This window comes from Aricia agestis, chromosome 4 (assembly GCF_905147365.1).
Source record: "Aricia agestis chromosome 4, ilAriAges1.1, whole genome shotgun sequence".
Lineage (NCBI taxonomy): Eukaryota > Metazoa > Arthropoda > Insecta > Lepidoptera > Lycaenidae > Aricia > Aricia agestis.
The window spans coordinates 2,347,410-2,619,310 of record NC_056409.1 but is presented as its reverse complement, the minus strand read 5'-3'; the positions used below and the strand labels follow the sequence as shown (position 1 = coordinate 2,619,310).

Sequence of the window (271,901 nt, the reverse complement as noted above, 5' to 3'; positions counted from 1 at the left end):
ATCGATAGGTACGTCTTTTTGTTTTTACTGGCAAACTAACTAGTGAAAAGCGCGGAAATGTTGTTGAAGTGCAGGTGTTTCAATTTCTTTGTTCAGGTATGTGACCAAGTTTTACTGTTATTAATCACTTTTCCTTGATTATTGTTATTGTTTACACATTGCAAAACTTGTATAGTATTTGATACCAAAAATGTATTTGTGCTAAATAAGATGGTTAATTTTTAAACAATTTAAAACAACAAGCAGGTAGCATTATGTGACCTCCGTTGGGTGACTTTTTCTACGGTCATTTTTGATATTATCAGGAAAATGCCTTAAATTCCGCGTTCTTTTTTGTTTTTTTGTATAATAAACTATATTTCCTATTACATTAAAGAAAAAGAAATATAGAAAAAAAGAAAAAATTGACATAAAAATTAAAATGAAATTTTATACCCTGTACACGTTTTTCTGAAATTGCCCACAAATCACATCACTACCTACTAATGTGTATTAATAATACAATGTAGTTGAAGTTTAAAATTATAAATACAAAGCTGTTTCTCTGTTTGTTACCTCTTTAAACTAAAACTGCTAAGCCGATTTGCATGAGATTATAGAATCTTGCAGATACCTTCTTTGAATCCTGAAAAAGGACATAGAATAGTTTTTATCTCAGAAAAAGATATCCCATTCATTTAAATAAATTGGGCCGATTTCAACTTGTTTTTATTCCGACGGTACGCGATTGCATCTAATATTACGAGCAGTAGTTTATACAGGATGCAACAAAACAAAGTGATTATACTTTAGGGCAGTGCCTCATTTATATTTTCTATGAGAGTTAGGTCACTTTATTTCCGTTGTCCCCTATACGTAATCTTACAGGGCCTCTATGGACGCTGCCCCCCCCCCCTCCGCCTAGGACGCCTCCGCCCCCCTATGCCGTATTTATAAATCCGGGGCTGCTTTAGGGTGTTCCTTATGTAGAGTTCACTCTGACAGCTGCAGCGCTGAAAGAGCTTTTTTAGGGTTCCGTAGCCAAATGGCAAAAAACGGAACCCTTATAGATTCGTCATGTCTGTCTGTCTGTCTGTCCGTCCGTATGTCACAGCCATTTTTCACCGAAACTATAAGAGCTATGCTATTGAAACTTGGTAAGTAGATGTAGTCTGTAAACCGCATTATGATTTTGATATAAAAATGGAAAAAATACTGAAAAATTTAGGGGTACAAATGAAACAAAAAAATTTTTTTCATCTAACCGATGCGTGTGGGGTATTAATAGATAGGTCTTTAAAAATCATATTGAGGTTAATAATATCATTTTTTTTCTAACCTGAATAGTTTGCGAGAGAGACTCTTCCAAAGTGGTAAAATGTGTCCCCCCCACCCCCCTCTAACTTCTAAAGTAGAGGTATGATAATTCTAAAAAAAATATATGATGTACATTACTATAAAAACTACCAACGAAAATTGGTTTGAACGAGATCCAGCAAGTAGTTTTTTTATACGTCATAAATGGTAAACCTTAATTTAACTTTCATTTAAATCAACTAAAATATAAAAATAAATGAAAAACCTTGTAATTTCTTAGAAAGAAACCTTATTGCTGCTGCGGAACCCTTCATGGGCGAGTCCAACTCGCACTTGGCCGGTTTTTTTCATGTATGTGTGGGATTGGGAAAACTCGTGACGCTGGGGCGCTTGCCCATAGAAAACACAGAAAATTGGTATTTCAGCGCTGCTACTTTCACAGTCAACACTGTGAAACCAAATTTTTTTTGTTCTTTTTACAGAAAAAAAAACGGCCAAGTGCGTGTCGAACCACGTGCAATATAGGGTTCCGTAGTACCTACCGCTAGTTTTTGATATTTTTTGTATGGTCAATGAATGTTCATTTATAACGTGTTTTACACTACTAACAACATCATCTCAGTAATATTGTTCAAAGGAATTTGAACGAAAAGTTCCTTTATACTTAGCCGAATATTTTTTTTTTAGTTGATCGACTATTACTCAATAACTTATGAAGTCTTCTTAGGGGGATATTAGATTATCATATATATTGGATCCGAGATCATTGAGTCAATGATATTGGATAATGTAATATAGACATATGATTCATTTCTTCCTTGATCATAGATTTTTGACATTTGCTGAGAGATTGGATCCAATACGGTTATAGAAATAGGTGTTGCCAGTTATTTAATATAAAAAAGAGTTTTTGATTTCGTGTTCGTTAATATGTTTCAAATAATGTAATGTAATTATTTTTCTAATTATATACTTGGATAATCTTGCTGAAATAACAAAAAACAAGCCATATTAATAATTACGATGTCTTTTGACAAATCGAATTCTCTGAGATCTAGTAACCCTGACGTCAATACCTGTCAGCGTTAGCGCTCTCCATTGGCTATTGAAACCACATATGACGTAAAATAGGATCAATGAAATATGATAATGTAATATACAGATATGATCAAATGATCATATATATTGGATCCTATATATGATCATCGAAATGATCATATATAAATGATAATTTAATACCCCCCTTAGCTGTGATAATTTTCCTTTTAAATTCAGCATATTAACTACTCGCGTGATTTTTTTCACATTTCCAGAAGCAACCGTTCAGCTGGTAGAAGGAGGGGACACTAGACTCTAACGATTATTTCCGCTTTGAAACTTCATATTTCACAAATGGATCCCTAAATTGGAAAATGACCTATGAATACTCGTAATATTTTTTTAAAACCTATTCAACGACACCCCACACTGTGGGGTGGACGCGAAAAAAAATGTCATCCCCGCTTGATGTGTACGGGAGGTACCATAAAAAAAATTTAAAGATTTTATATACCGTTTTCTCGTAATCTGCATTCATGCCGAATTACAGCTTTGTAGTTCCTTAAGTCTCTGAGTAAAACCGCGGACAGACAGACGGATGGACAGACCGAAACTATAAGGGTTCCTTGTTGACTACGGAACCCTAAAAAAAAAATCTCTTCAAGGAACACATACACACCGTAAAGTATTATCACTTAGTTTTGTTACATGCTGTATGTATATAGGTAGAACCTTATTATTTATTAAATTAATTATTTGCGACCTGTCTTAAAAAAGTTAAATAAATACATAATGAAATTCAAATTATGTGATGTGAATACCTAAAGACGTTTTATTTATTTCAAGAAAAAAACAAAAGAATAAGAAATATCATTTCATTTTTTTTTATGAAATAAGGGGGCAAACGAGTAAACGGGTCACCACTCACCTGATGGAAAACAACTTCCGTCGCCCATGGACACTCGCAGCATCAGAAGAGCTGCAGGTGCGTTGCCGGCCTTTTAAGAGGGAATAGGGTAATAGGGGAGGGTAGGGATGGGAAGGGATGGGAATAGTGGAGAGTAGGGAAGGGAATAGGGTAGGGGATTGGGCCTCCGGTAAACTCACTCACTCGGCGAAACACAGCGCAAGCGCTGTTTCACGCCGGTTTTCTGTGAGAACGTGGTATTTCTCCGGTCGAGCCGGCCCATTCGTGCCGAAGCATGGCTCTCCCACGTATAAAATTTCATTTTATTATACATATGTTTTTTGGCGAATTTTTGTTTTAATTGCTTACACAAACATTATATTGCATGCATAATAAAATAGAATTACTTAATGTTTACATTGTTTTGATTTTGGAATTGTTTTATGATTTTTTTATGCGTCTCGATTATTTTCGCTGTCTGTATAATAGCATAGCCGTATATATTACGGTAGAAATACAGACAAAATGACAGATTTCTTATATGTAATCTAGCTGTCCCGGCAAACGTTATTTTGCCAGAATATAAATTAGTATTTCGCCTATATTATTTTATTGAAGTGACTAAATAAGTATGGCACCATGGCAACTACCATCGCTATCCCGTCGCATAATTCACAAACAATGGTCGCCGTCAGTCTCGAGTTGTAATAATTTACTATTATTATTCAACAAATGCATCAATATAAATCATCATCATCATCAATATAAAAAGTAGCCAGTAGCCGACTCTCAGACCTACTGAATCTATACTCTATACTAATATTATAAATGCAAAAGTATCTCTGTCTGTCTGTCTGTCTGTCTGTCTCGCTTTCACGCCAAAACTACTGAACCGATTGCAATGAAATTTTGTACACAGTTATTCTAGAGTCTGAGAAAGGACATAGAATACATTTTGATGTGGGAAAATATCTTATTTCCATGAAAATATCGATGAAAATTAATTCGCATTGCGCGTGGCCAGCGCTCATCCCGGGGGTCCTGGGTTCGAGTCCCGCAGGCGGAACAAAAAGTTTTCAATGTTCCTGGGTCTTGGATGTGTATTAAAATATGAACATTTTAGTTCTAATACGATTCAACAGATGGCGTTTTATTTTTTACTTCATTGTAACATAGAATTAATCATACTTATTAGTTATTATGTTTTTGTTTATAGTTTTTAATACGTTAGAATATTATGTTTAATAATATTATCACTTGGTATAATAATAATCAATCTATCTTATCTTATAGAACTCCTACTGCATTTCTAAGGAGTTCGAGTGTACCGTGTTGGCCTATATTCCATCCAGAAAATATATCAATGCAATCAACATTTTAATTCTAATATATGAAAACAGATGGCGTTTTATTTTTTACTTCATTATTGTAACAGAACTAATCATACCTACTTTATTATATATTATTGTTTTTATTCATAACTAGCTGTTGCCCGCGACTTCGTCCGCGTGGACTTTAGTTTATAGCGCGCGGTGTCAACAAAATTTGTGTCAAATTTAAAAACTTTTTAAAACCCTGGTAAGTGGTACCCCTCTTAGGGCCGCGCTACACCGGAATGGCAGCGCTGAAAGTGCTCGCCTCGCCGCTGCCATTCCGGTGTAGCGCGGCCCTTAATTAATCAAAATACCCAAAAACAGCTGTGCAGTGTGCACATAATCTATACTAATATTATAAATGCAAAAGTATCTCTGTCTGTCTGTCTGTCAGTCTCGCTTTCACGCCAAACGCCAAAACCGATTGTAATGAAATTTTGTATACAGATAGTCTAAAGCCTGAGAAAGGACATAGGCTACTTTTTTTTACTGGAAAAAAGGGTTGTAAGGGTCGTAAATTTGTTCAAAAAATTCATAATAGATGGCGCCGTGCGTCCTCTACATCGCGCTGACGCTTGCTCAAAAGTCTTTCCATAAGAGGTGGTATCATCTTACATTTAAGTCTCGATTTTTTTCGATTGTTATATCTATTCTACGGTATTAAATAACTCAGTACTTAATCTGTGCAAGCAGTGACGTAACCAAATTTCACCAACGACTGTTAAAGTTAATGCTCGAATTAGTATCACGTTAGCTGTTTCGTTTTTCATATGAATGAAAGAAAAGACAGGACATTTTAACAAGCTGTTAACACTAACAGACGTTGGTGAAATTGGGGCTAATCCTATCAATGATAAATAGTTTATGGGTAAAGTTGTGTAATTGGGGGGCTAAATATGCTTTAAAATTTGGTATAAAATATAAAGTTTAATATAAAAAATGAAGTACTTATTGTGTGCACACTGCACAGCTGTATTGATTTAAGGGGTACCAGGGTTTTTTTATAAAAGCTTTTGACACCAATTTTGTTGACATCGCGCGCTATAAACTGAAGTCCTCGCGGACGAAGTCGCGGGCAACAGCTAGTATGCATATAAAATTTGGTAAAAATCAGTAAAGCCGTTTCGGAGGAGTACGGTAACTAGCATTGTGACACGAGAATTTTATATATATAAGATTAAGTATATTCACATAATTCACATTAAATTTATACTGTAAAACTCAATTAATGACGTAACTAGATATGATTATAACATTTAGCGTGTTTTACATAAACAACAAGGTAATTCGACAAATTTTAACACGTGTTCGATATTATTTTAATTGATATAGTCGATGTAAATTATATAGACAGTGCGAATAAATATACCAGGCCATTTAGCCGAAACTTTTTCGTTTTCGCTTCATTATAGAATCGCCGATCAAAATGTATGGAATTGACATAAGACGAGTCAAACGTCAACGTCATATTAACGAACGTTTATGTCAATTCCATACATTTTCATCGGCTATTCTATAACGAAGCGAAAACCAAAAGATTTTGGCTCACCCCCCTGGTCTGCTTGACTTTATCTAGCACATTAGAAAAGTCGTATGACAGACAAAAATACGGCACCTAATAGGTTGCGTAAACAATCTTAAATTTCGGGGGATAGTGTTGATAAGAATCCTAGGAAGGAACTTCGATCAAAACCATAAACACTAAGCTATACAATTTATTAGACTAAAATTTATATTTATCGTTATTGAATCTTCTCTTCTTATTTCTCTTGCCAGCGGGGTTCTTGTTGACCGTCTGTTTAGGCTGTTTTATTCTCTCCTTCGCCGCTTTCTTCAACTGCATCGTTCGCCAACTCTTCTTCTTCTCCATTTTAACGTTTTGTCTATGGATGTCCGCCTGCGCCTTTAGTTTATGGTTGCTCCTCATTTTGTGCTGGCTACCCTCCTTTGCGGTCAGTCCTGTGAATTCTGCTTCGTCGTCCGGTTTCCGAACAAACTTTCCGACGGGTGCATTTGAGTTTTGTTTGTTCGAGTTTTTATCGAACCGCCCCTTTTTGACGTAACTCTCGTCTGGTACCTGATTTGACTTCCGTTTCCGGTTTCGCTTTTTGTTGTTCTGTTCGCCGCCGTCTTTCCGAGCTAGCGGGTTGTTGGCTATGGATTTCTCTAATCTCTTCTTTCTCGCATTTAGGGCGGTACGATCCTCTATCGAGAACGATACGATTGGTCTCTGGAATAAAAAAAATTTTATAAGTCGTTGAAGTACTTTTTTACATGGTATGAAGAAAATGGTTCATGACTGAAAAGGTTACGCTGAGAGTAAACAATTAATTTATATCTTTAGTCCAGTAAAAGAGCACGTGGCAACTCGTACTGTATTGACCCATAACTAATTGTGTCTTTTACCTGCTTTTACTCACGCACGAAAACATTACTATCGCGCTTCTATTGCTTAATTGGGGAAATCCCACAGATTTTAGAAGTAAGAGATATGTTATAGAGCTTGTCACATGTCGCCAAATCCTGCCCATATGGGCACAAATTGTCAGTCGTATGTCAATCACTCCACGGCTTACACGTTTTCACTACGCCGTAAATTGTGAACAAAATGCTGACTTGTGCTATAATTACCTACAAAAATTGCAGCGATACTGTGAATTTCAAAAATAGCGGGATCACCTATCACAGCCAACTGTAATTTATACGACTTTTTAATTTAAAAATCAATTATTCTTCACGAAAAATATTCTTCACGAAAAATGTTCCGTGAACTATCAAACTAAGGCACTAGTGATGTGGTGTGATGCAGATTTTGGTATCGATATTTTTATCGTCATTTTTTATGCGGTTGCGTTATCATTAATATTATAAAGCTGAAGAGTTTGTTTGTTTGAACGCGCTAATCTCAGGAACTACTAGTCCGATTTGAAATTTTGAAGTATTCTTTCAGAGTTAGATAGCTCATAGCCAAGAAACAGAGGAAAATGTGGAATAAACGGGGACAATTATTTGAAAGGACTTATTTCACGCAACATCCAGCAATTTTTATGTTGTTTGGCATAAATAGAAAGTAGACCACATAATGTCATAGTCTATTTTTGTGGGCTCATTTGTCTTTGAGCCGCGCGGAAGGTCTAAATTTATTATAAATATGCGCAGGGGCGGATCTTGAATTTGTGGGGCCCTGGGCTAATACTGCTTAGGGGCCCTACCTAGTTACTCAACTAATTGCTATTTTGACAAGAAACTGTTTTCTGTAGTGATGTAGGTATATCTTAGATACTAATCATAAAGTTAATATACCTAGCGGAATAGAGCAACAATCTCGAGCTGTCAAACGTAACCGAAATTGGTTTCATCTGTGTGTAAAAATATGTGTACATACACACTTACACAAGCATGATTGAACATTATTTCTATGAGATTAAATTGTCATCATGCGGCACGTGCCGACTGGACGTCAAAAAAAGAGTACTGCTGTCATGTATCACACGTCTCTTTTTACCACGCAGTGTTACTTATAGTGACATCTCTCTTGCTCAGGCCTTTGTTTCTCTATTCCGCTAGGTATATTAACTTTATGATACTTTATTTAATATTATAAAGCGGAAGAGTTTGTTAATTTGTTTGTTTGAACGCACTAATCTCAGGAACTACTGGTCCGATTTAAAAAATTATTTCAGTGTTAGATAGCCCATTTATCGAGAAAGGCTATAGGCTATACTTTATCACGCTAAGACCAATAGGAGCGAAGAAATAGAGGAAAATGTTCAAAAAACGGGAGGAAATTATTTGAAAGGGCTTATTTGAACGCGCTAATCTCAGGAACTACTAGCCCGATGTGAAAAATTCTTTCAGTGTTAGATAGCCCATTTATTGAGAAAGGCTACAGACTATATTTTATTACGCTACGACTAATAGAAGCGAAGAAAGAGAGGAAAATGTTGAAAAAACTGGAGGAAATTATTTGAAAGGGCTTATTTGAACGCGCTAATCTCAGGAACTACTGATCCGATTTGAAAAATGCTTTCAGTGTTAAATAGTCCATTTATTGACAAAGGCTATAAGCTATATTTTATCACGCTACAACTAATAGGAGCGAATAAATAGAGGGAAATGTGGAAAAAACGGGGGAAATTATTTGAAAGGGCTTATCTCACGAACTACTGGTGGATTTTTTCTGTTATTTGGCACAGATAAGAAGTAGACCACGTAAAGGATCATAGGCTATTTTTTGTGGACTAATTTGTCTGTGAAATATCTAATTTACGCGGGCGAAGCCGCGCGGAACGTCTAGTGTAATATATTATGTTAAGTACAGGAAGAAAATAGGAAAACAAAACATTTAATTTATTTATATGGGTTATAAATGGTTATGTTATACTAGACGTTCCGTGCGGCTTCGCCCACGTAAATTAGATTTTTAACAGACAAAGGATCATGGGCATTTTGGTATAAGTCTCAACAGAGATAAAATATTAAATACCATTAGATAGCTCATAGTGAGTAGGTAAAAAAGTTATATGGCGCCCAGCCCCTAGCAACTGTACTTTTTGAAATAATGTACAGTCAACGTACAAGGCCGGCGTTACCGACGTAGATTTTGTCGTCTATGTGGTAAGATTTATTCGCGCTTAGAAAGGTTACGAATGTCTTGTCTTAGGCAGTACACCTTAGATTTACGCTCACAGTAGTATTTTAACCCCTTCCTCATACTGCTCACCCTTGGACGGCGGAGCAGGTAACGATGACAGAACAGAAAATATAAATATAAGATAAGTGTGTGTACAGACATAAGACTGTATAAGTGTATACATTGTATTAAGAACTTAAATCCCTTAACTTAAAATCAGGGACAAGAGCATTGTGGCGGTACCCACAATTCGCCTAACATTCCTGCATCGCGCTATCGAAGTTTCGGAGAACGGCAAGATATATACAACGTCTGAAATGACGTCAGTGGGCTTCGGCCTGACCGAGCATGCTATCTCGCTCGGTCGGAAGATCTTCCTTTTCGGCCGCCACGAACAACGTTAAATTGGTGACCACCGACAAGAACATACATCCTTCTGGACATCAATCATCATCAACACTCCCCGCCCCTCCGCACCACGTCAGCAGACATCAAGCATAACCGGGTCGCCTCGACCATAAGCCGCGTTGGAGGTCCGCGCCGGTCGAACCCGCGTCTGGCTTGAACGGGGCAGCCATAGGCTACAACGACCGGTCAGCAAGCAGAGCACGGGGTCCCTCTCCTGGTCATTGCACGCGTAGCTTCGGCCCACACCTGACAACACAAGCGCATCGAAGAATACCACAGGTCTTCGGGGGGGAGTGATGTGGCGGTACCCACAATTCGCCTAACATTCCTGCATCGCGCTATCGAAGTTTCGGAGAACGGCAAGATATATACAACGTCTGAAATGACGTCAGTGGGCTTCGGCCTGACCGAGCATGCTATCTCGCTCGGTCGGAAGATCTTCCTTTTCGGCCGCCACGAACAACGTTAAAGCATTATTAAAAAAAAACATCCCCGTTTGATGTGTAGGGGGAGGTACCTTAAAAAAATATTTTTAAAGATCTTATACACTATTTTGTCGGCATCATTAATATGTGCATTCGTGCCGAATTACAGCTTTGTAGGTCCTATAGTCTCTGAGAAAAACCGCGGACAGACAGACGGATGGATGGACGGACAGACGGACGGACGGATAGACGGACAGACGGATGGACGGACGGACAGACCGGTTCCTTGTTGACTACGGAACCCTAAAAATAATCATGCTATATTGTAACGTGTTAACAGTATGAAATGTATGAGCGCCGATGTCACTTTTAACATGGATTTACTCAAAAAGTACAACGAATCTTGACAAGCGCCCTATTGGTCATTAATGTACATGGGTATACCTTCCTAAAAATATACAATCCATTCCTGTTGAGCCCAATACCAGAGCCCATACATTTTTGCCCATCATCCGCCACAAAAAATAGCCTATGATCCTTCACGTGGTCTACTTCTTAACTATGCCAAATAACAAAAAAATTGCTGCTCCAGTAGTTCGTGAGATAAGCCCTTTCAAATAATTTCCCCCGTTTTTCCATAATTTCCTCTATTTCTTAGCTGCTATTAGTCTTAGCGTAATAAAATATAGCTTATAGCCTTCCTCGATAAATGGTCTATCCAACACAGAAAGGATTTTTCAAATCGGACCAGTAGTTCCTGAGATTAGCGCGTTCAAATAAGCCCTGTCAAATAATTTCTCCCCGTTTTTTCCGCATTTTCCTCTATTTCTTCGCTCCTATTAGTCTTAGCGTGATAAAATATTGCCTATACCCTTTCTCGATAACACTGAAAGAATTTTTCAAATCGGACCAGTAGTTCCGTTAGCGCGTTCAAACTAACAAACAAACGGCAAACTCTTTTATTTGGTCATCGCACTGTAGGTCCTTTGTTAAATCGAAATTTATATAAGAACTGATAATATTATAATGTTGACATTGTTGTCCTGTATTTGTTTTCTATATGCGACATCCTGGAGAAAGAACGCTCTGCTCCCCGTGTATTATATTTCTCTATGGCTCTGATTCACAGCTAGAGATCGGCATCGTTAAAAAATCTTTAAGATGGTACAGCAGTTTGGGAAAATACAACATGTTTCTTTTCATAAATTTAAAATTAGCCAAAAAATTTCACTGCAAGAGGTGTAAGACTCTGTCTTAGACTGCAGTTAGTAAGATTTTAACTGAATGCACTCATTCACTAAATGTTCGTCTACGGCATTTGAATAATGCGCCAACCTTTTGATCGGATTTTTTTTAATTCTAGATAATTTTTATTATTGACAATATCGTCTATTGGTTTCAGTTCGGTTGGGGGCCCTCTGTATTCGCGGGGCCCTGGGCTGCAGCCCAATTAGCCTTATAGTAGATCCGCCCCTGAATATGCGGAAGTTTTATTTTATAGTCGAAAGAAGTGGTGCTTAATGCTTACTCATATAATAACTTACAATAATTAGTGCATCTTTGAAGAATGATTACCTTCATCGCTTTTAGTCCTATTTCAGTTTTCCCAAAGACGCAAAATTCAAAGAGAAATGTATGAAAAAAATTGGCCAAGTGCGAGTTGATCTCGCGCACGAAAGGTTCCTTATCATAATAGAGCAAAATTAGGCAAATAATGTTTTTGTACGAATCCTTAATTATTTAGTTTATTTTAATTTTACTATTAATTGTTAAAGTATAAATACAATGGAGTATTTTGTACTTTTCAAGTGCCTACCTAGTACCTGTTGTCATTATTGATATCGAGCAAAAAATAGCAAAAAAATCACGTTTGTTGTGTAGGAAATTAAATATTAAATTTAATTTGTTTTAGTATCTGTTATTTTATCGGTAACAGACATACACAATCTGTGAAAATTTCAGAAGAGTAGCGGTTATTGAGATATACAGCCGAGACAGACAATAAGACATCGAAGTCTTAGGAATAGGGTCCCTTTTTTCCTTCTTAAAGATATTCAAAGAATAATAAGCGGGGGATGTTACTACATCGCTATTATAGAAGCCAAAACTGTGGCTAGTTTTTCGTGTCTGTCTGTCTGTCTGTATGTTTGTTCCAGCATCACACGAAAACTACTGATCCGATTTATATGCGGTTTTCGCAGACATATTTGTCTTTTTCTAACTTAACATCTGGTTCTATAATATTATGAATGTTTATCTATTGCCTAGTTACGATTTTGCCAGAACAGATTATTTTGCCGAATTGAGTTGGTCCGATAGTTTTTCGTAATCATGGATGATTTCAACCCCTTTCGGCCTTTAAGTTATTTTTGTTAGACTCTGTAATATTAATTATTTATCACTTTCATTCTTTTAATAGTATTTAAATACCTACCAAAATACATCGATATCGTCGTAATAATAATTAATCGACACCGTAGATAGACCGGACATCACTAGACCACAATAGACGTAAGGACCAGTAGTTCGACTGCAAAGAGACGGACAGGTTTCAATATCTGTCAAATTCGTCGGGTTTCACTAGGATTATAAGCGGAATGTGCCTCGCGCTGGCTGATATAATTTATTTTTAAATATTTAAAATAAAGATTTCAAAATTGGATTCTGACAATTTTAATCGCATGTGCCAAAACACAAACAACAATACGACCACAGAGGAACACGTCCAGCGAATATGTCATAGTTTTAAATTCGTAGGTAACAAGTTAACAACCCTAGCGACGATTTTAGTCATAATACGTCAAATTTAAAAATGTCAACATCAGTTCTAAGTCGGCATACTCTATCATTCTGTCTACTCTGACTAGACCGTGTACCGTTGACACTATTCTGACAATATAGTGTCATTGAAGTCGGCGACATAGGTTTCCATATAAACGGCGCTACATAACACTTCTTCTTATTTCCCTGTTCTGAGGGAAATACGGTAGCTGCAATAACGGTAGCACCACGCATTATTCTCACATTGCACTGTGACGACCTCTGTGGCTCAGTGGTGAGCGCGTCGATAGCTCAAGCCGGGGGTCGCGGGTTCGAATCCCGCCGACGGAACAAAAAGTTTTCAATGTTCCCGGGTCTGGATGTGTATTAAATATGTGTATGACATAATAATAAATAATATATTATTATATCATAATAGATAAAATCTTAAATATATGTATAGTATAAAAGTATTAAATATATTTCCGTTGTCTGGTACCTGTAACACAAGTCCTTTAGGTACTTAGCACGGGGCCAGACTGACGTGGTGTGAAGCGTCCATAGATAAAAAAAGATTTCAGCTGTCGTATAATTACCGACACACTTAGAAAATTTTGATAGCGCGATGTAGGAATGTGGAGCTAATTGTGGGTACCCCGTACCGTCACACATATAATGGTGCGCGAGCAGTGCCGGTTTTAGCATTACTAGCGCCCTGGGCGAAATTTCTTCGGCACCCACTGTCCAGGACCCAGTGATGGATTAAGACTACTTGATGCCCTAAGCAATCCATGCCCTTAGGGGGGCCCCCTCTCCGTACATCAACTAAAATCGATCTAAAGTCTAAACCGCCTAAAAAACTTAGTTTTTTTTCCTAGAAACTTTTTTGGTGTGGTTTTTGGTGACGTAAGAGAGTGATGCCCTAAGGACGGATTTTTTGGGCTTCCTCTGGTGCCCCCTCAGACGTGATGCCCTAGGCAATTGCTTAATTTGATTAAGGGTTAATCCGTCACTGCCAGGACCCCTCTATCGTTGCTAATGTGCGCGAGTACAAGAAACGATAAACAATAGGCCAGTAGGTCAACCACAGTCGACAGCATTTACTGTACACTTACGTTGTTCTTGTCGAATATGTCGGGGTTGTTGTTGAGTTTCCGCAGGCAGGCGAGCGCGTCCTCGTGCCGCGTGAACCGCACGAACCCGTAGCCTTTAGACCTGAAATAATGCCTCAATTAACAGTCTGTTCAGTGTTTTTTTTAACCTGGGCCCCAGGGCCCTGAAAGGACCCTTATGCCAACGATACATTGTAATATCCAAACCCTGGCCTCATGAATAACCCAGGACTGACTAATCCTGTAAAATGTTTGTCAAAAGTCAAATTGTGTTTCCCATTATGAGAGGAAGACATCACCATGGATTACTTAGTCCCGTCTCACTCATCGCCACCAAGATCGCCATTAAGTTTATTGTGGATTTTTTTCTTATTTTTTCATCTTACTAAGTATATTTTTAACTTAGTATATAAATATTTATGAATTAATTCATACAGTAATTAAATATACAGGGTATATATTACTTTGAGTGTTTATTTGCGTAATCAAAACTTTGTGTACTTTCCCTATAAATAACTTCATTAACATTTCCTGAAATGACAAGGATATAATTCTTTTGCTGTATTTGAAGGTCACAATATTATGTTGCATGAAGTCTGGTACTGGTGATTATGCTCCTTGAATTACAGCTATTTATTTTTAAATATACCTGTATAGCTGCCGCGCACAACTACGAGATCTCTCCGCAAATGCTCCGCGCATGTTTAGCGTACTGAGGCGCGGGCGAACCGCGTACGCAATTCGTAGTGAGTAGTACGCACGTCGTTGACCACTCAATGAACAACATTAGTTCTTCGACCACGCGATTATTGTCAATTTACCTGAGCGATCTTAGTGCTTCTATCTATTTGATAAATTAATCTAATCTTAATTCTTAACACACTGGTGGTCTTCAGGTGGAGCGGTGGTCGCTCATCTAAGCGGTTTGATCGATCGTAGGGAACACGAGGCGGATTTGCGACGGATGCGCGGTGCTCGCCAGATGCATCTATACATATTATAAAACAAAGTCGCTTTTTTTCCCTCATGTCCCTTTGTTCCCTTTAATCTTTAAAACTACGCAACGAATTTTGATCATTCTTTCAGTGTTAGATAGCCCATTTATTGAGGAAGGCTATAGGTTATATTTTATTACGCGACTAATAGGAGAATGTAGAAAAAACGGGGGAAATTATTTGAAAGGGCTTATCTCGCGAACTACTGGAGCAATTTTTATGTTATTTGGCACAGATAAGAAGTAGACCACGTGAACGATTTTATACCCGTGCGACGCCGGGGCGGGTCGCTAGTATAATATGATTATAATCTAGCGTGATAAGGCTCCTAATGTTGTATACGCCCTATAAACTACTCACGGATGCTTCCCGTTGGCGGCGGGCGGCGCTCGCAGGTCTCGCATGACGCGCACCTCAATGAGCTCGGCGTGCGCGGGCGCGGCGCGGACGCACGCGCGCCGCAAACCGCCGTCGTCCATGTTCGCCGGCAAATTAGATACCACGAGTCGGTAGCGGGATACGAATCTGGAATTTATATATGACTCAGAATTTGTTTCAAACTTCTGTATACTTCACAAATATATTTTTGTCCAGTGTTTTTTTTTTTATTTTATATTATTATAAGAATTTTTACCTTGGAAAATTCTTACTAATGTCATAAATGTGAAAATACAGGGTGCAATTAAACCTACCGGCCAATTTTTTTTTCTAGGACTTAGGTACGTTAGAAGAGTCCATTTAACCAAAAAAAATAGTCTGTCAAAAAAGTGAAGAAATTAAAAAGTGGCAACATCGTAGTGTCATCCCTTTTTTCTTAGATTGATTTGAAAGGGATGACACTACGATGTTGCCACTTTTTAATTTCTTCACTTTTTTGGCAGACTAGGGTGTTAATTTTTTTTCAATAACATATTTTATCCCACTTAAAATCATTGCAGAACGGTCACTTCACGGCGGAGGGTAGAGCGGGGGTGGCGCGAGAGGCCCGGCCGCAGCACGCGCCGGCGAAGCGTAGTGTCCATTAATTGTGGTGATTTTTAGGAAAACTTTCGGAAGCTATTTCTTAACGTCAACATTTTAGTACTGAGTGATTATAAAAGAAAAAATACGTGTATTTTTTTAACAAGGATCAATATATCGAAATTTGGCCGGAAGGTTAGACCCTGTATGTTTGTCTGTTGCCTCTTCAGACTTCAATATGGAGATACTTTAAGGCCTGGGTAAGGACTAAGGACATACGAAGACAATCATTTCAGTTTTAAGTAACTTAAAGATTTGAGCTACAACAGTTGGGATATTTATAACAATCAAAGCATATCTTTGCATTCAAGTTACCTGTTGAGATTCTTCAACATCTGCGTTTTGCTACGCTCGAGGGCCAGGCGTTTGGACATGTCCGAGGCCGACACACCGACGGCCGCCTTCGTACCCGCTACCACCACTGTAAACAATACATTTAATTAGTTTAGTTATGTTAAGCACATCTATTCTAGTTCCTGACCTCGTTACTATTTATAGTGGAGTTATCCGCTATCTAGGTTTTTGTCTCTTTATATTTATATGTTGGAAAAGTGTCTCACTTGACAAAGACAGAATTTGTTTTAGTTATCTACTGGGTAATTTTTTTTTTAGCAGTAACAAGAAGAAGAAAGTCATAACGTCATGATACTTAGCTATAAAGCTATCGACTAGAAAAGAATTATATTGAAAGCTATAAAGCTTTCAAAATAATTATTATCTGCAGTTTTTCATAAAAAATTAGCCTAGTACTTGTAGCTCAATTTCTCACACCTCGAAACTCATCTGTTCTGGGGTCTTTAAAAAGCAATCTTATCGGGCCCAAGTGGTCCAACTGCTCATTAAATCTCAGACTTATCTTCCAATCAAGGGCGTCGCCAGCCAATGGCGCAGGGGGGGGGCAAGTTGACTTTACCTACTACAATTCATACTTTTCTCATTCTCTATGAATGAGAAAAGTAGGTATGAATTGTAAGTAAAGTCGACAGCACATGAAGCTTTTCACTTGCACTACGAGCCTTACATCTACAGCGATTGTAATAACAACAGTATCTTAGTACTATATACATAGGTATATATTCTGTGACAGTACAGAGTCCAATGTGTAAAGCTCGAGCTCTTGACTATCTATATCTATACAATAAAAAACTTGTAAATAAGTTATAATAACATAATATATATATTTGGCAACTTTTTTAGAATCTCTAGGTGGGGGGCAGCTGCCCCTCCCTGCCCCCCCTTGGCGACACCCTTGCTTCCAATATCGAGCAACACTCACCTCCTTCTTTAACAAGATACAGGTTCCTGTTGTCTTTGGGCTGCTTCTTGCTGTCTTTCTGCAGGTTCTCCCGTTTGAGGGCTGGCTTGACCTGCACCACCTGGCCTTCCAGACGCAGCTCGCTCGCCGGCAGAGCCAGGAACTTATCGGCGTCGTCTTTGTTCTAGGAGATAGCTGGTTTAAGGGACTTGACTAGAGAGAGGCATTAGGCTCATAGGAGCGAATTTGACGCAAGGAGTCGCAGACAACATTATGTGTGTGAAGTTGAGAACGCACTAAGCGGGAGTGACACTACCACCTACCACGACATGTCGGGCATATCGTGGTAGTGGAATCGTACTATCAAACAAGTTGATTCCTTGGCAGATGGCGGACCTAAGTTAATTGGACCCATCCGACTGATCACGCTAACATTGAATCGACATAAGCCGACCACATGACGTAGGTCCGTCAACTGCCTAGAAATCAATTTCCTCGATGGTACATTGCTCCTACATCGTTAAATTAATCCGATCCGACGACGCACTAAACGGAGCAAAATAATAATATACGTGATGCGTCGTGTTATTTCTGCGACCTTTCGGCCTCAGCCTCGAAATCAGTGGGTAGCGGGGTGGTGGCGGCGGCAGCGCGGCAGTGGCGCGTTTTAATGTATAGATTTATATGGAACTGGCCTCTTAGGCAGCGGCGCGGGCGCGGCGAATGGCGCGCAGCGTACTAGACCGCCTGAATACGCCGCCGCCATAGTAAAAGGAGGGGAAGTAAGTTATCTTCATACAAAGGCACCGCGCGCGGCTTGTATGTGTGCGCCATAGTATCAATGCGTCGCCACACGGCACACAACAAAATCTCGGACAGTATTTCGGCAGTACCAGTCGGGGCTAACACTTTACGCTGCACGCTCGCGCCGCGCCGCGCCAAGGCTAAACGAATCAAAAATGTCCGATCATAATCGCAGGAGTAATAGTTTGGGTGTTTTAATAGTAATACAACAATTCTAGAATTGTATTTGTTTAAATTACCCGTTGAACAGGAAAGGTAAGTACTACTCACATATTCTAGCATAATATAATTTTTACTTGATGATCAGATACCTACTTACTTCTTTTTTATTGTATTAGTTTTCTATCACACAAAGGATACCTAAGGTAGGTCTACTTTCCCACTAGAACATAGCATAAATAAGAGAATGTTTTAGGTACTTTTGATCAGTCAACTAATTTGCCGCTATTGCTTTGTTTACGTTTAGTAAAGCCGATTTCTCTGTATTGTAGGTATATTAACTAACTACTTACAGTCAATTACTTATTTTAAATCGTAATTAAAAATAAGTAATTGGCTAATTGTAAATCACAATACACATAAAGCAAAGTTCGAATCATAACAACAGATTTGTTTACAGTATAAGAGACAGGCGTTAGTTTTTAATGTTGTTTTCTGTAAAACAACATTAAAAACTAAAAGAAAAAGGTATTTTCATAATTTTATTAAGACATCGGATTATATGCACGATCAAAGTGCCGAAATATGCATGCAAATATGCACGAAAAATGGCCGAAATATGCACAAAATATGCACAATAAAGAGTTACTTTTTATTAAAAGTCGGGAGACCGCGACGTTGCCGCTGTTCATGCGGTTGCGCGATCGAAGCGCGGACGGCCGCTCCCACACCACCCCGCCGCGCCGCCGCCAATTGACAACCCTAAGACAGTAGGTAATTATATCGCGGATTGGGCCGGAGTTACCCTACTTCCCCTCCTTTAGCCGGCCGCCGCCACCACTACCGTCCCGCTGCCCGCAAAATTTGAGGCTGAGGCCTTAGTGCTAAGAATATACTTAATATGAATTGGAAATTTTACGACTTTAGAAAAACATGATAACAAATCAAACATATTAGCCTTGAGAAGTTATGTATGGAAATGGAAAAAATGGAGGAGTTACCATAAAATACATACCACAAACTTAACGAATCCTGTGCCTTTTGAATGTTCAGTGAGTTTGTCGACGCATACGAGGGCGTACTTGACCGGGCCCGTGGTCTCAGCGAACGCCTTCAGCTGGTCGTTGTCAACACTGAACGGTATGTTCACTATGAACACCGTGCAGCCGTCCTCTGCATCATTCAACTTCTTCCTACAAATGTAAGAATATATGTTTTGGCAAAAGTATACTTTCTATTTTCGCAGACCATTTATATTTTGATTAATGATTTAAGAATAGGGGGGGGGGGGGGGAGAGAGCCAACGCGCCGGCGACGCGTAGTGTCCATCCATTAATTGTGGTATTTTTTAAGAGCTTTGAGAGACACACTGCCCAAAAATCTTTCGGAAGCTATTTCTCAACATTTTAGTACTGAGTGATTTATAAAAGAAAAAATACGTGTATTTTTATTTTTAACTAGCTGCCCCGGTGAACTTCGTGTCACTTTAAAACCTTCCCTGAGCTTCTACGAATATTTTAAGACTAAAATCAGCCCAATCCGTTCAGCCGTTTTCGAGTTTTAGCGCGACTAACACATTTGAAAATCCATTTTTATATATAAGATAGAAATAATCATGGCCAAATTTGTATAGGAGCTGGACTCGACTTTTATTTTTGATGTCCCAAAATAAGCTATAGTTAGATTTGGTTGTTCTTATGCTCTAAACATAATTCCGTTTGAGAATTATGTCTAAATAGCCACGATTTTTTATAATAATTAATAACGTTTACAATTATTTTGAGGTTAGACTTAAGAACTACCTTTTTCCCGACTGCGGTGTGGCCTACAAGTGTATATTCGGCGATCTCGTTTCTAATTATTTCAATTTTTCCTAGAGAATTACCCAAAAAATAGAACGATTGCGAATGATCGCCGGCTGTCAGAACATAACGAAACTAAAATATATTGATCTTTTTTTTGTGGCGTGGAACACATTTCTAATGATTTTCGATGCCTTAAAATATTAGGGAATTTTTGCTACTAATGGCATATCGGGACGCCACCGCCCACCTGGTACGATTTGGCCATTGTTCTTTGTGTATTTTAGGTTTAGTGGTATTAAAGTTCAAATTGACTTTTGAGTATTAAATCACAAATCTTTTGTATGGGAGTATAGAAAAGTGTTGTTTATAGACTTTTTCAGGAAATTTAATTTTTTTTTTTAGAATTTTTTCTCTCCGTAAGAACCATCCTCGTACTTCAAGGAATATTTTAAAAAAAGAATTAGCGAAATCGGTCCAACCGTTCTCGAGTTTTGCGCTTAGCAACACATTCAGCGACTCATTTTTATATTATAGACAAGGATCAATATATCGAAATTTGGCCGGAAGGTTTAATTGCACCCTGTATAGTGGAAAACTTGTGTAACATTTATTATAGTGTGTACTGTGTAGGAATATGAGTATTGAGTAAGTAAAGTATAGTTTTCACAGAGCCAGTACTGGCTGCCAATAAGACTGGCAGCCAGTATTGGCTTGGTATATGCCGCGTGTGAACAGTTTTTCAAGCCAGGCCAAACTGTTCACACGCGGCATATACCAAGCCAATACTGGCTGCCAGTCTTATTGGCAGCCAGTACTGGCTCTGTGAAAACTATACTTTAGGGCTGATTTTTCAATCGTCAGATAAATTTTACCAATGGAATGGCGTTTTGACAGATTTTATATGGAAAATATGTCAAAGTGTCATATTTATTCTTTAGGTAAAAGTTATCTGACGATTGAAAAATCGGCCCTAAGGGCACCAAAATGAGATATCCTACATAAATAGCACACTGCTTAGTCTAGCTGAAAGCTTTAAGTATATCAATTTTCAACTGGTTATAACTACTTTATAGAGCAGAGATTAGGAATCTTTGATTTGGCAATTCGGAATTTTGGTAATAATTGGTAAAAACTTAATTTCGCGACTTAGGGCCTGTTTGACCACTTCCTGATAAGTGTCGTAAAGGTTATCCACAACTTATCAATGGAGTATCTGTCAGATAAGTTGTGGATAACCTATCCGACACTTATCGAACAGATAATCCATACTCTATCCGTCAGATAAGTTGTTAATAGCCTATCCGGCACTTATTAGGAAGTGGTGAAGCAAGGCCTTAATCTATTAGATACCTTTGAAAGTCTGGCTGTGTACTGGTAACACTTTTGTCATCATCAACCTCGTCATCCACATCATCATCTTCACTTTCATCTTCATCTTCGTTGTCATCATCTGACGCGTCTTCTTCCTCATCCTCATCATCCTTATCACTGGCATCGGATTCTGATTCACCTAATTGCATAAAAAAAATGATCAAGTATAATTCTACTCTTTACTGTAGTAGTTAGTAATAGTAGTTTGTTTTTAATTTATTTTCGTGTAATGCCTATGACTTTTATATTTAATTAATAATTCTTAATGAATAATTTTATGGATTTAATTAATGTTATGTTGAATGTAATGAGTTATTATTTAATTTTAGTACTTTTTATAATACTAATGTTAATGCCATACATGATACAATTTAAAATTATTTTGCACGCCACTTATTAGGCAGAATGTTGGATCCATTTAAGTACCTAATATTGTAAGACCTTTTTGGTCTTACAATATTAGGTACTAATAAAAAAATAAAAATAAAACATTTATGCAATAAATCATTCTATTCTATTTTAGTTTGAAGTTAAATAGAATATTATAATATTATATTTGTTCTTTCTTTTATGGAAGGATTAACCAGGAAAGCGTTCACACTCACAACACCACTGTTGAATTTGTGGTCCTTAAAATGCCATCTGGTTACCTTAGGGCTGTTTCACACGTAACACAACAACACCACGACCACAACCACACCACATGTTCGGGCGTATACTTTGTATTAAAATGAACAGGCTATTCACATATACGACATTTTGCAATTGTTATCAACCGCGTGTATGATACAGATCTCGCTAGGGTAAAATTTTTCTTTGATACAGATTACAGATGACCACATTTTGTGGACGGTGTTGTGCGGTTGTGGTATGTGTGCCTCAATCTAAGCCTACTTATGACAATATGGCCTAATTTTATGCCCCACTACATATTAAAAGCATCGTTATAGTTATAGTCTCCATATTAAATAAATATTACTCACTTTTAACTTCTGCTTTTACATCGTCATTGCTTATATTTAAGGGTTTTGTGTCTTCGTCATCACTGTCTGAGTCTTCCTTCTTTATTTGTTCTTCCATTTCAATCTGTTTGGTGACAACATGTTGCATGTACTTGTTTTTGGGTACTGCCCAATCTACTGATATGGGTCTACCTAAAGAAACAATCTAATTGTATAAAATTCTCAGGTCACAGTGTTTGAGCGCTAACTCCTCCAAAACGGCTCAAGTGATTTTAATGAAATTTTGTATGTACATTCGCCAGGTCAGAGAATAGATTATTACCTACTTTATATATTGATGAAGAACAATGATTGCCGGGTCAGCTAGTAATAATATATATACTAATATTAGAAAGTTAATATTAGAAAAAAACTAATATTAGAAAAGGAAGAGTTTGTTTGTTTGTTTGTTTGAATGCTCTAATCTCAGGAACTACTGGTCCGATTTGAAAAATTCTTTCAGTGTTAGATAGCTCATTTATCGAGGAAGGCTATAGGCTATATTTTATCACGCTAAGGCTAATAAGAGCGAAGATATAGAAGGAAAATGTGGAAAAAACAGGGGAAATTATTTGAAAGGGCTTATCACATGAATTATGGGAACAATTTTTCTGTTATTTGGCACAGATAAAAAGTAGACCACTTGAAGGAATAGCTTATTTTTTGTGGTCTAATTGTCTGTGAAATATCTAATATACGCGGGCGAAGCCGCGCGGAACGTCTAGTAATTATAATATACATATAAATTATTATCATGTTTAGAAATCAATATTTTCCTTTTCTTGCCTCCGTATATCCATAATATTATTATTATAATAGACGTTCCATGTGGCTTTACCTGCGTAAATTAGGAATTTCACAGACAAGTTAGCCCACAAAAAATAGCCTATGATACTTCACATAGTCTACTTTTTATCTGTGCCAAATAACATAAAAATTGCTGTAGTAGTTCATGAGATAAGTCCTTTCAAATAATTTTTCCGGTTTTTTCCACATGAAACAGAGGAAAATGTGGATTTTTTTTTTTATGAAATAAGGGGGCAAACGAGCAAACGGGTCACCTGATGGAAAGCAACTTCCGTCGCCCATGGACACTCGCAGCATCAGAAGAGCTGCAAGTGCGTTGCCGGCCTTTTAAAAGGGAATAGGGTAATAGGGGAGGGTAGGGAAGGGAAGGGAAGGGAATAGTTGAGGGTAGGGAAGGGAATAGGGTAGGGGTTAGGGGATTGGGCCTCCGGTAAACTCACTCACTCGGCGAAACACAGCGCAAGCGCTGTTTCACGCCGGTTTTCTGTGAGAACGTGGTATTTATCCGGTCGAGCCGGCCCATTCGTGCCGAAGCATGGCTCTCCCACGTATATTATTTTATTTTAAAATTATTTTATTATTATACTGTATTATTATTATATACATATAAATTTGTATTAGTCTTAGCGTGATAATATGTTATAGCCTATTTAAACCTTCCTCGATAAATAAGCTATCTAACACTGAAAGAGTTTTTAATTGGACCAGTAGTTTCTGAGATTAGCACATTGAAACAAACAAACTCTTCCGCTTTATAATATTAGTATGGCGGTACCCACAATTCGCCTAACATTCCTGCATCGCGCTATCGAAGTTTTCTGAGCGCGTCGGTATATATACGACAGCTGAGATGTATCACGTGGGCTCTAGCCTGACCGAGCATAACACCTCGCTCAGTCGGAAGATCTTCCTTTGCCCGCCACGTATTATTCCCACATTAGTATAGATACAGAGCATAAAACAAGTAAATAATTTCTAAATACTTTAAATAATTATTCTTACCAAGAAAAGGTTTCATATTTGTATTCACAATTGCCTCATTTGCCATAGGTACATTTTTGTAATGAACAAATGCACACCCGACTAACTTTCCATCAGGTTTCTTCAGTAATTTAACTTCTAACAGTTGACCATAAGGTTCGAAGTGTTTTGTCAACAGCTCCTCGTTGGCTTTAAAAGAAACATTACGAACTATGAGTCTAGCGTTTCTGTTTATTCTTTGTTGGTTCTTTGCCTCTTTGTCCTTCTTTTCTTCTTGAGATGTATTTACTGCAATAAAATCTTCAATTAAATATGGTTAAGTTGAATAAGTTCTTTTATAACAATTAAATTTATTACTTAAATAGAAGGAATATAACATTAGAATAATTCATACCTCTTTCATTATAAGTTTTCTTTAAAGGTATAAAGTCTGCAGCCTTTGAGTCATCAGATGAAGCATTGAGCTTCCATTTCTTATTTCTTTCTTCTGTGTTTGATAAAAAATAAACATATTTAAATAAGTATTTTTCTTCATTCTTACCAGTGTATGAAATTGGATCTTTTGTTATATATATATAGGATGAAAAATGATACGGTATGGTAAAAATAAGGTTCTATATAATGTGCAATAAGTATACGTCTTATTATTTAAATACCATAATTATTATTAATTGTGAGTTCTTTTGAAGAAAAATATTACATTACAGATTGACAATTATTCATCATACCTCTTCCATTAAAAGACTTCTTCAAAGGTATAAAGTCTGGAGCGTTGGAGTCCTCAGATGAAGCACTGGGCTTCCATTTCTTGTTTCTTTCTTCTGTTGCAAAAATAAACATAGACAATTTTATTGTAAGTACTTATTGTAATTTTTTCATATTTAACTTTAGTTATTATTCCAGGTCTTAAAATAAACTTTTTCACTGCAATAAAGTACTGAAATTTACAGTGTCCATGTTTAAAATATATTTAAAGACCCATTTAAAAAGTGTCTTACCAATGAATCTTTTCTTCGTCATTTTGGGTAAGCTGAATGTATGGCCTAGTTTTTATGTTATAGTAAATATTATGGAATTGTTTAATTTTATTAATATTTTTTTATTCACAGAAAATGTAACACGCAAAAATGTAAATATAACCTCACAAAATCATGCCTGTCAAGTGTCTATGTGTCAAAATGTTTGACATTTGTTTTTTTTTTTTTATAAATGTCACAAATAGCGTTTTCGGCACTGGGCCTGTGGACAAGTGGCAAAGCGCTAACGCTAACGCTAACGCTAGCGCTACAAAATGTATGCGATTTGACATAAGTCATCGCTTCGCTAGCGAATACTAATGTCAAATTCATACATTTTGTAGCGTTAGCGTTAGCGTTTTGCCACTTGTCTACGGGGGCAGACCTCTATTATACAGCGTACTTGTATAATGGAGGTCAGTGGTTTTCGGCATCTTATAGCGGCTCTACTGATGGGCCAGCGTAGTGGCGTGGCTGCTTGGGGAGGACATAGTGGCGTAGGACGGCCGATGGCGCCAGCGATGGCCGTGGAATGGCGGCGCGGCGGTGTCGGTTTTACGGCTGCACATCAAAAGATGATGGACCAGCGATGGCGGTACGGCTCTATACGTGGCCGAACTACAGTCGCTACCCGACCGCGGTCGAGTGAGGACTGACTAGGATGTCGTATCGCCGCCCTAGTGCTTGAATGGCCAATCGACCAGTGAGCAAATTTTACAGGAGACGTTTTTTTTTTAATTACTTATGGATATTATTAGAAGTTTATTAAACTATTGCTGATTTAAAAAAAAGTAGTATTTCTTTATATGTATAGAAATAGTAATTGAAAATAATAACTATAGCACTCATTATATTTCATTTAATTATTGGAGATTGGCCAAAATTCTTCCAACATAATTATGCATATGGAGATTGAGCACAACGACATGGAGATAGTTCTCTAAAATAACGTGCCAGTTTAGTGCTTGTTTGTCCAAAATACCACCATGTTCGCTATACAGTATGTTTATCTTTTTATAAAATTATTAAAAAATGTATATGTCCGTGTATGTGTGTATGTATACTATGATGTTTGTTTGTCCGCAATTATCGCTCGTTTGGCTGAACCGATTCTGATTCGGTTTTCAGAACAATATTTGTCACATTTAAATTAGATTTCCTTTTTATGTCATTTTACTTAATTATTTTATTATTGTTACTACTGTTATTTTTGTCATAATATTGTTTATATTTAATACTGTTTTATTATTTAAAAATTATGAGAAATTAATATTTGCATGCTAACAATTTATTAGCGAATTGTGCTGAAACTGTACTTACTTTTGTCATCTTTTTACTAACCACATTTCGAGCAAATAAAGATATTATGATTATGATTATTTTTTATTTATTTTTTTTATTTTTATGATATAAGGGGGCAAACGAGCAAACGGGTCACCTGATGGAAAGCAACTTCCGTCGCCCATGGACACTCGCAGCATCAGAAGAGCTGCAGGTGCGTTGCCGGCCTTTTAATAGGGAATAGGGTAATATGAGAGGGTAGGGAAGGAAAGGGAATAGGGGAGGGTATGGAAGGGAATAGGATAGGGTATTGGGCCTTCGGTAAACTCACTCACTCGGCGAAACACAGCGCAAGCGCTGTTTCACGCCGGTTTTCTGTGAGGACGTGGTATTTCTCCGGTCGAGCCGGCCCATTCGTGCCGAAGCATGGCTCTCCCACGTACATTATGATTAGGGACAATTTATATTGGCGCAGAATCAAAGCGCATCGACGCGAATTACCAAAACTGAACAAAGCATTTTCAACCTTAACTCCAGCAGGGCAATCGCGTTATTTTTAAACGTTTCAATTCAGGTTCACATTTGCTTTGGTTGTGGTTCAGTTACGGTTTGGTTCCGCTGCGTCTGAACAAATTTCAGTATCGTGCTAACATTCCAACCGTAACTCAACCTTAGATGGAACTCGAACGAAGCACAACGTTAGACCTTTAGACAGACATTGCAGCGGACCAATCAGCGCCCTTCTGATTTAATTTTGAATGGCTTAAATATGAACAAATTTTTTCCGATGCGTTAATTGGTCAATTGACAAATTGTTTATTTACATAATATGGATTATGGAGGGTAGATGGACTCCATATTTGTTTTGGTACCTAGTTATGAAATATGAATGTTACTTGGAGTTTTTAATTTACGTAGATGTATGATACATAATATTGTTTTACTATATTTTACAAACGCCATACTTAAGTGTTCAATAGTGACTTACGTATATGTGACTTGTGACGAAAGTTTTTTGGTGCGCGGAAAACATTTACGTAAAGAAGTAATGTCAAAATTCAATTCACTTTTGAACAAACTCAAATAGTCCGTAGTGTTATTTTACAGCTTTGAAGTAAAATATAAGCTTATATTATAATTTGATTATAGCTTATGTTATATTTTTACATTCATTTTTGTCAATTTAACACACCAAAATAAGAAACGTTTCATAAACATGCGAGTAGAAGTAGCATTGTATCAACTTTTGGTTTTGACAGCGTTTGCGCTTGGGCTAAGGTTCAGTAACGTCTCAACTAGCTGTCAAAACGTTAGCGCGATACCGAATCGTACCAAAAGTCTATCAACGTACGAGTTTCATTTGCGCTTTAGTTGAAAAAAATTATCGCGATTGCCCTGCAGAGCATAATGCACACATTACTTCTGCGAGGCAAATCAGCGTTTGTCGGGCGCATTCGCGCGAATTTGCGCGAATGCGCGCGCCTTTTTAAATTCTCAGAAGTAATGTATGCGTTAACGCTTTGGAGTTAAGGTTGAATTCGCTATGTTCAGTTTTGGTAATTCGTTTCGATTCTGTGCTAGTTCAAATTGACACTAAATGTGACAAATATTGTTCTGAAAACCGCATCAGAATCGGTTCAGCCAAACGAGCGATAATTGCGGACCAACATACATCATACATACATACACACATACATAGAGGTCAATCTGAGAACCTACTTTTTTTAAGTGGGCTTAGTCCTTCGATCGGGGATTCTTGGAAAAGCTATTATATTCTATTGTTGTCACGATCACCGGTGCTCGTATGGGGCTTGAAGGATTAAAATAGTATGAACGGATCATGGCTTGCATGTGACAAGGTAATAAATTATTTATTGAGTACTTACTAATAATCTTCCTGTATTTACCCTCAAGTAACTTCGAACACTAAAACAAAATTGAAACAAAAGAATATATCATGAAACTGGCAACGTACCTTTCCAAATCAACTTCGCTTAATTTAAAATCCATTTTTTCATTGTTATAGACTTAAATATTTTAAATTTGTCGTAGTAAGCAAATAATACGTAATAAACAAGCAAAATGGCGTCGCGTGACGTGCGCGTGACTTTCAAAATGCTTGACCGTGATTGGTCATTTGAGCAAAATATGGAGTTAGTCTACTCAAGCACTTAAAACAGTTTTTGTATGGGAGATGAGATATTTTATTTTTGCTAAAAAAGCAAGTTATATGCAAGGAAAATAAAAAATATTTATATTGTAAAGTGGGTAAACAAGATTACTAATAGTTTGAAATAAAAAGTTATAGGCGTGGGTGCCAGATTTAGTACTGGGAACTACCAAAAGGGATGCGCCACTGCCGGTAGGCAGAAAATGAGAACTCAGGGTGTGGTTTCAGGACTTTACTAACGAAGCAAAGTTGTGGATCAGTGGTCCAGTTTGTTACAGTATTTACACTTTACAGTATATAGTTACTACGATAAAGATTAACACAACGGAAAGACGATGTTGCTTGCGGTGCGAACGTCGTGTGTATTGCGCGAGAGACTGAAAGGTACGTACGCGCAGTCTCACGGCTCGAAATCCACTGAAAACAAAATGGCGGGCGGCGCGTGCCGTCCGTTTTCAAAAAGGGGCGCGGGAGGCGAAAGGGGAGGTGCCGCGTTTACAGCGCATTACCCTGGCACCACACTCACACTCGCAGCATATCTAGCTGGCATGCGTCGTCGGGAGGCCCTCTTGGGCAAAACGCGGTTATTTGTATTAACATGATTTGCTATATACTCCCCCTCTAGTTCAGGTGTACGCCCTCGTTCCTGGACTAGCTGCTCATCAACCTTCTTCGGTCGTCCGCGTTTCTTGACGGGGTTAACTGGTTCAGGCGGAGTATCATCGTTACCAATGAACCGAGTCAAATCTTGAACATGGTACTTCCGTATAATCTCATGAGGCAGCTCCATACGCGCAATGTTGTACGTCGTAGGGCTTATCTTCTTGGCGATGACGTAAGGACCATCACGTCTCGGCATGAACTTTGCAGTGACTGCCTTTGAACCTTTGCTCAAAAGGTGTGATTTTAGGAGGACCTTATCACCCACTTGAAAGTCCACCTGACGACGCGACTGATCGGCGTATTCTTTCGCCTTATCCTGCTGCTTTTCGACTCTTTCTCTAATCGCCGATAAAGAGTTTAGGAATCGTCGTAAGTAGGGTGTAATTTGTGGGACAAAGTTATCTTTGTCAAGTATGGCACGTTGGTCATGTGTTGCTTCCGAAGGTGACCGCAACTCCCTTCCGAATGTCAGGTAAGCTGGTGTTGTTCCTGTTGTACGACACACGGCACTATTCAGGGCAAATCTGATTACCGGCAAGTTCTTGGGCCAGGTCCTATGGTCTCCTTCAACCAATCGTGCTAACTGTGCCTTAAGGTCGCGGTTTTTTCTTTCTGCTGGGTTGGCTTCTGGGTGATATAGTGGCACCAAGTTCTGTGTCACACCCAGGACTGACATACATTGGCGCATGACTGCCGAGATGAACTGGACTCCATTGTCAGATATGATCCTGCGAGGCAACCCATACCGCATGAAGAACTCTTCGATGAGGACACGTGCGCAGGCTTCAGCTGTAGCATCCTTTATCGCATACAGCTCTACCCATCTTGTGGCCGTGTCTTCAACGAGCAATATCCACCGTTCTCCTTCCTCTCCTTCTGGTAATGGGCCGAATAGATCTATGGCCAACACCTCGTTACGTTGGTTCATGACGGGCGTCTGGAGGAGGCCTGGAGGCTTGTTATTGCTGGCCTTATATCTTTGGCATTGAACGCAAGCTTTCACGTAGTCAGTTATTATCCTGCGCATTCCAGTGAAGTAATACAGCTGCGATACTTTTCGGTAAGTATTGTCAATTCCAGGATGCCCTGCTACCGCAGAGTCATGACATTGCTTCAAGATGTCTTCCTGCTGGTCAGCTGGAACTACGAGTTGTGGTGATTCACTGTCTGAGTCGGGGTTATACCGGTACAACACTCCTTGATCCATCATATATCCCCGCTCCGTCCAACGCTGGGCTGCGACTTCGTCATTGGCTTCAAGTTCTTTGACAATCTTCTCCAGTTCTGGATCTGCCAGCTGCTCCTGCCTCAACAGATCCGGTTTCTTCACAGGTACGTCTATTATTACAGAGCAAATGCCGCATTGATCGCGGGTTTCTCCCGAGCAGATCGGCCTACTTAAGGTGTCGGCCACAACATTTGCTTTACCTGGAGTATACTGGTATTGTATATCAAATGACTGGAGTTTGAGAGCCCATCGCACTAGCCGACCGGTTGGTGATTTTAAAGTCAGCAGCCAGCGGAGTGGTTGGTGATCACTTCCTATTATAACGGGTTGCCCATCGAGGTAGGATCTGAAACGTTCGACTGCCCATACCACCGCCAGAGCTTCACGCTCGGTGGTAGAGTAGTTTTGTTCCGCTGAGGTAAGGAGTCGACTCGCGTACTCAATTGGTCTTTCCTCTTTTTCCTCCCCCTGAAGTAAGACAGCTCCTAATGCGTAATTACTGGCATCCGTTCGTAAAATAAAAAGGTCGACTAAAATCAGCTTGAATCAAAATGGGCGCTGAAGTCAGCAACCGCTTGAGTTCATTGAACGCTTGTGATTGAGCTGCGCCCCAAGTCCATGCTTGGTTCTTTCGTGTCAAACGTGTTAGTGGTTCAGCCACTTGGGAAAAGTTAGGAATAAATTTCCTAAACCACGAGCACGTTTGAAGGAAAGTTCTCATGTGCTTGAGATTGGTCGGTTCCTTCATCTCGAGTACAGAACTGACTTTATCATTGTCGATGGAGACGCCTTCCTGTGTGATTATGTGTCCAAGGTACTTTACTTTCTCCCTTGCAAAGACACACTTCTCCCTATTGACACAGAGGTTGTATTCAGTCAGGCGTTCGAAAATTGCCTCGAGGTCTTTGAGATGCTGTTGAAACCCCTCTGAGATTATCAGAAGGTCATCTAAGTAGGCCAATAGAACTACATCCTTTAAAGATGAGCAGGAGCGGAGGCGGTCGATGAGCCGCTGGAATGTGGCAGGCGCGTTCTTGAGGCCGAAGGGCATGCGCTTGAAGCGATATATGCCGAGAGGAGATATGAAGGCCGTCTTATCCCTATCTTCTTCTCGGACGCTAACTTGCCAGTAACCCGATTTAAGGTCAAGCGTGCTCATGAAGCAGTTCCTTTTTGTTGATTGCAGCAGCTCATCAATCAGCGGCATGGGGTACGTGTCCGACCTGGTAACAGCATTCAGGCGCCTGTAATCTACACAGAACCTGACGCCGCCACGAGCCTTTGGGATCATCAACGCCGGAGCGCACCATGCAGACTCGCATTCTTCAATTATATCTTCCTGCAACATTTTCTCGATTTCTTTTTTCATAACCTCTTTCTTCGCAGGATTCAGACGGTATGGGGGCACTGCTATCGGTGGGTGCTCACCCGTATCTATACGGTGTTCCGCGAAAGGTGTAGGCGCTCCCCCTGGACGAAAAATGTGCGCGTGCCTAACGAGGATCTGGGCGAGTTCCTCTCGCTCTGCTGACTCCAGCTGAGTACCCTCGTCATCCCGGAGAACGTCTGTGGAGGCACAAGTAGTGCCACGCGAAGTTGGTTCGAAAAGTAGAGTATGTTTAACACGAGGATTCTTGTCAAAATACCATATTTCTTTGGAGAGATTAATAACGACACCCATAGCCCTAAGGAAATCTATACCCAGCAACGTCTCGTTGTCGCCGGACTCGGGGAAAATAAGAAATGGTATTGTGATGATAACGTGTTCCAACCGGACCTGCAACGTGGTAGTGAGAACGTTCATCTCACGTGCGTGGCCGTCGGCGAGTTTAATCTGCCTCGTCGAAGGCGTGAGCGGGTGGCCTTTACGTAGAAGGAGAGCATATAGCGTGTGACCGGCAATACAATGTTTCGCGGCAGTATCAATTAAAGCTGTACCATTTACTCCCAAAATCTCGATTTTGAAAATGGGACGTAAGTCGCGACGTTTGACGGGACTATCACCGATGCTACATGCCAACAAGTCGTCATCGTCCTTAATACGTACATAATTATCATCATAACAATATAGTAAATTAACATCATCAGTAAAATTAAAATTTTTGACATATTGAGTCGATTTTTCTGAAAAATCTGACTTATTACACCTTTGCAATGTACCGTTACATGTACGCTTACCCTTAGCGTTATTTTGAGAAAAAACATTATTGTCGGTGTCAACAAAATTTTGTAAAAAATCAGACTTATTACACTTTTGCAATGTACCGTTACATGTACAAGCACCCTTAGCGTTATTTTGAGAAAAAACATTATTGTCGGTGTCGACATGATTTTGTGAAAAATCAGACTTATTACACTTTTGCAATCTACCGTTACATGTACGCTTACCCTTAGCGTTATTTTGATAAAAAACATTATTGTTGGTGTCAACAAAATTTTGTAAAAAATCAGACTTATTACACTTTTGCAATGTACCGTTACATGTACAAGCACCCTTAGCGTTATTTTGAGAAAAAACATTATTGTCGGTGTCGACATGATTTTGTGAAAAATCAGACTTATCACACTTTACCTGCGGGCAGGTCATCGTAGCGTCATTGAACTTGTCAACAAAAAATGTACTACATTTGCATGCCAAATCGGACTTGTTGCACTTTAGCATTACACCGTTACAACAAGTACACGGAACGTTATGTGATAAATCTGAGCTACTGCACTTTCCCTCGGGACACATGTGCGAAATTATTACGTCATTAATTTTGTGACTACGAAATTTATAAGAATTTTGTACAAAATCGGTACCGGACTTTTTACATTTCGGTACAGTACCTTTACAAGGCGTAGGTACGTTTTCAATATAACTGGTATACTTGTCGTTAACACTATAGAACTTATTTACGGCATTTTCACTCGCGTTATTAGTGTCTCTGAAAGACTCACCTCTGTTCTCCAACTTACGGCACTGTTCACGGCGGTGACCGTAGCGCTTGCAGTAGGTACAGTAGGGTCGGGCGGGACCCGAGGCGGAGGCCGAGGTCGTCGGGGAAGCCCGAAGAGGCGCGTTCACGCCGGGCACGCCGCGCTGTTGCGGCTGCGGCTGCGCGGGCGCGTGCAGGGCTGCGGCAGCGCGGGGCGGCGGCGGCAGCGGCAGCGCGGCGGAGGCCGCGGGCTGCGCGCGCACCGCGGGCACGCCTCGTGTCTGCGCGCCGGCAGCGGAGGGGGCCGGGGCGGTACGGAAAGTACTCGCGCCGGCCGGCGATTGCCTCGCTGTTGATGCTCGTCGCTCCTCTTCTCCCATGGAGTCTTCGATGTTTCTAGCATGTTGTAATAACTCGGCGAATGTAGTAAATTCCTCTCTGCGGAGTCGTTTTCTTATTCGCACGTTTAAAAGGCCGTAAATCATGTCTAATTTAACTTTTTCAGTCAAATCATTCTGTGGTAGCCTTGATAACAGGGCGCGCGCTTTAGCAACAAACACGTCGGTATTCTCGATCTGTTGTTCGGTTGCGAATAAGTCGCGGTAAATTCTATGGGGCGGCCGTCGGTCGCCGTAGGCGCTCCGTAGGTTAATTACGACCTCGTCCCATGTAGTCACTTGATTTTTAATGCCCTGCCACCAGGTGGCCGCGTCATGCGTTAGCAACATTGACATACCTTTTATTGCATTACTATCAGTCACGTTGGCACACTCTTTATAGCTTTCTACTGCGTCTATAAATCCTTCTATGGACTCGGTAGGTGCGCCGCTAAACACAGCCTTACAACGCGCAAAATTCCCACTTTCAGTAGGCACCGGCGCGGGAGTCGAGGTCATCGCGCGGTGGCCGAGAACGCTGTCTAGAATTTCCTTTATAGCGTTCGTTTGCGTTCTTTGTAGGCCTTCGAGGAGCATAGAAACACTCTGCTGTGAGAATGTTGCGTCAGCAATGTGAGGGGCGGAGGGGCGGTGGGGAATGCGCGTTGCATCATCACCCTCGGCGTCATTATGCTGGAACTCCTGGTGTTCATGCTGATGCGGAGGTGGCACAGAGGAATGGGGAATGCTTGATGCATCGTCTCTGTTGCCATGTGAAAATAATGGCGCGGGCGCGGCCGCCATCTTTTGCGCGGGAGTCGCGGTTTCTAGCTCCTCGTCGCTGTAGATGTCTTGCGGTTGTTCCGCGTTCACTTTACTTCTTGTACGCGTCATTACTACTATTACGCGGATAATTCGTACGTAATGTGTATCGCGTAGGTACGCACAAAAGGTACGGAGTCGCGTCGCGGAATTCGACACACGGGGTTCACAAAAATCACACTCACAAGTTACAACACGAATTATTGTTTGATCACTTTTATCACTAATCCACACTGTTGGGACGCCAGATATAGGCGTGGGTGCCAGATTTAGTACTGGGAACTACCAAAAGGGATGCGCCACTGCCGGTAGGCAGAAAATGAGAACTCAGGGTGTGGTTTCAGGACTTTACTAACGAAGCAAAGTTGTGGATCAGTGGTCCAGTTTGTTACAGTATTTACACTTTACAGTATATAGTTACTACGATAAAGATTAACACAACGGAAAGACGATGTTGCTTGCGGTGCGAACGTCGTGTGTATTGCGCGAGAGACTGAAAGGTACGTACGCGCAGTCTCACGGCTCGAAATCCACTGAAAACAAAATGGCGGGCGGCGCGTGCCGTCCGTTTTCAAAAAGGGGCGCGGGAGGCGAAAGGGGAGGTGCCGCGTTTACAGCGCATTACCCTGGCACCACACTCACACTCGCAGCATATCTAGCTGGCATGCGTCGTCGGGAGGCCCTCTTGGGCAAAACGCGGTTATTTGTATTAACATGATTTGCTATAAAGTCTATTTTGATAAAATTGGTCGATTGGCCACTCAAGCACTAGGGCGGCGGTATTACAATAATAATAATTTACGAATTTCATTAAAAATGACGAGTACGTGGTCTCATAAATCATAATGAATGAAGCTATATTAATATTATGACAAACGCGAAAGTATGTATGGATGTATGGATGTTTGTTACTCTTTTACTCAAAAACTACCGAACGGATTTTAATGAAACTTTACAATAATAATAGCTTATGTAACAATACAATACATAACTCCTGACTTTTTAAAGAATACAAGTTTGGGAGTTTCGGCGTTGTTTTAAAAACGGAAAGCCTAATATTATGCTATTATTACATTCATCATTTTCATCATCATCACTACTATAAACCATTATTTTAATTTTAGGCTCGAAATAATTATTCGTAGAATTCAAGAGAAGGTTAATATTAAGAGGGAGTTCAATACGAAGTTCACTGGGTCATCTGGTGAAGTCATTCACATCAATCACATCACAAGTTGCCGCAACGGCTAATGCTTAGGTACTCGTCCATCTTGAACGACGTTTAGATCACAACTGAACACGGCCATCATGTAGAGGCGTTGCGACCATTGTAAAGCCATCGCATGTGCCATTCGATCGGCCAGCTCTGGCCACTCATGTAGAGGAGCAATAAACTGCACCGGACAGGGTGGGCCGATGCAGATGTTCTTAATTTAAACTTCAGCTGTTTCCATACCCTGTTGGCCCACCCTGCTCCGGGCAAGCTCCGGGGCAGTTCAGACCATAGACTTAATATATACTGTCGTATAGACCACCTGACAACCCGAAAATGCGTGACCATTTTCGATCTGTAAATGTGTGCGTGTGCTAGTGATGTATATTTTACTATCGATAGTATAGTATTTTGTTATCGATAGTATAGTCCGTTCGAGTTATTTTACCTGAGTTTCTATAAGAAATAAATAATATACAACTTTGACAGATTTGTATTTCAAATTAGGTATCATAAATTTTAATTGGCAAAAAAAGGTGACGATTGAAAAGTAGATACACATTTTCTTTTGGAATGATTTTTCAATCGTCGGATATGTTATGACATGAGGTTCTTATAGGGGTAAATAATATACACATAACACATTATAAAGTTACTTATTTATTACTCAGGTAAAATCTATCTGGTAAATCAGCCCTTACATTGAAAGTAAACGTTGAAAGTAAACAACACACTATACTAGTATACTTATTATATTTTATTCTTATTATCATAATATTTTTTATTACAATTATTTTTAACCGACTTCCAAACAGGAGGAGTCTAGACGCTCGGCTCTGGATATATTTTTTATGTATGTTCAACGATTACTCCGCCGTTTATGAACCGATTTTTAAAATTTTTCTTTTGTTGTACATTGTATTGTTTTGAGTAGGTATCATGTTCACAAAAGTGGTGGTCTGGTGATGGAAACCATGAGAAACCGAGGTGACTCCTTGATATTCAAATGGGAACATATGGTCCCAGAAAACGTTCAAAATCTTTCGATTAACCTTTTTAGTCCGGCCGCACATTATCCGAATTTCTGATAACAAAAAATTCGGACGCCCCGCCCCGCTCATACATTTTGACACGTCAGAAATTCTTTTAGTATGATGGGTCTACAACAAAATGTATGAACAGAGTGCGTTCCGCCGGGCGTCCGAATTTTTCTGATCAGAAATTTCGGATAATGTGCGGCCGGGTTTAAGGTGATAAATATAAAGGTAAATGATTTTTATTTTAGTTTTATGTTATTGTAAAATATCGATAAGCATATCGATAAATTTGATTCAAGCACTAACGTATATGTAAAAAAAATTGATGAAAAATGTTTCTTCAAAATTTGTGTAATATAAGAACAATAGTACCTTTAGATACGCAAAATATGAAAGTAAAAGGGAGGATTCACAATATTTTATTAGAAACAGAGAACTAAAGACAGAATATAGCAAAAATAAACACATCGTAGCAATTAGGACATGAAGATTAATTACCTGTGAAATGTATATTTTTCAGGATTATTCTTATGATTTACACTGCAAATACTTACAGCACAAGTCACAATTTTATATATAATAATATTTATTCAAAATAACAAACAAATTGAACAATATATTGAAAATACCGAAAGGGCATAAAAACGACTGACGACTTTTGACGACCTGTCAAATGAAAGTGGTTACAATTTTCATTAGACTGCCTCTCTCTTTTCATCTTGTTTTAATTCCATTTTCTTCTCTCTCGCACTCTTTGATGGTCTTTAGTATTATAGGTTTATGGTTCAGACTTTAGATCACAGAATACAAATTACTCACGGAGCTTCAGAATTCAGATGCCGAAAATGATTTAAAAAGTTTATTTTTTTTTTCAATTTCAATTGGCACATATCACAAGTATCAATGTGTCAAAAGGTCAAATCAATAATTAAAAAATATAATTATATCAGCTGATTGTCAACCAGTGTTGCCAACTTAGTGGAATTTCCACTAGATCTGGTGGTTTAGACCTACCTTTCGGCGGGAAAAATTTGGTTTTAGTGGCTAGTGGATTTCTTAGTGGATTCGATTATTTAAGTTAGTGGTAGCTTCGACGTTAAACCACTAGTTTTTTTATTATGTTTCTAACCCTTGAAGACGCACACTGGAAACTTAATTATATTATTATTATTATCTTTATTCGTTTTGCCGCATTCTAACGCTGATATAGAGCGATTATTTAGCACGATGAATGTTGTCAAGACTTAACAGAGAAACCGGATGAAGTTTGATCGCCTTTCTTTCGTGCAAGGTTAGCACGCAAAGGCAAATGCTGTAATAACAACATAATACCAAAAACCGTATTACAAAAATTAGAACTTAAGAAATTTATTCTTCACAAACTGAACAAGTAAATGACAATGATTCCTCTGAAGATGTTCATCTTTACTCTTTAGTTAAGTACCTACTTATACATAGGTATATAGGTAACTAAAGTTTTCCTTTTTGTAGTAACAAAAATAATTATTTCATAATAATAATAACGTTGTTGTTGTATTATTTTCAAAAAACATGGTTTCTGGTGGTTTACGCTGCTGAATTTGGTGGGTTAGTAAAAAAAAAGTTGGCAACACTGTTGTCAACTGTCAAAATATTATTTGCAATTTTTGCTTGATTTTTTAAATTATTTCGGATTTCGGAATTCGATGAACTCTGATTAATTTAGGATATTAAAATTAAAATGAATACCTCATTTCGTACTGTAAACAGACTATTATTTAGTAACATAATCAAAAGACAGAAGGGCTACAAAGTTGTAAAGAGGCCCGATCTGAATAGTTTGAAAATGCCTACACCAGAAAGTGCGCCCAGTATTATGGAGATTATTAAAGAGAAACTACGTTTAAATGGGCCATTAACAGTAGCAGAATATATGCATATAGTAATTACGAATCCTACGGAAGGTTACTACATGAAGAAAGATGTAATTAGCCAGTCTGGGGACTTTGTGACTTCCCCTGAAATAAGTCAATTGTTTGGTGAGATCTTGGCCATTTGGTTTTACGCAGAAACTCAGAAAATGGGCGCTGGAAAGCCATTACAAATAGTTGAACTGGGACCAGGCAATGGGACACTTCTGATAGATATTCTGAGGGTATTTTCTGTTATTAAAATAGTTTTCATTTAGGCACTTGCATGAATTCCAATAACAAAATACAATATTTCAGGTCCTAAATCGTCTTCAATACAAAGCCGAAGACTTGAGTCTTCATTTAGTGGAGATATCATCGACAATGCAAAGGATACAAGCTAACCGTATATGTGCAACTCATAAAGAAACCTCATTAGATTTACCCTACAATTACATGGTAATTTACTTTATATATTTCTTACTAGCTGTTTCCCGCGACTTCGTCCGCGTGGACTTCAGTTTATAGCGCGCGATGTCAACAAAATTGGTGTCAAAAGCTTTTATAAAAAAACCCTGGTACCCCTTAAATCAATACAGCTGTGTAGTGTGCACACAATAAGTACTTTATTTTTTATATTAAACTTTATATTTTATGCCAAATTTCAAAGCATATTTAGCCCCCCAATTACACAACTTTACCCATAAACTATTTATCATTGATAGGTTTAGCCCCAATTTCACCAACGTCTGTTAGTGTTAACAGCTTGTTAAAATGTCCTGTCTTCTCTTTCATTCATATGAAAAACGAAACAGCTAACGTGATACTAATTCGATCATTAACTTTAACAGTCGTTGGTGAAATTTGGTCTTAAGGTTACGTCACTGCCTGCACAGATAAAGTATTGAGTTATTTAATACCGTAGAATAGATATAACAATCGAAAAAAATCGAGACTTAAATGTAAGATGATACCACCTCTTATAGAAAGACTTTTGAGCAAGCGTCAGCGCGATGTAGAAGACGCACGGCGCCATCTATTATGAATTTTTTGAACAAATTTACGACCCTTACAACCCTTTTTTCCAGTAAAAAAGTAGCCTATGTCCTTTCTCAGGCTTTAGACTATCTGTATACAAAATTTCATTACAATCGGTTCGGTAGTTTTGGCGTTTGGCGTGAAAGAGAGACTGACAGACAGACAGAGATACTTTCGCATTTATAATATTAGTATAGATTATGTGCACACTGCACAGCTGTTTTTGGGTATTTTGATTAATTAAGGGCGGCGCTACACCGGAATGGCAGCGGCGAGGCGAGCACTTTCAGCGCTGCCATTCCGGTGTAGCGCGGCCCTAAGAGGGGTACCACTTACCAGGGTTTTAAAAAGTTTTTAAATTTGACACAAATTTTGTTGACACCGCGCGCTATAAACTAAAGTCCACGCGGACGAAGTCGCGGGCAACAGCTAGTATATATATAATATTATTATAATATTATTAAACATCATATTCTAACGTATTAAAAACTATAAACAAAAACATACTAACTAATAAGTATGATTAGTTCTATGTTACAATAAAGTAAAAAATAAAACGCCATCTGTTGAATCGTATTAGAACTAAAATGTTCATTCCATCGATATATTTCTGGATTTTTTATAATATTATACATAAAATATGTTTAAGATTTTTGAAATTTTATTTTAATACACATCCAAGACCCAGGAAAATTGAAAACTTTTTGTTCCGCCTGCGGGACTCGAACCCAGGACCCCCGGGATGAGCGCTGGCCACGCGCAATGCGAATTCATTTTCATCGAAATTTTCATGGAAATAAGATATTTTCCCACATCAAAATGTAGCCTATGTCCTTTCTCAGACTCTAGAATAACTGTATACAAAATTTCATTGCAATCGGTTCAGTAGTTTTGGCGTGAAAGCAAGACAGACAGACAGAGATACTTTCGCATTTATAATATTAGTATAGTATGGATTATAATATTATTAAACATCATATTCTAACGTATTAAAAACTATAAACAAAAACATACTAACTAATAAGTATGATTAGTTCTATGTTACAATAAAGTAAAAAATAAAACGCCATCTGTTGAATCGTATTAGAACTAAAATGTTCATTCCATTGATATATTTCTGGATTTTTTATAATATTATACATAAAATATGTTTAAGATTTTTGAAATTTTATTTTAATACACATCCAAGACCCAAGAAAATTGAAAACTTTTTGTTCCGCCTGCGGGACTCGAACCCAGGACCCCCGGGATGAGCGCTGGCCACGCGCAATGCGAATTCATTTTCATCGAAATTTTCATGGAAATAAGATATTTTCCCACATCAAAATGTAGCCTATGTCCTTTCTCAGACTCTAGAATAACTGTATACAAAATTTCATTGCAATCGGTTCAGTAGTTTTGGCGTGAAAGCAAGACAGACAGACAGAGATACTTTCGCATTTATAATATTAGTATGGATTATAATATTATTAAACATCATATTCTAACATATTAAAAACTATAAACAAAAACATACTAACTAATAAGTATGATTAGTTCTATGTTACAATAAAGTAAAAAATAAAACGCCATCTGTTGAATCGTATTAGAACTAAAATGTTCATTCCATTGATATATTTCTGGATTTTTTATAATATTATACATAAAATATGTTTAAGATTTTTGAAATTTTATTTTAATACACATCCAAGACCCAGGAAAATTGAAAACTTTTTGTTCCGCCTGCGGGACTCGAACCCAGGACCCCCGGGATGAGCGCTGGCCACGCGCAATGCGAATTCATTTTCATCGAAATTTTCATGGAAATAAGATATTTTCCCACATCAAAATGTAGCCTATGTCCTTTCTCAGACTCTAGAATAACTGTATACAAAATTTCATTGCAATCGGTTCAGTAGTTTTGGCGTGAAAGCAAGACAGACAGACAGACAGACAGACAGACAGACAGACAGACAGATATACTTTCGCATTTATAATATTAGTATGGATTTATATTATTTATTCTTATGCGGCACCCAGCTGTCGCATAACAATTGAAAATCTATTTTGTCTGCCATTCCCATGATCGAGGTATTAATGTATTGCACACTAATGGTGAATGTAAAATGGCACACATTGCAGTGAGGCCATATTATCTGAATTCACTTTAGTAAGTAAAATACTAAATTAATAATTTATGACTCCATAATCATGCAAAATTTGTAAATTTTCAGGGTGAAACTGTGAGTGGGATTAAAGTTTATTGGTACAATGACTTAAAGAAAGTGCCTAATAATTTTTCATGGTATATAGCACATGAGTTTTTTGATGTTTTACCTATTCACAAGTTTGAGGTTTGTAACATAATATATTGCTATTTTTTATTTATATAAAATTCTTGTATTTCCTTTCCATAAAAATTGTATACAATTTTTTGGAATTTCAGAAAACTGAGAAAGGGTGGAGAGAGGTACTTATTGATTTGGACGAATCTGGAAAGTTGTACTATAGGATTGCAGGGAATGAAACACAGTCCGTCAGAACTCTAGTCAGGCCCCCATTGGATGCCGGTGACAGAACAGAGCTGGAAATCAGCCCAAGAAGCCTTGGCATAGCCAGACAGTTGGCTTACAGAGTTGATCAGGATGGTGGCTTAGCACTCATAGCAGATTATGGACATAATGGTGAAAAAGGAGACACTTTTCGGGTATATTCTTTTCTAATATTGTTTAAATACTTAGTCAACTATCAATCAATTGCTAATTTACAAAACTTTGCTGTTGTGTATAGGGTTGTGGTCGTATTTTGCTGTTTGTTGCTAATTTTACAGCATTTTTAGGCCTTCCAAAAGCATCAAGTGGTGGACGCATTGGTAAATCCAGGGGAATCAGATCTTACAGCTGATGTGGATTTCAGTCAGTTACGGATAGCTGCGTCCATGACTCCAGGGGAAGAGAATTATGCTTTGGTTACAGGACCTGTCAAACAGATGGAGTTCCTCCAAAGACTGCAGGCTGAAGTCAGGTTGCAAGTAAGCATACTTCTCATTTATCTTATTTTATATTAGCATGACAAAAAAACCAAATGTATAAGTCCCTATATTTCAGAAAATTCAGTCCTAAAAATGTTATTTTGAAAATGCTGTATTTACCCAGTAGCATTGTGTAATGTTAAGAAAAGTTTAGAAGTTAGAACAGCTTTATTTACACATTGTTTACCTAGCCTAAAACTTTAGCTTATATGTATTATGTAATCAAGATTCCGAATCCAGGACTACATAATAACTGCTCATTTTACTAATATTATGTAAAATTATTTAAACAGGTTCTTCTGGACAATGCTAAATCAGAAAAGGATAAAGAAAAACTGAAAGCTGCATATCAAATGTTGGTAGATCCAGACAAAATGGGAGAAAGGTTTAAATTTATGGCGTTTTATCCATCTGCAATGGCAGAAATACTCGAGAAGTTTCCTCCTTTGGGATTTACAAGTCCATAAAAATAGGAATGTTACTTTTTTATTGTTAGCAAGATGAATTGTAAATAATATTAAAATAAGTAGGTACGCTTTGTTTGTTTTTACTAAGTACACGTTGGCCGGCGCGCTGGCCCAATGTGTAGAACGGGCGTGAGTAATTCCGCCTGATCCGCCAAAATGTGTACCGTGAGTCCTGAGTGACTATGTGGACAAAGTGGACAATTTTCAAAAATATTTTTTTGATTATAGTTTGAGTCGACGCACAATTTCATAAACTTCTTGAAATAAGTGCGTTTTTCTATAAAAAATAATTAGTTTATAAAATATCGCAATTTTTATTAGAGGTAGTGACAAAATGTTGTCCATTTAGTTACAATTTTATATTTTGGTTTTCTTTGAAAAATAAACTTATTATTAACATTTTTCATTATATTTTGGGCATTATTCGAGAATATTAATTAGTTCTTCCTATACTTATAAAAAAATATACCTATTCTTTGTAACGTTAACAATGTTAAATTCAGAATATATTTATAGCGTTGCGTGACTTTTCGTATCAAATGGAGCACAATTTTATCTGTTTAGCTACCTTAAAACACTTTTTTTTAAATAAAACTAGTCTTGCATGTAATCGTGCTCATAAATTTAATTATTTTATGAAAGTAAATTAAATATTATCGATGTTTTTCGATCAAAATCCGTGACGATACAAGGACAAAAATTGTGACCGTGACTAAATAAGAAATTTGATAGTGACTAAATTGAAACATAGGTGGTGTTCACACAATAAACACAACACACACACAATGACACAATAAAATATATCTAAAAGTGAGGGATCACCGGGAGCATTCGCTTGTAATGTAATGTTACAGAGTCCAGCATTACATCAGAGAAGGAGGAAAACCGAGCATTACAATGCGCACCTTGTAATGACACAAGTGTATTATCTTGATACAACTTGTAAGTAACACAAATGCTACGTTGACAGTCAACTTGCTATGTAATGCTCAAATTCGAATCTATAATAAGTATTACAATTTACAATACACGCGAATGCACGAGTCAGGAAGGTAGTATTGTAATTTGTAACGTAATACTCAAAGTCGAATCTATATGTTGCATTTCACGTGAAACGCTCGTCAATCAGGGAGGTATTATTGTAATGTAATGCTCAGAAATAAATGTAATGCTCAAAGACGAATCTATGATGTTACATTACATGTTTATGCTCCCGGGGAGGAGGAGCTTTAGGAAAATGAAAGAAGTGTTCAAAAAAGGATAAGTTTTATATTGTAACATCATGATGCAACTTGCAACATTTAATTTCAATTTATCTCTGTGGCTCGCTGGGCCGGTGTTAGCGGTAAATCCCTGTAAAAAATAACCCATAAAAAGCTGAAATGTGAAGCCCATAATGTGAAAAACAAAGCAAAAAAACAAGCAGTCATATTTCTTCCATCTAAAATACACAAAGCTTATTAACCCCGCATAAAAAAGTACTAATAAAAAGACTGTATGAAAATCGATTTAACTATTTGAGATTTTCAATTCAAACATAAGTAATATAAGCCTATAAAATACATACTGACATATAAGTAAGTACATATAACAGGCGCGGCGCAGAGTCAAGGTATGTTTTGTTTAAAACAGGGATATAAGAAATCCCTCTTTTTTGTTCGGGCTTAAAGTTATATTAATATTTGTATCCTTATTCCTTTCTTAACTGACTTCAAAAAAAGGAGGTTATCAATTCGACGCGATGTATGTAATATTTCCAGAACTGCCCAATTTTCGAATATGTTATGGCGGCTCTCGACATAGGCGAACGCGTTGGCCAACGCGTCTGCAGACGCGTTGGCCCAATGTGTAGAACGGGCGTTCGCGCGTTGGCCGTAGGTATTTAGACGTTGGCCGACGCGTCTGCGAGCTTGCCGCGCGGGTCGGAAATGTCGGCAAAAGATCAAAGGACATTTGTCGCAAGCTTCGCGCTCCATCCACACATAGGCCGCGCGATCAGTTCGCCCGGAGCGGCGATGAAGAGTGCACGTTTCCTTCTTGTGGCGAAATAACATCAACTTGACGAAATGGCGAACAATATGAGTATCGAGAAAACATTTAAATTTATTGGGCCCTATGGGTCTATACAGACGGACCGCATTTCAACTGCAATTTGCGGTTGGATTGATTCAAACTTGAATGCAGCTGACACGACTGCAATAGAACTGCAAACCGAACGCGCAGTCGGATTGCAGTTGACTGCAGTCGTGTGAACTTCATACCGACTGCATCCAAACTGCACTATCCCACCCACCCGCACGCTCCGCTCTCCCGCGCATGGAATCAGTAGCAGTGCAGTTTGGATGCAGTCGGTATGCGGTTCACACGACTGCACGCCAACTGCAACTGAACTGCAATCCGACTGCGCATTTGGTTTGCAGTTCTATTGCAGTCATGTCAACTGCATTCAAACTGCACTTGAACTGCAATTTGCGGTTGGATTGCAGTTGAAATGCGGTCCGTCTGTATAGACCCTATCAGAGTAAAAACTGCCTGTGGAACCAAAAATCATATCAAAAGTTGCAAAAAAAATAAGGTTATTGGACATTCTATTTTCCTCACGATGTTTTTAGGGTTCCGTACCCAACGGGTAAAAACGGGACCCTATTACTAAGACTTCAACGTCTGTCTGCATTTCTGTCTGTCCGTCTGTCTGTCTGTCCATCTGTCTGTCCGTCTGTCTGTCTCCAGGCTGTATCTCAAGAACCGCTATACTTAGCTAGATTTCTGAAATTTTCACAGATTATGTACCTATATCTGTTGTCGCTATAATAACAAAATATACTAAAAACAAAATAAATTAAATATTTAATAAATAATAAATACTTAAATATTATTAATTATTAATCATGATAATTATAATAAGTAATAATTTTTATATATAATAAATAATAAGTAATAAAAAAAATAAATTATTTTAATATTATAAAATATTATGTAAAAGTGAGTTTTTTTCTTTGTTTGTTACGTTTTCTCGCCTTTTACTTATTTATTTCGAGAATACCCTTTAAAAACTTTTTCTTGTCCACATTTACAAAGTAATTATAAGCTGTGAATAAATATACAGCTGCAGCTGTTAGCGACTCAACATCCATTTTGAATCCGTCCGCACATTGGCGCGATCCAAAGCATACTGAACGACCTTCCTATGTGTGGATTACTCACAAACGCCGTTGCAAGCGCACTGCCAACGCGTCTGCAGACGCGTTGGCCAACGCGTTCGCCTGTCTATATCAGCGTCTGAACAAATGTGCCAAATTTCAAAAGCGTATGTATGTATGTAGGTTTTAATGTTTGTGTTCGGATATCTCCAGAGATATCCGAAAACAAACATTAAAACCTACATAGAAGAATTACTGAGCGGTAATTCCAGATTACCGCTCAGTAATTCTTTTGTTGTACTAGGTATTGTTCAACTTAGGGAATAGTGCAAGTTTCATCAAAATCGGTGCAGTAGTTTTGGAGATAGGGAGTTTTAATTCTCAATTACGTACAATTTTGAAGTCGATTTTATATTTTTAAAATACAGTTATATTATTATTATTATCCTGTTAAAAATCACAGTAGATTTATCGAAATGAACATTTTACAATATTAAATAACATAATACTCCTTTTCAAAATCGGATAACATTCCTTATGAACTACGCCTTATGTGTCCATTTCGTCACCGAAATATGTCACGAAACTAAATGGACGTGACGAACCCTGCTTTGTCGGAGTAATTTGCAAATTGAAAACATTGTTTTTGCTTAAAAAGAACACAACGCAGTTTCAGTGCACATTCGAATATATTAAGCTTTCATTATTAATATAATTTTCATAAGCCAACTTACCGATTTAACGCAAATATCGAAACTAAAGTGGACTTCTTATTTGACTTCGCGGAGAGCACGCTTCGTCGTCACAGGTTTTGAAAAACTTACAGGGGCAAGATAAAACAATTGGCCCTTTTTAAATTGATAATGAGGTCATGACGAAGAAATTAAACGAGTTTTGGTGAATTTAAGCTCAGGACCAGAAAAATGCGTGACTAAAGTGGACTGTCCACGTAACTCAAAATGTTGACTAACGATATCGTCAACGATTTTATTGTATTCTTATACAGTGTGTCACAAAAATAAGTGAAAATACTTTAGGGTGTACAGTACGTGTTCCTTGTAGAGAGTTCACTGTGAAAGTAGCAGCGCTGAAAGACGATTTTTTTTACTTTTGTATGGGCAATGGCCCGAGCGTCACGAGTTTCCCCATACTCTGGCCTCCTCACAGAATCTACCGACCCCATATGGGCCCCACGGCCCACCGTCCACCGACACTATCCCCCAACTCTCCCCGCGTTCCATTTAGCGTTAAAAACGATCAAAATGCCTCCTATTTTGAGCGTTTTGATCCTTTTTAACGCTAAATGGAAGGCGGGGCAACGAATATGTACCAATTAGATAAATAAATATAAAATATTTTGATTCCCTACTTAAAATACCCAGGGAATCATCAAAATGTATGTAGAGGGAATCAATAACAAGTTAGTTTTTCCTGACGTGTACAAAAACTGTGCATGTAGGTTAAACAATAAATAGTCTAACTAAAAATCATACTTATTATCGTTGTTTACATCGTGTCTAAGCAAACTTAACTTTGGAAAATACATTGTAATTATCGAATAGGGAATCAATTGTGTTAGGAACCAAGGTTAAGGGAATCAGATATTTTCCTTTGTAACTCGGAAACGGAGCAACGAATTGTGTGACCTCCTTCCATGATGTTTAGAGGGCTACCGAACCTCCCGCCCTGCGCACCCGCAACCACGTGCTTCTTATAACTAGGGAGGTACGAGCCTCCAAGTGAAGCGTATAGGGAATCATTATGTGAGCCAGGACAAATCTTAAAATGACTTTTTCTATTTATATAACGATATATACGTTTATATACAATTGTTTTATAAATATTTTGTTTATACTCTTCCGATATATTTACTTCGAAATTAGAATTTCATCTTATTTGTGGGATTTTTTTGGGAATTTATAGTGAATTCTGGGGACAGGACACGTCCAGGGAATCAATTTTTCGACCTTTAAATTAATTTTAATTATATTTACAATTAAATTTTTCTACAGAACCTAAGTGGCCCAGTTAGATCACACCTTATATTACTACAAAAAAAATTACAAAGGTCTACATATTAGCATGGAATTAATATGTACTCGTAGTACATATTAATTCCATGCATATTAGTAACTCTGCGGGTAGTTTTTACGTCCGGACAACTAAATTTTGCGGTTTGGAGAATCAGCCATTACATTATCATATTTTATTGATCCTATTTTACGTCATATGTGGTTTCAATAGCCAATGGAGAGCGCTAACGCTGACAGGTATTGACGTCAGGGTTACTGGATCTCAGAGAATTCGATCTGTCAAAAGACATCGTCATTTTTAATATGGCTCGTTTTTTGTTATTTCAGCAAGATTATCCAAGTATATAATTAGAAAAATAATTACATTACATTGACTCAATATCATTGACTCAATGATCTCGGATCCAATATATATGATAATCTAATATCCCCCTTGGGCTGCGGCTGCGTTTTTAAGGTCCAATAATTGGTCCAATAGCATCGCCGCGCTGATGTCATGGCAAGCCATGTCATGCCAATGAAGCGATTCTATTGGTTCTCAAAAAACACATCCCTCGCAACATTTAAACATATATAATTATACGTCTTTTGCTGTAGTACGCTTGCAACACATTTCTAGTGGAAACGCAGCTCTCGCCTCTCTCCATTGAGTTGTTTATAAGAAATTAAAGAAATTAAAAAGTGGCAACATCGTAGTGTCATCCCTTTCAAATTAATCTAAGAAAAAAGGAATGACACTACGATGTTGTTTTAATTTCTTCACTTTCTTGAGTCTTGACGCACTTTATAAAGTTTTCTATTAAAAAAAATATTCAACTTAAATTTGCTGGCAACATTAAAAAAAATTAAAAATGTCGTTCTTGCGATCGTTCATGAGTTGTATTTTTTTGTAAACCAACTTGTTTCTGGATCTACTGCGTTAAATCTAACGTATAAGTGTGGTTTATGTAACAATTGCAAGGTTTGCTAATTACAGTTTTCTATTTGTTTCCAAACAAACTCCTACAAATTTTCGCTAATTTATGATGTTATGGTTAGGAAGAAATGTCAAATTTTCAGTGGACTAGTGCCAATAGTAATGATATTTAGCAGACACGGGCATTTGCAATGTGCGTATTTATAATAACTTATGTGAAAAAACAATAAGAAGTGCAAGTGCAGGTGTATAAGTGTCGTGGACAGTTTATCGACCCATAGAACTGCGTCGAACAAAAGACTTGTGTTGAATGATACGAATTCGAAATCGTGTAAGTTTTCTTTTGTTACAATGCTACTCCTTTTTGATTTCCTGCTTTATTCTTAGATTCTATAGAAGTTCTTGTGAAAAGATTCTGAAAAATGTCTTTTCATAAGAAATTAATAAGGAATAAAACTGGTATTAAAATTTACATGCATTAATAAGCCTACAGTGAGTTGATGTCCAAGAAAAATACTAATTTTGATTTAAACCTCATGGTCATGTAAACAAAAATAAATGCTGATGTGCCTTTTCACTCTTATCATACTTGATTTAAGATGCAACTTAAAATAAAAACAAACAAAAGAAATAATAAAATGCCCAGTAAAGAGCACCTTCTACTTCTGATAACTTTTAAAAAGTTTAAATTTTACTATCAATTATTATTATGACTAGACATCAGATTATATGCATTTGCATACTTGCATATGCAAATGCATATAATGGCACTTTTTAGGCGTTAGTGCATATTTTGGCAATTTTTCGTTGATAGTGCATATTTCGGTAGTTTTATGCCCTCGCAGTCTTCAAACTAGCTATCATGACACACACCGAGGCCACAAAACAGAGGTATAGATTAAAAACACTTCAAATATGTGGCTCCATCCCCATTAAAAGAATGCAATACACCCGATAGGTACAATATCTTTCTAGAAACAAAATTTTTCTTTGTATTTGGCAACACTAGTAAAAAATTGGAATAAAGTAGTTACCGATTTCTTAAACTTCCATGGTACATTAAGATTGCAATCGGAAAATGTAGGTAGAAAATTATTATTGGTGCTGTATAAAAAATTTAAAATCGTAGATTTCATGAAATTATAAAATTGATTCTTTAGCTTATTACAACACACAAACTATAAATTATAAATTTTATAAATTTAACAAAAATTATAAATTTTAATAACAAGTGACTTTTGAATTTGCATATTTCGGCCATTTATCATGCATACTTGCATGCATATTTCGGCACTTTGATCAGGCATATAATCCGATGTCTAATTATTACTAATGCTATGATATTGTTAAGGTGCTGCTGCATATTTGCTGATGCAGGAAGTAAAAAGTAGTCATGAGGCTTTCATGCCTTTTTACCTGTCTGTTCTAAAAGTAAGATTATGCTTTTTAAGCTCATGTTTGTTTTGTCTATTCCTTAGACCAACTATAGCAAATATCTATTTTATTAAATTCTTCTAATATTGAAAAAATATAACTGTAAATAATTTAATTCTTCTCTTATTGTAAGTGACCGTAAAAGGCGTGTTTGGAAATGAGCTCACCACCACCAGTGCAGTTGGAAGTAGAGGTCAGCGAAGAGTCCATGGAAGAGGACTCCGCAGACATGATCCCAGCTGACAGGTACCTAGTCTTGATGATGGCCAGTTTCATAATCCCCTAAAAAGTTAAGACCCAATTTCAGCAACAACTGTTAAAGGTAATGCTCGAATTAGTATCATGTTACCTCTTTCGTTTTTTATATGAATGAAAGAGAAGACATGACATTTGAACAGGCTGTTAACACTAACAGACATTGATGAAATTGGGCCTAAGTCTCTAAGGCCTAAGTCTCTAAGGCCTAAGTTGCTTAGTTTAAACTGAGACTGAGTTCCTCAAGACTCAACTTTTACTATTTTGCTTTGTGTTACATGTTGCTCATTGATTAATAGTGTTAAAACTTCTAGATTAACTATTTTTTAAATCTTAGAAAATTGTGAAGCAGGCCCCAAGTCCCAACATTTCTAGTACCTAACTAATATTTGTTGTATTATAGGTTACTGGTGTAAATTCAAAAACACTAAATGGTCAAATGTTAAGCATTTGTGTACTTAATAAGTAATAACTAATAACCCACAAATTTTTTTCTTGAGTTATGAATGCAATCTTGTTCTAAATTATCTAAAGAGCATAACTGAATTCATAACTCAATGCATAATTTTTTTGTGGGATGATAGACTTAATGCTTAACAGAGTCCAGATAATGTTATGGTAAATGGGGTGTATTATTACTGGTAAAAATAATATTATTGGTAAATAGTTAAATAATGGTTATCTTTATGTTGAAAAAGTCTACTTAATGACAATAAAAATCGGTCAAGTGCGAGTTGGACTCGCGCACGAAGGGTTCCGTACCACAATGGCGCAAAAATATTTAAATATTATTATAAATTATTAGCTGTCCCGGCAAACGTTAATTTGCCATATAAATAATTTTTGGTATGAAAAATAGTTGTTGGCAGATTCTCAGCACACTCAATATGCTCACAAAATTTCATGAGAATCGGTCAAGCCGTTTCGGAGGAGTATGGCAACGAAAACTGTGACACGAGAATTTTATATATTAGATTAAACTAGAAATAAAACTGAGTATTTTGTGAAAATTTCAAGTGCCTATGTATTGCCGTTACTGATATCGAGCAAAAAATGGCAAAATAATCACGTTTGTTGTATGGGAGCCCCCCTTAAATATTTAATTTATTTTGTTTTTAGTATTTGTTGTTATAGCGGCAACAGATATACATCATCTGTGAAAATTTCAGAAGGCTAGCTATTGCGGTTCTTGAGTTACAGCCTGGAGACACACAGACAGACAGACGGACAGACATCGAAGTCTTAGTGATAGGGTCCCGTTTTTACCCTTTGGGTACGGAACCCTAAAAATGAAATATGGGGTCTGTAATCTGTATGTACCATCAAAGAAATTGATTCATAGACAGATGGCTGACCTACGTCATTTGGTCAGGCCATGTCATTTGAATGTTATTGTCATGATCTTGATTGGCTGGGTTTGATATAACGCGGCCAAATTACATAGGTCTGTCATCAGTCTATGAATCAACTTCCCTGATAGTATGTGCAGTATACAGACAACACAGTGTAGCTTTTTATTAGTTAGTCTTTATCTGGGACATAAAACAATATTCAATTTTTTTTTATGAAATAAGGGGGCAAACGAGCAAACGGGTCACCTGATGGAAATCAACTTCCGTTGCCCATGGACACTCGCAGCATCAGAAGAGCTGCAAGTGCGTTGCCGGCCTTTTAAGAGGGAATAGGGTAATAGGGCAGGGAAGGGAAGGGAATAGGGGAGGGTAGGGAAGGAAATAGGGTAGGGGATTGGGCCTCCGGTAAACTCACTCACTCGGCGAAACACAGCGCAAGCGCTGTTTCACGCCGGTTTTCTGTGAGAACGTGGTATTTCTCCGGTCAAGCCGGCCCATTCGTGCTGAAGCATGGCTCTCCCACGTATAAACAAAAAAAAACTTTCATGTTACATATTATAAAAACAGTAACTAGTAAGATTCACTTTTCATTTTAATGGAGAACCATAATTATCACCCAGTTATTAGTCAAAAACATGCTAATCAATCTTATTAATATAAGATTGATTAACATGTTTCATCATTGATTGTGTTATTGTATAATATGATGTAGCGCTATGATAGGGCCATATCATGTTACAACAATAGAAAGTAAAGACAAACATTGCAATTTGTCACTATATTTTAATTTTGTTCATTAACATGATAAGAGTTACATTGTCTTAGTTAACTTTGGTATTCTTGTGACAATCGAATTGGAATAGTAGATCATGGTTCGTCTAGTTGACAGTGTTCTTAAGACAAATAATGTAATATTACTGTTTTTAATTAGTTGAGATGATACATTTTTCGAAGCTATTAGAATCCTATTTTCTCTGTTGTGTTAAGAAACCACAGCAAAATATAACATGTGACATCTTTGTGTAAGTACTTGTTTTTTAGTCTCATTTTATTTAGGGATTTTAGCACACACAGTGGCTATGTGATATGTCAATTCCATCTTGCTAGAAAAAAATTTAAAAATTAAAATAAAAAAACGAGTACGAAGTTAGTTTTACTAACTTCGTACTTGTTTTTTAAAATAAGTCTGTGTGAGCAAGAATTTCTATTGTCTTAGTCTCAAGTCTCAACAGAATACAACCAAAAAAGTACAAGAAATATTGTGAGATAAAAATCGGTCAACAATCTACATTAGTCGCCCAAACATGTCAACGACCGACCTATAATTATATTTAAAATAAGTAGGTAAGGAACATAAAACATAAAATGCTGCGAAATTCGACCATAATACTGTTTATTTAAGGTTTACAGAAAGGCTTTTTTTATAAAGGACATAATACGGATAATGGATCTGTTTTACCTAAATATATCTAAATGTTGATCTAAATATGATTAAATTAAACTAGATGTTGCTCGCCACTCAGTAGCGCCAAAATTGTTTGGGTTTGTCGCGAAACCGTACCTTCTCTGGGACAAAGACGAATGTTGGGCATACATGATACATTTTAAGGAACTTATAGTATCGCTATCTATATACAGTGTGTAACAAAAATAAGTGATAATACTTTGGGGTGTGTACGTGTTCCTTGTAGAGAGTTCACTACTATCACGTAGCAGCTCCGAAAGACGAAATTTTTTTTTCACTTTTGTATGGGCAAGCTCGAGCGCGGCGTTACGAGTTTCGCCATACAAAAGTGAAAAAAAATTTTGGTCTTTCAGCGCTACTACTTTTACACTGAACTCTCTAGAAGAAACACGTACACACCTAAAGTATTATCACTTGTTTTTGTTACACCCTGTATATATAAAACTCAAAGGACATGGTGATCTATCAACGCACAGCCCAAACCACTGGACAGATCGGGCTGAAATTTGGCATGCAGGTAGATATTATGACGTAGGCATCCGCTAAGAAAGGATTTTGATCAATTCCACCTCCAAGGAGTTAAATAGGGGATAAAATTTTGTATATCATAATACTTCATAACGCGAGCTAAGCCGCGAGCGAAAAAAATGTAATGTAAAGTTTACGCGTGAAGGGGTAACAAACAGAAGAACACACTTTCGCATTTATGATGTTAGTATGTTAGTAAAGAGCTAGCTAACAAACCAGCATATTATTATTAATTGCGTAATCTGAAGATGAAGTAAATCATTATAAGCATACTAACTAGAGAGCTAAGGTATTGTTGAATATGAGAGTACTTACGTAATGTCCGCGTATGCAAGTGTTTATGTGAACAGCTCACAGCTGACACCCGCTTCTGGACTTTATTACTATAGGAATAGAGACGAGATTGTGCTATTGTGAATGTACCTTAAAATATGGAGTAAAGTGCATCCTACGTTGGTTCTGTTTTAGAATTACGAACGCTGCTCTACATGCTCTTGAATCTTTAAGAGGAGTCCACACCGCTGTTTTTCCATACAAACGTTGTCCCCTGTTTCCTCCCTGGATAATGCCGGTAGAGTTATGATTTTTTTTCCTGAATATCTATGGCCACTATTTGCATTTCCCTGTATTTTCTTTTTTTTCATAATTTTATTATTAAAAAAGATAAGAGCGTCCAAAAACCCAAAAAAAGGGCCAGATTTTCCTCTATGTTCAAACACCCAGAAAACAAAACTGGCTAAAATATACAAAAAAAAAAACAAAACATAGGAACACAGCTCAAGCCTTGCTTTAATTCTTGATGAAAAAAGTACTTAAATCGGTTAAGTTTTGGAGAAGGAATCAGCGGACAACGAATCGAAGATTTTCTGTTCTTTTATTAGAACTTTTGTCGTGTTTTCTCTATCGCGCTCTGCGGTGGGAGACTTGAGATTGGAGAGACAGCAATACATTTTCAAAAACCTATTTTCAATTTCTCTCGCCCCTGGTGTATCCTCTTAAGACTACAGCAGACTTAGGAAGGGTGTAATGCGAATAGAAAGACAAAAGCTGCAAAATGGCGTATTTGCAGGCTGACCATGCCCCCGGAAAATAAACAAATTGGCAAAGGAAGTATGTGAAAACGTCACATTTCCTCTTCTAATTTGTTGCTTAGACTATTCTTCCATGGACATAATCCCTTTCTGTGGCTGCCGTGCTCTTTAAAAGAAACGTCGACGAAAAGAATTCGCAACGAGAAAGTCAAAAAGGTTACCAAGCACGACATCGTATACCTGCCGACAAAATACAGTGTAGGACCACATCTTATATGTTTAAACGAGCAATTCTTATATATATATATATATATATATATATATATATATATATATATATATATATATATATATATATATATATATATATATATATATATATATTTATATATATTTGTTGACATCGCGCTTTATAAACAGTCCACGCGGACGAAGTCGCGGGCAACAGCTAGTACATAATATTAGTAGTACAAGTAGTAGTACCAAAAATTCAATTTTATTCTATAGCTTCAAATGTAGTTCAAGGACATCATTTAGAAATTGCTATAGCAGAATGAGTTTAAGGAATACCTCTTTACGTCTAAAGCACTGAACCGATTTTATTGAAATTTGGTATGGAGACACTTTGATTCCCGGGAAAGGATAAGGATACTTTTTATCCCGCAAAAAAAATACGGTTCCCGCGCGATTAACGGATTTAGATGCAATGGAGTTGCGAGGGTCATTTAGTTACTCATAATTCATAGTACATACATGATACAACTATTATACAAGATGCTCGGTACACGTGTCCGACTCGAGTGCACGAGTCACGCCGAATAACAATATTACGAAATCAATGGTGGGAAATGCATAAATTGATGTTCGTTATAGTGTGATGTTTAAAAATTAACTTTTTATAGTCATTGTTTGGGATGGAGACACATTGTGGAACGTATGTCATACATAGGCCATACCACCAGCTAAGGCCTAAGTCCTTCTTTGGTAGCGGGTATAACTACGGGTATAACTAGATTCTTAGTGGGTGTAGACTGTAGTACATGGATGCTTAAGTCCCATAGGGCATAGACCATAGTTACTTGTCTCTTCGCGCACACGCGCAAAAGGCATTTTCGCATCATTTTCGTGTGCGAGTAAAAGAGATAAGCAGCGACAGGTTAATGGACTCATTTTTCCACAAAATATCTACGGAACCATTTTAAATGCCTGACACACTCTTGATTAAGTTATTATTAGCTTTATAAGCTTTATAACCTGACTAGACGTTCCGTTCCGTTCAACAAAAATAGCCTATGATTCTTTACGTGGTCTACTTCTTATCTGTGCCAAATAACAGAAAAAATACTCCAGTAGTTCGTGAGATAAGACCTTTCAAATAATTTCTCCCGTTTTTCCACATTTTCCTCTATTTCTTCGCTCCTATTAGTCTTAGCGTGATAAAATATAGCCTATAGCCTTCCTCGATAAATGGGCTTATCTAACACTGAAATAATTTTTCAAATCGGACCAGTAGTTCCTGAGATTAGCGCGTTCAAACAAACAAACAAACAAACAAACTCTTCAGCTTTATAATATTAAGTAAATATAGATATTGGTTATTTTTATTTACATGTTATTTCAAGCGTAGTTTGAAATAATATCAACCTGTATAAGTCACCTTTATTATTATTAGATCATGCACGAGTGGCGTCATGCCAAACTCGTCAGTATATTTTTTATCGATACGAAAATTCACCGTGTATAAGAAAATATAAAATCAATTTATAATATTTCAAATATGAAATAGAATGTTCAATGTGTTTCGTTAAGGACACAGTTCGAATATTATGCAAATTCTAGTAGAATTAAGAAGATTTAGCTCACGTTAGTGCCAATAAATGTAAGTTTAATGTTGCGACTTGATAAATAGGATGATCACAGAACATAACATTATTCATTAATTAAATATCTATATCATTATCATCATCATCGTTGTTGTTGATATTTTTTGGAGCGAAGTTCGTTATCGCGCGTTGCGAAAGGGGACTTAACGAAAAGTTGTAACGTCGTGTATCGCGTCACACACGAAAGTGTGTGTCGCGTGTGTCTCTCTCTCGGATTGGACAGTGTGGTGTAGCGACGTTTTTTTGGTGTGGTGTAGTGACGTTTTTTTTTTTCTTTTTTGGTGTGTGTATACAGGTTTACATCCGGGTGTCCCTTAACACCTCCCAATTTTTATTATTTACTGAGGTCTGTATCAGCTGATTGATTTTAAGATGGTTTAAAATAAAATTATAAACAAAAACCTTTTTGAAAAAAAAGCTTTAATTTAAATACTCTAAAAAGAAAAAAATAAGTTTCTCCTTAAAAAAAATAACTATTGAGTTATAACCTCAATATGATATTATACAATTTGCATGATAAGAAAAGCTTGTCGCGTGATTGACGTAAGTAAGTTTGTTTTTAGTTACCTCTGGCTGGATTTCTTAGTTTGTTTGATTGTAGTTTTTCTTTTAGATTTAGTAGATTGATTGTGTTTCAAGAATTTGTAAAAATCTGATTAATTTAAGTCCTTAAGAAATCGTACTTGATTTTGATCTCTGAAAAAACCGCGTCTATATTTAGCGAGTTGTTATATTCCGTTTATTTCTGCATGACTAAAAAGTTAAATTTCACTAATTAAAAGTTCGGATTCAATCCGGTATTTTCTAAAACTCGGCTGATTTGACTTGACATAAGTCATAACATGACATGACACGACACGACAAGACCCCTCACGTCACGTCACCTCACGACACGTTACGTCACGACACGACATGACACGTCACGTCACGATACGACAGGACACGACTTGACTCTATTACTTTTCAATTTACTCTCAATGACCCCTTTTGAGAGTAAATTAAGAGTGATGTCAAATACCATAATTTGAAGACCTATGTAATGTACTTACTACATTCTTGCAATAAATATATTTCATTTCATTTCACCATATCATGCATTGTTATCCAAACTAAACGTATATGCAAAATTTCAGCTCAATCGGTTAAATATATCTACTTTAAAATTGAGTTCCGAAATTCCACCGTAACATACATACTTACATACATAAAAAAGCAAGTTTAAAAATAATAAAAAGCTTTTAAAAATAGAGTAAGGAAAGAAATGAATTTTCATACTTAATTATTATTCGAAAACATTCGCCATAAATACCTACACGCCGACTAGTTATCAGCCGATAAATAAAGAAGAATGTGTGCGCTATATTGCATTGAGATGCTTTCACTATTGCAGATATTGTACCGATTTTGATGAAAGGCACAATTCACAAACTTAGAGGAGACAACGAGTTCTATGGGGTCTCCTTTAGCTTCTAAGCTTAGCAGCCATAGCTAGTTCTTACAACTACTGCGCTCAAGATGTCTAATACTGCCATTCGAAGACCAAAATCCAAACGTCGAATCAAGGCATAAAACTTAACACTAAAACACCTCGGTGCTCCACTCTCCGCTTATAGGCCTGGAGATACTGACACAAAATTCTTGGTCATTTGTTTTTTCGTTGAGACAGCGAATATGAACAATAATATTGTTCATATTCGCTGTCTCCCACAGGTATGGCATTATCAGGGTCCTATTTATGATCATACAGGGAACTGTTAAAAAAAGTTTTAGGGTGGTACAAATCGTTTGGCGAAAAGAAAAAAAATTACACCTTTGCAGTGGTATGGCGGCCATTGGGCGCTGTCGGAAAAGTATGGCAAGGTGATTTTCGTGAATTAGCCTGGTACAAATGGTTCAATTTTTTTATTAAAATTAACGTATTCGCGTCTGTATGGCGGGCTGTAAGCCGCACCCGACAAGACTAGTATGGCATTACGCTTTCGCTTACTTACTTTTTTTCGACTACCTGAAAATACAAGCATTTTTGTGGAACAAATCGTTTGACACTCGTTATTTATCCGACACGTTCGATTAACGCCCACCCGTTTGGGCTGCCAGTGCGAGCGCTATGACCATCATTTTCCTTTTTGCCTTTATGTAATTATACCCCTGTAAAACCGCCATACTGGTACAAATGACCAAGAATTTTGTGTCAGTATCTCCAGGCCTATTAAGTGTTGCGATTACGATAGAACCTACCGCAACAACTATAATTAAGGCAACGCACCACCTGCAGCTCTTCTAATATTGCGAGTGTCCATGGGCAACAGTAGTTGCTTTCCATCAGATGATGTTTGCTCGTTTGCCCCTTCATTTTATTAAAAACTTATCGCCAGGTTCACGCTGCCGTCGCGCGCGGACGCCGTGGTGGAGTTGTGGCGGACGAAAATGGCGGAGGGCGTGCTGTCCTCCACCCACTTCCAGGACCACTGGCGCGTCACCGTGCCCAGGATATACTCGCCGCAGCCCAACCGCACCTGTCTAGGTATGTATACTGACGAGAGAGATTACGTCGAAAAATAAATATATCGATTGGTGCAAGTTGACGACCCCTAACCAAGCCACGAGGCTAGGCACAATATTTCACATTTAATATTATGAAGTTGTTTTTTGGACTATATTTAGAGTGTGGTGGTATCTACAATTAGCGCCACAATCCTGCATCGTGCTATCGAAGTTTCTGAGATCGGCAAGATAAATATATCTAATTGTCATTTCAGACTATATAATAATATAACGTCTGAAATGACGTCAGTGGGGCTTCGCTCAGAACGTCTTCCTTTGTGGCAGCCTATCATATCCCCACAGAGATCAGACGTCACAACTTTTTTTTTTTTTTTTTTCTTTTGTGAATCTTGCAATCAGCCTTCAGGCTATAAGCAGATGGGATGTTGGCTTCTTAGTGTAGGGTGGTAGTCCCAGTGGAATACATCCCTTTATTATTTAGTCAGTCATATCACTGATTGTCCTGGTCAAATATGTCTCGTCTCTTTTTTAGACGACGATTTATTTCTGGGATTGTTAGCTGTCCAGCTAGAACATTTTGATGGTTCTGGAGTCTACATTTGTATTTGCTAGCATAGGCAGTAATCTCCTCTTTTACTGTTGGCATGTTGAGAGTATCATGTAGCTCTGATGTTCTGAGAAACCATGGTGCATTTGATGCCTGTCTGAGTATATTGTTTTGGACTCTTTGTATGGTGGATTGGTTGCTAGCACTGGCAGAACCCCAGAGTTGTATGCCATATGTCCAGATTGGCTTTATCACTGTTTTGTACACAAGAATCTTATTTTCCATAGACAGTTTGGAGTTTCGGCCTATCAGCCAATTCAGGCCCCTGATTTTGAAGTTAATTTCGTCCCTTTTGGCTTTTACGTGGTTTTTCCAAGTTAGTCTTCTATCTAGGTGCATTCCCAGATACTTCACAGTGTCTTTGTGTGGCAGCGGTGTGCCGTTTAGAGAGACAGGTGGACAATCTTCTTTACGGAGGGTGAATGTGACATGAACCGATTTGTTGACACTTGCAGCTATTCTCCATTTTTCTAGCCATTTTTGCACCTTAAGCAGACTTGCTTGTAGCGCTTGTGAAGCTTTAATTGGGCATTTGTTGGAAGCTATAAGAGCAGTATCATCAGCGAAGGTGGCGGTGGTGACATTGGATGTTTCAGGTAAGTCAGATGTAAAGATAAGGTAGAGGAAGGGTCCAAGTACCGATCCTTGAGGCACACTTGCTTCTATGTTGTAAAACTGAGATGTAGAGTCGCCTTCTCTTACTTGAAAAATTCTGTTAGATATATAAGATCTGAGAATTCCATAGAACGTGTGGGGTAGTAGGGACTTTATTTTAAATAACAGCCCTTTGTGCCACACCTTGTCAAAAGCTGCTTGTATATCAAGAAATGCCGATGAGCAATATTCTTTGAGTTCAAAAGACTTTCTAATTCTCCTACATACTCTATGGACTTGTTCTATAGTTGAATGTTTACTTCGAAAGCCAAATTGGTGGTCGGGTATTATTGACTTCTTATTTGTTTCAGAGATCAGTCTTTGAAGCAGGCATTTCTCAAACAGTTTCGAGAATATCGGCAGCAGGCTAATGGGTCTGTAGGAGGTAACTTCGTGAGGAGGCTTTCCAGGCTTAAGGATCATAATTATTTGAGATACTTTCCACAGGTCAGGGAAGTACCCTACTCTCAGCATGGCGTTAAAAATCAATGTCAAAAACACTATAGCTTTGCGTGGTAGTTCCTCTAAAACCTTCTTGTCAATTAGGTCAAATCCAGGGGCTTTTTTATTATCCATAGACTTGATGTTTCTTTGGATTTCGCGGGGTGTTACTGGGCTAGGTGGAAGGTCCATCTGGAAGTCTTGATTAAGGACTAAATCAATATCAGATTCGTCAGCAGCAGACGACGGGTCATTTGGTTTGAACACTTGGCTTAAGTGTTTTGCAAATAGTTCCGCTTTACTTTTCGCCGATTTAGCCCATTCTCCGTCTCGCAATCTCAGTGGCGGCTTATGATGCAGGGGTCTATCAAAATTTTTGCAGGCTTTCCAGAGTGAATAGTCAGTATCCTTTGTTGCAGTCAGTCCTTCTAGGTAAGTTTCTATCGCCGTATCATTGGCTTCCTGAATTAGGATTTTTAATTCTCTAGCTGCTTTGTTAAGTGCTGCCTTATCTATAGGGTGTCTACTTATATGCCACACGCGTCGCAGTCTACGTTTCTCCTTAATTTTCTGTCTAATGTTTTCAGAATATACTTTTCTTTTCGGTGGAAGCGCGTTACTTGCTGGTGTACAGTGCCAGCAGTATTTTTGTATCATTGTGGTGATGGTTTTTGCAGCTTGATCAATGTCGGCTTCTGTTTTTAGAGCTATATTTAGGTCCAGCTTGTCATGTATAAGTTCCCGAAAAGACGACCAGTCTGTGCGCTTATTATATAGCTTCGGTGTTCTTGTCACTTTTAACGCTGTAGTACCGATGGTTAGTAGGACTGGAACGTGATTTGTGTCAGCATCCAGGCATGTCTCTATGCAGTGATTTACAGAACTTATACCCTTGATGATAAAAAAGTCTATCACATCTGGTAATCTATTTGGGTCACTGGGCCAGTTTGTGGGCTCTGCTGTTGAGATCGTGGTAAGTTTGTTCTTATCCAGGCTTTTCTTTAGGACTCTTCCTCTAGTATTTGTTAGTCGGGAGCCCCAGTGTACATTTTTTGCGTTCCAGTCACCCCCAACTATGAATCGCGGTCCAAGGTGATTAAATAGTTCCTCATACTGTTCTTCAGTTATTGCATGTTTGGGAGGGCAGTAGACAGCAGAGACATTGAATGTTTCATTTCGATCTTTTATTTCAACAGTAGCAGCTTGAATGTGTGCTTTTTTGAACTGCAGATGTTCGCTGTGTTTGATGTTAGATTTTATAATCACTGCTGCACCTGCATGTGCCATGTCATCTGGATGGTTGGTGGCATATATTTGGTAGTTCTTTATTTTGACACTGCTGTTGGACGTGAAATGGGTCTCTGCAACAAGTAATATATCAATGTCATGTGTGTGCAGCAGGACTTCAACTTGGTCTTTATTCGGTGACAACCCGTCCAGGTTCCAGATTGCTATTTTGAGGGAGGTCATTTTGTTATTTTAGAGACTAGTGTTGTTATGAGGCTAATTAAAGTACTCATTTGTTGAAGGATAAGGTCCATTTTTTCAGTTTGCTTCAGGAACATTTTTTCAATTGTAGGTGTTGTTGTGGGTTCGCCTTCGCGTTCTGCGGTTTTGTTTCCTCTCAAGACTTCATTATACTGTCGTCGGTTTTTGGCGTTATTGTCGTCTGTAGAGACATTTTTTTCAAATGTCTCAATATTCGGGTTAGCAAATGATTCAATATTCGGATTAGCAGGTCTTGTGAGATTTGTTTTTCGGTTGATGCCAGTTTTGATGGATTTTCTGGATAGTATTTCTTTATATACCTCACAACCCTTATAATTTGCTGGATGATCACCAAGGCACAGAGCACATTGAGCCGGAGAGTTGCGATCAATTTTTGGGCAGTCTGCAGTTTTATGAGGTTGTGCACACTTCACACATCGATACGGTCTCATACAGTAATTTTTTGTATGGCCGTATTGCTGGCATCTTTGACATTGAACAACTGCCTTTTGTTTACGTGGATCTTCTATTATTATGGATTGGTGATATATGTATTTCAGGTTTTTTACTAGCTTGTTATTCGGTCCTTGAGCTAAGTTGGCAAAGAAAGTAGAGGTCGGTTTCTTTTCAGGGCCATACTTGGCGTTTATAATTTCACCAACAACAGTATTGCCTGTGCTTTCTAGTGCATCCTTGATAATGCTAAGAGGTGTTGTGTAATGTAGGTTTCTAATCACTATCCTGTATGGTCGCTTATCTTTCCTGTTAAATGTGTGTCCTATAAGGCCCTTTTCTCTAACAGTATCTATAACTTTCTTGTATGTTTCTACGTTAGTGCAGGAAATCCGTAATTGATTTTTGTTTACTATTTTATAAGTAAAGTCAGTTTTGCTAACGACATTTTCTAGGACTTCTGTAAGTTTCTTAAGATCTTCTATGCCATATAAGATTATGGGTGGAGGTTTTGGAATTTTCTTGATATCTTCCGTGACTTCTTTTTCATCTGTTGGAAGTCCACTGAAGCTATTTGACAGGTCTATTTTTTCAGGGGATGGTGTCGAGACTTTCTTCCTTTTTGTGCCTCTTATAGTTGGCACTCTTTGCCATGGTGGTGGTAAATTGTCAATATTTGCTGTAGTAGTTTGTGGATCATCATTGTCACAGTCAATAATTTCACTGCGAGGGTTGTGTTCATTTTCAGGTCTGGTTGATGAGATGTTGCTAAGAGAGGAGGACCGAGGTCGAGTGAAAAGTGCTGGGTGAAATATTTGTTGCACAAGTGCTTTTTCTGGGGGTTTTGTTTGTTCATTAGTTTCTTTCATCATGTTGTTCCCACGAGTAGGGTCGAAGTATATGGTCGCTAGGAGGGTGACGCCCTTTCCCCCTAGAAGGCAGTTCAACAGTGTTTGCCAGGTCCACCGAGGTTGTCCGCTAGTGACTGAACCTTCCGCCAGCCATGCATCCTATTGGCGCGTAACTCACCGTAGGATTGGAGTAATTTTTTATTGAGGCTTTCTACCTCTCGACCCGGGCGGTTAAGCCAAGGCCCCCGGTCTCGCGAAACATGACCACGAGATAACGGGTTGTGCTGGTCATTTCCTACCTACACTAACAGCCCAGCTGGTTGTGCTGGTTGATCAGGTTACTTGACCGCCGCCTGAGACTCGGCGTTGTTCTTGACATGAGGGCTTGTACTCAGAACCACGGTGCGGAGTCACACTGCAGAGACGATACCACAACGGTCATGTAATGGCTGCGCGAGACCGCCCCCACAATGTAACTCCGCGACCTATTTCCGCGCACAAGCCCCCATGTTGTTACCCGTTTAGCACCACCCGGGGGACACGTGTAGGGTGGGCCTAGGAGAAGGTGGTAAGTCCTACGGACGCGGGTAACTCCATCCCCCAGACGTCACAACTAGTAAAATATAATTTAGTGCAAGTTGTTTGTGACCCCCAACCAAGCCACGAGGCTAATCACAACGTTTCATACAAATATTGACATTTAATATTAACGATCAAACGAACTTACCTGTACGTGAAGTTCGTTCGTAATTATATGAGTGTTTCGTCCGAAGAGATTAGTATAATTAGAATATGAACACACAGTAGTAATAGCTAGTGTCTCCGCTTCAACACTATGTTTAGAGGTTATAGCTCTAAAAAAATATATTAAAAAACTTACAGTTGGTCTCTGGTATATACTCTATGGATAGCTCTTCCTGTTCCGGTGTCTCCATTTTGCTTTCCTCTGCTAACCGCGTTGATTCGACTTCATTTCTTGAGAGAGATTTGTCATATTTCATCTATGGGTACACCTGTTAGGGAGGGTGGGATATACTAATCTCTTCGGACGAAACACTCATATAATTACGATCGAACTTCACGTACAGGTAAGTTCGTTTGATCGTTAATTATACTCGTGTTTCGTCCTCGAGATTAGTATAATTAGAATATGAACACACAGTAGATGTTTAGAGTAATAAATATCAGAAATCATGTCTACCATTTTAATAATGTATAATACATTATAATGAAAATAAAGCCATTAAACAATACTATAAGTAATACATAATATAATAAGCAATGAACAATAAACAAATAGATAATTTTATTTCTATTATTTATATAAAAAATTATAAAGAACACAGTGTATTTGAAAAAGCCAGGTTGTCTTTGTTAATAATTATAGGTCTATCATAGAACCTAGCAAAGGTAGAGGAATTGCCGCTCCACCCGGCAGCTTGTCTATATTAATGCCCATTTTCTTTGCCATAGAAATTGCTGCATGTCTTGTACTGTGAGACTTAAATATGGAAACGTCAATTCCACTATCCTGTAGTGTAATTTTAATCCAACGAGATAGGACGTCTGAGGAGATACATTTTTATATGGTTTTCTAAAACTGACAAAGAGATAATTTTCTGGTCTTATAATATCTTTAGACCTGTCTATACAAGCTCTTAAGAGGATTCCACACCGCCATTTTTTCCATACAAACGTTGTCCCCTGTTTCCTCCCTGGATAATGCTAGTAGAGTTATATTTTTTTTCCTGAATATCTACGGCCACTAATACAATGTCCCTATGTTTTCTTTTTTTTCATAATTTAATTATTAAATAAGATATGAACGTTCAAAAACCTAGAAAAATGGCCAGATTTTCCGCTGTGTTCAAACGTTCAGAAAACAGATTTGGCTAGATTATACAAAAAAAGCAAAACATAGGAACACAGCTCAAGCCTTTTTTTAATCTTTAATGAAAAAAGTACTTAAATCGCTTAAGTTTTGGAGAAGGAATCAGGGGACAACGAATCGTTGATTTTCTGGATTTTCTGCATTTGTCTCCATCGCGTTTTGCGGTATAGGCTTGAGGTAAGGGAGACAGCTATAGATATTACACGTACTTTTTTTTCACTTCTCTAGCCCCTGGTGTATCCTCTTAATGTGCTAGCAGGACAAATCTCAGGACGTTCAATAATAAGGTAGGTATAATAAGGGTTGTTTCATACCTGGTCTTGAGGTTTTGATTAAATCACAGATTTTTAACCCCCGACAAAAAAGAGGGGTGTTATAAGTTTGACGTCTGTCTGTCTGTCTGTCTGTTTGTCTGTGTGTGTATCTGTCCGTAGCGTCGTAGCATCCAAACGGGTGGACCGATTTTGATCTAGTTTTTTTTGTTTGAAAGCTGACCTGATCGAGAGTGTTCTTAGCTATAATTCATCATCATCAGCCTGCTCAGTGCAGGACAATCAGGGTTTATCTGGTTCATGAAAGGCCGTTAGCAACTTGTAGTCGTTTGCTGGGTTTTATATTTCATTATAGTTCGTGACATTTGTAAATATACAATGTACGTATACACATAATAATGGAAAGTTGACCTGGTGCTGCAGCATCACCTGGTAATCAATAGGATATCCAACTCCTCGCCATCTTAGAGCAAAGGTTTCGTGTTTGGGCGTCGTTTTCATTTTAATTGCGACAACCAGTAAGAAGTAGATAGACTGTAAATATTTACATGCTGCTGCTGCAGCATCACCTGGATTCTATAGGAACCGAGCTTCGTATGAACCCAAATTGAAGGTTTCATATTTGGGCTCATATTAACGGCCTCATCGAAAAGGACATTGATAGATAGTAATCATGAGAATAATATGAGTCTGTTGATAGGAATTATTCTGCACTATAACCAACACAAGTTTAAAAAGTATGAAATAAAATAAAATTAAGAAATTTAAAAAAACCCCCGCCAAACAACTTTAAAAAGTAATGAAATAATGTTTACTGCCTTTAAGTTCAAGTAGAGTAATAGGACCCGCTCGAGGTAGTCCGCGCATAAATATCTCTTCTGTCTTGCCTGTATCTTGTATCTTACACCTCCTATCTTGCTGTTGTACCAAGGCAGCTTGGATATAATATTATGTAATTCCAGACTGGTCGTTTGATGAAGAGCTGGCGACGAAGCTGCTGATAGCGCCGCTGGAGCAGTTCGTGTGGGGCGTGGCCGGCGACCAGCCGCCGCCACCGCCGCGCCGCTCCACGCTCTGCGGACGCGTCTTCCGGCAGGGCGAGCCCGCCTACAGCTGTCGCGAGTGCGGTAAATATACTGGACGCCTTCGCAAGAGTATATTATATATACTCTTGCGAAGGGGAAAAAATGGAAAATTAGGCCAAATTCACATCAATTACCTACAAAAACTTGGAGAAGGGGAATATTGATCTATTGCTGTGAAAAGGTTAAACAGGAGTATAACACATCTGTCAATAAAATGATTTCTCGACGCTAATGTCCCATTACCCTAACACTCTGCAGATTCACTGGGTAACATTCTTAAAAAATGTTATTTCAAATTAGCACTGATGATTTAAAAATAAATTGTTAAAAACTTTATGGGTGCGACACCAGTCCAATCCAATTTAGAGGATGAAACAAATCCATAGGTATGGACAACACGTGCGTGCTGTGCGTGGAGTGTTTTAAGGTGTCGGCCCACAGACACCACAAGTACAAGATGGGTCAGTCTGGCGGCGGCGGCTGCTGCGACTGCGGTGACACGGAGGCGTGGAAGCGCGACCCCTTCTGCGAACTGCACGCTGTTAGTATAAAGTCAAACAATCAACGAGGAAATTGATTCCTAGGCAGTCGACAGACCTACGTCGTTTGGTCGGCTTATGTCAATTCAATGTTAGCTGTGAATTGTGATCGGTCGGATGATCTTGACGTAACGTGACCAAATTACTTAGGTCCGCCATCTGCCTATGAATCAACTTCTCTGATAGTACATTCAATGTTAGCATAAGTCCATTACTCAGCAAGCTTAGCATAACAACATTAGACACGGGAAAGAATTGACATAAAATCTGTCAGTTTTAGTGACAAAATAGCAGATTAAATTTGTCTAACTGTCACTTTGTCTATTCTTCCGTAGAAAGAAACTGCTGAAGGACGTTTTTTGGTTGAATTTTGTTTTGTGCCAGCCTAGCCGAAAAATATTTTATATTACAAACAACTTACAACTAAAATTATTCTGAATAACCTATCAAAATTACGTCATCTGCCTATGAATCTATTGTTATCGCAAGTATGTATAAAGGAGACAGCAATTGATTAGACATAATTTTTATTTTATTTGAAACAAGCGTATATTACTGAATTCTAGCACATAAATAAACAACATTGAGGTAATTACGCAATCAATACCATTATCCACAACAGAGTATATGTTTAGGAACCATGAATTTTTCAGGCGCCCGAGAGCGAGGAGCAGACCGCGTCGCACATCAGCCCGGAAGTGGTGGAGCGGATGAAGATAGTCGCGAACGCCGTGCTGTCGTACAGCTTCCGGCTGCTCACGCTCGTGCATGCGCCCAGCCTGCCCAGCGATCTCGTGTATGTTATGCATCTAGCATAAATGTAGCCATAACAGTGGTATTCAGATGCCCATGTTACATTTCCTGCTCCTCAAATTTTTTGCTTACAAATTTTTTAGCGGGACCCAAGACAGCTTGAACCCCCATGACTTTCTTCGATCATAATTTGAAAAGGTTTTGGTAGTAGGTCCAGAATGTATGTGATATACAGGGTGCAATTAAACCTTCCGGCCAAATTTCGATGTATTGATCCTTGTTATAAATAAAAATACACGTATTTTTTCTTTTATAATCACTCACTACTAAAATGTTGAGAAATGGCTTTCGATAAAATGTTAAGAAATAGCTTCCGAAAGCTTTCCTAAAAAACACCACAGTTAATGGGCACTACGCGTCACCGGCGCATAGTGTTCATTAACTGCACCCTGGTTAGATTAGGTTAGGTTTAATTGCACCCTGTTTATGAGAAAAAGATAACTCACGTTAAAAAAGTCTTTATTACACATACACAGGATATTTTCCAAATAACAGTAGGCACTGAAGCAGTTCACGAAAGCGATAATAGTTTATAGCGCACAGCACAGAAGAGCAGGAAAACGAAAATACTTTATAGTCTATAGCGAAAGCAAATAGCGATTAGCGGTCAAGCGTTATCGGGCGCACATAACAGGCGTGACGGGGGGAGCGATTCCGACTAGACTGGCGGTCGACTCGAGCTGCACGCTCTGCACGTACGCGTACAAAGGAACCGGTCCTGCAGTGGCCGGCCAAAGCCCGTTAAAAAGCCCCCTTTTTACATACACAAAAGCCCAAGTTTTTTAAAATCTACGTAGATGGATAAACGCCGAAAACTGCACGCTCGTTTGCCGATCTGTATTCTGTACATACAAATGGGCAAACGAGCGTGCAATTTTTAGCGAGTACATAAGCGATTATGTACCTACCTGAAAAGATAACATATTTTTCTCTAAGTAGCTAGAAAATTTGTTTGGGTAGTAGTTTCTAATCAAGACTGATCTAAAAGTTTCTGACTAATTGTGAAGCTGTTCTAATTTGTATCTATAATGTAATAATGCTTTTTTAATTTGAACATTTTATTCATTATAGATTGAAAGACTCTGAAAGAGAGATTTTACTGGAAGTGCTGGATCAGCCGGACTGCTACTGCACTGTACTATACAACGACGAAACTCACACTTTTGAACAGGTAAGATTTTTATTACGTTCATTATTCTTTCATAATTACTCACATTTTCTTGAAAAAGCTCAGTAAATTGCGACACATGCAAATATATACAATAATATCTGTGAAAATGTTGCTATTAAAACGTTAAAAAATTATAAAATAAGAGCCACTGCGAGGTTAATATTTTATAAAATATTGTTTTTTTACTAAAATTACGAATTAAATTTTGATCGTTTTACTCTTAATGGAACGCAGGGCATGACAACTTTTTGAGAGGTACGACCATTGTCAATAATTGTCAAACAGTAGTGACATCATACATACTATAGATCCGTTTCGGCGCCAAAATTTAAATTGTCAATTTTAAACCGCATTTTTTGCAGTAAATTCCAGTGTTTTAATTTTTTTAATATTATACTTGTGGTTTATTCTACATGGAGTTCTTTAAAATAACACACAAAAATAAAAATATTGCATCTTCGCTATTGTGCTACAAATTAAGTGTACGAATAAGCGTACGTGTGAGCGTGTGAGCGTGCAAAAAACTTTTATGAACGCATGTTCCATCGAGAAACAAGGCACAGGGCAAGCGAGGGCACGAGTTTCCCCATACAAAAGTGAGAAAAAAATTGGTATTTCAGCGCTGCTACTTTCACAGTGAACTCTCTACAAGGAACACATACACACCCCAAAAGCGTTATTACTTAGTTTTGTTACACCTTGTATATTTCCAGGTGATAACTAGCCTGACGCGCGTGATGAAGTGCACGCACCGCGACTCGGTGGAGCTCGTGAGCCTCATCGACCGCGAGGGCCGCGCCATCGTCAAGTGTAACAGCTTCCAAGTCTGCGACACGCTGAAGAACGACATTGAGGGGTGATTGTGGCTTTTTATCTATTTACTAGCTGTACTAGCTATCCCGGCAAACGTTGTTTTGCCGTATAAAGTATTTAGATTTTCGCCCATATTATTTTATTGAAGTGACTAAATAAGTATGGCACCATGGCAATGTCCATCGCTATCCCGTCACACAAACCTTTTGTGTTTCTTTCTTCTTCTTCAAACAATGGTCGCCGTCAGTCTCGAATTGTAATAATTTACTATTATTTATTCAACAAATGCACTTATCAATATAAAAAGTAGATGTTGTCCGATTCTCAACTCTAGCCGATATGCTTGCTAAGATTCACGAAAATCGGTCGAGCCGTTTCAGAGGAGTTCAACCACGCACCCCGTGAGACGAGAATATTATATATTAGATATAAAAATGAATCGTCGAATAAATGTGTTCGTGAGGGCCTGTCTCGGGAACGGCTGAAGCGGTTTCGCAAATTTTTTTTATTGTGTTTGTTACTGTCGTTGGAAAGTAGAAAAAATAATTAATTTACGTGAGAAATTAGAATTTAAGAATTCTTTAACACCGTATAGAATTATTTCAAATGTTTTATCCTTACTACATGACAACGTCAGTCGGGCCCGCTAGTTTTGATATAGAATTGTAATTGATGCTGTGGTTAACCAAACACAACCCTGAATCTATCCGTTTCTAATAGCGTCAGTAAATGTGATTCTACATGAAAAATGTATAGGAAACCTTCATTATTTTTAGTAACATTTAATTTAGGTTATAATATATAAGACTATAACAACCACTATTAGAATTATAAACTATACCTGCTAAAGTGTAACATAGTCTGTTGATGTATTTCAGGTTCACGTCGCGTCACGGGCCGGCGCTCAAGGTGCTGGTGATGCACGCGCACGTCATCGCGCACCAGATATTCGCCATGAAGCTGCTTGCCTGGTATGTACTATCAGAGAAGTTGATTCCTAGGCAGATGGGGACTTACGTAGTTTGGTCACGTCACGTCAAACCCAGCCGACAGATCACAATTAACATTGTATTGACATGATCCGATTTGGTCAGATACCAAATGACGTTCTCTCTCTCACTCTCTCTCGATTCACCATCGATTTAAAGGACTACTAGTAGATGTCCGCGCCCAGCGCAGAAATTTCTTCTACCTCGTAAAATGTTTCCTTCTTTTCGTCGTTTCCCGGGACTCGAAAGTATCTCCATACTAAATTTCATCAAAATCGATCGAGCACTTAAGGGTCAAGAAGTGACAAAAAGAAGCAAACAGACGTGTTTTCTCATTTATAATATTAGTATAGATGGCGGACCGCGGACCTACGTAATTTGGTCAAGCTATGTCAAGTCAAGCCGTCGTCATTAATTTAAAACACATTTAATCATTTTGTGTTTTTTAAATTTAGGAATATCTAACTCCATTTTAACATCGATTGATATTTCAGGCTACAAAACTTCGTGTGCCAAGAAGCCAGCCTGCGTCTCGCGGTATCGAGCGTGGCGTTAGGCGAGAGCGGGGGCGGGGCGGGCGCGGTGGGGGGCGGAGGGGGTGTGGCCAACGGCGTGCTGCAGAACGACTGTCAGATGTGGAAGGCGGCGCGCACGGCCTGGCACAACCTCCTCATTGCGACCACTCTTATGGACTACTCCACTAAGCGCACCATGGCGATATTGTTTACTAAAAATTACGGTGATTTTTTTGTCTTACGACTACTTGCACGCAAAAGTTTAATTGTAAATTAGCCGCGTACTGACCAAGCGAGCGGCCTCGCGAGGCAGCCTCGGACATATTTCGCAGTACGCATGCCGCGCGAGGCGGCCTCGGTCTCTTAAGTTTTCTAATCCGAGGCTGCCTTGTGCGGCATGACCGAGCCAACGTAAGGCTTAGCCAGCATTGACGCTCAGTTTAACTTGAAATGCACAACTAACACGCAAGGAATAAGCGAGGCAAAACACTACCGTCTTGAGTGAGCGCGGCAAACATACCGAAGCGCCTTTAAGCATCGACAAAAACCGACAACGCTCGGCTCGGGCCGCGACACGCTCGAGCGAGGCAGTGCGTGCGTTTGCCTAGTGCGAGGCACGTCTTGACCGACAGAAGATTCGCCTCGCGAGGCTGCTCGCTCAGTCAGTACGCGGCTATTTGAAAAGAGAAGGAATTACATTTTGAAAAAAATTAATTAAGCTCAGATTAGCGGAAGTGGAACTTCAGCCTGTTTGCGATCTTAGTACTCTTGTTATATATTTTAATATAACAGTGGGCCGAAAAGAGCGATAAATGTCACAAAATCTTTCTTTTTGTGTCGTGAAAAATATTTTTCTTGTTCGTTAAAGTTCAGGCTTGTTAACGTGACACTCGCTTTGCAGGTTCGATTCTCAAGGACTTTATCCGCGACGACCACGACCACTCGTTCTCGGTGTCGTCGTTGTCGGTGCAGCTGTTCACGACGCCGACGCTGGCTCACCACCTCATAGCGCACCACGACGCGCTCTACATTGTGCTAAATACCTTCGTCAGCGAGTGTAATCGCCGGTGCAACCAGCAGGTATGTGATTAGCCGTGTACTGACCAAGCGAGCAGCCTCGCGAGCAATTTTATTATTTTTTTATTTTCTTATTTATTTATTTAGGTAACAAACAGTCTTTAACAAATATTTATAAACGTTTTAACTACAACTAGACCTAAAGTACCATAACATCAATACAAAATATTAACATTAAAAAAAATACAACTAATACAACTTTTTTATATAATAAAAGTACTACTTTACATATTATAAAGTATCCTATAACCTACACACAAATGCAATGATAATACATAAATAAATTTATTAATAAGTATTTTATGAACCAAATATTACCTCATTTAATTCTCTTTTGTATTGTCTTAAATTTTTTGAAAAAATATCGACAGAATTCAGATCATTATTGTAGCAGGAACATGATCGCCTGAAGAAGGTATTTCTCGCGTAGTTTGTATGATAGGGCGGGACATAAAACGTGTCCATACTACGTGAAGACGGTCGCGGAACTTTTAAATAAATTTTGCTTAAGAGATTAGAGGAATTAATGGAACTATGCAGAATTTTGAAAAGAAACACACTATCTAAATATTTACGCCTTAAGTCTAATTGTTGAATATTATGTCTTGCTGCACTCTCAAGATGGTCAGTAGAACGTGAGCCAGACCTAAAATCTAGTGTTTTCAAAAATTTAAATTGGACCCTTTCAATACGTTTGATGTTAAAAGCATAATCCGGATTCCAAACAATACTCGCGAACTCAAGAACACTTCGAACATAAGCATTATACAGCAGCTTAAACGTTTCTACGCGTTTAAAAGGTTGACCTATACGAATAATTGTTCCCAGTTGTTTGTAAGCTTTAGCTACAATCCCATCGATATGCTCATTAAAATTCAGCTTGGAATCCAGGGTCACTCCCAGATCACGTATTGAAGACACCCGACCAAGGGCTCGACCACTAATCCTGTAGTTAAAAATGATTGGGTTTCTCTCCGCGTAAAAGTTATAACATGACATTTGTCAGTATTTAAATATAATTGGTTAGCTTCACAATATGAGTTGAGACTATTCAGATCGTTTTGTAATTCAATACAGTCATTATTTGTCTTGATAATTTTATAGATTTTTGTGTCATCTGCGTAGAGAAGGTGATGAGAATTCCTGAAACATTTTCGAATATCATTTACGTACAAGATGAAAAGAAGAGGTCCCAGAATAGACCCCTGTGGAATGCCCGACCTGTTCACTAGAAACGTAGATTGAAATCCCTTTAGCGCGACTGCCTGACTACGATTGGATACATAAGACTCCACCCATCTCAGTAAATCGCCGTGAACACCGAGCTCCAAAAGTTTTTTGATGAGAACTGAATGATTTATTTTATCAAATACCTTCGAGAAATCGGTGTACACGGCGTCTACTTGGTATCCTGCATCCATGGCGTTAAGTATGAAGTCTGTATAAGACACTAAATTAGTAGCAACCCCACGTGACTTACGAAAACCATGCTGTTCGTCAGATAGAGCATGATTTATTTGTGTACATAATGTGGAAGTAATTATCTTTTCCATAATTTTCCCAAAAACACAAAGTTTCGATATAGGTCTGTATTGTTTTATGTCGTGTTTATCACCACCTTTTGGGATAGGAGTCACTAAAGCCTTTTTCCAGATACCTGGAAAACACCCTTCCGAGATTGAATTACGATAGATTAAAGTAAGGGGTATTGAAAGTTCCCTATGCAGCTTGTTGATAAGTATGGGGTGTACTTTGTCATACCCAACTCCTTTATTTACATTTACTTGCTTAAAATATTTTGATACAGTAGGTTGAGAGAATTCAATAGTTGATAAATTAACCGGGAACGACTCATTTAAAACGTTCATACCTGACTGTGTGGTGTCGTTAGAAGATACAAATACCGAATTAAAATAGTCGTTAAACATATCACAGATATGATCTGGATCAGTGGAAGTTTCCCCATTCAGATTCATGTAAGCGGGTACGGAGTTAGACCCTAACTTAGACTTAATAAACGACCAAAAGTATTTTGGTGATGAATTTATTTTGTCCTCAGAAAATTTTATAAAGTTATTATAACATTCTTTTTGAAGTTTTTTCTCTTTCGAGCGTAATTCTCTGAATAATTCGTAATCATAGGCATTGCTATACTTTTTCCATCTACTGTGAATTTTCGATTTTTGTCTAATTAGTTTTATAAGGAACCTAGAATACCAGGGGGGAAAATTCGTACTCGACTTGACAATTTTTTTTGGAATAAATTGATCCATTAAGTCATAAAAAATGTTGTAGAAGTAAGTAACTGACTCCTCCGTATTAAGATAGGAAAGTTCCGACACCCAATCGATAGCTAAGATGCCTTCCCTCATCTGCTTAAAATCTGTAAAATCTTAAAATTTATTATGCAATATCTAAGTTTGATTAACATCGTGCGCCTTCAATCTATTTGTCAAATAAGTTGTTCAATAAAATTTAAACGTGATATTACACAATACAATTGATCCTTAGGGGCCCGCTAAGGAAGAAGCTAACATCCGATCACTATTCACAGGGTCGTCTAGAGTTTGACCGGAACCATGTATCCATGGGTTTCAAGCGCGCCCAGTTTGTTCTATACGACGTCAAGTATCTCCTCGCCTCTGTGCCCACGACCTTCGATGACGACCTGCGCAAGGGCTTCCTGCACGGCCTCTCGCTGCTGCTTAAGCTAATGCTCATGATGCAGGGAATGGACTCTGTCGTGAGACAGGTACGTAGCGTATAATATATGTATGTACAAATAATAATTAAGGAATTAATTCCTTGGCGCATTACGTTAAACCCAGCCGACAGAACACTTGACATGATCCGACCAAGTGACGTTGGTCTGTAAACTGCCTAGGAATCAATTTTCTCTATGATACAATTTAGTAATTAATGAATATTAATTATCGACGAATTTATATTCTAGTGTCCTCTCTTACATCTGCAATCTGCATGTTCCAAAGTTATCTGTCTTTGTCGGCTATGTGACTTTTCCAATGTGTCACACAAACGCAACCAAACTCTGTATGTTTCTGTATTGTTCCCTGTGTAAACCTAACCCTGACCTTATGAGCTATGACACTGACCGTTTCAGAGATTTCATTTTGTATTTTTAAAAGTGCTTATTTTGTGTTTGAACTTTGAACCCTAAAGACTTGTACGACAATATTGGTTGTCCGGAAGAAACCGCTTAAAGCGTCTCCCAGACAGACGCGGCCTGCGGTGGCGGTCAGTTGGATGGCTTGGCCGCGTGGCCGCGTGTGTCTGTGTCGTTCCTAGAACTCTCAAGTCATCCAACTGACCGCCACCGCCACCGCAGGCCGCGTCTGTCTGGGAGACGCTTAAAGCGGTAAGACCGCCATTTTGCACATTTCCGTCATTTTGTATATAATATATTTTTTGGTCGTTATTTCTTTTGTTTTTGTCTTGTTTTTATGTTGCAAATACATAATGTAATATTATTATTGTGTACATCACAGGTTGGGCAACACATGGAGTACGAGCCGGAGTGGGAGTCGGCGTTCAACTTACACGTCAAGCTGGCTCACAGCATCACGCTGGCGCTGGAGTGGTGCGCCGCCGAGCGCGTGCTGTGCGCGTCCGCGTACCGCATGGCGCTGCGGCACCTGCCCGACCCCGCCGCTGGCCGTGAGCGCGAGCTCAGAGGTTAGATGGCTTTTTTTATAACTTCGTTCCACCCGGGTGTCCCTTGACACCTCTCAAGTTTTTATCTTTCTTTTGAAGGTATTACAGCCCTGACGTCACTGCGACCCTTGAGGATCTATGGTCTACCTCGAATTTAGATGCTAAAACCTCGAGCTTAAAGTCGCTAGTCGTAGGTTACGCGTTCAGATTGTCATCAATCTGGCGTCAGGCTGAGACTAACGCTTAATGGCTATAAAGTACATAATAAGGAAATTATCAGTCCATCAATCGACTGGTTAGACATTTAGTTTCGCGTCAACCTTACCATATTGATGGACTGACCTAATGAGAAACTGAGCGTGCAACCTACGTCATAGAATCAGTTTACTTTGCATCGTGGCGATGACATTGTAATGTTTAAATGAGCCATTTAGGGGGCGTCCATAAATTACATGAGGTGTTTTTTTTACATTTTCTGACCCTCCCTCCCCCCTGGTGAGATTTCGTGAGACTCTGTTCAACCCCCTCCCCCACCCCCCCAATCTGACGTGAGATTTTTCAAAATGTGGGTTTCTTAGTTCTTACTTTAACGCGTTGAATTGTTTGACAGTCAGTGGATGTATAACGTCAAAGTATGAAATAAATCATTTTCTTTTGAACGAATTAGTGAATGATTCTTAATCGTATTACGATTAAATCTTAAGCATACGTACAATCTGGATGAAATGGACAAAAATAGTATAATTATTTTTGTAACAATGAGAAAAAAACGTGAGATTGCCCCCCTCTCTCCAACGTAAGATTAGATGAGATTTGACTCGACCCCTCCCCCCTTAAACACCTCACGTAATTTGTGGACGCCCCCTTAGAACTGAGCTGAATTCTTTTTCTACACTCTTGTGTAGATACGCATAGGACTGACAAACATTCCGAATGAGGTGTTAAGTTGCCTATTTAATAGACGCAGTATAATTATAAGATATATATATATATATATATATATATATATATATATATATATATATATATACATATATATATATATATATATCTCTCTCTTATAATGGACGCTTCACACCACGTTAGTCTGGCCCCGTGCTAAGTACATGAAGGACTTGTGTTACAGGTACCAGACAACGGAAATATATTTATTATTTAATTTATATTATACATATATTTAAGATTTTTACACATCCAGACCCGGGAACATTGAAAACTTTTTGTTCCGTCGGCGGGATTCGAACCCGGGTTGTCAAAAAGTATATTAAATTATATTATATTATGTACCCTCAGAGCTGGGCGACAAGAGCGCGATGGTGATCCCGTACGCGGTGGCCCGGGAGCCGGTGTCGGTCCACCAGCCGCTGTCCCGCTTCCTGGCCGGCCTCCACCTGCAGCTGCACCGCCACGGCCTGTCCTACCACAGCCGCGAGCTGGAGCGAGCCGAACGAGCTAAACCCCCGCCTGAGGATCTCATAGGTATGAGAAATTGTACATGTAGTGAAATTGTTATAGTCAATTTATGCTAGCGCAGAGTCGAAGCGCATCGGAGCGAATTAACAAAAACTAAACATAGAAAATTCGACCTTTACTCCAGAGCGTAACGCACACATTACTTCTGCGAGACCAACGCTGTGCCTTTTAAATTCTCAGAAGCTAATGTGTGCGTTAACACATTGATGTTAAGGTTGAATTCGTTATGATCAGTTTTGGTAATTCGCTCCAATACGCTTCGACTCTACGCCAGTATAAATTGACTATAACAATTTCACTACTTGTACAGTTTCTCATATCTATGAGATCCTTTGGCGGGACCCGACTATATAGAAGATGAAACAATAATTTATGTGATTTCCGTGCGGGTAAGGGTCTAGTGAAATCCTGAATCGGGCTATCGAAATTTTCAAACTTCGTGAAACGTAAATACGTCTGAAATGAGAGTACTACGACCTGACCGAGCTCATCACCTAGTTTTATCGGAAGGGGGTCACCATTCATACCCACAGAAGAGAAGTTAAGGTCGTGTTTATATTCTCATTTAATGGATACTGGTGCGTCTCGACTCTCGATCTTGCATTTATTAACGTCATTCTATTCTTAACGCAATCAGGCTATTATCACAGTATAGCAATATTAGTCCCTACAGTAACGAAACGCCTTTGACGTCGCACGATGCCGCCACCGATGACAGGTACCGAGCAGATATGCCAGGGTTGCCACGAAACGGGAAATAAAATAAAAATAAAATATTGTGCTTGTAATGCAAATGTTATCATTTAATCTGTTTAATCAGCGTGTTATATTTACATATTTATTTATTTTATTTATTTTAAAAACTTTATGCACATATAGGTAGATTAGGTACAAAGGTGGACTTAATGCCGTATGGCATTATCTACCATTCAACCTTTGGGCGATACAAGGACAAAGTTGTATTATAGGTGCCAGTCGAGTTGAAAGAGGAAAAGACAGAAAAAAATAATAAATATATATTATACTTATAAAATATATATTGTATAATATTATACTATACTTATAATATACATATTATCACACATAAAATTATATATAAATAAAACCAATAACCATACGTAATATATTATTATATAATAACTATATTATAATAATATATAAGTAGTTGATCAATGATGATGCTAAAAATATTATAAATATTAATTTATGCCATAAATTATGAAAACTAAGAGTCTGCCAACTGTTTCAAGTAAAACTCACGTACCCTGCGCTTAAAAGTATCTCTGGTTTTTGAGATCCTGATTTCCGGAGGAAGAGTTTTCCAGAGGAGAATAGCCTGGATATTAAAATAAGAGTGGACGGAACTTGACTTGTAAGAAGGGCAACTTAAAAGCTGATTTGAAGTGGATCGGAGGTTTTTTATCGTGCCTGCTGCAACGGTATTGAAAGTGAGGGGCGAGATATTCGGGAGTATGGAGATGATGCAGCAGTGAATATAGCACACACAGTGCCTGCACAGAGCGGCGCTGATGTACTGGTAACCAGTGTAGCTTGGAGCGATACGATGAAACATAGTCGTATTTTCGAAGGTTGAATATGAATCGGAGGCAATTATTAAACAATCGGTCGAGTTTATCGAGTTTGTCGGCATTAAGATCTAAACAGCACAGGTCACCATAGTTAATTATAGGAAAGATAAGGGAATGGACCAGCAAGGTCTTGACCAGAGTGGAAAGGAAATTTTTGAGCCGATAGATGAATCGTACATATTATTATGTCGTACTGCCAGACGTGAAACTTTATTTTTAGATGATTTTAGTTCACTATTTAAAAAATTAACCCACCAAGCCCCATAAGCTCACCGGTGAGCGAGACACAATAGAGTAACAATAGATTTCCAAGGATCCACGAATTACGATCAAAGAATTAAAATAATGAAGACGCATTCGAAATTTCGAATATATAAAATATCCAATAATTAATCACACGTCAGGTGTAACAGAAGCACTTCAAAACTCTTATTACGTGCGCGGTAAGGGCGCGGTATGTTACACTTGATATGTGTACCTGGGTAGGTAGGTACTAATTAGTATGTAACAGGGTATTTGACAGATTTTTAATTTATTCTTTATTGTTTCTCTCCTTGTTACACTTCTTACAACGTAAACAATAAAACAGAGATGCAAATACATGCCGATAAGGCCAACACAATATTAGTGTAAACTGTGAGCCGATATTTATGAAAATTTAAATCCTTTTTGTTTTTTGAATCAGATTTACATCCGTACACTGAACATTTATTATAATATCCCATTGTTTATAAGAAAAGTTATCGTTTTACAACACAAAATTCGTAGACAACGCGCCAACGTCACCCCTGTGGGCGCAGGTACACAAACTCCGCGAGTTTGTGTACGCGGGCCCGCGCCGCCCGCTTCCCCGCGGGTACCCCTCCGTTGCTCTGCGCAAGTACATTCGTTTCACTACTGTAGGGATATGTCATATTGCTATACTGTGCTAATATAGTACTACTATGATTATGTGTTTTAATAAAGAATTCGTATTTGTATTTATTTTCACTCTGACATTGGCGGCCAAGGAGTCATTAACAAAAAGAAGAAGAGGATTTGTATTTATTTGTAAAATAAATTCCCTTAGAGCCGGTGCTGCGCACGACGGTGATGGTGGCGCAGGTGCACGCGGGCATGTGGCGGCGCAACGGGTTCGCGCTGCTCAACCAGCTCTACTTCTACCACAACGTCAAGTGCCGCGCCGAGATGTTGGACCGCGACGTCGTCATGCTGCAGGTGATCACTGACTCTAATGCAGACTTTCCCAAAGTTAGCGATAACGCCCCCTTGTGGGCGCTGTAGGTCTAAAGGGGGACGCTGTGGGACCCAGAAAAAAATGAGGGCGTTGTGTAGAGGCTTGGTTGTGATTTATTTCATCTGGATTCATTAAAAAAATATATCAAACATAACCGATCATGGGTTTTCCAATTAAGGGCCTTCGCCCACTGCGACTTTTACTAGCGATGCAGTCGCGCGTTTATGAAGCGCACGACTGCGTCACTATTCACTACTAACGCGCGTTAGTCGCATATGCAACGCCATACAGGACACACAGGTATCGACTGCATCGCGACTTTATCGATGCAAATATGCGACAGTATCGCGACTGCATCGCTACAAAAAGTCGCAAAGGGCGCGCAGCCTAAATGACTGGACCGATTTTGATCCTTCTTTGCAGGTTGGCGCATCGCTCATCGAGAGCAATGAGTTCATGATCCACGTGCTGAACAAGTTTGAGCTGCTGGACTGGGTTGCTCCGGGATTTGAAGCCAAGTTCATCGAGGACGATACTCTCCGACACAAGATCAGCGTGGTTGAGGAGCTGCTGGGATTGCTTATCACGGGTGAGTTCGCTTGCTGAGTGGTATTAAGGGTCACCGCAGATATACAGTTTCAAGTTGACCGACTATCGTACAACTAAATTCACAATTTAATTGGACAACTTTTTAATTTGTACGTAATCGGCAAGGAATCGCGGTTCTTATACGACCGGTGTCCAATTATTTAGTTGTACAATTTAGTTGGATGCAATGTGCGAGCTCTCACAAGTCGCTATAGCTATTGGTATACTTTGTGAATTGCGATTCAGTTGGCCAACTTGAAATTGTAAGTCTGAGGTCGCTCTAAAGGATGTAGTATTAAATTCAAGCCTTTGATTAGTAGCGGAATCTATATATAATCAATAGGTTCTAGTGCTTGATAACTTGATAAGTAATGGCTCTAGTATAGTCTATTACGCATAGAGCGTTAGGTGCACGGCATTTATAGTACAGCAGTATCCGAATTTGAGTAGTAGCAGATGGCAGCCTGAGTTTGACATTTATCAAGCGCTGGAACCACTGATCTCCATTAGCGTACTTGTATAATGGAGGTCAGTAGCTGGAACTCAGGCTGTCATCTGCTACTACTCAAATTCCATACTGGATTTGATATTTGAAAGGTGTTTCCTTTTGATAAGTAGTGGGCTTCAATATCAATAGATTTGGGCGCTAGACAACTTTATTACAGTAAACACGTCTAGCATTACATTCGAGGAAGCTTAGGTTTTCCCCCCTGTTGTCGTGTCCAGTATCTGGTGTGTGCTACTATATCAATGTAAATTATTTTCAACAAAATTTGTGTACTGGCTTATCTCTTGCGACGGTTATAGCCAGAGTATTGGACAGTGTGCTTGATAGTCATTTGGAATCTACCGTTCACCTACACGACGCACAGTTCGGTTTTAGACCAGAGCTGTCTACGAAGTCCGCGATACTAATTGTCAAGCACACTGTCCATTACTACACCAGTAGAAACACGCCTATTTATGCGTGTTTCTTGGACCTTTCCAAGGCTTTCGAACTTGTACAGTACGATAAGCTGTGGCAAAAAATGTCAAATAAAACTAATATTCTCCCCGAGATCATCTCAATTTTTAAGTTTTGGTATAACAACCAAACCAATTATGTACGTTGGCCCGGGGCACTCTCTGAGGTGTATAGGTTGAAGAGTGGAGTTCGACAGGGTGGACGAACCTCTCCTCGGCTCTTCAACCTATATATGGATTCTTTGATCAGAGAGCTCAGCAGTACCGGGGTGGGGTGCTCTATTGATGGTAAATGCATCAATAGTATAAGTTACGCTGATGACATGGTACTGCTGAGCCCATCTGTCAGTGCCCTTAGGCGCCTAATAAGAATTTGCGAGCGTTACGCGGAGGCGCATGGGCTCAGGTACAATACTGACAAGAGCGAGATACTCGTGTTTAAGGCGGGAACCAAGAGTTACTCTATGCCGTGCGTAACACTGAACAACGAGCCGCTCAGAAGAGTCGAGCGCGTAAAGTACCTGGGCCACTGGGTCACCGAGTCGCTGGCAGATGACCTGGACATGTCAAGGGAACGCAGGGCACTGTCAGTCAGGGCGAATATGTTGGCTCGTAGATTTGCTAAATGCACTGCAGAGGTGAAGATTGCTTTGTTTCGTGCCTACTGTCAGGCTTTCTATACGTGCAGTCTATGGGTCAAACATACGCTAGCGGCTTATAGTGCCCTGCGGGTCCAATACAATAATGGGGTCCGGGCACTGATGGGGCTGCCGCGATTCTGTAGCACGTCAGGGATGTTCGCAGACGCCGGAGTGGACGGTTTTGCAGCAGTAATGCGAAAAAGATCTGCATCCCTGATGAGAAGAGTACGCGGCAGCTCCAACAGTTACCTGCAACTCATTGCGAGTCGAATGGACACTGAGTGTCCATTCATGATAAAATGGACTCTAATGCATGCACAGTCACACAGTCTCACGTGATTATTTAATGTTGTGCAGTTATTGTTATAATATTATGTAATTTTTAAATTTATAATATGGACCATGTCTGAAATAAACAATTTGAATTTGAATTAAAAAAGAAAAACTTTATCTAAACATATGAAAACATAAATTTGATTGTCTACCTGTTTATCCAGTGGTGGGATCCCGATGGGTGCCGGGAGTGGGCGAGGTGACGAACAAGGAGCGCACTAAGAAGGAGATCATACAGATGCTGTGCGTCAAACCCATGGCGCATTCCGAGCTGAACAAGTAAGTTCTTAAAGAATAGACTAAAAAGTTTTTGTATGAACGGTCATTTATCTTTTATTTTTAGCGGCGCTTTATCTTCTTCAGACAACCGTTTAAAAATTATCAAAATAGACAATAGGCATGATGACTATTTTTTTTTTCTTATCGGTAATTGAAAGACACTTAAAAAATAGAAACATCGTTGAAAGAATGACTCTGATAGCTTAAAAATTCACCAAGATATGACAATTCAAATATCTCATAAAAAAGACCTGCCCGAAACGCTCCATACAAAGTGCTACGAAAGACTGACGTCAGTCTTTCGTAGTTTGTACGCATCAGGAGATAACTTTGTTTGACAGGTATATTAAATATTGCGTTTATGAAAGTGGTTTCATAACAAAAGTTGCTTTTAATTGCATAAGTTATCGAATTGTATACAAATATTAAAAAATTTAATTGAAAAAAAATTCGACTTGAATATCCAACTTTGAAGGCGCATAACAAAAAAAATACAAATGCTATCAAGCTGAAATTTTGGGAACACTTATTTTTTACCGTGATTTCTTTATTTTATTAACAAAATTCGCTAATCTTTGACCTTGTCATCATCCCTATTATAGGCATTATGAGGAATTAAAAGGAGCAAATTTTTAAGATATTAATATTCTTGACTCCTTGTATGTAAAGTAGTGTACTATCAGAGAACTGCCTAGGAATCAATTTCCTCGATGGTACCTCTGAAACGTAAAATTTATTCGAGATGGAAATTTGCTCTATTTTTCTTCACTGTATATTTTTCCATCAGATTAATTTCGGACTTGAATGAATGAAATGAATGAATGAATGAATTTCGTATCTAAGGGCCTGTTTCACCACTTCCTGATAAGTGCCGGTTTGGCTATTCACAACTAATCTAATAGATACTCCTTACTCTAACCGTCAGATATCTGGTTAGCCTATCCGGTACTTATCAGGGAGTGGTGAAACAGCCACAAATAGACTTTATTTTGTTGCAAAGAAACATTCCATTTCATCTGTTAATCAGTACAGAAGTTGAATGTTTTAACTGATTCTTCCTAGATGCTTACCCGAAGACCAGCTATACGAGACAGGCCTCGAAGACGTGATACACGAAGTGGCGGAGTTCACCAAGCCCGCCAGTGGCGCGAACCGCGGCCTGTATCGCCTGCGTGCGAGTCTATACGACGAATACGATACGTTCTACTACCATTACACGCGTGAGGATCTCTCGCGGTCAGAAGAGGAGCAGAGGAATAGGAAGAAGGCAGCCGGTAAGTGTAGTATGATATATGAACGTAGAAATTACATTCAGCTATCATATTTAGATTGTCTTTTTACTCGCGCACGAATATAAGCAATATATAAGCATACTAATAGATTTTTTAATAATAAAAAACCATGTGCATCTTTGTCTTGTGCATCATTTCTTGATAAGTGCCGGATAGGCTATCCACAACTTATCAGACAGATGAAGTATGGAGTATCTGTCAGATAAGTTGTGGATAGCCTATCTGGCATTTATCAGGAAGTGGTGAAACAGCTCTTTAGCATTCATTTTGTAAGTATAGAACGTGTAGCAGTGATAAGCAATATATTAGGGTGAAAGAGACAAGACAAGAGATGGGTAAATGTTAAAAATTTTAAGTACTCCACTGGCAGTCTGTCACCTTACACCTACCACTATACTTGCCATATATCTAACTTGCCACCTACCACATCACATGCAGACACTTAGCCCACACTTCGCCCCAATTTCAACAAAGTTAACAGGCGTGCTAAAATGTCATGTCTTCTCTTTCATTCATAGGAAAAACGAAAGAGGTAACGTGATACTAATTCGAGCGTTAACTTTAGCAGTCGTTGGTGAAATTGGAGCTTACTCTAGTTAATTCCAAGACAACTGTACTTATTGACTTTTCTTGCCAGGTGAGCCAGAATGCTGCCCGCCGCCGCCGCTGCCTCGCCTTTGTCCGCCGTTCCGGCTTATCGCTAACTTGCTGCAGAGTGACGCTGCCCTCACCGTACTCAACACCGTCATAGAGCGGGCGTTAGATTTGCGCGCGCGATGCTTCTCCGAGACGCAAGTGCACAAGGTACTGTGTTACAGTCGTTAAAAGTTGTTTAGAGTGTTGAAAATAACATGGCCAACAATATATTAAGACTGGTTTGAATAAACAAAAACCCTAGTTGGTAAAAATATTTATGCAGCTTGTAACATGTAGTCGTGTAACTTGTAAGTTACCCCGACTTTCCTAACGAATAGCCGATGTGTAACAATTTTTATTTGTGTTATTGTCACTTACCTTAAGATGCAATATTTATAAATGAGCCCTTAAAATAAGTAGCCCAAACCGCAGACGACAAATCTGTGAATTCAATGTGTATCTTCTTTTGTAGTAACTAAAGTTCAGATTTAAAAGGCTCATTTAACAATGCATTACATCGCCTAAACTGACTCCAACATTATCAATTAGGCGCTCCACCTAATCGGTTATGCGCTGCGCGACGAGGAGAGCGGTCACTACGAGTTTCTGGCGTTCGCGGAGCGCGCCGAGCGGTGCGGGCTGTACGCGTTGCTGCAGCGGCTCGCGAGCAGCCCGCGCGTCGACGCCCACCGCCCCCTGCTCAAGTGGCTGCTCACTAAGATGCGGTGAGGATACATGTTAGAGCTTGTCTAATTTGAAATGACATGACCTACCACTTCACTAGTTGATATCTATACTAATATTATAAATGCGAAAGTATCTCTGTCTGTCTGTCTGTCTGTCTCGCATTCACGCCAAAACTACCGAACCGATTGTAATGAAATTTTGTATACAGATAGTTTAAAGCCTGAGAAAGGACATAGGCTACTTTTTTACTGGAAAAAAGGGTTGTAAGGGGGTGAAAATACGAAAATTTGTTCAAATTAAGTTAGTTCCAAAAATTCATACTAGATGGCGCCGTGTGTCTCTTACATCGCGCTAACGCTTGCCCAACATGTTTCTATAAGAGGTGGTATCATCATTCATTCAAGTTTTGATTTTTTTCGATTGTTATTTCTTTTATTACGTTATTTAATAAGTCAGTACTTTATATTATATACAGTGATACAGTGACGTAACCTTAAACCTATCAATGATAAATAGTTTATGGGTAAAGTTGTGTAATTGGGGGGCTAAATAAACTTTAAAATTTGGCATAAAATATAAAGTTTAATTTTAAAAAATGAAATATTATGTGCACACTGCACAGCTGTTTTGATTTAAGGGGTACCAGGGTCTTTTTATAAAAGCTTTTGACACCAATTTTGTGGACATCGCGCGCTATAAACTGAAGTCCACGCGGACGAAGTCGCGGGCAACAGCTAGTACATTATAAATGAAAAAATTTGTACTGTGAATACAAGGGAGGGGCGCGTCATTTTAAGTTAGACAAGCCCTACCTACATACGTTAAACGGATTGTTGGACGGAGCTGTATTTGACATAATGGAAATCCGTAATATTATAAAAGTGAAAGTGTGTCTGTCTGTTACCTCCTTGAAAGTTAGTTGTTATCGTTCAAATTCAAATTTCTTGAATTGCACAAATTCAAATTCTTATTTTTTTATTTCATATTGTTCAAATTCAAATTTCTTTATTTGATGTTTGACAGGCACTTGTTAGGCAAAGACGATGAAAACCCTGAGGGTGAAAACATGGACACCGACCAAGAGGAAAAACCACAAACAAATGACAAAGCCAGTAAGTTCTAACTTTTTGCCTTTTGTATCGAGAATTTTATAAAATTATGACGTCTAATCTTTTCTGTATAGTATTATTGTTTTATATATTTATTAAGGTAAAAACAGTTTTATTATACAGTATAAAAATAAACCTATATTACCAATAATATAATAGCTATACTATTAATTTTAAGAGGATGCAATTCTTAAGTAACAGTTGCAATCACAAATCTAAACTAGGAGGTTATTGTTAATTTCATCTTTTCTTTTATAGCTGAAGAGCGCCGTCAGATGGCAGCAGAGCGACGCGCGCGACTGATGGCTCAAATGCAGGCCCAAATGAACAGTTTCATTTCCAACAACGCCACACTTTTCAAGGAAACCACTACTGAGGTAAAAAAAATAAGAAAATATATGTTTGATTTTAAAAGTTTAAAACTCTGACTCATCGAAACAAATTTTATTGACATTATTTCATAAAAATCTATTCAGTGTTCTGTGCTACGTATAAAACATTCATACATAGTTTTCCAAATCACTTTTGACCACACTGGAGTTGGGTAAAAATGTAAATCAATACAAACATGGTTGGGTAAAAATGTGAATCAATACAAAAGGCTGGCAGGCAGGCTTTTTTATGATATGATGGATTTTTTATTTACTTACGAATACTACCTGGCCCAATTCTTTTATTAAAATAATAGACTAATATAGTATTTAGTAACTAGATTTCTATTATGCTGCGTTTCCACCAGAGATGTGTTGCGAGGAATGTGTTTTTGAGAACCAATAGAATCGCTTCATTGACATGACTTTGCCATGACATCGCTCAGCGCGGCGATGCTATTGGATCTCAAAAACACATTCCTGGCAACACGTATCTCTGGTGGAAACGCAGCCTTACCCTGGGACCGCGCATGAATCAATATAACATATTCATCATCACTATCAGGTGACGGAGGAGGAGCAGCAGCAGGACCTGGGGAAGCTGTACCGCGGCGCGGCGCTCGGCGTGTGGGGCGGCGGCGTCATCGACCCGCCCCGCGTCTGCATCATGTGCCAGGAGGAGGTCAGTCCCAAAACCTTAAAATAGGCCGTTATAGGCCGTGGCCTAGGGGCCGCAGCATCCTAGGGAAGATCACTTGTCACTGGCACACACGATTACGCTTTACCAGGGGGAGGCTAGCAGCCCTGGATTAATAAATAGGCAGCGCCTAATAGCGGCGTCCTAGGGAAGCGGCAGATTTCGTACATGGGACAGCGGCCTACACTCATAAAATTATAAATGCGGCATTGTCTGTCATGAGATAGAAAATCTAAATCTGACAATAAATAATAATTAATACTTGTGTCTACATAGTTATTGGAATCAGGCGTAACTTTGCGGAAATCCATAGGCTTAAAATTTAGTTTGTTATTATTTTTAGCAATATTCCGCGAAATAAACTTCCACCTTTAAGTAAATGAGTGAGTGTACGCATAGGCATGCGTACAGCACCTCCCTCCTCCAACACTGCCTATGCGTACACTCGCATGCAAGAACCTGCAAACACCAGCACCACACAAGTAATAATGTTGGCAAATCCGTGAAAGGCCGGCCGGCCGGTGCAGCAACACCGGAGCATCCTCAGGATGTGGACTTTACGAACAACGTCCGTCAAGTACTTGTGTGTGTGTGACTTGAAATTTTACATAACATATTATGCCAAAAACCTTGTACGCTCTCAGTTTTTCAAGTATTTAACACGAAATAAATTAACAGGGGCGGATAGACGCAACAGCAGAGCCGATGGTGCTGGTGGCGTTCGCGCAGAACTCGAGCGTGCTGAGTCGGCGGGGATGTGACGAGGGGGCGGGGTCTGGCGACGACGAGGCGCGCGCGTGGGCGCCGGCCGGGCTCGGCGCGCAGCCGCACGTATCGTGCTGCGGCCACGCCATGCACGCGCGATGCTGGCGGAAATATATAGAGAGCGTGGTCGATAAAGAGAAACTCAGGTTAGTTTAGGTTTTATATAAAATAATAGGGCAAACGGGTCACTTGATGGAAAGCAAAGTCTACCGTCGCCCATGGACACTCGAAACATTAGAAGAGCTGCATGTGCGTTGCCGGCCTTTTAAGAGGGAATACGCTCTTTTCTAGAAGCTTTGCAGGTCGTATTGGTTAGATTACCTATTATTTTAGGAAGATAAATGAATCTTTAGCTGAATTAGATGATGTTGCTGTTTACGATTCTGTTTACAAAACGATTTATACACAAATACCTCTTTAAAGTCAGCGCTGGTGTTAATTGACTGGTTTCCGTGCTAACCGTTTGCAAATAAAATGTTGATTTACCATTATAATATTATGACGATCTCTGTGTAAATAAATAAATAAAAATTGTTTTATTTCTGAATAAATTTGAATCAAATGTTTTCAGAACGTTGAACTACATGTTGCCTACCACCGTGTAGGGCTAAAAACAGAACTTCGATTCTCTCGTGGTTGCTTTCTAATATAATAAACACACGTTAGTTAGCTAAACATGAAAGGAATATTTTATAATTTAAGCTTATTTTATTTTATTGTCACTTATCAATTTGTGATCTCCAGGCCGTACCGCATCCGTCAGCCGGCGACATTCGACGTGGAGAAGGGCGAGTACCTGTGTCCGCTGTGCGAGCGGCTGTGCAACACCGCGCTGCCGCTGCTGCCGCCACCGCCGCTGCCCGCCGCCCCGCCCCCGCCCCTCGACGAGGAGGACTACGCGCAGGCCGCCGACCTCATACTCAAGCTCAAATATCAGGTGCGTTATACGCCGAGCCGTCGCTGCCTGTCGCGTAGCTGCCGCCTCCGACGACGAGTACGCATCTACAAACGCGTACGGACGCGTACAGACCTCAGACAAACGTCAAGTATCGTAGTGTTTGATGACTAATGATTTTTATTTTTACTAACAACGAGTTTATCAGATATGAGCTCGCTGTTACTGTCAGGAATTCAAAGACTTTTTCTATAGAATTAAATAGCGGAGTTTTGTACTTTTCCGGCCCCGCGCAATAGATAACAATGGCACTCCGAGTCCGTGTGCACACGGGTAGGCGGGTTAACCAGCGGGTAATACGGAACTACTCGCGACGACCGAAAATCGACGTAAGTCCATTTATATAATTGCTGTGTAAAGCAATATATTAAAACACAGTCAACACACAAACACTGTAGTAATCATAAATTGTAAAACTCGCTTAGTGTATTGCAACAGGGTGTAAAAATTGCTAGGTGTATTTAATTTTTATTTTATTGAGGTAACAAACAGCCATATTGTAACATAAAGTGTGATACTGGCTAGGTATTTTTATATTTTTCATTTTATTCAGTGATATTTATTTTTGTAAAGTGTGTATAATGTTTATGATACCGTTAAAATGCAGTATACGTTAACATGCACATTACTCAGGTATTCTGCAGATTTCCTGATACCATTCGTTAAAGTGTGAAATTTAATTAAAAAAAGCTTATATTTGCACATTACCTAGTTGGTTTGCATTCTCTTCCTTCGTAAAAGTCCTAAAAACTTTGACTTGAGCTTTTCAACCTAAGACTGTTGTTGTTTTTTATAGTTGGTATGTCTGTTATATTTTATTAGTGGAGTAACATTTTACTTAAATTTAATCATTTATTCCTTTGTTTATGTCCAAAAAATTGTATTAAATAATTTTCTACAACTAAAAAACATGTTTTATTCAAACAAGAACCTGTTTTATGTAATTTTGATGAGAATAGAATAAACTTTTTGCACTTTAATTGACTCACCCAAATAATCTTCAGAATACCTTGTTAATCTACAGTCTAACTGGTTTACGCACATTAACGGTAACAATTAACGTATAATACATATAATCTATTTGCTCATTTACAAAATTGTATACTCTATAATATACTCATGACCTATGTCAAGTAATATGTCAAGCAACGTTTCTCCGCAGGTGAGCACGGCGGACGAGACGCACGTGTGCGGCGAGGTGTGCGAGGAGCTGTACTGTCGCGCGCGCATCGCGGCGGCGGGGGCGGGGGCCAGCGCCGGCGAGCCCGCCCCACCCGCCGCGCCCGAGCTGCGCGTGTCCGAGCACGTGCGCGCGCTCCTGCCCCCCGCCTTCCTCGCCCATCTGGCGACACCCGATTCACCCGAGCCTCCGCCCCCGCCCGCGCACCATCCCAACTCCAAGGCGCTCGTCGAAACTTTCGCGAAGGTATTTTACCATGTTTTGTTTTGAAATATAATAAACGTCAAAATTTAATTTAATAATACTCAACGAGCACGAAACTCGCTAGATTCTTCCGGGAATCTGCGGATCGTCGTCGTCGGACAGCGCGACGTGCGTCGCGGCGGTGTGCCGCGCGACGGCGTACACGGTGCGAGCCACCGCGGCCGTGCTGCGCGCCGAACGCCGCCCGCTGCTGGGCGAGATCCCCGCGCGACACCGCGACGCCCTGCGCGCCCTCGTGCGCATCGCCGGCGCGCTGCCCGCGCTGTGGCCGCAGCGGGCGCCTCTAGCGCACCACGCGCTCGCAGCCCTGGACGCGCTTGAGCGCGGCTCGCCGCTTGCGCACGACGGCTTCGGCCCGCTCGTGGCGCTAGTAGTGACCGCGCCGGCGCTACTGGGCGGCCCACCCGCCCCCGCGCGGCCCTCGCACCTCGCCCGCCAGCTCACGCTGCGGGCCCTCCGCGCGACTCTCGCTCGGGCGCTGCTGGCCGTCGACTTGTCCGGCTGCGTCGACGAGCCCATGGACGGCCCCGAGCGGGCCGACCTAGACGAGCTGCTGCCGCTGGTGCGCGAGGTGCGGCGCGGCACGCTCGACGTCGAAGGCCTCGACCCGCACGCGGTGTGGGACCGCGTGCGAGCGCAGTGCACCGACTTCCTGCGGTGGTGCTGCCTGTTCTTCTGGTTCCTCAGCGACGTCGAGCCGACGACGGAGCTGACGGAGGCGGGGGGCGACACGTGGGAGAACATGTGCGCGTACCTCGACCTGCCGAGCTCGTTCGCCGAGCTGCTGGGCGCGCCGCTCGGTCGCGGCGCGGTTCTGGAGTGGGCGTCCCTGGCGGACGAGTGGTTCGCGGGGGCGGCGGCGCCGGCGCTCGTGCTGGAGCCGGCGGAGCCCCCGCGCCTGGTCGCGCTCCCCGAGGACTTCTCGGAGCTCATGAACGTGGTGTCGGAGTTCTCGTGCCCCAACTCCGAGCGCGAGGACAGCAAGAACCCCACTATGTGCCTCGTGTGCGGCCAGATCCTGTGCTCCCAGAGCTACTGCTGTCAGATCGAGATCCGAAGCGTAAGTATCGGCCGAGAATACCATTGTTTTTTCAATTTTTAATTATATAAAAAAACAAGAAAAAATACGACGGTACAAAATAACATTAAATGACACTATTTTGGCTCATAAATCATAAATATGTAATTGTAGTTTTTATTTAATTTAATGGTAGTAGTTGTAGTTAAAACGTTTATATAACAATATATATTCGATTGTCTGTCAGAAGGAGCGCAGCAGCGGCAAGGAGCTGGTGGGCGCGGTGGTAGCGCACGCGCTGCGGTGCGGCGCGGGCGCGGGCGTGTTCCTGCGAGTGCGGGAGTGCGAGCTGCTGCTGATAGCGGCGCCCGCGCGCGGCGCGCTGCTGCCCGCGCCGTACCTCGACCTGTACGGCGAGACCGACCAGGTAGGACGATACATTCAATAGTAACAACAACATTAAAGAAACGTTATTTTAAACCTTATCTTGCCCATACACATTTTTTTCAATTTATTTTCTCCTTTTTAAAGTTTTGTAAACACACGTAATATTGCCTGTGTTTTATCCTCTTCTGATACGTAAAAAAACACCTCAATGTGGCTTTTTCGTTTATTATAATAATTAGTGGCCCGCCCCGGCTTCGCACGGGTATAAAATATAGCCTATGTCGCTCACTGAAGAAGTGATTAAAATCAATTCAGTAGTTGTTAATTATATTCATTAGTACCGCCGCAAAAGCTACGTCCCGCAATTTTTAAATCTGTAATATTATCTTCGAAAATATGCATTTAAATTATATGCTGTAAAGGGCCATATAGATCTATATTAAATCAATAATGTATTTAAAGTATTTAATTGAATAAGGATTATTTCCATATTGATTAAAATCGCTTCGAAAATTTGCCATTATTTGAAGTTAAATAAAAGTAAATGACAAAAAATATTATTGTGGGATATCCATAAGAGATAGACATATACCATCGCGGAGTTTTCTGTAGACATTTTCATGTACAATACTTCATTATTTTGATAAATCTCGTAGGGTTCAGGCTGCGTTTGCAATGTAAGCGGAAAAAAATGTAATTATTTACGACATCACATTAGAAACCCCAAAAATAACAGTATTTCTCCATTATTTAATGAATGTTACATTCCTCTTTAATCACTCTATCTATTAAAGAAAACGAAAACGTTGCATAGTTTTAAAGATTTAAAGGGAACAAAGGGACATGAGGGAAAAAAGCGACTTTGTTTTATAATATGTAGCGATATAAAGGTCAATTGACATTATTATATGAACTTATTGACTATTGTTATGACAGGGTCTGCGTCGCGGCAACCCGCTGCTGCTGTGCGCGGAGCGGTACGAGAAGCTACGCGTGTTGTGGCTGAGCCACGGCGTCCACGAGCAGATCGCGCGCGGCCTCGACACCTCCTTGTTAGTTACCACCAACTGGCAGAACATGTGAACACCATGGCAACGAGCTACGCGCCAATGGCAACGAGCTATGCGCCACATGGCCACGAGCTACGCGCCACATGGCAACGAGCTATTTGCCATATGGCATCGAGCTACGCGTCACATGACAATGAGCTACGCGCCAATGGCAACGAGCTACGCGCCACATGACCACGAGCTACGTGCCACATCGCATCGAGCTACGCGCCACATGGCATCGAGCTACGCGGCGCCACGCAGCGTCGCACACGCAAGGCCATACGGAGCACTTTGGGAACGGAACGGTGTTGTATCGATCGCAGTAACGCCTACTAGTTGTATATTGCTCACGTTGCAGGACGAATGTGATTTATCTAATTAATTAGTATATTGTAGTTTCTAACGATTTTAATCTTAGGTTACTTAAGTATTGATTAACATTTCGATCTTTTGAATGTGAATGTCATACGGAAGACCGAAGAGATTTTGCGAATCGCTGTATGTGACCCTCAAACTTATGGCTATGGAAAGATAAACTAGAGAACAACCAAGATTGGTGCAATAATAATAACAGTGCAACTATTTTATTATAGCAAAAAACTACTGATAAGGTACGCCCGCGGAGCCTATGGCATTTCGTATATTAACACATCGCCACTCACTCTTTTACTTGTTAAAGTCCACTTGCGCAGATCCAGGTTAAAGTTAATACCGGGTCAAAAAGTGTGTTGTCTCCACAGAAATAAATCAAGATAGAACGGCGACGCGCGTGCGTTGCTATGGAATCGATCGTGTCAATTTTTGCTTTGCATTTAGTTAGAACAAATAACTTACCCGTGCAAAGAAATACCTCCTTTTGACCGATTCACTTTCGTACTTCTGCTTTTACAATTAGACACTGCACAATGATGCATTTTTGCACAACCGCTCCGGTGTAATCAAGTCGAGACGTGCGCGCTGACTAAATGAACGTTCAACGAATCTTGCTCACTTGTGCAAGATTGAAACACGCGTACTTCACCCGCTTAGCCGTTCTATCTTGATTAATTTCTGTGGTTGATTCTTCATATATTTTACGAAAGAGATAACATTTAATCCGGGGTTAACTTAAACCCAGGTCTGCGCAAGTGGGCCTAACAATATTATGATATCGCGTAGGTATAAACATGATAAATAATTAATATATTCGTGCAAAAATGAAAAAGGCATAAAGAAGAGGCAACTTACGAAGTGCAATCGGAGTTATCTCATTATGGAACTCAAACAAGTTAAATTTCAAGCCAAACTAATATGAAATTATTGCGACGTACCAGATATATTGGAATGAGCTTAAGTGCAGTAGCAAATAGTTGTTCTTCGTGTAGCCGGACAACGGTAAAAGGCTGTGCTTTACTTGATGTAATTTTTAAATTACTCGTATCTTATTAGAATCACTATATAACTCGCGCAATACTGAAACTAGACTAGAGGTAACGCCGGTTGCTGCGAGTGTCCATGGGCGACGGAAGTTGCTTTTCATCAGGTGACCCATGAAAAGCAACTTCCGTCGCCCGAAAAAAATGAGGCGAGGAGATAACGACTACATAGTAGTCATACAGTATACGCACGACAGTGGCGTATTAATTTAGTGTGGCCCTCTACTCTCTAGTAATTTAGGTATTTAAACTTGCCAATTACTACTTCAGTATTACACGATGAATTAGCGGGGCATGGACTGGGCATGTAAATTTCATACTCTCAGCTTCTATCGCTTGTTTTCGCGATAAATAGCCATTCAAAACGCTGAAACCTTAAGGATACGGGAACGTATAATATATTAGAAACATTTGATTATTTCACGATAGAAAATTGAATATGTGGATGCGAATTGCAAACTCTTAAATTTAGCAATGAAAGCCTAGTCAGAATCGTTGTGAATGTTAAAATTAGGCGCGATCCATATATACAAGGTGTAACAGAACTTCGTGATAATAAATCAGAAAAAAATTTTTGCTCTTTCAGCGCTGCCACTTTCACAACTATGTCAGGAACACCCATTAAAGTGTTATCACTTAGTTTTGTTACACCCTGTATAAATTGACTGATGCCGCAGCTTAAAGCTTGTAAGCTATTTGGGATACTAATATTAGATTTATTGAGTTGTGATTAATTTAATCGGAACTGCTGTTTTTAAGTGATGATATTGTTAAGAATCATTTTTCAGCTAACTCAGTCTCACATAACGCTATTCTAATGCAGTTGTCTAGATTTTCGTGAATTTTATCTTCATGTGTATGAACTTAACTTGTTTGTTTCTAACTCGCTGTCCCTACGTCGTAGTAAAGTTATGTAGCTCTGTAAATATAATTATAATGAGAAAATATATGGTTTTGTTTAACTTAATTGGTATTTTATTTTTAACTCGATGATCCAGTCGACTTACGTTAATGTGTGTGTTTCCTTATCTTTCACTAAGTAAACCCGTGTACAGTTACAGACCACATAATAACAACATACAGTAACATAGCATTAACAACACACAGCATTTAGACTGAGGGCCAATTAGGTTGTTGTTAATGTTAAATTATGGTTTTGTTTAATTTAACATATTATGTTAAATATTGTTACTTTCAATGCTAGTGTAGTTGTAATTGGACCTCAGTCTAAATGCTGTGTGCAGTGTGTTGTTAATGCTATGTTACTGTATGTTGTTATTCTGTCTGTCTGTAACTGTACCGTAATAAATAAACCTTCCCTAGGCTCGACTTTAAGAGACCTAACAAAGTTGAAAATTAATTAATAATGAGGGTGACGTACATAAAATCAATTTACATAATTTTGCAATATATTTCACTGTAAATACAAAGTTTGATTAGGTTCTGTTACACCACTTCCTGATAAAGTGCCGGATAGGCTATCCACAACTTTTTTGACAGATTCCCCATACTCTATCTGTCAATGTCTATCTGTCAAGTTAAGTGGTGATAGCCTATCCGGCACTTATCAGGAAGTGGTGAAACAGGCCCTTAATATAATATTATTATGTATCTTCAATAGGTAACAATTATACCCTGTTGCAATAATTGGTGTTTACTGATATCGTTTTATTGTTTACCTACACTGGATTCTCTGCAAAAAATACACATATTGGAGTGCTAAAATGGTCGCTTTGGAGAATCATATAATGAATCATAATATGATTCATTAAAAAAAAATGCAAAATGCAAGTCTGCTTGCAATTCATTTCTAGTAATTCGTACTAATTTGACATATTTTGTCAGTTTGACAGTTTTGACAATTCATTTGCTGAATTGATTGAGAGGAATTGCTAAATGTGACCATTTTAGCCCCGCAGTGCTCCCAAAGTGATAATGCGCATAGCAATTTTCGTAATTTTTCGGCAACAGTCGTATCTCCCGAGCGTCGGAAGACGTCGCAGCAAAGCGCTGTTTTAAACTTAACTTTAAGAAAAACACCGCTTTGCGGCGACGTATCACGTAGAGGCGCCAGACGTTGCTTGGACGTTACCATGGTAACGTCACTGGCCACGTCGCGATGCCTTCCCGGTGAGTTATAGTTATAGCACTAATAATTATTGACGGACCGGCGACAGCGGCCACCGGCTATATGATATTTACTTCTATTTCCTTTGAACAGGTGCAAAATTGTTTGGTGCTCTACATTTCATAGATTCGGGTGTTATCGTGATTACGACAATAAGCGAAAATATTTTGCATGCGTATTATTAATTTGGGAGTACTGTACTTTAATAATCACAATAAACAGAAGTAGGCCGACTTCAAACTAGCTGACAAATCGGCGCGTTGTAGCACGTGGTACCACTGCTAGAGTACTATGAAAGTATGAACGGTTCAGCAAATCAGCAACGCATTAACGCGCACCGGCCGATATGACATACTACGTCAAACGTAACGAGAACTCTTCAAAGTCGGCCTACTGGTTCGTTCTGTCTATTGTGCTTATCGCGAACAAATGCATCTGGCTTGTTGAAACAATTTTCGCAATATTTTACAAGTATATTATGTCTAACATTAAAATAGAACACTCATCGTGGAAAAGCCTTACTTGTATTCCACCTGCGTGCACGAAATATAATAAATCTAATATTGTATCTATATTTCTCAATATGAACAGAATACAAAACAATACATTTTAATACGAGGGCTGCTATTTATGTATCCGGAACTGGCCACTTACAAGAACAATATTTAAAAAGTAATTACAACATTTGAAAATAGAACTCTTTGGTTGAAGAATACATTTTGTTTCATGTGACTGTCAATTATTTTTCCATTGTGGCGTCATTTTGAAAATTGAGTGTCTTCATTTGCCATGGATTTAACGCGTGAACATTTTCGTGCAATGATTTACTACGATTTTCGGCGTGGGCTAAATCAACAACAGTGCTTTATTCAACTCACCGCAACTTTTGGAGATGAAGCACCATCAAAAACCACTGTTTATCACTGGTACAGTGAGTTTAATCGTGGGCGGTCTATGCTCACGGATGAAAATAAAGAAGGTCGCCCAAAAACAGCTGTTGTCCCACAAAATATAGATGCTGTGCGGGAACTAATAATGCGTGATCGTCATGTTACATATCGCGAGATAGAGGCGTCCTTAGGCATAAGTATGACGAGCATACATTAGATATTACACGAACATTTGGCTGTAAAAAAAATATGTTCGCGTTGGATTCCGCACAACTTGACAATCGATCAAAAACGGGCTCGTGTCGATTGGTGCAAAAAAATGATAAAAAAATACAAGCGTGGTACGTCAAAAGCCGTTTATAATATCTACACAGGTGATGAATCTTGGATCTATGCATATGACCCCGAAACTAAACAACAGTCAACGGTGTGGGTGTTCCAAGATGAGCCGAAACCAACAAAAGTTACTCGTGCAAAAAGTACTTTGAAGCAAATGGTCGCCTGTTTTTTTGGAATTAATGGACATGTGGCTACAGTGCCATTAGAGAATCGTAAAACGGTTAATTCTGAATGGTATACGACCATTTGTTTACCAGAAGTCTTTGAAGAAATAAGAAAGGACAACCGACAACGCAGAATCATATTACATCACGACAATGCTAGCTGTCACACCTCAGCTGAAACAACTCAGTTTTTGGAGGGTCAAAAGATCGAATTGACTGGTCATCCGCCGTACAGCCCTGATTTGGCACCTAACGATTTCTTTTTATTTCCATACGCGAAGAACAAATTACGTGGTCAACGTTTTTCGAGCCGCGAAGAGGCTGTTGATGCGTTCAAAATGCACGTTTTGGAGATACCTCAATCAGAATGGAAAAAGTGCTATGAAAATTGGTTCCAGCGTATGCAAAAGTGTGTCGATCATCGCGGCGAATATTTTGAAAAGCAATAAAACCATATTAAATGATATATGTTTGTTTCTTTTTTTAATTCCGGATACATAAATAGCAGCCCTCGTAGCTCTCTTACTAATACACTGGACTAAGAAAATATTTGACTTAAATATTAATATACATTACTTATTTCGAATAAATTGGCACTTTTTATTTTTATTTATTTTGTTTACTTACCTCTATGCTTCTCTTATCTTAAACTAAGTAAATATATTGCACAAAAACGGAATGAAGACTAAACAAACGTAATATGAATACAGTAAGCGCAATAAATAGTTTAGATTAAAATGCAAAAATAGGGAGATCATGATGCACACAAGAGTATAATATAGTTTTTTTTTTTCATATTACAGGCGAGACCGTACTATAGTGACAATAAGCTGCAGCAAAGCGACGCGACGCTACACTTCACGTTCCATAGGACTGACGTTTTATGCGGCTTCGCTAATACAATTTCTTATAGAGAATATTTGGCCGTTACGTGTCGCCTTAAGGACGCTATCACATTTTTTCACAAATATCAGCGATTTTCCGGTACCATTTTAAAGAATTAGGAGTCACACTGTGAGGATATTTTGGTTTCAAATTAAAGATAATATATTCATCTCCACGTCTATACCATAAAAATGTTATAGCCGCATACAAAATTTTCACATAAAATACGTTTTAACCATCACAGTAATCGCAAAATATAAAAAAATAGGGTCTGATTAGGTACCATTATAGCTAAATACACTGAACTAAGGAAAATAAATATACAAAAAAATTGTTGCTTATTTAGTCCCCTATACGAATAGCTAAATATTTTATATAAAAATAAGTAACATTTCCATTTATAAGAAAAATAAGAAACGCTCTCAAATTTCTTCATACATTTTCGCCCTATCAAAAAAGCGGCGAGCGTCGCAACCGCCACTGAACAAGGCGCGCTGTAATTGAATGTTATTTTAATGTTCTTAACGTCGATATTCGTACTGACCTGCTAATTTTTGACATAATTTTTGTGATAGCGTCCTTAAAAGTCCGGGTGCCATCGAAATTCTCATACAAACGTAAATACCAAGATCATTTCCCATACGAGAATATTTACTATATTTGAGTTTCTATTCAGGTTAAGATAGTAATTACCTAGGTTCCTGTACAAAGATTCACTGCAAAATATTTACATACCAAAAATATGAACGATTACGATATTTACATACTAAATTGTAATCGTTCATATTTTTTGGTAAGTATGTAAATATTTTGCAGTGAAACTTTGTACAGGAACCTAGGTATGTAATTACTATTTTAAGCTGAATAATAACTCAAATATGGTTTGAATGAGAATTTTGATGGCACCCGTTCTCGTCGCTGCCACGTAGTAGCTTAGTGCGGTCTCACCTTTAAAATTATTAAATTATAAGAACTGTAAGCTGCCTTACCATTATAACATTGCGTAATAAAAACCACATTGGAATGATTTTGTTTTGTGTCATTAGCATATTCCTAGTTGTATTTACAAGAATAATAGAAAGCGCAATGACTAGCAAAATAAGTATGATTTGATGTAAATCTCTTTTTTGTCTAGGTAAAAGTAAGCCACAACTTCTTACTAATTACGCATACGTAAAAACTAGACTAGTATAGTTTTACCTATTATCCCCCTTACTAATAAACACTGTATAAGCTTTGAATAGTTATACAGTGTTTTGTCTTCTTCAATCCAATTAAAAATGTCACTTGTGTGACAGGAACAAAACACTGTATAACTATTCAAAGCTTATACAACGTTTATTAGTAAGGGGGTAAGTCTATTGCCTAGTTTTCTTGTGTGCATAAACTGTTATATAAGTTATGCTAGTTTTTTGCTCACTTAACATACAACAATTTTCGAAGGTGGTACTTTTTTCAACGAAATTCTCAGTAATGTTGTGCATTTTAGTCTAGCTACAAAGACAGCTGTCGTTAGGCGCATGTCGCCTCTGTCGGTGCAGCGAAACTCGGCTAGGACTACTATCTCCCTGTAAACAAGATAAACTTTAAGGTAAACAGTGAAACAGATATTTTCATGTTTCATTTTAGATAATAATTTCTAAAGCAAAAAAATGACTGCCTGTATTAATAATAGTAACTCACTGTTTTGGCGATCTTTTGATTGGAGGTCTTAAAACAGTGAGTTAAAATTGGGAATACTTGAATATTTATTTACAAAAAACGTTGAAACACACTGTTAATTTAACGCAAATAGACCATAAAAATTTTACGTGTTGTAACAATAGTGAAGCTTGTCACACACAGAGCAGGTAATGTAAAGATGTATATTATAGCACGATACATCTCGATACATCTCAATACATCTCAATACATCTTTCTATAGAAATCGTCAGGAGACCACACACAGCAGCTATAATGTATATTTTTACATCTTCGTATCTTAAGATACCGAGCTATATGAAAATATATATTTACATTTTGATACATCTAAATACATCTCAATCATTCATTCATCTCAAAATTGTGTACTTAAACAGATGTGCAACGCCCCATGGTTCATTAAAAACTCAGAAGTACACGAATTCTTGGGCCTTCAAACAGTGAAAGAGGAAATTAAAATGCTCAGCACAAAGTACAAACTTCGGCTAAAAAACCACCCAAATCAGCTGGCTCAAATGCTCCTACACAGAGACACTACTAATCGCCTTAAAAGGCGAAATATTCTGGACTTAGACACACTGGATTAAGATCCAAAATAATCAATATAGAGATGTGCCCAATGGGGAACAATCTCCGCCTGCCACAATTCGTTAAACTCATCTGCTCATAGTCTGGAAGACTGATCGCATGATTTTGGAGAAAAAAAAAAAAAAAAAAAAAAAAAATACATCTCAATACATCTCAATATATTTCTGTATATTACGATACATCTCTTCTCTTCATAGGGTGTTCAAAAATTTCTGTGATTATATTATATGTGTATGATAGACAGATACACACAGTGTTGCCACTTGCCACCTTAGCACAGCACTTCACAGCAGATACTGCAGGCAGCCTGTTCCCCAGAGCCTATATTTTCAATCAAATATCTTCAATCCACATCGTTCTGTTTTTGACGCAATATGTAAGAATGCGCGCATCAAAATTACAATTCGAATCATCTTCTGATGATTTATCTAGTGAATCTAATAGCAAGTAACTCGAAAGGCCATAGTGTTACAACATTAAAAATAAGAACAGCCTGTATAATACTTTAGCAGCTGAAATGTGCGTCAAGCAGGGCGTTTAGCATTGAAATGTAGGGAAAGATACATTACATTACCTGTTGTGTGTGTGATACATTAATATAATGTAAAGATATACATCCCGGGATGTAATGTACATTAATATACATTACTTGCTCTGTCTGTTACACTCTTAATGATAAAAAACTGACCTCAACACTAACAACTCGCAGAGGCTGTTTGGAGTACAGTTTGTGGGCGAGAGTCATAAATATTGACTCCACATTATCACATTCAGAGTCCAGCAGCGCTGACGTCTCGAACAGCTGAAAATTTTAATACAAATTGTAGTATATTACTTTTTTGTTGCAGATTCTGCAACTATCTAAATACATAATATCTAATGGTTGTCAAGTTATACTTAGAAACTCATTCATTGACTGCTACTTGCAGTGGCGACTGGCGACCCTAGGGGGTGGCGAACAGGGCAATCGCAAAGACCTTTTGCCCGGGGCCTCACAATAGGTAAGGCCGCCACTGGCTACTTGTCTCTGACAGTCAATAAAAAATGTATTGTTATCCCTATAATTATAGAAGAGAACCAGAAACAATTTAGAAATACATGAGTTGATACTTTTAGGAGTGATGAAAGAGACCACAAGGAGACAACAGTAGGTGTTGACCAAGCTTTATACTTACAGGCATGCCATACTTGTCAGCTAGGCGCTGCGCGTATGTAGTGGCAAGGCGCGAGTCAGGCGTGCCGCAGTCGCACTTGTTGCCGACCAGCACGCGCGGTGCACCCGACAGACCATGCGATTCCACTTCTTGCATCCAGCTAGATATTGACTGAAAAAAATTACATCAAATAATATAATAGTATCAGTAGCGACTAGCGGCGTTAGGGGGGTGTATGGGAGCACCTCTTAAATATTTGTTCTATTTTTAGTATTTGTTTATATAGCGGCAATAGAAATACACAATTTCAGAAGTGTAGCTATAGCGGTTCTTGATATTTATACAATCCTAGACTTCTAATTCGTGTTTTTTAACATATTATGACTTACGAGTATCTCACAATAGTATTGAAGGTGAGGTAGAAATTAAAAAAAAAATATGAGTGAGTGAACTGAGATTTAATGACTCCTCTCACCCTACAACCTCTCCGCTCCACGTTTAGGTATGAAACTCGTGAGCAGTAGCAACAAATCGCTCGTGTAGGAGGGGGGCAGCAGCTGCCTTGCCCGTACCTCGCTAGGCCCATGCGGACGGACAGACCAGACGGACAGACATCTATCTATAGATCAGACAAGAATCTATACTAATATTATAGTTCTGCAGAGTTTGTTAGTTTGTTTGTTTGAACGCGCTAATCTCAGGAACCACTGATCCGATTTGAAAAATTCTTTCAGTGTTAGATAGCCCATTGATTGAGGAAGGCTATATGCTATATTTTATTACGCTAAGACTAATGGGAGCGAAGAAATACAGAAAAATGTGAAAAAAATGGGGGAAATAATTTGAAAGGGCTTATTTGAACGCGCTAATCTCAGGAACTACTGGTCGGATTTGAAAAATTCTTTCAGTGTTAGATAGTCCATTGATCGAGGAAGGTTATAGGCTATATTTTATCACGCTAAGACTAATAAGAGCGAAGAAATAAAGGAAAATGTGGAAAAAACGGGGGAAATTATTTGAAAGGGCTTATTTGAAAGCGCTAATCTCAGGAACTACTGGTCCGATTTGAAAAATTCTTTCAGTGTTAGATAGCCTATTTATCGAGGAAGGCCACAGGTTATATTTTATTATTCTACGACTAATAGGAGCGAAGATATAGAGGAAAATGTGGAAAAAACGGGGGAAATTATATGAAATTGCTTATTATCTTAAGATTCTTAAGAACTACTGGAGCAATTTTTATGTTATTTGTCAAACATGAAGAATAGACCACGTTAAGGGACATAGGCTATTTTTTGCGGAAAAATGTAAGGTCGCGTGAAATTCCTAAATTACGCAAGCGAAGCCACGCGGAACATCTATATATAATAAAATCGTAGGAAAGTCAATGTTGTACATTGAATATTTTTGTACAATAAATAAAACTTGGGACGTGATCTACTATACTAACGCGGACGAAGTCGCGGGCAACAGCTAGTACATAATATTTTCACTAGTCAATATTTTAAAATTGCAAATTGTATAAATAATGAATTTCTCATTCAACATTTTAATAAAATATCTAATGAATAGCATTGATAGCTACATCATGCAAAAGATAACTTGATATCCCCAGTGGAATATTTGTATTTAATAGATTGGTTTTACCAACATGAAATGTCTCGGGTTTTGTCACATCATACACAATGACTACAGCATGGACATTCCTGTAGTAGTGCTGTACCATGGACTTTCTGAATCTCTCCTGGCCCGCCGTATCCCACAACTGCAACTGGAATAAATAATACACAAATACAGCAACTTCATAGGACATACCCAGTGTCCACTGGCCACCTATAGAGTATGTCCTATGTAGATGCTATGGCTTGCTAGCCGACAGGGAAAATAAGGTTACGAGAAATGACTTATGATAAAGAAAAATGTGAGTTGCAACTCGTAATTTTTATCGATAAAAGGGGAGGTGCCTTTAAAGTTATTTGTTCCGTACCTTAATATCTTCATTACGAATACGAATTGTCCTTTCTCGAAAATCTACACCTATGGTAGCTTCAGATTTGTCTAAGAATTGGCCTTCGCAAAATCTAAAAGTGAGGCAGGTTTTGCCAACTCCTGAATCTCCAAGCACAATAATTTTGAAAACTTTTTTCTGTTTTAATCCAGGAATTTCGTTAGTGATATCGGACATCCTTAATCCTTATTTTACAAAGTATTAATTATAAAAGTAACAAATTTCATAGAAACAGAAAAACAATATTTTGTAATAGAAACAGAAAAACAATCTTTTGTACCGTAATGGTATTTTGTTGACCAAAACAATTGAGTTTTTTTAATTTGAGTATAGAGTATAGACCTTGACAGTGTTGCCAGACGGCCAACTCGGTTTCTCCCCAAGTGTTCCCCGAAATCCCCCCAAAATTCGGGATTTCAAGAAAAATCCCCCCACAAATTATAAAAGAAAAATTTTGTTCATTATGAATGGGAATTTCACAAATGGATACGATGAATGTACACTATTTCTGCAATAGCGTCCAATCTTTATAGAATCAGCATCTTCGCGAGCTCCTTGATCATTTTTATGGTTCCGTAAGTCGTAACCAAAGGGTAAAAACGGGCCCATAGTACTTAGATTTCGTCGTCTGTTTCCAGATTTTTTCCTCCAACAATCCCCCCAAAAAATTGTTCCCCCCAATTTTCCCCCCATCACCTAAAAAGACCCCCAAATTTGGGGGGATTCCCCCCAACCTGGCATCACTGGACCTTGACACCAACTCAAAAACAGTGTTGCCAACTATGGGGATTTCTCACTAAATTTAGTGGGAAAAAATACATTTAGTGGGTTTTTTAGGGGGTAAAATATTTTGGGGATATTTTTGGAGGTAAAATTTTTGAAGAATGGAACTTTTTTTTTTTAATAACAACCTTAAAGTGGCTTTCGGATCTTTGCGGCGAGCGACCACGACGGACGAAAATTCAAATGAAATGCCATTTTATGATATAGGCTATAGGTTTCATTTTACTCCGCCACTAGCTTATACGCCGCCCGCGCCGCCGGCGGCAGTATGGGTCGCTACGTAAATGTCAGTAGAAAATGATACCTATATTCTATGTAGCATTTTATTTGAATTTTTACCGGTCGCGGTCGCGGCAAAGATCCGAAAGCCACCTTTAAAATGGAACTGCCGCACAAAGCACATGTCTCTATCGTCTTTTGAGTCGCACCGGCTGACACTGCTGACACTACTGTCAGCAGTGTCAGCCGGTGCGACAGATAGATATTATATTAATTACTAGCTGTTGCCCGCGACTTCGTCCGCGTGGACTTCAGTTTATAGCGCGCGATGTCAACAAAATTGGTGTCAAAAGCTTTTATAAAAAAACCCTGGTACCCCTTAAATCAATACAGCTGTGCAGTGTGCACACAATAAGTATTTCATTTTTTTATATTAAACTTTATATTTTATGCCAAATTTTAAAGCTTATTTAGCCCTCCAATTACACAACTTTACCCATAAACTATTTATCATTGATAGATTTAAGGTTACGTCACTGCACAGATAAAGTACTGAGTTATTTAATACCGTAGAATAGATATAACAATCGAAAAAAATCGAAACTTAAAAAGATGATACCACATCTTATAGAAAGACTTTTGAGCAAGCGTCAGCGCGATGTAGAAGACGCACGGCGCCATCTATTATGAATTGTTGGAACTAACTTAATTTGAACAAATTTACGCATTTTCACCCCCTTACAACCCTTTTTTCCAGTAAAAAAGTAGCCTATGTCCTTTCTCAGGCTTTAGACTATCTGTATACAAAATTTCATTACAATCGGTTCGGAAGTTTTGGCGTTTGGCGTGAAAGCGAGACTGACAGACAGACAGACAGAGATACTTTTGGCGTTTGGCGTGAAAGCGAGACTGACAGACAGACAGACAGACAGAGATACTTTCGCATTTATAATATTAGTATAGATTATGTGCACACTGCATAGCTGTTTTTGGGTATTTTGATTAATTAAGGGCCGCGCTACACCGGAAGCACTTACCAAGGTTTTAAAATTTTTTAAATTTGACACAAATTTTGTTGACACCGCGCGCTATAAACTAAAGTCCACGCGGACGAAGTCGCGGGCAACAGCTAGTATTATACATAAAATATGTTTAAGATTTTTGAAATTTTATTTTAATACACATCCAAGACCCAGGAACATTGAAAACTTTTTGTTCCGCCTGCGGGACTCGAACCCAGGACCCCCGGGATGAGCGCTGGCCACGCGCAATGCGAAATCATTTTCATCGAAATTTTCATGGAAATAAGATATTTTCCCACATCAAAATGTAGCCTATGTCCTTTCTCAGACTCTAGAATAACTGTATACAAAATTTCATTGCAATCGGTTCAGTAGTTTTGGCGTGAAAGCAAGACAGACAGACAGACAGACAGACAGACAGAGATACTTTCGCATTTATAATATTAGTATGGATAGTATGGATAGTATGGATTAGAAATGCAGTAGGAGTTCTACATAAGATAAGATAGATTGATTATTATTATACCAAGTGATAATATTATTAAACATAATATTCTAACGTATTAAAAACTATAAACAAAAACATACTAACTAATAAGTATGATTAGTTCTATGTTACAATAAAGTAAAAAATAAAACGCCATCTGTTGAATCGTATTAGAACTAAAATGTTCATTCCATCGATATATTTCTGGATTTTTTATAATATTATACATAAAATATGTTTAAGATTTTTGAAATTTTATTTTAATACACATCCAAGACCCAGGAACATTGAAAACTTTTTGTTCCGCCTGCGGGACTCGAACCCAGGACCCCCGGGATGAGCGCTGGCCACGCGCAATGCGAATTCATTTTCATCGAAATTTTCATGGAAATAAGATATTTTCCCACATCAAAATGTAGCCTATGTCCTTTCTCAGACTCTAGAATAACTGTATACAAAATTTCATTGCAATCGGTTCAGTAGTTTTGGCGGGAAAGCAAGACAGACAGACAGACAGACAGAGATACTTTCGCATTTATAATATTATAGTATGGATAGTATGGATAGTATGGATTAGAAATGCAGTAGGAGTTCTACATAAGATAAGATATATTGATTATTATTATTATACCAAGTGATAATATTATTAAACATAATATTCTAACGTAAGTATTAAAAACTATAAACAAAAACATACTAACTAATAAGTATGATTAGTTCTATGTTACAATAAAATAAAAAATAAAACGCCATCTGTTGAATCGTATTAGAACTAAAATGTTCATTCCATCGATATATTTCTGGATTTTTTATAATATTATACATAAAATATGTTTAAGATTTTTGAAATTTTATTTTAATACACATCCAAGACCCAGGAACATTGAAAACTTTTTGTTCCGCCTGCGGGACTCGAACCCAGGACCCCCGGCATGAGCGCTGGCCACGCGCAATGCGAATTCATTTTCATCGATATTTTCATGGAAATAAGATATTTTCCCACATCAAAATGTAGCCTATGTCCTTTCTCAGACTCTAGAATAACTGTATACAAAATTTCATTGCAATCGGTTCAGTAGTTTTGGCGTGAAAGCAAGACAGACAGACAGACAGACAGACAGACAGACAGACAGACAGAGATACTTTCGCATTTATAATATTAGTATGGATTGTCGTTGTAAGTAATGAAAAAATATATTGAAATATTTAAACTGCTGGCCTGTTTGTTTGTTTGGCCTGTTGAAGGTGTATTTCAGCGTTTTGAGCGCTTAGTAGAACACACCCCAAGTAATTTTAAATATTTTGATTTTTTGGGGAGTTTTAGTTGAAATTTAGTGGGTTTTGAAGTTGCTTTAGGGGGAAAACGTTTTGAATAGTTGGCAACACTGCTCAAAAACTCGACATCTTATTTTTTTATTGAAACGTATTGAGTGTGTACTGTGTTCTTAAGTACTTAACAGTATATAACCAGTGTGATTTAAAGAGATTTCATTGGCTACCGAGACGTGAGTGCGTGAATATTTGTATTGAAATGAATAGAGAAAACACTCTTATCAGTGAAGGAGACTACTGGGTCTGGCTCTGGAGGTCTATAATAATTAAAATATTATGCCTCAGTAAAATAAAGGGCATAATATTGCTTAATCATTGATGCTTCATTCTTAAACAATATTTTGTCCTTGCAATATTTTTAGAGCAAACGTCAATCGTCAATTTGCAGTGTTGCCATATAAACAGATTTCTCCGTATACAGATTTTTGGTGAGTGATACAGATAAGTACTGGATACAGTGTACAGATATTTATACAGAATTACAGAATTTTGTAACTATGATTAATTTTGTAAGAGTTCAATAGCACAACAATTGAATATAATTGCAATGAAACAATTGAATGCATACAAAGTAACTGATTGGTCTAAAACCAAGTTACAATGTAGAGGTTGATGAGCAGTTGCTGTCGATATTTAATAAAAAAATTTACAAATGAAAATAATATTTCTAACTTATTGCTATGTTTTTTTTAAATTATTTTATTATGTTAAGGGCCTGTTTCACCAGTTTTTGATAAGTGCCGGATATTCTATATACAACTTTACTTGACAGATAGAGTCTGGCTAGCGAAAGATGAGACTGGAAAAAGGCAGCAAATTAAAAAAATCGACGTAATATAACAACCCTGTTTATAGTCGGAATTATAGTTTTAATCTACGAACTACGAATAATAAAAACTAAGAAACCTTATTATTCGTAGTTCGTAGATCAAAACTATAATTCCGGCTATAGACATGGTTGTTAAACGTCGATTTTTTTAATTTGCCGCCTTTTTCCAGTCTCATCTTTCGCTATCGCATATGGAGAATCTGGTCAAAAAAGTTGTGGTACTTTGTCAGGAATTAGTGAAAAAGGCCGTTAGTGTGTTTAATTTAATTTTTCTATTCTAATTTTTCTATTAGATATTAAATTTTATTAAAAATAAAAAGTTACCAATTTATGTATATTTTTATTTAATAAACGATTATCACCTTATCTGACGTGATATATATAGTGCGTCAAGAAAGTGAAGAAATTAAAAAGTGGCAACATCGTAGTGTCATCCTTTTTTTCTTAGATTGATTTGAAAGGGATGACACTACGATGTTGCCACTTTCTTGACGCACTGGACGCATCCCTTTTTTCATAAAAAAGCGTAGATAATGACTAACAGGTTATTTTTTTGTTGACTTTAATACAGATTTTATACAGAATATTGAGATAATATAACATACAGATTTTATACAGATTTTAGCCCTTCCCAGTTCCCACTACAGATAAAAGGTTGAAACCATCTGGCAACACTGTTCCTTTGTCATCTGTTGTAACTTCTGTAATCTATAATCTATATTATTGTCTATGACAGTTAAGGAAATGTCGAAAAAAGCGAGAGACGGTTTCTATCCGAGCTGTAGCGAAAAAATTGTTAAAATAATCGTTTTATTTGCAAAATTTTAATACAATTAAATTTTCTAAGGAATGGCTGATCGTGTCGATAAATCAGCAAGTAGTTAGATCTCACAAAGTCGGAGAAAACTTGCTATAACCTCTTGATCCGATTGACTTTACTAATTATTATTCCTTGTAATTCTAATCGGGATCGTAATTTTCGAGTGTTGTTTATATGCATAAATATCGCTGTGAATTCGTGCTGTGCGTGCTTAGTTATGTAAAAGTGATTTAAGATGTGAGTGGATGAAAATGAGTTTTATTTCGTGTAATTCGATTACAAAGTGTTTTTGTGGTGTTTGTCGAATGTTGCGGTAGGATTGCAATGTCCAGACTCGTGGACTACTTCGTTATTGTGGGCTTCGACCACGAGAAAGAAAGTAAGTATCACAATGTAATCAATATGTTTAGTATAATTACATTCAATAAAAAAAGAAAGCACTGCTCATACAGGGTTATTTGTTGGTAATTTATTCTGTTTTTGTTTGACTGCACTGTTTAACATATTCATGCAGTTAAATTAAATTCATTGGAATCTACAAACTTTTAAAGTTATTAATTTTAAAAGTTTCAAGATAATAATATGTTGAGTATTTTGGGAACTTCTATAGCAGCAGTCAGCAACAGGCAGACTGCAGTCCGTTTGTGGACTGCAAAAGGTCATATCTCGGACCGCGAAATATTGTAATGTACTTAATACCAAGTATCAATATGAATGCATTTATTAATTAAAATAATATTTTTAAGCTAGATAGGACAATGTATGTTTTTTCTGGACTTCGTTAAAATTTTTCCACAGTATCTGGAGTCCGGACCCCAACTACAACTACTTGCCGACCCCTATTCTATAGCATAACTATAGCCATAATTTGTTATTATAATATATTTTGATAATTATTAGAAACAAAATATATAATAATTATATTATGTTACATAAGTGCAATAACAAAAATCATTTATTTGAGGTAGCACACCCATGTTATACATACAGTTACACACCTTCAGTGTTTGCAATAGAAAATTATTTACTTCAATGTAAATAATAATAATTCTATTCAGTACAGTTCATATTTACAAATAAAACACTTCTTGGGATATTATCTAAAAGTTACAGCCATTCACCACAAGCATGTATCTATACTAATATTATAAAGTGGAAGAGTTTCTATGTTTGAACACGCTAATCTTCTACTTCAATCGGAACTACTGGTCGAATTTGAAAAATTATTTCAATTTTTAGTTTTAGTTAGCCCATTTATCGAGGAAGCCTATAGGCTATATTTTATCAAGCTATGACTTAATAGGAGCGAAGAAATATAGGAAAATGTGGAAAAACAGGGGAAATTATTTGAAAATATCTCACAAACTACTGGAGCAATTTTTATGTTTTTGGCACAGATAAGAAGTAGACCACATGGAGGATCATAGGCTATTTTTTGTGGACTAATTTGTCTGTGAAATATATCTAATTTACGCAAGCAAAGCCGTGCGAAACATCTAGTCTCTTATAATAAAATCTACTTAGTACTATGTCTACTTTGTTTACACCATTAAATCATGATAGATGAAAAAAAAAATAAGATAGAGAAGCTAAATTATATACCTCAGAATTTGCAATCACTTATAGTATAGAACTCTTAATGCTCTTAGAGAATGATGACTAATGTTTGACCTTCACCACTATTCAGTAATAGTTACTTGAAATAGATTTTTTCAACAACCATTGTGTGTCAAACTCCATTGTGGAATGTTTTATAGCATGATAAAAACATAATGTCACTAATTGGTTTAGCATTAGTAGGATCATAAAAACAATTGGGGTTTGCATACTAATCTGTTATGAGTTCTCACATAAGGAATATTTTAGTTTTTTTTTTTAAATAGACTATTTTTTTAAATTACTTACCAATATATAATTTATTTAATAAACTGTTTATTTTGTTTAAAACAAATCAAATCTTTGCATCAATCAGTGATTGCCTTTAAAAGCATTGGTTGTTTTGAAAATGTTTCAAAGTATAATTTTTTATAGCAATTGAAGCTATTTAAACTTAAAATATTATAAACAACCTGTAGATTATATGCAGGTGTCAGCACTCATAATAAATACAGTAACTGTATAGGTCACTAAACTGGTTGGCCTTAAAAGTTCACTAAAAAGTGATACCAACAATTTTATTTGGTCTCGATAAATTACGTAATATGTAGCCTTGTTGATTTATGGAACTGCTGTTTTGCAGAATATTTGAAAATGTGTAAGAAATGTGTTACATATTATAACTCGACCATTTCAAAGTACATAGTTCATTGGTATTCTAATTTCTAAGCCTTTGAATAGAAATATCATTATATCTTATGAGTACTAAACAGTTTTTTGGCTAATTTGTGTAATAGCAGAGTCAGATTACTGCATTTAGTATTATCTAAGGTACTTTAAAAAATAAAGCAATTGTAATGAAATTAAGGGTAGGTATGGAAAACTCTAAGGTTTAAGTGTTTGCTCATAATTTAAAAATTAAATACTTTTTGCTGGAAATATCCAGGACTTTTTATCAATACAGAAGCGTTGTCGTAAAATTCGTCATTCTTCATTTGCCGAAAATAAATTAAAAATAATATCGTTAGTGGCCATCTTTTGTAAGTTGTAACCAATCAAATATACTTAAGTAATTTTTTTACCAAAATACGCGCTAAAGACTACAAAGCCATAAGCTGCGTTCAGACCAAACTGACTGTCAGCCTCTAAAATTGAGCAGCTCACTTGTATAATTGAAAAGTATAGTAACGTATTTTCGATTAGGCATGAATGGAATAATGAATATTTTATATTTTGTTACATTTTATGTATTAAAATACCATAAAATAAGTTACATTCGCTTTTGGCGGCTTAACAGTCAGTTTAGTGTGCATGCAGCCTAATAGCAGCGCACGAGAATTATCACAACACAGTCTGATGAGTGGTGTTATTGTTAATTACCAGGTATCTCGCAACAGCCTTGACATGGCAAATGCAAATTTTAATTGGAGAGTGTGCTCATAGAGGAATGTGTGTAGTATCATTAAAAGTAACGCTAAAGCACTCTGTAACTAAAAAATATTTGTGTTGTAAATTGTTTAATAAAAACTTAACCGCCAATTACTATGGAACATAGACAACCCACCCCTTTTCAAAGCGCTACAACTTACAAGCCACAAGCTTTTAATGCCGTCGCTGTTTTCGTCGTGTAATGGACGCATCTTGACATGGGCAAAGAAAACGCCCAACATACAGGTCACCAACAGCATTTTTATCATAATTTTATTAAGTACAACCTAAATATTAAATATGGGCTCGGCTAACAATCAGTTTAATAATACCTGGTTCATTTCTACGCTCTTAAATCTAGATATTATATTAAAATTTAAAAGTACCTAATAATTCTGTCATAAAACCTCTCTTTGGCGTGTTAATCTAATTTGAAGGGAATACCAAATACGTGCACTGTCTTACGGTAAATCCTTAATCTTCAAAGCTGTTCCTGAGAGATGCGAGGGTTGACTGTTTTTCACCCCAAGAGGGATCAGCTTGTCGCATGATCGAGCTTTGTTCATTTTACGCTTGCTTAACGCGCCTTTGGCTTTCTTAATCTACAGGGTGTATCAGAATTAAATTGTGATAATACTTAAGGTGTGCTGTGTATGGGTTCCCTTTATCGAGTTTGCTGCAACTTTTTTTTACTTTTGTATGGGAAAATTCATGACGCTCGGGCGATTGCCCATAAAATCGCGAAAATTTGCTCTTTCAATTTCAGCGCTGCACAACTTTCACATGGTGATCTCTATTATAAGGGACACAAACATACCCTAAAGTGTTATCACAATGTTTTGTTACATTGTATAGATTTACGGCGGTTCCCAATATTTGATCTATCTCTGGTTTTGCCCTACTAGAGATAGGAATAGCTCAAAATTGACATAAAATATATGTCTCTAATGTCTAATGTGAGCTATTCCTATCTCTAGTAGGGCAAAACCAGAGATAGATCAAATATTGGGAACGGCCGTTAAAGCTAAACATGTCGAAGTGTCTCTATAAAATACATGTCCAAGGTTATTATTAATTAAAACTTAATTATGGCTGTCGAAAAAATTAAGAAGTGGCTCTTCAGGCCTTTTACTGCCGCTTGCTCTGGCAGGGTCGCGGTTGTGTATTCCGCGTATCCCGTGGCTCTGCCTTATGCGGAAGAGCAGGAACACCGTTGGGGATTTAGTGGGTATGCCCGGGCGCGGCCCTCCGCCCCCAGGGAGTCCCACATACCCCGGTAGCCCTCCCCAGATTGCCGGGGATGCGTAAACGCATTTCCCCAACGAAAAAAAAGGGCTTTTACTGCCGCACTCAGAGACATTTAAATAAGACTAGAGATCGCCCAATGGTCGAAATTCGACCTTACTTGCAACGACATTAGGACTACTACCTATATTTTGTAAAAAATATTGACTTCATCATAGTTTTTTTCAATTCTTGTCTCTGGGACTCAGCTGATCTCAGACTGGCCGTTTAAGCATTGTCTAATAGTATCTAAAATTAATAAAAAAAAACAAATCCATTTTCAATTTGTCAACTTGTTGTCAACAGATTTCAACCATAAATAGAAGAGTATAATTCGTATGTATAGGCTTGTCACTCAAAAATCTGTCATTTTTCCTAGTAGTAGTGTCGTAGTGTGTGTAACGTTTTATTAACCGACTTCCAAAAACGAGGAGGTTATATATTCGGCTGTGGATATTTTTTTTAGGGTTCCGTACCTCAAAAGGAAAAAACGGAACCCTTATAGGATCACTTTGTTGTCCGTCTGTCCGTCCGTCCGTCTGTCAAGACCCTTTTTCTCAGGAACGCGTGGAGGTATGAAGCTGAAATTTATATCAATTACTCAGGTCTACTGTCCCTTGAAGCTGTGAAAAAATCAAACTTCTAAGCCAACGCAATCAAAAGATACAGCCGTTTATGCCGCAAATTTTCGACACTTGCAAGGGAATCAAAACCTACAGGGTGCTTCCCGTGAACTCAGAATCTTGAAATTTGGTACGAAGCAACGTCTTATAGCATAGATAAAGGAAAAATTACGAAAACCATAAATTTTTAGTTACATCACATAATATATTTTTTTTAATAATTTTAAACTTACTACCCATTTCCTCATAAACGCGTAGAGGTATTAAATTGAAATTCATACCAAATACTCAGGTCTATAATACCTTTAAGCTGTCGGAACCCTCGGTGCGCGAGTCCGACTCGCACTTGGCCGGTTTTTTTGTTAAAAATATATATGATAAAAGCATAACTTTAAAATAATGTTAGCTCGATGCACTCCTTCACCATATAAACTATAACTGTGCGAAATTTCATGCACCTACGTTTCCCCATTTTTCGTAAAAAGGGTTACAAAGTTTTTGTCTCACGTATTAAGAGGATTCCACACCGCCCTTTTTTCCATACAAACGTTGTCCCCTGTTTCCTCCCTGGATAATGCTAGTAGAGTTATAATTTTTTTCCTGAATATCTACGGCCACTAATACAATGTCCCTATGTTTTCTTTTTTTTCATAATTTAATTATTAAATAAGATATGAACGTTCAAAAACCCAAAAAAATGGCCAGATTTTCCACTGTGTTCAAACGTCCAGAAAACAGATTTGGCTAGATTATACAAAAAAAGCAAAACATAGGAACACAGCTCAAGCCTTTTTTTAATCTTTAATGAAAAAATTACTTAAATCGGTTAAGTTTTGGAGAAGGAATCAGGGGACAACGAATCGTTGATTTTCTGGATTTTCTGCAGTTGTCTCTATCGCGTTCTGCGGTATAGGCCTGAGGTAAGGGAGACAGCTATAGATATTACACGTACTTTTTTTTCATTTCTCTAGCCCCTGTTGTATCCTCTTAATATATAGATTAATGAACGGTGCGGTAACGTGGCACGGTGCGTTGACGTGACGTGCAAATTTACGTTAACGTAACGTAAAATTATTAGAATCGAGAGTTATAGACTTTAATTGAAAGCTGCAGCTGAAATGATGTTTTTCTGTTGTTACAGGAGGCGGTCTGAGCAACGGCATCATCCTCCAGAGGTTCCCAGAGAAGAACTGGGACGACACACCCTTTCACGACGGCATAGAATGGGTATGTTTACTCCGATCGCCCGTCGCATCTGTGGTCGACAACAACTACTAATAACGTGTTAGCCGTTATTGTCAGGTCAAACAGATCGGAGACACTTGATAATAAACTTTAAAATTATGAAACTAAAGTGCGTTTAAAATGATGCTTGAACCTTACAAATTAAATTTTCTGCGTTTATGTGGTTAATTTTGTCCTTTATGGTTATTCTATTCTGTACTCTATCATCTACGTAACATATAGAGCAGACTGCAGCAGATCCTAAACTCGTAATTGTATTTTAAATCTTAAGTAAAGTGCTACTTATGTTTCTATACTAACAATACAATGTTAAGTTCGTTCAACTATGGTAGATCCTTCCGACCTCAGTCGAAATCTTTTACTCGACTTTCCAAAAAGGCCGTTCTATGTTCGGATCACGGATGTTAGTACTATAACATTTTTCCGGAAAAATATCTTTACCGTTGGCGTATTTAAGAGCTCAGCGCATTCAGTATAATTCGTTCCATTAGATTGTACGAGAGTTATAAATACACGGCTATTAAATGATAAGAAAGTAGCATAATTCATATTTCCATGTACGTTGTCTTCGGTGACTTGTAATGAACGATGGAGCAAGAAAACCTGACGAGACTTACTAGTTTTCTAAGAGTAGATAACTTTTTATTTTAAAACAGGAAGATACTAAGACCAAGCAAAAAGTATCGGTTCTAAGTATTCATAAGTTATTATAAAATAAGTTCATTAAAATAATCTGGTAAATCTTCCGTGGGCCAAAATTCTACATTGCTAGCACTCTCTGCTAGCCTGTCGGATTGAAGGCTGCTTTTTCTAGGTTGCGACTTGCGAGTAATGTGTAAATTTTGATAAAATCGATTGATTTGCCTAATTTTGCTCAAGCAGTTGATTGAGTGAATTCTATTGGATTTTAAACACATTGCTCGCATTACGCCGCGCAGCCTAAAAGTCTGTGGCTTTGTGGCTTTTCAATATGTCGTACCTTAAATTATTAAACCCAACAAGAAGAACATGCCTAAAGGAACCCCGCAACTCGCTTTCATTCATTCGAATGAATAGCCGTAACGGCATTGGTAACACAAGAAGAAAGCGAGTGCGTAAAAAATATATTTTAGTCTCTTATTGGCATAATATTAGCTTTGTTCGTGCTAGCTTGGAGTACATATTTGGGAATAGTTGTTAACGTGCGATGTTTCCAGTTCTGCCAGCCGCAAGGATGGGCGCTGTCGACGGAGCGGTCGGAGCCGCGGTTCTACGTGTCGGTGCTGACCGACGTGGACGCCAACCGCCACTACTGCGCCTGCCTCTGCTTCAACGAGACCGTCGCCATCACGCCCACCAAGCCTGCCGACGAGGTATATCATGTTTGGCTTTTAAGGACTCGCAGTTTCTACAGTTACTGTACCTATGCATGGAGAAACAGTTATCAATAATTATCATAATCTAAAAGCCAATTACCAAATGGCAAATTTATAGATATATATATAATAATATATGTATAGAATAGAAGAGTTGCGCTAATCGCGAACAGTCAAGTCAAAAGCAAGTTTTAGCTCTACTCTTCGAGTGTACATGCTCCTACCGTGTGCCCCTCCTTTTACTATGGTGTGCCTCTATTCTTATAGGTACAATAAGAAGTGCGGCTACGCCTAGTATTAGCCGGTTAGAAGTAAATGTAAACATTAAAATTGGCTAAATCTAGTATGAACCGATTATTTTCGGGTTAAACTAGTTGTAACTGGATCATACCGGTTGGCGGTCAATACTTAAAGTGCCTGATAGACGTACGAACTTAAAAGTACGCGGGTTTTAAGTTCGCGAACTTACTCGGCTCGCGTCGCTGACACACGAGAATCGCTCACACTGGATTACCATGCCCCCAGGCTCGCGGCTCGCGGCTCTTTGCTGACACACAGGCGATTAAGATCGTCGAGCCATAAGTCCGCGTACTTACTCGCACGTCTATCACCCCCTTAATACTAGGTCGAACCTAACTCTTAATACTATGTTTAGCCAATATCTTAGCGGCTAAAACTAGGCTTAGCCGTTCTTCGAGTTCGAGACATATTATAAGTACATTAAACTGCGAAAATAGGTCTATTTCGGCCGTTAGCTGTAATAAAGTTCATCGCTCGCCTTCCTTGTGGAGCAGTCGGGTAAAAATACAGTATCCACATGATCGCAATAAACAAACGCCGGAAACGCGCCGTAAACTATATACGGACTATGAATGGTTTGCTTAGAATAAGATTTGATGGAGGAGTTTTATTCAAAATATATTGATTGTGCCAGTATTATAGTACTCTGTGATTGTGCGTTTGATTCATAAAACGACTCGTGTCTCGACTCTCGAATGCTTGCAATACTATGGTACTAAGTACTAATAGTGGAAATAATAACCCATCAAAAACATTTTCATGTAAAAATGCTGCCAAGACGAGAACATATAGTTCGTGGTGTCAAAAAGTAGTGAAATCTCATGTAGAGCCAAGTTTCTAACCTTACATTTACGTCCGTGCCTTACATACTTTGATTTTTTTTGGCCTTTTTTGCTCTAGTATATCAATAATGGCAACAGGTAGGTACTTGATTTTTTCTCAAAGTCCTTAGTAGTATGTATTTTAGTTATATGTCCACTTTAATATTTATTAATAATATTAAAATAAAATAGAAAACTAAGAGAGGTTCTCATACAAAAAACAAAATTTTTGGCCTAAATTTGCTCTATAATGGTACAGATTATATACCTAGGTTAGGTTGGGTTTGATAATTTTTTTGTTTTGACTGTACTAATATTATGTTACACCAAATTTCACCTTTCTAAGACTTGAAGTACCCTAACAGTTTTGATGATCGGTGAGTCAATGACAAAATTGTGGGTTTTTGGACACCTATAAAATCTAAAGTATAATAACTACGCTAAGATAAAATCTAAAGTATAATAGAACGTCGGCCAACGCGTTCGCCTATATGTAGTGCCGACATGAGACAAACGCAATTTAATAATGCAGACGATGTTTCGATGTCATTATTTATTTTTCTCGTATCATGTGGCATGACGTCATGTGTCCTTGTGACATCCTGCCAGCCCTGACCGGTGACCGCACGCGGTTATCTCTGGATCACTATTGTTTTATCACCAAACAGCCTAGGTTCTAGCTATAGATACGTCCATACTAATGTTAAAGTGTCTGTCTATCTGTCTGTTACCTCTTCACGCCCAGAACGCTGAACCGATTTTGCTCTTTGGTATGGACACTTTGAGTCCGGAATAAGGACTTACTATTTATCCCAAAAAAATGTATGGTTCCCGCTCGATAAACTAATTTAAGAGCAACGGAGTTGCTTGCGCCATTTTGTTTTGCTATAACTTAGACAAAAACCTGCGGATAATGTAATAATTTAGATTTTCCGGTAGCTTGTCTAATGCCTTCTTGTCCCAGTGACATTATAAGGAGTCTTTAGATTTCTCATTCAGTCATTGGCACTTCTCAACCCATCAATCCCCAAGCGGCAGCAGGCTGTCACATAACAATTGAAAATCTATTTAGTCTGCGATACTCACGAGTCACGATGGAGATATTAAATCACTTCTCGTTAAACATAAACATTTTTTGTTATCAGCCTCCACTGACCACTAAAGTATTACAAAATAAACAAATACAAACAGTGTATTAATTATTATAATACTAGTAGGAAATCACAGTAATAGGCGGTGTACAAGGAAAAATAATATACATAGCTACATACTAAAATATATACGGTACAGGGAAAATCTGGGAATACGCCGTTCGCCCGGAGATTAGTAGCGGAATTGCTTTTTAAAGGCTGTCGGCACGAAAATGCCTCCATCTAATTCCATCCAATATTCGCACGTTATTATGAAGCGGTCGATGAGTTTGTGATGTTTTGAAGATTTTCAAGGAATGGAAAAAAAGGAAGATTAAGTATATTTTTACGTACTTTGTCTTTACATTTTCTATTATTTTTTGGCCAGAGAGAAAAAATAATGATATGTGGACAACAACTGACTGATATTATCTATATTCTGAGAACGACATAAATCATAATATTATTATAAAACACTAGCTGTTGCCCGCGACTTCGTCCGCGATAGCATAGTAGATCGCATCTCAAGTACTTATTATATTTTATTGTACAAAAATATTCAATATACAGAATTGACTTTCCTATGATTTTATTATAATATATAGATGTTCCGCGCGTACTCGCGCTTCGCTTGCGTAATTTAGGAATTTCACGCAACCGTACATTTTGCAGCAAAAAATAGCCTATGTCCCTTCACGTGGTCTATTCTTCATGTTTGCCAAATAACATAAAAATTGTTCCAGTAGTTCATAAGATAATAAGAAATTCCATATAATTTCCCCCATTTTTTTCCACATTTTTATCTATTTCTTCGCTCCTTTTAGTCATAGCGTGATAAAATATAGCCTATAGCCTTCCTCGATAAATGGGCTATCTAACACTGAATTTTTTTTTAAATCGGAATAGTAGTTCCTGAGATTATCGTGTTCAAATAAGCCCTTTCATATAATTTCCCACGTTTTTTCCACATTTTTCTCTATTTCTTAGTTTCTATTAGTCTTAGCGTGATAAAATATAGCTTATAGCCTACCCCAATGAATGGGCTATCTAACATTGAAATAATTTTTCAAATCGGATAAGTAGTGCCTGAGATTAGCGCGTTTATATAAGCCCTCTCATATAATTTCCCCCGTTTTTTCCACATTTTCCTCTATTTCTTCACTCGTATTAGTCTTAGCGTGATAAAAAATAGCTTATAACCTTCTTCGACTAATGGGCTATCTAACACTGAAAGAATTTTTCAAATCGGACCAGTAGTTCCTGAGATTAGCGTGTTCAAATAAGCCCTTTCAAATAATTTCCCCCCGTTTTTTCCACATTTTTCTCTATTTCTTAGCTCCTATTATACTTAGCGTGATAAAATATAGCCTATAGCCTTCCTCGATAAATGGGCTATCCAACAGTAAAAGAATTTTTCAAATCGGACCAGTAGTTCCTGAGATTAGCGCGTTTAAACAAACAAACAAACAACCAAACAAACTCTTCCCAATTATAATATTAGTATAGATTTGAAATATTACTACAATGTTTTCAATTTTCATGGTAGAGGCAGCACCAGTATAGATAGTAAGCGCCCTATGCTCTGACCTTTGCGTAATTACAGTGGTTTTCGGCCAGACCGCGAATTACGAATACGGAATACCACCTTGCTGTAGCCAGCCGTATATGATTATATATACCACAATTTAGTTTTTAAATATTTATGCTTCTTTAGAGCCATGTCATGAATAATCTTATACTTTGAAATACATATAATCCTCGTCTTAATATTATGATGAGCTACTGATAGTGAGAATTTTTCAATAATCATTATCCAATTTTTCCCTCCCCACAAAAGCCTCAGAAATACCTATACCTACCTACCGTATACGCAGTACTTGAAAATAATAATAATTAGTGTAACCACTCAACTCCAGTACACTCACAAGGGTTAAGGATTGAGAGGGGCCATATCGGCCCTGTAGCACGTGCTTGTTAATTACTGATTGGTAAGGGTTAAACTATCAAACAATAATGGAATAATAGACGCGTGCGTATTGCGTGCACGCTATATTAACATAAATTATTGTTGTTCACAGTTATTAACAAACTCAGAATTTATTACATACGTAATTAACGAAAGCGTTAATGATACATAATAAATTACAACATTGCTCTCACCTCAATGCCTCAAATTGTAACAGTAGCATTATGTAAGGATTTTATTGATATTTGGAGTTTGGACCCATATTTGTCTACTTTTAAATGTATGTTTAGATTTTTGTGTAGACTTAAAACTTAAAAGTATTAATGTTTTCGAATTGATCCTAATATAGAATCAGCCAAGTAGGTAAAGTTTAGTAAAATAAAAATATCCATGTGTACTAAAGGAGCCCCGTAACATAGATAACATAATATTATTTTATTTGAATAATGAGCCTACGAACTACTATATAGCTGTATAATATAAATTCACAGACTTATTTAATCATAAAAAAGTTAAATAGTACCCTAACAACTGACGCATCACTGATAAGTTTTTGTTGGTGTTATTACAAACGCACGGTGCACCTGCTGCATAATGCAGTCCAGTGATTGCTGATGGGTCCCTTCCGCTTGGGGTCTCATGCGTGAAGCCCAACCGTCCACCACCCTTTATATTAGGCTGTTCGGGAGCACGGTATTTCCACCTTTCCCACCAAAGCAATAGGGCTCAATATCGTGTCCGCTATCCATGCTATTTTGGGAGACAGTTTAAAAAAGAAAAAAAAGTGATAGCGAATAGTGATCCATCCGCTACTAACCTCGTTTATAGTGATTAATTTCACACTTTGCTCTCATGACTCATGAGTTATAATGTTTCTATAAAGTCGGTTTTATTTTATACTAGCTGTTGCCCGCGACTTCGTCCGCGTGGACTTCAGTTTATAGCGCGCGATGTCAACAAAATTGGTGTCAAAAGCTTTTATAAAAAAACCCTGGTACGGGGTACCCCTTAAATCAAAACAGCTGTGCAGTGTGCACATAATATTTCATTTTTTTTTATGAAATAAGGGGGCAAACGAGCAAACGGGTCACCTGATGGAAAGCAACTTCCGTCGCCCATGAACACTCGCAGCATCAGAAGAGCTGCAAGTGCGTTGCCGGCCTTTTAAGAGGGAATAGGGTAATAGCGGAGGGTAGGGAAGGGAAGGGAATAGTTGAGGGTAGGGAAGGGAATAGAGTAGGGGTTAGGGGATTGGGCCTCCGGTAAACTCACTCGGCGAAACACAGCGCAAGCGCTGTTTTCACGCCGGTATTCTGTGAGAACGTGGTATTTATCCGGTCGAGCCGGCCCATTCGTGCCGAAGCATGGCTCTCCCACGTATAAATTTTTTACTTAATTAAACTTTATATTTTAATTGCGTCACTGCATTATGCATAGATAAAGTACTGAGTTAATTAATAACGTATCAAAGAAATAAAATCGAAAAATATCGAAACTAGTGTATTGTAAGATAATACCACCTTTTATAGAAATACTTTCGAGTAAGCGTTAGCGCGATGTAAGAGACGCACGGCGCCATCTATTATGAATTTTTGGAACTAACTTAATTTGAACAAATTTACACATTTTCACCCCCTTGCAACCCTTTTTTCCAGTAAAAAAGTAGCCTTGTCCTTTCTCAGGCTTGAGTCTATCTGTATACAAAATTTCATTACAATCGGTTCGGTAGTTTTGGCGTGAAAGCGAGACAGACAGACAGACAGACAGACAGAGATACTTTCGCATTTATAATATTTGTATAGATTAGTACAGATTGAACTCAGACAAAATAAAAAGTCACGAACATAGTACAGACAGCAAAATATTTAAGACTTGACAGTCTTAAATATTTAAGTGGACTTTCACTAAGTGTCCCCAAGCGGTTAATCTTTTACCACAAACGTGTTGTTGTGACCTAAGACCCAATTTCACCAACGTCTGTTAGTATTAATGGCTTGTTAAAATGTCATGTCTTCTCTTTTGTTAGTAAGAAAAACGAGAGAGGTAACGTGACACTAATTCGAGCTTTAACTTTAACAGACGTTGATGAAATTGGACCTGAGTCTATTAAGTGTTGGAGTCTCTAGGCGACACCTAACTGGGGGACATTATTTCTGAGGTTTTTGACAGGAAACTCCTGCTCCATTTTTTTAAAACTAGCAGAAAGCGGTACTAGCACCTTTGACAGCTAATCAAGCAATCACCAACTTTGTTGAATAAGTGAGCTCCTCTCAAAACCTCAGAAACCGGGCATTATTCACCTAGGTTTCTATTGAACAATAACTTCAGAAGTGGATGTCGCCCGGCGTCACGTTTTCATATTGCGAATCAACTCCAATGAATTGAAATGGCCAACAATGGAGCGACCTAGAGCATATCAACAAACATCAACTGTTGTAGACGACAGGCGTAAATTAATCGATACGGTCACACACGGCTGTGCGGCCAAGTCCAGCGGTGCGATTCTCTGAGGCAGGAATGGCGAACCTTTTCGTGTCAACACTCAACGACCAACGTGCCCTTTTCTAAAGAAGTCTTTCTGAAGAAGTCATTTAAACGTGCCATTTTTTTTCGTTATCCGGCGCGTATTACAAATTTCCCTTAGGTAAAATAATTATTTCGATACTAGTTTTGTGTGTCAGTTGTGACATACCAGTGACGTGCTCCAAATTTTATGTCACGTGCCACCGCCTACCAATGCATGCCAATGGTTCGCCATCCCTTAGAGTCTATTAGGGCAAATATCAAAACAGCCGAAGTCGTATCGGCTGTTACAGCGGTGAGAGCGAGATTAGTATTTGCTAGAATACATTTTCTGGTTTCATCCTGGACTCCACGATCTGGTCGGTATCTGAGGTTTTTTAACAGAAGTTTAACTTTTACTTAATATTGCTTTATTTACGGGCAGACCTCCTCGGTTCACGAACAGTAAGGACTAAGACGTATAGTATATTGGTGACCCCATTTAAAGATCATGAAATCTTCGCAAAAAATTCTCCCTTTTTCGACGCTCTTCATAAAAATATAGATGTGTGTAAACTTGTAGGGTTGCCAACTCTTGAAAGGACCAACCTGGGAGAAACTATTTCTCTATTTCAATTTCGGAAAACCCGGAGTTAATCCAAGTGATTTTCTTCGAACAGATAAATATGATTGTCCAATCCAACTTCATCTTACAATTTTTCACTAAGTCAATTATTATGCAATAATTATTAGTTTTTGAAAAACCGGAGAAATTATCGTTATCCGGGAGGACGGGAGGTTAAGCATTATTACCGGAGTCTCCCGGACAATCCGTGAGGGTTGGGAACCCTAGTGTAAAAGCTTGTGGGCTAAACAATTTCTTGAGGGGTGATCACTGAGCATGACTTCCTGTACTCAGTACTCGTACTAACCGTAATGTTATCAAAAATTATTTTTATGAAAATCTTGACTGCTCCCATATATTTGATACTAGATTACGCCCGCAATTCCGTTGTGCTAACCTTAATATAAATTTATCCTGCGGGAACCGTACATTTTTCCGGGATGAAAAGTATCCTATTGGTACGGGAGCCCTAGAATTTTTTTTGTGATTACTAACAAGCTAATTTTTTGTAAGTAGCTTCATTTAGATAAGATGAACAACATTTTTCTAAAAATCTCGAAAGTGATAGCTAACAGAGATAGAAAGGATTTCATACATTTACTTGATGGTCCTAAAATATGGATTGTTCTATTTGTAGGACAATGTTACTCTTAAATTATATGACTATTAATCTATCAATATACAAATAATCGGCCAAGTGCGAGTCGGACTCGCGTACGAAGGGTTCCGTACCGGTATATAGCGAAAGTAGACAAGTAGACTAGTTCGCCTTATCAAAATCAAGCTACTCACAAAAAATTAGCTTGTTAGTAATCACAAAAAAATTGTTCTAGGGCTCCCGTACTATAATATGTCCTTCCCCGGGACTCGAAAGTATCTCCATACCAAATTTCAGCAAAATCCGTTTAGCGGTTTGTGTGAAGAGACAGCAGACAGACAGATTGACACACTTTTGCATTTTTAATATTAGTAAGTATGGATTTAAATACTTTACAATAACGTAGCTGTCTACAGGAACTGCGTATCCTTCTGGCCCCTCCAAAAGGAATAAGCAGTTCCATCACTCGAAACTCTTGACAAGTTTGGAGTATTAGTTTCGCTCGGGGTCCGTTTTAAGACATGAAATGACCTTCGTGGTCATTTCATTCACACTTCACAGTCATTTTATATATGAAAAAATTATTAAACAAAGGTAATTACGTAAATTACAAATGTATTTTTTAGATATCAATGAGAAAAGTAACAATTTTTGTAGCTAATTATCTCTCTGAAGTTTGGAGTGAAATATTGGTGCAAGCTATAGATATTGACATTAAATCCTGGAGATGTTGAAGTCCTAAGATGAACGAAGATCGTCTTCGATCATGCTCGGTCCGCACACAACAGGTCGGCGGTCCGGATGCGGACCGCGGTCCGCCATTTGGTGACCCCTGATCTAGTACCTACACGCAACATCGTAGTATCACATTCGAACGATACAAGTAAAATTTTGACAGAAAACGATTTTTTACATTGCGTGACTGCTATCGCTGTATCGTTTGATAAAGGCTCGTGAGTCGTGACTAAACGCATTCTGCATGGTATACTCTCACTGCTGGCAGTGGGGAGGTAGTTGATATTCTAAAATATGCAAGAGGATGACTACAAAATAATGTCTTTGAAACTTCAACAGAGAAATTTTAGATATAAAATTAAACTGTCTCTATAGCTCCAAATATAAAGTCTACAGATTTTTATGAATTGACCCATAGCCCAAACTCAAATTTCGTGAGGAAAAACAGTGCAAACGTGTTCATCTTATGACTAGGCATTTTTTGCAAGAAAGTATTTTGAAAATTCTGCCAGGAATATGCATTACGCTGGCTACGTCGCAAAAACCTCGCTCTTTTAAAAAAATTCTGCATGTTAAAATATTTTTGAAAACTATGCTAATTAACCTACGCGTAACCTTGCAGTTCAGAATGAGTTCATCTTCTATTGTGGTATATGACGCCTAGTGCTTAGTGAGAATTCCGACCTAGTTCAACTTCTCGTAAATCGTAGATTCGAGTATTTGTTTTTAGGGTTCCGTACCCAAAGGGTAAAAACGGGACCCTATTACTAAGACTTCGTGGTCGACGGACTTCGCTGTCCGTCTGTCTGTCTGTCTTGAGTTATCAAGAACGGTAATAGCTAGAGAGATGAAATTTTCACAGATTGTGTATATTAATATCTTTTGCCGCTATAACAACAAATACTAAAAACAAAATAAAATTAATATTTAAGGGGGGATCTCATACAACAAAAGTGATTTTTTGACATTTTTTGCTCTATATCAATAACTAGATGTCCCGCGCGGCTTTGCCCGCGTAAATTAGGAATTTTACAGAAACCGTACATTTTCCCATAAAAAAATAGGCTTAGAATACTTCTCACGAAACCGAAGTCACCACATGTTTCCCTATAAGTTTTGAGGAGTTCCCTCGATTACTTATGGATCCTTCATCAAATCACCACTTTTGTGAATATAATACCAAATTAGGATGATACCGATATGACATATGTGTGGATGTGTGGATGTATGGATGTTTGTTACTCTTTCACGCAAAAACTGAATCATTCGTTGAATTCTGATAAGTAGTTTAGAAGTTACGAGGGAACAGATGAACATACATACATAGATATATATATACATACATACATACATAGCCTGTCAAAAGCATAACCCTCCTTTTGCTTTGCCGTAGTCGGGTAAAAAGAAATATTATTGTCCGATTCGCATTTGGCCGAGAAACTTGATTTTCTCGCCATGTCTTCGCATGTTCTATGCTTGAAAAGTCCTTCTGTCATCTGTGGTTTAAAATAAGGTTTAAAATAGGAAGCAAGTTGTGTTTAAAGTAAGTCTCGATTCTACCAGCTGAGTACTTTTGAGTCGTAGTTGTAATGGAGCTCTATTGTTGTTATAAACCCGAGTAAGCTTTGCCGAAAACTTTCTAGACGTGGTGCACGTACGAATCTCTACCTAACAGAACTTGAACAACTTCTGTGTAGCTTGTAGTTGTATGTTTTCTTTGCAAACTGTTTCTTTGAGAGTGGTAACAAATATTACAAGATTGTTTTTCACACTTTAGAGTTTAGATACGCCTACACAATATATAGGCATAGGTATCACATATTGGGAAGCCGAACTTTGCCCATCATAAGGAGCCTCCGCTGTAAAATTTCATCCTATAGGAAAACCTACCCCAAATTAAATCCAATCAAAATCTTTGTCAGTTTCTATGGTACCACTTACCAGTACCTACGCAAATCGTCTATGAACTGTTTTTAATATTTGGTTAAATGAGAAACTAAAAGTGCCTAAAAGTGAAGCGTCTAGAATCTATAGTTTTGAAGATACTTAATATACGTTTCTAGGGCATAGAAAAATGAATTTTACATCCAAATCTAATAAAGCAGGTATTTCTGGCATATTTATAGCCGATACTCAATGAGACGCTGCTACTTTTAATAGATAGAGATATATTATGTACAAGCATGTACAAGTCTGTGGTGTAGAGAACACCACAGACTTGTAATATATCTCTACGCTCGCATACAAATTTTTCGCTACTCTAGGTTAAAGTTAAGCGATAAAAAATCATTCTGCAAAAATTCAAACAATAAAATAGTATATCTTAAAAAATAAATGTTTTTGATTAAAAAACGACTTATCAATAAGTAGACGTAACTATTCACGAATAATTTGATGTAAAAAAAATACTAGAAAAGGAATTTTTCATGGCGGCATATGCTGATAAATCTGTCTCAACCTCAAGGTAGAGATTTATCGTGTTTTTTAAATGTTGTATAACTTTCAATCCGTAACATTTTGCTGAATATATATTGTGTTTTTTTGGTAGGTATTGATCCCAGCTATCACCCCCTGCAGTATGTCGCACTATTTACTGGACACGCTGTATATATCTCTACATTACAGAGTATATTATTATCTCTATACTACAGACTATAATATCTTAACACTACAGACAGTATTTTTAGTCTCTACACTACAGAGTACTACTATAACGAGTAATCGATAAACAATAAACATGTCATCGATTTGTTTTACGGCTCGCTACGGCTCGGCTAGTGATGTCCGTTTTCCAAGAATTATTTATAGTCCGTCTGTTAAAACATCGAGATATTATTGGTGGGGAAGTTTATAGGGTAAACCCAATTTGTTATTGCCACTTAAAAGAAGAGCAACCGAGTCAAAAATATATTGTAGACTGTAGTACGCTAAAAGTTTCAACTGAAATCAATTAGGTGTTGCCAACTAAATGCTAATACTCATAGCGTTATGGGAATGCTGTAGCTATGTACTATGTACTAGATTGGCCTGCGGGTCAACGACCTTGAGGCTCGGATACAAGTGGTAGCATCGTGAAATACCATTGATTAATGCTATCATCAGTTTGGTTGATTCGCGCCGTAGAATATTAAAGTTATAACAAAGTATATTTCCATCCAGTCAATGTATGATTAAACAGTAGAGTGTTAAAATATGACAGAATGAAGCTTAGTTTTTTTTTTTCAAAATAAGTCAGTTCTATCACAAGTTCTATTCTGGGTTGCTAAAGAAATGGATTGATTAAAAATTATAATATTATGATGCAGTTTTTGAAAATTAACCTTGCTTATTAATTAACTACATATTATTATACCTACTTTAATTGGTACAACTAACTTAATAAAATAACTACAAAATAAAATAAATATAACAGAATAAAATAATAAAATAAATATTCACTTATAATACCACAAGAGCTTCAAAATTATCGGGTATTTCCCGAAACTTGACGACTTTATTTGTTTGCAGGGAACCTTGAGGGAAATGCCAGATAATTTTGAAGCTCGTGTGGTATTCGGGGGATTATTTTTCCGTCCCAAATGTCGGCCAATAGAATTAGAATTTGTTTTTTTTATATATAGCAACTACCAGAGAAAATTTTCAAAAAATTATCAGTATAATACCATGTAGGTTGTACCACGTGACGTCGAATGGTGCAATTCTATTGGTCGATATTTGGGTCGGAAAAATAATCATAATAATTAATAACAGAATAAAATAAATATTCTGTGCTTTAATGCAATATTATGTAACATGACTACTGACTAGGGCCATCCGTCCGGTTTTCCCCGGATCTGTCCTAGTTTGAAGGACGTCCGGGGGGCTTAGTTTTAATTTTTTAAACAATACAGACTTGAAGAATTTATACTTTAATACAATATTATGTAACATGACTATGTTACATGACTATAATCTAGATTACTCGGCTCATCGCTTCACCCGCGTAAGAGCTAAGCCAAACGAGCGTAATTCGTGAGTTGTGAGTCGCAGAATTTCTTTTTGCAGAATTCTGCTGCATTCAGTTTCATACAAAAGTCCTGTTTGATTCACACGAGCGTAATTTTGTGAGTCGTGATTTGTATGAAAAAAAATCTGCCCGGCAGGAATTCTGCGGCTCACGACTCACAAATTACGCTCGTTTGGCTTCGCCCTTAATTGTCACGAGCATATCCTACTGGAACCGTACATTTCCCGCGATACACAGCTACACCTCTGTAATATTAATTATATTCTGTGCATTCCAGTAGTTTCGGAACCCAATCAACAAAACAAAGAAATTCTATTGTATTAGATTTACGTAACCTAAAATATTCTTTGCTTCTAACTTCTAAAGAAAATAGCAAAAAATTAACAAGATCATAATACCCGTTCTCGTTTAATATAACAAGACTCAATCATAGTTTTTGTGCACGTAATATGGTTATTGTTCGCACAAGGCCAATTGATTCGGGCCTCTTGTTGAATTAGATGGGGCCGTCTATGAACCTGTCAAGACGTAGGTACTATCAGAGAAGTTGATTGATAGGCAGATGAGGGACCTACGTAATATTTTGGTCGCGTTATGTCAAACCCCGCCTACAGAACATTGAATTTCCATTGAATTGACATGATCCGACCAAATGAAGTGGGTCTGTCAACTGCCTATGAATCAATTTCCTCGATGGTACTTATGGAATAGGGGATAGTAAAATAATAGGGAATCTTTTCATCTATGAACTTTTCCTACTTGATTTTTTTGTATTATGAACTGGAGACTGGAGTAAATGACTTGAGGTGAAAATAGAGAAGCATTTTAGTGAATTATAAGAGTTATCTATGCTTTTCAAACTGTGAGCAAAAAAAGAATAATTCAATGTAAGTCTTGATTAGAAGGACAATTAGCTTAGTAGACTAATTTTTGATACCAATTCTTATGGTAATTATTCTGGTAGTTGATAGCTCCTATTTCCTTCACCTAGTTAAATCATTATGGTAAGTATTATCTAGTTTTATTTTGCATGTTTATGTCCAATGTCCTACTTGTTTCTGTCTCTCAGAACAATACAAGACTTGCTATATTGATTCCAAGACGTATCAACTTATTACTCATTAGGCGCCTATTTCACAATCATCCAATTAAATCATGACCTAAGCGATATAAGCTAACGCGTGGCTTAGCTGCTACACCGCGACATTACAAGCAATAATATTGTATGTAAATGTCAGCGCGACCGCGCCGCTATTGAAATAAATCGTTACAAACATTTGCTTGTAATCTCGCGGTCTAGCCGCCAGACCGCGCGTTCGGGGGTGGACGCATATAAATCCAGGCAGTGCCTATATTTGGTAGTGTCTTCGTGCTTCGGTTTTAATCTATTTATTGATTTTAACGGCCAGTCGCGTGCCGTCGGACTATTAACCAAAATAATATGTAGCCTCAATACATATTTGTAAGGCCATTTGTGCAAACGCTTCCTAGGCAGGAAACGTAGCCGCTTGCAAATTCAGCGACGAGACAATCCAATTTCAATTTTAATACACCGTGATAGAGCTTCAATTTAATCGATCGCCACTCGATATTGTAATGGATGGATCTGACAGGAATGTTAATATTTGCCGTTGTGGGTGTTACGTTTCATTTCTCTCATCCTTGAAGCGCGACACACCAGGGGCGAGAGAAATTGAAAATAGGTATTTGAAAATGTATTGCTGTCTCACCAATCTCAAGTCTCCCACCGCAGAGCGCGATAGAGACAACACGACAAAAGTTCTAATAAAAGAACAGAAAATCTTCGATTCGTTGTCCGCTGATTCCTTCTCCAAAACTTAACCGATTTAGGTACTTTTTTCATTAAAAATTAAAGCAAGGCTTGAGCTGTGTTCCTATGTTTTATTTTTTTGTATATTTTAGCCAGTTTTGTTTTCTGGGTGTTTGAACACAGAGGAAAATCTGGCCATTTTTTTGGGTTTTTGAACGTTTTTATCTTTTTTAATAATAAAATTATGAAAAAAAAAAGAAAACATAGGGACATGCTAATAGTGGCCATAGATATTCAGGAAAAAAATCATAACTCTACCGGCATTCTCCAGGGAGGAAACAGGGGACAGCGTTTGTATGGAAAAACGGCGGTGTTGACTCCTCTTAAAAATATTTTAGTACGAGTATTTGTTGTTATAGCGGCAACAAAGTTACATAATCTATGAAAATTTCAGCTTAGCCATCGCGGTTCTTGAGAATTGAGATACAGCCAGACAGACAGACAGACATCAAATTCTTAGTAATAGAGTCCCGTTTTTACGCTTTTTGGGTACGGACTACGGAACCCTAAAAAATAAAAATGAAAATTGTAACCCCTCAAGATTTAATGATTTAATTAATTTTAATAGCTGCCCGGGTAACATTCATAAATGCCTCAAGCTGCAACCAATCATCGAAAGTTTAATTAAAGGGAAGCTGAGTATAGGGGTCCCGGCTCGGTCGACGACAGTCAGACTTTATTTCTCTCGACACGACACACGACTCAATAACTTTAAATACTTCCAAAAGTTTCTGGAATTAGACTAAAGAATAGTATATTAATAACTTATACTTGCTATATAAACCTACCGACTAGATATTACATAGTACAAAACAAAAAAAAAGTAAAAACACTTGCGACTTTATCCTATTAATAAAGTCGCAAGTCTTTTACTTTTTTGTTGTATAACGAATAGCTTATATTAACACGTTGATTGCCAAGCCAAAATTGTGAACTTACCGAGATGGCCTCAACATAAAATTCGTTTAATTGGGTTATTTTGTTATTCTACGAGTATATAATATACAGGCCACGACCCTCGCCAAAAAGGTATAGGTAATAGCCATTACGCTACGGCCACTTTTTTAAGCGTAAACAAAATCGTAAGGCACTACCACGCGAAGTCGTGTGGTCGGCCACAGCACAGGGTAGAGGTAAGAGGACTGTATCACGCAACGTCGCGTGATGTGGCAATGAACGTGTTAATTGATTGTATTTAGAATTAGTAAATCCTTTATTCCTATCCCGGGACTGAAAGTATCTCCATACCAAATTTCAGTAAAATCGTTTCAGCGGTATGGGCGTGAAGAGGTAACAGACATACACACACTTACGCATTTATAATATTAGTATTGATTCGATACCAAAACGATACCACAACTGTGTCAAAGTAGCTTAGCGCCAAGTCAGCCACCAACGGGTTAATGAACTGTTATGTAAAAGCGAGTGTTTGTTTATCGCAAAGCTCTTAATCCGCGCTACCTCCGAACAGGTTAATGCGGTCATTATCATCACCATTATGCACCCTATTACGATAGATTACAGTTTAAAATCATGTGTCTGATCTCGATCGACCACAGTAGTAATTTAATGCAGTTTTAATAAGGTTTTGCGGATGCATTATTCATGATGACATGTAGACTTGAGTAACATGTTACGTAAAATGTTAAACGTTAAAAACTTTTAATATAGAATATGGGGCCCAAGTTCTGTATCTCGAATCTTGATTCTATTCATGCGAGAATTGAAACATGTATGTATAGTGTATACTCGTTCAAGCCTCAATATGTGCCGAAGTAATTATTGTCCCATAGTTACTACTTACTGTAAAGTTTGTATCGAGAGAAAATATTATAGACATTGTACACAGTTGTTAAATCTCGAAAAAAATTTAGAATCTTGATTTGAGAATAGTTTTCGTTAAGAGGATACACCAGGGGCTAGAGAAATGAAAAAAAAGCACTTGTAATATCTATAGCTGTCTCCCTTACCTCAAGCCTATACCGCAGAACGCGATAGAGACAACTGCAGAAAATCCAGAAAATCAACGATTCGTTGTTCCCTGATTCCTTCTCCAAAACTTAACCGATTTAAGTACTTTTTTCATTAAAGATTAAAAAAAGGCTTGATCTGTGTTCCTATGTTTTGCTTTTTTTTGTATAATCTAGCCAAATCTGTTTTCTGGACGTTTGAACACAGCGGAAAATCTGGCCATTTTTTTGGGTTTTTGAACGTTCATATCTTATTTCATAATTAAATTATGAAAAAAAAGAAAACATAGGGACATCGTATTAGTGGCCGTAGATATTCAGGAAAAAAATTATAACTCTACTAGCATTATCCAGGGAGGAAACAGGGGACAACGTTTGTATGGAAAAAAGGGCGGTGTGGACTCCTCTTAAAGCAGGCCCATTCTGTGCCGAAGCATTTGTCCCACACCGTAAAGTATCAGGAGAAAATGCGGTTGAACTGGCGGTCACAAACAAGTGAATCTACTTTAAATGAACTATACATATTTGTGTCCTTCGTTAGAACAAGGCAAGCAAGCATCATTTTAAAAGCTATAATATTATCTCCTTAAAAATAATAATTACTAAAGTGGACCTACTTTGTCTTTTTGTCGAAGTCTTTTGTAGTCTGTAGGAAAATTAGATTGTGAAAAGCCAATTTAATATTTCGCAGACGAGAGGTAATCCTGTAATCATCGAGGATCAGGGCTGGTAATAAGTACGGGTAAATAGGTATTATCCGATTTTCTTTATTATATTCTATAATAATTTAGCTAATAAGAACGACCCAACAATAGCCTGTTTTTTTAAATATATTATTAAGTATATTAAAATACATTTTTTTCATTTTTTCGGGATAAAAAGCATCCTACGTCCTTTAAAGTATCTCTAAGTACCTATACCAAATTTCATCTGAATCGGTGTTTATGCGCAATAATTTGTATACCATAAACAGAAAGAACATGGCAAGATTTCATTTATTTTTATAGTATGTTGTGCAAACAACGTACCCTGTCAACATGATCACTGAATAATTTGATGGTAACAGCCTGAGATATCAAGGGCACTGTCATAGTCATCTTTCGGTCGTAAGAACCTACTAGAAGTGCGTACATTTTTTATGAACCAATCGCTAAGGGAGCAACTATGGGATATGTCCTGATAAATTACAAAAAAATTGACTTTGGACAGCCCTACGCAGCTACGGGGTTATCCGAGGGGTTCTTCTCGACTAATGATATTGCTGTCCAGGGATCTGAGATGCAACAGAATTAAAGGGGGACTCCCCTGCTGGCTCACGTTCATAACTCGTCTTGAATATTGTATCGCGTATTCCACGTGTCCGGTCGCCCTGAAAATTTTATTAAGTTCTCCCTCTGTCCATTTCCCCAGGAGCCCAAAGTCCCTTACTGCCCATTGTCTAAAATTAAAAAACGTAACTTTAAGCAAGGGACGTTTTGGATGCGGGATGAGTACACATATAAATAAGCCGGTTAAAAAGTATATATTTTATACCAGCCTTGTAATTCTGGGTCAAATAGAATCAGAATTAGTACATAGTCCTATATTAATACACCATACAAAATGTAAGTAAGTACACCAAACATGTAAAATTAGAATTTTCTTTGATCATAAAATATTAAATATATATACCCCTAATAGTTATGCTTATCTAACGTTTATTACGGATTAGGTTAACTTATCTCCCCGTGACAATAATTATGTTAAACTAATGTTTCCCTTATCATACACACGATGAATTAATGAGCGATAAACACCATACCGGCAACCAAAACAAACGGCAGCAATAAATATACGGAAGGAGCTTATGAAATATTCAAAGGGTAGAAGGAGCTGGTGGTATATCGACCTTATTACAATGAAGTAGAGTTCAAATTAAGAGGGTATATTGTAGTTGCTCGCGCGAAGCACGGGCGCGCACGCCATTGCATAATGACATCCCCGGGGACGCGTGCGTCCACTTGCGGCCTTTGTCGCTTGTTTGCGTACAAGTTGCGTACGGCGCGTGACATAACATTTATGCCAACGATATAAGAACTACTCTCATGTACCTACTACTTAGGACACGTGAACTTCTCAGGTTCACATGTCCTAGCAATTATTCTGACTTGTACCTCATTTTGTGATGCAAAATCAACTCATCATATTCGATAGATGATTTTTCAGAAGGCGATTAAATATGTTATGTCGCTACTGGAGTAGAAAATAATAATTACTTATTGGGATGCAGGTGTAGAGTCTTGAATAAGGTGTGTTATGTAGCAACTGCGGTTATCAGATGCACCTTCACGCCTGCGCCTAAGCATAAACAATTTGACTCTATGACTTTAAATCCGTTAAAATTATAGCTTTTCAAACCTTATGTCTTAGCCTGAGCCTTTAACTTAACCAGAAACCTTATGTTTCAGGACGAGGAGTCTCTGGAGTCGACGCGGCCGGTGGCCAATATCACGCACCACAGCATCATGTACGCGCCCAAGTGCCTCGTCATCGTCTCCCGCCAGGACTACATCGACACGTTCCGTGTAAGCCGCCATTTTTTTTCTGGAGAATGAAACTGCCAATGGTGTTATGCTGTACAGCCAATTATGTCAAAACCAATCGACAACGCAAAACCAATCGACAACGCCGTTAATTCATAGGAGTTTATCTAAAAACCTTTAAAAAGTTCGGGAACTGGGCAATATAATTATCATTATCGGATTACCAATTTATTACGTCTATGAAACATACTTAAATTTTTAAATTTAAAACGACCTGCATAATGCATATGCCATAACGTTATGCAAATGATATGTATCCGCTATTTCACATACCGCAAATGCGGGGAACTGTTGGGTAATCCTGTGGTCACATGGACTTGTGTAGATAACCGCAGCCACATAATATAACAGCCAACAGGCTACAACCACATTGACACTAATAATAAACCTATAACTTTTAAATGCGTCGAAATACACGTACTTGTATCGCAAAAATAGCGTTTACAACTTAACCATTAAAAAGATTTACACAGAATAACTAAACTAGCTATGCATGTCTTTGTGTGACACGTTGGAAAAGTCTCATGACGGATAAGGATAGCGAGCCTTGAAAAGTGTTCAGATTAGGCAGTATTTTCAATAAAAATTCTAGTAGATTTCTTGATAACACAAACACTTTATTTTCATGAGGTTACAAAACATTTTCGAAATTACAAGAGAGCGATGACAGATGACGGCTAATCATAGATATCACTTTTCATAAACTAAGGAGTTTTTTTTTTAAACTAAAGCACCATAGTGACAGAGAACTTATATTATACTTTTACTACTAAGATACATATCTACATTATACATTTATTTATCCAATACTCCCACTTAAATTTATAAGGTAGATAAAACATAACAATTGAATCTACATATTATATGTAAATAATTTTCCATCAAAATAAACTTCTTTTAGTTATACACAAAATCACTTGACTCAAAGTTTTAAACATTAGTGGCATTGAATATTTCTCAAGATCTTATCTCTATTTGAAATAAATCTATTGACAGGCAACGCTTTGGTTAAGAAGTCAGCTAATTGACTTGAACTCTCTACATAATTAATATTAACAATTTTCTTTGCAACTTTTTCTCTAATAAAATTATATCTAATATCTATGTGCTTACTTCTTCTATGGAAAACAGGGTTATTTATTAATTTAATTGCACTCTGGTTGTCTATATTCAAAGTAATTGTGCCTTGTGGCTCCCCAATATCACAAAGAAATTGCCTAAGCCATAAAATTTCTTTAGTTGCTTCGCTAGCCGCCATGTACTCGGACTCAGTTGTGGACAACGCAACAGTATTTTGTTTACGGCTGGACCATGTGATAGGACCTCCATTAAGTAAAAATATATACCCTGTATTAGACTTCCTAGTATCCAAGTCTCCTGCAAAGTCAGAGTCAGAGTATCCTACTAGTTCAAAATTACCCTGATACACAATAGACATATCTTTAGAATTAATCAAATAACGTAATATTCTCTTTACAGCTGTAACATGTGAGGGACCTGGGTTATTGACATATCTACTAACAATATTTACTGCATACGCTATGTCAGGTCTAGATACAGATGACAAGAATAACAACGCTCCCACTGCTTCTCTATATGGGAAATTAATAGGTTCATTACTTGTATTTTTAGACAAATGTACATTTACATCAGCAGGTGTGTTACTACTTTTTGCATCTGACAAATTAAATTTTTGAATTATTGTTTCAATATATTGTCTTTGACTTATTTCAATACAACCTATTTTACTACTTATCTCCATACCAATAAATGAATTAACATCTAAAATCTTTATATTAAACTTTTGTTTAAGAATATTCAATATTTCAGATAATACAACTTTACTTTTGGACAGTAGTAATCCATCATCAACATAAAGAATTAATATTACTTTTACCTCTTTAAAATATCCGACAAATACACAATTATCAGATGGACATTTTTTGAAACCACAGATGTCAAGAAAAGAACTAAACTTTTTATTCCAACATCTAGATGATTGTTTGAGACCATATATAGATTTAATTAACTTACATACTTTTGAAGACTGAGTTTTCAATCCCTCCGGAACCTCCATGTATATGTCCTCGGAGAGCTCACCGTACAGGAACGCTGTCTTTACATCAAATTGCTCGATCTGAAGCTCATCTCTCGCAGCAATACTTAGCAATACCCTGATGGAATCATACCTGCTGGTGGGGGAAAAGGTCTCATTATAATCCAAGCCCTTTACTTGTGTGAACCCTCGTGCACACAGTCGTGCCTTGAATCGTACTATTTCTCCATCTTTATTTTTCTTTATGGTAAATACCCATTTACACGACACAGGTTTCTTTTCTGTACGATCAACTAATATCCATGTTTTATTTTCTTCATGTGACTGAAGCTCTTCAATCACAGCTTTCTCCCATTGATGAGAATTTGGACTATTCATAGCTTCTTCGTAAGTATTAGGTATTTCAAATTCTGTGAAATTTACCTCCAGATTATTATCTCGACGTCGACGTAATGTAACATTTCTCAGATTTTCCTGTTCCAAATTTATATATCTTGGAGGAACATAAGTATCATCCAGTTCTTCTAAACTTTTCATACTATCATCTGAACTACTTTCTTCAGGCCAACTGCCTTGTTGATCTGCAACGTGTTGAAATTCATCCTGTGGGGTGGACCTGGTAGAATCATCTTCCTGTCCAGCTGTCACTTTTATGAAACTTTGTCTTTCTTCAGGTGTAAAACATTCATCAAACTTTACATCCCGGGATATTGTAATCTTGTTGGTATTTTCATCGTACATCCTGTAATTCTCGTGGTCATATCCAACTAACAACATCTTGACACTTTTCTTAGAAAGCTTTCTTCGCTTTTCTTTTGGTACATGTACATAACCAATGGATCCAAATATTCTGATATGTTGCAAGTTAGGTTTCACTCCATGCCATAATTCAAATGGCGTTACATCTCCCGTCTGGCTTGATGTATTTCTATTTAACAAATATATGGCACAATTGACAGCTTCGGCCCACATATTTAAGGGAATGTTCTTTGCATATAGCATTGTTCTAGCAGTTTCCATGATGGAACGCATTTCTCTTTCTGCTCTCCCGTTCTGTTGAGGGGTATACGGGGCAGTACGTTCATGCGTTATTCCCTTTTTCTCCAAAAATGATGTAAATTCTTGGTTTACATATTCACAACCATTATCTGTATGTAGTATGCACACATTGTGTTGAAATCTATTTTGCACAATTGCATTATACTTTAGAAAGTATTGGAAAACTTCACTCTTGTGCTTCATGAAGTAGACATGGCGATAACTTGTAGCACTGTCTTTGAATAAAACAAAATATCTCATACCCGATATAGAAGGCTCCTCTATAGGACCACATACATCACTGTACACAATTTCTCCAGGTTGTGTTGGACCTCGGGTTGATTTCAGAAAGGGGCGCCTTGCTTGCTTTCCATATTGGCATGCTTCACAAATAAATTCCTCGTTTCCGCTCAATTTAACAGGAATCACACCATTCTTACTCATATTTTGGAGCTCTTTAATATTTATATGTCCTAATCTTTCGTGCCAAACTTTAATGTCTGTTTGCACAATATTACAAACTTCTTGTTTTACTGTTTTCACATCCAATTCATATAAGTTATTTTCGGTTATATATCCACTCATGACAACAATATTATTTTTCAAAATCATGGCTCTTTTCATATTTTTCATTATCATATATCCTTTTCTAGTGGCAGCACCTTCGGAAAACAAATTTCTTCGTAAATCAGGTACATATAGAACATTCTCTAGTTTACATCTCTCCCATGTACCATTAACCTTTTTATCTATCAATACAGTTCCTTCGCCACACACTCTGATACTCTGTTTGTTACCTAACTTAACAGAATTGTTGTGTTGAGACTCATTCAAATCGCAGAAGTATTCACGCTTAAAAGTCATATGCATAGAGGCGCCGCTATCCAGAATCCATGCCTCTTCATCATGTTCATTCAATGCAGCACTGAACGCTAACATATTGTTGGGTTTCTTGCTATCATGCTTTTTCTTCGGCATTCTACATTCTTTTGCGAAGTGGCCTCTTTTGTCACAATTGTAACACACAAATCTATGACTGGACACTCTTTTCTGATCATTTGAAGAGTTCTGTTTATTTCCATTTCTTGGTTTGAAATTTCCTTTGGAAGTTACTAGTGCTGTCTCACTAATGCTTGCTTCATTGGCAAGGCTGGCCTCTTCATCTACTAGACGAGAAGTGAGATTTTGAATTGTCTGACTTTCTTTATCTAGTGAGAGCCAAGCCTGTCTAAGCGACCGGTATGTTGACGGTAACGTACTTAGGATCTTGGTCATTATTGCAGTATCACTGATTTTCTCACCAGTCTCTCGAAGCTGCTTTGCTAAACTTTCCACCTTCGACACATGCTGTGCCATGGTATCACTTGCACTATAGGAATATTGATAAAATTTTTCATGAACTAACATTTTGTTATATTCTGATTTCTGTTCATAGATGGCTTCTAATTTTGTCATGACCTGTTTAGCAGTCTCGCAGTTTTCTATTATGGATATTTGATTTAAATCCATGGATGATGTCAAAATGAACATGGCCATGCCGTCATCTTTATCCCATTGCACTTGCGAGCTGGTTTCCTCTGGTCTTGCCTTTTCTATGTTTAATCCGCGTGCTCTCAACGCGCATTTCACTTGAAACTTCCATTGTTTGAAGTTTCTTCCATCAAACTTCTCAATTTTCATGGCATTTGTAACCTCCATTGTAGGTTAGTTTTTTTTATCGGTTTTAATCTTGCTCTGAACTTGAATTTTTTTATTGAAATATATAATTATCGTGTGACTGGACCCGTAACCTGTTCAGATTAGGCAGTATTTTCAATAAAAATTCTAGTAGATTTCTTGATAACACAAACACTTTATTTTCATGAGGTTACAAAACTTTTTCGAAATTACAAGAGAGCGATGACAGATGACGGCTAATCATAGATATCACTTTTCATAAACTAAGGAGTTTTTTTTTTAAACTAAAGCACCATAGTGACAGAGAACTTATATTATACTTTTACTACTAAGATACATATCTACATTATACATTTATTTATCCAATAAAAAGTTATACGTATTAAATAATAATATATTAATTACTAGATGTCCCGCGTTTTTCCCACATTTTCCTGACTTTCTTCTGTCGTATTAGTCTTAGCGTGATAATATATAGCCTATAGTCTTACTCGATAAATTAGCTATCTAACACTTATTCGGCTGTGGATATTTTTTTTTTTGTATGTTCGACCACTACTCCGCCGTTTGTGAACCGATTTTCAAAATTTTCGTTTTGTTATATTAGGTTTCACTCCAATTTGGTCCCATTTTCACAAAAGTGGTGATCTGATGATGGGATCCATGAGTAATCGAGGGAACTTCTCAAAATTTATATGGAAACATATGGTGATTTTGATTTTATGAGAAGCATCCTAAGCATATGCTACCAAAACGCAAGATTTTGCACCAAGGTATACTATGGTTCCGAAGATACTAAGAGAACTCCGGATTCCTTATAGATACAAGTTTGGGGGTTTAGGCGTTGTTTTAAGAACTGAAAGCATATGCTACTATGCAAATTACATTCATCATCATCATCACTACCATGTCAGGGTCACCAATGTCACAACTCACATGGTTGTATATGGATACAATATACACACAACACCATAAAATATAATCAGTCATCACGTTATGTCCTTATTTATTTGGTATATTTCAAAGCGATTTTAATATAAAAAAATAAAATTAATGTTGTTTCATAATGTTGTTTCAAAATACATAATATTTCAAGTATCACAAAATTGAACATAAGTAACAAATTCAACCTTTACTCCAGAGCGTAAGGCACACATTTGGGTTGGACTGAAGGAAACGGGGCAATATGGGAAAAAATACTTAGAAAATTTTTTCGTCAAAATTTTAACCTCTTATAACCACCCTTTTTGAATATACCAATCGATAGGGGGCGCCAAGGGGAGCAAAAAAGCTCAGATAAACTTTTCTCAAAAATCAACCCCTGTCGAAAGACAGGCCGAAATGTGACCCTCGTTAGCACGGAGAAAATACTTAAAAATTTGGACGAAAAAATTCAACCTCTTATAACCACCCCTTTTGAATACACCAATCGATAGGGGGCGCCAAGGGGAGTAAGAAAGCTCAAATAAACTTTTCTCTAAAATCAACCCCCGGCCAGATACAGGCCGATATACGAACCTCGTTAGTATGGCGAAAATAATTAGAAAAATATCTTCAGATAAGATCATCTGTTTTCTGATGTTTACGAAGTATTTTTAAGGCATCTTCAGGCTTCAGGCTTCAGGCTGTGATGAGTGGGTCTTACTTAATTACTCAGCCACGGATACCGAGGGGGGGGACGGGGGGTGCGGCCGCCCCCCTAAAGGGGGGGGCTCGGGGGGCGCAGCCCCCCGCCAAAACAAAAACAAACACAATCTAGAAAGTCCAAAAGTAGGTTAGGTTAGGTTGGAACTCAGACCACAACACCCAGATATAGGAGCCCCGCGTAGCGGGGCTCCGTCGACTTTCTTTGTAGTAGTTTGTCAAATAAATTGGGGTAGGTTCGTAAACATTTACCAAGATTAAGATAATATTAAGGGGTTGAAGTATTTTCTTACGCGATGGTTAGTAGGTAACTAAAAAGAGTGAAATTATTATTTTTAACAAAAAATTAAAACCGACTTCCAAGGTAAAAACAATAATAACATCCTTAAAATATGAACTAAAAAGTATTTAATAATTTTTCCTATCTAATAGTGCCTTTTTCCGGATTCGGCTAAACCTCAACTATTTCTGTACTCAATCTTTATAATTTTGAAGTTGGTGCCAGTTCCAAAAGTTTCAAATAATATTCTGTCAGAGAACTAAAGATTCAGCTATCTGGTACCGACTTCAAAATGATGAAGATTGAGTACAGAAATAGTTGAGGTTTAGCCAAATCCGGAAAAAGGCATTATTAGATAGGAAAAATGATTTAATACTTTTTAGTTCATATTATAAGGATGTTATTATTGTTTTTACCTTGGAAGTCGGTTTTAATTTTTTGTTAATTGCGCTATAACGTAACGGAACCCTTCGTGCGCGAGTCCGACAGGTACTTGGCCGATTATTAATCTAAATAGTAGCTATACGCTTCTATAAGTAATAATCTTTTGTTTCTTAGAATTCGATCAAATGTTCTTGAGTTTGGAAACAAAATGGTTTTAGCGATATTTTACTGATATTTTACTTATATTGTTGCTTTACAGAATTGCCTGGGCATAATCTACACGGTGTGGGTGGAGAACCTGGGCGTGCCGTTAGAGACGCTAGTGGGCAACCTGGTGGGCGGGGTGTTAGTACCGCCCCCTGGCGGGCCGCAGGTGCGGTTTAGCATCGGCGCCGGCGACCGCCAGGCGTTACAGCCTCCAGCAGCCCCGCCCCTCCCCGTCACGCATACGGCTGTGCATATGCTGTTGCGACTACTCGGTAAGTTTAAATGACACTGATGAAATGACAAAAACTGTCACTGATCGCAAAATTAATTTGCGATGAAAATACGTTACCTCCGCGTCTATTTGCTATTGTTGTCTATTAGCTTTGTCCACACTGTGTCTTTTTCTGTTCGTCAAGGGCATGCGTTATAGCGCAGTCAACAGCGAACGTGAGGCATGCCCGCGACGCATGCCCTCTGACCGTATCCAAACCCTCAAAAATGACAATATTATTGGCGTTGCGTTCCTTGACGCATTCAATTATTGAATGCGCCAATATAAAAGTTGATGACGAAAATTGAAGATGAAAGTGCACAGTGTGGCCATAGCTATTCACAGTCATATTTGTGCTTACAATCATTATACTGGAATTATAAGCACAAATTTTATGTTGTAGGTATCCACAAATCAGTACTCCTATGGCTAGCTGTAATGAGCGAGCACAAAGTGCTGGTTGTATCTCTGGCGGCGGCGCGGTTGGCGGCGGCGTGCCGCGCCCTCGCAGCGCTCATGTATCCGTTCCGGTATGCGCACGTCTACATACCGCTGCTGCCCGCGGGATTGGCGGAGGTGTTGGCCACGCCCACTCCATTCCTCATCGGTGTTCATTCCAGCCTCAAAGACGATATAGCGGACTTGGTTAGTGATATGTAACGTTAGTTGTAATCTTCTCTATCCTGTACCTATACACAGTATACGTACTGCTGTTGCTCTCTAAACTAGACGACGTCTTGGCCACGCCCATTTCCTTATCAGCCTGCCTAGCATACGCAAGCGAGATATCTCACTCTCCATGTTTTCTCGATGTTCGATGGTTTGTTCCTTCATGTCTATTGACCCTAGCATGACAAACATTTTTTCTCGCGTAGATCTATCATCGAAATAACACATTTTTATAGAGTTTTGTCGAGATAATGTTGAGATTTTGACATTATGAGACGAGTAGTTTTTAATTATCTCGAGAGTGAGATATCTAGTTGGCGTATGCTAGGCAGGCAGCTTTTATTTTAATATCAAGAGCGACGACTCGGTTAATTATAATGTTACGGGCTAGGGTTCGAAGGATTTGGAGAGAAAGACCTGCTGACTCTCTTGTAGATTTCAATCACTAACACTAGGTCTAACACAAAGCACTAGGTCCAAAACACTAAGCATTATCACTGTCCTAGGTCGTAGCCAAGTCGTAAGTAGTATACTATTGATCACTTGTTTTCACTCCGAAGTCGCCTTGAAGATCGCTCAAAGTGAACTGAATCACTGGCCCGCCTGACTGCGGCTATTTATATGGGCCGAGACGAGTACCAGAATATTCCAGAGAATTCGTTTCTAGAAAATACGCGCATTTAATCGTACACCTAACGCCATCTAGTATTGAGTAGGGGATGTATGTTGTGTGTGTTTTCCCTGAGTGATTGACGCTAGATGGCATTGTGTCCGTATCCGTAACAATAATATTATGCACTTTTACAGCGGTGTAGTGTTTATGACCCTGTTTGTTCCAGCTGGACGTGATAGTGGCGGACCTCGACGTGGGTTCCCTCCACATCCCGCAAGGCGTAAACATTCCCGTGCCCGAAGGACGACTGCTGTCCTCACTACAAGGTAAATATTGAAATCTTGCTTAAAATTTTCAAGTTTTGAGAAATAATAAAATGTTGTGAGGAGGAAGCGTGTCTAGTGTCCACCCATTGTTAACATATTTTACTCCCGTCTTAATACAATAATGTATGTACTATCAGAGACCATTTAATTTCTCTATGTTGGTTTATGTCAATTCAATATTAGCCGTGATCTGACGGCTAGGTTTGACGTAACGCGACCAAGTTACGCAGTCTGTTCCGCAATCTGCCTATGAATGAACTTCTCTGATAGTACACTCTGCATGATCCGCGTGTATTATTTTAAATTAACCTAAAAACAATAATTTGATACAATTGAAGCTGCTCTCGCGCTGGTGCTCCAGCCCGAGCTGCGGTCCGCCGACTCCGCCTTCGCCCCGCCCCCGCCCGCCGCCTCGCCCCCGCACATGTTGGACAAGGAGATCCGAGCGGTCTTCATGAGGACGCTGGCCAAACTGTTGCAGGGATACAGGTACGTGTAGTTTTGTGAAAGAGAGAGAGAGAAAGAGAGAAACTCAATCTACTGAGAGAGAAAAACACAGGCATTTGTTTAAGTTTAGTCGTCTGGTGTCGCAAGTATCTACGTCTTTAGTCTATACCTCAAATAAATGTCCAATCAAAGTTACATAACATTGCATAAAAAATAGTATTGGAAATTGGTCAAGCCAAGAGTCGACAGAAATATTTGCTATTATTATACAAAGTAGCCATTGGATTTTGTAATAAGGAACCGTCCATAAAGTATGTCACATCTAAAGAGGGGGAGGGAGTCGAAAAAGTGTGACATGGTGTGACAAACAGGGGAAGGGGTCCTAAGTTTTGTGACATCACAGGGTTTTAATTTTTAGATGTAAAATTTTAAATTTGTGACGTCACACTAGGAAGTCGAGGTCTCGCAATGACCACCTGTGACAAGGGTCTAAAAATCATGAAAATCGTGTGTGTACTTTATGGATGGTCCCTTAGCAATGTTGTCGATGTTTCAGACACTGTCTGACGATAATCCGCATCCATCCTACCCCGGTGCTGACGTTCCACAAGGCGGGGTTTCTGGGCGCGCGCGGGCTGGCGTCGTGCCCGTTCGCCGCGCGTCTGCTCGATTCCATGTTCTTTAACGGGGTAGTCGCCGAGCGCGGCCCCCCTTGGCGACCTACCGACATATGGGACGAGTTACTCCAGTGAGTATAATGTTTCTTTTCACGGACTGGGCGGAAGAATAGTCAAGATTCAGACATATTCTACTTTAAAACTATACTTGTTTTTTTTTTGTATTTCACTGTGATATCGAAGTACTAGGAGATATTAATGTCATTAGCTAAAACGACGACAGACAGTCCGTGACGCACTTTTTAGTCCGTGGAAATAGAACCTATGCAATTATATGCAGTGACGCAAACGTCTACGCTGTGCGTCGTGTGCGTTACTGCATATAATTAGTCTCTCGTCTGTGCAACACCTAATTAAAACCAATTTCAGAAGTACGATGACTTCTTACGATACTTACTAAGGACACGGTATAGGAAATTTTAGTTTTTTATTTCATCAAGAACTTCATTTCAGGTTTAAATTTCATTTCTGGTTTAAATGTTTGTAGGAATCTTCCGGAACAACTTAGGTTGGAGTCCCTGAACCCTGAGCTAGAGCTGCAGCACATACAAGACCTGGCGATGCAACTGCACCTCAACGAAAATCCCAACCCACAAGTAAGACTATGTGTTTATGTGTAAAACATAATATTATTTAATGTAAGAAATAGTTAAATGTAAAAAAAGTTAGTAATTTGGCATGTCGTAGGAAAACTAACTTGACTTTAAAGTTTAATACGACTTTAGTAATGCTGAGTCTTACGTCGACTGCATGAGCATTATCGGCGCTGTTGGCCCAAGATATATATTATTTTAGGAGCATAATATTTGAATAACGCGTAGCGTATATATTCATAAATTTCGATGTCGCTGACTGTCAGCGCGGCAGTCGAATCATCCAAGAAACAAAAGGTTGCATGCTTCATAATATACAAGCATGTGAACTTCCCCTAAGTCGTTGTAAGCGGTGTATTATACGCGAGTTGTGTGAGCAGGGTGTGTTGCCGCAGGCGTACGCGCAGCGCGTGCTGCGGCCGCCGGAGGGCGCGGCGGGCCGCATACACCAGCCGCCGCTGCCAACGCTCGACGCCGCGCGCGTGCAACAGCTACTGGCCGAGCACGCCGCGCGCAACGCCACACACAAGTGAGTTGTTCTGTCTCTCCCTAGCTTACTATCATGAAACATTGTGCGCACCGTACATTAATGCGAAAGTGCGTATGTCTGTCTGTTTATCAGTCTGTCTGTTACCTCTTCACGCCCAAACCGCTGAACCGATTTTGCTGATATTTGGTATGCTTGAGTCCCGGGAAAGGGCATAGAATACACAATGGATACAAAGTTCCGTCCTTGTCTTATATTTTGGATAAATCAGAAAAGGACCAAACACTATCCATTGTGTAGCTTTTGTGGGATAAATCGATTGACAGAAAAAGACAAAACACTGTTTACCTTACTCTTATAATAATATGTAACTTTTATATGAGACTATATAACGTGTAGATACTCTTATAGGTTGGCGGCGGTACGCGCGCCGGCGCCGCGCATCATCCCGCCGGGCGCCCCGCCCACCGGCGCCGCGGAGCACTCGCAGCTGCTGCTCACCAACTCCGCTAGACGACTAGAGGTAATTTATTGTTCTTGATTAATGGTTGCAGTGTTTGTGATTGTTTTTAAACAAATTTGATTAAACAATCAGAAATTTGTTATTTTTTCTATATAAACGCACACATTGGCAAATCATGTGACACCTAGAATTTTTATACGGCAGGTTAATGCAATTAAATATGTTGTAATCATGAATAACGTCACTAATTAGGTACTTATAGGGTGGACGGGGGTAATGCGCATACTACAATTAATATTTTAATCACTATAAAGAGCTTAAACGGAAATAAAATCTTTAGGTTCTGAGCGCGTGCATCGCTGCCATTTTCGAGTGCCGGTACGCGGACGCTCGCAAGTCGTTCCCGGCGGTGTTGCGCGCGCTGCGGGCGCCAGCGGCGCGGGCGGCGCTAGTGCGGGACCTGGCCGCGCGCTTGCCCACCAACAAGCACCTGCTGCAGCACCACCAGTTTGACCTGGTAGTTAGGTTAGTGCGTACAACAACATGTGTTTAAATAATAATAGAACAATATTTGGTAATGTTTTATTTTAGCTTCAGGATTTATCAGCATCCTTCATTTAAGGCATCGTAGTCATTGTGGCTACATCAATTAACAGAGAGTGTTATTTTTTCGCTAAAAGTAAGATCGCGATGGGTTAGTAAGCCATCAATCATCGCTCGTAAATTTGTCTCTCTCACACGCGTACAAAATAGTATGTTTTTTTTTTAAATTTAATCAGAACTTTATATCAACTTTTGTCTGTGAGTGAAAGGCACAAATTAAAAAAAAATATTCTCTATTCGTCTCCGCAGTAGTTTTCGTCCTCGAACTCGTTAAACTCGACCACGGTTCTGACGCAGGCGACGCGCACCTGGTCGTGCAGGAGGAAGGCGACGGCCTCGAACTTGCCGTACACCGCCTTGCGCGGCAGGTCGCAGTAGTTCATCACGTAGTCCTCTATACTGTACTCGCCCTGGGGATGTGGATTCTTTAAATAACTAGTTAAAAGCCGAGCTTTGTGAGGGCTCGCGTCGTCACACCTTGAGTCTTGACTGACTGATGATGACACATCTACATATAAAAAATCTTCACTGACTGATAAAAGCGAAAGCCAAGAGCCAGGAGTAGCCAGACCTCCATCATTTTATAAAAAAAAATCTGTACATGTTTAAAGAAAATTGAGTTTAGAGAAAATTGAGTACCTTTACCACTTGATACCTTTACTCTTAAAATATTCACAACCCAAACTCCATAGTCGCTGATCATTCTTATCTAGGGAACGTGCAGAAAAACTTTTAGCTTTTATAAAATGACAACGGTCTAGCTGCCCTGGCTTTTATTTTAATACCGACATCAGGACTTATAAAGAGAAAACATATTTTGTGTGTACTGTCTACATTAAACAGACCTAAAGAACTTGAATGTTTCATAAATTAGCAAATAATATGTAAAAACAAAGGCTTTTTAGTGCCTTGAAAATTAATAATTTAAATTAATCCGTGAAAAATGTTTACTTCCAGTACTATTGCTAGATATCTTATGTAGTCCGTGCAATCCACGAAGACGCGCCACACTATTCCTCCTAATCGTTTATAGTATTTGTGTGCAAGCTTTCTCCAATGTTTGAGTGTTATCGGTACACACTAATTACCTATGAGTGCACGCGCACACTACAATAAATAGACCAATTAAGAAAAAGCGTCACGGTCAAAGGGAAATATGCTCACCCAAAAAGTGGTGGGGCGCGTCTTCTTGGATTGCACGGACTATACCTAGGTAATTTCCATTTAAAGACTGTATTTATACAATAAGTGCAACTTACAATCGGGATAGGGAAATCTGGTGGATCCAAGTTGGCCATAGTGAGGGCTTCCTCCATGTTCTTCTTGGAATACTTCTTGAGGAATCTCGAGAAGCTGTCATCAGATAGCACCTGATACTGCTTGCAGCCGCCGTCTACGTGTTTGCACACGTCCACAAAAATCTGTAAAAATATCTATAATTCGTGATTGAAAAAAAAAACACAAATAGACGCATTGACATTACAATTCGTCTATTTATTAAGTTATTTAAGTAAGCGTCGGTTTAAAAGTTTGAGGGCCTGTTTCACCGCTTCCTGATAAGGCTATCCACCACTTAATATGACAGATGGAGTATTGAAAATCTGTCAAATAACACTATCGGACACTTTATCAGGAAGCGGTGAAACAGGCCATAAATGTTTCTAAGAGTGAGAACGCACTTCACACACTTTAACAAAGCAGAGCGATGTGGCACTTCACATCGCATGTTACTGGAGTGACGTGTCGCGTAGTTGTGCAGCTGCGTAGTGCGGTTTAACTCGTACAATTTTCAACAGAGAATTGTTTCCCGTGTTGCTAATTCTGCTGCAATGCAGTTTTTCCTACTCTCACATTGCCTGAATCAAACACCAATCGAATCGAGCTGTCGCCATGTTAGTGCCGCCGCCCGCCATCTTGTACTCACCGCGTAGTTGTCATCGAGGTCGTGTTTAACCGAGATGTTGGCGTTGATGCCGTCGTGTGTGCGGTTGAGCTTGTGCTTCTCAACCTCGACGCCCATGTGTATCTCCGCCAGCTCCGCCTCCTCCTCGCACTTGCTGATGCTGATTAGCGACCAGATGCCTGGACCCTGGAGAAGATATGTGACTGATTGCACACCGCGTAAAAGCGGTTCGAGCGAGATGCAACGCTAAGCGTCGCGGTTCGTGTGAGACACTAGAGGTCAGCCGCTTTTTACGGATCGCAGAGTCTGTGTGCAAACGTGCACACGCTTATTAGACTGTTATCTAATAAGCGTGAATACATGTTAGTCGCATAGCAATGATCTTCTTACTAATTAAAAGATTAGTGACATTCTTTTTATAGAGGAAAAAAACTGTCCTAAAGTATTAGTCGAGTTAACAAGCAGTCTCAAATTTATATATTTAAAGATACATAATGCGGTTAACGAAAGTGTTATAAACTAAAGTGAACATACCACATCAGCGTAACTTGGAATCACCAGGCTCAAACCAAGCACAACGTACAAAGCGAGCGGCTTTAGCATATTGAATATAATGTGAGGCTGATCTATCTGATCGCGCCGTTAAATAATGCTATTTAGGCTCGCATGTTCACATGCTATGTAGATTTGTAGATTTTATCTTGTAACGATATGGGAGATACCTGATACTCGTTAAATATATGTTGCGATGAATGGTGGAAAAGCAAAGTTTCCATGTTACACACTTATAGAATTATTATAATACGTGTTATTGAACATGTTCATGACCATTGACAACTAATATTGTAGCTTCCAACACGTCATGTTTTATTTTTCTAGCGAAGGAATTAACATTGTTTTAGGGTTAAGGGTCAATTCAGACCGCAACGCGACGCGCAGATGCATTTCTAAATTTTTATGGATTTGACAGTCTCACGCAATTGAAAACTGTCAATTCAGTACTTTAGAAATGCATCTATGCGTCGCATTGCGGTCTTAATTGACCCTAATTATGCACATTGGTGTATTATGTGCGCGGTAACGATTCAACGGAACTAATAAGCTATTACTGTCGTATAGTTGGTCAAGCGGCATTTTCGAAATATCCAGATATTTTTAACTCCTTCTTGTTACGTGTTTTGTCACTGTATTAATGTTGATTTCTAAACAACTTCGTTTGTCTCCAGGCTAATGAATTGTGCGCTGCAGTCAGCGAGCGCGTTGGACGAGCATAGCATAGCGGCAGCCATCTTGCCGCTGGCGACTGCGTACTGCCGCAAACTGTGTACCGGGGTTATACAGTACGCCTACATGTGCATACAGGTATTATCACTTGCCAACATAACAATTATTATGTTCGAGTCCGAATTGATGATTTCAAAAATTTAAAAAACAGTGTTTTCACTAATTATAGTTTGTGCGTTCTAAGATGATATGGGTGACAGTTTTCATGTTCCTTGCTACGGGTTTTACAAGAAAACAAAAAAAATCAAAATGTAATAAATGATATTCATTACATTTTGATTTTTATGAATAAAAATGAAAAGATGCTAAATACTAACTTATTAATAAAAATTATAAATATTAACTGTGGAATAAGAGTATAAAATTATTGTTACGAAAACATTTGAAAAATGTCATATGCATGAAACGGAACTTATGTCAATAGAGATTGACTCTGTTGAATCGAAATCAAATCGATAAAAAAGGGCGGCCATCTTAAATCGCCGGCACCACTGAAATGTCAGTACAAAATCGATAATTTCGACTGGAATTCCTTTACGAAGTGATTCGATATTTCTAAACTATCGATTAATTTTTGTTAGGTAACTTCCCTACTATTGTCAACTAGCTGTTGCCCGCGACTTCGTCCGCGTGGACTTCATGCGTTTATAGCGCGAGATGTCAACAAAATTGGTGCCAAAAGCTTTTATAAAAAAAACCCTGGTACCCCTTAAATCAAAACAGCTGTGCAGTGTGCACATTATATTTCATTTTTTAAAATTAAACTTTATATTTTATGCCAAATTTTAAAGCCTATTTAGCCCCCCAATTACACAACTTTACCCATAAACTATTTATCATTGATAGGTTTAAGGTTACGTCACTGTATATAATATAGTATAGCACTGACTTATTAAATAACGTAAAAAAGAAATAACAATCGAAAAATAATCGGAACTCGTATGTATGATGATACCACCTCTTATAGAAAGATGTTGGGCAAGCGTTAGCGCGATGTAAGACACGCACGGCGCCATCTAGTATGAATTTTTGAAACTAACTTAATTTGAACAAATTTTCGTATTTTCACCCCCTTATAACCCTTTTTTCCAATAAAAAAGTAGCCTATGTCCTTTCTCAGGCTTTAGACTATCTGTATACAAAATTTCATTACAATCGGTTCGGTAGTTTTGGCGTGAAAGCGAGACAGACAGACAGATAGACAGACAGATAGACAGACAGAGATACTTTCGCATTTATAATATTAGTATAGATTATAATGTGTCACGCATATCATCATAAAACGCACAAACTATAACGTACGATTAAAAATATTCTTTAGTACTGCTTCTTATGGCTTATAGTTTATACCTTATACTGTGTGTTAATACAATTAAAAAACAAAAAACAAAGTGGTAGTTTGTATTACATTTATATACAAATAATTTATATACGTTTATATACAAAGGGGAGCTGCCCTAAGCAACTGTGCACTGTGATTTTCAACTAGGTCCTGACGTCATCATTGTGGGCGGGGCTTAAGTCAGTACACTTTCAGCGTTTGTCAGGTGCACACGTAACGAGACTCCCAATAAATTGGTGTTTTCTGCGTATTTAACAAGGAAAGGATGAAGTATTGTGTTTTACAATGTCGAAAATACTCAGACAGACGTTCTGATAATATAAATACCATCACATTTCATTTGGAAATAATTTTAAATGTTATTTAAATATAAAAATTTTAGAACATTTCAGCTTTCAGCGTTAATTATACTACTTGACACTAGGTGGCCAAATCTTTGAAAGATAATACAGACGTAAATGCGTATAATTTTGCATAAGTTTATTACAATAATCATACTTGAATACTGAAAACCGTTATACACTTAGTCTTAAACACATTTAATAGCTAAAACCATGATTATATAGCTTTTATTATGATATTAGGGCCATTCCGCTACAGGCGGCCCTCAACGATAATTTTTAAAATGAGCATTAGTTACATTTTTTAATTGGAATATACGTAAGAAGATGTGTATTTACTAAAAAAACAACTTTTATCGGTATAAAATGGAATTCGAATAATTTAGAGCGTTTTTAAACAATATCATCTAAGGGACGCGATGTTTTTTCCCATATTTTTAAATTAAAATAGCGTATATTTCAAATCAATGTTTAGTTGTAGTATAGTTATACAACAATACGTCGAAATCTTTTCTATAAATTACACTATTCAATCGTTTTGAGTGATTTAGACGATTAATTTTGTCAGGCCAATAAACAACTGAAAATTAAAAAAACTACAATTTGGTGCAGTTTTATTACAAACTTACCAGTATAATTATATATTCCATGTCGAAAATTTTTAAATTTGTTAGAGAATTACGATTTAATTCACCTTTAACATATTTGAGAATTTTGATGTTGCGCCCGCGATCGTAGAAATGTTAATAATTTCTAGTGCTTATTACTATAATTACTTTTATCTAGTTACATAGTTTCTTTGTTTTATGCTATTTTGAAATATAGGCAAGTTATTTTGTAAAAGTTTCGCACTAAACAGTATTCACATATGAACTCATCACAGTTCATAATGGAGGGTCAAAATGGTAGCACCCGCGACAGCACTTCAAACTTTTGTGGCCCTTCATACATTTGATGAGGTTTTCATTTATAAATCATTGTTAAACTAGTTAATATGTATCCCTTCAAGGGATATTTTATTAATAAATATGCTTCATTTTGCCTGTAGGAAGCTATAAGTGTGTCAAACTGTTGCACTCGCGATAATGGAATCGCCCATTTACTTATAAATCGCCATCTGTCGTCACCTATGATAACTATTTGAAACGTAAAAAATATCCAAGGCCGTAGTACGTCCCATAATATTCAATACAAAATGACATCTAGTGTAAGATAGTTGAACTACGTAGTAACATCAACATCGACCTGTTGTTTGGCTTTTAGCCGATAGATGAAATATTGAGAAGTGGGCGGAGCTTGACACCCCCTCACCCCGAAAATTCACGCGTCGTTTCATAAGGAAACTTGATTACAACACCTCCTCTTAGTATTAGCTCCGTGGTATTAATACAATAGCGAACTCCAGATTTAAACGTATCTGAACGATTGAAACATGTTTATATGCTACTGGATGGTAAAATCGATACATTTCTGATTTAGCGTCGAAATCACTTTGCCGGTTTGAGTTTATTATAATTATTTATTTACTTCCACATACTTAAAAATGTTTTTTTTCTATTCAAATCTCTCGATCTCTCTTTTGTCACATGTGTCTAATTGAATTGGAATGTGAATAATAAATATCTTATTATTCACAATGCAATTAAAGACATAAGATGAGAGAGAAGGATGATATTCCCTAATACAAGTGTACGACATAGGAGCACCAAGTATGGACGAGCCAGCAGTTCTGGGAGGCGGCGTTCTACCAGGACGTGCAGCGCGACATCAAGGCGCTGTACCTGCCCAGCCCCGCCCACCAGCCGCGCGTGCCCAGCCCCAGGTGAGACCTGAATAAAACTGAAGGGAAATAGGATTGGGGGCTTAGATGTTGTATAAACGAGAGTGTTTGACATAGGTTATGAACTGATTTTGATATTTTATGAAGTAGCAACCTAGCATCTTGTTTATATATCACTATTCACTACTTGCAAAACGTATAATTCTCGAGTATTTACGCACTAATGAAGTCGCGAGCAACATGAAAATTATAATTTGAGGTGTTGTATTACATAGTCACTCTCACTATGTTACGTCCGAAAATTGATAAAGTTATATAAATGTTTCAAAAACTAGAAATTCGTATTCGCAGGGAGGACGACGAGTATTTATCGTTATTGAAAGCGCAAGAACCGAGTGCGCTCGAGATAGCGGCTGAACAGATGCGATTATGGCCCACCTTACCTACCGGTATGTGTTGTATTTTTTAAAGACTAATTTAACTGTTTCTAATAAAAGACGCCCCGTTTTGCTAAAAATTTCCTTTTCTGTCCCACTTTCTATAATAATTACTAAATTAAATTTTAATTATTCTTAAAACTTAAGGCTTTGTAACAGCATCATTGCGTGTGCGCAGAAAAACAGCGCGAGTCGATAGCGAGCGAGGAGTCGACGTTGTACAGCCAAGCTATACATTACGCGAACCGCATGGTATACTTGTTGCTGCCGCTAGAGGGCGCCGGGAGGCGGGACGCACGCGACGACGACCGCGCAAGCAACAGCATCACAAACAGGTTAGAGACGGAAACAGAACGGACGGAGGATCATAAAAACTGTGTGAGAGAGGGATAGACATACTTAAAACGGGCTTCGCTATGAGATCTGCATTTTGTACTGAGTTAATTAAAAGAGACATCCGATAAAATGCAATTGAAAAAATCTTAACGAGAAATAACATAAAACACACCAACCGTTATGATAAAGGCAAATAATATCAACTGCTGTAAATATCACGGAAATAAGGCTTTATTTATTTAGCTATTGCACAATATTGATACGGTTTTAATTGATACAGCGTGGCGGAGTCAGACAGCGCGGACGCCGAGTCGGGTTTCGAGGAGGTGGAGCCGGGCGAGGCGGGCAACAACGTCATCAAAATGGTCTCGCGGTTCGTCGACAAGGTAAGGTGTATACGTAATAACGTGTTTTTATTATTATAAAAAAAAAGAATTCTTAATTGACACGGAAGTAGGTGTATATTCGGACATGCGTACGTGCGTACAAGTGTAGCGTGTACAATGAATTGGCGTTCCAGCTATATGTTCTGTATTTTAATCTACTTTTTAAACTGTGAGTTGTTTGAGGGTTTACAATTAAAATGTGTGTGCTAGGTGTGCACGGAGGGCGGCGTGTCCGCAGAGCACGTGCGGTGTCTGCACCAGATGATCCCCGGCGTCGTGCACATGCACATGGAGACGCTCGACGCCGTCGCACGAGAGAGCCGCCGTCTGCCGCCGGTACAGAAGGTACGTAGACTGTTATGCATTATAATATGCAGTGTATGCATATGCATGCCAGGTGAAAGAGGGTTATTTTTAAAGAGATTATAAACCTATATTTAAAGCCCATTAATGGAGTTAAAGTCTTTTAATTATTATGTATCCCTTGCCCTATAATTTTTAGTTGTTTTTATAACTCTCGTACATTGCTATTTCGCTCCTCGCATAATATAAAAATGTTTTATTAGGTTTCAAGAGGTTCATCATCGTCTCTTGAACAAGCTAATTCTATTTAAAAGTGCGTTCGTGTTTAGAAAATTATAAATCATCAGTGTAAAGGTAAATCGATAAACATATTATTTTTCTATTAGTCTTTATTTTATAACCCCCTAACTGCGCATAATATAAATATATTTACGCTTTTGAAAATATCTATATCTTTGTTTGTCATATTGTTACTTTTATGCCAGACATAGACAAGCAGACCTAGTGTTTTCGCTATGTAAATATTTTCATAAGGTTAGGTTAGACTTTGACTCATTTATTCGTTCACGAGACATCAAGCCATGATCATTTATTTATTCTAAACGCGAACGCTACTATTAAATTGTATGAATCATTTTATACAACTTTATAACAAATAATATATTAAAGAAACGGATTGTACTATCAGAGAAGTTAATTAAGTATTTATAAGTAATATTAAATAATTAAGTTAATTATAAGTAATTTGGTCGCGTTATGTCAAACCCATCCGACCAATCACAGCTAACATTAAAATGACATAAGCCGATCACATGACGTAAGTCCGTCAACTGCCTAGAAATCAATTTCCTCGATGATACTAATTAGTGTGTATCCTCAGGCGCGGATAGCGTGGCCGGCGCTAGTGGCGGGTGAGGCGGGGGCGGGGCCTGCGCTTCGTGCATTGCTACTCGCCGACGGCCGCGCCCCGCCTGCGTTACCGGCGTTACTGCCCGCCGAGGGCGCGCTCTTCCTCACCAACTATAGGATTATATTCCGTGGCACACCGCTTGATCCGTACGGTATGTATTTATTGTATACGCTAAACATCTTTAATGAGTCTGAGTTTGATAAAATCAATCAAGGATCATCCGGGTGTAAGGTCTACGATTATGTTAAAGCATTTTTGGTTAAAAATGGGTGAAAAAGAATCCTATTACCATTTATTAATGGAAATATTAATATATGAAATTTTGAATGCTATAACAAAGAAGTCGGTTAATAACGATATTAATCTAGACTTAGAGATTAATGTTATTATTTGTCAACGAATAATGTATTTCAAATTATGTTATATTATAGCGTGTGAGCAGACTGTGGTACGTGCGTTCCCGCTGTGTGCGTTGACGCGGGAGAAGAGCGTGCGTACACAACTTGAACACGCAACTGCGGAAGGGCTACAGCTTCGCGCCGCCACTTTCCAGCTGCTCAGGGTAGGTAAACACGTTACTAAAAATATATCCTTTATAGATAATCATCAACTTCCTGTACTGATGTTTGGAGTGCTAATAAAAATAGGCAAAGTTACGTTCTATCCACTTCTGTATATTATTTTTTTATAATCAGGTGGCACTAGATGAGGAGGTGTCTAGCGAGCAGACGGAGGTGTTCCGCAAGGTGCTGGCGCGGCTCCGCCACCCGCAGCACCCCACGCTGCACTTCGCGCTGGCCCCGCGCGCCGCACCCGCGCCTGACCTCGCGCAGCCTAAACATACTACGCTCAAGTGAGTATAGAGCTAACGGCCATAATGTTAAGATTTCCGTTATGTTTTCAACAAGGTGGTAACGCTTTGGTAGATATTCTGTCCTGTTCTTAACTACCGTAGCGTTTGAATTTAAATTTAATTTTAACTAGCCCTATAATAACAGAATAAGAGATGTCAAATTTTATTATTGCTGTAATTTAAGTTTTAACATTCATCCAGGTGGTTCTAGTTTTGCTTTTATATAAAACTAAACTCTCTTATATAAACTAGAAGAATAGTAAATAGAAACTATTAGTGAGTAAATATAAAGACGGTCTTTTTGCGGTTTGACAGCTCGGAATAAATAATAATAATTCTTGCAAACTGACAAAGAATAAAAATCCAGTTTATTTTTGAATTACAAATATAAACGCCATATTAACTGCGGTATTATGTTTAGAGGCTTCGCGAAGAAGACGCTGCTGAAGACCGCGCGGCGCGCCGGCTTCAAGCCCAAGCCGTCCAAGCGGCAGAAGTACGTGCTGCCCGCAGACTCCCGCGCGCTCACGTCGCCGCCGCTCATGGCCTCGCACTCCGCCGATACGCTCTCACGTCAGTGCATAACGTTTATGTTACAAGATCAGACTTAGATTTTGGCCTCCCACACAAAACTGCTAATTCGCATCGCATCGTAATGCCATTTTTAGTATGAGTTTTGTCGCTGATATTTGCGATGCGATGCGAATTCGCAATTATGTGTGGGAGCCCTTTAACAGTGTTATTCAATAAACCTTTTCTTGCTGTGTTTACGAAAATTATTAATTTTCAAAGATTTAAAGTTTATGTTATTATCAAACTAATAACACCCCACTTTTTTGTCGGGGGTTAAAAATGATCGAGATGTTACGGGAACGCATTCTAAGACCGGTATCGCCAGTTTTGTCTGAGCGGCATATCACGGCGTGCCGTTGCCTAAAAATCGATGTGATACATTTAGTTCATCATCAGATCGATATAAATTCAATGCGCTTATTCACCTTTGGATTTTTTAAGAATTATTTCTTACATACACAGTGGAGGAGTTAGAACTGGGTTCTGGTCTTTCGGCGCTGGTAGGGGAGGCGGATACCGCGCACTCTCGCTCGCTGGAGCGCGGCCGCGAGCGCGTGTACGCTCGCGACTGGACGCGCCTCGGTCTCGCCGCACACCCCTTCCGACTTACGCACGCCAACGCGCTGTACTCGCTGTGTCGAAGGTAGATAATACCTATTCTTTTTGTAATAACATTTATATTCACTGTGTCGAAGGTAGACAATACCTTTTCTATCTTGTAAAAACTTGTGAAAGTTATTTAATTATATTCATCTGGTTTGTCAGTTACCCGGCGGTGCTGGCGGTGCCGGCGGGCGTGGCGGACGAGTCTCTGCGGCGCGTCGCACGCAGCTACCGGCACGCGCGCCTCCCCGCGCTCACGTGGCGACATCCACGCACACGGGCGCTGCTCGCCAGGTCAGTCAATGTATTTCATATTATTATAAAACGATCAAACAGATGAGGACGAGATTGCAAAGCCATCATCATAAGCTCCCGTAAAACTAGAGTGTGTTGCAGAATGCATCGGACAGTAACGAAGGCATTAGTAGAAACTCGACAGGAATAGAGGTTCTTCAGACCATTTTAGCTAATTTTTGAGGCTTGATACTAATATATTTTGTACTTTTGCAGGTCTTCGGCATCCCATCACAAAGGCGTGATGGGTATGCTAAAGTCCAGCCATCAAAATCCCGGACAAACACAAAGTGGTACTGAACCGACGTCGAGTTTAGAACAAGTGAGTATACTTTCAATATTTACGTTCTATAATTGCACCAGAATAAATAAAAAAATATTATTATTGCGATCTGCACATTTGGCATAAGAAGTATCTACAAGTAAGGGTCAATTCAGACTGCAACGCGACGTCAATGCATTTCTAAAGACGACTCTGTAGGCCTACTACGAAACCGTTTTGAGACTCAAACAATCGGACGAGAATGCCGCGTCCCGCTCTAACAACGTCATTTCACTTTTGTTAGAGTAGGACGTAACATTCTCGCACGATCGAGTCTCACAACGGTTTCGTGGTACGGGCCCAGATTTGCAAGACGTCTCACGCAGTTGAAAATTGAAATCTGTCAAATCCATACAAATTTAGAAATGCATCTACGCGTCGCGCTGCGGTGTGAATTGACTCTAAGCCCGGGCGCGCACTAGCGGCCAACCGCGGCGGCCATCGAGATAGATACCTTTGTATGAAACCGCCATAATATATTATGGCGGCCGCAACGCGACCTGCGGCCACGCCATACTTTCGATGGCCGCCGAGGCCTGGCCGCTAGTATGCGCCCGGGCTAGGTGGTTACATAAATTAACGATTTGGCTTGGTGTCAGTACTTTTTTTGTACTGAACAAATAAGGACTGCATATTATTGTAAGTTACACGCCCCCTTTTGTCTCGGTGTAATACAATAATAAAACTTCCGTTACCCCATAGGAGCGGTACCTGGCAGCGTTGGTGGCTTGCACGCCGAGTTCTCGCGGCGACCTGGACGACTCCAGCCTCAGCCTGGACTCGCTGCTGCTGTGCTGCGAGGACCAGCCACACCACACGCCGCTACTCACTAAGGCGCAGGGCACGCTGGTGTACGTATCACAATATCTAGTTGCACAGGAGCGGTAGGTTCAGAAAATCCTGGACTATGTTATTAACTCACAAGAGCAGTGGATATGGGGTAAAGATAAAAAAAGGAATAAAAAAACAGTAAATCTATTGTTAAAACATAAGGGTTAGGAACACTGAGGTAGGCTAAGAGACAATTCAGACTGTAACGAGACGTATAGATGCATTTCTTTTGTACTAAATTGACAGATTTCAATTGCGTGAGACGTCTTCCAAATCTTTCAAATCCATACTTTAGAAATGCATTTACTATGAAGCTAACTTCACACTTCAATTTAGTTTCACTGGAGCATCTCCGATATTGTTTTTTGCATAAATTAATTCACGGGAATTTAGACAGCACCCCACTTCTAAATAAGATCAATTTATAAGTTCCTCGACCGGGAAGCCGTAATGTGTATTATCTAGTTTAGTGAATCAATAAAAATAAAAAAAATTACGCGTCGCGTTGCAATCTGAGTTGATACTTGGACGTTACCATGGCAACGTCCAAGCAACATCTTGCGTCTCTGTTGCGTCTGCTGTTTTTCTTAAAGTTAAGTTTAAAAACACCGCTCTGCGGCGACGTAGAGATAACATGGTAACGTCACTGACTACGTCGTGATGGCGTCCTGGTGAGTTATGGCCCTAATTTGTGTATATTGTGTTTTGGATATTGTAAATCTAGTGCCCAAAATATCAAATTTCATTTGGCTATATGTCATATATGTCATAAAGTAACTATTATGACAGCGGCACGGTGGGGCGTGGCAGCGGCGGCAAGGGCGCGCGCACGTGGGGCCGCTGGGGCTCGCTGAAGGATCGCCGCGCGCCCGACGCCGACCTCGTTACGCGCATGTCCACCGCCGATCTCGATTCCGGTACGTATCCACGGTAAAGCGAAACGATTTTGACAGTCTATGTTTTTTTATAAACAACCTGTCTTAAAAAAACGGGGATAGTCGAGCGCCATTTGTGAGTAATAGTTCAGACTGTTGAACATTGTACTGCGCGATGGTTAAACTGTATGAGTAATAAGTAAATAATATGTTTATTTTTAGATTTTATGATAACGCCGCAAATATTACTAATATCAGCTTATATCACACGATATAAGCTGATATTAGAAATTAAATTTTTGCGTAGTCTGGCTATAATTTTTAACTTGTTATATATATATTAATACGTGAGAGAAAAACTTTGTAACCCTTTTTACGAAAAATGGGGAAACGTAGGTGCATGAAATTTCGCACAGTTATAGTTTTTATGGTGAAGGAGTGCATCAAGGTAATATTATTTTAAAATAATGCCTTTATCATATATATTTTTAACAAATAAATCGTTACACACACTACGACACTACTACTAGGAAAAATGACAGATTTTTGAGTGACAAGGCTATACATACGAATTATACTCTTTTATTTATAGTTGGAGCTGTTGACAACAAGTTGACAAATTGAAAATGGATTATTGTTTTTTTTTATTTAATTTTAGATACTATTAGACAATGCTTAAACGCCCAGTCTGAGATCAGAGTCTTGTCTCTGTTCTCAGACTGGGCGTTTAAGTATAGTTTTTTTCAAATCTTGAATTGAAAAAAACTATGATGAAGTCATTTTTTTTACAAAATATAGGTAGTAGTGTCGTTGCAAGTTAGGTCGAATTTCGACCATTGGGCGAACTCTAGTAATTATAAACTTACTTATTATTTAACACTCACAGTATCTGGCGAGGGCGGTGGCAGTGCAGGCGGGGCAGGGGGCGGGGCGCGGCGGGCGGCGCTGTACGTGTTTATAGACAAGGGCGGGGCGATGGCCGCGCCCGCGGGGGCGGAGCCTGTGCCCGCCGACTACCCGGACGCGCGCGCCACCAAGCACGCGTTCAAGAAGCTGCTGCGTGCTGCCGCGCCCTCTACGCCCGACTCGCCGGAGGAGGCCGGCTTTTTGAGGTATTTACTACACTAACACTAGGAATAATTCACAGTGAATTCTATATAAGGGACGTATGCTATGAATTTACATAAAAATATTATATAAGTAGGTGACATTGCCTTCTCAGAGGAAGTCATTGTAATGGTAACGATTTTAAAAACTCTGAATTGTAGCAGATATGCCGTATTTGCAGGCTAGTGGAGGAGTCAGGGTGGCTGTGGCAGCTGCGGCAGGTGTTCCAGCTGGCGGGCGCGGTGGTGGACCTGCTGGACGTGCAGGCCTCCTCCGTGCTGCTCTCCCTCGAGGACGGCTGGGACGCCACGGCACAGGTATACCTTCTTTGTCTAGCGGTATACCATATCTATAGTAAGATGATCCATGCGTCGGATGGGCATGTGAAAATTCGGTCCTGCGCCTGATCTTTTGCTAGTCGTAGACGTTCCGGCCCACTGGGTTATGAGAGTGAAGGGAATAGAGAGTGCTCTTGTGTACTGCACCCACACTTGGGCACTATAAAATTACTCCTGCGTAACTGGCCTGGTTTCAATGAAACCGGCCACTATTACCGAAACCGGTGTAGGAGTTATTATTATTGTTATCACGTCTATATTATGTCTTTATTATGGATTGCATTTTCGAAAGCAGGTTGTAAATTGTAATTAAATAAGCATGGACCTGATGTTATTAATTACAAAGTTGATAAATAAGACTTTGGTTTTTTATGCGGCACAATCGTGTACGTCGAGTACACGATAGTGCCGCATAAAAAACATGGACATGATGTTATTAATTACAAAGTTGATAAATAAGACTTTGGTTTTTTATGCGGCACAAGCGTGTACTCGACGTCTAATTAAAAAACTTGGACGTCATGTAAAAGGTGTCCCAACAACAGAACATGAGGCTGCTATCAGCTATGTGTTTTATAAAGGCCGCGATGCTCTTTTAAAACAGTATTATTTATTTATTACGCTTTATGTACTCAGAGATGAGATCAGAGAAGTTGATTCATAGGCAGTTGACGGATCTGCTTCATTTGGTCAGATTTGGTCGGATTATGTCAATTCAATGAAAGCTGTGAGCTGTCAGATGGGTTTGACACAACGTGACCAATTTACGTAGGCCTACCATCTGCCTACGAATCAACTTCTTTGATAGTACTTATCAGTGGCGAAGGGTAAATATTTTCGGAAGGGAAGCCGGAGTAAAAAATCTACTTACCAAAACGCTCAGCTCTGATGTTCAACAAATGTTCGAGTTTCAAGTTTGATAATGATGCCTTTGAAAAATGCCTTCTGAGTTAAGTTGTATGCGTGACGACTGACGGCACATACGGTCATTCAAAACTAAGTTTGGAAAACGAAGTTTCCTTCGACAGCAAATAATCTGTCAGACAACAGTCTCAGCTGTACGAGTCACAAATCACAATAATTAACAAATCACAATACAAATTAATTTAAATTCGCGACACTGCACTCTTTTTAACGCTTTAAAACAAATAACATTAAAAACAACACAAGTTGTTTACAAACACTCATCCGCCATTTGACTCATAACAATTTTACTTCATGACTCATCTTTCTCGCTCGCACTTGTGCGTTGCTAATTAACCTTTCTCCGTAATAACTCGCCGAGTATCGGCTTATTTCCGAGTATATTGGCGCGTGGTAGAACGAGACAGAACATGACGATCAGTTCACAGGAATGAAAAGGACAGATGCTTACTAGGAAATATCGTTGTATGAAGAAATAACCCGCTAATTTATCGGCTTCTATCGGAGATGGCCTGCACGATTCATTGCCTATATAAATTTGTAGGCGATTAATTATTAATTCAAACTATTTCAAGTGAGAGAAAAAATTATTGCATATAAAATTTTGTAGGCGTTTAGTGAATTCAAAGTTTTTTAAGAATGTAAAATATTTATTAGATAAAAATGTATTTGGCCCATAGATTCGATTTTCCAAAAGGGAAGCCGACGGGAATCGGGTTATATGGACTCTTCGCCACTGGTACTTATTTTTGTAAATTGTAATGTCGTTTCAGATATCGGCGCTAGCGCAGATCTGCCTGGACCCGTACTACCGCACGATCGACGGGTTCCGTATACTAGTTGAGAAGGAGTGGCTGGGGATGGGCCACAAGTTCCAACAGCGGTCCAACCTGGCCGCCACGCCGCAGCAGGGCTTCACGCCTACATTCCTCATGTTCCTTGATGCTGTGCACCAGGTATAAATAAAAAATACTGTACCGTAACAAGATTTTTGAGAAAACCCATAGAACAATACGTGCCCGCCAAATAGAACAGACATGAGAAACTCGCACGGGCCTATCTATAAGTAAAAAGCTAGAGAATTGTTATTTGAAATCAAATATAAGTATATAAGACTTAATTTAGAACATTGATAGAACCTTTTTCTAATTAGCTAAAGCAGAACTTGGTTTAAAAAGTATTTATAGCCTATAAAACCTATAAACAATAAAGTATTTATTGTTTATAAATATATAGGACTCGTAACTCGTTTCACAGTTGTTTTTTAAAAGACGAGTTATAGCATAAAAGAATGATTTGTCGCTTCTTTATACTGGCCGACAAAGATGAAATTCGAAACTTGCGGACTCTAAATAACTCCTTTTAAAATGTTTAACAGATCCAGAAGCAATTCCCCTTGGCGTTCGAGTTCAACGAGTACTACCTGCGATTCGTCGCGTACCACACGGTGTCGTGTCGGTTCCGCACGTTCCTGTTCGACAGTGAAGCGCAGCGTATTGACGCAGGATTAGAGGAGCGCCGCGCAGACGCCGCGAGACTGGTGAGACACGCTAATATACCCTTAAAGTGCGACAAGGCTTTAAATGAACGTGGGCGGGGCGCTGCTGGTAAAGGAGAACTATCAAAAATGTCGTTTTTGTATGACAGCAGCGTTAGTTCCTTTTTTCGCCACGTTCATTGCCTTGTCGAGCTCTACATCTTTGTGCGTACGCGCACGCAAACACTTCTTGCCCCCAATCTATTTATGTAGGTTACTGTTATGTTTAAATGTCTTAATTCTCTTTTACAAATGGAAATGATGTTTTATTTACAACGGACACTGGTGTTTTAGTTTTTAGCTTTCACGCAGTTTGTCGCAAGCCTTATATTTAGAAACATGTTTTCTACAACACAATATTTAGTTTATACAAATACATTTTATACAAAGAGTGCTGTGTTATTACGAATGCTAATAACGCTTAAAATAATGGAAATCTGTTTATTACCGCTTATGATCTATTGCTAGCCTAGTGGCGATTCACATAAATACAGTAGTGGTCACCAAACGGGTTTGAAACAAAACTGATACATTTATGAAACCAGTCATATTGGGGCGCGTTACACAACGTAATAAGCACTAATAAGTAATAACACACACTAACACAATACGTGCACAGTGCACCCACACTTACAGCCACGTGTAATAATGATTGTTCCATCAGGGCGTGGAGACGGACGGGGCGGGGGAGGAGGAGGCGGTGCGCGCGGGGGGCGGGCTGTTCGAGTACATCGAACGGTTGCACCAGCGTGCACCTACATTCTACAACCTGTTGTACACGCCGGATCTCGACAACCCGGTATGTTAACGATAAAAAAATATTGTTATTATAGGCTGTTAATATATGGGGCAGGTACACGTGAGGAGATGATAGACGTTAACAGGCGAATACGATAGTGTAGACTGTATTTGACTATTGTCAGTGATCAATTATTATATTATTGTCGATTGTTTATCATTAAAACAATTTGTTGGCAAGGAGTATTTTAGTAGTAACAAAGCAAAACCATTTGTATACGATTTTATTATCAGCATGGCCAATAATGTTTCAGTTTGTACAGAAATACCATGAGAGAACTTTTTAACGGTTTTAAGTTTTGCCCGAGGAATAAAAGATTATTTGCTAACACGTTTAGGTGCCCAGGAATATATGTTTATGGAGGTTATTATGAAAATACATAAGATAAATAAATAATGTACTTTGCCTGCGCAGGTTCTACGTCCAGTGAGCGCAATAAGCAGCCTGGAGGTGTGGGGGTACTACGTGAGCGAGGAGCTAGCTCACGGCGCGCCCTACGAGCCCGAGCTGTGGCCCGCCGAGACCGAGCCGAGAGCGCCGCGACGCGTTGTTGCCGCTGGGTACGTTGAGTTTTTAGTTATATAGGATGCTATGTGAAGGAAACTTGTTTGAGATTGAACTGTTATTTACTTTCTGAGTAATTAGTTACACGTGAGAAGACGTCGTAAGTGATATAATCTGCCATATTCTATTTGTCATGATTTTTGTTTACTGAGGTTATATTAAATATAGCTACTATTTCGCTCTCTGCAGATACGACAGTATATCGCGGTGCATGCCGGACGCGTTCACGGGGCTGCTGGAGCGGCTGCGGCAGCTGGAGCTCGAGCTCGGCCACCTGCCGCAGAAGTGGAAGGTGCGATGGGAGCAGCTCGAGCTGCCTAACACGTTAGAGCTGCAGGTATATTGAAATATACGTTATTTTTTTAATCGAATTCACTCATTATCGATTCAACGCCAAACTAGTTCACATTTAACACAACGAAGTAATTGTAACGTTAGCTTTCTGTTAGCGTAGCACACTAGCGTTCCTTAAAATTTACGCCAGCATTGCCAGACGTCCGGATTTTTAAATCAAAATTAAATGTCCCGCGCGGGACAGGCTCGGTCCCGCTTCTCGGGGATAACTCAAAAGTACGTGCAGCGTGCTGAGAAAGGAAGGTGCGTAATGAAGATAAGAGTGGGGAGATAGAGCGGTGGATTTTCTATGGCTACTTTTGCTATCTATTGTGATATAAACCTTAGTTTCAAATTTCAATCAAATTTAAAAAAGATAAAAATTCGAAAACTTTTAATTTTATACCTTTTTAGGGTTTCGCACCCAAAGGGTAAAAACGGGACCCTAGATTACTAAGACTTTGATGTCTGTCTAACCGTCTATCTCTAGGCTGTATCTCAAGAACGGTGATAGCTAGAGAGTTGAAATTTTTACAGATTATGTACATATTTTTGTTGCCTATGCCTTGCTATAACAATAAATAATAAAAACAAAATAAATCAAATGTTTAAGGGTTATACAACAATTTTTGGCATTTTTTGCTCTACTCGTATATCAATAATGGCTACACTACACGTAGGCACTTAAAATATTCACAAAATACTTAATGAAATTATTAATAATTTACAATAAAATTTTAAAAAATACATTTTTTTACCTATTTTTGTTCTTAAATGGTACGGAATCCTTCGTGCGCGAGTCCGACTCGCACTTGGCCAATTTTTTTAATATGTCCCGCTTTTGACGGAAGAATCCCGCTATTTTCACTCAAAAAGTTACAAAGCCCCGACTTGGCACAAAAAAATGGCAATGCTAATTTTGATGGCCTTTTATCTTATGTTCACTAAAACTTATCTATTTCTAGCGCAACGCGTCGATGTGTAGCGGCGTGGTGCGTCGCGCGACTTGCGCAGCTCACCGGCGCGGCACGCTGGAGGTGTTGGCGCGCGCGCGACTCGCGAACGCCCCGCCCCACGCGCACGCACACGCGCCGCAACACCGCTGGCTGCCAGCCGCTGCGGCTGCGCCCGCCCGCTGCGATCACTGCTCCGAGTTGTTGTGGGGACCGCTTGAGGTTATTGCATTTTCTTGCCACCAGTTTAGGACACATTAAAAAAATTAATGGATAATAATAATTGACTTATGCACAAGTTTTGTTATGTAATTATTTGCTTAATAAGAAGGGAACGATTCCAATCATATTTTTTTAATTTCTTAAATTTTCTTAATGTTATTTTGTTATTCAGACTGGTGTGCGGTGCGTGGACTGCGGCGCGGCGGTGCACGAGCGATGTGCGGAGCCGCTGGCGCTACCGTGCACTAAATACAAGGCGCCGCCGCCGCCCGATCGCGAGCGAGACCGCAACGTCGCTAACAGTTAGTACTCACCTTTATGTTTTACTAAGACACACTCGTGCAGATGTATATTACATTTAACCGGGGGAAATCTCGTAAATACCAATAACGGACTATGACGTGATATTTAACGTAGGATTAAATTTAGCCCAGATCGCCCCTAGTGAGCGGATGTAATGTATCGATGGAATGAAGCTGGAGTGAAACCCATATCTTCACAATATTTGTGCGGTTTGATGTCAGTGATTGTGTTACATAATTATGACAAAATACGGCTATCAAAATTGAGGACGCATTAAAAAATAATGTATTTCAAAAGGTTGTTTCAATGATAATATTTAAAATACAACTTTCGGCAGAGTTACTATTTGTTGTTTTTTTCTTAACTTCGTTATTTTTTTAACCGGCTTCCAAAAAGGAGGAGGTTGTATGTTCGGCTGTGGATATTTTTTTTAAAACCATTTTAATAAGGTCATAAATATCATGGTTTGTTTCAGGCGTGGCGAGCTTGCAGGCGTCGCAGCAGTACTACGAGCAGTTCTCGTCCAACGTGGCAGAGAACCGCACGCACGAGGGACACCTATACAAACGAGGCGCGCTGCTCAAGGGGTGGAAGCAGAGGTGAACGGAATATTTCATTTGTAGTTTTTACGATGTTGGTGGCGGCCGAAAAGGAAGATCTTCCGACCGAGCGAGATAGCATGCTCGGTCAGGCCGAAGCCCGCTGACGTCATTTCAGACGTTGTATACATAATATCTTGACGTTCTTCGAAACTTCGATGGGACGATGCACGATTCTTAGGCGAATTGTGGGTACCGCCACATAGTTCTATTATCAAACCTCCGTGATCTAGTGGTTTAGAGCGCGGCTCTTGACTCGGAGGTCGTGGGTCCGATTCCCGCGTTGGAAACATGTTATTTCCAAGTTTGGTTAGGATAATGTAGGCTGGTTACCTGATTGTCTGACAAGTAAGATGATCCATGCATCGGATGGGCTTGTAAAGTCGGTCCTGCGCCTGATCTCTCGCCAGTCGTGTCGGTCGTCCGTCCCACTGGGTTATAAGAGTGAAGGCTCTTGTGTACTGCGCACACACTTGGGCACTATAAAATTACTCCTGCTTAACTAGTCAGGTTTCAATGAAACCAGCCACCGTCACCGAATGACCGAAGCCGATGTGGGAGTTATTATTATTATCAAAACTTTATTGTGATTATTACTAAGAAATACAACATCAATTATAAATAATAATCTAAAGCAGCGCGGCAGACACACTACTTTAAAGAATCAAACATTAAGTATCGTGACATTTCATATTAGACAATAAAGTGTGTTACGAAATTATAAGAAGTGAAAGCCAGGTACTCCTTCGGGTTGATTTGATATTTTAAAGACTGTCGTTATCTTTGGACTACGATGACGTGTAAAATGTTTGTTATGTACAGATGGTTCGTGCTGGACTCTATCAAACATCAGCTTAGATACTACGACGCGATGGAGGACTCGCACTGTAAAGGGTTTATCGGTAAGATATTTTTTGTTACATTAAAATGTTTATTTTGTTTCATTTTAAGTTTTAAGTTATACGGTGGATCAAAATTGTAAACTTAACTAACGCAGCGATTTTACGTTTCTAAACGTGTTGTATGTAATTACAGAGTTGTCAGAGGTGATCACAGTGACGCAGGCGCCGCCCGCTCCCGGACCGCCCAAGAAATGCGACGACAGGTCATTCTTCGATGTAAGGACATTATATTTTATTCTATGTTTAATGATCAATAACCATAATATGCTATTGGTTATCTTAACTTTGATAGGATGCCCCTTTTTTTTTCATTCATATCAGCCAATAGTCGTCCACTGCTGGACATAGGCCTCTCTCAATGAACACCCTTGAGGATGTCCCTTTACATGACTTAAATTTTACTTCATTGTAATTTAAATTAATTCTTTTTTTCTTAACAAAAAATTGCTTTCAAAATGACTAAACTCTTCGTTCACGGTTTTGAGGTATGGGAAAACGACTCTTCTATTCTTCAGTAACAAATAAATTGTTTTTCAGCTACGAACGAGCAGACGCACATACAACTTCTGTGCTAGCGACGCCAACGCTGCGCAGGAGTGGATTGAAAAACTACAGGCGTGTCTGCAGTGAGAACGTTACTCGTACCTTCTTAGTAATAAAAAACAGTGGCGGCCTTATCCATTGCGAGGCCCCGGGGGCGTTAGGTCTTTGCGAGGCAATTTGTCTGTGTTCGCCACCCCCGCCACAGGCACTTTATCAGGGCCGCCACTGATAAAAAATCACAATGGATATACTTTTCGATGTTTTTGTCCTTGTTAAAAGTTATATAAGTCAATTATGACAGACAGAGACAAAACATTTTTAACTTATTCATTGTGTAAGATTATTTAATAGACTATAGAGCAGTCGGAGTTAGAACGAGAGAATCGGTTTCATCGAGTGTATAACCTATACACCGGGAATGTTTCGTATGAAAACAATGCCGCCAAAACGCTGCACAAACTGCGCTCTGATTGGCCGATACTGTTGCAACTGCGCAGCCATTGGTGCAGCGTTGGTGTTCGAGACTATCAGACCTTGTAGTGAAAAATCATCGATATGTGATTGGGAAAAGTAATATAGTAATATCATTTATGATGATTATAATATACTAGGCGTCTGATCAATTTAAATCGGTATTTATATATCAGCTTAGTATCCAAAGTAAAATAATGTCAGTCTTTTCTTTTTCAAAATTATCCGTACCGTCCTGAAAATACTTAACATAACTAAAATGTAAGTTTTTATACTATTTGGCATATGTACCAATTGATTTCAATTTAAATGTGCATTTATTTTGTAACTTGCCTTTAGTTCGGAAAGGGTTTTTATATTCTTCATGTTTTGTTCAGGGTATTTTTTAATAAATTTTGTTTACTTTTTAAATAAGGCAAAAATAAATTTAAGAGTTTAAGAAAGTTATATGCCATAATTTAGAGTTTTAACAATTTTCGGGATGACTTCGTAATAAAAGGTTTGGCCTGTTGTAAGTAAGGCAATCTGCAAACAATGCTATATAATATTGACTAAAATTTCATTTCGACTTTAAAAAAAGTATAAATATTCTTGACAAATCTATTGACTAAAAACAAAATATTCTATGACTACATCTCAGCGGACAGCGTAACCCGATTTAAATAATTATTGTAGGGCGATAGAAGGTGGTGTTTTTTAATCGTATATCTTACTATTATATATAATTTTGTAAACATGACAATGCTATCTAGTTGTTACTATAGTCCATTCGCGTTAAGATTGCAGTGAGCACTTTAAATGTAAACATCATTTGACGCGAATGCTGCGAATTGCAATTTTAACCCAAATGCACTCTAATATTATATTGGAATCGGTCGAATTCCAAAAGATCTCGCCACAGAATAGTGCTTTTAGAGATTATAGAGGCAACCGCAAAACTCCGCTTGTAAACTTATTTTAGTAGATATAAATGGCTCATCTTGGCGAGGGCACTCCCGTGCCTCCAGATTTAGGGTGAACCAGTTGAAAACTGTGCCATAGATGCGAAAGGGAAATCGTTACATTATTTGGTGCTTAAGAGTATGCATGCCATTTTAAAGTTTGCTTTGCGAGGTTGCTTTTAAGTTGTTCATACGGTTTTACTCCAAATCGAGTAAAACCACCGTGTGGACCGCAAAACTTACAGCTCGAAAGCTGTTGTGTGGACGAAAGCCCGAGCCGTGGTTTTTTTGGCTCGATCGAGCAAAACCGTATGTGAGTACTTAGCTCAAGATGCTATTGGAGCAAATATTACAACAACTTAAAAGCAACCTCGTCCAAAATTTTCATTAGTAAGTTCATATTGCGTCTATAAGTATTAATGCCTTCTCTAAGGTTGCATTTTCTAAACTTTTTTGACTAGAGTTTTTGTTAATTCTGACACGTTAACCAATCCACAGGTATATATATATATATATATATATAAACACCTGTCAAAACCTCAGAAACCAGGCATTAAGTAATATAACAGGTAGGAGTTTTAGCGGACTGCCTACGGTACATAATATATTACACAAATATTGTTACGTTGGTTCTTTGTAAATATAATTATTGTTGTGTAGATATGTCTGTTTCGTTATATTACCTATGTTGGTGTTGTTTATAATAATATGTTGAGGTGCATTGGCTTTTGTATGTAGGTGTGTTTCAAGCACTATGAGATTATTGTAGCAAGCTTTTTATATGACATTACTTATGCCTATCTATGATACAAAATCATTTAAAACGGCCCACCATTTCACGACCACCGACTTATGAAACTGTAAACAAAACGCCAATGTATTCCTTTTCGTGCACGTCAAAACTACTCGCCTACGGTTCACAAATATTATGTTTTTGACATCCACGATTTCTTTTTTCATTATTCATTATTCTCTTTTGCAAAAAATAGTCTAACTTTACTGCCTACATTGGCAACAATGATGTTTTTTGTAGAAGTAGACGAAGTAGAGTATATGAGCTAAAAATGTAATGGGAATGCAAAAGATTGATTCGCAAAAGATGAATAACTTTTAAACAAAAAAAAAAAAAGGGACCACGGGCCTATAAGTTTGGCGTGCACTTTATTATACATTTTGTAAATCGTTTACGTTAATATATTTTTACAAGGGAACCTAGCCCTCTTATTGTTACTGTGTTTTGTAAATACTTTATGTTCTCACGTCCGACGCGGCACCGCTTACGTGTGCTATTTGTTAGTCTATGCTACGCTTGTTACTTGTTTGTATGTAATATATCGGTTGTACTACATTTTACTAGTTAAAAAAATACAATGGTTAAAGTAAGGACGCGTTTAGATTGCAGTGAAATGTGAATTATCAGCACAAGGACCAAGAAATCTGTCGAGTTGTATGAAAACTTTTCGTACAAAGTTGGCAACATGCATGAAAATGTTGTAAACACAACGAAAGTAATTTCATCGGGAGTCGTCTTTGGTAAATTTTTAGAGCGCTTACAGACGAACGGCACGAGTCAGCGGCACGCGTCGGCGGCACGCGTCGGCGGCAGTCGACGGCACGTGTCGGCGGCAGTCGACGGCAGCCGTCGACAGTTTATCACGCTTGCAGTTGTGACGTACCCCCTAAAGGTAAGCGTTCACAGGTCGGTATCGTACGCAACGGACGTCTCGCATCAAACGGATAATTTTTTTACAGTACGTCCACTGTATCGGCCGTGTACGGATTACCGACTAGCCAGTATGTTTATCTTCAAATTCGTCCAAACCAAGTTCTTAAGTCACTGCTTCCGACTTTTTCATCCACAACCCCTTTTGAGCATTCATTTACTAGGCTAGTCGCTAATCCGTACGCTGCCAATTCAGCGGACGTACTGTGAAAAAATTATCCGTTTGATGTGAGACGTCCGTTGGGTATGATACCGACCTGTGGCCGCTTACCTTTAGGCGGTACGTCACAACTGGGGGCCTTCCACCACCTCTACTAAGCGACACCGTTTGACAGATAAAAAATATATTACTCTAACGTCAAGCTAGCGATCATAAAAAGTTATATTTCACAGCGGATTTAACAATGTTTTGCATTTTTTACTATTTTTTAGTAAAATTATATTTAAAAAGTGAGTACGGTAATGTTATTCTTCTGGAAATATGATCGTTTTAGGAAAGGTCGTGTTAGCCCCCCTGAAAGCGTCATAAACTATCAACGGCTGCCGTCGGCTGCCGCCGACTGACGACGACACGTGCCGCCGACTGCCGCCGACACCTACCGTCGACACGTGCCGTTCGTCTGAGAAGCCTTACGTTGACTGATGACGTCATTACAAACTTACGGCCGTTCCCAATATTTGATCTATCTCTGGTTTTGCCCTACTAGAGATACAAATAGCTCACAATTGATATAAAATATATGTCTCTAATGTCTAATGTGAGCTATTCCTATCTCTAGTAGGGCAAAACCAGAGATAGATCAAATATTGGGAACGGCCGTTAATTAACGCGATTATATTTTCAATTTATATTTGGATCTCAAGATGGATGAGATCTTTGTTACAATAAAATCTATGTTTTAAATGATTAAGGAATTACTGACTGCCTGATTTGACTAAACAGCAAAATCACAAATTGAAATCTTCCATTTATTAAGATTCGTTAAACTAAGGTAAAAGCACTAATAGTAGACTCGGAACTAATAGATGACACTTACGACAAAAATACCATAAAAATAAGAATTACTCTAATTTTTTCTCAACACTGTAAATTTTATAAGCTACTCAAGCTATCTGTTGACGTGAAAAAATATATTAGGGACGCCTTCGGGAACAAAATTTTAAAATGGGATCAGTTTTCGTAAATAATGTGACCGCGTCAACACGCGCTCGGCAATTTCTTAGCAAATAGGTTAAGGAAGGCGAAATTTTGCACGTAAGTTTTGAATACATTTATTTGATTTTTTGTAATTTCTATTTATTTCATTGGATTAATGGTCATGTTGTGTACACTAATTAATGTTTATTTACGATTTTTTATCCATTTTCTCTAACAATATAAAGGGTATCTACTGTTAGTTCTTGAAAATGTAAAAAACCTAATAGATGACATGGAACTCATATCTTCATTTTGCAATACATACTAAAGTTATTTTGTAGTTTATTCTACTGCAAATATCATCACTATTCTCTGAAAATATAATTCTATTAACAAACTAACAAATTAGAACTACTGTACCTAAAAATGGACATATTAGACCTTGTACTGATCTAAAAATCCATTGCTTTAGTTTTTTAGCAGTAAAAAAAAGAAAAAGGAGAGCTGAGAAAAGAAAGAAGAAAAAAGAAGAGGCAAGAGAAGACTAAAGACTGAAAATAAATTTGCTAGGAAAAAATATATGAAAAATTAAAATAAAAGGAAAGATAGTTTTAGCATGGAAGAAGAATCTGGAGACAACGTGGATAATATTTTATATGCATGTAGTTACTATGATGAAGTAAATGAAATCTTTTGAAAAACGGCAAATAAAGACCTAATAATAGGAAAAATGTTGAATGTAATGTAATGTTCTATGTCAACTATTTTTCATATTGGTGTGTACTATTAGTGATGTTCGTTTTCTGTTATGTCATCTATTAGTTGTTATGACTAAGTTTACAAAAATACCAATAATATATTTTTTTATTGATTTGTCAGCGAATAATCATAATAGTTTTATTTTGTAAGAGTTACTGAAGACATGGAAGAAGTTATCAATTATTTATTTTCATAAATATATATTTTACAACATTCAAATGTTCTATGTTTCCTTAAAGCGTCTGCCATTAGTGCCTTTACCTTATTTAGTATTAACTTTTTATACATCAGTTATATATTTTAGTGTGGTAATATTGCGTGAATGTTTTATGTAAATATTTATTCGCATCGGGTGTCTCGTCGGAACGGACTATGATATTATTATACCCTTAGATCATATCGGGCTTAGTTATTGTACAGTTTATGATCTGAAGGAAGCTTAGACGTTACATAATATATTAAACCTATATAAACAATGTACATATCTGTATTAGCGTAATAGCTCGCACGTTATTGGTCGTTACATTGCGGAGAGGGTTGCTAGATTGAGATTTTATTCTAAATATTTAGGGCTGAAATTATACCTTATTTACTATTAGTATTAAAAATAATTCTGGATAGTAAAATATACGAAATTTGGCAACCCTAGCTGTGTGCCAAAAAGTGCACAAAGTTTTGCTAAAGGCGAAATGCGTGCTTTGATGTTGTTCGTTGTTTGTACTCGTTTCATACGCTGTTTTTGTATTAAACTGTTTTGTTAACGCTATCTAAAATTCCTTATAAGATAAGTTTGGTAACATTAAACTAGTAATATTTCAATTATTCAATCGACAAAACTGTTTTTACAAAAGAATATTTATGTTTCTCAAATCGTTCTCAAACATTTTGAGCTGTCTTTTAGCGTGTAGATGTACCGTGTTTAGCTTCGCTAGGGCCGTGTACATTTTTTTATCCAATGACAATGGTTGTAGATAAGCGTTATGGAAATTATTTTGGGTTAACCACACCATATATTATTTATAAATGTAAACAGTGCGTACAACGGAAATAAACATATTTCTGACATTTTTGTTTTTTTTTTTCACCTCAACATGTATAAGGTCACAGCGCACATATCAACTCGGAAAGGGACCTAAAGTCCTAAGATGAAACCCATTGGTGAAACCGTACTTAAGTGTACACGACGAGTCGAGGCTATAGCGGGCATTGACCCTCGTAAAAAAACTTGTGATACTTTATAGTTTTCCATATTATATACCAAACGCGGTTTGAAGAGTAGGTATCGTTTAAAACTGAGTAAGCAATAAACACCTTTCAACTAAAAAAGAGTAGAGATTATAATTATAAGTGTTACCAAGAGGTTTACCGATAAATCTATAATAGTCTGTGTCTTTATCAGAGTTCAACTTTTTGTTAAAGTTAACAAAATACATTCTGCGATTTTTTTTTCTTTTTGTAGACTATAAGACTGCGTTTCCACCAGGGATGTGTTGAGTGGAATGTGTTTTCAAGATCCAATAGCATCGCCGCGCTGAGTGATGTCATCACGTCAATGAAGCGATTCTATTGGTTCTCAAAAACACATTCCTCGCAACACATCTCTGGTGGAAACGCAGCCTTAAGATCAAAGACCGCTGGTGCCATCTTAATTAATACTAACAATCGTTTATTTGCAAAATATTAACAATTAAAATATCTTAGGTGTACATATTGACTATTGAAGTATTTACACTGCAGTGACACGCCAAGCGACTCCAAAGGTAATAAGAGAAACACATTTTATTTTGTTATTATTTATTAGCTCATAGAATAAATACAAATATTCATGACATTGCACCCATAACAGCGTGTTATAAATTATTTTCACACATAATATCATACACATCAGTGTCTTACTTATTTGTGGTAACCAAAAAGGGCAACTTCAGGAAACTAGTTTAATTTTTTAATACATAAACATATAATTTGTCAATCATCACTGGAAAATCATCTGATCACATTCAAATAACATCAAAATTCAAAATGCATTTCCAAGCATAAAAAATGATAACTTCAATATTATTCAAAGCGCTTTAGTAAATATAATTCTACATTAAAAATCTATACTGTGGAATATAATTTTAATAATAAAAAGATCAAAACTGGGTAACTATACCCTAAACTTGTTAAATAATTTCTACTTTTATATACTCTCTACTAAAATAGTTGTATTTCTAACTTTTCGTTGGTTATTTTTATTAAATGCGATTCACAATAGTGAACTATAGATGTTTTGTAATATATTCTTTTAGTTATAAAGTATCAACTTTATATACATATGTATATGTATCTAAAAAGGCAGTTTCTATAGCAGTCAGTGTCTCACTACTACATTTCATTTTATAAAAGAAAAAATATTTTTATTACTATCTAGCACCGCCGTGTACAACAGTCGAATGTAAAATAAATAATAATACCTCACTATTTATATTATTATGTCATTAATCGATGCAGAGATAGGATCGACAATAGTTATTATCAGCAATTATAAAATTGATTGGTTTTTAATTAGCTGTTAGTCTCAGAGATTAATTAAAAAAATATTATGTTCAGTAAAAACTTGATAAAAGTTGATTAAAAAATGTGATTTTTAGCAGGTTTTCAGAGCTGCTGGACAACTATAAGGCAGCGGGGCGAGAGGGGCGGCGGCGTGTTCCAATGTATAGAGCCATACTAGACGGCTTATCCATGGCTGATTTCGAGACTGAAGCCTTAAGATCTTTTCGTCTTAAAAATAAACTTTTGTGACTTGCTGCTTTCTATATTGTTGTGTCATAAGTTATATAAACTTGCATCTGTGAACCCGGATTGATGTCCGTGACGTCACCTGTCGGCCCAGCGGAAGATCAGCGCTGATTGCTTACAGTCAGCATATGCTGAGCTGCGTCGGCTTGTGCTCGAAAACATTTTATGATGTATGTATTATTTATTGTAACTAAACTATGTATGTTTTCCTGCACAAATAAACATTTTCTTTCTTTCTTTCTTTCTAACGACGCCGCTGCATATTTCGTCCATATCCAAAAAGGTATTCGGAAGAGATGGTGGCTTTCGATTTCGTAATTATACATCATAAGATATCCTTGTGGTTTGTGTAGCCCAGTGATTAAAATCGATTATTATTTTAGACGTATATTTCTGAAATAGATGTGCTGTTAGCTACCGAATTACCATGTAACATCGACTTTTTAGGGTCAATTCAGACCTTAACATGACGCGTAGTTGCATTTCTAAATTTGTATTGGATTTGACAGATTCATTTGCGTAAGACGTCATGCAAGTCTGTCTATGTCGCATCTACGCGTCGCGTTGCGATCTGAATTGACCCTTACGTTAAAGAGATCCTGATTTCCCATCACTAGCTACTCTTAGCCAGTCTCTCAGCGACTAGATCCATGTAGTGGTGAGTGAACACCGCCTTGTTGTGCATGACGCAGCGCAGCAGCGCGCCCGCCGCGGCCGTGAGCTGTGACGTCACGCCGGACAGGCCGGCCGGCACGGCGCGCGCCCCGCCCCCACACACTAGCACCATCTTGAGGAACTCCAGCACGCGGGTACCTGGAATATATGAGGCAATAAGAAAGGTGCAGTAATTGGCGAGATTTAAACGTGGAGTCACACACAGTTTAAACATAGAGGAGTATTAGACACTGAAAATACCACCAATTTTTATTACTTATGCCAATGTTAGTTTTAATTACAGCTACAGTCCATCTTTTGGAGCGCGGTGAGTTTTGGAACTAAGAATCGATTGATGCGTGTGCTAACCCACAGCACACACATAAATCGTTGACATCGTCTTGTAAAATATCTGTTATAGACAACAGTTTCATACAAAATTGAGACACATGACAATGTCATATACAAGATCCTTGTGGGATCGTAATTACATAATTTATAATGCAATGATACTTGGGCGACATTGACAGTTGTGAATGAGAAACAATATATTTTTCAAGTTACTCGATATCAAGTGACTCGCTAGTCGCTGTCAAGTGACTGGGTGTAAAATGATTCGCGGTCATGTAACTCGCTGTCACGTGATTCACTGTCAATTGTCACGTGACTCTCGGTATACTCACGCACGAGCTGGCGCACGCGGTTGTCGGGGTCGGCGAGCGCGGCGATCTGCGTGCGCACGAGGTGGGCGGTGTCGGCGGCGAGCGGCGGCTGCCCCACGCGCGCCAGCAGCTGCTCCGTCAGGTGCACCACCTCATCCGCCACGGCCGGTAATACCGCTTCTAGCTCCCTGGAAACATATCTACATTGAGGGCCAAGTAACACGACACGAAATTGTTTATTTTGCGAAACCAACCTTAAAAATAACGCATATTTAATTGCTGTATTTTCTTAGGTTATAGGTAACAACTCACTAGAGGACGTTGCAATAAACATCTTGGCAAAAACCACTGGCCCCATTTTAATACGCTTTTCACTGACGAATTTTTCACTCACCTATCATTAGAGATATTATCAATGATGATGGTAATGCGGTCGCGCAGGTTGTCGCGGTGCGGTATGGGGTCCGCGGCGGCGGTGGGGCTCACCAGCAGCAGCGCGCCCACCGCCACCAGTCGGTACACCTGCGCGCCCAGCTCCGTGAACCGCCCGCGGTCTAGCACCGCCGTCTGACAATATAAAAAAAAGTCAAGTATTTTCTTATCCTGGGACCGCCTTTGAAGTATTCGCTTTCTGACAAAAAAAGTATCATCAAAATCGGTTTACAAACGGCGAACTTATCCGCGTACAAACAAAAACTCCTTCGTGAAATCAGTTAAAAAAATAATATTCCGATCCCTCAAACAAGGTGCAGCCTGTGCTATGCTATGCTAAGGTAATTACTATTAATGTTTTTTTACTTATTTATTAAATAAACGAGCAAACGGGTCACCTGATGGAAAGAAACTTCCGTCGACCATGGACTCTCGCAGCATCAGAAGAGCTGCAGGTGCGTTGCCGGCCTTTTAAGAGGGAATAGGGTAATAGGGGAGGGTAGGGATGGAAAGGGAAGGGTTACAGGGGAGGATAGGGAAGGGAATTGGGCCTCCGGTAAACTCACTCACTCGGCGAAACACAGCGCAAGCGCTGTGTCACGCCGGTTTTCTGTGAGAACGTGGTATTTCTCCGGTCGAGCCGACGCATGGCTCTCCCACGTATAAAAATGTCATGTATGCCAAGTATATTTTATGCTACATAATATCCTTTAAAAAGAACAAAAAAAAAAACACTCACTCTACTTAATTAGAACACTAACCTCAGGATATTGATTAGAGTCGTCCCACTCTAGTAGCTCGAGGTAGGCCTTGGCCAGGGTCTGCGCGGTGACGTTCCTGATGACGTTGGGGTCGCTGACGGGCAGGGTCAGCTCGCTCGTGTCCACGTGACGCCACAACCACTCCCGGGTGTGTTGGAGACCGTCTGCAATAAAAAAAAAAGAATATTTTGATAGTATTGTTATCATGATTTTGTGCATCAATAAGAAAAACAGGTAAACAATTATAGTTAGGAGCTCTGCTCAGCTTGAAACTTTATTGGCGCGAGGGTCCCTCAAGGCAGAGTTTTTAAACAAAAAAAAATGTAAATATGAAACATTGTCCAGAAAAAGTACACACTGTACTTTTTCTGGACAATGTTTCATATTTACATTTTTTTTGTTTTACATTTAGATATTGCTCATTTCAAACTAGCACTTACAAATGAGCTATTGTATTTCTCTTAATGTTAATGATATATTATATTACAGGGTGTAACAAAACTAAGTGATAATACTTTTTTTAGGGTGTATAATAATTGTATATATCATAATATATACAATTATACACCTTTTCTTGAAGAAAATTCACTGTGGAAGAAGCAGCGCTCAAAGACAATTTTTTTTTCACTTTTATAAAGGTAAGCACCCCAGCGCCACGAGTTTCCCGATACAAAAGTTAAAAAAATTGGTCTTTCAGTGCTGCTACTTTCACAGTGAACTCTCTACGAGGAACACATACACACCCTCAAGTATTCACTTAGTTTTGTTACACCTTGTATAGTGTTATTCGTTATTTATTTTTTGTAACATTATAACTACCATTGAACTTAGTTTATATTAAGATCAAAAGAAATTAAAACATAGCATGGATAAGAAGACAAGAATCGAACCTTCAGAGATAGTGAGCATCTCGTCGAACTTGGCCTTCTCGTAGGCGACGCTGTCCTTCTGCACGTGCGGGCGCAGCAGTGCGATCAGCGTGTTCGCCAGGTCCAGCTTCAGCACCTCCAGCGCCTCCAGGATCGCGCGGAATATCTCCACCTGGGGTTATAAAATAATACTTGAGAGGTGTCAAGGGGCACCCGGATGGAACGAAGTCATAAAAAAAAACATAAAAAAGTTAAGAGTACCGCCACTCCACACAGCTAAAAAAAGGGTAGTATTTAATCGAGTGACTGTAAATTACAATTTTAGGTGTCAAAATTACTACATTTGGGTTACAGAATTACTATTTGAGCGACTGAGAGTGAGTGACGAGAAATTAACAGAACAGCTACTTAGAAATTATTTATTTGAGTTACTTAAAATACAAAATGAGCAGCTTTATAATTTTTGAGCGACCTAATATCTGTTTGAGTGTCAACGTTACATCCTGCATTTTTTTCAATATTTGGCAAATGTAATTTTTATACTGAGCGGCATTTTATCTTAAATGAAGTGTTTCGAATACCAAAAACCACTTTGAAAAATACACTAATGAGCAGAGTATAATGAGCACACACTAAAACAAAAAAAAAATGAATATGAAACAACTATTTGATGAAACACTTTTATTCAGGGACTACTACGGACAGGGATAGAACAATTTTTTTTATTACTATCAAGCAAATTTTTTGTGAGTAGCTTCATTTGGATAAGAGGAACAACAATTTTATATGTGAAAAAAAGTGGTAGCTAACAGAGATAGAAAGGATTTCATACTTTGATTTGATGATCCTAAAACATCTATTGTTCTATTTGTAGGAACTTAAATTATATAACGGTAAAAGTTTAGAATCATACCCAACGATTTAGAGTTGCAGGGGAGGAGGGGGGGGGGAGGGGGGTAAACCCCGTTTATATATAAAATCATTAATAAATTACACAAATTATAATCCTTAACGGAACGTCAAAGAAATGGGAAAAAATTTTAATGGCGACCTATACAAAAAAAAAAAACAACTGGCTTCAATTATGATTCGACGGAGCCCCGCTACGCGGGGCTGCGGGGCTCCTACTTCTTGGTGGTTTACAAAAACATAACCACGATGGCTAAGGCGGGAGCGTAGCGCAGCGAAGCCGTTAGCCATCTAACCTAACCCAAAAAAGTCGTCGTCGCCCCGCCCCCATTCGAATTCGCACGCATTTAACAATATGTAGCGTTTCGGCAGCAGTTGGAGCGCGCGCGTTCGAAGATGTATGGGGCTAGTAGTTGCGTTTCAAAGTCACGCGCGCTGCTCAAGCGCTTAAGCAGCGCGCACCGAAACGCTTAACGATAAAACCAGCCTTAGAAGATAGAAGTCATTATGACTTTTTTAACAAAAGATCAGAATACGCCAAAAGGACTTACCGTGTCAGTCATAGTCGTGATGTTATGTATCATCTCATCCCGAGCCGGAGCCGCTAGTTTAGCCATCAGGTCGAGCACGAACTTGGCATACTTCTGGAAGTCCAGGCTGTTGTTCTCCGCTTGCTGCTTGATGAAGTCCGTGTCCAGCACCTCCTCTATCATCTGCTTGATCCGCGTGTGACGGGGCAGGAGGATGGAGAACAGGCCCTGAAATAATAAGAATAAGGAATAGCAAATTGTGCTGAAAATATGAAAACATAGAAATCATTATAACAATTTTTAAATCCTTTCTTAATCCGACGATCGTGGATTCGTGGAAATCTATTGTTATGGCGATTGAATGTGACCGCTTGGGAGTTGAAGCATAATTACTAATTAAAAGTGAAAGTGTGTCTATGCATTATACATATATCATCACTCTGAAATTGGTAAACTAGTTTGAATTGAATTAATTCATCAAGCCCCATATGCTCACCGGTGAACAAGACACAATAGAATATCTGTTGTCTCGTTTTCCCACAATCGACGGGTTAAGTATACAGTACATAATAGGCAAAGTGTCTTAAAAAACAAAGGAAGAGCCCAAAATATGAATCATTCCTTCATAAGTTATGACACAATAAAATTTATTGCGCCATAATGCGCATTTTGCGTCATAATGCGCATTTTGCGTCATAATAAGATTAAAAAAAAGGACTTACTTCTACAGTCTATTAAATTTCACTTCTATTAAATTTCATATGGAAATACAATTTTATGCAAATAAACGATTTCTATTTCTAGTCTATTTCTAAATGTTAAGTACATATAAGAAGTTGAATAGAAGCAAGTTTTCTCATTTAAACAAGGACCAAACAGATTATAAGGATGATTCACCTTCAATGAGAACAACATTACATGAGGTCATACCTGTCTAAACAAAGGAAATGAGGATTGGTTCTAAACACATTATTTCCTGATAAGAATTTTGCTTTGTTGAGAAATAATATATTATTTGAATTATACTTTGTTGATTGTCTTTATCTACAATTTCAAAAATAAATCATCAATCATCGCAATTTACAAATGCCCCATTTTTGCAACCTATCCAGTCTAATACTATTATAACACATAATGTAACATAACACTTTCCATTTGAGATTTTTAGTGAGACCCTTTAAAATATCTAAAACATAGAATTTACCTAACAATAAGCCTCTTCTTAAACATGTTTTCTTTTCATATAATATTTGCACATTAAACAACATTTGTATGATAAACATATTTACCTCTTACTGATAAAATGTTGATGAATTGGCCACATAATGTTTTATCCTTGTCTCTCACCTGACTTTTCTTACTTATCAGACAAGGCCAAAACATTGTATAGCTTCCATCCATTGTGTTATAATATTATATGAGGAGCTGGCGAACAAAACTGGTCAAGTCCACCTGAGTGCAAAAGTATTTTTTTTTTCGAAACATCTTCTCTTGACCTATCTGCGTCAATCCCTGTTAATATTTTCAATTTTAACCGGTTAGAAAAGCTTTAAAAAGTCCATTTCCAAAAAAAACCGGATTAGTTCAGTAGAAGTTGATACTAGTTTTTTAGGCACTGTGTAATTTTTTTTCTCATGGACTAATCTGGTTCTGTTCGCCAGCTTCTCATATATAAATATTTTTAAATTAAGGAGGTATGATTATAACAGGATATTTCCATAGCAACTTACTTGTTTTACATCCTCTAGTAGCACTAAGGCTTGCTTGTATTCCGGAGGGTCGGAGTTGAGTTGCTCTCTCAGTATATCAAAGTATGCTCTGTGCATTGTTTCTTTTACTATTTTCTGATAGCTGAAAACATAATAATTAACTAAAATAACTATAATAAATGTTGATTAAAATTAACGCTCAACTCCCAAGCGGCCACATGTGGCCGCGAGAACAATAGATTTCCAAGAAACCGCGCGAGAAATCAAGAAAATTAAAGAGAATTCATACAAAAAAATTATAAAGTCATTGCAAAAAAAAAACATCCAAGCTATGGTGTCAGTGAATCTCACCTATTATCTGGTGGCTCAAATGGCTCCAGCTTAAAGTCCTGGTCGACTGCTATTTCATGAGCGAGGGCCATGTTCTGCATACCATGGGCTGCTTTCATGATGTCCTCGAAGCTGACGAACTTGGGCGGAGATGCACCAGTTATGGTTGAGCCTCGCACTCGAAACTGCAGGGGTTCACTAGCGAAATAGCTAGGTCCTCTTGTTTATGGAACAAAGACAAATTTATTTTGAGGTTTTATAATTTTTAAGGTGTATTTACGTATCATGACTTGATAGCACGATGTCTTACCTAGACCCAGTTGGTATGGGTTGTGAGGAACTCGTCTTTCTTTCACTTTTGTCTTCATCTTGATTGTCCGAGCCACTAGGATTCTCGCGTTCACTCATATTGCAATCACAATGTAAACTGACTCCGAAATTAAACTTAAACTGCTTTATCCCATATAAGGTGGACTCGGTAACGGTAAGAGGTCAAAAAACGTGTATCATTGTTGATTTCAGTCCAAGGTGGTTGGTTCTTCCGACTTCCGAGTTAACCTTATACTTACACAATTATCAAAGGATTTAAAGAATGTTGACTCTGATTTTTTATGAGCAAAATATTGTTTTTCATGAATAAACTTAATTTTTCTTGAATCTGTAGCTCGAAATTATGTAAAAATTGGTTTTTTGTTAGTATTTTTGTTTTATTTACTTGACAATTTCCATCAGAACTTTGACATTTGACAAATGATGGCTGCAGAGTGCAGGCTGACAGCTTGTCATTTGTCAAAATCGATGTTTTTTTTAATTCTTTACTTGAGGCTTGAGAGCAATACAATATTTGCTAGGAAAACAGGATTAAGGATAGGAACGTGGCAAGGCCGGGCCTCAGCGGCCAGGTCTCAGCGGCCATCGAAAGTATCCAGGTGTGACGCCGCTGCCCACTGTGCGGCCAGGTGCGCGTGATCTATGGCGGTTTCATACTAAGGTATCTATCGCGATGGCCGTCTGGCCGCTGCGGCTTGGCGGTTGGCCGCTAGTGCGCGCCCGGGGTAGGTTACATATTTATTTACGGCTAGAGCTCGAAAAACTTCTTATTTGTATGGATATGACAAAATTTTAAAACCTTTACTCATAAATACTCATAATACAGTACAGAGCAGCTAGTGAGCACGCTACCGGCTGGCGGCTGCACGCAGCACAAGACACGAAGCACTTTCAGCACTTATATATAAATATAAAAGCCTTTAAAATTTAATTTGTTATTATTTTTAGCAATATTCCGCGAAATAAACTTTCACCTTTAAGTAAATGAGTGAGTGTACGCATAGGCATGCGTACAGCACCTCCCTCCTCCCTATGGATTTCCGCAAAGTAACGCCTGATTCCATTAACTATATAAAAGCCTTTATTAATTCCTTAAAAAGATTACATTACATTACATCTGCGTACATTATTATGATAGCTTGCATAACATCACAGATATTTTAGTATATTAGATATTATGATCACTTTATAAAATATATTAATACAGTATTGTTTAAATTATTCGCATCTAAAATCTTAGTTTTTATTCCTTAAGTCATTATTACCACTTACCACAATATTTATTTATAATATTTATACATCTTTTTTTTTATAGACAATATTTACATTTCTAAAGTTTTTTTTTTTAATAATTTATATTTTCATTTACTTACATTTATGCAATATACTGCTATTATAATTTTTTCAATTGCTTATTAATATTTGGTACTATGCATATTATTATCACAATATTTATTTACCTACAGTTTGCATAATGCTATAAAATACTAAATAGTGATAGTGAGTAATGGGCATTGTCCAAAAAAAATCACATGTACTTTTTATATATATATATATTTTTTTTATGAAATAAGGGGGCAAACGAGCAAACGGGTCACCTGATGGAAAGCAACTTCCGTCGCCCATGGACACTCGCAGCATCAGAAGAGCTGCATGTGCGTTGCCGGCCTTTTAAGGGGGAATAGGGTAATAGGGGAGGGTAGGGAAGGGAAGGGAATAGGGGAGAGTAGGAAAGGGAATAGGGTAGGGGATTGGGCCTCCGGTAAACTCACTCACTCGGCGAAACACAGCGCAAGCGCTGTTTCACGCCGGTTTTCTGTGAGAACGTGGTATTTATCCGGTCGAGCCGGCCCATTCGTGCCGAAGCATGGCTCTCCCACGTATATTTTTTTTTCGTTAAAATAGGGTCTTTTAAGAATATAAATTAAATAATTTTGAAATTCATTGGCTAGTTTTTTCTCAATAAATTTTTAAAGTTTCGCTCTGACGTCATCATCGGCGGTTAGTAATTGACCTCTGCAGTATGTTTTTTTCCTTTCAATCTTATTTATAATGGCTGGTTCAATGAGTTTGTTACGTTAGTAACATAGAATATCATTGGGCTGGTTCGTCAAATGCAAGTTCTCATTATGTGAAAGCTGATACGAGAAGCTTACCAAAAGTTCGAAACGTAATGTTGGTCGAATTTATTGCTAATTTAACGCCATTGAAGGTCAAACAAAGGTTAAACGTATTTGTTCAAAAATATAAGTAACTTATGGGTAGTTTTTTCGTTTATATACAGAAAAACGATTACTGACCTTATTCCTCGAAATGTTTTTGTAATGAGCAAAATTAAAAAAAAATGGACAATCCCCATTAGTACTTAATACCTCATAAAGTAATTGAGACAGCAGCTGCTGAAACTCAACTGAAAGTTGCCGGAACATTTTATAATAAAGAGGTCATATTCCTATTCTTTTCTAGGGCCTAGAGCGGCAATAAATTGAGGGGCGACAAAATTGACTTAAGTCTCCCATCTGCCAACCTAGGTGTTAGCCATCCACCACCCAAGTTTGAGAATTTTACCTTCCAACCTAACCTAACCTCAGGGCCCTCAGGTTGGTAGATGGAAACAAATATTTCCACTATCTTAGTAAGTAAGTATTTTACTTACTACCCCATTCCAAACAAAACTAGCTAAGATTTATATTGGTTTTCTGTACGTAAAGGGCGGCAATTGGCAAATATTGTCCGGAGCGGCTTATAATAGCTAGATCAGGCCCACCCATGGTCATATTAATAATAGGAAAACTTTCTGTTTTTATCAAGTTTTCATAAACTGATAAAAGTCTGGCTGTCGCTGGCTTTTGCTCTAGTCACTATTTAGGATGTACGATTAGTATGAAAAAACGACAAGGTTATTTTATAGCAAGATGATAAAAGTATAAAACGTGGTAAAACGATAAAATAATAATTATCATTTATCATGTATAACGTGTTCGTACATATCTACTATAAAATGTTCGGTTAGATACCCCGCAATGAACTAGTGTAGATAAGGTATACCTACACCAAAGGTACTATTCTGTGCCTACACTATACACAATGTACACATTATAATACCTATTACATACATCAGTCTTTTTCAACCTGTGGGTCGCGACTTGCAACCCGTCGCGCGTCGCGTTGGGAGGGTCTCGCGAAACATTTTTTCACACCAGAGGGGTCGCATCATAAAAAAGGTTGAAAAACACTGACAGATATTACACATATTGAGTTATATACAACTCTATTTTAATGGGACAGAGTTTATATGTAGCTCCGAAACTGGGGCTTGAGGAAAAATTAAAGAAAACTAGAAGTCAAGAAGGCAATCTAAGTTCCTCACAGACAGAACTAGCAACTAATTTTCCTACGCAAACATCGTCCATGCCAACGGCGAAGTGGATTACTTTTTCTCGACTATTCCATTTAAAGTCGAGAATTTACCTTCGTTGGCATCGTCGGGAGTCAGGATGTTATTTGATTTACTTCAAGTTCAATAAACGCACTTACAACATAACTACTTAATATTATTTTAAATATATGATAGGTATGAGCTAACTCATGTCGCTGGGACGCTTCCCCATACAAAGCACAAAAAAATACTCTTTATAATTGCTGCTATTTTCACACTAAACTCTGTATATTGGAACACATACACAGTACACACTACACACCCAGTATAATTATCATGCACATTGTTGTATAGTGTATAATTGACTATAGGCACCCACATCCATACTATACTCACTATTTACTAATATTATAAATCCGAAAGTGTGTCTGTCTGTCTATTACCTCTTCACGCTGAACCGATTTTGCTGAATTTGGTATGGAGATACTTTGAGTCCCTGGAAAGGACATACTAGGATACTTTTTATACCGGAAAAATGTATCTACGGTTCCCGCGCGATAAACGAGTTTTGGCGCGATGGAGTCGCGGGCATCATCTAGTAAATTACTAAGCTTTTTGTTGGGTGATCATAATAATATTATTATTTATTATATTCTATTCTCTCTTCATATTGATTGAATTCTTTTTTAAATAGGTACTTAAGAACTATTTAGTAATCTATGACTTAACTGTAAATTATCGTAACTTAAATTTTATAAAAAAATATTTTTATAAAATTTGTATTACATAATATACATCGAAATAATTAAATGTGATACTTTTAAAAGTGAGTTAAATATGCATGAAACGTACACAAATAGCGGGTTTAAAAGTTGAAATTACGAGTATATGTACCAGTTTTAAGCCGGAGATGGCAAGCGCGAGGCGCGACGATGTGCTAATTTAACTTTAAAACCTTATTTCGGGGTGATACTGTGTAAAATATGGCTTTGTCATGTTTTAATCCGTTGGCTTATACAGGGTGTAACAAAAATAAGTGATAATACTTTAAGGTGTGTACGTGTTCCTTGTAGAGAGTTCACTGTGAAAGTAGCAGCTCTGAAAGACGAAAAATTTTTTTCACTTTTGTATGGGCAAGGGCCCGAGCGTCACGAGTTTCCCCATACAAAAGTGAAAAAAATATTTGGTCTTTCAGCGCTGCTACTTTCACAGTAAACTCTCTACGAGGAACACGTACACACCCTAAAGTATTATCACTTATTTTTGTTGTATTATCACTTATTTTTGTTACACCCTGTAGATACGTTACTCTTTGGTAATTGGCGTAGGCATGATATTGTGTTGAACGTAAATTGGGCTTCATTGCAACACTGAAAGAGCTACAATTTATAAAAATCGGCCAAGCGCAAGTCGGACTCGCGCACGAAGGGTTCCGTACAGTTATAGAGCAAAAATAGGCCAAAGATTGTGTTTTTTGTATGGCAGACCCCCTTAAGCCCCACAGCACAATTGAACTAATTTTCCAAATCTTGGTGCCAAAGAATAAACAAGCTTTACAATCCATATTTTTTTATTAAGCACCGCAAATCGTACGACGGATTCCACCATCTTCTGAAGTTGTAGTATGTGACCTTCTGCACCAGACTGGCCGGGTTGTTGAGGGTCTCGCACAGCCGGCACAGGTCCAGAGGCTCCACCTTGCTGAAGAAGTAGTGGTTTCGGAACCGGAAGTTGTCGAAGTAGGCATCCCTGTTGCTCATCAAGTGAAACATTTTGGCAGCGAGAGACTCGGTGGTGGTGTTGTATGCATTTATGTACGACCCTGGTGGAAGGTATCTGAAAGATGTCGTGTAGTTTTAAAGAGTTATCGGATGTCGGATCGGATGATGTCAAAACAGTTTTTACGGAAAACGGATTAGATGAAGTAAATAAGTTTTTAACTACGAATAATAATAGTTTTTATTATTCGTAGGTTTTTAAGTAAAAAAATGGTAAAGAATGTTGTAACCGTGGGAACCACAGACACGATAGAATATAGATATTCAATTGTTATGCCGACATGCGGCCGCCCGCGCCGGTGGCCCTTGGGGCTTGATGGGTTGAGTAAACTGTACAAGGTAATTACTTGCCACAATTGTTCGTAAATGGACATTATTTTTATTTACTTAAATGCCTTTTTGGTAGCTCAGCCAAAAGACAGTACTTATCAAATTACCTTTCATACTGTGCTCCTCCATATACAATAGGTACTGCATTATTATTGTACGCGTACAGCGCTATGTCAGTTATGTAGTCAAACGACATAGAGTCTTCGAAGGCTAGGTAGAAATAATACGTCTTCTTCAACCTCCAAAGGCACGGCTTCATGTTTTTCGTCTTACACTGAACTTCACCGCATTTCCCGAAAATATCCACTGTGAGATTATACTTAGCTAAATCCATCTGGAGGTCGTGAATTAGTTTCTCCCTTTGGCTAGGAGTATAGCATCTGTCTAGGAATACTGCGGCGGCTTTGGACTTGGTTGAGAACTGGGATTTGAAGGCGTCGTCTACTGCTCCCATGCTGCTGTACCAGCGGAAGTTGCTGCCCAGTTCCTCGTATTGTGCGTTGAATATCGTGAAGAATCGGTATGTTATCGTCGAGTCGTATCTGACAAAACGTATATAAAAATTTAAGATCTGATAAGAAGTAAGTAGAAATCAAAATCGTGTTTTAATAGCTCGGTCCTGTATCGATGGATATAATAAATAATAATCAATTCTACAGGACATAGGCTTCCATCGGAATGTTTTTAAAATGGTCTATACTGTGGCTGTTTGCTTTAAATGGCCAGCTTCCAAAATTCTAATTCAATAACAAAGTTAATATCGGTATATCTCAAGAAATCCTAACAACCCTCACCTGTAAGTCCAAGTCCAGTTGAAGAAATCGTCGTAAACGGGATCGCATACCGGATGGTCATCAGCCGAAGCTGTGGCCACGAAAATATACTTCTGGAAGGTTCCTCTCGCTTCAGGCAGCTCCATGCCCTCACTGGCCGCGGCCGAATCGAACAACACCGCGTCAAAGTACCTAACGTCTCCAAAAAGGGTTCTGTTCTTTGTGATAAAGCAATTGTTATATTTACACCTTCTATCCAGGAATTCTCTTTGCCCGCTATCCCTCACAGATAGATCCGTCCATATCAATATATTTTTCATATCGGGCACAAAGCGTTCAATCTGTAACACTTTTACACTTTTGTTACACCTTTTCAATATTAGATACACCAGGATCATCGCGAGAATGAAATTTTTCGTGCAATATTTTTTTGCCATTGCATCGAATATGTATGATGGGATCACGCTGTGTAATGTCTTTATGTTGTAATATGAGGACAGTTGTGATATAACATGCATCTCAAACATCCGGTATTCTCCAGGGAATGTGATGTTATGAAATTGTTTCTTTTGCTCTCCGTCGTAGTTGGTTTATATCAATCGCATTACTCAGTTTAAATATTATGTAGAGCTTGAATTCTTTAAATAGGTACCTACTAATTTAGTTAGTTTAGGCTTGTTTCGAGCCTGAGTTAATTTTTTATTTATCTAATCTTTTTTCTTTATGTTTTAAGAAGATCAAATTAACAAGAGTAAATAAATCGTTTAAATACCACCTAAAAGTGTAAGTACGACGGTGACCAAGTTAGTATAACGACTAGGTAACGGAATCAGATGAGCCCTTTAAACAGACGGCAGCAACAACTTATTTACCTGTACCGTATTGCTGATGATGTTCGCAAATGGATTCATATTTTATTATAATGCAAAACACAATATTTGTCAGGGTGGTTTGACGTGATTTTTTCGCGCACATCGCGCCTTTGTCCGGTTGACGTGGGTCCGGTTCGGAGTTTTTCAGGACAATCGCATCACTCTGACAGATGTTTCGCTACGTTTCCCGTCGTAAATGTAATTGGTCGAGAATGTTATTGAAAACAGCCGCGGTGGCCATGATTGATGAAAACGCGGGACTTTTTTCTGTTAACACGATGTCCGCGTGTTGATGATAAATTGTGGCGCCTCTAGTTCTATGATTTTACTGTCGGTTTGCTCTTTCCTATTTACTTTTGAATAGTTTTATTCGTTGTTATGTCTATCACACGTTGCAACCCCACCCCACTTCAACACCTATTAAATCATCTTGAAGTTATCCAAGAGATAGAGAGATAGAGCCAATAAATTACCTATATCCTACTGTCAGTTAAACTACCACCTAACCGAGTCTTTCCGAATTCCTAAAGCCACATAAACTGAAACAAAACGTCTCAGATCTTAAGAAGGAGAGGATAATGTAAACAAGCATGATTTATTCAGTTCATCTAGTCTGTTAACACGATTCGTATTCACTGGACGCCGGTGATTTTCCAATGAGCGGCCCCGTACGAATGCAAACACGTCTTCATCCGCGCGCCCCTATTCTGGACGACCATTGTGTTTTCAGGTAACTGAAAAAGTTACTGTCTAATTTATTTAGTGTTGTAAGGATTTTTTTTATGAAATAAGGGGGGGCAAACGAGCAAACGGGTCACCTGATGGAAAGCAACTTCCGTCGCCCATGGACACTCGCAGCATCAGAAGAGCTGCAAGTGCGTTGCCGGCCTTTTAAGAGGGAATAGGGTAATAGAGGAGGGTAGGGAAGGGAAGGGAAGGGAATAGTTGAGGGTAGGGAAGGGAATAGGGTAGGGGTTAGGGGATTGGGCCTCCGGTAAACTCACTCACTCGGCGACACACAGCGCAAGCGCTGTTTCACGCCGGTTTTCTGTGAGAACGTGGTATTTATCCGGTCGAGCCGGCCCATTCGTGCCGAAGCATGGCTCTCCCACGTATAGATACCGAGTAGTACGTATATTAAAATAAAAACGTAATATAAGTGATGCTGATGAGTTTTTAGGTACACTTGTAGTTTAGGGACACTTAATCTCAACCTCTTTGACAGTACCCCCCTTACTAATAAACGTTGTATAAGCTTTGAATAGTTATACAGTGTTTTGTTCCTGTCACACAAGTGACATTTTTAATTGGATTGAAGAAGACAAAACACTGTATAACTATTCAAAGCTTATACAGCGTTTATAAGTAAGGGGGTACATATATTATAAAATATATTTCCAAAGTTTCTGTATCAATTATTGATATGATCAATCATCAAACCTTATTGGATATTATTACTTAAAATTAGAAAGAGAATAATATACTTCTTTGCTTCGAATGGGCTCTGAAATGTAATAGGTCACAGGGCTTGGACATCTAAATCGCTCGTTATAATATCTCAGTATTACAAACGTAGCGATATAGTTCGCCGGTTCAGAATACCCCCGCGGCGGCAGACTCGTCTCGCTAATGAGATTCTTTGGCTCGCGGTTTGCATTTCAGATCAGATCCCGGAGTTCCCGGGAACGGGGGGATGTACCACTGAACTCATTCCCTAATAATGAGGTTTGAGGGCGCGCTGAAGAATTGATGCGTGTCGCAGCGTTTGTCTCCGCAACTTCTATTCACAGGAATGGCGAGGTTTATGCAAATGTTTGTGGAAGTGAAACGAGATGAGGAGCAGGAGCATTCGACAGCTACGCATTCGTAAGTCGTAACGTATAGGGAACTCTATACAAGGTGTATCAAAACTAAGTGATAATTATACTTTAGGGTGTGTATGTGTTTCTTGTAGAGAATTTACTGTGAAAGTGGCAGCGCTGAAATACCAATTTTTTTCACTTTTGTATGGGTGAGCGCCCCAGCGTCATGAGTTTCCCCATACAAAAGTGAAAAAAAATTCTGGTCTTTCAGCGCTGCTAATTTCACAGTGAACTCTCTATAAGGAACACATACACATCCTAAAATATTATCACTTAGTTTTGTTACATCTTGTATAATATAATACTATCACTTTTATTTCTCGCGAGTATACGAAAGTAACAGGGCACTGCATAAAATAGGGCGTGCAAAAAATTCTCTATTGAAACTGGTCATACATAATGTATTAGGCCTGGGCCGGAGTGGCCATTACACCTCCGAGATAGTTTATAGCTCACTTATAATACTAATAAGTGATTTGTACAATCCTCACGTCAATAGAATTGGGACCCGAAGACGTGTTTCACATTATGTGGAACCTATGCGACTGTTGGATGGTTAGCAGGTATTTATATTACTAAGTAGATGAGGCCCACAAATTCGATAAGCCGTAAAAATCAAAATCAAAATATTTTTTATTCAGAGTAATTTTTTTACAAAAACTTTACCGAACGTCGATACTACGGTGCCTACCACCGGTTCGGGAACTAACCCGGCGAGAAGAACCGGCGTAAGAAACTCGCACGGGGACATATTTTACTAAAATATAGTGTAAATATAATATATAGTGCACCAAGGCTTTAAATGAATATGTCAAAGGAGAATTTATATATTGTAGTATATTGAGTAATTTATATATATTTAGCTGGAATCGTACATATTGCCAGGAAAAAACGTTTTTTTTTAATCCGGCAAGTCATGTTTTATAATTTAACCTAATTTGGGTAAGCTGTTAAATGGTAAGGCAGAAACACAAACAGATAGATACATTAAGCATTTATAATATAGGTGGTTGGCTTTTAAGGTTAAACAATATTCAAAATAACATCAATCACATTAGTTTATCTGATTAATTTTGCTGGACTGATTCATAGTATTATGAGGGTTACATAGTACTTAAAGTGTTACTTGAGATATTTTGAATCAAACCTCCCTGGAAGCAATAATCGTTAAGGTAAACAATGAGATCACGTACACGTACGTAAAACACGTCAAAACTGCTGTGCCGTCCAACAATGGAGCTATACAGTAATAATGTGCGCATATCTACAATATTCAGTTTTTGCTGTCTCCGTCCGGGCGGGCGGCGTGGGCGGGCGCCTATGACACATGTGTACCTTGAATACATTTACCCCGGCGCTTTTTGTCCAATGTCCAGATTCCGTTTACTAATGCAGGAATGGATGAATATTGAATGGCATTGCTTTATAGTTTTTTTATACCTGGAGAATAAAGGCGATTTAGTGGATTTCAAAAGGTCCGTTAGCAGAGTAGTAAGTTAACTGATCATATTGTTAAAAACATCGATAAATGATAATTTACATAATATTCACTACTTGGATTTAAGAGTCCGTATACGAAATTTTGCCGATTTCGCTGATTTAACAGACGTGATTTAACAGTTAAAATACAGTATTTCTATAAGTTTTAATGCACAACATGTAAGATCATTTCAATTATAATCTAATCTAATCTCACATTATATCAAGGCTGCCATAGTAAAAGGAGGGGCTGCCTTGCGGCAAGTAACATAATGTGAGATTTAGGTTGTTTTGAATCGTGTTTTTTGGCACAATTTGTTTTTTTTTCTTTTTTCTCGAATTGGATAGAATTTTATCTATATAGATTATTTCTGTCGTTTTCTTCAAAATTTCGGCAAAATTTCGTATACGGACTCTTAAGAACACGAGAGTTCTTTTAAGGTTTACTCGGTAGCATGATTCTCAGACCGAATATAAAGTATAGATAGAGACTCTACAAAAAACCAATAGAAGCCGGTTTCCCATTAGCATGTAAGTTTAACTTTGCTATGAAGTATGAAGGACTAGTCGAAACATAGTTTTATGCATGTGGGTGTAAGTGTTGAAAAATAAAGTAAGTAAATAGCTATATGTCCGCACTATGCGCTTTCGTCTTCAATTTTCGTCATCTTCTTTGTATTCAACTTTCGTTTGGTGCTTTCAATAATTGAATGCGTTAACGAACGCAACATTTGCGACGAGAACGTATTACTGGGTGGAATATGTGCGGCTTATTTGGTCATAAGAAATTCCAGAAAAAATAGAACTAAGCGAAAGTTTTGGATACGGTCAGAGCGCATGCGTCGCGGGCATGCCTCACATACGCTGTTGACTGCGCTATGACGCATGCCCTTGATGAACAAAAAAGGCACACTGTGGACAAAGCTAATCGTTGTTTTAGTTTTGTAGTTGTTCTGACGTCAGCATTAACTGCTTAATAAAAAGAACATTTTGTAGTAAAGTACAAAAGTGAATAGAAAAGGGACAGTGTGGTTGTTAGTATTGCGGATGGGTGACCACGCGTTCCGCCCGCTATCCATCTTCATCTCGTGCGCGGTGCCGGCGCGGCTCCACGGCACCTTCCGGCATGGTGACAATCTGGCGGAACCATAACTAAGAGCTCTACCTTTGTAAGCCACATTAATTGTGTTAGGATGATTTGCGTGGCAGCAGCAAACGCGATTAAAACATTTGGCATCTGACTAGTCTAAAGTTGTCTTCGACCCAAACCCCTTGGAAAAGTAGGTTGCGTAAGCTTAATATTATGTAGGTCTTTGATAATTCTACATAAACATGACAGGCAAAGTTTTGGTCACGTTACTGCGCGGAGAGAGTAGAGACGTTCTGAGTGATACCGGTGCAGCCTTTGAATACTTTTCATGAAGGATTGTTTTAAATTGTTTATAATATTTAAATCAAGGAATAGGAGTTTGTATTTTAAAAAATACACCAAAATGTATCTTTGTTCCGGCATACTAGCTACGCCGGATCAAAGATACATAAAAATTTAGCTACGCCGCGCCGTAGTCGTAGTACACCGACGGCTTTGTGTCGTACGGATTTACAGTGGACTCGCGCGCGTCGATTGACGGATAGTCTCGGTGTAATGGAGGGATTGAGTGATCACCCTCCAATCTGACAAGTTTGTTCTCCTCTTACCGGTGATGGATGGTCGCCTCACGCCGTACTCTATCGATTGACTTGCACAAATATATTGAGATTAACTGCGATGCAACCGGACAATCGAGCGAACTTCCGCTTCCGATTGTAAATCAAACCGTTAAATAACGTCTAAATCGAATCAAGGATCTAGACGCCGTATGATAACAATATTGAAGTGAAATGCAAAGTGCCATAAGTCATCACGCTAATTTTTTACGGTTTCGTATGCCATCTTATAGCATTATACCTCGATCGTGGAAAAACCTTTAAATAGAAGTCTTTGGAAAAACCCAAAGAATTCTATTTAAAATGAGGGGACAACTAGCTACATTTCTCCCGTCTTCGAAACGGCTTTACTGATTTTTACCAAATTTTGTACTTATGCATATTCAGTAGGTCTGAGAATCGGCTACTATGTATTTTTTATAAGTGATTATGTATTTATACCTAAGTGATTATGGTTGTCCATCCTTAAATTTTTGTTTTTAGTTTTTGGTTTGGTTACCAAAGGGTAATAATCGGCAAAGTGAGAGTCGGACTAGCGCACGAATTGTTCCATTATAGAGCAAAATTAGGCTAAAAATTGTGTTTTTTGTATGGGAGCCCCCTTAATTTTTTATTTTATTTTAATATTATAAATAAATTATAAAGTGCACATAATATAAATAAGGACTTAGAGAAAATTAAGTACGTACCTTTTGCCATTATTAATATAGAGCAAAAAAGGCCAAAAAATGACGTTTGTTATATTATGGGAGCCCTCCTTAAATATTAATTTTATTTTGTTTAAATTAGTATTTGTCGCTATAACAGCGGCAACATATTATATACATGATCTGTGAAAATTTCAACTCTCTAGCTATTACCGTTCTTGAGTTACAGCCTGGAGACAGACAGACGGACAGACAACGAAGTCCCGTTTTTACCTGCTCTGTCAAGTTATGGATAGTTTATCCGACACTTATTAGGAAGTGGTGAAACAATCCCCTACCTGTCGTAATTAATTAGTGATATGTAATTTAAGAAAAAAAAAATACTAAAAAATAATAATGTTTGGCGCTTATTATTTTTATATCCCCTCATCGTTCACAGCGCTCCATGGCTATTTCACGCATATATACCACATCTTTACACACTTACAATAAGTCAGTTATTTATTGTCTACACTAGAAATTAACTAGAAATACTTTATATTGCAAAACAACGTTTGCCGGGACAGCTAGTAATATAATAATATTATATTCTGCATAATACTATCTAATTCTTCTTAGATACTAATACCACAAATTGGCGCACGCCGACATAGTTGCGTCGACATCGCTAACTATCTACGTTGTTTTACGTTGAGCGCGGATCGCGGGAGTGAACGAGGAATTTCACGTAGATTGACTCCCGATAGGCATCTTGTTAAATTCCTTATTATAATCAGCTACATATTATTAGCATATTTTCCTGAGCACTCAAGTGAAAGATGCTGTGCGCTCTTGATACTAGAAAGTATCTGTGTCCAGATAATTTTATGTTTTTATAATACATTTTTACATAAAAATACGGGATCCTTCACCATATGAATAATATACTATAAACTATCCCACACTGCCGTTAGAAAATGTTTAGTAACATTAGTAAAAATTTGTTAGCAAACATTTAATCACAAATGTTAAAAAATGTTCGGAATCGGCTCCAACGATTTTCATGAAATTTAGTATATAGGGGGTTTCGGGGGCGATAAATCGATCTAACTAAGAATCATTTTCAGAAAATGTCTTTTTATTCGTGTTTTATCGATAAACTGAAAAATATGACTCTTCCTGACATCTATTATCGAATAATAATACTATTTTGTTAGCAACTAATTGTTTTAACGACCAGCAGATGGCGTTATTAAGTAACACGAAGTCAATGAGTGTTTGCTATACCGAGCAAAGCTCGGTCATCCAGGTACTAGTATTTAAGTTGCAACTGGCAATGTATAATTTTGTAAAAAGCTACGATTTGAACCCCTGTTTCGAGGATATACTTCCTGAGACGCAGATAATAATTATTATCCGCAACGATGCAAGACCGAAACTTCGCGGGATCCGCACATTTTGCGTCCTTTCCCAATTTGCAATGGGCAACCACTGCAAAGCAAACAAACGATATTCTCTTTATAACATTAGGCATACAGGCAGGAGTTCCAGATTCTACGAGTGTACTCCAAAGTAAGTTAGAAATGGAGGCTGGCAGAGTGGCTAGCATTCCCAAAGCCAGGTCCGGCCGACATCAAAGCGTAAATATAATTTATGCGACACTTGAACAGATGGCGCTGTCTGTAAATACTCCGGTCCGTTTTGACATGGAAATGGACCCCTGCCGATGCAAATGACTGAATAATCCCCTTATTGAGACGGCATCACAATGAGCGCTATACATTATTTATCAGCTTGTAAACTATATCACGGAGCCGGGACTCGACCTGCAGTCTCGGACTGAATGAAAAATATAGTTAAGGCAGTATTAATAAAATATTTTATGCTTAACTATCTATTGTCACATTTTTTTAAAGCATGTGCTGCGGTGCCCCGCTGTTGGGCAAAGGCCTCCTCCAAGTTTTTCAATCTGTCGTTTCAGTATCTGTCAAATGTTTTTCCCATAAACTTATAATATACTGTCGGTTTTCCAAAGTTTCAGATAGCAAGTAAATATTTCGGCGTACTGCAAACTGAGGCCAACTTTGCTTTCTCTGCCTTATTTTTTTTTAAGTCACAGTTTCTTCTTAAATTAAAATTACTAATAAAACAGCGAAATACAAGTTCTACTTTATTTTTATTTCTCTGGCACGTTCAAAAAAAACATAATATGACCGACAAAGACTAGAAAACTAATTATATAATAAGACCCTGCGTTAATATCTCTATGTTTCAACTAACACAGTCATCAGGTTCATTCTTCAATCTCGAACTTTTCGCATTCTAACATAGTTGGCGAGTTGTGGATATTCGAGTAGGCGGGTTCTGACGGCGCTAATGGGTTTTGTAGAGTATCGGGTACAGGACTGACCCCTGATGGACTCCAATTACTGAAGTTAGGTCATCCAATATCGCCTATGTCTTGTTTATGATATTGAGTTACAACTTGAGTATGGACACAATTATGTAGCGTTTAGGATCGAAAGATTCAGGAACAAAATATGAACACTGTAGTAACCGGTCCCAGAAAATACCTAGCTAGCTCCTCTACTAGACAACCTAGGGCTAACTTGTGCCAGTTTGGGACTTTGGTTTTTTAAAATATCATACGTTTTCGTTCAAAAATACGGTAAATGAGTTAAATAACATTTAATCACTGATAACCTACACCTAGAAATCAACATGGAATAGAGCAGAAGGCCTTAAATGTAAACAAATTTTCAAATCTGCTTGAACTAGAAAGTTTTCAGCTACATTCATAAAGATTTGTAAAATACGCCATCTTGTCAGGAAAATAAAAATTCCAATTCGCAGAATACTTTGCGATGTTCAGAAATGACGTCTTGTGCCAATAACGCGCTATGGCGGGAGATAGCGTCGGTCAGCGCGACGGGATAGCGGTATTTCAGGATGGCGGTATTTTCAGAATGGCGGTTTTGCAGGATGGCGGTTTTGAGGATGGCGGTTTTACAGGATGGCGGCTTGCGGGACGCGAGAGGCGAGAAACGGAAAAAGAAAATGATACATCGCATTTTCCTCCCTAGTTCCAGTCGAGTCTTGTCAGTTGATTACATACTTTAATAAGGCAGAAATATTGGTCTCCATTTTTAAATTTTCTACTAAATTTCGTCCGATTTTTGGCCCCCGACGGAACAGAGGGTTGTAACAAGTTTCGTGTGTCCTCCCCCCCTCCCCTTCTCTCTCTCTGTGTCCGTGTGTGTGTGTGTGTGTGTGCGCCTAAGTGTCTAAACACACTATGCCGAATTTCCGTGGCGGAAGTTCGGCTTGATTCCGCCTGCAATATATTTTATCGATGACACATCATGCCGAAATTCCGTCGCGTTATATTGTATACGTTTTACATTGCTGACGTAATCATGCGGAATTTCCGCCGCGGAACTTCGGCATGGTGTGCTTAGATCCAAATGGGTGGGCCGATTTTGATCTAGTTTTTTTTTGTTTCAAAGCTGACACGATCAAGAGTATTCTTAGCCATAATTCATAATCATTTTTTGTTTTATAATTTATACAATTTTTAAATTGATAGATACTTACTTACTATAATATTATTTAATTTGTCATACATTATAATAAAGGTGATCGTCTTGTTTTTTAAATTTTTGCTCACTTTTATATCGCTCTTGTTCAGTATACAGATAAATCGGTGATGATAACCTCATCAAATAGAAATTTATGTCGGTCACAGTTTCTCAACCTTTTTTTCTAATTATTATTTTAAATATTAATAATATATTGCTATGTTACAAAAAAAACGGATATTTATATTTCTATGTTTTGGTGTTTTGTCATACAGCAAAAAAAAAAATACATCAATTTGTAAAATACCTAAGTACATGTTTTTTTGTATTGTAACTCTTTGATTCCTAGGAAGGCTCCCGACAGGTTCAGAACTCCTTCAAATGTTTATAGAGATTGAAGACGCCTTCACCGCAGTAAACCAGCGCTTTAATAGGAAGCTCTTAAGTATGCCAAATCCGACTTAAGTTTTCGCCGGGCGATTTAAAAAAATAAAAACCTTTTAAAATTCTGAAAGTTTCGCCCGAGGATTCGAGTTTGGAACTCGCAATGCGGGAGGCTTAGCCAACTTCGAGCGTTCTGAAAGCTGAACTCCATTCGATAGTTTCAGGTAGACTATTAGCTCATGTGTCTGGTGCAGAAGTCAAGCTACTATCATTATCAGCTCTTGAAATGTTAAAATTATTTTTAGGGTCAACTCGCACTGAATAAAGAAGAGGAGTCGTGACGGTGTATATGATACAAAACTGAAATGTCAAATTATGTGACGCCGATTATATTATCTTATATATATATATATATATATATATATATATATATATATATATATATATATATATTTGGAATCTCGGAATCGGCTCCAACGATTCAGTATATAGGGGCGATAAATCGATCTAGCTAGGAATCATTTTTAGAAAATGTCATTTAATTCGTGTTTTATCGAATACCGAGCAAAGCTCGGTCAAATAGCTAGTTATTATTTTAAGGATGTAATGGCGGCCGAAAGGAAAAATCATCAGACCGAGTGATGCATTAATTCTATTTCTTTATACATAGCCGCATATCGCGTTGTTTCGTCTAGTTTCGTTGTAAACTTACTTTTCCTTTGCTAATTTCTCGATGCACATATTTAAGAGCACTATTTAAACACATGATCTAAGAAAAAATTAAGTTACCATCTTCTTTAGCCCGGTATATTTTTTGACTGTAATTTATTTATTCACCAGTGGTTTTGATCGGCCTACGACCTACGTAAATGTTAACCAATCAGTAACACTATTGAATAGATATATTTCACTGAAGATACCTCAGAAACCGAACATCATGCATCAGTCTCACTGGCTAAATTCAGTCACCATAACATATACCTCATTGTACATAATTGAAGTGGTCTCCGGCACATAAATAACCATTACACGAGTGCTGGCTGGCCTGCCGCGATACAGGCCATACAATAACTCAGGCCGGGCCTCTGAATCATCCTAAACATTGACTATTGACGACCGTTCCATGTCCTCACTGTAAACGCCACTTAGATGATTAAAGATCATTCATGTTAGAGGTAATTAGTTAAATAGAAGCCAGATTAATGTATGGAGGGACTTCAAATAGTATGGTGTCTTCGATTATAAATAGATGTATTATTATTTATCTGGGAATTAAGAAATAAATACACTAACGTAACTATAGCGCATTCATGCCTATAAATACGGAAGTATAGATATCTGATATAGAACGAATTTCAATGCAACATCGTGGCGGGCATCCTATAGTCTCGTCTAATATATTAAGAATATAACGTTTATATTTTTCCCATTCCCTTTATATTGAACCGCGATTGTTCAGCACGGAAAAGGCTGATGATGATGAACTATAGCTAGGAACCAAACGCCTCCGTGGTCTAGTGGTTAGAGCGTCGTTCTCGACTCCGGAGGTCGTGGGTTCGAATCCCGCGTTGGAAACATGTTATTTCCAAGTTTGGTTAGGACAATGCAGGCTGATCACCTGATTGTCTGACAAGTAAGATGATCCATGCGTCGGATGGGCATGTAAAAAGTTGGTCCTGCGCCTGATCTCTCGCCAGTCGTGTCGGTCTTCCGTCCCACTGGGTTATGAGAGTAAAGGAATAGAGAGTGCTCTTGTGTACTGCGCACACACTTAGGCACTATAAAATTACTCCTGCGTACCTGGTCTGGTTTCAATGAAACCGGCCACCGTCACCGAAACCGGTGTGGGGAGTATTATAGCTAGGAACACTCTCGATTAAGTCAGCTTTCAAACAAAAAGAAAGATCAAAATCGGTCAACCCGTTTGGATGCTACGATGCCACAGACAGACAGACATACCGACAGACACGTCAAACTTATAACACCCCTCTTTTTTGTCGGGGGTTAAAAAGGAAAAAATGCGTAGAATCGCTCCATCGTATTTAACCCCTAAGGCCCTAAACGGTCCTCGTTTGAAAGTGTAAACTATCCCGCCAACCTAAACCGACAGAAAGTTAACAAAAGAAAGTCAACAAATACGGGCGGTATATTGGCGAATGGCGAGTCGGGGGCTTCGAGGCCAGCTGGGGTTACCAACTTAAAGGCTTTTCTCCCAAATTTAGGGAAGCATTTTAAGACGCTCCCCCTACGGAGATGCCGTTTTTAGCTTATTAACTTATAATTTGAAAGCTACAAAATTATAATAAAAATACAGCAATAATCTTCAGTATATGAATGTTCCTTTCATAGTTATTAATTTGAAATTTCCTATTTTTGTGTTTTATACTTATGATATCAGCTTCCAAAATATTACCAATTTATTTAAATTCAAGCATACATTCAGTATCTAGACCTAGTTTCACAAATTACGGTTATTTGAAACATACGCCAATAGATCGACAATTTCATTAAGTACCTGCATTATTATGGACGTTTGAATTTTTCTAGGTCAATGTTGAACTAAGATAAGTAAAAAAAAATAGGATTTTGGCGCGATCTCGGCAACGCAGCAAAAGTATGGTCAAGGTCGTTTGCTCAGGGGATGGCCTTAAGGGGTGTTATTTTTTAAAGCCCTAGCCTGAAAGTACATCTATGCAGACTATATTTTCTGGTATTTTTATAATAAATTAACCTCCTGATGTGGGCTAAAATGAATAAAGATTTAAAGTAACATAGTCTAAATATTAAAAAATCATAAAAAGGTTTTTAATAGTATGCTGCTATAAATTGCTTATACAATAATCAATAACTAAACAATAATATTTTTTTTTCAATAACTGCATAATTATTATGAATTTAGGGACTTTCAAATTATATTTAGAGTCAAATATTTTTAGTATATTGGTAACACTTGCCGGCGATCTGGGGGCCAACCACAGACATATATCAAGATAGATACCGCATGTGTATGTGACGAGCAATGCTCGTCTTTCGAAAGTCTGTTCTTTAATCTGATATCGGAATCGGACGTCAATCGGAATTTCAAAAATGCCTAAATATGTCGTATAGAGCTGTAGAAATTCGAATAGAAACGTTGGCTTAGATAATCGACACGTTTCTTATCATCGGTACGTCACGGTAGGTAGGAAAAAAGTGGCATGCTCGTTTTCATACATATGGAGGGACATGCGGTATATATCTTGATCTATGTCTGTGGGGCCAACGGTCTGGGGGCCAGCGGTCGGGGGCCAGACCCCGCTAGGGTCGGACGGGTACATAATGAAGTTACTCATTCTGAAACACTTAAATTGGTTAACAATCACGATACGCCGGCTGAATGGGAAACGACAAAGTTTGCGCTGGTATGGGGGTGAAAACAAACTTTTTGCCGAATACCGGATTATAGTGGGTGCGGGTATCTTTTACATAATCATTAAGCTGCTTATTAGAATAGTTATTTCTATTATTAAATAGTTATTTACGGGTTTATAAACAAGAATTTTGACTGTAAAGTTTTATGCAGATTGCAGCAGTAACGTTAAAATATCATACAGTATCAATTTATAAGCATCGGAATCATGCTTTAATAACAAACACGAAAAGGAATCTTCACCGCCTCTAGATGTACTATCAGAAAAGTACGTTTGTTTTAAGTTTGGTTGCGTTACGTCAAACCCAGCTCACAGATCACAATTAACATTGAATTGACATATTCGACCAAATAACGTTGGTCTGTCAATTGCAAAGGAAATTTGCAATGTTTTAAAATGTACCATACATTTTAAAACATTGCAAATTTCCTTACAAATATTGCCTATCCTTGGTTTTCTTTGAGGCCTTGATAACTTATACCAAATCATTTCTGCACAGAAACATATAAAAAAAAAATACAAAAAATCCATAGGAATCGCATAACATATTTACATGTTCCATTGAAATATAATGTAAGTGGTTTCAGTATTCTCTGCGGCATTACGCGATTGCTAAAAGCGCGTCACTCGAGCACTATTTGTCACGTGGTAAGTGATTTCCCCGATCCGACGCGCGCCCCAACGCGCCCCCAACGGTGGCGGATTTATCAGCGGGCATGGGGCGGCAAATTTTGCTAAATATTTCAAGTTTTTGAATTAAAAGGAACTGATATATACATAAAGTAAGGCAATTTTTTAAGTTTAACGATAGTCAAAACACTAAAGAAAAGATGGGCTTAAATGGTTACATTTTGCAATCCCTCTCAATCAATTCAGCAAATTAATTGTCAAAACTGTCAAACTGACGAATGTTAAATTAGTACGAATTACTAGACATGAATTGCAAACAGAGTGACCATTTTGCGATAAAAAAAATGAATCATATTATGATTCATAATAATATGATTCTCCAAAGCGACCATTTTAGCCCCGCTGTTAATCCGCTCCTGACTCCAAGAAAATTGTACAATCATTCCGTGTTTGTCATATTAAACTGTTCGGCGTGAGTGATGGGGAAACTAATATATGCGCAAAAACTTGAGTGCTGGAACTTCATCATCGTCAACGCCTTTAGCCTACTGTGCGAGACTAATTTTTATAGCATACTAGAAGTTGCAACTTCGGTACATTTTCTCGTGAGTAAAACTGTCCTAACATCCTTTCCTGTGACCCAAATTATAGCTTTGTCATATTTTATAAAAAACTTTCGATAACCACATGAATGAGAACAATGCAGGGAACTCAAAAAAATTCGTCTTCATACCGATACAAATTACCAATATATTATGCCATACAAATGGCAATTTGTATGGCATGGGTATGTGTTAAAGAGTTTGATGATAAACGTTTGGATAAACGTAATGTTCCATCGTAAGTATCGCAGACACAATAGATTTTTAATTATTATGCGGCAGCCGGCTGCCACTTCGGGATTGATAGGTTAAAATATGATTCCCAGTTACTAAGATTTTCTGACAGAAGTTTATCTTTGCATTAGAGCTTTTGGAGATTTACCAATTAACAACGCTATTGAAGAGATAAACTCCTGTCAAAAACCCTTAGCAACCGGGCATGAGACATTCAAAACTGGTGAAGGAAACGTGCCTAGCCTTGGGTGTTTCACAGAAACTAGTTATGTAATATTTCAGTAAGCATTTCTCAAGCTAATGCAAGCACTATCTGCAGCTAACTCCATTACCTGTCTCAGTAAAGCGTTATTTAGAGCACTACTATTAAGGTGACGCCTTGATAATTTGGCTGTAGCGATATCGATTTTTCTCAACAATAACTAAAGCTAAGAAATTAAAGTTCATTGTCAGTATTCATCATGTCTTTATCTTTTAATTACCCATAGCATAACACGATTGGTCAACTTTTATAACACAGAATAATTAATCAAAAAGACCTCTATAAAAACAGGTATTCCAATTTTGTCAACAGAGGAGAGTGATTTAAGCTTCCAAAATTTGTACATATTTAGTTCAAGCATACACTATAATTTGCCCATAGCTTATATGAAATATATTTATGGTTTTTAAATTTCTTGCTGTTCCATTTCTATAGCGATATAAAACATCCAACACGATTTTGTAATTTAACGCGGCGTCACCTTAACTATCTGATTGTATAACACAAGTCCTTCAGGTACTTACCACGGGGGCAGACTGACGTAGTGTGAAGCGTCCATAGATATTATTATATTATAAAGCTTTATAACATCTTTTTTACTAATATTGCTTTCAGTTTAAACCTAAAATGATCATTATCAATTCAGAGATTATTCTTTGTCATTTACATCTATTAAGACTACTAATTACTGTATAAAATCTTCTCTAGGGCAAGGTAAGGCTTTAAAAATCGAGTATCCGTAAGATCCAAATTCCAATACTAATAATAAAAATAAATAAATAAATAATAATAATAAAAGCTATAAGTATAACATTTTACATATACCACAGAATAGATAATAGTACAAGTACCTATACTAAAGAATTATGTCCGCAGCTACATCTATAATATAAAAATGAGTCGCTGAATGTGTTGCTAAGCGCAAAACTCGAGAACGGTTGGACCAATTTCACTAATTCTTTTTTTTAAATATTCTTTGAAGTACGAGGATGGTTCTTACGGAGAGAAAAATTCTAAAAAAAAAAAAAAATCCTGAAAAAGTCTAAAAACAACACTTTTATATATAAAATGGATTTTCAATTGTGTGTGTGTGCAAAAAGTCGAAAACGGCTGAACGGCTTGGGCTAATTTCAGTCTTAAAATATTCGTAGATGTCCAGGGAAGGTTTTAAAGTGACACGAAGTTCACCGGGACAGCTAGTATACTATAATTGTCTTAGCTATGAAACTTGGCATGATCATAAAAATAAATATCAAATTGATGTTTCGTATTTCTTCTTGCAGTGTGGACATCACTGGGTGGTATCCAATATCCATCCAAGCAGTATCCATCGAGGTTTTTGAGCGACAGAAGCGAACTGGACGTGTGCTCTTTCTGGCCGGCCGCCAGATCACTGACCTGTGCTGAAAAACTGTTCCGAGCCTTCCAATATTTGGTTAACTTTTATTTTTTAAGAAATAAGAAAGCAGCGGAGCGTCGTTTTACTGGCAGAGTGGATTTTGTCCAGCTTTTAAGTTTTTTTTATTTTCAATTTTCATAGTTCCTACTTAGTTCCAGAGTTAGCATTTACTTGCAATTTCCATTTTAGACCCGAAATTCTTGACCTTTATAAAGTTTTGTTGTGTTTACCCGAAAGACTTACTTAACACTTCTCCTCCCACACACATAGTTAATATCCTAATTAAGATGATATAAAACGTATACGGTGCAGGCGTTCATAATAATCCCGTAAATCCACCGTAATAGATTCTCGCTGCAATTAGAATCGCGGAGCCAACTCCGGGACGTCTTCATGTCACACTGAACCAAGCTCCTTCACGCTGGTTTTAATTACAATTTACAGTGATTAAGGTGAAAGAGAGAGAGAGAGAGAGCGAGAAAAGAAAGAGAAAAAGTTCAACATAAGTTCAACTGTGTTGCTTAAAAAATGTTCGTAGTAAGTTCAAAGTATTTTTTTTTAATGAAAATAAGGGGGCGAACGAGCAAACGGGTCACCTGATGGAAAGCAACTTCCGTCGCCCATGGACACTCGCAGCATCAGAAGAGCTGCAGGTGCGTTGCCGGTCTTTTAAGAGGGAATAGGGTAATAGGGGAGGGTAGGGAAGAGAAGGGAAGGGAATAGGGGAGGGGATTGGGCCTCCGGTAAATTCACTCACTCGGCGAAACACAGCGCAAGCGCTGTTTCACGCCGGTTTTCTGTGAGAACGTGGTATTTCTCCGGTCGAGCCGGCCCATTCGTGCCGAAGCATGGCTCTCCCACGTTTGAGTAATAAATATGAAAGCTTTAAATAAAATAAAAAAATATCATTGCGAAACTTAATTTATTTTAATAATAATTAAAAAATATTTCAAGTTAAGCAAAAACACCTTAGCTGTGTAAAAAATATTGTAATTTTTCTTTTGTTCAAATTACATAAAGTATCAAATTGTTACTGAAACTATAAGGATTATAATTTACAAACTATTATAATATGTTGTTAAATATAATATTTTACACACACGATTAGTACACTTTCACGAACCCATTACCCAAATCCCAACATAATTTACTGTACAAACTCCGCAACCCCTTAATTATATCTACAATATTTTAATTAGAGAAAAGCGGCCGGAATAACAATTTGTTTTGTTAATTATGTAATCGAATAAGAGTGTATCGTGTTTAGCTAATATATTTAGATGTAATTATTCGAGGATCTCCTGTGGGAAATGGAAATGTCACGAACTTTTCCCAGAAAATGAATATTAAGGACCCTGAGCCATGTAAGGCCATGTTCCTTTGAAGGCCAACTGTTAAAAATTCGTAGTTATCGTCATGTTAGCACATATTCTTTCTACTACACACTTAGATCCATCAACCTTATGGCCATAAACGGGGCGGCAACTCGATCGCGCCGCAATTGTGGCAGTGAGATCTCACTGTTTGTAGACTTTGGTTGTCGAGGTTACAATTGTAATTTCCGCACCCTGAAAAACTTTATTTTTTAGCTACATAACCTATATCTATCTCAAATTTAATTACAGAGCATTGTCGTATAGGTATATATGTATAGTACTAATAAAAGAAAATCTACTAATGCCTTGATTTAAGTTAAAATATTGGTAATGTTCCTAGGAAGGCCGGTGGTTCCTTATAAGGCCCAACCAAAGATTTGATAGTTGGCCTTGCTAGGGAACATGAACTTTACAAGGAACATCTAAAAATCATTAACATATAAACAGTTAGTTTTAGTTATAAAATATGCGTACCGTAAGAATTAAAATAATACTGTTTTTTATAACATCTTTACTTATTAAGATTATTAAACTTATACACGCATATTGAACATTTTGGCCTTATTAAGAACGGGCCCATAAGAAGGCCATTTAAGATTTAAAAAAAATTGATTGCATTATAAAACGCATTGGTAATTAGTTATAAGATGTCAATGTGATACTCATTAATACTATTTTTTAAGAATTTCCATTAATATACTCTTAGTTAAAAGATGATGTTCAAGCAATGTTTGTTATAGTTTTTTTAAATGATACAAATATGTTGAACATTTAATGTGTTGCTTAATTGAAAGAAATTATAATGTCGTTTTAGTAAAAGCAAATAAATAAATACTTGTAACTCTATTTTCAAGTTAAACGACTGATGTATAATATTGGCCTTGTTTGGAGCTGTGTTCCTTGCAAGGCCATTTGGAAGAGCTTTACAAAACTTAAGTTTATTAAATGGCTATTGAAGCTAGGTTAAAAAGAGATTTATAACATGATACCTTATTAAACAGAGCATTACTTGATAATTTGTTTTCTTAATTTATTTAGTTAATAAACTTATAACAATCATTTTCCCGTTAGAGTGGCCTTACATGGCTCAGGGTCCTTATATTTGTTATAACGAACGGTATCTCTATGATTATTATATATTTGCTTAAACCAAACAATGTTACTGATATCAGAGAGTTGAACAGTATAATATATTAAGGTATTGTAAAAAAGTTTTACTATAAGTATTGTTCGTATTAATTTACAATACTTTAAACAGAGTACTATATTCTGCCTGCGACTTCGTTCTCACAGACATTCATTTATTGGAAATCGTAAATTTTTCTCTTAATAAAAATTATCCTGTGTTTTTCCGATTCTAAAGTATTTTTTTACAAAATTTAATCAAAAACCATTAAGTGGTATACCGTATAAATGCTTATATGGTAATAGACAAACAGGTAATAGACAAACAGACAAAAAAACAGATAAAATATTACTTAAAATGAGACTTTTTGCACGGATGGATTTTATACAAGAGACAGTATTGATGTTACAATAATTAAACTTGTCAATGCTCACGTGGTTCCTTCTAGCATACCACATCCAGACTTGAGCGCAGCACATGAGTGCGTGTTAACGGTACGTAACGGCCGCGGTTAGGCCTGCGCCCCCCGCCACATTAGGCGCAGATTTGCATATTACAAGCTCGTAATGAAGCCGTTATATTTCCTAATTCGCGGTTGCTAGCGGATGTTTGGATAAGGGGTTGTCAAAAAAGTTGCTGCATTTATTAATTGATTAAAAATCTACGAATAATAAAAACTAAAGAATAGTAACTGTGTCAAAAAATTTGTTTCACGAGCTACAAAAAGTGTACCGAATACATGCATACTTTATGTAAAAAGAAACCCGAATATTATATGCAAAAAAATTGTTTTTGTGTAATAATAGAAGTGACAATAGTTATTGTCAACGGCTTTATTTCATAAATTTGAGTGTTGAGTGTTTCGTAGCTATTGTCATATTTAAGTGTGCGAAAAGGAACCAAATTAAAAAAGGTATGGGGGGTTTCCTTAGTTTTTATTATTCGTAGTTAAAAATATATTATAATTCGTTGTGGATGGCGCAAAAAAGTACAGTACTTCAATCGCTTTGCGCCTAGGATGCAGTAGGTACAGAGATCAAACTATCGCAGAAACATAATACGATTTCGTTTATCGCACTCGAACTTTACAGACGTGCGATAATAAAATATCCAACGCTCTTGTGTCAGTATGAATAAAAAATAATTAAGTAATAAAATATTTTTATTTTATTTTTATGCGGCAGCCGGCTGCCGCTTGGGGATTGATGGGTTAAGACTTAAGAGGTAACCAAATGTGAACTATTTTGGTCTATTGTGCTAATAGTTTTTCTTATTATTATCAGTCTGTCTTTCTGACAGTTAGACCTACTCTTACATTTATCTTATATATTTAAACGAGCAATTCTTGTATATATATATATATATATATATATATATATATATATATATATATATATATATATATATATATATATATATATATATATATATATATATATATATATATATATATATATATATATAAATGGAATCTCGGAATCGGCTCCAACGATTTTCATGAAATTTAGTATATAGGGCGTTTCGGGGGCGATAAATCGATCTAGCTAGGAATCATTTTCAGAAAATGTCTTTTTATTCGTGTTTTATCGATAATCGATAAACTGAAAAATATGACTCTTCCTGACATCTATTGGCGAATAATAATACTATTTTGTCGGCAACTAATTGTTTTACCGACCAGCAGATGGCGTTATTAAGTAACACGAAGTCAATGAGTGTTTGCTCTACCGAGCAAAGCTCGGTCATCCAGGTACTATTAATAATATTAGTAAGGATGATCTTTAAGTCTGTGATAAGGAAAACTTTTTGATATGTGCTATAATATTACTAAATAGACTGTTAACTTTTGAAATTGAAAAACTATAACGTAAACGTTTAAAAGTAAACAGCGTTGGATAACTGGCGGGACCGTTACACTAACAGTTGAAAATCTTAATGCGAAAACTTCGCCGAGACCTTCCGGGCGATTGCGCTCGCCTCCTACTTATATTTGAGGATTCTACTTAAAATTTTATAAGCAAATATATTTGATTCCCTCAGATGTAAGATGGAAGCATTGACTTGAGTTAAGAATATAACTAATTACAACCAGCAATTTAACAAAATTAAAGTCCTGTATGGCTTAAGAAATTAATATTCTTTTAGCAGATAGCTAATATATCTCTCAGATGAGAGTTCATGCTTAGTGGTATTCTTTAACGGATAGCTGATACTTTCCTCTTAGGTTCCACGTTTTCTTACTTTCTGTGAAAATAAAGAGATACTTAGCTGATACTAGGAGTGTATGATCCTTTTGACTTTACAATTTCAAAATAAAACACAACAAATCAGTTTGTAGCAACTTTAATTGATATTTCCATCTACCTTACTCCCCATCTCCAAGTTTGTTGAGGGCGATGGCGTACGCGCTGTCCAGCCCCAGACCGAAGAGCGCTTTGCCGCTCTGTCGCATGCCCTTCAGCACCATCTCGTCACCGAATATACTCTTCTCCAAACCAGACTTGAAAGTCTTCTTGTCTAGAAAAAAAAATTGAACCAATTAATAATATTAAAAAAACCTGAAGAAATTATTAAAACGAAATTAATAATTATTAATCAGCTTTTAGACCGCCTTTTATGTAATTTGGCACAGATAAAGAGTAAATCACGGGGAAGGACATAGGCGATTTTTTGTGGAAAAATTATACAGTTTCTTATTCAAGCGGGAGGAGCCACGCGTAACATCTAGCGATATTATGTACGGTTAGGACTTACGACTGACACATCATTAGTTAAATTCTGATTAATGTATGAGGCGCTACGAAGAAGTCAACATTTAGGACTTACTGAATATTTCCATGTATCCCTCTTTCTTGAGATCAATCCCGCTGGATATCTGGTCCACTCCGCCTTTGAGTTTCAGTCCGTTATCTAAAAACAATATTTATGTTATATTAGTGCTCGAGAATAACATGGATTAGGCTGCGTTTCCACCAAAGATGTGGTACCAATGTAGGTCATCAAGACGAATCAACTGATATCAAACTCGATGGGGTTACGTGGTTTTATTAAGTAGTTCTCTTGGCCACCTACCAGCTCCAGCAATGTGTTTAAGATCCAATAGCATCGCTGCGCTGAGCGTTGTCATGGCAAGCTCACGTCAATGAAGCGATTCTATTGGTTCTCAAAAACACATTCCTCGCTACACATCTCTGGTGGAAACGCAGCTTTACGATGACCTGAAGCTGAACTGATGCTGGATCCGGAAGGTGCCTATAAGAACTCCGTAATAAGACCACATAACCCTATCGAGTTTGTGTGAGATGAGTACCTATATTGGTTTTAATTCTATTTACTCCTTAGTATTAAAAGCGAAAATAAGGTTTTTTTACACAAATTGTTACCTATGATCTTCAGCAGAACAGCCAGCTTAGCTATCTCGTACTTGCGGGCGTATAACGCACCAACCACCTTCTCACCTAACTCGTTCTTATAATCACCTTCATCTGAAAGTTTATAGAACATTATACTAATTTTTAACCGTCTTAAAAAAGTTTTCAGTTTGAACTGTATGATGAATGTCTGTTGCGTACGATACTGACCTGTGGACGCTTAGCTAATTAATACCTTTACCCAGTGCGAGCCGGTACGTAACGTACGTTGACAGATGAGCAATATTTCTTTAGGTGCGTCCACATTTGTATCTTTTGCGCGATCAGATCTCCGATCAGATCTCCGTCGCGTATCATCGAAGCGTATCAAAATGATACGCGTATCATGATGATACGCCCCAATCGCGCGTTAACCGCGTATCTGACACGTGTCGTATCAAATACGCGCATGATCGGCAGAATGATCTAATAGGCGTCCACACTATGATACGCCTACTTGATACGGCGCGATGATCGCGACGGAGATCGCGCAAATGATACAAATGTGGACACACACGTCAAACTAGCGAAATCGGTGCGGACTGTGGGAGGCATTATAATCTACTAAATGTCCCACGCGGCTTCGCCCGCTTAAATTAGGAATTTTACAGAAACCGTACATTTTCCCATAAAAAAAATGTATACTCCCTTCACGTGGTCTACACTATATATGTGCCAAATATTGCTATAAAAATTGCTCCAGTAGTTCGTGAGATAAACCCTTCCTGATATTTCCCCCGATTTTCCTACATTTTCCTGAGTTTCTTCGGTCGTATTAGTCTTAGCATGATAATATTTATATAGCCTACTATAGCCTTAATCGCCTCGATAAATGAGCTATCTAACACTGAAATAAGTTTTTTAAATCGGACCTGGGAGTGTATTATGACCATTCACGGAAACTGAATTGTTCCAGGCATTATCCAGCCAACTTATCATTTTTCTGACTGGATTTATCCCAGTTTGGTTGTCTATGAATGGATTATATTTTTTAAACGTCAGACGTGCAATGGACTCCGAGCATGTAGGTGACATTAGGAAACATCAAAGTTTAAACTTGACGTAACGACGTAGTTCCTGAGATTAGCGGGTTCAAGCAAACTACTATTCATGTTTATAATATTAATTATAGATTATATTTATAATATAAATATATGACGAAACTGAAAATCTAATACACATCACGAAATAAAAACACCTTACCTATCAAGAGTGAACAAAACACACACACACACACACACACACACACACACACACACACACACACACACACACACACACATAGAAACAATTAGATTTAATAATAATAACAATAAAATTAAGCTAATTTCTCTAATGCAATAATGTTAAATTCATAAATTAAAAATAAGTAAGTAATAATAATGTATCAAAATTGTCACTAAGAATTCATATAAGTAAATATAATAACTTGACATTTGTATAATAAAATATAATTTAGATATACCTATTGAATTGTTAAATAAATCTTTCTGATGTCTTTTATAATAATATGTCTTCATAATTTATGTTAATAATTGGCAGGCAACCCCTACAGCACAAGAATTTCTTAGTGTAGGGGCTGCGCAAATAACAAGATATTCTATGTTATAACAGCTTTATATTATGTCTTTATAACGTGTTATGTATTTATTTTTCTGATGGCAATAAACTATTATTTATTTATTATTATTTATTATTATTATTATTTATTATAGATTTTTTTAAATTATCGCTTCACAAACTCGAGTCTCGAACTAAGAGACTATGAAAAGTACCAATAACAGGGTCATAATAGGCTCATAATCATGGGAGTTGAGACGATGAATGTTATAATATGGTAGTGATGATGATGATGATGAATGTAATTTGCATAGTAGCATATGCTTTCCGTTCTTAAAACAACGCCGAATCTACCAAACTTGTATTTATAAAGAATCAGGAGTTCTCTCAGCATCTTTCGAACCACGGTATACCAGGTATGCCTCGGTGCAAAATCTTACTTGTTGGTAGCATATGCTTAGAATACTTCTCACGAAACCGAAGTCACCACATGTTTCCCTATAAATTTTGAGGAGTTCCATCGATTACATATTGATGCTTCATCAGATCACCACTTTTGTCAATATAATACCAAATTGGGATGATACCCTATATACCAAAAGAAAAATTTTGAAAGTCGGTTAACAAACGGCGGAGTAATCGTTGAACATAAAAAAACGAACATAACACCTCCCCCATTTTGAAAGTCGGTTAAAATTGTAGCCTATGTGTTATTCTGATATATAAGCTATATTATTGTAAAGTTTCATTAAAATCCGTTCAGTAGTTTTTGCGTGAAAGAGTAACAAACATCCATACATCCAAACAAACTTTCGCCTTTATAATATTAGTAGGATTATATACTTTACCTTTAAAGTATAAAATATTATACCTTACCTGTTTCGTATCCCCCCTCTGCAGCCTCCTCAACTTGAGGCTCTCTACTGAAAGCTGTTAAACAAAGTAAACCCACTATGAAATTACTCCTGCGTATAGCTTTGGTTTCAATGAAGCCGGCCACCGTCTCCAAAATCGGTGCGGACTGTGGGAGGCATTATGATATTATATAACACGGTCACATTAACTTGAGTACGCATGATTTGATGACGTCATTATGAAGCGGGCATGTTATTGCATTCATGGGCGTACCCAGGTTCTGGGCCAGGGGGGCAAATTACCCAGGTTCTGGGCCAGGCGGGGGGCAAATTACGCAGATTCTGGGTCAGGGGGGGGCAAATCAGATTTTTTATAAGCTAGGTGTTTATAAAGAATAAAAAATTAATAATTTTTAGTTGTATTGCAAACAAATGGCAAACAATCGTTATTTTTATAGATGAAAGTACTAGATAATATACTTAGTAGGGACGTCAACATGATCCAGGGGAAGGGGGGGGGGCGCTGCCCCCCCCTCGGTACGCCCATGATTGCATTCCAGCGATGCGTCAAGTTAATTTGACCGTGTTATACTTTACCTGTTTCGTCTCCCCCCTCTGCAGCCTCCTCAACTTCAGAATCTCGACTGATAGCTGTTAAACAAAGGTAAATATATACATACAAGGCCTAACAAAACTAAGTAATGTTATGTAGGATGTGTATGTGTTCCTTATATAGAGTTTACTGTGAAAGTAGTAGCGCTGAAAGAGTATTTCTTTTGTGATTTGTATGGGCAAGCGACCGCGCGTCATGAATTTTTCCATACAAAGTTAAAAAATAAATACACATAACTCTCTCAGCGCTGCTACTATCATACCGAACTCTATGTAATATGGGGACTCATACACACCCTTAAGTTTTATCATTTACTTTTGTTAAAACCATCAGAACTTTTTGCTCTTGTAAAATATAAGGGACTCAACATGACAAAAATTTAATCTAAGGGTCAATTTACACTAGCGCAGAGTCGAAGCGAATTCCCAAAAATTGAACACAGAAAATTCAACCTTAACTCCAGAGCGTAACGCATACATTACTTCTGTGAGGCCAATCAGCGTTGGTCGGGCGCATCGACGCGAATTCGCGCGGATGCGTGCGCCTTTTTAAATTCTCAGAAGTAATAAAGTGCATTAACGCTTTGGAGTTAAGGTTGAATTTGTTATATTCAGTTTTAATATTTCGCTTCGATGCGCTTCGACTCTGCGCTAGTATAAATTGACCCTATGGCGATTTTTGAGCCTGTTTCGTTCTTCACGAGAAAACAACTGACTTTGATTTTAATTAAATGTGGCATGATAGAAGACTTTGGATTCATACATAATATTATGATATTGTTGTATTTGTTGTATATTATGTATTGCATGGAGGACCCAAGCTGGTAGTAAAATTTAAGTTTAAATGTATTCTTACCACTTTCATCCGCAACCATCGGCAAGCAATGGACGTACGCAAACATCATCTAGAAAATATCAATAAAGTATTAAAAAAAAACTAAAAAACACGCTTTTAGCACGCACTACAAATTACAATATCAAATAGCCAATCCGCCACCTTGGATGTCCGCCATGTCGGATTTAAGTCACGTGACATTTGTTTCATATTCCTGACAGCAAACCCTTTCATTTGATACCCATGTCACGGGGGTGCAATTCAAATAGCCTGTCCGCCTTCTTTGGGCAGGCCGCCATATTGGATTTATAATGACCATTTCTTAGCTAGTGATGTATTGTCATCAAAACATGGAGCGCGTCCAAAATTTCATCCTAATCGAAGACCGGGAAGTGGGTCAAATGAAGATTCCAAGATTTTCTTACATAATAATAATAATAAATATTCTTTATTGTGTACTCATAACATTAAAAAATCAAGAACATTTATACATAAAACAAGTATATCACAATGGCGGCCTTATTACTAATTAGTAATTTCTTCCAGGCAACCACGGGTAGAGGAAACATAATATATACGACATCAGGTGAAAATATTATAGACAAATATTATTCATGATACATAATATTATTATACCTAATAAATACACAGACACATACATATCTACCTAGCCTAAAATACATACATACAATACACACATAATATAATATTATACATACATACAAACAAAACAATATTATTTCAAAAGGATGGAACATTAGATTATATTTCAATATTTATGTAACGTTATCAATAGTCACATTATACATAAAAATTATTGTTAGCGATAAGAGAGAGAATGAATTTAAGTTATGCAATTACTATAATCAATCATTATTATAAGCAATAGCAAGGAAGTGTTTCTTGACCAAGGTCTTAAACCGAAATAGCGTTTTTGTCATTTTTATGTCTCTTGGTAAAGCGTTCCATAGTTTTATTCCAGTAATGGCATAGGATGAGCCATAAAATTTGGTGTAATGTACAGGCATTTCCAGAAGCAAATTAGACACTGATCGTAAATCCTTAACGTCTGTCTGTCGAAATAGAAAATTATTTTTTAAGTACGAAGGTAAATGCGGATCATGTATAGTGGAATAAACGAGAGAAATAAGGCGGGCATCCCGTCGAAGGCGAATAGGTAACCACTTCAGCTTTGCACGGTATTCGGAGATGTGGTCGTATTTGCGAAGGCCGAAGATAAATCGAATAGCTAGATTCTGCAATCGCTCGAGTTTGTTTAGCTGGTCCTCTGTGAGATTCACAAAACACGAGTCCGCATAGTCCAGCGTGGGTAAAAATAGTGATTCAGCTTTCTTAATTTTTGTGGGAATGGGAAGTAGGTAACGTAGACGAGATAGAGAGTGCCAGGTTGCGTATATTTTCCTACTGATCTCTTTGATGTGTTGTGACCATGATAATGTTTCATCAAGGTATACTCCTAAATTTTTAACTGATTTGGTAAAGGGAACTACAACGCCATTAACGACCACCGAAGGTAAACAGCCAAAGTCGACCCTAGATATTAGCCCAGGACTACCAATAAGTATTAACTGCGTCTTAGCTGGGTTAATATAAAGACCATGGCGCTTACTCCAGTTACAAATTAGGTTAAGGTCACTGTTGAGTTTATGTATAGCAGCATGTATGTCATGTGGGGATGATTGGCAATAAATTTGGAAGTCGTCAGCGTAGAGGTGAAAAGATGAGGTTTTTTTTTTATACGGGCTTTGGCCCACCACACATTCCCACCACTGTATCTCCTGTGTCGCCAGGATCGACAGCGGCATCCAACCACGAAAACCCTTTGATATGATCTCAGGGAGCCCGAGGGACATGCTAAAGCTGTCTTGGGACCCGCAACGAAATTAATCAGAAGAAAATAGGAGGAGTAGGAAGAATTCCAGATTCCCTCCCCAATATAAAGCGGGAGACAGCACAAAGTTGCAGTGACCGAAAGTCAAAGAAGTGAAGGGGAGAAGCACCACGGGAATAAACGTTAATAATAATAGTGACTACTATGCTAGAGCTAAATTAATTTACTGTGTTAGACTGTTGCCAATAGTAATTGTGACAAAAACGCTTGAAGGCACGGAAGTTCCTAGCGCTATCCACGAGATCACCGTAGTATGCGACACCGGATGTGCAGAGTAGGTTGTTTAGCATTGTAGTTCTTTCGTCCTGCCAGAGACTGCACTCCCAGAGAACATGATGAGATGTTTGTTCAAACATGTTGCCTTCGGTCGAGCACTCGCACATGGGTGATGCTACCAGATTAAATCCGTAGAGTTTGGCCTTAAAATTTCCATGACCGGTCAGGAATTGAGAAACGCAGTGATCAATATCCATCCAATGTTTGGATAGTCGTTCACGAATATTAGGGAAAAAATTATAAAGATGTCGCCCTTTGGTGGAACAGTCCCAACGCGTCTGCCATTCGGAGATTAGGCTTTGCAAAGAGTTTTCTAAAGGTTCAAACAATCTTGCTATTTTATTTCTATCGCGAGCGCTTAAAAAGAACGGGTTGTCAATGTTTTTGTTATGATATTACATTGTCGCACGACGCTGAATCTCAAGGTCAACGGGTAAAACTCCGGCTAACACGGGCAAGGCTTCGGTGCTTGTGGTTCTGTAAGCTTTGCACAAGAATATAAGAGCAAGACGTTGGCTTTGTAGCAACTTGCGACGAGCCGCGCCGATAGTTGCTCTGTCGGCCCACACGGGGGCCCCGTAGCAAATGCTACCAAGGTAAGTAGCAGTGTAAATTAATTTTAGGGTTTTGAATGAGAGGCCCCATGTCGACGTAGATATTTTGGTAAAGGAGTAAAAGTTGCGTTTCGCTTTCTCACCGGTTTGAATTATATGTTCTAAAAATGTAAATTTATTTTCTAAGTAAAAACCAATATAACAGAGTGACTGTTTGCGTTTAACGTTAATATTGTCAAGTTTAATGTTAGGGGAAGATATAAGGGAACCTTTTAAAAGAATTTGGTAAGTTTTTTGCGCGGCGAATTTCAGACGATTACGCTTACCCCAGTCAGATATAAATTAAGACTACTGTTGGCTTTAGACTCAATTTCGGAACGCGAGTTTGCTTGAACGATAAGAAACCCGTCATCGGCGTAACCAACTAGTATACAAAGCGGTGGAAGTGGAAGACTTAACAAATCGTCGAATCCGATGTTCCATAATTTAGGCGAAATTACCGATCCTTGAGGGCAGCCGCACGTTAAATCTTTGACATGTGTACAATGTCCTAGACGAAGCTTAGTTTGACCGTTAGAAAAGTAAGAATGTATTATAGAATAAATATTGCAGTAACACCCTCGATTTTTTAGTTTTAATAGCACCATCGGCCACCAGGCATGGTCGAAGGCCCCGGAAATATCTAATGAAATAGCGACCACGTATTTAGTTTCCGACAAATTAACTATTTTTCTTACTTCTAACGCCGCGTCCACAGTCGATTTCCCGGTGGTGAAACCGAACTGATGGCTATGGAATTTAGGACCACCGGGTAGCAGGCGAGGTACGATGAGACGTTCTAGTAATTTACCTAAGCAAGGCAGTAGCGTTATCGGACGGTAAGATTTTGGGTCGTCAAGAGGTTTGTTTCCCGATTTAGGTATTAATTTTATGCAACCGGAACGCCAAATTTTTGGAAATATACCTTCTGCGATACATCTGTTTTAAACATATAGAATCGATGAATTGGCCGCTAAACACGCTTGCTTTATCATAATATTCGATATTTTATCCTCGCCCGCAGATTTTTTTATAGGCAAAAGGTTTACTATTTTAATAAACACCTCTGGGGTTGGTAAATCTGAGACCGGTGTATGAATGGGGTCTAACATTCTACTCCTAATGTCGCGATGGTGTTCATCATCCAAGGAGGGCTCGTTGTCTGGGATGAGAACGTTTAGATATGCCTTCGCCGTTTCCTCTAAACTTCAGGTGTAAGAGTTGTTAATTTTAATATTTGAGAAAAAGTTTGGCTCATTACTACTACTGGGTTTAGGCTCGTGATATAAAGAGGACCAGGGACTCTCTTTATCCAGTCTATTCGCAGCATTCTTCAGCATATTATTTTTTGCTAATGTAACGGCAGCGCGATATTGAAATGCATAGGTTATTTAAACTAATTATGTAATTATCATCCGAACGGTCGTGGCCAGATTTACGAAGATTATTAATTTTGCGCCTGGCCCTTCTAAATTCCCGACGAAGATTAAGAAGTTTACTGTTCCACCATTTACAGTTGTGATCTTTTTTAAGAGGTCTACGACCCAAGGCTACATCGGCACAGTAAACAAATGTGTTTGACATAATTTCCGCGCACTCATTGACGTTTAAATCCGGCCGAGTGAAGTCTCCGGCACGAGCGGTAATGAGGGAGCGGAATAATTTCCAATCGCCGTTCTTAACATTGTATTTATAGTCATAAGAATTGACTACGGTATCACTCGGGACCGCACGAGAAAACTCGTACACCAGTAAGCGGTGATCACTACATGACGTATCGGGAAGGACACGCCAATTCCTAATCTGGACGTACGCGCTAGATAGCGTGAAGTCAATCGACGATTCGCCCGTTGGGCTACTATAGGTAGGTGGTGCATCGGTGGTGTTGTGAATATGGAGGTTAAACTCCGCAATAAAGTCTTCTACAGCGGTACGTCGGTCGCGGTCAGTGTACCTAAGCTGGCCGTGATATAAGGGCGAGGATGCATTGACGTCGGCGCCAATAATAATTTTATTACCTGCGAGAGATTGTAATACGCGGCGAAGTTGATGTAAATGGGGACCTACGGAATCCGAGTGCTGAAAATAAACAGCTAACAACGTAAAGTCTAAACTGAGGACATGATACCTCGGCTACCGCACAGTGCGACGTCGAAAGGTTAGTAAAGGCCGTGACTGAAAATCTAGACTGAGGTGTGTAAATACGCGCGCGAGCTAGGTTATTAATTTGTACTATCTTCGACCGTATCGACGCGAGTTGATATTGCTCCTGTACGAGCACCAAGTCTAAATTGTAATCGAAAACCAACTTTTCTAATTCTATCGTTGCGTGCATAATATTGTGAAGGTTTAACTGTCCTATATTCAAACTATCTATACCGAGTCGTTAAAATAAGTTGCTCCATTTTAGACTTATACGTAGGACAATCTGGGGAGCCTGTGGGGTGGTCGGTCGGTTTTTTATATCGCAAACAACTACCGCAAACCGGCTTAAAGTCGTCTTTATCTTTTTTTGGGCAGCTATCCGAGCTATGACCTTCGGCGCAATGTTTACAGCATGGCTTTGTGTCACGACAGAATTTAGCGGTGTGCCCATACTGTTGACAGTTAGCGCAGCGCACGAGTTCGACGTCATCTACAAAGCGACACATCGCCCAGTCGATAAAAAGTTTTTCTTTTGTTTCGATGAGGTGTTGACGCACTTTAGAGTCTAGTTCGATACCTATCCATTTACGGTTATTATATTCTTCGTTTAAAATACGACGTCTTACTATTTTTGTCGAACTCATGAATTGATCTTGTGTCACATTAATTTCGCCGTTTACGTTTTGGTTGTACAGGGATAATAGAAAATTATCGTCAGTAATGTGTTGTGGAACATCTTTGATGAGGATGCGCGGGCTACGCCCCTTGGGTGTCTCGAGACGGAGGCCGGCAGATTTTAGCGCTTCGACTGACTTTAATTTTTTAACTTGCGACTCGCTCGTGAGGCGCAGAAGCACGCCCGAATTAGCTGTTTTCTTAACGCCGTGAAATTGAAAACCGTCGGCCGGGTTTATGACCTTCATCAAAGCCTGCTTGGTCTCAGTTGCCGATTTTCTTCAGGGGTAGGCTATAGCACACGGGAGTGGTTTACGTGTCTCGCCGGGGGGAACCGATTTCGCGAGTTTCAGTTTGAGGGCCTCGGAATAAGAGACCGGAGGCACCGCGGGGGCCGGTTTCACGACCTGATTAAGTTTAACGGATAGTAAATCTTGCTCCAAATTCGCGACTTTCGTTTCAAGTGACGAGTTTTTAATGGCAAGAAAAGAAACTATGGTTGTTAGTTTTTGTGTTAAGTTCATTATATCGGATTTATTGGCAAAGTTATTGCGCCTCGAGACAGTGTCGTTAGCGAATTCGTTAATTTTTCCCAAGTACGAGGACGCTTCGCGGACTAACTCGCAGTAATTAAACGAATCATCGACTGCGCTGCTAGTGTCTAATAATGAAATTACCGGGGACTGCGGTTCGTCCCTTATGGGTTGGTGACGTTTTTCGACTGGTGACACGGATGAAGGCGATAGTTGGGACAGCAAACGTTTGCCGGATGAAGTTGGCGGGGACCGAGGTATGCCGTCCCTTCTTTCAAATGGGTTGGTATTTTTATCTGGCGGCATGTTATTATGACTAGACATTATGTCTTGTTTTCAAAGTTAACAACAACAATAACACTATTTATGACCAGCTGATCGCAAGGCCGGGCGCCCGGCGCAGCGCGCGCGGTACCGACGATACAATATTTTTACCTACCTACAATTCCTTACTGTTAAAAATGAACAAAGGGAATTACTTACCGAGTTAAATCCAATAAAATACGGGCAAACGTGTTCGCAAAACTTAGAGTAAACGTAGATTACACCGTTACCTAGCTTTTTACACACACTCAGCACACAATTAACAATTTTAACCACCGAAAACGATTTTAATTCCCGGAGCGCACGTCAGATGATGTTAACCGTACCGAGTCCGCGGAGGGAGGGGAAAAGATGAGGTTAACGATTGTGTGATACTGTTTATAAAAAGAGAAAAAAGTAGTGGAGACAGCACGCCACCCTGAGGAACACCAGTGAGGATCGTAGACCAATCCGAAGAATTATTAGCTATCTTTACTCTTTGTCGACGCCCCACAAGGTAGCTGCGAAATAGCTCAATAACTTGAGGTGAAAAGTTATAAACCCTAAGCATACTTATCAACACGTCGTGATCGACAGCATTAAATGCACTGCTGAAATCTAGTAATGTCAGCAATGTAAGATGCTTTTTATCCATGCCACGTCTAATGTCGTCAGTGACCTTCCACAGCTAGTTCAGAGTTATTTCCACACACTTTTGCGTTTTTAGGTTAATTTTAATCACTTTACTATTTTTAAGCACGGTTTAATAACGGAGCAGATGTAAACACGAGCACAGTTGCGCCCTCTCCATCCAAGAATTGCTGCTCACCTATAAGTCGTTCAAAAATTTTGGACAAAAATGGCAAAATAGAAATTGGACGAAAGTCTGACACCAGTTTAGGTCGAGCAGTTTTTGGTAGCGGGATTATGGTGGCATCTTTCCAAGTAGAGGGAAACACGGAAGAAGTAGTACAATGGTTAAGGATGTCGACAAGCACCGGCATAATTATGTCTAAAACAGGTATTATCATTTTGCGACTAATTCCGTCCTCACCGACGGAATTCGAGGAGATGGACGTAATATGTTTTTTAACGTCATCCCCAGTGAATTGGTTGAGTTGGAATGTCGGAAACTCAGGAGTAGATGAGTGGGAGAGGCAGTTCAGGGTGTACATACGTAGTTAAGTGAAGCTAAAGAAAAGTAAACGAAGATCCAGAAAAAGTTATCTATTCCGAATTATTGTAATTATAAACAATCTTTGTCTAAGTGAAGGCATTGCATTGCCCTAAGATTTTTAATAAGAATTATTATAAAAACTTACCATTATGAATATTATTTTAAAATATTGAGACATAGTGAGTTTAGTACGCTTAAATCACTTTTAGTACCTACTAAGAACTCAAGAAATACAATATCAACACTATTTTCTCTACTATTTTTTTAACTATTTATACTTAAATGTGACTAGTTTAATTGCAAATGCAATAAAAATAAATGTATGGGACATTTACTTATTGATGCTACGGTAAAGTATAGTAAAACTTTGTTCTCACTAGCATGAAAACGCTGCGTTGCGTTAATCAATGTCAAAAATTATAATAATAATTATGTTAGGATTACTCTGAAGTTTGGCCTCGCCAAACATTGAACATTATGTAACGTAATGATTTTTTAGAACCCATTCATATTTTGTATTCCATGAAAATTGGTTTTTGAGATGTTACATTTTTAAAAAATGTTTATTTCCTAAGTTTCAACTTCCAAGTCTGCGAGTTGTTTACGGTGCGTTTTGGTGCGGTAGTCGACCAACACCTTTAGCATAATTATCGAAGTTTAATTGTTACAATATACTCAACAGCCTATTAATTACCCGATAATGTGTTTTATGAGGTGATAACAATATCTAAGTATACGTAAAGGATATTTACTTAAGGCCCTGTATTCCCAAAAACGGACGATTTTCAAGATTTAAAAGTGACAGTAGAATCGCCCTAGATATATACTTTGTCTTTAATTCAGTGCAAAAATTATCTGAAAATTCCAAATAATTTGGACATAGTATGGAAAATTCGTTATAAGAAGAGGTAAGTTTGGGATGATATTGTGTAATGGAATATAAATTCCACTGTGTTAGATCCTTAACTAACACATATATTTTTTTCAGAATTTAAATTACTATATTTTTGTGTCTACTGTCACTTTTAAATCTTGAAAATCGTCCGTTTTTGGGAATACAGGGCCTTAATAATTGTTCATCGTTTAAATAGTGTATCTTATTAAAAAAAATATCAACTTATTGAATTAGTAATAACTAATAACCATACAAAGTCTGTTTGTCGTTGTCTGGCATGTTTGCCAAGTCACATGATACACAAAGATCTGAGAAGCGGATCTTGAATACGTATAAACAGAGTTTAAAAAAGTGAAGGCGGTGCTATTAGTAAGAGGGCAGGTACGCTAATTAAATAGTATATTTGGGAATTGTGTATGTTAAATAAAAACCGCTTTAAGCTGATTTCCATGACACAAATTTATTTTTTGCGAAGAGCCGCGGGCAATGGCGCATAAAAATTTAAATGTAGCCGAAAAAATGTCGCAAACGGGATACAGCTGAGTACAGCTAGTGCGATCGTTCGGCCATTATCAATAAAAAGTCGACATTTCGGAATTCCCCCTTTCCGGGGTAAATGCAAATGAAATGATGAATAGACGCGCTAAAAAATCGCCCGACCGTCATTTGTGTGAAGTCTCCCTTTGTTTCTGATAAAATGTTGCCGTGATTCATTTGCTCGGAAACTCTGTTACACCCGGAAAGATACAAACGCTTTTTACACAAATATTTTTATTTTCATTCAGATTAGGTATATGATTTTATTGTGTGAGTTTAATGTTACAGAGAATTGTTATACAAAGTTTTCAATACAAGTGGCAACAACCGTGGCTGCAAACCATGTATAAATGTGTAAATAAAGTCGTTATACGTTTTAATGTGTCAAAAAAACAGATTAATTATTCACTGTGTAAATATTTTATAGTGACTTAGTAACGGTGTATGTAAATTAAGGATTATAAGACATTATTCTGAAGCCCGTTATACACATGAGGCCAACGCTTTGAGCCAGCGCATTGGGCTAACTTGTAGAGGCCTACTTGGCCATAAGTTGGGAGCGAATTCTATACTCCACAGTGGTCCCGAAACCGGGGGTAAAGCAGCTGTTCCATAGAGGTAACAGAGGTGGCACCTAAATAGATGAACAGGCAGAAAAAAAATGATGTTTTTGTATTTAAATAAAATAATAGTAGGTACCTACCTACGCATGGCGATCTCTCGCGTTCATAAAGTCGCGGTGAAGCGGGAAGCGAAATTCACACTTAGTAAATATAGTTACTTTAATTGCTGTATACTTTTATTTAAATATTTTAATGCGGTGTAAAATCTGTTTCTCTAACAGGCCATAGAGATAATAGCTCTGAAAAGGTCGGGAACCACTGCTCTACATCTCTATATTATAATATTATTTATGGCTGGCAACGTTGCCGCATTGGCTCAATGCGCTGGCTGTGCGCTGGCTATGCGCTGGCTGTGCGCTGGCTGTGCGCTGGCTGTGCGCTGACCCAATGTGTACAGCGGGCTTTATGATACAGATTACTTATAAAATTACCGCAAAATAAATATTTGTTTTCGGTAATGAATTGTTTCACGTTAAACCCTTACGGATGACTAATTGTTTGTTAGGGATAAAGGAATTCCCTTAAAATAATCGAAGTACCGTAAATATTACCCGCGTCATTGTAAAGTGTCACACCTTCTAAGGACTCGCATAGAAACACGATATGTCGTACGACATGATATCGGTACGTCGCGACGGCGTCTCAAAAAGATACAATTTATAAGAAAAGATTGTGTGGTTTTATAAAACCACGGTAGAACTGAAACTTCCGCGGCTAGCCGTTACCCGACATGTCACAGACAACTGAAAAAGTTTGAAGCGATGTACTAAAAGTTTTACTTTAATTACTTTTTATTATAATAGTAGGACGTGATAGCGTAATAAGTCGCCTTGACAAATTGAATGGTTGCGATTCACGTCTGCGAAGTATTTCTTATTGCATGATTCATCATGATTAACGCATAGTTTCTAGTTTTCATTATTCGTGGATAGTTTCAAAATCTTTTTGACAGTTTATGTTTGCAATTAATAGCATGCTAACTAGAGACGTACCGACTAGTAGGTAAAGCCGACTATCCGGCCACTTTCGTAGTCGGCGAAATGCGAATAGTCGGCAAAAAGCGCCGACATCCGGCTTTTTATTATTTTACTATTATTGATATTACATTTAAGAAAAACCTTGATTATTTTGAAATTAAGTGATTTGTTTCTGAAATTACTTGCTTGTAAAGAAATATCTATGACATTTATTAAATAACAACATAATATCTTCTTCATTCTAAACATTTATAATAAAAAAATACGTGTGGCACTCGGGGACTGCCATGAAAAAACTATTGCATATCTTTACCACTTTATAAAATCATGACCTTTTAACATGACCAATACAGCATCCGATACGTTCGCAGGCGGCGTATGCGATTTACCCGCGAATCAGCAGTAAACAAAGCGTTACGAAAACATCTGAAACCATGATCGGTTGGCCGACTAGTCGGCCGATTAATCGGCTTCTTTGTAACCGACTAATCGGCTAGTCGGCTAGTCGACCAAAGTCATGATCGGAACATCTCTAATGCTAACGTTAAGAAGTCACTCAGCCAATAAAAAGGCTAGAGAATAAATAAACTGTTGCGAAAAGATTTCAGAAACTTGAGAAATAATAATAAAAGTATTAAAATAATAATAAAAGTAGTAGTAAAATAATAATAAAAGTCTTAACGACATATAATAATTAAATCGTACATCGTATCGTAATGAGTTAATGACTAATAATTTATGATAATGTTTTATTGAAATATTTAATATCGCCAAATTCCTATACGCATCTTTGTAAGGCATAATATTTAGTTTGTTTTAGTTTATAAATTTATAGAGCCGAAAGTCGTACTCGATCTTCATGTTAAAATCTTCACATAATATACTAAAGTCTAAACAATAAGGGTTGGAATTCCTTATTGGTTTCAAATTACAGTATTTGTTGTGCTTGTTTGGCTATCTATCTAAGGGTCTAGCAATAACAATAGGTAATTACTTACTCTATTACCTTATCGAAAGCAAAATATCATGTTCATCATCATCATCATCAGTAGGGGAGAACACTTAATTTTTTAACAACAACCCATTTGACTAAATGAGTAAAGTTTTTGTTAATTGCAGTACAATACAGTACGTATTTAAACAGTAAATAATTTCAATATTTTACTAGTTTTGTCAGCAAACATTAAATTATATTTAAAATGTATCTGGGGCAGCTTCGAATGTGTTGTACGGAAAAAGGTGATTTTAATAATTATAGTATAGAATAGTAATCTTTTAAAATCAGAATAAAATACATCAATTATTGGATTTGGATTCGGAATCATTTTATTCACAAGCGCATGTAAGATTAATGAAAATTGAAAGTTAAATCAATGAATCGTTTTATTATTGTCAATGGATTCGAACCCGCGACCTCGCTTCGCATCGATGCACTCATCAACCTCAAATAATAATTTAATATTAATTATATTACTTAAAAAATAATTAATAAACGCGATTTTTGAAATTGATAAAAAAATTTACAATTTATTACATTGTCATTGGCTCTTATTATGCAAAGTTTCGAATTAATATGTATTTAGAATACTGGAGATCTATGTAAAAATCGTTATCAAAGATTTCGATACATACATACAGCCCAAACTAATAAAAGCGTTCTATTAAAAATAACTCAAAACGACTCATAAGTTCCAGTCATGTTCAAAAAGAACTCTGATACCCTCTCGGTAAAAAACTTGTGTCCGTAGATCGATATCGGTCTATCAGCCGGGACCTGACTCATCGCCCCGCCTCTTCCGTGTCCGGACGAAAGGTGCTGAAAAGTAACTTTCTAATGTTCAACTCGATAAATAAAACTCGACTTTACCGAGTTTATCGAATTTACCGAGTTTCCCCGTATTCTTTTGACTCTGTTATGAGGTTTGGATCGTAAAATGGTTTCGCATTTGTGTCGATTTGAATTCGAAATGAGTATATCTGTGGCTGAGAGGAAACCAATGCGATATCGTTAAGTCAGTATATTGTTAACGGAGGTGATTTGGTACAGGGCCAGGGGAAAGAAGTATAGCTCTTCTGCTTCTCTCTAAGCCAGCCTTTTTTGTTTGTGGTTTAGCATCACGCGGGCCACCGATAAAGACTTTATCAGTCCTTTAGGTGTAGGAGTTTCAGAAGTTTTGTTTACACCACCAAGTCGCCCCACTCATAACTTGGTGGATAATGGATTTGAAGATGGTGATAAGCAGCTGCTGTTTGTTGGAGATAAGAGAGAGGGGTGTTAGGTTAAAGTCAAAGTCAAAATTTTTTATTCAGAATAAGTTTTTTCAAACATTTTCTGAACGTTGATGCTAGGGGGGCCTACCACCGGTTCGGGAACTAACCCGGCGAGAAGAACCGGCGTAAGAAACTCGCACGGGGCCATTTATACGTGGGAGAGCCATGCTTCGGCACGAATGGGCCGGCTCGACCGGATAAATACCACGTTCTCACAGAAAACCGGCGTGAAACAGCGCTTGCGCTGTGTTTCGCCGAGTGAGTGAGTTCACCGGAGGCCCAGTCCCCTAACCCCTACCCTATTCCCTTCCCTACCCTCAACTATTCCCTTCCCTTCCCTTCCCTTCCCTACCCTCCCCTATTACCCTATTCCCTTTTAAAAGGCCGGCAACGCACTTGCAGCTCTTCTGATGTTGCGAGTGTCCATGGGCGACGGAAGTTGCTTTCCATCAGGTGACCCGTTTGCTCGTTTGCCCCCTTATTTCATAAAAAAAAAAAAAAAAAAATCTTTTACCAAAAAGATGGAAAATTACAATGTCATTATGACTAAATAAAAAGAAAAAAGTTAAGATGATGATGTTGAAGTACTTAATGTCTACGTCACAGGCACTGTTTTTCCCCCGGGTTCACACGCGTAAATAGAGGGGTCAGGGGACCGTACAATGTTCTGGAGAAAAAATATTTATTTTTTTGTTATAATCTTTGTATAGAAGTAGAGAAAACCAAGTATGAAACCTTTGGCTTCTAAGTTTCAAATGTTTGGTTACATTTCAAAGGCTAAGTCTGGCTTTCGTGGTCCAACAATATGTCGGTCTGTTCGTCCAATTTATGTTCCAGTTCACTTGCGCCTCTTCACTTTGCTGACCGTTGTCGACTGCACGACTCACAAAAAAATATATTTCAATTTCAAAAATGAAAATATTTAAAGTGGTTTCCTATAAATGCAGCTTTAAATGCTGCCGGGTCAGATCAATTTGGATCTTAATGCGTCAGAATAGAGTTAAATATCGCTTACAGTGGTCGGACGTGCTTTGTAAAAAAACAGCAACGAGTACGCTTGGCTGGCTTTATCTGAAATTTTATTTTTTGTGCATACTCCACATACTCCATACGTGACACAAGAAGCCCGAGTTTATGTCACAATATTTTTAATTTGGCAGTAACACCGATTAGGGCGTCCACAAATTACGTGCGGTGTTAAAGGGGGGGGGGGGGGGGGGGGGGTCGAGTCAAATCTCATCTAATCTTACGTTGGAGAGAAGGGGTCTCGGCAAATCTCACGTATTTTTTTTCTCATTGTTAGTAAAAAAAATATTTTGGTCCAATTCATCGAGATTGTACGTATGCTTAAGATTTAATCGTAATCGTCATACGATTAAGATCATTCAATAATTCGTTCGAAAGAAAATAATTTCATTCATACTACGACGTTATACATCTACAGACCGTCAAACAATCCAACGCGTTTACGTAAGAAACCCACAGTCTGAAAAATCTCACGTGAGATTGGGGGGTGGGGGCGGGGGTTGAATAAAATCTCACGAAACCTCACCAGGGGGGGAGGGAGAGTCAGAAAATTAATTACATATTTTGTAGATCGATATTTTATAGTTAGAATCTTTTGTTATTGAAGTTTCGTAATTGAACTGTTGCTAACTTGTAAGTACGTAAAATTAGCTAACATTATTATTTGAATGCCTCAAAGTGGCCTATGTGCTATCTAAGCTTCACTATCATATTTTTATCCCCTTTTACTCGCTTATCAGAAGTATCAAAGTTTAATAGAGCAAGAAATAGGTATACGTTTTATATTGTCTGTGGTAAAAAAATATAGATAATGTAGAGGACATTATTACCTCAACAGATTATTATTTTGATGGCCTTATATCTTAATATATTGACTAGTCAGCACTCTCGTAATACCATAAAGTTAATATACCTAGCGGAATAGAGTAACAATCTCGAGCTGTCAAACGAAACCGAAATTGGTTTCATCTGTGTGTAAAAATATGTGTACGTATACACTTAGACAAGCATTATTGAACATGATTTCTATGAGATTAAATTGTCAACGTGCGGCACATGCCGACTGGACGTCAAAAAAAGAGTGCTGCTGTCATGTATCACACGTCTCTTTTTACCGCGCAGTGTTACTGATAGTGACATCTCTCTTGCTCAGGCCTTTGTTCTCTATTCCGCTATTTAACTTTATGCGTAATACAGATCAAAATCTGAGACAGTGATTACTGGCTAATAATCGGGCGTCAGGCATCCTAATGTGGTTCCAATAATTGTACTGATAAATATATGTCAGTTCGACAAAAATGACTCGAACTACGCCAGAATCTCCGCGTCGCGTTACAACTTGTTAATTAGTTTTGCCCCACTATTTTCTGTGCGTACATACATCATGACTCTTTATTCAACCAGGACATGATTTTTTTATAAGATAAAACATATCTCGTCAGTTATGAAACAAATGAAACTACTCTTGGGCCCGGTCTTTGAGGTTTTGTAACACGAGTTTATTGGTTTTGTTAATTTTCACAAGTAAAACCACTAAATGGATAACGAAAAGCCTGGGAATTAATAGTACAGAAACTATGAATAGTATTTTTATTATTATTCGTAGTACAGAAAGAAGAAAAAAAAAATGCTGCAGCGGCATAGCGCAGCCAGCTGCTACGAAGCCCTACGGGTCGTAGCTACTATTTCGTAGCGGCAGACCACAACGCGACGCGTAGACGCATTTCCCATGCATTTCAAAATTTGTATGGATATGACAGATTTGCAAGACGTCTCACGCTCAGGAAATTTGTCAATTCAGAGGGCCTAGACAAGCGGCAAGCGATTATCGTAAACGCCAACGCCACAAAATGTATGGGATTTGACATTAGTATTCGCTAGCGAAGCGATGACTTATGTCAAATCGCATACATTTTGTTAGCGTTTACGATAACCGCTTGCCGCTTGTCTACTAGGGCAGTACTTTAGAAATCTACGCGTCGCGTTGCGGTCTGAATTGACCCTTAGTGACATAATAATCATTGGGAATCGTTGTTTTAACTAGCCGTTCCTCCGTAGCACGTTACCTCCTAAATTGATGAGTTTAATTTGAAAAGACGATTTGGATTTGGTGTTTTGAGGGTTCCGTACCCAAAGTTTCTTACGCCGGTTCTTCTCGCCGGGGTAGTTCCCGAACCGGTGGTAGGCGTCAGGTAGACATTCTGAAAAAAATTGATTCAAATTTACTCAGAAATAAAACATTTTTTATTTTTTTTTTTATTTTAAAGGGTAAAAAACGGGACCCTATTACTAAGACTTCATTGTCTGTCCGTCTGTCCCTCTGTCCGTCTGTCTGTATGTCTCCAGGCTTTAACTCAAGAACGGTAATAGCTAGAGAGTTGAAATTTTCACAGTTTATGTATATCTTTTGCCGCTATAATAACAAATACTAAAAACAAAATAAAATGAATATTAATTAAGGGGGGCTCCCATACGACAAACGTGATTTTTTTGGCTTTTTTTGCTCTACTTATATCAAAAATGGCAACAGGTAGGTACTTGATTTTTCTCAAAATCCTTAGTTATATATTATGTACTTTATTATTTAATTTTTATACTAAAATAAAATAAAAAATTAAGGGGGGCTCCCATACAAAAAACACAATTTTTGGCCTAATTTTGCTCTATAATGGTACGGAACCCTCCATGCGCGAGTCCGACTCGTACTTGGCCGATTTTTTAATGTTCAAAACGTAAAAAATCTAAATAATAGGATAAACAAAATGGCGATTTACCCATTACGGCGCAACTAAGAAGGCATCATTTATTCATACGCTTCACACCTGCTACTAAATACATTCTTAAAATAACACTAACCGACGACAAAACAATCCCCCAATATTTTAGTATGTACAGGAACGGGCGAAGTAATCTGATAAGAAGATAAGCCTCTATTACAGAGGCTGAAACAGTACGCCGGGACGGGCCCACTATATTTCACCACCTACATTTATACACCTATTGCTATTCTAATCAGGTCGAGATAAATTGGAATAGTTTTTATTGCTATCGCATATAATACGTAAGAAGTTTAGCTATAATTTTCACCCCACTGTACTATAAGTATATATATGTGTGAATAGCTATGTCCACAATATGCGCTTTCGTCTTCAATTTTCGTCATCTTCTTTCATTCAACTTTCGTTTTGGCATTCAGTAATTGAATGCGTCAACGAACGCAACGCCAACATTGTCATTTTTGTTTTTTGGATACGGTCAGAGGGCATGCCTCACGTTCGCTGTTGACTGCGCTATAACGCATACCCTTGACGAACAGAAAAAGGCACAGTGTGGACAAAGCTATTCTTTAGCTTAGTTTAAAGATATAGGTTCTAGGACCTTGCTTATGCCATTTCTTGAGAATTATCGGAGTAAGTTTAAATTCGTCTATAGTCGTAGTTGTAAGATGATCATGGCGTCTGTCGGATTTGTCGTCTTTTAATAAAAAATCAAATAAAAGTCTTTTGTTGTTTATTTGTTAAATAATGTGAAATGTCTACATTTGTTAAATTATTATAAAAGTTATTTCGTAAGTGGAGTCAATAGCGTTGAAAGCTGTAATTGAGATATACGATAATTATTCTATAGACCTAAAAGCATAAATGTACATAACATAAAAACATAATATCTTAATGAAATGAAAAGCAACTTTGTTTTTAAGTAAACTTTAATGTAAGTAACAGAGTTATTTAGTTGCAGTTAATTATTTCGTTCAATTACTATGATGGGCCAAGTTATGCAAAGACTGCGAGAGCAGAGTGCAGGCACAATATAAATATGTACAGTAGACCATATTCTGTATACTCGGACTAGATCGAGCGATTCGAACGTATTATGCATACATACAGCTTGATAATTTGAAGTAGCGACACAGTGTAGCGAAACATTTTAACTTAAAACAAAACAGTTTAAACTTAATGTTATAGAATTGTTTTTAGTACAGAATATTATGTTTTATTAGTGTTACACACGAATATCCATTAAAAATCAACTGTAAAACCAATGTAACATATTAAAATAATACTTGTCACATTATTATCATGTTAAAAGCACAAGTTGGAAGCCGCCTACATAAATCGTCGCGACGCATCATTTCTATGTATTTCTATAAATGTGTCGCTAGCTTCGTGTCGCTAGCTGCGCAGGGTATTTCATAGAAATACATACAAACCAGTAGTAACGCGACGACACGTCTGCGGTTGCTTCATGTCGTCCGCTGCCAACCGACACCTTTATTGTTTAATCATGTTTAATTATTCCAAGGACACAACACAACTTAGCTAATCTACTCAATAATACTTATACTGTGGTATAGGTGAGTGAGTCGCGAAGTTTTGCGGAACTTTATTGGAGTCCATTTCTTATAACATCACGGTAGAAATGGATGGGTTTGTAAATATATTGTGAAAACTAATGCGTTTTGGTAGTATAAATTATAAATTAATTAGAACTCCAATGGTCGCGTTAAGAGACATTTAGTGATTACTTAACTTTAATTTAATGAAGAGTTTGACATCTTACGTGGACGGTAGACAGTAGGAGAGTTGATTATGATTAATTTTCATTAAATTCCACATTGTGGTACATTTTGTAATTTACCTAAAAATGTAGTTTTCATGATCTTAGATATCTGTTTCCATTAATTATTTATATTATTTATCAAGAGTATGTGGAACCACTTAATATCTGCAATTAAAGTAACGCGTGCTCGCAGTAATGTTTTTAAGCACTAGGGTCAGAGTCGGCTGCAAATATTAGTTAAATAAACTTTGAACCGGCGAAGTATTTCAACAAGTTTAAAGTGTTAATTAAAGTATGTTTACAGTTAGTTTATTGCTTATAACATGCGACTAAAGACCTGGGAAGATTTTGTACCATCAGAGAATTAACAATAGTTGATTTAAAGACGGCGAACCTAAGTTATTTGTTCGGATGTAAAGTGAATGTTAGTTGTCGGCTGGGCTCGATCAAGTTACGGGAACCACAAATTGTCTATGAAAGAGTTTTAATAGGTACATAAAGGAAAAACTGATATGCCTGTTAGTTTACCCAACTAACAGGCATATCAGTTTTTGGTTTTCAAAATTCTAAATAGTCTGAACAATACTTTCAGAACTTTTCCTGGTGTCTAATTATACATATACAAAGGAAAGTTTTTAACTGGCGTAAGTACCTAGTTGATAGTCACAATATTAGTAGTTACCTACTAGTTAAACTCTTTTGACATTACACGTAACTTCTGATACATGGTAGGGATAATCTACCTTAAACCGGCAATTAAAACTTCGGAAATCCGGCTCGGAGGACCAACACAAGAGTCGTTTAACGAACATTTATGTTCAGCCATTAATTAAAAAATAGTGAGTCGTGATGAGTCCATTTAATTGGAATTATCTGGAATGTTCGAGACGAGTGCGGGAGGGGGGGGGGGGATGGTACGGCTTAACGAGAGGATAGCTTTGACAATTTAAGCTTTCCGACAGATTATAATTCATAGACGACTTATTTAATGTTTAAACGAAATCCGCTTACCCCAATGAGGATGAAGATTGGGTGCTTTAACGGTTGTCGGTGGCCGGAGAATTATTTAACATTGGTTTATTGATTGCATGTTTCTGAAATCTAAATAATCCAGCCAAATGGTTTTACTATACAGGATGTAACAAAACTAAGTGATAATACTTTAGGGTGTGTATGGGTTCCCCATATAAAGTTCACTGTGAAAGTAGCAACTCTGAAAGAGCAACGTTTTTTTTGTGATTTGTATGGGCAAGCGAGCGTCATGAATTTTTCCATACAAAAGTAAAAAAAAAGTTACTCCCCCAGCGCTGCCACTTTCACAGCGAACTATGTATAGGGAACCCATTCACACCCTAAACTATTAACACTTAGTTTTGTTACCTTGTATTATATTAACTGATATTAGAATATCAGTGCTTAGATTTTTTTTTAATTAAAGGCTCTAAAGTTGGGTTGCACCAGAGGCGTGGTTAAAGTTAAAGTTATGGTTATAGTTAAATATGGCGTCCTTTAGCTTTAACTTTAACCTTAACTATAACCGGAGAAATTCACAGATGTCTGTTGCGTTTATTTATTTTATTGAAGCTACAGGTAACGGGATTGAGGGTATAAAAAATTGAATTATCCGTAAAAATCGACAGGAAAAATATAACACTGTAAAACATAGTAAATTTTCAGATATACGTATGAGCGGAGGTTAAATATGGCGTCATATTTAACTTTAACCGAAGATTTGACATTTTGCATTGTAGTTAAAGTTAAAGTTACAGTTACAGTTAGTTGGTGCAACCCACGAAGCTAAAACAACCCACGAAGCTAAAACTCTTTAATAGCTTCATGGTGCAACCCAACCTAAGGTAGCAAAAATGGAATGACTATATTACAAAATTTTAGATTGTTCATACTATCTAAACCGCTTGTAGATTCACGTGAATCTACATTCTACAAGCGGTTTAATCTACAAACGGCTCCCCGTTTTGCAGCTAAAGAATGGTAATGCCCTAAACCTGTCACACACACCCAATTGTCATCAAGTACAGGAACACCTTAAAACTAAATCAAAATTTAAATTGCGAATTCCTGATGAATGGGATCTTGCATACATTTTCATAATTAGAATTCCACCACCGCCTGAAGTTGTTCCGTGTTCCGAAGTTCGGTTCGTCGAGAAGTTCGCACAGTTTGCACACGTCAGCACCTCCAGGCGATTCTTTGTACACGTAGTACTTGCGCCATCTGTCGGTGACAACTGACTTAAAACTCAAGTTGGTTATAAACGAGCTTTATTTAAATGACCACTTTTCAAATTAAAATAATCAGGGTCCTACTACAAAAGATTTAAACACCTGTTGAACAATTGATTAGAGAAAAATTCAGTACAAAATGGTCTCAAAACAACTGTTCAACAGATGTTTAGTTTTTTGTGATAAGACCGTCTGTGTTCAGGATTATTACACATTTAAACTATCTTCTTTACTTTTTGAAATAAATTTGCCTTTTCATAAATAAGTGCATGCGAACTGCTTAGGCGTTGTTGATGAAATAGCAGATGACTTAAATAAGGAAGTAGACTTTATCAATACTAAGAGTTTATTTTAATTAAATTATTTGAATACTATTTGAAAAATACCCCGTAAGTATGAATTTGTACAGTATACATGATAGCAATTTGCGAGTTTACCTGAAATAATCCCGGTAAACAGCGGGCGCGCGCATGGCCTCAACCATTAAATCGACGACTTGATCGGATTTCAATTTTCCAGCATCGACGTACGAGCCGGGAGGGAGGAATCTAATAATGGAATATATTAAAACATAGTTATCCCAACAAAAGGTTATGACAGCGTTATTATCTTCGCAAAATTGATTCACAAAAACGTCCCAATAATTCGAGAGCGCTTCTGGGCGCAGTTGTGATAACATTTCCATTTAAATCAAAGTTTGTCAGGTTTTCATACGCTCCGGGCTCAAATATCAGGAAATAATTTTATTCTCTTTTGTTTAAAAAAAAGGGAATATTTTATTTTATTATTATAATGTTGAAAGAATTAGAGTAATTTAAACAAATCTCACCTAGAATAGTCCGCTCCCCCGAACACGATAGGCACAGTGTAGTGTAGTAAAGGATACAGTATCTTGTCCGTTACATAGTCTTCGGAATTCGAGTCCTCGAATGCCAAGTAAAAGTAGTACTTTCGCTGCAAAATACCCAAGCATTCCTCCATCCTATTTCTCGGGCACGTCAAGTTTCCACAAGGGCCGTAAATGTCCAGTTTCAAGTTGTGTTTTTTCAGGGATTTGACGAGATCCTTCACAACAGTCATTCGACGCATCAGATGGCAATCAGTAACGAACCAGGCCACCGCATTTTCCTTATCGTTAAGCTTCGCGATCACATCCTCGCCCGTCGGCTCCATCGGGCTGACCCACGGCATGTTTATCCTGGGGCCGATCACATTATTGTTTTTATCTTGAATCCTAATGAAGGGGCTGGAGATATTGGAGTCCAATTTGTAGGTCCACGTCAGATGGAAGAAGTCGTCGTAATACTCGTCGCACACCGGATCGTTGGTCGCCGAATCGATTGAAGCGAAGATCCTCATCTGGTGAGGAAATGTTAAGGGAGGATGGGCATCCCAAGTGTTCTCCGCGTCGAAGATAATCGCATCAAAATGTCTTAGATCGACGAGCAGACTCTTGTCGTTGGTCATGTAACAGTTTTTGAAGGTGCAGTTGTGATCTAAGAAAACCTTCTGTCCGTTTCTAAACATCGGCGAATCGAAGTGACTGAACGCCTGAGTCCACTTCAAAATGTACTTGTAATCGTTAGGTAACCTTCTAGGTCTTGTATATTTCTGGGCTGCGCTTACATTTCTCGTGCTCCTTATTTCCTTCCTTATTTTCTTGAGCGTTCCCGGCGTTCTCAATAAATATTTTAATTCAATTTCTTCATCGCTATCGAGAAATTCACTTTTTAATAAATACACGAGGAGCGCGCAGGAGCCGGCGAATATTATAGTTTTAAAAATCTTAGGCATTTTGATCGCAACGAGAATGCAGTTTGAGCGACCCGTCAGATAATAACACGCATTGTGACGAATTGTTTTTTTCACGAGAAAAACGTAAAACGAGCCGAGCGTTTACAAAACAAATGAAATTTACAATGACGAGGGAATGCGGTCTCGTAGATTGTAGCTTTATGAGTTGAAAACAAAACGCGGGTTAATTTTGAAGTTCACATGTTTTAATTAGCTTTGTGTAATTAATTACGTTTAGCTTTACTGTGGTCTGCGTGGATCCTGCGATTAATTACCGGCTCTGCTCTGTGGACGGGACTGAATATTTCCACGTATTCTGCGAGTCACTTCTAAAATGGCATATCCTTGCGCTCTACCGTAGTAAAAACAAGAACTTATTATTATCTTCCAAAGCCAAAAATAACTATAACATTTTTTTCCTTAGATAATAAATTTAATCTTTCAGTTGTAGGAAAAATTTATGCAGTTCATTTCAAAACTTACACGATAAGAGGTAGGCAAAGGTGACTACTAAAAATATACCGTATTTTTATATGTAACATTTTGTTAATAAACCTAATAATTCACGGCTCTGCCAAGTTTTTTCGCATCAAAGGCTCCGAATATTAGCAAAAAGTCATTAAAAGTAAGGGAACTGTTCATCACGGCGGGAATCCTCAAAGTCGGTATTAAAGCGGCGCGGCGAGTCGGGGACCTTAACTTATAAAAGTTCATTCATTTAACGGTTCTGCGAGTACGGCGCACGCTGAATTTCAAATTATATAGCCGGACTCGTTTGCCGGACCGGCCGGAGTGCCATACGTCCGGCCGATCGACTATCTTCAGCCTCATCGTCGATCAAAGTTTGCACCGCTCTCGACGCTACGTACACTTAAAAGCGGCAAAGAGAATCGAATAAACCAAAGCTCGTGTGTCCGACCGATAACGTTAAATCATCGGGCCGGTTAAAATTTCAATAAAATAATTCATAAATTTTATTACGAACTCTTCCATTGGAAGTTTTGTTTCCACTCGGTTTCCGCGCCAGCGGCCGCCGGCTGATCCCATTACTGATAATTAAATCGAACTGCGAATCTGTATTCGTGGGCTTAAATTTCATTTTCGTGTTAACCCTCGCAAGTTTTCAACATTTTAATCCGACCTCGTATTATCGTCGGGCCTCCGGGTGACTTAAAGGCTTCTATTATGAATTATTACGTGGCTGTAACTTTTTTAATTGGGGGATTAACGTAGGTATTTAGGTACATAATATACAGATGTTTCCTAGCCTTATTTTCAGTCAGCAAAGTAATAGTTAGGGAGTACTTCTATAAGTACTCCCGTATCGAGAGCATTTATTGTGTTTGTTAATAATATCACATTTACATCGTATTGTGTACCACAAGATGGAAGAATCAAACTAACAAAATAGGATGTCCCACATTTACATCTTCTTCAATCGAATGAAATATTTTATAACTTCAGAAGAAAAACTATGCTAGCGATAATTCTACTTTAAAATGTATTAAGCAATCGTGTTACAATTAATTATTGATTAAAACTAACGATCGCGTTATTTAAATATGCAACTGAATAGAAAACTTGGCACTTGATATAAAATTCATGTTTTAAAACTATAAAAATTCCGCGCTAAACTCGAGCGTTACTTGAGCGAAGCCCCGTGAATATAAAATTATCACCTCCCACCCTGAGTCAGCGGGTTTAACTTCATTTTAATAAAAATCTGCCAGGTGCGAGTTGAATTCGCTCACAAAGAGTTCCGTACCGTTTATTGATATCGAGCAATCAATTTTGTTATAACAGAAATACATCATTTGAGGTTTAGCTATCGTGGTTACGAGATTTATTCTGGTGACAGATAGACGGACGGGCGGACAGCGAAGTGTAGTAAGTTTAAGACGTAAGTTTCTGAGTAATATTATGGTCCCGTTTTTACCCTTTGGTTTAGAACCCTAAAAAACGGAGAAAACCTCGATGGCTGACGATTGCTGAGCGCGGTGTTTTTTATGTCCGGCCTAACATTCCTCCTGATTGCTGTCGCCAAAGACTTTTTTACTTCAATGGATTTCGGGGCCCGTTTTTTGTGGTAATTGTTATTACTTGGCCGTTTTTTGGGATAAACTTAGGACGTCAAATCAAATAAAATGATTCAATGGGTACGGATGTAAAGTATGATTCTGTCAACTTCGAAGGAGTCTTTTGCCGCCTTAAATCTTAAATATATTATCCTCCCCAGCGGTCACCAGAGGTGTACATGTTTAAAATAAATTGAATCATTTTATTTGTCTTTACAACTGCACTGAATTAACAGAGCATTTATTATATAGTATTGTGGGAATAATGCGTGGTGGTCACAAAGGAAGATCTTCCGACCGAGCGAGGTGGTACTATACGTATTTACGTAACTTTGTATCGCTATCGAAGTTTTTTCATATTATTATTTAAAAACTTCGATAGCGCGATGCAGGAATGTTAGGCGAATTGTGGGTACCGCCCACGGAGATCCGCCACAGTATTATAATATTATCTTCTGTCAACTTCGAAAGAACCTATTCCTGGCCTAATCTTGCATTTATTAACTGCAACTAAGTTTGTTGAATTAACGGGCCATGTAAAGTATGATTTCTTTTATCAACTTGCAAGGAACCTATTGCCGGCTCAATTTTGCATCGCTTGGCTGCAACTGCCACTTTTTAGTGCGCCATTCACATATTACAATATAGTTTCTGGCAGGCTGTTCCCGCGGGCCGCCATTACGATGGCCCGTGGAACTCTCCAGAACGTGTTTCCGGCTGATTGCTCTAATTACACTGACGAACACTCGGGCCTCAAGCACCGGCCTTGTCTGCAATTAATTTTTTGGCCTAATGCCAAACGTGAAACGTTTCCTTGCTACGTCTTGGAGTTAGATGACTTAAGTCGTTATATAATTGGAATATTGTAAGCCTGTATGCAAAGGCATGCTGTCAAGTGTCATCTGATACAATTAATGGTGAGCTTACACTGACACGAGACAAGTCGCAGCTATGTATTATATCGGCCTTTTTAAATATTAGCAGAAAGTGTTGTTTTTGAAAAAAAATTAATACGTAAATATCGATATAAAAATGCCTGGTTAATAAATAAATTAATACCTCTTAATGCCCAGTTGATACATGAACGATTTGTAGCACGACTTAAAAATACAACACCTACAAAAAACACACTGTAACAAAGACGCTCCAACGGTTCAACAGGAGTCCATCATAATTACGACGTACAAAAAACTTTCGTGTTAAATAAAATTACGTGTAAAATGGCTCAGAGTGTCTCCTTTATATTCCGGCGGTGACGGCTCATAATTTTTGTCTATAAAACAGAAACTCCTCAAGTTGGAGAGATCCTGGAGCCATACTTAATTTTATGGAAAAACTTTTCATATAACCGTCTTCCGATATGCTTCGGTCGGAAAAAATTGTAAAACGCGACCCCCGGACACTCCGAACACTTTGTTTTCACGACAATAACTTGGAAGATATTTCTCTTCTTTGATTTTTACTTCAAGCAATTTTATGCAGACGAATTGGTGCAGAAAAACTCGTTTTAATAGGAGGCAAATAAGAATTAGGTACTGCCCTAGTAGACAAGTGGCAAGCGATTATCGTGAACGCTAACAAAATGTATGCGATTTGACATAAGTCATCGCGCTTCGCTAGCGAATACTAATGTCAAATCCCATACATTTTGTGGCGTTGGCGTTTACGATAATCGCTTGCCGCTTGTCTAGGCCCAGTTCAGTTTATGTATCATTGTCGCCACTTGTCGTAGTCACTCTCTTTGCTGCAAGACGTCTCGTATGCAGTATTGTAGCCTGGTCCTTAGCGTAAAATGACTGATATGATTCTTTAATAAATAGAGTGATGTAAGAGAGAGAAAGTTGAGAGTTTACACGAGTGAAGTCGCGCAGGACAGCGAAGATCATAAAACAAATTTGACGTGGGAGAGCCATGCTTCGGCACGAATGGGCCAGCTTAACCGGAGAAATACCACGGGCTCACAGAAAACCGGCGTGTAACAGCGCTTGCGCTGTGTTTCGCTGAGTGAGTTTACCGGAGGCCCAATCCCCTACCCTTTTCCCTTCCCTACCCTCCCCTAGTACCCTATTCCCCCTTAAAAGGCCGGCAACGCATCTGCAGCTCTTCTGATGCTGCGAGCGTCCATGGGCGACGGAAGTTGCTTTCCATCAGGTGACCCGTTTGCTCGTTTGCCCCCTTATTTCATGAAAAAAAATGAATAATATTCTGTAAAAGCCGTCAGAAGTTATTTTAGACTTTTAGATTAGTTCATTAGTTATTCAGTGTGAAGACAGGTATTTAATTAAAGTTAAGACAGATGTCTGACATCCCAATAATTTTAGGGCATTTAATAATTATTTAGCGTGAACCGTAATAATTTGATAATTAATTTGCTGTTTTGGCGGTCTGGATAATATTGTGGAGGTTGGAAAGGCTGATCCAGGTGACCTATTGATTTTGTCTTTAGTTAGCTTAGAGTTTGATAATTAAGTAATAACACAAAATATCAATACTCATCATCATCATCAGCCTATTGCCACCTGTCCAATCACGCAAGGTGCATTGCAACGGAGCGAGGGGAAAGAGGGACGGGGGCGCGGATCGCGGGACGCGGGGGCGCCCGCGCAACACCGGCCGGCGACCGGCACTCTTCGAGATTTTTCGCTACTGTCGACACCCATGTCGCGTCTACTAATAATTATTAATGTACATAAAGTCTTGGTTCTTAATATACCAGGTTTTAGTTACAGTCCACTTTTATTTGAGACACTTAACACCACCCACTACTGAACGGCCTCCCCCAGTAAGAGCCAATCTTGTGCATCCATCCGCTGCCAGGCACTTACTTCAAATCGTCAATATTACCATTACTAAAATCTATGTTTAATTATAGCTTGACCGCTGTAAAGTCGACCCTCGTAGCATACTCGTACAGCGGTCAAGCTATACATTCCGGTTACTTTACACGTGCAAAAACACTGAACTCTCGTTAGTTATTACAACAATAAGGTAACAAAAAAGACTGTATAAAACTGAAGTGTTTATTTTAAGATTTCTCTACGTCACTGTTTTCGGCGCAAATCTTCAACATCAAATACAAGAGGGTTTTCAACACTACCGTCGAAAGGTATAAGAGAGTAGTCTTTTTAACCCATCTAGTGTACTTTTGAAGGACTGTACTCTCTCTGGTGGTAGAAGAATATCCAGGACTCCTCGAGGTTGGTCCAGAGGTATAACATTCTTAGTATCGAAGGCCGCAGTCCTTTTGTTGAGTTTGTCATTTTGAATATTCAATTTGTAATCGTATACGTTCAGGGATCCGAACTTCTTTGCTAAAAACGCCTCCACGACGTCTGTGGTAGGTAAATCTTTCTCAGATGAAATGACCTGAAATTTTTTAAATTTTATATTGTAAATTATAGTTATTATATGATGACTAGCATAAGCGCTGCTTCACGCTGGCTTTTTATGGGGCCGGGATATTACTTCAGTCGTGCCGGACCATTGGTTACAGGGCATGGTTATCACTCGGATAAAAACAGTTCTCAAAACTTGTAAGCATTACATTGTAAAAATATATTGGTTCGAGAAAAGGATGGTACAGCCGTGCCACTTTTTTGCTCGACTTGGCGGGGGCACTCCCGTGCCCCCAGATTATTTTTGGTTATTAAAATGCTCAAAGTTGCCCGCACCTTGTTGCCCTAAGTTCATAAGGCCGGAACCTTGCCCTTTTTCCGGGATAAAAACTATATTATTAGGGACTCGTAGTGTTGCTACCAAATTGCATCAAAATTGGTTATAGATATACAGACGGACTGACACACTTTATAATAAATAGTTTGAATAAAAACTTACAATGAGTTGTAAAATAATAAAGACAGCCAGAGTGACCGACATGTCGACCGTGCAGACTACAGAGGACCGCAGCGACTGAAAGGAGATATTCAGTTTCACATCGATGAGAGCACAATATACTATTGTTATAATGTTTAAGCCAATCATTGTTCAATATTATAAACATAGTAATTGTCTGAATTAAATTATTTTGTGAATAAGAATGTAGGTGGTGAATAAAAAAGTAAAATACTTACAGAAAATTCCAGAAGCGATTTTGTAGTAACCTTTCTATACTTTATTTTGTTAGTTCGGACTTTAAACAGAAGGAACGCTTCTTTGATTAGGCTACGGGCCTTTCTAACCCCAGTCCACTCATTCGATCGTCCTCTTCGTATATATGAAAGCCAATAATAATAATATAATACGGAGATGAAGATTGAATTCGGTCGGACTGACTCTGGCTGGCTCTGGCTCAAAGCAAGTCCGATCAGGTCGGCCTCCCGGTGTGTTCCCCACAAAAGCCTTTTCCTAGAAATTATATTTCCAGGAAAATGCTTTCCTTTTGCATAATATTGCATCGACTGACCCATAATATTATAACAATGATGATAATATCGGTGTAAAGAAACAAAATACTCATTCACATAAACAAACATTTTTCATTCGATTAATATTCATTCCCTTTTAAGTTCGATAACAAATCCCTTGTCGCTATAATATTAAATGTATCTTTTAATACAAAGACTTTGCAGTGAGTTCGTGTACGAGTGAGTCGAGTGAGATTGAGTGAGTAGAGTGAATCGAGTGAGTCCCTCGAATCTCGTAGCACTTAGTGTACAAAGCGAATGTACGTAAGCTAAAATTGTATTTGCACGCAAATAAAAGAAAAGTAGGTACACGCTCTGCCTCTCCTGTAACCGTGGGGGCGCGGGTCCATTGCTCTCGGAGTTTTTAAATAAATTGAATTGAACACTTTGATACACTTTTGGCTGCACTCAAAGACATTTAATGATTCTTTAAATGCGTTTTAAAGATTACTTAACTTTAATTGAATGCAGAGTTTCACAAATGAATGTTAAAATTAAATCTCTCTGAGTGCAACAGGTTATTCCTAATGTGATAATCAAAAAAATAATGTGACTCTGAGTGCGCCAGTTATGTATATCCGTCTATAATTCTATGCCATCTTCAAAGTCAATTGACATGCTGATGGCGGACCTTCGTTATTCAGTAGATTTATTACGAGTTAATGGTTATCGCAATTTGTACGCAGCGCTCTATATATTAATTTGACCAAAAAAGTAAATTCGCAGGTTTCTAATGCAGCTGAAACATTTTAATTGAATGTAAAATTGTGATGAAAAGCATTATAAATTATAATTGCACAGTCATTAAAACAATTTTCACGACCACAGACACCCGAAAAACTTATCCATCAGGTGACCCGCTTGCTCGTTTGTAAATACAAGGCCGTGTCGTCGTACCGTGGAGTCGCGCGCTCGACGCCCCGCTTATAAGGATGCTTATGACGCGGTGTTGCAGTTTATTTAATTTTCTCCGGAGGCATTACGTATGGCGCATTACTCAAAAACCGTGCTAAGTGCCTGTGCGACACTCAGAGAAATTCGGTACAGAGAAATGACGGTAAGTAACACAAAATATACTGACAGACGAGTTCATTCATAGGCATGTTGCGGACCACCGTAATTTGGTCGTATTATGTCAAGCCCATCCGACAGAATATCACAGCTAACATCGAATGGACATAAACCGACCAATAGGGATGATGACAAGGTCAAAGATTAGCGAATTTTGTTAATAAAATAAAGAAATCACGGTAAAAAATAAGTGTTTCCAAAATTCCAGCTTGATAGCATTTGTATTTTTTTTTGTTATGCGCCTTCAAAGTTGGATGTTCAAGTAGTATTTTTTTTTCAATTAAATTTCTTAATATTTGTATACAATTCGATAACTTATGCAATTAAAATCAACTTTTGTTATGAAACCACTTTCATAAACGTAATATTTAATATACCTGTCGAACAAAGTTGTCTCCCGATGCGTACAAACTACGAAAGACTGACGTCATACTTTCGTAGCACTTTGTATGGAGCGTTTCGGGCAGGTCTTTTTTATGAGATATTTGAATTGTCATATCTTGGTGAATTTTTAAGCTATCAGAGTCATTCCTTCAACGATGTTTCTATTTTTTATGTGTCTTTCAATTACCGATAAGAAAAAAAATTAGTCATCTTGCCTATTGTCGTAGGTAGGTACGTCAACAGCATATGAATCGATTTCTTCTGTGGTACATGAGGTAATAAAGGTGTGGGCCGTCGTAAATTTTTTACTAAACAATTTACTTTTCTTGATATATTATGACCCACTTTTTAGCTAAAAAGTGAGCCCGTGCGAGTTTCATACGTCGGTTCTTCTAGCCGGGTCAGATCCCGTACTGGTATAATAATATATAATATGGTAATGTATGGTAATGGTATAATAATAATAGCCATTTAGATTTTCTGAAACGGTTATTTTATAACTTTGGTAATTTTTAATTTATTTAATTTCATATTGTCATTATTCATTGTTTAATCACGGTTGTTTACTTTAAGAATAACAGGATTCTTGATTACAACATTCATATCCAAACTATAATATCATAATTATTAATGCGAAAGTGTGTCTTTGTCTCTTCACGCCCAAACCTCCGAACCGATTTTGTTGAAATTTTGTATGGAGATACTCGGTCGAGTCTCGAGATTTTCGTTCCCGAAAAATGTACGGTTCCCGCGCGATAAGCGAATTTTGACGCAACGGAGTTGCGGGCATCATTTAGTTAAACATATAAATCAATCCACTACCCCCATTGTATTGTGTGCAGGCCCCAATGAAGTCTGGGTCAATAGGAGACACCTTTGTAGACCGCACGCGCCCGACAACGGCAATACATCAACTTGATAGCTGCAGCTAATCCCTGCAATACACTCAACATGTACAATGTACATACATAAACGATAAATGTATAGGTTCATTGTCCACTCCACATTTAAAACATTCATATACATATAGGTTCATCGTCTTACCAATAAGGATACATATTATGTACACAAATAATAATATTATACGGTCTGGATAATTGGAAAAGTCACATGATAGGAAAATAAACCTTGAATAATTCTACGCTGCGATATGTATTTATTATTCGTAGTTGCATATTTTATATCTTTATTTTAGTAGATCAGTGTTTTAATCTCGACGAATTGTATTAATTATATCAGAAGCAATTACCGCCCGGCGCGAGCTAAAAAGTGGAGTCACATCCCGCGGCGGGACGCTTGGATCGCGTTATGTGGTGAGAACCAAGAATTTTTGTAAAAAATTTTTTCACGTTCTCAATTGAATCTAACAATATTATATAACTTAATCGAATCTTATAACAATATACAATTAAAATATAAAATTATCGCAATGCCATGAAACGTGTTCTATATGGCCACACGAGTTAGATGACATTTTGTGTGTATCGGGTAGGTATCGGGTAGGTCTGAGAATAAGAGAAATTATCCACGGCGGATTGGAGATATCGGCCGGGGTATGAGGTACTCCACTGGCAACTCCCAAAAGAAATCCCATGGTGTTCCACTCCCCACTTAAGGCAAAAGGTCTGAGAATGTTAATACAAATATAATATATTAGTAGCTAATATTTAGGCCCGACATTCCAATATGACTAAGCAACATTTGCCGTATCTGCTAGTTCGGTTATATCTATACTAATATTATAAAGAGGTAAACTTTGTTTGTTTGTTTGTTTAATTGTAATGAATAGGCTCAAAAACTACTGGACCGATTTTAAAAATTCTTTCACCATTCGAAAGTTACATTATTTACGAGTAACATAGGCTATTTTTTATATTGGAAAATATAGGGTTCCGTAAGATATTTTAGTTTTACGGGAACAACCAGAAAAATTACTTATTTTGCGTACGCTGCCTAAACTATAAAAGATAGAACCATACAATGTTCTAAGTAAATGTAGATCTTATAAATATCTACAAAAATGTCCGCGACACACTATACCTATCTATGTCAAGTGAGGCACAACAATCATTGTTTAATTTAAAAATCTTGATTTTTTTGGACTACATTTAAACGCATTTATTTTACTCATGCTAATAATCCTTATCAAAACAAATTATTTCATCACTAAGTACATTTTATGTAGATAATATTTGGTCTCTGAATGGTTAAAATTGGACGTTTGGTTTAGAAGTTATGGCGAAATAAAAATATTGCGATAGTGGGCGTCACCAAGGCGAGGCAGAGGGTGCGCGTGCGGAGGAAGACAATCTGTGCAGTGTCAAGTGTGCAGCCTGCGTAATGACTGCGTCGTCAATGGTGTCGGAGTCTGTCAATTGACCTGGCAATCATTTTACTGACCGAGTCTTTCCTGGGTATGCTTTTTGCAGCGGGTGGAGCCGCGGGCGACCGCTATAATGAATATGAATCAAAACTGCTGAATCGATTTTAATAATTTTTTCAGTGGCTATTTATATTTAGTACTCGTGCGAAGCCGGGGCGGGTCGCTAGTTGTCCTATAAAAAGAATTCTAAAATGGAACGTATTCTAACCTCTGTAAAAAGTAACTCCAGCCGTAAAAACGACTTAATACAGCCATCAAATTTAATAACATGAGTGTATAAAGTAAATAGACAGTTTGGTAGTACATCGTTTAATACTCGGGTATATCGCCCGGACTTTCGGGTCCTCATTTATGTTACGGTCAACCCGTTAAAATGTCTGTCATAAAATCAAATTATGCGCTCGTGTTATCAAAATTATAACAATGGACACACAATTTAATCTTAAGTTTATGAAACTATATCAATTATATACTTACTTTAAGCATTATTTAAAGGTAAGGTAAGTAGGTATATTGTTATTATAGCCAATGATGCCCCTGTGATCTTTTGGATCTAGAATATCTATTCTATTTTTAGCGCCTAATTCTTAAAATGTACTATTTTCAAATAACTTTTAAACGCAAATAAATAAATAAAAACTCGTTCACGTCAAGTTTATAACAGTCAACTGATGACCAATGGCTTTAAATGTTTTTTTTATCCTGGTGCACATAGCATAAAGCGGTCCGTTAAAGAACGTGGTAACATCTTGTGCTAATTAGGCGGGCGGCGCGAAGATTCAGACAATTTATGGAACGTCTCACTGCAGACACACGTTAAAGAATATCGCTATTACAATCTCTTTTTAATTAAGGCAAAATGGCCAGGACCGTTTGTTAATGAAATTGAATAAGTTTAAACTGTATATGAAATAAAATAAGTTTATTGTAAGGTGCTACGTAAAAACTATCGTTTTACAACTTTAAGTTGAGAAACTGATTTGAAGAACGCAAATGCACAAGAACAACCGTTATTAGACATAAGGTAATCCATCAACAATCAAAACTGCGAAGGAAACTAGCAGAGGACATAATTATGGAATAAGTACTATAAGCCGAGCTTTGTGAGGGCTCGCGTCGTCCACCTTGACTGACTGATGATGACAATATAAATAAAATATAAATAAAAATTACTATGTTAAAGCCCAAATCCATAGGCGTGATAGTTTTTCCGTAAAGTGTATCACAAAATGTACAGGTTGTGGGATATACTATTTAATAAATATTCGAAATTAAAGTTCACTACACAAGAATATGATAATTCATATTCTTGTGTAGTGAACTTTAATTTCGACTGCCTCCTTCCAAATACATCGCACTGCATCTCACTCAACCTAATATACGTATGCAACAATGAACCGTCACTGACGACGCAGTAATGACATCATAAGTCTGTAGCGGGTATATCGCGCCGGGGAACGCGTTACCGGCTCCCCCCGTGCCCCCCTCCCCCCGCACTACCGAGATTTACACCCGTTGATACCGCTGTTTACATGCAGTGCAAGAGTAATACAATAAGTAAGAGGAATTTCCCTGTATGAGATTTTCTTTCTAAAACTTTGAAAATATTTTTTGGTGAATAATGCGTTTTGTGTCATCATCTTATTGGCTTAATACGGTTATTGTTAAAATTTATTTGTTCAACAGTTGAAGAAATTAGCGAGTTCAAAATTGCGTAGACGTAAAGCTTAAAGCTACATTTTCGTAGCGGCTACGGTCTACGAGGCTACGAAGCTACGATTCGGACGCAAGCTCAGTGCGAACTTTTCCATTTAATAATTATTTACAAGAATGAATTCATACAGTTAAGTAGCAAGAACCTACTAAAGATACGTTCCATAAAATATATAACTTTTAGCTACAAGTCCCAAAACGTTTTTTTTTACAGTTAAAAATAGCCGTTTCTGTGGTCTAATACATCTAGTAATTTCGTAACTTACTAAAAAAATCATACAAACAGAAAACACAATGATTTCCTCTCGATAGTATTTAGTTAGAATGTAATTCCAAGATTTTTCTGAAAGTTTCCGAAGCTTTGCGAAGATTAAAGTAATTCGTGCAAGTCATTAGCCGTAGTAAAGTTTATCCGGGTAGTGCGGAGATGGAAATATTTATATTTCTTACAAACTTATGATTGGAGCAAAATCTCGGCAGTGCAATAGGCAACTTTTGCTTAATATACCTTACATGTTGGTGTTCCTGCAGCGGTAGGACTATGTGGATACGCCTGGATCAAATGACAACGATGAAAATGAACGTTTACGAGTAAAATATAAAACCGAAATGCTTCGGTATGAATGAGCCGGTTTGACGCTCGATTAAAATCGACAGATCATTATACAGGGTGTAACAAAACGAAATCGCAGATATTGTACTGGACGTAGGAGGCGACATAGAATAATAGTCGTTAAGCACGATTTCGCGAACTGTTACTTGATAATTCGCCATCATCTCTGCCATGGCTCGTTGTACCTCGGGGTCTGAAAGTAAGGTCATTCAGCTATAGTCCATCTACAAGGTGTAACAAAATTAAGTCATAATACGTTAGGGGTGTGTATGGGTCCCCTATATAGAATTCGCTGTGAATGTAGGCAGCGTTTAAAATAGTAACTTTTTTCATAAAAATTTTGCTCTTTCAGCGCTGCTAATTTCACAGTGAACTCTCCATGAGGGACACATGCACACCCTAAATTTGTATTATCACTTAGCTTTGTTACACCTTGTATAAGGTACATGCGTCTATGAATATCCAATCTAAAGCTTATTATTGTATATTATGTTGTATTTTTTCATCTTATGCCTCCAAAAAAAAATTACTTAATGATAATTGTAAGAAACTTTACTTGATAATGTTAGAAAATAAATCTCAATAGGGCTCAATTTTAGGCCCTAAAAGATGGTCTTCTTACCGAGTATAGCTTGTTCCAGTGGATAACTTATTGCAATACATTATTACGAGGACTTCAAAAACTTCGCTAGCGCTATTTAGGATAGTGCACTGTTTGGTCTGTTACGATATTTTTTTGGAGCCTGAGCAATAACGTTTTGTATTAATATAAATAAGTCACGATAATTGAAGCATGTCCACAAGTTGCTAGTCGCTGCTCCTTTGGCTTCCAGTCAAGTCGCGTGTGAGGGTAAAATTAGAGTTTTTAAACTTGTGCGGAACTTCCCTCCACCTTATTTCTTCCCCAGTATTTGCGGCAGGTGCGTTATATTATTTACTTTATATTACTTTCTTATTGGAAAGGTCACTTTGATGTACTGGGATTATGTAGCGAATATTGGTGTTGAATGCCAAAATATGCAAACTTAAGATGTGAAACTATGAGGAGAAGGGGTACAAAATATTGTACAAAATTTGAAATTCATTCTTATTGTTTCATATTGTATGTTTTGTACCGGATCTCGTGTTTTGCGCTATACTTTTATTTACTTTGCTTACAATAATTTGATACAAATTTTTTCTATGACTCCCTTTTTATGTTTGATGGGTGTTTTGTGCCACTAGAGGATTAGGTATGTATGATTTTAAAGTAATACTTACGTAGTAGTTTAGTTCTTCATGTTTTTTAAACGTGTAGGTTTCAAATAAGACACTTAACAAAAGTATAATGAATGTCACCCTTTGACCAGAGTAAAAAGAACTCTTTGACGAAGCGGTTAAATAAAAAAAGATAAAATATTGACGTCAATTGATGGAGGCATTACCGGTTCACCGTTGTATTAACGCATAATAAACTGTGCGATGTCATTTGTTACATCGTATCTGCTGTTTCCCAAACAATCCCGATGAAAAACGGCACTTCGCCGACAGTACAGTAACTACGGATTAACTATAGCTGTAGTATACTTTGTTCAGAGTAATATTACCTCTAGCAACAACCTTAAACTAACGGTATAAGGTTCAGTTTTATAGAAAAGTAGAGGCAAAATAACTCAGGCGGATTAACCCGTCACACGCGGGCAAATTGCATGAAAATATTTTAATGTGTAAAAATCCACGGACGTGTTTTCTCTGCGTAAAAATAGTAACACAGATGGTCATACGTCAATTGTTATAAAGTAACAACGAAGCTTTTTGCAACGTATTGGCTCCGAAAGGGCTGGACCGGTTTTGATGCGGTGCAGATATTATAAATTAAGGGTGAAGCCAAACGAGCGTAATATTTTGTGAGTTGTGAGTCGCAGAATTTCGGCTGGCAGAAATTCTGCTGCATTCAGTTTCATACAAAGGTCCTGTTTGATTAACACGAGCGTAATTTTTTGAGTCATGGTTTGTATGAAAACTTATTTACGCGGCAGAAATTCTGCGACTCACGACTCACAAAATTACGCTCGTTTGGCTTCACCCTAAGTCATGGCAAAGGGCATAGGGATTTTATCGCTTAAACATATACGGCCTAGAAAAAGGTGGCGTGACGAGCTGGAGGCATACCAGCCAGGCTGGCTATTGGTGGCGCAGGGGCGAGAACAGTGGAAGATCCTGGGGGAGGCCTTTGCCCAGCAGTGGGACACCATAGGCTAATAAAAAAAACATATATGGTACGTTTCACGTTTCATACTCAGTTGTGAACGCATGCAGAAGCTATGTTAATTTTTTCCTGAAGCTTATTAAATCACACTACTATATTTTCACTTGACTATTATCTTCCGTTATAATTTGAGTAGATTAATTCTTGACTCTTAGTTGGAATATTTCTCGGTAACGGTATATTTGGAGTTATTAAATCGTCATTCCCGAATTAAATAGGCCACTGTAAGGTTTTCACCGACGTTCGTTTAAAGATATACGAAAGATATATGAATGTGTAAAAATAAAAAAAATATATATTTGCTTACTATGAAACTAACTCGCACACCGGTTTCGGTGACGGTAGCCGCCAGCCGGATTCATTGAAACCAAGCCAGTTACGCAGGAGTAATTTTATAGTGCCCTCGTGTGTACGCAGTACACAAAAGCACTCTCTCTTCCTTTTACTCTCGTAACCCAGTGGGATGGAAGACCGACACGACTGGTGAGAGATCAGGCGCAGGACCGACTTTTAACATGCCCATCCGACGCATGGATCATCTTACTTGTCAGACAATCAGGTGATCAGCCGGCATTGTCCTAAACTGACTAGGAAATAACATGTTTCCAACGCGGGAATCGAACCCACAATCAAGTCAAGAGCCACGCTCTTAACCACTGGACCACGGAGGCGTTACTTACGATACTGCTTACTATTTTATGGTATACACTATACAGTAGGTACTTTTTATCACTTACTTATTTTGTCGAAGACTTAATTTTTATTGTCTTTTTTTTCAGCCAATATGAATTTACCTATCCATGTGTTTGTTGTGATCTCATGGGCAATTATTTTAATACATCTACATTTAAAATCATAGCTCCTGTCAAAATACTTCGACGTCAAATGTTTGAGGACGCCTGTGGCTCAGTGTTAGCGTAGATGCTTAAGCCGGAGATCGCAGGTTTAAATCCCTGGTCCTTGTCATTTTCCAGGGTAATGGAACATGGATCACGTTCAATATTCAAAGTCTGTTATCTGTGTATCTGTTATAAGTTCTTCAAGTGATCACTGTGCCAGACTATAACGTGGTGGGAAGTTAAAATATTAAAAATCTTAGCTCGAACTGCAGCATTGCCTCGTATATAATTGACAACCGATGGCGTTCACATTTTTATCAACATCATAATAATTATTATAATCATAGCTACAGCCTAAATATTGTGCTCGTTACAGCATTTCCTTGTTTATTGACAACCGAAGCTAACGCCAAATATACTTTTATTAACATCATATTATAGCCACAGCCAAAATATTATAGCTCGCACTACAGCATTGCCTTGTGTATTGACAACCGACGGTAACCATCGGAATGCGCTGCTCCGCTGCATGCCGGGGATGCCCCGTCGGCTGCCAGCTGATATACTTACCGTTTTGCCGGATGCCGGGGATTACCCCGTCAAATATCTCATGCCGGAGTTACTATTTTATTGATAGCTCGATAAGTACGGAATTTCGATTTATATAATATTAAACTCGTTATTATATTATGGGCTTCTACATGCTAGCTTTTGAAACTAATGCATTAAATATCTTATTCCATTAGTTAGGGCCGATTCACACCGGAATGGCAGCGGCCGGCAGAGGCGCGAAGAGCACTTTTAGTGTGAAATAATTTAAAACTTTATTTACATACATATAACTACTAGTATCGCTTGAAAACTTCAAAAAGGGCTCGAGGCGCCGCGCGGTGCCGTGAGCACTTTCCACCGACGGACGCGCGGCGCTCTGGAGGTGGCGCGTGGCCGCCAGTGGCCACGAGCGTCCACAAGCGGCCGCGAGCGTCCGCCCGCGGCGAAGCGAGCCGCCTCTGCGGCCTCTGCCATTCCGGTGTGAATCGGCCCTTACTAATAAATCTTACTAATAAAAAAATATAGTTAATAAATATACAAGCTCTACCTGTCTTTATCTGGCACAGTATTCTTCGTACTGATACGATCCTAACGTGCAGTATATAAAAGTTAAAAACAACATTTTCAGAGTCAGTAAACGAATTAACTAGGTACCTCTGTTTCGAGGGCTACACTTTAGACCACTGGATCACGAAAATATCTAAATCATTATAATATTAAGAAATAATGATTTATATAATTTACAATTACCAAAGACGAAAGATAAGCCAAGTCGGAGGAAGTAATCAGTCAAGACACGTGAATATTAATTACAGGAGTTCATTAGTCACGCTGTAATTAGGACTCCTAGCACACCTGGACCCGGATTAGGAGGTTTAGGAGTACTGAATATAACACTAGTTACTAGATTGCTTTCGAGTAATCACAGATGAGTGATTAGAACACAATTTTGGAACTAATTGTGCTTAGGCTTAAGGGGGCGACTAACCCAAAATTTTCGATTTTATAATTCATTTTTATACTTGAAAATAAGCGCCGAATTGTTTCATTTATTAAGCATAAATACTACATTATATTTCCAAGAATTTTATTTGAGCGAAAACATGATACCTAGATCTTAAAATTTTCTCGATAGAAAAAAATCACAAAGATGCATCTAATTTTCACGAATTTTTCATATTATATTGCCATAACCGTGCATTAAACTAAGCTAATATTTTAACACATTGTCTAAAATTCTATCATTGAGACACTGACCAAGCGGATTTTTAAAATGTTGTATATTTATCGAGTTATTAAGAAAAAAACTAATTTGGCGATGATTCTGCGTCGTCCTTTTTCACCTGGCATATTAAAGACGGGCGTGAGTGTGAAGAAAGAAGGACGATGTTTGATTTTTTTGGTTTTTTTTTTTTGAAAAAATCATCGCGCTGTTTGATGTTGCGATTGTCCGCAACTTTGTTGCAGTAAAATTCGCGCAAGAATTATTTTCGTGATAAAAACATAATATCCTATTTCTTTTCTCAGTAAAAAAGATTCGGGTCACAAAGTATATCAATACCAATTTTTATCAAAATTAGTTTAACGGTGAAAGCGTGAAGAGACAACAGACAGACACATAAATTTTAATATCATTTTAGCAGACATACGCACTGTTTTGACCATAATTTTTTAAGCAACCCCTTTCGTGATGGAGCATATCATATTCCATGTTTGATGCGCTAGTTGGTTCTTGTAGTGATAGTATAGTAGTAATTCAATGGTACTGAATGCTTAAAATTGCTACGGCGTAGCCGGCCTACGTCGTAGCCGGCCTACGTCGTAGCATAGCGTACTGCGAGATTATAATATTATTATTTTTGTTTTCTGTGTATAATTATACACGTGTTTATACGTGGGTGAACCATGCTTCGGCACGAATGGGCTGGCTCGACCGGAGAAAACCGGCGTGAAACAGCGCTTGCACTGTGTTTCGCCGAGTGAGTGAGTTTACCGGAGGCCTAATCACTTACCCTATTCCCTTTCCTACCCTCCCCTATTCCCTTCCCTTCCCATCCCTACCCTCCCCTATTACCCTATTCCCTCCTAAAGGCCGGCAACGCACCTGCATTTCTTCTGATGCTGTGAGTGTCCATGGGCGACGGAAGTTGCTTTCCATCAGGTGACCCGTTTGCTCGTTTGCCCCCTTATTTCATTAAAAAGAATTAATTCGTCATAACTCATAATATTATGCGCGTTAATTCCGATTTCCGACTAATATAAAGGTTCCAAGCATCAAAAACCAGCGTTCTTCCTGCACCATAGTTATATAATTTAAATTAATATTTTTGGGGTCTTTTTAGTGATAGGAAACAAAAACTCAATTTATGTACAGATATAAGTTTAGATAATAATTAAGTATTTTAACCTCAAATCAAGCGAAGGAACTGGATGCGACTTATGCGTTAATGATAAATCGGTCCGTCTGCACACAGTCTAAAACCAAAACACCTAGATTCCCAGTGACAGCCAACTTTAAACAAGTTATTCAGCACATCAAAGGCAGTTGATAATGTGTTTATGTTTACAGGAAATGATTTAGAATTCCTCCGACGCGTGAGCACGTCGGGTCCCGACACGTAGCGTCACGGAGGGTATATTTTTATGGAATACGTAATTCTGTTTGACTTCATACGCGATGTCCATATTTGCCGAAGACTCAACGTTATACATAAAGGTGAGGCGCGTGTCCGTTGTTGCACGACGCGGTGGAGTGAAACCATAGTAGAAATGTGTAAATGTTAAAACTAATAAATAAGCAAATTTAACTCTTTAAATAATAAAAAAAAAACTGATTTTGTTAGTCTCACTATAACTGGGTTCAGAGTAGATTTATATTAAAACGAGCTTTTGCCCGCGGCTTCGCTCGCGTTAAGAAGTATTATTATATACAAACTTTCATCCCCTATTTGAACCCCTTGTGGTTGGAATTTATCAAAATCTTAGCGGATGCCTATTGCGGATTCATTTATAGATCACTAGTACTTGTACTAGTTTTATATATATATATATATATATATATATATATATATATATATATATATATATATATATATATATATATATATATATATATATATAAAACTAGTACAAGTACTAGTGATCTATAAATGAATATATATATATATATATACCTGCATGCCAAATCTCAGCCCGATCCGTCCAGTGGTTTGGGCTGTTTGTTGATAGATCACTAGTAGTAATTTGTATATTACTTAGTTTGCAAATAAAGTCTTTGAAGCTTTGAAAGTTATACAAAGTTTACGGGTCACCTGGTTTTAACATAAAACGTTCCCCGCGTTCCATTTGATGTTAAAAACGATCAAAACGCTCAAAATAGGAGGCATTTTGAGCGTCAAATGGAACGCGGGGGTTGAGCGTGCCTATGGTACGTTACTGCAAGACAGTCAAAATATTATGTAAAATGTAACCAATTAAATCAAAATTTTCTATAACTAAAGCAAATGGCAGGCCAGCTGCATCTTCATACGATGATATTGTCTTGCAACATCACGAGGAATGCCACTTTTAAGCCATTTTGGAACAGGCGGTCTGACAGCGCAAATGCAACAATGCAAAAAACATAAAAAAGTTTAATTCCGAGTGTCCCATTTATAAATGCATTGCATTGCATCAAAACGTATCGTTGCAATGTGGACTGACCCTTAAGCGACTCAATTTAAACCACATGCATAATAATACATTGTTGATTATTATGCGTTTTACATACAATTGCTTGTGATATCGTGGTGTAGCGGCCAAACCGCTCGATCGCACGGACAGATATAAATTCAACCTAAACTAATTGAATTGAAACTAAGGAAGCTGTAAGTATAATGGAAACACGGCGCGTCTATAACTAAAGGTCTTAGCAAATATAGGGAGACATCGACTGACATAAAAATTTTCTCGGGAGATTTTCGGTTGCTATAGGCAGACAGTTGTGAGGCACTTTAAATGTCGACTTATTGTTGGTAGTGTGAATTTAGTTGTTCACATTTCCGTGGATATCGAATAGTATTTACTAGCTGTTGTCAGTCACAATAACAAAATCTAGCTCCGTATTTATATTCCTTATTATTTCCATTCCTTAATTTACTGTTTTGTTCACAAACAACAGTTTTGTTCAAGAAAGGGTTTTAGGACTGCAAAATATTTAAGTAACATTTCTTGTTGTACTTTTTCAACTTAGGAAATACTGCTCATCAAGGTTTCATCAAAATCGGTTCAATAGTTTCTGAGACAAGGAATTTTGAAATACTAGGTTTTATTTCGTAATAAAATATGTACATAAAGCATCGGGTCCAAGGCATAAATGAAAGTCAGGGTAAACAGCAGGTAGGAATGTTTGAGATTATTATTTGTTGTTGTCAACGTTACCGATAAATATAACAATGTTTGTTTGAAATACAGAAGAATGCGTAAACCATTTGACGCCTTTCTTTTTCATACAAACGTTCATTCGAAGACTGGTCAGTGGTCATCATGTGTGTGAAAAAAGCTTTATATTCCAAATTATTCTTTTTCATACTCTCAGTCGGTCTGCTAATATATTTATTATTAGCTTTGTACTATGTGTACCACTCTACACTTAAGCCAACTTATACGAGATTCGAGTACAACGTAGAAGACATTCCATTGCGTAGGGATCTAGAGAGCGGGATGAGGTATATATTAATTTGGACGACGGAAGAAACAGGGGAGAAAAGAAAATATTTCGGTGATGGAACCTTCCCTTTCATTGACAACAGATGTTCAAATACCAACTGCTATTTAACCACTAACAAAACTTTTCTCGGAGATTATACGAATTTTGACGCGATCGTCTTTAATACTAAGTACATGAGAGACTGGAGGAATAAAAAATTGCCGGCCAGAAGATCAGTGACACAAAAGTATATATTCCATAGCACAATCACCTCGGATGATGCACCGGTCTGTAACGTCATAACCGATGGCTACTTTAACTGGACCTGCACGTATAAAATGGATTCTGATATCTTCAATCCGATGGTGGAGGTGTTAGATTTGGAAGGGAACTATGTGGCACCAAAATCGTCAGTGGATTGGGAAACTTCCAGTGATACATTATTGGATACTACCATTAGAATATCGCATAACAAAACAAAGGCGATGGCGTGGATAGTAGACCGGTGTGACACGCGTAACGACAGGCTGGCATTTGCGAGAAAACTGCAAAAGGCCTTAAAAGAAATGTCCTTGGATTTCGACATATACGGCTGCGGTTTTCTAGATTGTCCCAAAGATAATTGTATGAAGGTTATACGTGACTACTATTTTTACTACGCTGCCGAAGAAAGCGACGCAATGGATTATATAACGAAGGAGGTTTTAAGAGCTTTTCATACGTTAACAGTGCCAGTCGTCAGAGGAGGCGCTGACTACAAGAAGTAGGTGTATTCATCATTTAATTGAAATAGTCACTAGCAAAGAGCAAAGTCACTTTCTATCTGTCCATATGTATTGTTAGATTTTAGATACAGCGAAACGGAGTTTAATGTATTTTTAAAAGATAGAGAAAATAAATAGAAAAGTTTTTAATGCGTTACATATTTAAATACTATTAGACAAATATATGGAATCTATGATTAGAGAAATACTGAGAACTTTCAATCTCACTCATCTTCGTTAATTTCCAGGTTTCTTCCAGCACGGTCCTACATCGACTCCAAGTCAACGTCTATGGACAGTCTGGTTGCATGGATCGATCACGCTATCAGGGATCCTCTTACATACAAACATTTTCATCTGTGGAGGAAGTACTATCGCGTCAGAGCCGTCAACCCCTTTCAAGGTCTGTGCAGAATCTGCATGGCTGTAAATGACAAGGCTTTTAATAGACATAGCGTTAAAAACAACTTCAGGATGTGGTGGAATAACGGGCCCCTGTTTGAACGCTGCTTGCCCAAAAGCGCGGAATCTCTGTCGCATGTTTTGTCCTACGCCAACAAGACAGTTTGGTGACCTAAAATACCTATTTTGTCATGTCATACCTACGACCTTTAAAGCTATTTTTACTGTAAACAAAAGGTGTCTTTGTGAAGAAATGTCAAGCAACGCGAAAGAATTGGAGGCGCCAAAATTGGTAAAGGTTTGTTCCATAATTCATAGCACCGTGTATTTATTCGTTGCCTTCTATGTATCGTTGTACCTATTAATTCACTCGTATTCAGATTTGTGACTCTACATTTTATTTTTTATCAATAAACAATATTATTAACTTAAGTCTTTAGCGCTGCTACATCCAAAACTCCGCAACAAACTACTTTAAAAAAGAGGATAAAACCTGCAAACTTTCAATTAAAAATGTTCGCATAGTTCGCAAAGTCATTGGCTTTGCGATCGACGGCAAAGAAGGCTGTTTTGCATAGCGAAGGATTGAGTAAGTAGGGTCAGAAACAAAGAGCTGTTGAATATGCGAGCAGGCGATCTGGCGATATGCTAACCGTCCCACTTCACATTTCGCTTTTATTCGCTCAGATAGAATAGAATTATTAAAGTTGTGCCCTCTTTCACAAGCGTGTGAATCCTAAAGTACGGAACTAAGGGTCAGGGTACATGTTGATGTACCCTGACCCTTAGTTCCGTACCTTAGGCCACGACGCACATGGCATTGCATTTCGAAGCCATTGATTAAAATGTTCACTTAATGCATCTAATAGGCATGATGACTATTTTTTTTTCTTATCGGTAATTGAAAGACACTTAAAAAATAGAAACATCGTTGAAAGAATGACTCTGATAGCTTAAAAATTCACCAAGATATGACAATTCAAATATCTCATAAAAAAGACCTGCCCGAAATGCTCCATACAAAGTGCTACGAAAGTATGACGTCAGTCTTTCGTAGTTTGTACGCATCGGGAGACAACTTTGTTTGACAGGTATATTAAATATTGCGTTTATGAAAGTGGTTTCATAACAAAAGTTGCTTTTAACTGCATAAGCTATCGAATTGTATACAAATATTAAGAAATTTAATTGAAAAAAAAATAGACTTGAATATCCAACTTTGAAGGCGCATAACAAAAAAAATACCAATGCTATCGAGCTGAAATTTTGGGAACACTTATTTTTTACCGTGATTTCTTTATTTTATTCACAAAATTCGCTAATCTTTGACCTTGTCATCACCCCTATTGCAATCCATACTTCCATACTAATATTCTAAGTTACCTCTTCACGCTTAAACGGCTGAACCGATTGGGCTGAAATTTGGTACAGAGATACTTTGAGTCCCGGGAAAGGACATAGGATACTTTTTAACCTGGAAAAAATGAACGGTTCCCGCGCGATAAATGAATTTTGGCGCAACGGAGTTGCGGGCGTCATCTAGTAGTGTATATTCTAATAACAAGACACATACATGGTTGTAAGAACGAGCCCATGCTAATTTACGTATTTCTTAGTGTTTCCAATGCAGCCTTGATTACTTTTGGTATAATCTCGGTAGTTGCATCCAACTCGACTAAGTAGTAAAAATTCTAATATATAACCAACACTTATTCAATATTTTTGTCAATAAATTATGATGGAGTTCAAGCAAAGGGAATAGGAAAACTTTGCAGAAGGAATTTGCCCAGCAAAGGGCCAACTTAATATAAGCTCTTACAAAAAAAAGTACCAATTATTACCAAGCATTTTTGGTCAAGTCCTTTTCAGCTGCTCTATGGTCGCTTTAGATTTTTAATAACTATACAGAGCATAGGCTGTGTGTAATGGTGTCGAGTTGATGAATATTCCAGGGCCCTCCAGTGAGGGCGCCACTCTCATTGAATTATGCCGGCTCAGGCCTTATGGGGCTCGTCATGATAATTACTGTGTGCACGCCCTTATTGTGTGTGCCGGCTTAAATATTAAGCATTAACGTGATAGCACAACTGTTGTTTATGGTCCAGTCTGGTGATATGGCGTTAGGATGAAATAGTTCTGATATGGACGTAGTAACATGTGACTTGTACTGATACACTCGTTTATGTACTATCACAGAAGTTGATTCTTAGACAGGTGGGGGACCTACGTAGTTTGGTCGCGTTACGTCAAACCCAGCCGACAATAAATAACATTGAATTGATATGATGTGACCAAATGACCTTGGTCTGTCAGCTGCCTAGGAATCAATTTCCTCGATGATACAATATATAGCTCTTATCTAGCACCTAACATCATTGTAGCAGACCAAATAGCGCATTTAAACTTTTTAATCGGGACTTAACGCGACTTATTTAAGTAGTAATGCTACTACGAGTAAAAGTATGTACTCGTAGTAGCATTACTACTTAAATAAGTCGCGTTAAGTCCCGATTAAAAAGTTTAATTATAATGCAACGCGAAAGTTCAAAATGTTATACAAATAGCGCATTGTCATTCACGTTCTAAAAGTTTTTGGAATCAAAATGGCAAGAATGGACTTCGACTTAACCAAGCATATACTTATAGTATACACCCCACTTGTATGAAAGATGTTACTAGGGGCTTGCCACTGTATGTACCTTAATTGTTTGATTGACACAGCTAGATTTATAAAAGCACTTTCAGACAGCTAATTATTATCAGTGAAACTATCAAGTATGATTTCACAACAGTCCCATTCACCATATATTGAGATTTCACTGTGTATAGGGTAATTCCGAGATGGGTAAATTCTGTGGGTAAATTCCGTGTGGAGTATATTGTGTAAAGTACAATTAAGTGGTACAATGGGATTGGGCGCTGCCGATAGGTGTTAACGGCCCGCACGCACCTGCTACTCGTGTTGTGAGAGACCCTACTAAGTGTTCTCGTTGCCGAGTAACTTTCGAGAAAATGTTAATGAAATATCACTAGGAATATTGTCCAAAAACTCAAGATATTTTTAACCCATCACTAGAACCGACCATGGGAAAAATGAATAGAAAAATCAAGGTATCAAATATCTTTATATTAGAATATCTATTGTATTTCCAAAGTATTCTCTAAAGGAGCTAAAATTTTAAGTATTAAGATTAGTGGAATGCTACAGGGTTTTATAATTGTCTCATAACATTATCATAGGGGCGTGTTTTTAATTTATTTTTCTTCTTCCTTTGGTGTATGCTTTTGGTCACGTGCAAAATTATTAAACTACAATGACGTTATAAAGAGACTCTCTTTCTCCAAATATGTTGTTATCGTTCTGATTTTAGGCACACCCCAAAACATTTCCACAACTGTAAAGTTCTATAATATCTACACTTTTTATAATAATTATACGATTTATTGATGATATTTATTCAATACTCTCGATTTGATTGTGAACGAGAATCCGTGGTAGCGGCAACACTGCGCCTACCATTACGCACCTGTGCTCGTGTTAACTGGCGTCTTATTTACATAACTGCACCGCGTTGCAATATTTTCAATGCAGGTACATTGAAAGCTTTATAGTGGTTCCGCCGTAAAATAGATTGGCTTTCAGCCGTGATCGGGATGAATGTGCTTAAAAATTGCGAATAGACAATAGTGATATATTTTTCAGGGATTTACTATTTATAAACATGGTTGAAAAGCTTCTTGTTTCAACTGTAGTTAATATAGGAGCATTAGTGATGTTTGTTGATGTGAAACAGCTACCACTGAAAATAATACCAGTGAAGCAGCTGCCTCTCAAGCAGCACTTTATAAGACTTGTAGGAACTAGCGACTGCAAAGCTCTCAGTACCTAGAGTCTGCTATTTCTATCTAACATTATAATACAGATTCGATTCGATTTGGATTCGATGCAATGTAAATATAATAAAACTACAAAATGGTTGCCTCAGCGATTGTCGAACTACTTCAAATGCGCTTACATGAAATTGGTGAAAATTCCATCTGATAAATTGGACCTTAAAGAGATACTATTTTGTTGTTTGATTGAATTAAGTGATCTTTAGTTTTCAAAGTTACAACAAGAAATATATGAAATTGACCATATCTCAATATTATGAAACAAAAATGGTTGATGTTGGCGCGGTCCGCTGTCAACGGCGCTAAATAACTGATGGTCCCCGGACGCCCATCCCCGGACTCGCGAATTAACCGGGAAATGGATCACTACCGGGATTTTTGTTAACTCGCCTCGTTACTCTGTGGAATATTGGTATGCAGCGTGAAGTTGGCTGCAAGCGCGGTGTAGACGAACTTCAGAGTGTTTATTGAGTCGTTGCAAATTTTTTTTTATAAAAACATGCATAAAACATAAATATGCCAACGAGAAAACGGATAACCTGATGGAAAGCAACCACCGTCGTCCATAGACACTCGCAACATTAGGAGAACTGCAGATGCATTGCCGGCCTTTTGGGAGGGAATACGCTCTCTTCTTGAAGGTTTGCAAGTCGTATTGGTCCGGAAATACTGCTGGTGATAGTACATTTCAGAGTTTTACAGTGCGCGGCAAAAAGTAACGCGAAATGCCCTAAGATTAAATGATTAGACAGTTAGGAGGCTATACGCAATTATTACGCATATTTGTACAGTATATTATACTACCAATACTTGCCAATACTGACACACCATGACTGATCTACCAATCGCTGCCCCGCTTACTCGTTATCCCACTAGAGAGTAGAGACCATTGCATCTTTCATTTTGTCAAACGATTACAAATTATTGTGCACTGCCTGTAAACTCAAAAAAATCCGTCTTCATACCCATACAAATTTCCGATCCGGGCAATTTGTATGGGTAAGAAGATGGCATTTTTTTTGAGTTCCCAGCATTGTTCTCATAGAAAAAGTTGTTCATTTTGACGGGCTCATTTGATGGTTAATAACGGTGTTAAAACTTAAACCTAACAACTTGTATATACAGGGTGTACCAAAAATAAGTGATAATACTTTACTTATATAGATACTTTAGGGTGGGTACGTGTTCCTTGTAGAGAGTTCACTGCGAAAGTAGCAGCGCTGTATGGGGAAACTCGTGACGCATACAAAGTTAAAAAAAATGTCGTCTTCCAGCGCTCTCTCTCTACAAGGAACACGTACACACCCTAAAGTATTATCACTTATTTTTGTTACACACTGTATAATTAGTTGATATCTCAATTTCACATCCATGAACTTATAAAAATGTAATGAGGTTTCCATACACAAATCGGGGACCGGGGAAGCCAGATATTAAATTCTTAAGTCAAAGAAATGATGGATTTCGCTATAGAGGTAAAGATAGAGGGGAGAGTTGGCTTTATCAGTGTGTGTCAATCACAGATGCTCCATCTCATATCGGGATCTTTTTCAGCCCAACTTCTTGACAGGTAGAAAGGAGTTAAAAATAAACTTTTTTTTCTCATATATTTATACATTGGTCGCAACTTCCTGTGAATGTGAGTGAATCTAGACTTCACACGATCAATTTAATTGAAGTCTGACATAAAAATTTCAACTTTTTTTTCGTTGTGAGTTAATATTATTACTTTTTTAAGTTTTTAACAATAAACTTCTTAAGTGGCGTTGTGCCTTTATTACGTTAAGAGGATACACCAGGGGCTAGAAAAATGAATAAAAAGTACGTGTAATATCTATAACTGTCTCCCTTACCTCAAGCCTATACCGCAGAACGCGATAGAGACAACTGCAGAAAATCCAGAAAATCAACGATTCGTTGTCCCCTGATTCCTTCTCCAAAACTTAACCGATTTAAGTACTTTTTTCACTAAAGATTAAAGAAAGGCTTGAGCTATGTTCCTATGTTTTGCTTTTTTTTGTATAATCTAGCCAAATCTGTTTTCTAGACGTTTGAACACAGCGGAAAATCTGGCCATTTTTTTGGGTTTTTGAACTTTACTATGATTATCCAGGGAGGAAACAGGGGACAACGTTTGTATGGAAAAAAGGGCGGTGTGGACTCCATAAAATGTTAAACTCGTGTAACGACAGCTAACCTGAACAACAATTCGTAAGAAGCAGTGAGACCACGGAGCTAATACTAAGAGTGAGACTAAACCACCTGCACGGCGTAGCAGAGGAAAAAATGCCT

General features: G+C 38.1%; 10 protein-coding genes and 1 long non-coding RNA gene across 14 annotated transcripts; 4 read left to right on the top strand and 7 right to left on the bottom strand.

The window, feature by feature from the left end:
• Positions 1-6,316: 6,316 nt before the first annotated feature.
• On the bottom strand, positions 6,317-25,285 carry LOC121726480 (RNA-binding protein 28). Its single transcript, XM_042113871.1, has 12 exons — positions 25,149-25,285; positions 24,879-24,971; positions 24,545-24,637; positions 24,172-24,438; positions 22,345-22,515; positions 21,341-21,500; positions 19,201-19,378; positions 17,244-17,406; positions 16,283-16,388; positions 15,308-15,472; positions 13,956-14,055; positions 6,317-6,844 (listed from the first exon to the last, which is right to left on the bottom strand). Exons 1-12 carry the CDS (start codon positions 25,168-25,170, stop codon positions 6,338-6,340), a joined length of 2,025 nt encoding a protein of 674 aa, XP_041969805.1. The 5' UTR covers positions 25,171-25,285; the 3' UTR covers positions 6,317-6,337.
• Positions 25,286-29,122: 3,837 nt separating this feature from the next.
• LOC121726051 lies at positions 29,123-34,697 on the bottom strand. Its single transcript, XM_042113269.1, has 3 exons — positions 33,408-34,697; positions 31,040-32,543; positions 29,123-30,708 (listed from the first exon to the last, which is right to left on the bottom strand). Exons 1-3 carry the CDS (start codon positions 34,695-34,697, stop codon positions 29,123-29,125), a joined length of 4,380 nt encoding a protein of 1,459 aa, XP_041969203.1.
• Positions 34,698-38,540: 3,843 nt separating this feature from the next.
• Positions 38,541-43,317, top strand: LOC121726564 (protein arginine methyltransferase NDUFAF7 homolog, mitochondrial). Its single transcript, XM_042113970.1, has 6 exons — positions 38,541-39,009; positions 39,083-39,223; positions 42,016-42,135; positions 42,228-42,488; positions 42,621-42,812; positions 43,106-43,317. The coding sequence occupies exons 1-6, from the start codon at positions 38,596-38,598 to the stop codon at positions 43,277-43,279; spliced, it is 1,302 nt and encodes a 433-aa protein (XP_041969904.1). The 5' UTR covers positions 38,541-38,595; the 3' UTR covers positions 43,280-43,317.
• A 5,987-nt stretch (positions 43,318-49,304) lies between these two features.
• On the top strand, positions 49,305-95,452 carry LOC121726563 (E3 ubiquitin-protein ligase UBR1). Of its 3 annotated transcripts, XM_042113966.1 has the most exons (30): positions 49,305-49,699; positions 50,936-51,048; positions 59,692-59,840; positions 67,441-67,605; positions 67,950-68,104; positions 68,756-68,898; positions 69,987-70,086; positions 70,800-70,942; positions 71,778-71,870; positions 72,383-72,627; positions 73,305-73,483; positions 76,035-76,232; positions 76,987-77,173; positions 78,446-78,631; positions 81,284-81,432; positions 81,875-82,040; positions 84,141-84,255; positions 85,318-85,529; positions 86,185-86,351; positions 86,733-86,908; positions 87,894-87,982; positions 88,238-88,356; positions 88,916-89,032; positions 89,726-89,958; positions 90,557-90,749; positions 91,007-91,096; positions 91,930-92,193; positions 92,276-93,271; positions 93,477-93,656; positions 94,553-95,452. In XM_042113966.1, exons 2-30 carry the CDS (start codon positions 50,960-50,962, stop codon positions 94,697-94,699), a joined length of 5,445 nt encoding a protein of 1,814 aa, XP_041969900.1. In that variant the 5' UTR covers positions 49,305-49,699; positions 50,936-50,959; the 3' UTR covers positions 94,700-95,452. The 3 variants fall into 3 exon arrangements, with proteins under 3 accessions (XP_041969900.1, XP_041969903.1, XP_041969901.1); XM_042113969.1 differs by lacking the exon at positions 91,007-91,096; XM_042113967.1 differs by lacking the exons at positions 49,305-49,699; positions 50,936-51,048 and adding an exon at positions 57,165-57,312.
• A 6,471-nt stretch (positions 95,453-101,923) lies between these two features.
• LOC121726565 (putative Ras-related protein Rab-33) lies at positions 101,924-106,173 on the bottom strand. Its single transcript, XM_042113971.1, has 5 exons — positions 105,920-106,173; positions 105,584-105,703; positions 103,954-104,103; positions 103,467-103,580; positions 101,924-102,057 (listed from the first exon to the last, which is right to left on the bottom strand). Exons 1-5 carry the CDS (start codon positions 106,115-106,117, stop codon positions 101,980-101,982), a joined length of 660 nt encoding a protein of 219 aa, XP_041969905.1. The 5' UTR covers positions 106,118-106,173; the 3' UTR covers positions 101,924-101,979.
• Positions 106,174-111,360: 5,187 nt separating this feature from the next.
• On the top strand, positions 111,361-174,616 carry LOC121726698 (myotubularin-related protein 13). Of its 2 annotated transcripts, none has more exons than XM_042114186.1 (41): positions 111,361-111,811; positions 117,505-117,590; positions 118,805-118,960; positions 137,895-138,011; positions 145,368-145,587; positions 145,990-146,231; positions 147,095-147,194; positions 147,533-147,683; positions 148,198-148,389; positions 148,806-148,914; positions 149,307-149,440; positions 149,810-149,921; positions 150,202-150,386; positions 153,594-153,729; positions 157,035-157,156; positions 157,466-157,563; positions 157,730-157,886; positions 158,168-158,273; positions 158,484-158,618; positions 159,457-159,637; positions 159,918-160,048; positions 160,182-160,339; positions 160,761-160,912; positions 161,375-161,555; positions 161,678-161,809; positions 162,026-162,131; positions 162,834-162,982; positions 163,752-163,879; positions 164,724-164,949; positions 165,126-165,261; positions 166,980-167,162; positions 167,585-167,746; positions 168,408-168,542; positions 168,957-169,102; positions 169,296-169,443; positions 170,405-170,614; positions 170,787-170,916; positions 171,393-171,516; positions 172,339-172,418; positions 172,552-172,634; positions 172,956-174,616. In XM_042114186.1, exons 1-41 carry the CDS (start codon positions 111,757-111,759, stop codon positions 173,046-173,048), a joined length of 5,787 nt encoding a protein of 1,928 aa, XP_041970120.1. In that variant the 5' UTR covers positions 111,361-111,756; the 3' UTR covers positions 173,049-174,616. The 2 variants fall into 2 exon arrangements, with proteins under 2 accessions (XP_041970120.1, XP_041970119.1); XM_042114185.1 differs by having other exon boundaries at positions 149,292-149,440.
• A 6,712-nt stretch (positions 174,617-181,328) lies between these two features.
• Positions 181,329-188,367, bottom strand: LOC121726699 (T-complex protein 11-like protein 1). The gene is made up of 9 exons (XM_042114187.1): positions 187,944-188,367; positions 187,655-187,852; positions 187,325-187,445; positions 185,616-185,822; positions 184,177-184,327; positions 183,287-183,450; positions 182,488-182,660; positions 182,115-182,281; positions 181,329-181,590 (listed from the first exon to the last, which is right to left on the bottom strand). The coding sequence occupies exons 1-9, from the start codon at positions 188,039-188,041 to the stop codon at positions 181,391-181,393; spliced, it is 1,479 nt and encodes a 492-aa protein (XP_041970121.1). The 5' UTR covers positions 188,042-188,367; the 3' UTR covers positions 181,329-181,390.
• A 4,528-nt stretch (positions 188,368-192,895) lies between these two features.
• On the bottom strand, positions 192,896-221,340 carry LOC121726050 (alpha-(1,3)-fucosyltransferase C-like). The gene is made up of 10 exons (XM_042113268.1): positions 221,283-221,340; positions 220,192-220,245; positions 219,617-219,670; positions 217,154-217,255; positions 216,597-216,680; positions 216,140-216,287; positions 200,135-200,175; positions 194,245-194,572; positions 193,558-193,992; positions 192,896-193,178 (listed from the first exon to the last, which is right to left on the bottom strand). Exons 1-10 carry the CDS (start codon positions 221,338-221,340, stop codon positions 192,896-192,898), a joined length of 1,587 nt encoding a protein of 528 aa, XP_041969202.1.
• A 20,047-nt stretch (positions 221,341-241,387) lies between these two features.
• Positions 241,388-243,581, bottom strand: LOC121726049 (alpha-(1,3)-fucosyltransferase C-like). The gene is made up of 3 exons (XM_042113266.1): positions 242,617-243,581; positions 242,225-242,335; positions 241,388-241,779 (listed from the first exon to the last, which is right to left on the bottom strand). Exons 1-3 carry the CDS (start codon positions 243,579-243,581, stop codon positions 241,602-241,604), a joined length of 1,254 nt encoding a protein of 417 aa, XP_041969200.1. The 3' UTR covers positions 241,388-241,601.
• A 5,081-nt stretch (positions 243,582-248,662) lies between these two features.
• On the bottom strand, positions 248,663-249,552 carry LOC121726205. Its single transcript, XR_006035504.1, has 2 exons — positions 249,491-249,552; positions 248,663-249,022 (listed from the first exon to the last, which is right to left on the bottom strand). It is a non-coding gene; the product is annotated as an uncharacterized LOC121726205 (long non-coding RNA).
• A 14,855-nt stretch (positions 249,553-264,407) lies between these two features.
• LOC121726332 (alpha-(1,3)-fucosyltransferase C-like) lies at positions 264,408-266,084 on the top strand. The gene is made up of 2 exons (XM_042113646.1): positions 264,408-265,312; positions 265,562-266,084. The coding sequence occupies exons 1-2, from the start codon at positions 264,564-264,566 to the stop codon at positions 265,884-265,886; spliced, it is 1,074 nt and encodes a 357-aa protein (XP_041969580.1). The 5' UTR covers positions 264,408-264,563; the 3' UTR covers positions 265,887-266,084.
• The last annotated feature ends 5,817 nt before the right edge of the window (positions 266,085-271,901 follow it).

Bases quoted from the DNA above. Each gene is read 5' to 3' on its own strand.
- LOC121726480 (XM_042113871.1), bottom strand. From the start codon at position 25,170: ATGACGAAGAAAAGATTCATTG. The intron at 21,501-22,344 runs GTGAGTAATATT...TTATGCAATTAG, and splicing joins TGTAAAAGCAGAAGTTAAAA to GTGAATCAGAATCCGATGCC. The intron at 14,056-15,307 runs GTGAGTAGTTTA...GCATTATTTCAG, and splicing joins GCCGCCAACGGGAAGCATCC to GTCTAAAGGCTACGGGTTCG.
- LOC121726049 (XM_042113266.1), bottom strand. From the start codon at position 243,581: ATGCCTAAGATTTTTAAAACTATAATATTCGCCGGCTCCTGCGCGCTC. The intron at 242,336-242,616 runs GTGAGATTTGTT...TTCCATTATTAG, and splicing joins GGGGGAGCGGACTATTCTAG to ATTCCTCCCTCCCGGCTCGT. The intron at 241,780-242,224 runs GTAAACTCGCAA...TGTCACCGACAG, and splicing joins GTTTACCGGGATTATTTCAG to ATGGCGCAAGTACTACGTGT.
- LOC121726699 (XM_042114187.1), bottom strand. From the start codon at position 188,041: ATGAGTGAACGCGAGAATCCTAGTGGCTCGGACAATCAAGATGAAGAC. The intron at 187,446-187,654 runs GTGAGATTCACT...TTATGTTTTCAG, and splicing joins TTTGAGCCACCAGATAATAG to CTATCAGAAAATAGTAAAAG. The intron at 185,823-187,324 runs GTAAGTTGCTAT...TTATTATTTCAG, and splicing joins TACTAGAGGATGTAAAACAA to GGCCTGTTCTCCATCCTCCT.
- LOC121726565 (XM_042113971.1), bottom strand. From the start codon at position 106,117: ATGTCCGATATCACTAACGAAATTCCTGGATTAAAACAGAAAAAAGTT. The intron at 103,581-103,953 runs GTAAGTATAAAG...TAAAATTTTCAG, and splicing joins CTGACAAGTATGGCATGCCT to CTGTTCGAGACGTCAGCGCT. The intron at 102,058-103,466 runs GTCAGTTTTTTA...TCTTGTTTACAG, and splicing joins TGCGAGTTGTTAGTGTTGAG to GGAGATAGTAGTCCTAGCCG.
- LOC121726564 (XM_042113970.1), top strand. From the start codon at position 38,596: ATGAATACCTCATTTCGTACTGTAAACAGACTATTATTTAGTAACATA. The intron at 42,136-42,227 runs GTTTGTAACATA...TTGGAATTTCAG, and splicing joins TACCTATTCACAAGTTTGAG to AAAACTGAGAAAGGGTGGAG. The intron at 42,813-43,105 runs GTAAGCATACTT...TTATTTAAACAG, and splicing joins AGGCTGAAGTCAGGTTGCAA to GTTCTTCTGGACAATGCTAA.
- LOC121726698 (XM_042114185.1), top strand. From the start codon at position 111,757: ATGTCCAGACTCGTGGACTACTTCGTTATTGTGGGCTTCGACCACGAG. The intron at 149,922-150,201 runs GTAATTTATTGT...TAAAATCTTTAG, and splicing joins ACTCCGCTAGACGACTAGAG to GTTCTGAGCGCGTGCATCGC. The intron at 157,157-157,465 runs GTGAGACCTGAA...TCGTATTCGCAG, and splicing joins CCGCGCGTGCCCAGCCCCAG to GGAGGACGACGAGTATTTAT.
- LOC121726332 (XM_042113646.1), top strand. From the start codon at position 264,564: ATGAGGTATATATTAATTTGGACGACGGAAGAAACAGGGGAGAAAAGA. The intron at 265,313-265,561 runs GTAGGTGTATTC...GTTAATTTCCAG, and splicing joins GGAGGCGCTGACTACAAGAA to GTTTCTTCCAGCACGGTCCT.
- LOC121726051 (XM_042113269.1), bottom strand. From the start codon at position 34,697: ATGACGCGTACAAGAAGTAAAGTGAACGCGGAACAACCGCAAGACATC. The intron at 32,544-33,407 runs GTAAATAAGTTC...GTACGTATTAAG, and splicing joins ATAACGCGAGTGAAAATGCC to GACGATGACGACTTGTTGGC. The intron at 30,709-31,039 runs GTCGACCTTTTT...AGTATACTCCAG, and splicing joins TTTGATTCAAGCTGATTTTA to GTAAAGCAAATGTTGTGGCC.
- LOC121726563 (XM_042113966.1), top strand. From the start codon at position 50,960: ATGAGCTCACCACCACCAGTGCAGTTGGAAGTAGAGGTCAGCGAAGAG. The intron at 86,909-87,893 runs GTGAGGATACAT...GATGTTTGACAG, and splicing joins TGGCTGCTCACTAAGATGCG to GCACTTGTTAGGCAAAGACG. The intron at 90,750-91,006 runs GTGCGTTATACG...CCCGCGCAATAG, and splicing joins TACTCAAGCTCAAATATCAG to ATAACAATGGCACTCCGAGT.
- LOC121726050 (XM_042113268.1), bottom strand. From the start codon at position 221,340: ATGGCGGCCTGCCCAAAGAAGGCGGACAGGCTATTTGAATTGCACCCC. The intron at 220,246-221,282 runs GTATCAAATGAA...TTTGTTTAACAG, and splicing joins ATTGCACCCCCGTGACATGG to CTATCAGTCGAGATTCTGAA. The intron at 219,671-220,191 runs GTAAAGTATAAC...TTTGTTTAACAG, and splicing joins AGAGGGGGGAGACGAAACAG to CTTTCAGTAGAGAGCCTCAA.